Source organism: Phalacrocorax carbo, chromosome 2, assembly GCF_963921805.1.
Source record: "Phalacrocorax carbo chromosome 2, bPhaCar2.1, whole genome shotgun sequence".
Taxonomy (NCBI): Eukaryota; Metazoa; Chordata; class Aves; order Suliformes; family Phalacrocoracidae; genus Phalacrocorax; species Phalacrocorax carbo.
The window spans coordinates 13,393,978-13,643,498 of NC_087514.1; the positions used below are offsets into that span (position 1 = coordinate 13,393,978).

Here is a 249,521-nt window from a genome sequence, read left to right on the forward strand (position 1 = left end):
TCCAGAGAAGATTATCAAGCCCTGGGCAGCTATGGGAGTGAACTCACAGCAGGTCAAGAAATAAACAGTTAGCACAGGGTTTGAAACACAGTCTCTGAGGAATCTCAGAGAGGCTTCCCATAGACATTTCAGTGCCTCATGTGGACACTGAGCTTGGTCCTCCACCATCCTACCCCTCATGTGGGCACTGGCACATAAAATGCACATGAAATACCGCAGAGCTTTAAGTCATAGTTTACCTCCAATTCATGCTCTTGTGCCTGTCCAAGAGAAAGGAAGAGCTGGGTTTTTACATACTAAGCTTACAGGATTACACTGCTGCTATGTGGCTGGGACTTTCAGAAGTTAAAGCCAGATGCAGCCAGACCCTTCCTAGTCCCACTGACCTTTTCCTACTGATGACTAACATCAGGCCTGCCTGTACGAGCAGAGAGCAAACAAGTCCAGAGTGGCAGTTCTTTGGCAGGGACTTAGTTTACCTTTCAGTGCCACATTTAATAACACTGGATGGCACTTAGTGGAATAGATTTTCCAGCAAGTGGCATGCCAAAGCCTTGATGAAATCAGGCCTTCTGTCTGATGTCAGTCACCTACCCTTTGCCAGTTCAAAAGTGCTACCCATGCTGGAAAATCAAGATACAAGGAGCACTTTAGCCCAGCAGCGCACAGCTAAACCTGGCCTAGCAATACAATGTAGTAAAATCAGGTCATCGGTGCATGGCCTTCAGTGTGTACTTCTACACTTTGTGTTAAATAACAGACTCACCTAACTACTGGATGTGCTTCCACATGCCTTCCTATCCTTGTGATGAGGAAACTTGCATGGCCACTGGAGCTGGAATATGTGCATAGACCTGGGTATCTATATGTGCCACGAAGTGGAAGTGCATCCACCACCTTATTTTGCAGACGTTCCCTAGCCGTTACAATAGTGTAGGCAAAGCTAATTCTCAGATCATGGCCTAAGCCTATCCTCGCTAAATATGCAAAAATAGACATTGTTCTCACCCTAGATTAGATTATAGTTTCAGTTCTTGTTGTTCCCTGGTGTCAATAGGAAGTATGTTCTCTGGCATTTGCATTAGGCCCATTTGCACCGGTCCCTGACGGCTGTGGAGCTGCAAGTTCTGCTACTGGGTGGCGACTTTGCCTCCTGGTCTTTTGTTTTCAAAATGCAGCTGCAGAGGAGAGGAGCATGGCACCATTACTGCTATGAAAGGTCTTTTCATTCTCTGTGGTTTCCGGGTTAGAGCTGTGTTGGCCGAGGATGCCTCCCCCAGGGTGGAGGAGTAATGGAAATGCAGCCTAAAACAAGATCAGGAGGAAGATGTGAAAATGAGTGCAAATGTACAGCATATGACTCAGTGCCACAAGGAATCTCTATCCCGTAAAGCCAAGATCACACCTCCCCTTGGTACCACAGAGCTGTTCCCACACAAGGAGAAGGCATTGTGTGGCATTCAGCATCTTAAAAAGGACTTATGTCCTGATTGAAAGTTTAATCATGGGAAAATGTTTTCAGGCCAGCAACACTGCAGCTTCAGAAAAGGGTAGGAAAAGCAAGCATGACGTGCTGCCTTCATTATCTGCTGTAAAATAATATGGACTGGATGGTGAGGCCAAATCTTCTGCTTGTGCAAATCAACAAAGCCTCACTGATGCTGAACTGATGCTGAACTGATTAACTCCAGCCGACGAGCTGGCCTTTGCCAGGAAAACCAGTCCTTGTACCGTAAGAGGTCTTTCACGGTGTACTACGTTTTAAATTTTCATTAACAGCCTCACCTCAGACTGTTCAGAGGAATTAAACTGTAGCTTTAGCACAAGGAGTAGGCAACACAAGCTGAGAAATACTAAAAACAACAGTTTCACAGAGAAAGAGCTTCCTCTCCCAGGTAAGTGTGAATAGGGCAAGGCAGAGTCAAGCCCAAAGATTAGGGCCAGGTTTGAGCCCAGACAGGATTAGGTCGGCAGTGAAGTCCAGGAAGCCATGAGGCAGACTAAAGAAGCTGCAGTCTGCTCTGAATCAAAGGTCCAGGGGAACTGGCATGGTTGAGGTCAAGGAGCAACATAAAGAGAGTTGGTTTTATTGCTGTTTATGTCTTGAGGATCAGACTCTTACCTGAAGCAGAAGTGGGATGCAAAGGAGCAGGATGGAGCACAGCTACAGGGAGTGGGACTGATGGTGGGACTGCTACACAAACACGATTGTGGGGCAAACATCAGCCCTGCTTCAGTTCTTCTTGGTGAAGCTTATGAAGCCCTGCCTTTCCCAAGGAGCTAACTGCAGTCAGGTGCACAGTGGATAGCCCAGGTAGAGCCTCATGGTCCTAGACATCTGAGCACACATCATGCTTGACACCAGCCCTCCACTTCCCCAGATGGGCCCCACCGATAGCTGAAGAGCAGCAGCATGCCACACCGCCTGCTCATCTGTCACGTGGCAGACAGAGCAATGCACTGGCCATGCAGCCAACGGAGCGCTGAGCCCCCGCAGGCTGCCTTGCAGCCCGGGGAGGCACATCACATTCTTCCGCCATGAGTGTGGCTCATCCAGCCGCACCCAGCTGCCTGCTGCATTGACAGCGGGCGTTGCAGTGCCAACCCTCCTGCCAGCAGCCTTCGTGGGGGATGCAGGAGGAGCTTTTCCAAGAAAGAAGATGCTCACAGAGGTGGCGGACTGCAGGTGTAACCCCCCACCACACTGGACAGATGGCTTTGGAGACAATCACCTCCAAGGAATTGCAAGAGGAGGGTGTCTCAGGTCACCCTGCACACTTGAGCATCCTACCAGCCTGGGAGACACCCTGAGGAGCCCAGGACTGGGGAGGGCCAGGACTCTGTTACCCCCTGGATCAGTAGGACGTGGCCAAAGGCAGGCCCTAAGGCATAGCAGGGCACATATCTTTTTTTTTTTTTGGGGGGGGTGGGCTGTGACGTGGCACATTATAAGACCCTCTGTGTAATTTCTTGCAGTAGCTGGTCTCTGCTGTGTTCAGTTTGTAAGTGCAATGACTGCTTTCCTAAGTGCTGACGAATGCCGCTGGCACCCGAGGTTCAGGATGTTCCCAAATAAAAATCATGTTTTCAGGGACACACGCACATCTTCCTCTCTTCCATGAATTTGCATGGCTGGAGCCTGGTGAACCGCTGACAAGGCACTAGGAGGAGCAGGACACAGGTCATTCTCTCGTATCCATCCTGACTTATTTGAAAGCGGACCTTGTTTCAAATACTAAGTGCTGAGTAGAAGATGCCATTTGTAACTCTTGGGAGCAGAGTTTCACTGTAGAGGCCCCACTCTCATTTACAATAAATTGCCTCATAATGTGTGGGTGATTTATGCCATTCTTCAACTATAAATTTTATTTACATCCACCCTTTACATTGTTAACGTGTAGTAATGTGACTGAGGGGTAAGTATAGCGACAACTTGTCTACAAGGAGAAATTAATCAGAATACTGTATGCATGAAGAGTGTTTTTCATCTTGGAAACCTGTCTGGTTTCCTCATGTGAAAAAAACCATTCACATCACAGATTCAATCTGCAGACATCATTTCCCTTGACCTGAACACTGCAGATATGTGCTGTATCTTCCTCTGAAATGGGGTCAGGAATTATGAGACTTTTCTGTAACTAACATTATTTTTATTCACAGTATTCACCCAAAGATCCCAAGCAGAGAGTAGAAAGCTTCCATGAGAGGCAATCTAAATTGTGAATGAAGATAAATTTGTCCTCTTTGTTTTCTTGGTTTGCTTTTCCAGCATCCAGAGAATATAAGTCTTCCTATTATAAGCTATTTTTCAAGGGTGATTTTACTTACTGTCAAAAATGAGCATTGTGAAATCAACTGTTAAATTTAGATCTTCAGGCTGTTTTCATCAGAACAAAAACATGGGGATTTGTAGCTGTCAGCTTCCCTAAAACTGATTCATACAGAAAGACTAAATCCTGAGCTCAGTTACCTTAAGGTGGTTTCCAATGATACCAGAGCCACAGGCATGAAATCAAGGTCCCTTTGGACCTTAGGATGAGGGATCTTTTGAGCATTTCAGGCAATGACCAGATCAGAAGAGGTAATTGGGAGAGAGACATTTTAGCAGTTTCTCACTGCTAGCTTCCTACTGAAACTTTTGAAAGAGGAAAACAACATTTCTGGTTTCTCATTTTTCTTTCTATTTTAGGATATTACTTTGGCTACAGTTGGAGCTTTCTAGCTTTGAGAGCCAAATTCTACCTTTAGGTCTGCAGGGCATTTTATCTGGGTGGGGAAGAAGAAAGTTGTCTGGAACAGGTGACGGAGGACCAGGAGGATTCTTCTGCACTCCAGATACTGGTCTCAGTGGATCTATGTGCATTTGGGATAATGTATTTTGTTTGAGAGGGGGCGGTTCTAGTACTACCCGCATCACTAAAACAAACACTGTGATTGCCTGTATTAGGGGCTAAATCTTCCCATGTAGTGTCTGATGACTTTTGAGGACAGATTGCTTAATATGATAAATTACAGTCAATTACCTTATTATTATGGATAAAGTATTTTCATACAACATGCCAGGGAGATGAACAATGCATATAACATGATGCCTCTGACTCCACACAAGTGTTTTCTGAGAAGAGATGTCCATCTGGTTCACTGGTAAAAGTGATATATTTTATCATTTCCCAGCAGAGGGAATCAACCAGTTACTGGATGAGCTCCTTCTTTCAGAGCTGTACTTTAGTCTTGGAATTTAGTCTAAGAACTGAACTCTGGGCCAAGACTCTGGTATCTGCCAACTTGAGATTTTATCCTCCTCTGTTAGTCCAGCAAACGAGACCAATGATCTGATACTGTGTCAGTTTAATTGCAGAAATTGCATTGTACCACCTAACACTTTTACGTCCAGGCTCATTTTTATGTTGTTTTGAACATCCATTACATCAGGTTAGTTTGTCCCAGTCCTGACATGGTACATCATCTCTGTGTTGCTTTTTCTAGGGGAAAAATACCAGCTTGCTACAAGACTGACTGCTGCTGACAGCCTGTACAGGATCAAGTGAATTAAAACCATGCATGTGGTTGGTCATAAAATTAGGTTTACATGTGAAGAGGTGTAACTCCAGTGCTGACTTTTTTGTACCCCATTAAACATTATGGAACCTGTAGTTAATGCCCTTTATGCTGCTGTGCTGGTTTTTGGCTGGGATAGAGTTAACTTTCTTATAGCAGCTACCATGGGACTGTGTTTTGGATTTGTGCTAAAAACACTGTTGATAACACAGGGATGTTTTCGTTACTGCTGAGCAGGGCTTACAGAGAGTCAAGGCCTTTTCTGCCTCTCACCCCACCCCACCAGCGAGTGGGCTGGGGGTGCACAAGGAGTTGGGAGGGGACACGGCTGGGACAGCTGACCCCAACTGACCCAAGGGATATTCCACAACATAAGACGTCATGCTCAGCATATAAAGCTGGGGGAAGAAGAAGGAAGGGCAGGATGTTTGGAGTTAAGATGCTTTGTCTTCCCAAGTAACCGTTATGAACGATGGAGCCCTGCTTTCCTGGAGACGGCTGAACACCTGCCTGCCCATGGGAAGTGGTGAATGAATTCCTTGTTTTGCTTTGCTTGTGTGTGCAGCTTTTGCTTTATGTACTAAACTGTCTTTATCTCAGCCCACAAGTTTTCTCACTTTTACTCTTCTGATTCTTTCCCCATCCCACCGGGGGGAGCGAGCAAGTGGCTGCATGAGGCTGAGTTGCCAGCTGGGGTTAAACCACAACAGCTGCCAACTGCATGGTCCATTTCAATGGTAAAGACCAAAACCCCTAGGAAGCACTGAAGTCTGTCCTCCTGGAGAAGGAAAATGGTATGTTATGAGAGTCACTGATATTGGTGCACCACAGAAGATCTGCTGTGGCTGAGAAGGACAGCCCGTAGAAAAGGATAGAAAAGCAGAGAAACAAAAATCCTGCCTCCCAGGGTGCACTGAGGTACTACAAATATGACAATGAACTCTTAAATGTTTCTAAACCTAGAGTTTCCCTGGAAAGCAGACACTTAGTGAAAAATGTCATAAAGTTGAATTTAACCTTTTCCTGCTGGAAACATTGCAGCCAGACCTTTTGCCTGCTGGTAGAGGATGCCCCTTTTCCTTCTTCCTTTCTTTCGTTAACGATAGAAATATTTGCACGTTGTATGGTCAGTGAGGACATGACCTGGCTACAGCTGGGTGAAAAAGAGACGGAGTCAGAATTTGGGAAGCGATGTCCTCTTCTGCCCTTTGCGCTATCCATGCCTGGGGAACAGGGGTATATTTTTGGAATATTATTTTAAATAGCAGGGAGGGGCTATCGGGTTTCGTTTCATCTGTTGGTTCTGGTCTGCGGTGCCAGTCAAGCTATAATTGTAAATTATAAAATGGAGTCCTCTGTGGCGAGGAGCAAAGGAAGAGGCAATGCCCTCCTTTCACAGCTGGGGCATACCTGTGGTGATCTGCATTTTCACCATTAAGCCCATGTTACTGCAATTACTCTCTGCCTCAGACTTATTTATTTGAAGCCTATTATGTCAGCTTAGTCAGATCAGTGCGGTAATGCTCTGCCCTCCGTACTTCAGCCCTGGGGGGAGAGAAAACGGGTTCCTCCTTCTAGAGGGAACTGTGGATTTTCTGACAGTGTGCGATGTCGCACGAGTTCATGGGACAGCTGACGTCATCTAAATCCTAAAGTCTTTACCCAAGGGCTCTCAGGAAAATCCATCCAGACCTCATGCATCCCAGTGAAGGAGGATCAACAAGGAGCATGACTGACACCCCCCCACTTCCTTCCTCTCTCGGAGTAGCATCCATCTGTGCTTTGCATTTTGCCTGTTCTTTACAGCATACAAATCTTTCAGCCATTTTGTTTTTACACCAATTTCTGCTGCTGAAATAGCTGATGCTTGTACAGCCTGACCATGCAGGGAAGATGGCCCAGAGATGCACTGAGAATCTCTGTTCATATCCAGATATGGCTGAGTATCTGGGATGGGGAATGGCTTTGACGATCCATAAAGATAAAGTAGTTGAGTGGTATCCCCAGCTGACTTTTCTTGAGAAATACATTTGAATGTAATCTCACACAAATCCCAGCACCAGAGAAGAGTGAAAAAGGGATCAACTGTTCTCATGGTATCAGCCATTCGTATAAGTTCTCAGCTACAGTGAAACCACACCAGAAGATAAGGTGGCTTCTGACTGTGATGACACGAACATTTTGAGTTTGATCTTGGGTCTGAAGATTTTAAGTTGAATTTGCCTTCTCTTTCTTCCTTCAGCTTAAACGCTCTATTCAAAAGAGAGCAGGAAAGCTTGTTCCAAAAACATTGTAAAATTAGTTTTATGGGAAAAGTAATAAATTTACATTCTGGCTTGCAGGGTTGTATATTGTCTACACAGCTACAATGATCTAATTTAGCTGGAGGAGTTAGACTCCAATATGATGACAAAGGCTGTTTCTGCACAGACTAAACAATAACAGCTTTGTACAAGGTGAGCTGCAGTGCCTGGGAACAGAAGGAAATGACTGGGTTCAGGCAGCCTAAGCTAGGTAGCTGTCTTAAGATGCATCTCTGCATTTCAAATAGCTCAGAGACCTAAAAATTCAGCTGTTAAATCAGCTGTCACCTGTTCAAGGTCTCCTAATTCTCCTACACTACACCCACTGTCTTAGACAATATGTATTTTCCAAAGACACATGATGTGACCTCCATTAGACCCCATGTGTCATTACCCTCCCACACCAGAGCGAACATCCTTCCCATAATGGTTATAGATGTATAGATATACACAACACATCCCCTTCCAAAAAAGCTTTCCAAGCTTTTTCTCCATTAAGTTAACCTCAATTGTATTATCTGGAATTAATTTTGCTGCAGTACTTGTTGGATGTCCAACAGAAAGATGAATGCTATAAGCTGTTACAAAAGTTTCATGTTCAATGGAATAGCTGATCACTAAACTTGGATCTAGAAGCGTTTCCCTTCCTTGTGCTCCAGCTGATGCATTTACAGTGGTCACACTTTACAAGTTGGCATACTCTGCTCAACACCCTCCAATAAACAGCGCGGTATCTGCTGGGAAATGTTGGGGTTTTTTTACTGCTAGCTCTGCCTCCAGACAACAGGGCTGGAGGAAGAAGACTACCGGTCCACTGCAGCCATCAGCAAAAAGCCTCATCTGAACCACCACAGAGTTTCAAGCTAGGGTATTCCTTAGGGACATGGACTGCAAATTTAAGAACAAAACCTGCTCCACTAATATCAGTGGAAACGTTGCCAACAGCAGCTGCAGAGGCCAAATGAGCTGTTCTGGCAGCAGCAGAGGAGACTATTTTGCACTCTTAGACTGATACAGCTACTGTGTCCCACCTAGCCTGGGCAAATCCCTGGTGAGTTAGAGTAGAAGAACCTTAAAATTAAATGCAAACTTAGGAGGACTCACTCTTTTGATGCAATATGGGTGGGAAATCACAATAGAGGATATAGCTCTGAAAAAAAGCAACTCCTGCTCCCAGGGACCTGCAACCTAAAGAACAGGCTAGATGGTCTCAGCTGACAGACTCGGTCTTGCAGTTAATTACTGAAATTTAACAATTTCCTGCCTGTGAGCTGAGCCATGGTAACTAACTGTCCCCGAGCGCACTTCTGACTTCAGCAAAATGCAAGGTAATGTGACCTCATTTATGGAGTAGGGAGGCAGATTGCATCACCCGGCAGCTGGTGCAGGCAGAGCACAGAGCCACCGTGTCCCTGCAGCTCTCCTCGTGCACGAGGACTTGTTAAACCCAGGCAATCGTGCACCTCAGCTGCCAAAAAACAGAAGAAAGGTCCTGTCCTGGGCCAGGTGATGCATTTTGGATCAGAGGGACAGAATTTTCTCCTGAACTGGCCTATAATTGTAAAGTGGCAGCTCACATATCTTACCATGAGCCAAGGAAGGATGACAGGTAAATTTTTTTTCCCTTTAGGACTGATTTGCAGTGACTGGGTAGAGCACCTAACTGCTTCTGCAGAGCTCAGAGGCTCTTAATGTGCACCACCTCTTGCCAATAAAAAACCCAAAATCGATGTTCCAGCCATGCAGGTGGCCTGCTTGGGCTTCATCTGAATTATGAGCCTGCTGAGCTTGCTGAGTTACTCAGACTCCTGCAGCCCCGTATCCCAGTTTTACTATGGCAGGGATGAGTTATTTTTTCCATCAACCCCAAAAACCTGAACCCCGGCCAATGTATAAAGGGGCCCTTCTGTGACTTTGAGGGATTGTCACAGCTCGTACCTCAACCTTTGAGAAAGGAACCTGTGATACTCTCCAAAAAATTCTTCTTCCCTTCAGCCAAGTGTTGAGACAAGCAACTCAGCACAAGGCTCTGTAATTGCAGTGTTAGCCCCTTTTAAAATAAATTCAATAATATTTCAATAAATACTTTATTTTATTTTAAAATTTAAAAATCAATCCACTCAATACATATTTATAAAGATAGTTCTGGTACTACTTAGATCTTCCTTCTGTTTTACAAGAAGACTGTCTCTTTCCCAGCTAAAACTTGGAAAAGAGGTAACTACAGCTGAAGGAAAATGGACTTAAGCTCTGGTTTCATTCCTCCTGTTGCAGGTACCGTTGTTGTGCCCTCTCCTTGCAGCTACTAGCTCTGGACTGATGAAAAAAAACACCCTGGAGAGTATCACTCTTGGGCTATCTCTGGGCTGCCTGCCCTCTTCCAGCATCTTCTAGGAGTTGGGCTCCCATTGCTTGCAGAAAAACTAAAAGGTCCTAAAGATGTAGTGGCTGCCCATCATCACTTCAGCACAGTGTGTGCTGAAAATCCCCTCCTTGTAATAACAGTGATGCTGCTGTGACGCCTTGGCACTTTCTCTGCAAATCCACTTGCTTCCTAGGAAAATCAGGCACGCTTTACTCCATGCCTGGCCAAGAAAGTCCAGATGCTTTATTGCTTCATTCCCATGCTGCATTTAATATGTTAATGCTTTCATGTGAAAACAGTGTGACACACGGGAACCCTAAGCCTATTTATTTCTTTCCGTAAAGTCACTTCTTGGTGCGAGAGTTAAAGGTGAATGGCTGTTGACTCCAGGGGTTACTCTCATAAAGCAAACCAACACTGATTTTTATTTCTGTTTATCTGAAGCTTGCATAACACTACACACCATGTAAAAATCACAAGGCAGCAAGGGGGAAGTTGAAAGCAACGACTGACCACTGTGATTATGTCTGCTCACAGCACAGGGAAGCACAAAAAAGCAGATTAAAAACTGCGGTTGCTGAGCCACAAAGTCTTTGCCTCTACTGGAGCAATACCAAGCCTGAGGGAGATGAAGCCAAAGCCCCTAACACACGTCTTCATATTACCTACTGGAAGGGAAAAGCTCAGATGAGCGGTGGTCTTCAGCAGGAAGGCTTATCAGAAAACGTTCCTTTTTCAAGCAACTGTTCACAGAAAAAAGAAAAGGGTTATAAAAATACCCTACTTGTATGTATTTAAATTAAGAGTGCTGGCATTGAGGTTGCCTGTGATAAGCAGGGCAAGGGACAGGAACCAACCTGGTCTCATGCCTCCTGCCTGCTGCTCCAGAAGGGCATGAGATGGCCCACTGAGCTCATCACTGCACCTGTGCCCTTTTCATCACTTCCTAGGAGTGAAGGAAAGAATTTGTCACCTATTCCAGTACACCTAAACCCCTGCAGTTTTGGATCTCAAAATTATGGGTAGCTTCTCCATAACAAAAAGGCCTGGTACACTGGCATCTCCTCCTGAGATTGCCAGTGTCAAGTACTCAAGGACCATGACTTCACCTTAAAAAACATATTCCTTTTTGATTGTCTTCTTAAGCAAAGCATGGGGTATTTTGCATTTTTTGAGCCACAGGAGCACGCTCAGGATCACTTTGCAGCTTTTCTCTGCAATTGTCAGGGCTGCACGTGTGCATTCTGGGTTTAAACTGAAAGCTGAGCGTCTCACCCCAAAACTATGCTCCAGATATTGGTGCTGTCAAAAGAAAGCCAGCTATCACAAGACTTACAATAAAAATCAGAAAGCTGGTGACTGCCCTTCCAGCAAAGCATTCTTTGTGGCTATGAGTAGCCAGCTGAATCTCAGCTATGTGGTTTTAGAGACAGAAATTAGTACCTCCAGCTGCAAGACAACAAGCGTTAACTATATTAACTCAAGAAGGTGGCTCCACCAGTGTACCTGCTCACTGGCACCTGCGCTGGCCCGACACACAGCCCAACAGAGGGCAGTGGTACATGCACAGCATCTGTCAGTTGCTCAAGAAACAGAAAATGAAGCTGAAAGAGTGGTGGTGCTTATAAGTCATAGGTGTGAGGGATAAAGAAGACATGGCATTGGGTAGAAAATGGCAAAAAGACCAGTAATTACAATACTTCTCTCCTGGTCCAAGTTCAAGCACACGGGCCAAGTGGCCCTGTTCAATTAAAGATGTATTTGGGAGAGGTCCCATATGAAGCCGCAGTGCTATTCCTGGCCACACTCTGGGTGAGCTACACCAGCAAAGAATGCGTGCTTCAGGAATGCAGCTGGACAGGCTGTGTTTAGGAAAAGTTGTGTATCCTACCAACAGGGAGGAGGATCGGAACTCTCTAATAGCCACGCTCCTCCCTCCACAGGGGGTTTTACGCGGCAAATCGCCCTGCTGCCCTTTGCAGCCTGCTCCCGTGGCTGAGCCAGGCGCTGGCCACCCACGAGACCCAGCCACCACAGAGCAGCTTTGTACGGCCAGCCCCATCAGGCAGGGATCCTCGCTGCATCCTGCTGATGCTGCCAGGGTGGTGTTGAGGTAAGCAAAATGTAGAGCAGCCCAGGCTGAAGCTTGCCGCAGACACAGTGGCGAGCATCCCAAGAAACTCCTGTGGGCTCTTTATTGAGACCGAGCAGTCGAAGCTCTGGCTTTTGTGGAAAGCAGCTGCTGGTGCAGGAAAGGGCTTTCTCATGTATGGAAAAAGGAGCTGTCCTGTAAAACAGGTAGTTCTGGGTTAGAAACACCTAAGGGACAAGAAGGTCAGCTAAATGCCACCTTCAAACCCAACCAGGAACAACTTCCCAGGCTGCTTCCCCTGTGGTGATTTCTATGGCATGACCATGAAATCTGCATTTGCTTAACCATCGGTAAGAAAAACAACCCCTTTCAGAGACTGTGAGAGAGGGTAGTTGTGCTGTGTGGTCCAACAGCAATGGGTTACCTTCAGATTTTCTCCCCCATCGTGTTGAACAGTGGCCTGGAGCGGGCAGCGTGCCCAATGGGCAGGGCTGCAACCTCCTGGTGCCTTCCCAGACCTCGCCCGGGGCAAGCTCTCACCTTCGGAAACTGCCCTGCCGGGGGACGGCTCTTCATGCAGTGGAAACAGCTGCTTTCTGCAGGCTGCTGGGGGGACAGAGGGGCGGAAATTTCACACTCCACTCCCTCCATCTGTGTTCCTACCTTCCCTTCCTGGGACATCCATCCTCTGCAGCAGGCTCTGCCCTTGGACTGCACCATCCTTCCACCTCTGAAGGCTCCAAATCCCTTTAGGAGACAGGAAAATTAAGATGCAAGGAGGCTGCAAAAGGGAGTACCTGGTATTAAACACCTCCCTGTAACAGGCATCCACAGAACAAGAGCAGTGGGCAAAAAAAGTGAGAATCTGGGTCACCAGACTGGGTCCCCTGAGACTGTGGGCAACCAGGCAGCGATGCTAGTAGCACAGGGGGCCACAAAAGCCACAGAAAACAGTGCAATGCCAATAAAAAACTTCAGACCCATTATAAGAGCCACAGCCATGATGTGCCACAAGGAGAGTGGAAGAGATGAAAGGCACGGCCACTACGTGATGTCCCTAGGGGTAATTACAGCAGCTCACTGGTTATTCTAGGAGGTCAGCCATGACCTGCACTACAAAGCCAGGCCAAGCCAACCCCAGTGCTGGCTTGACCTTCACAGGTGCGATACCCTCAGAGCTTAGCGCCTTTCGGTGCCTTTTGCTTTCCCCAGCACTGGCAGTGCAGCACACACACCGCTGTTGACCTCAGGGAGGCCCTGGAGCTGATCCAGCTCTTGGCTTGGTGTGTTGCTGTACCACAGAGAAACCTGCGTCCTGCAGGACTGTCACCACGGCCAGTTCAGACGCCGCTGGCCGCTTGCCCACCATAGCTCTGAACTCCTGCTCTCCTCCATTGTGGAACTGAATGTCAAGTACTAACAACTCCTGGCTGCAAAATCCTGGGCTTAACCCAGTGGGCAGGAGGTGGAGACACCCTTTGGCATGCAAAATGTATATTATCTATGAAATCAAATCCCTAAGCCTGCTGTCAGCTACTTAGTGCAGTTTACTACAAGCAAGACATACTTCCCAGATATTACTTCCAATTTGACAAGACACTGCTCCTCTTTTCAATTAGTTTGCTGACATTAATTTGCTGCCAGCCTCTTTCCTCCTTTCGAGCTACCTATGGGGAGGGAGGATGGGCTGGCCCATTGCATGCAACGTATGTGGAAGTTGGATCATAGACAACACCCCGCTGTTTGTCTTTTGTGCACAGGGAACTGCCAGTACTATTGCGGCTTTCTCCTCTCTATTATCTGTCCTAACTACATCACCCTGTGTTTAGGGGTGTGCTTCTGTTAACCAAAGCAAAGCCAAGGCATCATTTTACTTTTCCTAAATATTTTCTATTTTCACACCAAACCTGCTTGCAGGTATTTCCCCAGGAAACCATGTCGCTCCTCTCACTCCGGTTCCCAAAGAGCTGCTGCTCTGCACTGCTCCCATCTCAGTGTGGAGTGGGCTTCTCCCTGGGGAGATCAAGTAACTTGCCCAAGGTCAAGCAGCAGCTGGCGAAACCAAATCCAACCTTGGGGCCGGTCTCCTGGCTTGAGACCCCGGTAGTGATTTACACAAATGCCCCTTTCACCCCAACAACAGCAGCCAAGACCCCATCCAGAGGGTTAAAATCTTAGGCTTAGACTTTCAAAGGCAACAAAGGAAAAGTTTGTTACCCTGGTCCTGCCAGAAGCTGCTTCCCTCAGCCTTTCAGCATCCTTAAAGGGGTGGTCATGTACTGCCAGACCCTGTGAGCGAGTCATCGAAGGATGCACCCAGCGGACTCCCCGGTCACATCCAGTGCTGGAACCTGCTTCCAAGGGTGAGTCATGGCTCAGCACCTCCCCACAGGTTGTGTGACTTGCCGCCAGAGGAGAGGCTGGCTCCTGCACCTCCTTGGATGCCAGCTACCTCCTTGATGAGTACGTAAGGTCTAATGGTCACAGGACAGGCAGGCAGGAACTGCTGTGATTTCATCGCAGCTGTGACCTGATTCACCCTTCATCACATCATTTACTCTGTCTCTCTGTGGAGCAAGGGTTGTGAGACTCGCCTGCCCAGTATGAGGATTAATTCCTACCAGCTAATGCTCTGAAGATGAGAAGAACAGCGTACATTGCTGGGCACCGCTGTTACTGCTGTTAGACCTGTGCTCTGCTCACCTGTGACCAGGCTCTGGCAATGCACAGGCAGGAGTCTGTGGTGAGAGGCACTTATGTCATCAGTGTTTGTGTGACATCCCTCTCCCCTGAGGATCCCAAAGGGATTCGCTGTTGGGTGCATCAAGGGACCCACGTCCACCAAGTAGTCACTGGGAAGCAACTGGACAGTGGCAGGAGGGTCCCCTCCCATGCCCAGGGCCAAAGGGACACCTGATCCAGGGTAGAGCTATTGAATTTTTGGAAAGATAAGACTCCACAGGACACCTGTGAGCATCCAGAAAGGAGAAATAGGGAGTCCCAGGGGAAAGCCAGCTCCCCTAAAGCAGTCCTGTAACGCACACGCCAGCCTGTGTTTGGCTGTGGCAGCTTGTGCTTTCAAACCTCTGAAGCAAACATGCCCCTCCTGCCTGAAAAAACGATCCAGGGGATGGATATTTCCATAGGGCGACAGGCCTGGTAGCCTCCATGCCCCTGTCACCTTCAGCAGGGCATGCTGGCAGCTGAGTCAGCGCGCTAGGGCTCATGCTGCTGCGGGAGAGTTTGCTAAGTGGCAAAGCTGTGCAGTGATGATGAAGGATACCTAACGTGGGGAACGGTGAGTCATGGGGTGGCCCAAGCTTTATTTTCCTACACCTCTGTTCCCTGAAAACAGCAACTCACCAAGTGAGAGCAAATTCTGGGAATGAGCTTGGCTCACTTCTCTCCATCGGATGGTGGGAGCACATCTGGGATGGACTGGGCCCGTGATGTGGGCATGATCCTGTAAAACATGCCAAACAAGGGTTTGTTTCCCAGAGTTTGCCCTGAAAGAGGGTTCCTGGCTTTATCCCCATGTGGAAAATGCATCCTTTAATGCAGACATTCACAATATGACAACCACATCGATAACTCCCCAAAGTCCACTTACCTGCAGGAACCCAAGTGAGTCATGACCAAAAGTCAAGCACCCATTGCCTTTCTGAAAAACAATGCTGCTGGGTTTTGTTACGCACTGCCTGGTGCAGCACCTTTCACCTGCAGCCTCAGTGCCCATTTTCACAGCCAGAACTGATTTCCACTGTTAGCTTTGGCCTACGGTATCTATATGTGCTGATCATGAATCTACACAGATCAAAGTCGAGACACTGCTGGAAGAAAGTCCTCACCAGCCCCTGTGCACAGCAGCTGCACTGCTGCCCCAGGGCTGTGCCCACCCCCAGCTTCACCCCGTGGCTGTTCAGCAAGGTCGCCCTGTATCCAAGTCATCCCAAAAATTCAGATTTTCCCTTTGAAACTGCACTGCAGCGGATTCCCCCTAGCTCAAACCAAGATAAAGCTCATTCCTCAGCATGGGGAGCCCAGCCTTGGAGGGGTTCAAGGTTGGGGAAGTGAGGTTGTGTGCAGGGGCTCCAGGAGGAGGCATAAGAGACTGCTTTGATGTCTGTGCAACGTGTACGCACACGTGCACACTGGGTTGGCTGCATGCAATCGGTTTCTACAGAGCCGGTAACACCAGCCATAATGGATGTGCTGCAGCGAGGCCCCTAAAAGAGCCACCACACTGCTGTAGGGAGGGGGAAGTTCTCCTTTCACAGCTAAACACGCCGCTTTTAATCCCTCCGCTGCTGATTCCCAGATCCTTAAACACGGAGCCAAGATCAGTCACAGATGTACCAGCTTTGGACAAAACTGATGGTTCCTCTGGGCTCCTTTGCAGATCTCTGCACCTTCCCAGGCATGTGCATGGGTTTGTCTCTGCTTCGTTAACCCCTGCATGCCAATGGCCTGCGGAGGACTGAAGGCAGAGTTTGAGCACCTGTGGTACCTGTTAAAAACAGTCTTAAGTACAGAAAGGCTGTGCATGGAGGCTGCAGCTCTGCAACACCCCGGTGTGGAAATGCACTTGGAGGAGCAGCTCTCGAGAAAGCTGCCTCTCCATGCAGACCATTGCCACTGCACCCGGCCAGTGGGAGCAGAGCAGTTTGGCCACGAGCAGATCTATTTCGGTCTGTGGGGAAAGGGCCCATGGTCCGGAGCAGCAGCTCCGGTTTCTACCCGCACCACTGTTTCCAAAATGCCAGTGCTAGCAGTGGGTCCAGTCCAGCAAACCCTGGCTCTGCACCTGCGTGTCTGTGCAGCAAGCTTCGCTCTCATTTTTTTGTTGTGTTTTTGCAATCATAAAAATTTTTACCCAGGTTTTGAGTTATCCCACAGTGCTGATGGCAGCAGCTCTCCTGCCACACCATGTTAAAATCTCCGAAGGTTTTAACACACCTCCTGCTTGGTCGTATCCACGGCTCTTACTGGCTTATGGTCTGTCACGGTGCTTTCAGTCAGCCTGCCATAGACCGCTGGTGGCTCCCTGGCTGCTCACAAGTGTTTGATGTTGTTAGCAGGTTGTCACCCCAGATCACAACATCTTTTAAAAGAGACAGGACGGATCCATCCCTGCATCTGCCTTCCCTAGCACTCCTTTCTCTGTCCATCCCCTTCTGCAGACCGAACCTGACCTGCACTTCAGAGTTGCTGAGCAATCCTCATTAAAAGGATAAAGATATTTTCAGTGACGTAGATCTGCCCAGGTTAACCACTCAGCAGGGCAGGACACAGGTGACAGGCAGCCGCAGCCTTTTGGGGACACACTGAGCTCAGTGACACTGTTAAGAGTTGGCCTCACCCCAAGCAGCTCCATTGCTGAAGACCTGGTCCCCTCCAGGGTCTCCCAGGGTGTGGAGAGTGATACCACCTGCAGCGATGCTGTTGGAAGATGCTGGGTTGCCAAATGCACAGGGCACTTAAACTGCAGAAGAAACCCACCAAAGATGATTTTGCAGCTCAAAGCATTCTTGCAGCTTAATCAATATCCCCGGACATTCAGAAAGTAGCTGGCAATGCCTGTAAGGGAAAGTGGAACCACCGCCCCGACGGGGTGGGCCAGATGGGCAGAGGGAGGAGACCTCGGCCCTGGTGCCCTCGTATTTGGATTTTAATTTTTGCGTGTGCTGCAGCTCATGGCCACTCTCAAGCGCTTTCTGTCCCCAGGGGCTGCAGGCACCCTGCAGACGTGGCAGCTTTTAGCCGGTGGGTTTTCACTCTTCCTCCCACCAACCCCCGTGTAACACCCACCCAGGCGAGCTGTGGCAGGAGGTGGGGATGGGGTGCCTGGGGCTGCCAATGCTCCTGGCGCAGGGCCTCCAGCATCATCAGGCGCCTGCCCCGCAGCTCTCCTGCTTACGGAGCTCTCGCTGCCCTCAGCCCCGGCAGCGCTGCGTCGCGTCACTGCGGCTGCTCGCACCACCTTTGCTGTGCCTCAAGTGCTTGTTTTTATTAGGGTGGTTTTGGATTTTTGAAGGTGGCTACGTAACGCTGTCGCTAGCAAGCGCCAGATGCTGCCGAATGCCCCACGGCGGCCGGCAGCACAGCCGGGGAACGGCTGGCAACGTGACCGGGATTAGGGCAGTTTATCCCCGGCCCCGCAGGCGGCCGCTCGCCATATCTCTTCTCTTCGGCCCTCGGCCCCGAGCGCCGGCCCCGTCCTGACAGCCTGAGAGCCGTCCGCCCCTTCCCGTGGGGCAGAGCAGCTTCCAACCACCCAGGGACGCCCCACCTGCGGTGCCCCCAAGGAACGCCAACTTGGCAACACGAAAATCGGTGTGTTGAGATACGGACGCCGTCGCAGCGGGCAAATATGTCGTAATCCCAGAACAAAATGTCCTATATTTACAGAATGAGCTAAAGCGCATTCCTGGCTGCGAATGTAACACCTCAGCCTGGGCTTGAATGCAAAAAACACCCATGTGTTTAATGTTCAATACACAAGATCTTCTCTAACACCTATCGGTGCACGCACCTAATAAGCTACATTTATATATTATATAGATTTTAATATATAATATGGCTTTATATCTTTCTTCTATACATGTGTATCTATTATAACAGATAATCTAAATATTTTAATATTTTTAAATAGCATTGGATGTAAGAAAGTAATGCATATAAAAGTACACGTGTATAAGACAGACATAAAACATGATACATGTACGTAAAACATTACGGATATAAAATACGCAACGCATTTAGAAAACATTCTATATATATTCTTTATATACGTTCTTTACATAGCACCACATATAACGCTATTCTATATGTTTTCACAATGTTCGAATTTTATCTCCACGATTAGATTCTGTACGTTTCTACAAATAGGATATTTGATATTATTGCGATACGTAAATACCTCAAGTACATTTATAAGCATAAACACACACGGCCGTGTAAATATTTCTATCCCTTGCACCGACACACCGGACACAGGAGCGCCCTGTGGAACTGAAACACGCGCATATCATTATTTTCACAGCCGCTCGGATTCCACCCGTGACGTTTTCAGGCACCGCGCGCCGCACACAAACACTCGGTGACCCCGCCCCCGGCCCCGCCCCCGGCCCCGCCCCGGCCCCGCCTCGCGCCGCTCGCGGAGGCCGGGGGCGGTGCCGATAAACACCGCCACGTGCGGCGGGGCGGGGGCGGGGCTACCTCGTGCTTCCGGCAACACGCCGCCCCCGCCGCCGCATAAATAGGGCGGCGCGGCGCGGCGCCCGCAGCCTCGGCATCCGCCGCCCCGCCGCGCTCCGCCCCGGCGCTCGCCGAACCGCCGTGCGCCGCCGCCGCCGCCGCTCCTGATCCCGGCCCCGGCTGTGGTCCCGCTCCGCCCCGCCGCCATGCCGTTCCTGGGCCAGGACTGGCGCTCCCCCGGGCAGAGCTGGGTGAAGACGGCCGACGGCTGGACGCGCTTCCTGGACGAGAAGAGCGGAGGTTATGTCGGCGACATCAGCAGGTACCGGCGGCGGCGGCTCGGTACCAGCCCCGCTCCCGGCCCCCGGCGGCGCCGCCAGGGGGCGCCGCGGTGCGGTCGCGGGGGGGCCGGGGCGGTAAGATGGAGGGCGGCGCTGCGCCCCCTCCCGTGGCGGGGCCGTCCCGCTCCCGGCGGCGGCGGCGGGGGAGTTGATGTGCGGGCCTGCCGGTAACCCGGGGCCCTGGCCTCGCTGGGGCGGCCGGGCCCGCCGGCGGAGGGGCGCGGAGGCTTTCCCCGGGCCCGCTGTAAGCCTTAAACCGGGTCTTCCTCAGGGGCTCAGAGGCTTCCTCCCGGGTCCCTCGCCGACCCGCGGCGGTGGGGTGGGAAAGGTGAGAACAGTCGCCGCCCCAGGGCCTGGGCGCCGTGCCCGGGGGAGCATCGCCGAGCGCTCCGGGGTGGGGGGGGTGGGGTTCTGCAGGTGTGCCCCCCTTCCTCCTTTTCCTTCTCTTCCCCAAACAGCACTTCCTCGGGCTTCCCGCCCCTCGGGCTCGAGAAGGCTGATGTGTCCGAAGCCATAAATCATCCCCAGCGCGTGACTAATGTACCTTATGTGCCGCTTGAGTAATGCGGCTGCAAAACATCAACAAACCCCCCAAGATGGTGCGTCGCCGCGGGCAGGAAGCCTGTGCAGCAGCGTGGGTGTCGTGGTCCCCGGCCAGATTGCTCCTGTCGAAACCAAACTTTTCTTGCAGAGCAGTGTCTTGTTTTCGGCAGTGCGCAGTCGGGTTTGGGTTTGCTGGGACCGGGCTGAGGGATGGGTTAGGAATGCCCGTGACGAAGGGACTCGGAGCAAACAGGGATTCACTGTGAACTGCTGCTGAGCTCTTGCGCAAGGCGGGTCATGTAGCTCCCTATACCCCCTGCCCTTTTTATCCAAGCTGTAAATAAAAATCAAGTTTAGGATCCAAAGCATCTGATTTTAGAAAGGTAGAAAAATATCTGGCTGGTGGATTTGTGTTGGGAATAGTGAGTTTGGCATGGGTTTATACATTCCCATTAAAGGGAGGAGGTGGCATACTGGCCCTGGACTGAGATCCTTGCAGTGCCTGGTCCTGGTGCCCAACTGTTCAACCTGTCAGGATGCCTTGGAGAAGTGTGTGGAAACCTGGCAGTACATAAACAGGGGAATAATGTGTCTCCCATACTGGAATTCATCCACTGCTGTTATGAGGTTTCAGATTACAGAGTCATTCAGTAGGAAGCCAACAGCCAAGGGTGTCCTGTTGACATGTAAGACTTAAAGCAGATCAGTCTCGTGCTCTTGGGCTTGGATTCTGCCACTGCATGGGGCATCTTAACCTGCCTCATTATTGCTTTTGTGCAACCCTGGTAAAATATGAGCTTAAACATCTCAAAACTGCTTCTTCCTTACTGACATACTCTTCTCTGCTTTTGGTCCCACCAGCGGAAAGCCGTGCGGTTGGGAGAAATGTGCAGCTGAGATATTTAGGTTCTTCTTAGCCAGCTCCAGCTGGTAGAAGTGTCTGGTCCCCAAGCTGTTGCTGCTGTGAATATTGTCTGCCTGTATTGCTGCTGCTGTTCCCCCTCTGTGGTGGAGCCCACAGGAGCGGTGCCCTTGGAAGGGGGCACTTGGAGCAGGAAGGGGGAGCTGAGGCTTGGGGTGTCCTGAAGCTGGAGGAGGTTTCCTCCACCTCTGGGACCATGTGTGGGTGCCAAACCAGAACACCCATCTGGACCCTGCTGGAGGAGGTCAGAGTCCCTCATGGGGCTGAAACTCTGACTTGGTCACTTGATTTCTGCACATGCTGGTGGCATGGTGATGCTGACAGACCACAAACCTCCCTCTCCTGGCTGTGGGCCTGGACTGGTGTTTCTGTTTATCAGTAGGGGGAAACAATGAGCCTTGTCCCACAAGTTTCATGCCTTTGTGGGAGCCTGTGCTGAATAGCTGCTGGAGGTATGAGTTGGTATGGTGCTCTCTTTTTTTGAGGCTAAACAGTGTAAACACAAGGTCTGTAGAGGAAGCAGCCTGGCTGCGTAAGGGTCCTCGTGGCTGTCACAGGAAGCTTGCCCAGCACTGAGCAGCAGTGTGTTTCAGTGCCTGTCAGAGCTCGGGGGGGTGTCCTAGACCAGCACTGCCACAGCAGCTGAGTGGTGCAGTGAGGTGCCTGGGAACCTTCTTTGAATTCAGACCTGCACATAGCAGTCTCCCATACCTCGCTAGCTGCTAAAGCAGTGGGGGTGGCTCCCTTCTGTTCTACTGGATACATCACCTGTCTTCTCCCCAGCACCTGCAAGGCATCTCTGCAGCACTGGGCAGCATGCTGTGTCCAGGGGGGTCTCTGCCAAGAGCTGCTGGTGGGTGCTGCCCTCCCCCCGCATCCTCAGGGATCTGTGCTGCAGCACTGTGGCTGCCCAGGGGCTTCTCAGTTTTGCATTGCTTTTTGGATCTCCTGGTTTGCAGGTCTGCAGAATGTGGAGATGTTGATGCACAGCCTCTATAGATGGTCTTTCATTGCCCTCAAAGAAAATAAGGGGTTATAGCTCCCTTTGCTAATAATATAGTTACAGCAGACCTCCAGCAAATGCAGAAGATGGGCGGTCTTGGACAAGAGATCCTAGCTGTTAATTTGTACAGCCACTACTATGTGGGGCTTGGAAAACCACCAGCCAAGGCTGAAGCTCAGCTGAGCTTTTCCTGTAAGCTGTTATGTAGGGACTCTGATTAATAAATATTGAGTGCATATATATTTCCTCAGTGATGTCTAGATATCTTTCCACAGAAGTCTGGTTGGCTCAGAGTATCCACCTACAGTAGGAGGATACGGTGTTACTTAAAGATAGAAACAGGTTAAAGGGAGGAAAAGAAGACTGCCCAGCAGTGCCCCAGCACTAACTGCAATTTGTATTACCTGTTCCTGTCTGCTTAGCTAGCACAGCAATGAGGCACCAGAGGCTCATCTAAAAATACCATTACTGGATGCAAAACTGCATGCAGACTTCTTGAGCAGCCTGTGAGGAGGCAGGTTTGGAGCTCACAATGAAAACCTGTGTATTTTCTCTCCTTGCAGGAAACAGTGTTAGCAGACCGCAGAAATAAACAGAATGCTTGCTTTGTGTCATTCACAGCTTTTGTAAAAAGGATGATCACAACAAAGAGAATCTCTTCAACAGTCTGAACTATGATGTTGCTGCCAAGAAGAGAAAAAAAGACCTGCTGAATAACAAAGCCAAGATTCAATGTAAGATGTCTGTTTGGACTTTTTTTAAATAAAAGTTGCTGTGGGAGAATGGAAAATGCTTCATATCTATGGTTTTTGCACAGTGCATGAGGAGTCTTCCAGAGCGTCTCAAAGGGCTTTGTGCCCATGTTTGACCTAAGCAGAAAACTTGGATACAGTTTAACATGAAGATTTATGCCCGTTAGTAATCCCTGCTCTGAGGAGTTGTGCTTGTTGTGTTCAAATTTTTGTCATTTGTGTTTGTCAGAAGAAGGGTAATTTTTTCCTATGGTACATTCAAATGAACCAGTTCCAGTTTTTCCCCCTGTAGACTTCCTTCTGCACAACAAGCTAAATTTATTCTTCTTCCATATGCATGTTGAGTACTAATCTACATGACTGGAGGCTACAAGCCTGAATCTGAGCTTTGATCCTATCTCTGTGTGGAGTGCATGAAAAATGAAGTAAGACTTCAGCTTGCTCAAAACAATAGAAGGTTTGAAATCTTGCTGTTCGCACAGCGAGCAGCCTGGGGTCTCAGATGGTGCACTGTGGGAGGACTCGGGGGAGCCCACAGGGACAGCAAGGTCTGCATTGGTCTGATGGCAAGATAGGTACAAGTTAGATGTGAAGGCTATAAATGTAAACATACACAGAGGAAATGAGTTACAATTCCCACACTACTATTAGCTCATTGTGCATCCCCCAGGATTTCAGAAACTGATGCCAAAGTCTGGCCCCTCTGTGCATTTGGTTCTCTGAATAAACAAATGTTACCATGACAGTTTTGGGCTGGATTCTGCTGTGACCTACTATTTAAACAGGCCTGATGCAGGGTCTGCATGCCTGTAACTAAGACAATGTTTGTCCTTGTGCTCACAGTACCAGACAGGAGCACATCGCTGCATCCTTAGGTGGAAAAAGACTCCAGGAGGATAGCAGGAGTCTAGCAGGATGGGGAGATTAATTTCTCTTAGGCTAGCTGTTGAATTGTGAGTGTGTGGCAGAAGGGGTCAAAGGTCCATGTGAGAATCGGGTGGGAGAAGGAATGAGCTGCATAACTACTGTTACAGTAAGGACTCTTCTGCAAATGGAGTTAGCAGCATGTGGTGGGTACAGGGAAGCTATTTTGGGGAGTGGATGAGACTTCTCCCATCTGAGGGAAGGGAGGGGCAATTAGAAATAGGAGAATTTTGGTCCCAACTAGGTTTTTCTTTTTTAGCAAGTTAGCTGCAAGCATAAGCATGCTCCTCTGAGCCTGACCTCACTGCTAAAAGCTCTCTCCCACATGCCTGGTGTCTCATGACAATTTTGTTCAACTTCAAATTTGACATTCAATCCCAAGCCTGTAACCAAGGTAATAAATAGTTAATAAAATCAATAACAACAGAACCTGGCTGTCAGCCACACTTACTGTCTGGGACCAAAGAAGAGGAGATGCTATGGTATATCTGTGGCTGGCAGATTAAAGATTTACAGTCTTGGGCTGTGTCACTGAAACAGAAGCCCTTTCTAAGGCTCAGGGTCGCAATATTGAAGCAATATGGAAACAATGCAGCTCAGCAAGTTGCTGGTTTTGGTTTTGAGTGCAGTGGTGTAAACACAAAATAACTTCATTTGTACTAAAAGGGGCAGTAAGTGATGTGAGCAGAACAGATGCAGCCCTCTGCAAGGTGGAGGATTAACTGAGCAAAACATGTCTTTGTCCAAACAGATTTCCACCAGGAGAAGTGGATCTATGTTCACAAGGGGAGCACAAAAGAGGTGAGTGCCTCCGTAGGTTCTTTGTTCCCTTTTCTACTGTTTTTTCCAAGTGGTGGAAGATCCTAGGCTGATATAAATCAACAGAAGCTCTTACGAGATAAGTGGAAGATCTGGCTTGTGGTTGGAATTTCAGTAATGATTTTAAGCCCTGATCAGGGAGCCAGGGCCTGCTGTACAAAGCTTTGTACATGTGTTTAAAATATGACTTGTTTGCTTCCCCCAGTTAAAAAAAACCAGCCATTTGCAGACCAAGCCATAATACTGTTCTTGGCTTTCACCCAGTACAGTCCTAACATGGAAAATCATTGGAATTCATCACAACGGCTCGCTTGCGCTCATGGAGAGAAGCGGCTGTATGAGACCGCCCTGAACTTGTGCTACATATTGAACCCCAGGAATGTGTGGCTTGTTCTCACCCGTAAATTCATGGGTCATGAGCAGAGCTCGGGTCACTCTTGGGAAACTACTATAATCTACATTGGGCCGTGCCCAGTCTTGATGTCAGTAAGTGCGGCTCTGTGGGAGACAAGCCTGCCTCCTCCGGCTGTGACCTGGTCCCATGGTTTGTACCCATTAACTTGCTAAATTGAGTTGCCCTGGGTCACATCTTCCTGGTGCTGTCTGGACTTGCATCTACCAAAACATGACCCAGACTGTTTTTTCTTCTCAGCGCCATGGTTACTGCACCTTGGGAGAAGCCTTCAACCGACTTGACTTCTCCAGTGCTATCCTGGACTCCAGGCGATTCAACTATGTCGTCAGGGTGAGTGAAAGGCCAGGGTTTGTTCTGCTGTGATGGTGGTGGAGGCTCTGAACTGAGCACCAGTTGGATGATGGGAAGCACTGGCAAAGAGGGAGTCCAAGCACGCAAGTTGGAGTTTTGGGCTTTGCTGCCTGAAGTAATTGATGGAAGTTGTGTGGATAGATGCCCAAACCCCCCTCTTCGATCTGTCAAAACGGAGAGGGAGAGAGGTTTTTGTAATGTAGAAGATGGGCTGTCCTTAGCCTAGCATTCCTGTTGCTTTTCAATTGTGAAATTCACTTCTGAAACCCAGAAAACTTAGCTTCTAATTCTTCAGTTCTCACTTCGGCTTCTAATGTGATTCCTGTAGCCCCAAAAGGAGCATGGGTTCTCTGCAGAGGCCGTAGAGCAGTGCAGACCTCTTCGCACAGAAGGCTCCAGCTCCACGAGGGCTGTGGAGCTTTGTCTCCTTTGAGGTGATACAGGAGAGATTCTGGGGAGCTGAGCGTTTTAGGAATGAGAGGATAGGCTGAACCTCTTGGAGGCACTGATCTTAATTTCTCTGTTAAGGGTTATCGTGCTCTTAATCCTGAGTGACTGGCAGCGGTTTCAGTGGGTGAAGCATTTGGTTAGTCCTGACACCATCAGTTGGTAGGAAGGAGTCGTCAGTCCCAGGTTCCCTGTACTCTGGCTTTCCATAAGAGCTTTGCATTAGGGCTTCTCGTCTGGTGCTGGGTAGCCAAGGGGGGTGGTAGTGGTTGGGGGAGCTACTGTCCCGAGGGCTGTATGTTTATGTGCATGTGATCTGCAAATTGATCTCAAATTTCAGAATGCTTGTCAAGGTTTGGAATTCAATAAGCTTAAAAAAAAATCTGTTATTAACTTGAGGCTGTTTATAAACAGCTCCTTTTCACATCTCATCAGCGGTTGATCACTGGTGAGGCACCAGCTGTTCAGGTTTTAGGTTCTGGAGCAAGCAGCATTGGTATTGCTTTCCCTTTGCCAAGTCAAATGTCATGAGAAGTATCTAAGGAAGAAATTATCTGTGCAAGTTGACCTTGGTTTGTTCACCTTTTGTCTAGGTGACAAGGAGCCTGTGAAAATCTCCATCATCCTGGCAAGGGTCCAGGCATTGGGGGTGATTACCCACCCGCTGTGCAGGAAGGGCACTGGCAATCACTTGGATGTCTCGCTGCAGGGCGGTGGCAGGGAGTGGGGATGCTGGGGGAGGCAAAGCAGGATACAAGTCCATGGGAAGCCAGGCTGTCCTAGCTCTGCTGGTCCTGGGACAACTTGTTTTTCTGCTTGTACAGAAAAGGTGATCTCCAGCACTGAGGTACTCAGTGCTTTCTGATAATGGGTGTATATATATACACAGCCATGTCATCTTTAGGATTATTGTGGAAGGAACAGTTCATGCCAAGGCTATAATCCTTTAGTCAAATATCAAGGCAGAAAATAAAACAAAACTTGTATCTGGTGCTCCAGAGATCCCTTCGGCAGACTTTCTGTCTTACGACAATGAAGAACTCCAAAGACCTCTGCTAAGCATGGCCTCAGGTTGTGCTGTGCCATGTGATGGGCTTCTGCTGCTCAGCCCAGTGTGATGGGATCGCATGGGCCTGCAGTGATTGAGCTGAAGTCCCATTACATTTTTTGAAAAGCAAACTCAAATTTTGGTGAAGTTGGCCTGGCCTGGTGAGTAGGCTCAGGCTGACCTTCTTCCCCCTTTTTCCCCGTGAGGACTTCATAAAAGAATCCCAAATCTACTGTGTATCCAAAACAGCAGTGTTCTGTATGGAAGTCAGCGTGTGTCCTTGTTTCTACAAATTAACTCTCTTCTGAGCTTTTAAGAGTAGTTTCCCCCCAGTAGTCTTAAGGATACAGCACTGCTGAGAAGTACGAAGCTTTCTAATTGAGGCTGACTTGTGGTTTGGCAGATTAAAGAAAATATTAAACCTGGTACCATGGATCAAATATAAAACTGACTTCTTAAAATGAAAGGCTTGTATCGGCCAAGTCTCTGGTGGATAGTAGCTCATAAAATGCCTTATGTGCCAGATTTACTCATGAAAAGTTCTGCCTAGATGTGGATCTTGTTTATGGTCCTTTGCAAATCGCAGGCCTCCTAGAGCACACAGATGAGCAATCTGTCACATGGAAAATGCCTTGAACGTTGGCAGGCAAAACAGTTTTCCCTTCCCTCCCTCTCCTTGTTCTCTCTAGTTCTACCCGTTGCTCAGGGTATCTGATGAACTAAGTAGTGTGACATTAAACAAATGCTTTCCAAGGAGGGAAGTTTAGAGTTGAAGTCTGGGGGAGAACATGAGGATATCTGTAGGGGAAGAAGGGAGAGAAACAGCTGCAGGCGTGGGATTCTGCTGGCTGCACCCAAACTTGCCCTACAGAGAAATAAGCTACATCACTGCTGATAGCAAGATGGGCTTTCAGGCTGAACATCGACTTGTCTTTCTTCAAGCATTCCGTTCTGAATATCTTTGAACTCAAGTGCTACAGTGTTTTCAGTGCTGATTTTTTTGTTGTACAGAAGTGTCTGCTTCTTAAGATACACCCAAGCTAAGTTCTTGGAGTTCCTAATGGTGCACTGATAAAATGGGCACCTCTTTCGAGTGAGGTGGAGGTGTGAGCTGCAAGAAGCTTGGCAGGAATTTTTCATGGGCAAATACCATCCTCTGTAGCCCGTGAATTCATATAACTGAAGTGGAAGAAATTTTGCTCCAGCATCAATCTTGTCTTGACAGTCTGCTGATACAGTGCTGGAAGTGCTAAGTGTAGGTATTGGTGCCATGGCTTGGTCCTTGCTGATCTTTTAAACTATAGCATCTGCTACATGTTACAGGACAATGTTCCTTTTCAGAGCTAGTAAGAAGTGTGTGACTGACCCAGAGGACCTAAACTGTTCTTGGTCTTGAAGCCTGGTTTCTCTGTTCTTACAGATTCAATGAAAAGGCTGGAGGAATTCTGTAAGCATAAGTAATGTGAGCAGAGACAAAAGTGCCTGCAGCCCAGAACTTGTTGGTTCTCCTTTGGGAACACTCTGTTCAGATGACAGCGAGGTTTTGCAGGCTGCTTCCTTCAGAAAGATTTGTCATATGATGGTTATGTAGTAGTGTCTCAAGGGAAAGTGCTGTTTCTGATCATAAAAGCTTGGGTCAGGTTAAGCTGCATGGGCACAGCAGTTCTGGAATAACATGATCTAGATAGCGTGCAGCCTTCTAAAATAGTCTCTTAAATTTTTTTCTTAAGTTTTTATAGCAGTTAGCTCCGGGAGTCCTGGATTTATGTTGTGCTGAAAGAATATCAGCTTGATGCTGTCTCATGGAGATCTGTCAGCACCTGCGCTGTAAATCATTATAACTCGCCTTGCTCTTGCTCTACCTCCCAGCCGAAAGCCAATGTGACATTTCAGTCACAGAAAGTGAAGGGCCGTGAGAGTAAGGGGGGGGCTAGAGAGGAATTTTTCATTGTAATATGTTTCTCTAAGCAATCCAGATGTGATGAACCACATTGCCAACTAGGAGGAGCTTACGGGTCCCCACAGGGTGCCGTCCAGCTTCCCCATAGCTGGTCTGGGGCTTTCCAAGGGGGATTTACACTTCAGTAGTTAGAGACTTGTGATTTTAATCCTTACAAAGCATTTCCCTTTCTGAGGCAAGGTTACACCCTCCTGCTTGGTGCAGCAGGCCTGCTGGGGATTCTTTGGCTGTCTGCTGTAAGCCCCTAGCTGTGGGTTATTTGGGGTATGGATTGCCCGTGCACCCCCATGTTGAACCAAGACAGTGGCAGAAGTGCCATCTGGCTGTAGCAGGTCTAAGCAATGCTGTGCACAGCAGTCATGGGTGCAGGGCAACATGCTTTTGTGGCCCTGAAATGGGCCCTTGTTCCCTCCCACATGGCACTGGGGGTTTTTTTGCTGGTTTTTTCCCTTGTGCTTATGTGCTTATGATAGGAGTACCTGCTTTGCTCCCTGAGCTATGTGGCTCGTTGCACCAGCTGCTGCAGACTGACTGCTAGTGAGGTTTGAGCAGGAGCCCCATCCCACTTGTGAGGATGTGAGCAGGCTGCATCCTGCCAGCTTTGCAGAGGCTCTGGAATAGCCCACTGCATCTCTTGGCTTTTCTCCATGGCTCCTGCAGAGCCCTGAGAGCAAACAAAATAGGGGCAAGGCAGTAGGAAGGATTTTCTGGGGAAGCTACCAGGTTGCCTTTTACAACCTCTGAGGAGTTGAAAGAGTGAATTGGGATCTAATGCCCTGTTTTCAGGAGGTGATGCAGATTTTCCAGCTCCAGTTAGAATTGGCTGAAATGCAATCGCTTAGTGTTTTTGAAAAGCAAGCCTTTTAAAATTGCTCTTTACCTTTCCCTGTGCATTCTCTCTTACCATCTGTCCCTCTCAGTTGAGTGTGGGCTGGACTTAATGCAACTGCAACATAACACATGCTTGCAGCTCTCCAGCCTTTTTACCCTACTCAGCATTAATCTGATTCATCAGTCTGCTTTTAGTCTGTATTATGCAAGTGGCAACATTGATTTATTTTATAGTGCTGTAGACCCCAGTTTGGCTGTCCACTAACTGAGACCCTACTCTGCTGGGTCTGTGCCAACACTAAAAGACCCTCAGTGCACTGGAGCACGTGGGACACAGATTAACTGTATTGCTTACCTGTTTTTTGTGTGTTATATGAGCACAGAAGAATAAAAAATGTCTTTGGATTTGGCGGGCTAGTCAGTCGCTTCAGCCACCAGTCCCTGGGGAGCAGAGTAGCCCTAGAAGTATTCACAACATAGATTTTGTATGGAATTTCATCTTGTGTTTATTGCTGCAGAGGAAGAGAGGTGACACATGATATCTGAGCTGGTTCACTGAACATAAATTGCACCTTGATAAACACAGACAAGGCAAATTTGAATCTGTTCCTTTGGCTAAATTAATTTTGTACCAATTTAAAGTTCTTCAAGGAACAGATTTTTATTCTTGTTCCTCGTAAAGAATGGCCCTGGCACCTAGCTCTTATGGTATTGCATGACGTGATGCAGATCACTGGGTGCGTTTTGGTGTTTTCAGTAACGGGCACAACATTGCTAACACCCAGCCTGGAGGAAGCTGTCTCTGTGCCAGTTCCAGAACGGTACAATCTGGAGACAGCAGTTGTTTATGCACAGAAGAGCTGATCTGGGTGCATGTGGGGCTAATGTGCAGATGGAGTCTGGCAAGTTGATCGCTGTAATCAAAGGTCTGAAGACTAAATAGTTTAGTGTAAGCAGAGTATTACATACTACTTTGGGACACTGATTTTTTTTTTTTTCCTTCTTCCTCTAGTATTTCGTGAAGTTAAGAAAAGACATTGTTTTAAAACCTTCCAAACATCTTGCAAACTGCCTTGTTTTTAAGAGTATCTAGTTCTTGTGGTCTCAGTTCAGCTGATATAGCAAGAAGATCCACTGATGCTTGCGCAGTAAACACTACCCAACTCTCCTGCATCCCTTGTTGCTCCCAATCGAGCCAAGAAAACAGGCATCCTGCCCTTCACAGGAGTTAGCGCAGGTCTCTTTTTCATCTTGTTTTCTTTCGGTCATGCGAGGTACGAGATATTAATAGACTGTAAACTCAAAGCCATCTGATGATGCTGTTGGCCTGGAAATTAAACGGAAGAAGAGATTGGTCACTCTAGGCGACTTCACCACTCCTAAGTGGCAGTCACATGCCAGTGCCCGAGATGAGCAGAGCAGGCGAATGACTGCATTAATATCTCTCCCTGAGCTCCCTGCTTCATGGCAAGCTGCCGGTGACTTTTTGGATACATTCCTGTCATTCTTATAGCAGGGCAAACAGTTCAGCCCACAGCTTAGATGGCTTTTGACAAGAATTGATTAGTTACTTGACAAAAGTAGTCGCACCTCTGAGCTCTCTGTGGTGCCAGCAATGGGATACCATAGCTGCAGAAGATAAAGGATTAATAAGCTAGTCATGTGGTAATGTGTTGATTGATTTGTGGCATAAAAGGTTTTTCCTTTCCTTTCTAAATTAAAACAGAAGGCTATGTACATCCAAAACAAATGGACTGACACGTGAACAGTCTGTGTATTTATATAATGCTGGGGGAAGGGAGGAAGGCTTGGAAGATCATGGGCCACATGTTCTGCAGAGCATGATCCATAGGAAACTTCCACAGCTGTCCTTGTGGTGGTAGAGAGCCGGGGAGGAGAAGGCATTTTTCCTGTGGGAAATGCTTCCTTTAGCAACTGTAGCCCAAATTCAGCGTTCAGCTTGTACGTGAGTCAGGAGATCAGTGATGGGGAGCAAATTCTAATTGAAAGTAAAAGCAAGATTTCCATTAGGGAGGTTAACAAGTAAACAGGACAAACAGGGAAAGATGATTTGGAGTTAGAGCTGTAAGAGCTGAACAGACAGGAGGAAACCTTGGGGGAATAGGGCCTTGTTGGGAGGGAGGGTTTGTTTTTAATATAGTGCTTAACCTTTCTGCTGTGGCGACAGCACTCTGACAAAACTCATGCAACCCAGGAGTTTGACGTAAATTGTGGAGTCTGAGTCTCATTAATGCCCCATCAATAATGTCCCCATCCAAACAGGCATTTGCTCGTGTTCCCTAATGATGCTGCTTGTTTATGCCCCAGTGAAGGACGGTGACGTTGGCTGTTCGTTGTTCCCTCGGTGTGAATAGAGGCTGTCAGTGTGAGCACTGCTCTGTGGTTTCTCTGCATCTCTGAACCATGAAATCAAGCCTTTTTTTCCCCCCTGAAGATCATTAGAATGCCTTTTTTCCACCCCTTTCGCTGTGGGTTTAATTATTTGGCTTCTGCTCTCCTCCCCCTTTGCATTAGCTTGCTTTGTCGTTCTGTCTCCCTTTTATTTTCAAGCAACAAACAAGTCTCTGGACTGTTTTGCTGTGTCATGTGACCAGGAGTCAAGATTAGAAAGGTATCTCTGTGCTCTAAGGCTTGCAACTTCTATTTTTATCCACAGCTGTTGGAGCTGATAGCAAAGTCTCAGCTGACGTCACTGAGTGGCATTGCCCAGAAAAACTACATGAACATTTTGGAAAAAGTGGTGCAGAAAGGTAAGAAATGGAAACAGTGAGGGGGAGGAGGAGGAGGAGTCTGATTTAATCTGGTGTACTCTGTGTGAACCACATCCTCAAGAACAGGCGATGTGAGATGGGTGAAGAGGGGCACCACTGCTTATTTCTGTAGTGCCATTCCACTTTCCCTCAGTGAAGGACTATGGGGGGTGGAGGGGAAGTGGGAAGAAATATCTGTATTTTGGTAGGTATCTGAGAGGCGATTCCTCCTTCTCCAACTTTCCTTGCTGCCACCCCTTCTGCATCCTACTGAGTCCTATTTTTTGACTGCAGAAGAGATGGCTGCTCCTGCCCCCAGCCTGGCACATCTGTAGTATCTGCTGCCGCCTTGTTGCCAGTTTGCTGCATCAAGTGCTCCCACTGCTCTGGAGGAAAGGAAAGCTTGAGGGCTGTCTTCACCTGCTGGGGAGGCTGAACTGTGGTTGTGATGTGCAGCTTCCCTCCCTGATGCTTCAGCTCTGATGAAGCCTGCGAATTGAGCGCTCTGTTAGTGTGTGTGTGTGTGCGTGTACATAATAAGAAAGGAGATCCTGAGCTGTCTTGCCGCACATCAGCTGGGGCGGACAGGGGAAGAGGTGCATACAGATAACCTCTTGCACATATGGGAGGGGAAAGCTGGCTGGTTGCCAGTGGCTGGAAATGGGAAGTGCTGCAGAAAGGGCAGATGCCTCATCTGCTTATCCTGGGAGGATCTCTTTCCATCAGCTGTCTAACCTGCTGCTGCTGTATCTGGCTAATGTTTAAGTGCTTTCCTTTAAAAAGAAAAGCACAGGCTGGCTTTCTTGGCCTGTGAGGTTGTTATAGCAGATAACATGACTTACCTGAGAAACGTGTAGATTCAGAAAAGGATTTGGGTGGTTTGCATTTTTAACATTTCCTGTTCCTCCAAAGTACTTGAAGATCAGCAGAACATCAGGCTAATACGGGAACTGCTGCAGACCCTCTACACATCCCTCTGCACGTTAGTTCAACGGGTCGGCAAGTCTGTCCTCGTTGGAAACATCAACATGTGGGTGCACAGGATGGAGAGTATTCTCCACTGGCAGCAGCAACTGAACAACATTCAGATCACCAGGGTAAGCACAAATCCTCAAAGCTAAAAATAATGTGGCTTCTTCGTGAAACCTTCTCACGTAACAGCTTTCATTTGGGTGACTGCATCCCACTGTACTCCCAGTGCAAGCACAGTGCTGGGGAGGGACCTGGTGTTGCCAAAATAAGTGGATGCATTCCTAGCACTACTTGTGTGCCTTAACTCAAACTCAGCGTACATGACCCAGGATCATACTCACTGTTACTGGTCACAGACTGTGGCTTCACTCCTTAATGGCCATGAAGTGTGGTGTGAACAGAGCTGGGCAGGAAACCATCTCCCCCCCTTGAGATTGAGAGTCTTCAGAGATTAGGCCTCGATATGAAAAGTCAGCTTGGTCTTTCTCAAACTGAGAAATTGCCTTCAAAACTTGTTTATCAGATAGTTGAGGTTTAATCTGTAAATTAAATGCAAATTCCCAAATAGCTGCATAACTTCATGCTTCCTGGCTGAAAAAATCAATGATTCTTCCAGTAGTCTGAAGCTGCCTGTTCCAGCCGGACGAGTCCTGCTTTCACAACATCTGTGTTTTCAACAGTGTCTGTGTGGATGGGGAAGATGTATTAGTTGATAAATTCCTAACCTGACTTTGCATGGGAATCAAATCTGAACTTGCTCCACTTCACAGAATCACAGAAGGGTTGAGGATGAAAGGGACCTCTGTAGGTTACCTTGTCCCTCCTGCTCAAGCAGGGATGCCTACAACCAGTTGCCCAGAACCATGTCTAGACTCTTTTCACCTCAAATGGATATTTCCTCCACAGAAATGCTAAAGCTTTTCCCCAGTACTGACCTCTGTGTTCATATGCCCCTTGTAGGACTTCTCCACAGTGAACTGTGCTGCGAAAGTCCCACTTGGGCAGACCATGGCATGGCCTAAGGGAATATAAAAAGCACGTTTCTCCCTGGTGGGTCCAAGCAGAGAGGCAAAGAGCAAAGGATTAAGCAAAACGTCTGCTTTTCATCATTTTACATGGCTGTGTTCTCTGGGAACTCCAGGAAACAACTTCCAGTCATTCAGAGTAATGCAGGCTGCAGGACACAGAAGACTCTGGGAGGTCCACGAGAGTTTGAAGAGCTGCAAAAGCAGCAGTGCCTTATCTGATGGTGGTCTCTGTCCCACCTCTGCTGTCCCTTCTGGTGCCTGCTTTTGGGCTGCAGCTGCCTTTGCCCTGCAGGGGAAGTACTGGCCTTACTGTAGAGTGGCTGCTGCGGCGTAGCAGGTCTGTGAGCTGGGGAGCTGCCCTGTGCTTGGACACTGCCAGGGCCAGCTCCACCCACACATCTGCTGCCCTGAGTGCACCACAGGTCAGGACCTACCTCCTCCAGCTTAACTCAGTAGTACAGGGTGTTTTTTTTCCTTTTACTTGAGGCCCTCATAAAGCCCAGATAGGCATTTCAAAGAACTCTGCCTATCCAGACAAAAGTGCCTCAAAGTATTGCTTGTGAACAGAACTGGATTTTATGTATACTTATGCATATGTTTACAGACACTTTTCTAAAATAAAATAAATGTTGAGTTTGCAAAAAAAACCCTACACCACTGAAGATGGCTTTAGGTCAAGCTAGAACAAAACCAGCTGAGTTTAGAGGAAGGAAGAACAAGCACAGCTCTGTGCAGCCAGTTGCTTACAGTGCACTGAGTGCTTCTGGTGTTTCTGGAGGTGGGGGATGTCTTGCAACAGCCAAGACCTAAACATTAAAAAAAAAAACCAACTTGCAAAATATTGAGTGTCCTAGAGCTGCTTTAAAAAAACCCTCTGTCCAGAAAGTGACAGCATACTGATCTGCTCTGATGTAATCTGTTCCTTCTCCAAAAAAAAGTAATGCTTGAAAAGTCCTGGAAAGGAGTACTGAGGGAAAAGAAGTAGCAGATAAGTCTTTGGCCCTGACTCAGAAAACCTGTAAGGATTTGCTTGAGTCAAACTGGTTTCTTCAGAAATAAGACATAACTTTGGGGTTTTTTGACCCAAGGGCCTCTGAGCTTAGTCCTGCCTGTTGTGCCCCAGCAAAGCTTATGTAGAGAGAGTGCAAAAGACAGGCTGGCAAGGGAGATCAACGGGAGGTGATCTGAGGCTCCAGTGCATTCTTCCTTGATATGGAAGGGACAGGTAGGGATGGTGTGCCTGGACTTGTAGATGCTTCCTTGGTACAATTGTGTGTGCCACAAGGCAGTGCGCTTGCAGCTTAACTCTTGGCATGCAGGGTTAAAGCTGTCATGGGAAGAAATACCCTTTGGAGATGGCAGAGAGTTCATTCCTGGAGGGGTTGTTTCAGGCCCGTCTTGCTGGTGGAGATGGCCAAAAATGATGCCTTGGCTGAAAAGCTGTGGTCCTTGCAGGTACCAGGCAGTGCTGCATGGTCCAGGCAGGCTAGTCACTGGGGCACTGGAGGGAAGGTGGGAGCTGTTTGTGTACAGACGTACTTGTGACTGTGGAGTTTCACATGCAATGGGGTGGCTGGAGATAGGACTGTATGATTAAAAACAGCCTCATACAGTGTTCCTCGCCTGATGGCAGTCTGAATGCTTCTTGATTGAAACGGTTAATAGCGCTGCCAATTGCAAGATGGGTGCTGTGACTCTGTGACTTAAAATAGCAGCAACTCTGTGCAGTGTAAATGATAAACTTGGCACATCTGTCTAACATTGTTTCTTTATTGGGGACCAATCCTAAAAGCTGCTGTTTGCCTTAATAAGGCTGGGGCTGGTTTTGGAGCAGCCGGAGCCTGGGTTGTGGTCCTGGCTGATGCTTTGCTCCCACGTGTGCTTTGGGTTGCCCTGAGTGCAGGACCCGCTGATGCATTGTGGTCAACTTTTCCTGGACCCGTGCTGCCATATGGACTTGCAAAACAGTCTGGACCCTATGTAAACTGGGTGAAGGTGACTTTTGGCTCTTTAGGCTAGGATGTGCTTTGGTGTGGCTGAACAGCCTGGAAAAACATGGCTGCAGCTCTTGGCAAAGGGGCATGTCTTTCAAGCGTTCACAGAGGAAATGCTAGCCCTGCCAGCAGTGGCCTGGGAAGCTGTGCAGGGAGAATCCTGCTGTGGGTACTCATCAGCCACTGCTGTGGTTAAAGCAGGATCCTGTGACAATATAAGCTAAAACATGTCAGAAGAGTGTGAGATTCCCAGCAATGTGTGTAACAGGAGGCTGAACTTGAAAAGTAATGCCAATGTCCCTCATGGTGGAGACACCTGGATAGTTAATAGCTGATACCATGACGTAGCCAGTGTCCTGCTGTAGTGAAAGCTGGTGGTGGTGCTTCTGGGAGCATAGTCTCACAAGTATGGACGTGGGATGGACGAGAAGGGGAAAAGGACGCTTGGACTGCAACTGTCCTTCTAACTACTGTAATACAAATACATGTCCCCTTCCTTGAGGATATTTCAAACTGTTCTCAGGCAGGAGGCTAAATGTCTCTGTACAATGTCTCCTTATTCAGAAGAGGGAACTGCTCCTTATTCTTTATGTGAAGAACAATGCTTAAAAAGCGGTAACTCCACTGCAAGCTTGAATTGCTTGGGTTTTTAGCTTGCTGTGAACTCAATTTTTTCTGTCTCTTCCAGCCTGCCTTTAAAGGAACCACTTTCACAGACTTGCCGTTGTGCTTACAACTGAACATCATGCAACGACTGAGTGATGGGAGAGACCTGGTTAGCCTTGGTCAGGTGGCTCCCGACCTGCAAGTGCTCAGCGAAGACCGGCTGCTGTGGAAGAAACTCTGCCAGTATCACTTTACAGACAGACAGGTACAAGAAGGGATGCAAACTGCCACCAGTTGCTTGTAATCTGCTAGCAAGTGAGCTCCATGAGTAGGGAACTCTTACTTGACTATCGCTTGGATCGAAGGGCTGTGCTGCAAGCTGGTAATACAGGCTGACATGAGAATGGCTGTGAAGATGACTTATGTAGAGGATTTTGCATACCACAGCAATGATTCTTGAAATAGGACCTGAGGAATTAGTCATATGGTGAACTTCTTCAACCCTAATCCAGGTGGTAACAACTGCAAGTCATGCAGTTGCTCCTCGCCCCACGTGCGCAGGGAAAACGTGCAGGCAGGCTCCAGCAATCACCCCGATGTCCCAGGGACTGACACCCTTGCAGAGAATCCCAGTGGATGTGGTCCATGAGCAATGAGTCATACTCTTTCCCCTTAGAGCAAGAAATCCCCTCTGAGCTGTTTTCGTTAGTGACAGGTCAGTATGTGGAAAACAGCCCTGCTGCTACCCATGTTGTACCTGTGTAAACATCTTGGCCTTTTGCAGGCTGGTAATCATCTGGGGTCTTCTAAACTTTTTCTAAACAAACAAAAATCCCTCTCTCTGTTTATGGGTGAATGTCTAGGGTGTTTGTGCCAGACCTCTGCACTTTAGGGACCATGTGCCAGATTTCTCTGCTGACTTGGCTTTATTTGCTCACCCTAGATCTGACTTTGGAAGTGACTCTAAGGAAGTTATTTCTATTAACAAGTAAATTCAAATCCAGTTTCTGCAACTAATGAACCCTAAAAGAAAGATGGGTGTCTCACAAGCTAATGTGACAAATCACTGACTAGTAGAGTCAATGAAAAAGCAAAATGCTTCTGAAACTGTTAAATGCGAGTATACTCACTTTCCTGCCAGCCAGAGACAGTAGTTAAAGTAGTATGAAATAGCTCCTAGGATTTCAGGCCTTCATACAGTAATATTCATGAAATGGGGATAGAGCCTGATAATAGTATCAGGTGAGGCTGTTGCCATCAGGAAGCTGGTTATAACTGGGTATTCAGAGCAGGAGCTTTCTTGGTGTTACAAGAGAACTGTTACAGGACCAGCAAGGATGACAGTTATTCAAGGGAGAGGAGAACAACATGAGTTGAAGAGAAAAAAAAAAGACATTATTTGACCTCCTGCATTTTGATAATTTTTTTTCTTTCAGATTCGCAAGCGGCTAATCTTATCTGACAAGGGACAGCTGGATTGGAAGAAGATGTACTTCAAGCTCATAAGGTGTTACCCACGGAAGGAGCAGTATGGTGACACGCTTCAGCTGTGCAGGCACTGCCACATCCTCTCCTGGAAGGTATGATGTGTTGGTGGGAGAAACATGATTGGGGCATGAGCCACAGGGCACTCAGTGCTTCCTCTCGTTGCAGCTGGTTTAGGGTGCTGCAGTTCCTTTGCCTGCATAACCTAATGTTTTCCTATATCTTAATAGTCCCTCATCTATTAAGACCCTTTCTCCTCTGTGCTTTAAAGGTCCCATCTCCTCTACATTGTACAAGAGTAGTGGCCTTCAAGGCCAGAGGGGAGGGAGGTGGGCATGCTTTAGGGCTGCCTGAAGTAGTTCATCTTGGCACTGCCATCAACTCCTGCCACCCGTTGCATGGAGGTGGAGGTTTTGGCAGCAGGATTAGCTGGAACGACAACTGATGCCTACAAAACAGCCCAGGACAAAAATCTGCTGGCCACTGTGTTGGTATCCAAGGCATGTCTCTGGAGTTAAACTCCCGTAGCTGATGGTAGGCTCTAGCCTCTTCTCCCTCAGAAAAAAGAATTAATTGCATCTTTGCTGTTTTTATTTCCCCTGACTTGCCAGTAGCCTCTAAAATCTGAAGCCCAGTTCTGAGCTGTCTGCTTTGGCAAGAGTAGAAATATTATTCTGGGCTCTATCTGCAAGCAGGACTTCTGGCAGAGGGGCAGCGCTAAGTTGGCTGATGCTCTGGCGCCCTTTCTGCAGTCTCTCTAAATGGAGTTGTTTTCTCCTTTCGCAGGGTACTGATCACCCTTGCACAGCCAACAATCCTGAGACTTGCTCCACCTCTCTGTCGCCGCAAGACTTTATCAACTTGTTCAGGTTCTGAGCCTGGGTCACCACAGCTTATGCGATTCTTACAGGACACTTTATGCCACTAAGCTTGGACGCTCCATTTGTAAATAGTGTAAATATTGATGTTTGTTCAAAGCTCCTGAGTCAAGGAACAAGAGGATCTCCGAGATGAAAGGTGAAATTGCTCACTGATGTGCAACGCTTAAGGAATACAGACTTCTGTAGGACTTGTGTATAAATACAGCATGTTGTACAGAGTCCCTTTTTTATGATCAGCGTACAAGATACAGGGCAAAAAACTTCATTTTTTGTTTTCAGAAGTTAAAATGAATTTGCCCCAGAATCATTTGAGAACTCTCTTGGTTTGTTTCTAATAGAGAGAAAGCAATATGAGGCTAGGACTGTTGAACTGTTTCTCCATCTGGTTTTATTTAGCATACATATTTATAAATATGACGTTTTTAAAATATTTATGAAAAAAATCCCTGTGACAAGTTTAATAATACTTTTATGTTTTTAAAAGGACACATTCTGAAATACTTAGAACTCTAGCCTACTTGCAAAAGAGAATCGCACCATACCACTTTCTACCTCTAACAGATTGAGTACCTTTCAAACAAAATCCAGTGTACAATGTGAACTTTTGTATTTTGTACAATGATTTAAAGGGAAATGTTTGTGATAGTAAGCATCGTTTCTTGTATTAATGCTTACCTCTTTACCTTAGTTTTCTTGCTCTACTCAGTGCTTGAATGCCTAGATGATAGGCACCATATAAATACCTAAGACTTTACTCCATCCTCTTTTAATTTGTTGGTTTTATGAAAGACTAAGCAAAAGGGAAAAGAGAAGCCACAAGGATGAAGATTATCTAAAAGGGAGGAAGTTCTATGATGGAGAAACAAAGGACTGGATTTCATCTCACAGTCTAAATTCGTATCAACTCCACTAGGTTAACTGCACTGGTTGAAATGCCCAGTGAGATTAGATTCTGGTTGTTCAAGCCCATGTTTTCCTAGTTTTTCAACATATACACTGCTCTGTATTCCCACTGCTGTCAAATGAATTCAGTCATCTTGGAGCTGGTAAAATGCAGGGACAACCAGGCTGTTGAACATAGTGAAATGATGCTGGTTTTATTCACTGGAAGACTAGCAGCATCGTGTTTAATTTCAGGCTACTGGAGTTCAGGGTGATGAGTGAGACAGCATGAAGAAATTGGTCAACGATATCCTAAAAACAGCAGTCAGGGCTGGGGTAAGCAAGGGATTTCCAACATGGCACTTGACATCTTTGATTATTTCTCTGTGCCACGAAAATCGTGAAGACCCAGCCCAGTCCCTTCTGCTTCCAAGTGCTGACCTTCTTTATAGGATCTTCTAACACTAGCCTAGAGCTAAATTTTCAGTCGTGTGGAGTAAGTGGCCAAAGTTCTAACTTTTCTGTAGCCATGATCTGGCTCATGGTCTCCTCTGTGGCACACCATGCTTCACTTTTCCCTATGGTGGTTAGAAGAATCCAGCTTGTATATGACAATTTGAAAACCTGCAGTGGAAAGTTTTTGCTGTTTGCCAGTAGATTTCCTGTATAGCACTTTCTCTGTGCATGATATAAGCAGGATGCCTTGGAAGGGTAAACATTTAGTGGGTTGTGTGTGACTGTGTACAAAGAATTGTGAGGAAGAGGAGTACTCAGGACAATTCAGGAAGAACTACTTGAGTTAATTACTGTTAAATATTCTGTTCCTTTTTTTACATTTTTATAACTGACTTTCGACACTTTTCTGCAGCTGTTTATATTTTAAAAAATTGACAGTATTTGCATTTTTGCAAACTAAATCGCTTTGCATACTGTTGTAAGAGACGAAAAGGGAAAAAAGCTGCCTCTCGATGGAGCAGTGAGGAAGAGGGGAAGGAGAAAACCAGGAAAATGCTGACAAGAACTGCCCTCCTCCTGTTTTCCAACAGCAAACCCAAGCTTTTGCTCTTCCAGAGACCTCTCTGAGCCTGTGCCATCCTTAGTCATGGCCCAGAGCTTGGCACTCTCCAGATACAAGGAGAAGACATGTGCAGCATAGGGAGCTTTATCTTGGTGTTGATGCCCCATCCATCAGTTTGAGTGCTGGTGAAAAGAATAAGCCTGCTGCTCTTATTCATGACAACTGAAAGTGATTTAAAAGCTGTTACCTTGGAAAAAATGAACTTGTGCTTGTTTGGGGGGATGTTTGTGAGCAAGGGAGGCCAGTTTCTGTTTTCATTCCTGCATTGATGGCAGCGGGTAGGTGAGGCTGAGATCTGGCTTGGTGAATGAGGACATTAAGGGCGGAAACCTGCAAGTGAAGTGAGTGAAGCATTGCCACTGTATTTGGAGATTCTTGTAGTTCCTTTTTCTAGCAGTGAGGGGACCTGTGCCCCTTCGCACCTTCTGCGTCCAGCTCTGACTTGGGGTTGTTTTGTTTCATGGTCTTGCCTCTGCCGCCCATAGTGAGCCCACCTGTTGTGATGGGGAGGCAAGGTATTTCCGTATGAAATGCTGGGGGTCCGTTCTTTGCAGATGACACTTATCCACTTATCCACTGTGAGATTGTGACACTGGGTGAATTTTAAGCTCAGGTTTGAATCCAGCCTAGTGCATTCCCTGCACAGCAAGACAGAAAATCCCAGTGTTCAGCTGCAATTTGGGAATGTCTCAGCTCTTCCATTGCCTCTGTCAGCCCTTCACTGGTCTTAAGCAAAGAGTGCATTCTGTGTCCACTGCCCAGAGAGCATGGGTCATGCTGATAACATATTTAATGTGAGCTGAGGCTCCTATTTATAAAACTCACTTCAATTAATGTGTTTTTCATTTCTTAGCATTGTGTAGATCTGAAAGGGTCAAAGTGCTGCAGGTGATTTGTTAATACATACAGATACTTGTGTATTGGTCGGGCAGGGTCCTGGGATATTGCTGACAGTGTCCAAAGCAGCAGAAAGCCAAGCAACCACTGTACTGGAGAACAAAACAGACTAAACAAAAAGAAACAGAATAAGCCTTATTCAGTTACTGCCTCAGTCATTACCCTCCTGCTAGAGCAACTGTCAAATAAGACCTTGATCTCTTTGGGAGACTAATTTTTTCTCAAGTGGCTGGTACAGGGAGATATCGTGGTGAATTCAATACTCTTGTATTATATTCAGAACAAAATGCTGTTACTTCCAGATGCCTTAGTCTCACCACTTATAAACAAAGCGATCAGTATTTTAGCAGTGCAAAGGCATCTGCTTGGCTGAGGGTGGCAGAACAACAAAACTGACAGTGCTAACAGGGGCTTCCAGGCAGGATGGTATAAGGCTGCTCTCATGCAAAAAAGACCTTTATTTTAGGACAATTGTGATAAAGCTGTTGTGAAGGGAAAACAGGCTTTTACTTGTATTTTGGAAAAAGAACGTTCTTTTCAAACAGCATTTCACCTTCCAGTTAATTGATGCATTCCCGTTAGACATGCATCAGTTCTTATACTAGGAAAGGAGGGGCTTTTGCTCTCTTTGGGGTTTTCTCCTGCCAGCATATCCAGAGAAATCTCATTATCTTCAGAGGATGCGTTAACCAGTGCAACAGTGTAGAATGTGGTGCTGTGAAGAGGAAGAATAGATCTGTGCAGGGGAGGAAGCTTAGGAAGGGAGAGATGCCAGAGATGTTTGTTTCAGCTTCCTAGAAGAGGCAGATATTTGGAGTTTGTTTTAATGTGATAGCCACTTCAAGAGGCACAATTTCAGCTGTACATACCTTAAGCCATTTATACTAACTATGGTATGGTAAAGTTTGATCATAAAAACGTGTGCACCTCTTATATTGTTTGAGTTTCTGTTTTTAATTGTGAGAGTTTCTAGATCCTTTTATTTTGTAAAGTGATTAGGACAACTTGTATTGCTCTGAAGACATTGCTTTGTATGTAAACATTTAATTGCACCCTCCACTTTCTGTATATGAGAGTATCTTTATTATTATTTTTCTTTGCCCCCAGGTTTTGAACCATTTGTGTTCCCGTTTCTGTTTGACTTCAGTTACTCTTGTGAAGCTGTCACCTTCTAGAACATAGGCAGGTACTAAACCAGCTTTTCCTGCCCAGAAAATTCCTTGGCCCTTGGTAGCTAAAATTTGATTCAGAGCAGGAACATTTCAAATTCTGTTATGTAGCTAATAAATCAGATGTGCTGTTTCATGCTTATCTCCTGCTCGTTAGACTACACCAGCGTCATCCTCTGCAGTTTTTACAAACCCATTGCACCGCTTCCCCATAGATCGGCACCTTGCCAGAAAGACATAGCTTTAAATTAAAATGCCACTCTTTCTAGCTGGCCTGTTTGCAAAAACAGACCATGTGGAGCTGATGGCTGATCAGGTTGATAAAGACTCCCTGTTACAAGATTTGGGACTCTGGTGTTCTGCTTGTGCTGCTTTTCTTGGCTCATTGCTTGTAACGATGCTCGTTAAAGGCTCTGAAGACATGGTCAGCCATGGCTGCTGGGCTGCGTGAGTGTCTTTACTGGCACCTGATTTCTACCCCATGTCTTCTTCCAGTGATTTAGTCGGTAGCAAATCAGCTTTGCAGGATCTGGCCCTAGGGAGAACAAATCCTTCTTGTCCTTGACACATGCAGTCTCTTAGTATATTCACACCTTGAACACCAGAGAGATTCCCCCTCCATTGACCAAGCATTGCTTCTTCCCCTCCTGGGAGGGCAACTGAGGGTGGAACCTGCATTTCTTCAGCCATCGTGTGCTGCACAGCATGCTAACAGGTCTGCTACCAAGAGAACACCTTAATTTGAAATAGCAAATATGCTCATCTTTAGGAACTAATCTACAGTAATTATAAATACCTACTTATATATGGAAGAGAGCGTGTGTTCTGTTTTATTTATCCTTAAAGTTGTAACTAGAGATGATATGAAGTGAAGGACATCCCTTGTACATTAAGACTTTTTAATATTATTGTGTGGTTAAAATCCTTCCATTATAAATTTGCACACTTTTTTTTTCTTCCCTTGCATGTTCAACTCTGATTTTTACAGCTGTTCTGTGCAGACAGTAATGTATTTTTGTAAAACATTTTTGACACTGAATTGCAATAAATGTTCAAACAATGTGAAGCACAGAGTTGGTTGTCTCATTGCTTCCAAGGTGGCCACCTCATCAGCCTTCAGCTTCTGGTGACTGTAAGCAGAGACTCTTCTGTAGAAGCATCCAGAATGTGGGTTGTTGTGATAGTTGGTACATGGAGAATACCCAGGACAGAGCTGTTGCTTCATTATACCTCAAAGGAAAATGAGGTGAATGGAGCCCTCACTTGAGCAAAAACAGTGCTCACATGGACCTCCTGCTCATGAATCTATTCTTCCCAAAGCACAGGGGTGATTTTTGCCCCAAAATTGATGCTAGTGCTCACACTGGTCTGACAGCTTCAACTTGTGGCTTATGGAAATGTTTTTTTTCTGGACGTGACATCCAAGTGACTTTGATTTTTATCTTTTTCCAGTTACAACTGCACCTGGTTAGTCAGGACTGCAACAGTCTGACATGGGCTCCTGCTCAGAGGGAATGTGAGTAGGAGCCCACTGAAGGGACTCCCAGTAAATTGGGGAAAAGCAGTTGAAATGTCTCTCAGGCTGGAACAGAAGTTATCTTGGTAAAACAGGATGATGTGCATCATGAAAGCTATGCCAGCTATGAAAATAAGCACAAAATGCAGATGGTTTGTTTTTAATTTAATTTGTGCTGTCAAGTAAGGTATGTTTAAGTTGTTGCATAAGTCTTTTTGGAGTTATGCTGTGCCTCAGGAGTATAGTTAGAGGGTTGCACCTCCAGATACAAGTCTCTGGAAACACAGGACAGCCTACAAGATCACTAGAGCCTATTCAACAAGCGGATAAGAAAGCTGTTGTCAACATACATTTTGTTCTCAAACTTCCTTGAAAGGACTCATTCCTACTTATTTTAATAGACTAGATCCTTTGAGGGGAATACTTGATCTCTTTAAGAATGTGTTGGGTGGGTCAGTGAGGTCTGTCCATAACATAACCCTTCCTATTTTCATGGTATTGCCCCTAATGCCTCCCTTTTAAGAGCTCTCAGGGATGGATGGTGAGGCAGCCTGAAGCATGGATGAGGTCCTGCCGTCGACGATAACAAGTCACCCTCTATAATTCCTTGAAGTGCCCTCACTGTCTGTCTTAGAGCCTAATAAAGAAGTAGAGTTTAGGCAAAAAGCATTTTGAAAATTACTTGCACAACAAATATTATGACTTGGCTTTGCCCCAATTTTCCCTAATCCTCAGTTCTGCTTCTCTGCTTTATAAGGGATGTGGGATGAACCCCAGTCAATCACGCAGGGGGCTGCTTTATTTGTGACAAAACCCAAGCTGCTCCTGTCATTAAAACTGCAGAAATGGGAGTGTGCTGTTTCCTAAAACACTCTATAAATAACTTGTGTGGGTTCAAAGGCCTTCCCTAAGCTGGAAAGACACCAGTTCACCCCTCGCCATTGTTGATATGTAGTGTCCTGTGCTTTTTAGTAGAAAACAAACAAACTAATATCTTCTTAGTATGTTTTCTTTGGATCGTTTTGGTCCTGGTCGGAACAGTCCCTGAGCAGGGGAGCAGCACTCACATGTTTTGCTGCCAAAGTGGCAGGTCTGGGCTGGGGCTGCTGCTGCTTTCATGCGACTGCAGAAAATGGGTGGCGGGACAGGAAAGACGCCCACTCCCAGCTTCACAGGATAAACAAACAACCCTGCGGGGTTTGTGTTTACAGATGGAGAAATGCAGTCAGTGCAGGAAATGCGAGTTCCTCCTCTTCATGGCACACCATGAATTTTGACTTATTTTAACAGGGCTTTTGAGCATTGTGTTAAAAATATATGCCTACAAGAATAAGCTTATTCATGAAGTACATAAGAAGTGAAGTCTCTGTGGGTATGCTTTGATGGGAATGCTGTCAGTGAAGGCCTAGAAGCCTCCTTGTTCCCTGCCTGGACCCAGGGCTGGGGTGGGCTGCAGTTTTGTTTTCTCCTTGCTTTTCTTCCACAGGAAAAATGCACCTTTTCGTGTGGGATTTAGCTCATGTTATGGGCCAGAAATTGCCCAGCCTGCAGGAAGAGTGTCGGAGGGGCCTATGGACCTGCAGGGCAACTGCCAGGCTTGACTGAGGCCCAAGTCCAGCCCAGCCGTGATCCTGCTTAATCTGATAAGAGTCCCATTGGGTCTGATCACGACTGAACAAGCGTTTAAATGCTTTGGCAGGCTAGGACCCGATGCACTGTGGCCTTGCTGTCCCAACATGAGGTGCCTCTTGGTCCCACAGTAATCACTTTCCCCCTTGGGGTTTGGGGAACCCTCCTCAGCTGGGCCTGGTGGACATTTTGTCCAGGGGTCTCCCACCAGAACCTGACCACAGTTTTCAGCGTGGGTTATCTCTTAAATTACTTTCTCCTGGTCTTTTTATAGCTCTCTTGATGAAGTGGAATTTATTATTTCTTTTTTTGGATATAGCTGGAGGTGTAAATCCAGACAAGTAAAACTCCTGAAGGGGAATCAACCTGTCTGTACCACAGCACAGCAGCACCAGTGTTGCTGCCGGTGTATATAAAGCAACAAGTAGCCTTTTTAAACCTCTGAAACTGAAGTCCTTTTATTTGTTTTTTTCTTGCTTATAGACAATTAAATGGTTCTCCTTTAAAAGAACTGGCTCCTGGCAGTAGGTAGAAACCTACAATCTTTCTCTTACCACACACTTTTATATTTAAAGCCTCTATTTTTAACCCAATGGTGGGATTCAGGGTTAATGCTCGTTAGATCTGTGTCTAGACAGTTGTGAAAAACAGGAAATGAATTACATTATAGTACGAAAGGAGAATTTAACCTTTTCTCTCCTCACTAACACATGTGACTGGGGAAAATATGTTACAGTAGAGTATTTTGGAGAGTTCAAGGCAGTAGAAAAAAGAGAAAGAAAAAAACACCCTGGGTTTCCATAAGACCTCGTGGGAATCATGTCGCAGAAAATAATGAGCCAGAATCTGCCCTCAGTTACACCCAGGCAGTAACTTGTTTCCTCTGGTTCCTGCGGAAAAGTTGCATTTTTTTATTCCCTGCTTATGCTGAACATTCACAAGAAAAGAAAAGCCAAGTTAATCGGTTTCACACACATGCACGTGCACGTGCGATAGTTGCAAGGGAAAAGCCACCGTGTGCCACCCGCCCCCTGGCACATGGAGCCAGGCAGAGCAGGTTTGTAACCACCCTGGGTATAACAGCACCTTACACCCCTTCACTTCAGGCTGCCTAAGGCCTCAAGGTCTTTTTAAAATATTTACAAATTTATTTATTATTTATTTGAATTAGAGACTGCAAAAATGCAAAACTCCCCCTCTTGGCCCTTCAGGAAAGTAAGAGCCTGAAGGCTTGCTTACCATAGGCGGCCGCACACCGATAGTGCTTTGTCCACTGACATACAGGGTAAGAGCCCAGTTTCAGAAGCCTGTTGCAATGATCCCAGAGCGCAAATTAAGCCTGAACTAGTGCAAACAGCGGGTCTGCTCAGAAAGAAAATGGCTGCTGTTTGGATGCAAAACACACCATGATCAAAAGCAGTACTGCAAGAATCTTCAATACTGCTTCTGAGCTGTTTCCTCAGACCCTCTAACATACCCACAATGGTGTATTTCCAAGCCTTTCTCAACCCTGCCAGGACTCCGGCTGGGAGCCCCATCAGGGGCACCAGGTGAGCATCCTGCCCCGCTGTAAAACCACTGTCCTCCCAGACAGCTGCATCTCCTTCTGCCCGTGTCCGCTTCTCCCTGAGGGTGCTGCGAGCCTTTGTGTTTAGTCCCACTGGCATCTACAGCCCTTGGCCAGAGACAGCCCTCACCCAGCTGGGCACTATCGCGAGGACCCTGTTTAGCTCATGCACAACTTGCCTCCCTCGCCTGCAACTCTTTGCTGGAGCAAACTGTTTAGGCTCGCCACACACACTGTCAGCTGGCCAGAAACATTAATATCCCTGTGGCAGAGCAACAAAGCCTTCCCAAGGATCATCTGCACCGCTCAGCCTGGGCTCTGCTGCTCCTGCCCTCGCGGGACCCCCGTTGGCTTTGGTGGCTGCTGGGAGCATGGAGGAAAGGAATTAGGTCCTCCTGAGGACTCTTTATTTGCTTGATTTTATCATGATTGCTTTTAACTTTGAAGGCACATGACTATGAAGTGTACAAATCACTGGAATAATACGTAGCTAATTTTATGGCGTCTTTAACACCATCCAGAAACAAAAAAACCAGCCAACAAACTGACTCCCCCCACAATGGCGCAGTCTAAATAAAGTTTTTTAAGCAATACAATATTTGCTTATATAATTGTCAGTGTTTCCACTGCCAGTTTGTCTTCTGAAGGAACCAAGCTTTGGCATGGCTTAGATCAGAAAAAAATAACATCTTTAAATGTTTGCAAAGGGGTATGGGACGGGGGCAAGTGGGGGGTGATGGGAGTTAAAACCACTAGGAGTCCTGTAAAATGTTGGCCTAAGACCCTTGGAAAGGAAAGGGCCTCAATTTATCCGGATTTACGTGCCCATGCCATGCCATAGAGAGAGTGGAGCAGCATCCCTTACACCTGGCCAGGTAGCAGCAGCCAAGCTGTGGGGCCTCCTCAGGAGGAGCCAACTGCTAATGGGAGCGGTGAGGAAATGATTTAACATCGCTCATTGCTAATGCCAAGGTGAGCTTGGCAAGCATGGGAGCCGATGCCCACTGCAAAACACACTGCTGTGAAAGAAGTCGTCTAGATACGTATGCATAGAGAGGCACACAGACACACACGTGCAGACAAACACACAATTAATAAAGGCTGTCTTTCAGAAGCCTGGCTCAGTAGTGTAAGGGAGGGCAATAATTTTCTTGTCAGCAGCAGCTTTGCTTGAGGGAGAGGCTTCAGGACATGGCTCATCCTGTGGTGGGGAAGGAATGTGTCTGCATTAATCACAAACCTCCTTTTTTTTTTTTTTTGTGAATATATTCTGCCTGATGTAAGTATAGCCTGCTTGACAGTCTTAACGCAGCCAGAAATGGTGTTTGATTTACGGAGGAGGTGGAAATCTGAATAGAAAAGGATACAGCTATTCCAAGGGTCCTCATTTTGGTCCCTCTCCATGAGCACACGTGTTAGCCTTGAAGTCTCTTGGTGTTGGAAACTGATGGAGGAATGCCAAAGCTCCTCTTGTGGCCATGGTGTTTTTCTGTAATACCCTCTCAGGTATCTCAGGAAGCCACTTTTACCTCCAGCCCATCCTCAGGTTACCAGATGAACTGCATCAGCTGGGATCTTGCATCCCACTTAATATTTTATTACCCTTTGCCCTCATTTTCTTAAGTTGGAAGTGAAACCCTAACTAGCCTGCCTGCCACAGCACGCAGTATAGCAGGTACACAGCACAGTGGTATTTTATTACAGAAAGCTAGTAACAAAGCTTCCACTTGCTAATCCAGCCGTGCTGATGGCCATACCGCTGGAGCTCCATCGATCAATCTCTAAACAGCATTAAGCAGCAGCGAGTAGTGACAACATTATTTGGGAGCAGGCTCTACTGCACTATGCAGGCAAGGCAGAGGACCTTATTGCAAGATACAATGATGCCATCTCAGCAAGACCAAGTGACAAAGAAGATGGTGACAACTCTTTTGGACACCACATGTCCGCTTCTGTCACGTGTAGGACCTCAGATGGCCTCAAGGCTGGACAAGCTCCACGTCTGGGTTTTTGCCGTGGACTCCACTTGCTAAGTTAGGACATTTGCTCATTGGATGAGCACAAATAATCCCCATTTCTGAGGATTTCTGTACAGCCAGCAAGCATCCCCAGTGGGATGGTAATTTTCTGCCATTTCAACTGCCTATATTTCCCCTGCATGGTGACAGTGACAGGAACATGGTAGCCCCGGCAAGGGCTGGGGACCTGCACCTGCATGGCCAGGGCTAGCCCGAGCCATTCCACCACCGTGGGTTTCTGCCACGGTTCAAAGCAGCGAGGCTGCAGAGAGCATCGGCAGAGAGGTTCCACTCAGGCTCTGCAGCCGTCGGGGCGGGCAACTGCTTCACCCTGCTCATGCAGCCTTTGGCAGTGGCTCAGAGGAGGCTGGGGCTTTGCCTCCGTGCTTTGCCTCCATCCGTGATCTGACCTCTGTGCACGGTGTGAGCTTGGAGAGGCTGGCGAGCAGTGGGTGCTGCCACTGTGCGTGGCTCTTCTCTGCTGGGAACCAAGTCCCTCACTTGGCCTTTCAGATATCAAAAATCCCCAACCTGGGCTTTTTTATTTAATAATTATCAAATAAGTTAAATGAGAACAAGGATTAAGGAAACAATCTTCCCAGTAAAACACCTCTGACAAACACAGCAGACAGGGCACTGCAGATCCCCCCCAAGTCCATTCTTCCTAACCTACTGCTGGGAACACGGCCGGGGGAGCACTGTGCTGGTGCCCCACAGCCAGGAGAGGGGCTGGACCCTGCAGCCGGTCCCAGCAGTGGTTGTTTTGCATCTCAGGAACAAGCTGGTCGGGCTCCGTTTACTTCGTAGCAACTCCATGGAACCATGCATTTGAAAACAACTTCTGGCCAGACACATACCTTAGCATATTAAAAGGTATTTTTAGTACCTCTGGCAGAGCAGATCAAACTCTGCTTTCAGCTGTACTAAGACAACTCTATGGACTTTGCTGGCAGTGCTGCATATTCATACCGAGGTAGCAGCTGGTAGAAACTACTTGACTAAGTAGTCGCACTTACTTCACGCAAGACAAAAACACAAGTGCAGATAAACACCAGTGGGATTCCTGACTTACAGTGGCTGTACTTTCTTCCTAGGAGCATGACTTTGCCTGATAAAAGTTTGAATTGCCAAAGAAAAAGCATCACGTAGCAAGGAAAAAATACTCCGAATGCCGCCTCCTCGATTTGTGATGACTTTTGTTTTTGCACTGGTATAAATATAAGCATATGACCATTTCATACAGCAAAGTGCTCTGTGATGAGTACAGTATAAATAGCCAAACTGATTACACTGGCTATAAACAAGGGCTGGAAACCCTTGCTTCACCCCAGCAGTTAGAAACAGTGGAAGCAGAGGGAGCTTTACAGCTAAATGGTTAAAAGCCGCAGCAGAACATTTTCTCGGGATGGCTCCAAGCGTGGAGCTGGTGTGCTGCCATTTCAGCAGCCAAGCTGAGATGGTGGGAAGCACGCCGCCACAATTGCATGCTAAAAAGAAGGGAAGGCTGAGATAACTACCACTTCTTACTGTGTAGGCTGTTTAAAAAAAATAACATATAATGATTTCTGCTTTATTGCAGTGTTTGGGTTCCAGATATAGTCTTGCATGGGAAGGCCGGTATGATGCTGAACCAGGCCAAATGAGCATTTCCTGCTTTTAAGTAATATGTCAGGAATCCAGCTCATCGGAAACACCCTGCTCATCTCCCACTACACCAGCGCCAGACACTCAAAATGAGCTTCAGGTGAACAATGCTGCTTGACTCAGACTTTGTGAGTGACAGTTCACAGCTCAGGTCCTTTGAATGCTTATTTTTATTGGTATAAAATGAAGCTCGGTACACTTCATGCCTAGGAAGTGGCTTAGCTCACTCAGAAACTCAGGGACTTGCCAGAAGCCTTAGATAACTAAGTAAGATTTGGTTTAGCTGCCCTCAGTATCCAAGGTATTTCCTACTGTAAGTATAAGGAAACATTGAGGATACTTAAGCAACCATATTTGTTTATCTTAGGTCAAACTGGAGAGATTTTCCAGAACAACTACTGTGGCTGCACTTAACTTGTTGAAAGGCTGCATTTGTATGGAGAGCTTCGCTTCTGACTCCATGATCACAAATGAAAACCTTCACTGAGAGCCGAGCTCCACGGCAAAGGGTGCACGCAGCTGCGGAGCAAACGTGAGCAGATGTCTCCAGACACTCACTCTCTGGGTATGCTTCATTAACCTTGGCCTCAACTGGGCCAACTCCTGCATAAGGAGGAAGCCAGAAGGGAGAAGAAAATGACCAGCATTCCCTCCCTCAAGTTTCTGAGCAGGTTACCTGAAGAGAGACAGATGTCCAGACAGGTTTCACCTCAAGAGGAAATGAGATTCTCCAAGCCTGCGGATCCAAAGTGTCGTAGGAGGGCAACCCCACTAAACCTGGAGCCATCTGCTCAGCTGGGCGATGTGTGAAGTGATGCTCTGCAGGTCCTCCCCTCTGGCAGCATGGCTTGTGCCAGTCGCAGGGGACAGCCACCACCTGGGTCTTGGACGGTGTCTCGGTAATGGTGGGATTTTCACACCTCCCTCCTACTCCCTGGTACAGCTTTCTTAGGTCTTTCAGTCTACAACCAGTGTTTGCTGAAAAGGCAGGGGAAAAAAACTACAAAAAATGATAAAATTTGGACCAAAGTCATTCTAACAAAAGAACAGTGGACCCAGAGATGGCTGTTTTACAGTAGATACTTGGAGAGCAACAGTGCTTCAGAGCATGCATGAGGCTCTGGCCGGATGACGAGGGGGTGAGGAGAGGAGGCCATGCAGGTCATAATGTTGCGACGGGGCTCTCATCCTGGAATCTGATTCATACAAATGCACCCCAGCGCCTCCCTGCCTCCTTAATAATGCAGATCACATTGCAGCATCCCATGTGCCTAAATTTAGTCTCTGAAGTCCACAAATTGATAGTGAAGCAATTAGTCTGATATTCTAAGGTGCCACACACCCATTTCAGTGGGGATTGTGAATGCTGAACCGATCCCAAAAAACTGGTAGGTGGTTTGACGGTCCTGGCACGTAGCCCTTGATGAGCTGGAAGGACTTGCACTGACAGACAGTCAAGGCAGTCAAGGGCAATACGTAACCCATTAGCCCCAACCTTGCAAGATGCAGATCACCTCTGCAAGGCTGTCAGAACTATTTTTTTTAACTGTAAGAGCTACTGGCAGGGCTGAGCGTGCAGAAGAGTGCCTGTGGCCAAGCATCCCAACCCACCCATCCACCAAATGCTGACTGCTCTCTCTGCTGGCCAAGTGAGAAATGGTATTTTCTCAAGACAGACCTGGTCATGTGTAAGTTTGCGAAAACGTGCTGACCAAGCAAATGCATGCCAGAAAAAACAGCATTTTTTTTTTCTAAAGTCCCAAACAGGTGAATAAAAGAGGTTAATTATAAAATAAACCACATTCTTTACTACAAAGCAGTAGCAAAGAAGACAAAAAGGCAGGAGAGACATGGGTGTCCTGTCTCATGCTGCAGCTTGCTGCATCACGAGCCTGGTGGAGGCAGGAAGAACTCCCCATGAGATAGGATGTCCCCCTGTTATGAGTATAAGGCTATCAGGGTCTTGGCCTACAATGTCTAGAAGTAAAAGTGCTGGATATTTTCCAGTAGCCAACAGAATACAGAAGCTGGGAGACTGTGGGATTGTGAGTAACAGATCTGAGGGCAGGGGACTTTCTCCTCGCTTTTTTCAATGCCTGACTAGTCCAAAAAACACCATTTAGGGGCTTGCAGCCGAGAAAAGCCTATAATAACTGGACAACAGAAAGACTTCACTGTGGGAAAGGACAAGGTAAAGAAGGTTGAAAGGGAATGGAAAGCTAAGCTGCACTAAGAATTCATCATACTAAAAGTGAATAAGCAGCATGTCTTTGTGCTGGACACAGCAGGACAGCATCTGGACACAGGGAAGATTAAAAGTCTCAAGGGCTATCGACAGCATGGATATAGGTGAGCACCTGTGGATCCTGCTGTGCCAGTGCACCCCAGCAAATCAGCCCTGCAAGAATGCCAAAGCTTTCATATTATTTCATATCTCACAGTAGCATGAGCCCAGCTCCCTTGCATCACGGAGAGAAGCTCTCCCTTGAGCACCTCTGTGGCTGGGTGGCTGTGCCGGCCAGCTTGGAGCTGTACCTGAGGACCACCAAGTCGTGCTCTGCCGTATGGTGCACCCCATGCGTATGCATGCCTGTGGTACAAAGTTGCTTGAATCTTAGGTGTTTAAATACATCAGAGATCACAGAGCTGATAATCAGTGATGTCTGGCAGTGCAGTTCCCTCCTTGCCATCAGCTTTACAGCAGCAGTTCTTTGCTTCTACTTCTGACATCCACCGCTTCTGCAGGCACTCGGCAAAGCGGCTCTTAACAAACTTTGCTCTCTTGTCTGCAACTTACTGTGGTGCTCAGTGAGTAAACCACACTGGTGGGGCCACCTCACACCTCAGTCTGAGGTGACAGCAGAAAGGTTAAACACAACAAATTCCCCAGAACAATCAGGATGAGGGTTAATTGGGGAGAGAAAGGAGCAGAGAGGGGAGGGAATTCATTTAGTCCTTCTGATGGGACACCAGGGCTAATGAGCATTAGAAAAAAGGGTGGTCTCTGATTATTATGGTGAAGCAAGCAGCTCCTCCTTGTATTTGGGGCCCTAAACGAGCATTTGGTGTATTCCTGAATCCTGTCTATCTGATAGCACACCTTCTGAAACGGTCATGAAATGCCACCAGGCTTGAAGGGCTACAGAGACAGCACCACAATATCAACATGCTCAGCACTGAATGAAATAATTTTCTGGCTTCTACCTATCCCTCTGGAATGACAACTTTTTACCAGAGCTACAAAAAGATTGTTAATTATAGAAAAGCTAGCATCACACACACCCAGCCTGCTTCACGTAAAATTAAGCATCTGTTCAGAATGATTAGAGAGGAGGACTGCCTCTTCACATTGATTTTTTTTTTAAACTTGTATATTCTGGATAGTGGTTGTGACTGTTCTCCTCCTTAACAGCCTCAATCCTGAAACTAGATTAAACCAGGCAAATTCTTGTGTCTGAGCCTCACTAAAGGGAGTGTGTCGTGGATTTCAGGCACTGGAAACCAGCTGAGGATGGCAGCTCAGTGCTCAAATCAAATGTCATACTCAAGTAGGGAGGGATGAGAACTTAATGTTCTGCAACAACTTAAAGAGTCTGTTGAGCAATGCACAGGAACTCTGTGTATATGAGATTCAATCACTTACTTGAAGGATAAGAAGTGCTTAACATAACCCGTTCATCTAAAACGTGGATCTTTAAATTCTCAGCTCTACTGTTGCCTAACCTGGGCACTACGTGCAATGCCCTGGGCACTGTGTTAGCATCTAGATAGAGCTGAGCAGGCAAATTTCTGCTGCTGTGCACATTCACAACCAGCCTTGACATCACTCAAAAATGGTAACAATGTCTTCACTCACTCAAAGCATGCCTTCCACGCAGAAGGAGCTGCCATTTCATCCAAACACACAAAAATCAGACCTTTTACACAGGTGTATCTGGTTAAATCCAGAGCTGCCCCTCTTGGGAGAGCTCTGAGCACCAGTTTATCAGGAATCCCGAGTTCCATCATCTCGATATCTTCTGGTGAAGCTGGTTCACAGAGAGAGAAACTAAAGATCAGCTCTCCCACTCTGCAGATGAGTGCCCCAACAACTGGCCTCCTGTCTGTAGTCCATGCTGGCACCCAAGGAATCCGTGTGGTAGCAGCCTATCTGCACAGCCAACCAGCTGTGCTGCATCTGGCAAGAGAAAGTGGAAGTTTCTACATTCAGCCAGCCTTTATGACACAGAAAAAGAGATGCCTGGATGAAGTTAATCAATACAACAGTTGTTCAACGGTCTGTCTCTGCTGTTAACATGCTGAGTAAATTCTCTGGAACTGATGGGAGATACAGTAATAGAATATGTATGTAACAAACCTATATAACAGTAATATACAGATAAGTATCTTGGAAGTTCTTTTATTTTTCTGTACTTAGAAATAAAAAGATTCCTTAATACTTAAAACCACTGCTGTGCTTTTCCTCACCAAGACTGAAGTCTATCACAAATGTTTATTGTAGTCTCGATCCCAGTACGTTTCCAAGGCCTGGCTGGATAAACCCCTGAGCAGCCTCGTCTGACCTGATTTGAAGAGGAGATTGGACTAGAGACCACCTGACCCTTCTAACCTGAATTATTCTAGCAGTCTGTGATTCTATGATACATATGGAAAGTAGAACAGGTTCAAACCCAGAGAATTGAATACCCCTTCTTAGCCTATTTCTGTAATCCCATGCTTAGGGCACTGTTCTAAGACGTGGGAGGCTTTGCTGCAAACCCCCAATCAACGTGACAGCTTTCCTGGGCTCCCCTGCAAGGATGCAGCTTGGTATCACCTGTAAGGAAATTCAGCAGCAAGCGACCCTGTATGGGAGATTTCTCATTCCCTTCCCCCTAACCGTATGTTCCTGCTGATTTCCTTACACCAGGAAGAACAGCTGTCTGACCTCTTGGCAAGACAGTTCCAGGAGCTAAAAGGCAGAAAATAAATATTACTTCTTTCTGTTGGTTCAGCTTCCTACCCTGGATTACTATGGGGCCAAGCAAATGCCAAGTGCAAGACATGGGGGCAGGTGAGAATTCACAGCCAGTGTAAGAAGGAAAAGCAACTGCATCTTCCAGCAATCATCAGCACTAGAACAGTTTAACCGAAATGGCAGGCATTTAATTCTTCCCTCATACAGCAGAGGAACCTAGATACTGACCTCCTTTTACATAGTGCTTGAGAGTTCAAGACTGCATTCCCTTTGTGGATCTGGCCTTTAGGCATCTGTTAAATAAGGCTAAGTCATAAAGTGAGTGACTAAACTCAGATACACCATCTGTTTATATAAGTGATAGAAATCGTAACATAAAGGAAATATACTGTATCTCACTTTTAAAATGTGGCGACATTTAACAGTTTGAGCTACATTGTTCAAAACTTTATGCATATATTTTTCCAAAAGCTTTTCTTACAGCATATAAATGCTGTTTTCAATTTGGGCACAGTAGATGGAAGAGTAATATGCTTACAGAGGGATGTCTGCCTTTGATTTGACATATTAAAAACCAAGTTCGTTCTTACATAATCAAAATAACAGTTTTTATTCAGTTCATGATATTTCTGATTGGGTATTCTATTTGTCCAAATACTTATTCCATGTAAAGAAATGTGAACCATAAATACAACGTAAAAGCAGCAAAACAAACCACACTGACTCAAAACAGAAGCAGGGAGAACTTCTTTGTTCACTTCACTGTCCTTCCAAGGAATAGCTGTAATCACTCTGTCTGCCAAATCGATGCACAAAGTCTGGAAGGGGAAACACCGAGCCCCATCCCACTTTGGGATTCATACTGATGAAATCATCCAAGTTCATCTTGGAGTCTAAAAAAGGACCAGAAAAGGGACATATTTAAGTTCCCGATGCACGTTCTGTAGCACAGGTGTACATCCACCAAGAAAATGCCCAAAAAACCCTCTTTGATAGTTCAGTTCAAAATAGCGAGGCGTTCACAGCATGCTTGCTGAGCAGCAGTTTGGCATGATTCTGCAAATTGTATGGTGCCACAAAAACTACTATTTCCAATCTCTGAAATATTGCTTTTGCCCCTGATCCCTCTCTGTGCCCGTGGCAGTAATCACATTACCGGATCAGCAGGCATCCTTAGTCACTAGAAACTAGTATGCATAGGGAAGAGTCAGATTTTTCCCTGCAGTAGCAGCCTAGAAAGGTCAAGGAGTGTCAGAGAACTGGGGAGAACTGGAGTGCAAATAATAACAAACACAGGGAACTGCAATGCAACAGGTGCTTGTAGTCTTCCTGCATTTGCACAAACCTGATTACTCAAAAGCAGGGGAGATATTATTCCCCCATTAAGCTCTGAACCAAAGTCAACCAAGTTAGCTTTTGCACTGACTACAGAGGCACTGGATCAGAGCGGCTGTCAGAACTGGAAGTTGCTTGGTCTCTCCCAGAACGATTAGCCCCTTGGCAAACCTACAATTTGTTAATCCCCAGACTCTACAGTATTTGCTCTATATTTGCCTTCCCTCCAGCCCTGCACTTTGTCCTTGCTGTACACCAGCCCAGCCCACTGCAAGGCCGGAATATGCAGACAGGAGGAAATGTCTGACTAACCCAGCCCATAGCCTAGAGGGATGCTCAAGCAAAGAAGGGCACAAATCTAGGCTGGGGGAAAACACTTTGCTCTTTTTAAATCCTGAACCACCGAATAAAGTCAGAGGGGGAAAAGGTTAACTGCCACAGTTTCAAGGGAAAAATAACCATGACTGCTCTTTGCCAGGACTTTGATCTGCTCTGACCCCTGCGGGAGAGGCAGAAACTACTCTGTCCTGTTCATGGATCCCAGAGAGGTCAGTGGAAAGTACTGGTATACAGTTTTGGGTTTAGGTGCTGATTCAGGAAATAAATAGTTAAACGTTACTAATGCAATCTAGTACAGCTCAACAAATGTTGGGGCCCAAGCCAAAACTTAGCCAGGATCAGGATAATGAGGTAGCCTTGGGCTGTAAGATAACAGGAAGCGCCTGTATGATGACTAAAACTTGTTGCTTTGAGGGAGTCAGAAAGGCTTCAAGACAAGAAGTGCCTAAACAAAGTTACATTGCAGAACTACAGAACTCCTGTCTGGAAACCACCTCATGATCCCTGAGGTTCCACTCAGAAGCACCCAGGACAAACAGGCAACGGCCTCAGGACTGCCACTGTCGTAAGGGGCCTCAGGCAAGAATGAACTCAAGGACATCATCTTCCCAAGCCTGACAGGGAACGTCCTTGGGGGGGATGCAAACAACCTAGCAGCAGGCGCCAGGCGGAACCAAGACAAAAGGAACTAAGGACATCTCCATCTAGACAAGAGTCAGAACACCACTTGAAAACAACACACCTTGCAACACACTGACAAGATTACTGGATGGGCCAACTCATGACCATATGTGGAAGAAGGGACTTAAAACGCATGGGTAATTAAGATGCAAGTATTATAATTAGTTCCAGGAAATCTAATGCATATGTATATAACTGAGCAATATACGCTTTGTCCATCATGACTTGTGGTGTGCGAGTTAGGAGGAGCGATTCCCCTTGCACCCAGGGCTGCAATAAACATACCCGCTTTATAACTCTCCGTGAGTTGTAGTTTGTTTCCGTGCCTCAGTGCCACATACACCCTTTTTCTAGAGCTGGCCTGGTAGAATCTTTGCTGACTCAGAACCATGCTGATCAGAGGTTTCCGATTCCTCAGCCTATTCAGCTCTGACTACAAACATCTGTGGGCTTGCTGTTTTATGTTCTCACTGATGATCTGCGCAAATAATCTTTTTAAATGCCCATTAAAAGAAAACTAGAAGAGAATGAGTTTAAAGAACAGAGTGGGAGAGCCATTGGATTTACTGTTATAGCTTTCCCTGCTGTATTTAAGTATTTTAACACGGATGATTCATGTGTGCATTTAAGGCTTAAGACCCCAACAAGAGTAGGCTCTAATGAATGGATTATAAAATCCATAGGACGGAATTTGCTTCAGCTGCAAAAAGCTTGTGTAATTAGGCTTACCATTACAGACAGCATAAGCAAGGAAGGGAAGATGATGTTTGGGAGTCCCAGACCCAGCAGTCCCAGCCATGATCCAGCCCCCAAAGCCCTCTCTTTGCGCCACATCTACACTAAGGCACAGCTTTGTGATTTGCCTAATCCCAGCTCTCACCACTTCCAACTTCTGGCCCCTAATTATTTTCTTGTTAACTTGTTTGGGCTCTGCATGTTGGAAATCCTTATGGCCAGCCAAGCATCTTCCTACTGCTGAAGTGAGTCTGGTAGAAGAGGGCCATTTTCTGCCTGACTATGTGGGGATTTAAAATAGCACAAGCCCAGCAATTTTCTTTTGTGACTCTAGAACAATTAGTAGCAGATAACAGTTCTTACTTGCTGATAGACTGGTAAACCTGTCCTCCAATTCCCAACTTGTGTTTCCCTCCCAGATGCTTTTGTTTTAAAATTAATATGATTCTTCATACAGTTTAAGATTTGAAAGATAAGTAATTCCCTGCTTTATGTGCACCTAGCATCGTAGAATAATAATTTCATAAAACTGCTCTGTGAATGGTAAAGAAGCCCAAAGGGGATTGTTCCGGTAGAGTTACAAACACAGCTGCTGCTGTTAACAACTCTGAAGTTGCTGTCACAATGTCTGTAGGAAGTGAAATATTCCTTTAAATACAGGAGGATTGTGGCAGAGCATAACACAGTCCACCAGATAAGTTTAATGAAAGGAAAAAAAATGTTTTAACAAAGCAAACACGAACATTCTTGTGAAGAGCTGATGGTCTAAGAACCAGTCAGTAGATGGCACTGAAGCAGTATGAGAGCTATCCATAGGAAAAAAACCAGTGAGACCTCTCCCGTTTTATTCAATTCGGGAGGGAACCGTCTCTCTGTGCCTCTCTTCTTACTCATGTGCTGTATCCGAATGCCATGCGTATTATGTTAGACCTTGCAGCTTTAGGAAACAGCTCGGCAAAAATGCATGTGAACACCACAAAGTCCTCTTCCTGAAGCAGATGAAGAGTGGCAAACAGCAGAATTTACAAAAGAGACATCTGGATGCTTTAATTGACAAACCAAGAAGATTTCTCCACAACAGCAAGGAGGAGAACGCCTTATACAACATTTATACAAGGTCAAGAGCAGCAGAATTTTTTTTTTAAGATTTACATATAATGCTAGCTTGCATTTGTGCATGCTGAGCCAATGCTTCCCCTTTGATGAAACCCACTTAATTATGGACACACACTGTCAACGAGACCTAGCTGGCACATTCTGGGATTTCTGCATAATTTTATTTCTTTAATCAAATCTGACACTTTTGCCCTGAGCAGGGATGAACTAAAAGGCCACACACTACCGGGTGGCATTGTTAGCCATGATACTTGTGGCTTCTGCCAACAGTATTTAGAATGCAATATTTCAAACAAGCCTGTGAGCCTTGGCTCACAGACCTTGGACTAACTGTGTAATGACAGCTGCTGAAGGGCTGCTGGAGGTGAGCAAGTCTGAAACAAAGCCTCCAAGATCAGCTCTGCTGCTGCTTAACCTTGGAGGCACCTAAAATTCTTGGAAAGTTGGGCTTTTCAGACACTTCCATAGGCATTTACAGTTCTCTTGAGACCTCCCTTCCTCGCCTGAGCAGGGAGAGAAGTGTTTTTGCAGGCAGTCAGAAAGGCTGTTCCACACTCAGCTGGAGGGTGCTGTCCCAACAGCTGAGACACAACCTGCTGTGCAAACCACCTTGGTCCATCTTGGTGTAAAAACAAAGCTGGTCACCTTAAATTATCTTTCACAGAAAGCAGTGTAATTTCAGTAAGCCACTCACAGAATTTAAATATTTCTATCCTTAGTTGTACCTGTTTGCCCCTATCCTGACTTTATTCTTTATTTCCACAAAAGTTCATGAAGTAAGGACCTAACTTGATAGACTGGAGTTTTATTCTCAAATGAGATGAGCAGAAGGTTCCCAAGAAGTGCTTATGAGCTACTTATATCCGTATCAGTGCTTCTTTTTTGCTTTCACTAGGATCCTACCACCACCTCAGAGAGGAGATACAGAAAGAAACTGCAGACATCTGCCTGGCCTCTGCCTAGCAGCTTGCCTGTTACATAGATGTGCCACACACAGCGCCTCTAGAATTTCTCAACTGCCCTACTCACCCTCTTCAAACAAAAAAACCCCAACCAATTAAAACCCCATCATTTATGACTACCAGGAATTTTAATAATAATAACAGAACAAAAAGCCTTTACAAATCCTGCCAGTGTGCTACTAAACACCTAGGGAGAACTGAAATTCAAGCCAACGCTTTTCAGTGTTGGAGCTGATGCTAACAGTTGTATATAAGCAGTAAGACCATCTGTTCTGAGTAATTTTGAAATGCACTGTGCAAGCTGTATTTTACACAGGCTTGCAGTAAGGAGGGCTGATCTCATCAGGACTCATAAGATAAGCAGAGTCAGACCTCATTAATTTGCGTAGAGAAGACTTAAAAGAAAACCCCAGGCTGGGCTTGCCAGCCCTAGAATGATGAATCTGTGCACCAAATCCTATCTTCTTAATTTTTATTATTTGAACAAAATACCGGACTTGTCCCTGTTTTCTTTCAACTGGCAATGAGGCGGGATCAAGGGAATCTGCTGCAGCTCAGGTATGCTTATTCCAGCAGAGCTGCTTTGAGGATAGGGCTGGGTGAGAAGGCACTATGCACCCCAATAGGTTAGTCAGCTTCTCCTGGCATGCACGGCAGTGCAGTAGAACAGAGGCCAGAGCAATGCCAATAAGAAACAGAGGCCTGGGGCTAAACTAGAGCCAGCTGCAAAAGGCTAATGCTTAGCATGTGAGTTCTGATGAAATATTGAGGAGTTTCAGTGGTTTTTTGTTCAGTTCATTGGTTTGGGGTTGTTTGTTCATTTGTTTGTTTTAAATAATGCTGTGGTGGTGCAGCTCCCAGGGCACTCTGAGATCTCAGGATAAGATATGCATGTTTTGGGAAGAACTCCCATTGTGCTGTTATCTTAGTCACAAGTACCCTCTCGGGCGCTCCCTGGCCACACCTGGGCCATCTGCTGCCTGAATGGACAAGAGGAAATGGCCTCAAGCTGCGTCAGGGGAGGTTTAGATTGGATATCAGCAAAAATGTCTTCACTGACAGAGTGGTCAGGCATCGGAACAGGCTGCCCAGAGAGGTGGTGGAGTCACCATCCCTGGAGGTGTTCAAAACACATGTAGATGTGGCACTTCAGGACATGGCTTAGGAGGCATGGGGGTGTTGGGTTGATGGTTGGACCTGATGATCTGAGAGATTTTTCCCAACCTTAAGCATTCTATGATTCTATGAGTTGTGTACCAGAATGACTCAGCAGCAGTTGTGGCCAGAATGGGAAATACTGACCAAAGCCAATCATCTCAAGATCCAAAAATAGCGATCCAAAAGTGAGACCCTTGGAGCTCTCCGGGACCGCAGCAGGCTGCGTGACCCAGTATCTCTCCCTGAGCTGGGATGCCTCTCAGGGTAGATTTTGCAAGGATGGAAGGATCAGAATCTGCAATTTTGTGAGGACTCAAAGTCCTGACTTCGCAAGTTTCACTGACTGTCCATTGATGAATGCTGGCACGTAATAGTGAACAATTCATGAAACTCACAAAAAGGGAAATTTTGATCACTGGTTAACTTCTGTGTCTGTGTCTACATGTGCAATTTGATTTAGACCTGTTTGCTCATTGGTCTGTGTATGTGTGTGCTTTGATTTAAACCCCATAACCCTGCTGTAGGTTTCAGGTGACCCTTGCCATTCTTGAATCTTTAAGTCGCTATTTTGATTGTAACAAATTTTATTGAACTGCTCCGTTAAACTGGATGATGCTTAGGAATTATACAACCTAATTTTGTGATCGGTCTCAAAACTATTAATAAATCCTAAATAGCTGCTACACCAAAACTGTGTAAAAAAATCTTACTCTGCGACGATTTGTTGTAGTCATCAGGATGGCAAGTAGTATCACCGGTTACTTATGAAAATATGGTACTAACCCGAACCCTGGCTTCTCAAGAGAATAGACCCATGATAATTGGTATAATTGTGAAGCAATAGAGAAGCAGCTAAATGCTGCAAGGGGTTCAACTAAAGATGGGAAAGATAAAGGTATAATCTACAAAATGCTGGGAACATGCCTAGAAGCTGCATGTAGAGAAACAGGGGAAACAACCCGTAAAATGCAAGATCTGCAGGATGAAATAGAAGGACATAAAACTAATGAACTGCTGCTACCAGTAAAAATAGAACAACTGCAAAAACAACTTAAGGAACCTCAATGGAAAGAACAACAATTAGAACATGTTGAAATGCTGCTAATGCAAGCTCCCTCCGAAGCCACCCCGCGACATAGTTAAAAATCAGAAAACTGATCATATCACCCGAGGACTGGGATGGTAATATTTGGAACAATTCTGATAATAACAGCTCAGATGAGGATGACCCCCTATATCCTCCTGAACCTCCACAGTTTATAGCCAGACCCATGATAAAAACTGAATTGCAAACAGGTCCACAGGGAGAGAGAGGCCCAAGTACTCGCAAAACAATCCCATTCAACCTGATTCAGATGGCTAATTTGCAAGAATAACACAGCTGTAAGCCAGGAGAAACTGAAACATAGTGCCCAATGACAGGACATGGGGCAATGGGCCCAGAATGGGCACAAGCTGGAACACAGGAAGTTCCACCTCAATATGAGAAAAAACTTCTTTCCTGTGAGGGTGCCAGAGCAGTGGCACAGGCTGCCCAGGGAGGCTGTGGAGTCCCTTCCCTGGAGACATTCAAACCCGCCTGGACATGTTCCTGTGCCCCTGCTCTGGGTGTCCCTGCTTAGGCAGGGGGGTTGGACAAGGTGATCTCCAGAGGTCCCTTCCAATCCCTGCCATTCTGGGATTCTGGGATTCAGAAACCGAACACCTATGGAGAGCGTGTCTTACTGGGGGCAACAGAATTTTACTGAACACCGATGAGGCTAATGGCTGCTGGGGCCCTGATGTCTTTTTCAATGCTGGTCCTGACCACCTGAGCAATCCCCACTCAATAACAAGTAGGGTGGCATACTGGGCTGGTGGAATAGATATATTGGAGAGAGGAGGGCCTTTGTTAATACCCATTAGATCTTTGGATGAGCTCTCCACAGCTATTACAAAAGCTGCCTGTATTCAGGCCGTGCATGACTGTAGTTCCCTTGATGTTTCCATCTCAGAAACTGTACACTATGCTATGTTAAAGCCATTAATAAAGGGAGCCCCTGCCATGCTTAAGCCTTATCTTATTTTAAAATGAGACGAGATCAAGAGGGACACAGATTTTAATGCTCTGTTAGCCAGAAGGGATGTTGTCAGTGATGAAGATGACCAGGAAGCTACCTTACTTCAAAGAAACCTCCCCAGTTGGGCAGGATTAATGCATGACATCATGAATCATGGATGAAAAATGGGATGGGATGATGTGTCCCGTGGAACAAAAAAGATAGGTCAAAATGTTAGACAGGTTCAGCAAACACCTCAGAGTGACTCTCGAGAACTGGGATCCATTAATCAACATTTCAGAGGGCCCAGGAATTATGAATTATGGAAACAAGCCCTGGCAATGGGTATCCCTAGAGCTGCTATTCAGAGACAACCAGCTAGAGTTATTCTAAGCTTGATAGAAGCTTTTTGAAAGCAAGATGCAGCACTGTCAGCTGCTACTTGGCCCCCCCCCAACAGCTTCTATGGGACCTCCTAATCTGTTCTCCCCTTTGCAAAGGGAGTTGAAGGAACCACAGAAACAGGAACCAAAAAACAGGTAGACTCTGGACAGTTACTGGGCCTGCCTGTCTGGAAAATTCATCAATGGATAAGTGACGATGGCCCTTATATTATGCTTCCTGTAGGTCCTCACCAAAACCCAACTAAATTCCTAATAGATACAGGAGCACAAATACCTATTCTTACCCAAGCTGATGCAGTCACTTTAGGATTACATCCAGGCCGACCTAAAGTTAAATTAAGTGGCATTGATGGTGGCAGTGAATTATGCCCCACTGCTAAAGTAAAAATTTGGCATCCTGGGGAAAAATGAATAAGCTCAGTTCTCTTTGCAGTAAAAGTTTACTATGAAAACGTGCTGGGGTTTGATGTTTTAACACAACGAACCTGGCAGCTACCAAATGGCAGTATATGGTCATTCGTATCTGGAAGTCTCGGGGTGGAACCTACTGACATCCACATTTGGTGACTCCAGTCTCAATAATGCTCCCCAGTATGCAGTGCCGGCTGCAGCCAAAGATGGGATTTCAGCTGTTATTGCAGACTTGAAGTCTCAACAAATTATTTTTAGGACACATTCTCCATATAATTCTCCCGTATGGCCTGTTCGCAAACCTGATGGTAGATGGCACCTTGCAATTGAGTATCAGCATCTTAATGCCAACACTGCACCCTTAACAGCAGCAGTTCCTAATATGGCAAACTTAACTGCCACTCTACAAGCAGCCGCCCATAAATGGGTGGCTGCTTTAGATATCAAGGATATCTTCTTTATAGTCCCCTTGCAAGAACATGATAAACCCCGTTTTGCATTTACTTGGGAAGGAGTAGAGTATATCTTTAACAGGCTTCCCCAAGGTTACAAACACTCCCCTACTATTGCTCATAGGGCACTGGTGGAAATTTACAGCAAATATCAATTCCACCAGAAACCCGCCTCTATCAATACATAGATGACATTCTGATTGGGGGTGATTCCCCAGAGGCAGTAAGAAGAGCAGCCACTTCTGTATGGGAAACCTTAAATAATGCTGGAGTAGTCATACCACTAGACAAGTGTCAGGGACCCGCCCAAGAAGTGCTGGTAGTGCTTCAAGTCCTCCTGATACCTTGGAAACGACAGAAGCTTTGCAGCCTCCCCGATCCAAAAAGGAACTCCAACAAACATTGGGAACGTTAGGATATTGGAGGAAAAACATACCTGGATTCTCAGTTATAGCCAGACCCCGCTACTCCCTCCTACGAAAAGGAAAGCTATGGGAATGGACCAGAGCCTAATTAAACTACAAAACCCCTAATGAAGGAACTGCAAACAGCAATCCCTTGGACCTGTACACCCCTCTGATCCCCACTGTATAATGAGGATTTGCTGAACATGCTTATTGCAGCCTGTTACAGATTGGTCCTAATGGCACGAACGACTTCAGTACAACTGCATTTACAGAGACAGAATGATACTCTGAATGGGAAAAAGGCTTTTATTCTTAGTTAGAGTTGTGAAACAGGTTGAGAAAATACATCAGGGACAGCCTGTACAGACTAGAAGACTGTTAAATTTACTGGAGGCAACCTTAAAAGGAACTGCTCCTCCAGAAGGAATTGCTCAAAAACCCACACTGAGAAAATGGTATGCCTACCTAACAGGAGCTGCTGAGAATATGCAATTAACTGAAGGACACACCAAAGTCTCCAAATTACAGATACCTGTAAATACTGACCCTTTATCTTTGCAACAACCTTTTAAACCGTTATGGATGCTCCACCATTAACTGAGAGTAGGCCAACCAAGGGTATTTGATTCACAGATGCCTCAGCCCAAAGGACAAAAAGGGAAATGGCAATGTAGAGCCATGGCCCTTGACATCACCACCGGCAAGCAGTAAGAACATAGGACAACAGTGAGTACTCTTTAACCCTAGCCGGTCCCTAAAAAGGGTGGAACTTACACTGCACGTTAATGTACCAGCAATAAGATCAGATGGTTCTGCCTTACACTGGCTAGCTAGCACAGTTACATGGACGAACCCTCATCTCTCCAAAACGATCAAAAAGATGTGATTGGTATCTTTGGAACGGGACTGGGAGTACTGAATAGCACACAGCTGGACCCATAATGCAATGGGTGAGCAATTGGCTGATAGGTCGGGCTCAAAGGGCCATAAGTAAATGGGGTTACATTGGCCTGGTGGCCAGTCACTAGCGGGGTCCCGCAGGGATCCATCTCAGGGCTGGTACTCTTTAAGGTCTTCTTCATAAATTACTGGATGCAGGACTTGAAGGAATACTAATTAAGTTTGCTGATGACACAAAATTGGGAGGAGCTGTTGACACTCCTGAGGGCAGAGAGGCCCTGCAGAGGGATCTGAACAGGCTGGAGAGCTGGGCAATCATCAACGATATGAAGTTTAACAAGGGCAAGTGCCAGATTTTGCACCTGGGGCACGGCAACCCTGGGTATACACGCAGACTGGGGAAGGAGAGGCTGGAGAGCAGCTCTGCAGAGAGGGACCTGGGGGTTCTGGTCGGTGGCAAGTTGAACATGAGCCAACGGTGTGCCCTGGCAGCCAAGAGGGCCAACCGTGCCCTGGGGTGCATCAGGCCCTGCGCTGCAGCCGGGCGAGGGAGGGGATTGTCCCGCTCTGCTCTGCGCTGGTGCGGCCTCACCTCGAGTGCTGTGGGCAGTTTGGGGCGCCACAGTGCATTACGGATATAAAGCTACTAGAGAGTGTCCAGGGGAGAGCCATGAAGTTGGTGAAGGGTTTAGAGGGGAAACCATAGGAGGAGCAGCTAAAGTCCCTTGGTTTGTTCAGCCTGGAGAAGAGGAGGCTGAGGGCAGACCTCATTGCTGTCTGCAGCTTCCTCACAAAGGGGGGAGGAGGGGCAGGCGCTGATCTCTTCTCTCTGGTGACCGATGACAGGACCCGAGGGAATGGCAGGAAGATGTGCCAGGGGAGGGTTAGGTTGGGTATTAGGAGGAGGTTCTTCACCCAGGGGGTGGTGGAGCCCTGGAACAGGCTCCCCAGGGAGGCAGTCATGGCACCAGCCTGGCGATATTCAAGAAGCACTTGGACAACGCCTTCAGGGACATGGTGTGAATTTTGGGGTTGTCCTGTGCAGGGACAGGGGTTGGACTCAATGATCCTTGTGGGTCCCTTCCAACTCAGGACATTCTATGATTCTAAGAGTGTCGCCTCTGTCCTCACTACATGCAATGCTTCGGTACGTACCATATACCCAGTCATTATGCTAGGATTAAACCACAACAGAACCATACTCTTATCCCTTAGAACATAAGGTATGAGCCCATCAAAAGCAGGGGAAGTGTCAAACGATGTAAGTGCATGCATTGTGCAGGAACCACAAGGTTTTATTTGCGAAAGTAACAGCCTTAAAGCTCAAGATATCTGTTTTGAACACGGAACAAAATATTTTCCACTTTGAAATACATCCCAATGAGGTTCCTAAAACTAGCTATGTATATTGGGAAGGGATGTGTATGTATGAGAACACTGCGTGAATCCTTGTTAATAAATGATTTGGTTCACAACCTAACCAACCAGTCTAATCTACACGTCTGTAACTTTTCTATGATCATTGATTGTGATTTGAATTTTTCTGTACCCATAACTACTCACAAAGATTTGTCTTTTGATTATATCCTACATCTCGAGCTGCAACCAATACCTATCAGACTGAATCTAACTTCAGTCAAGTGACCACTCCACCGTCCTGATTTGATAAACCTCCTGCAACAAGCACAGGAAACGGGACAAAATATTCTTCTTAAGGTCCATCATAATGGGGAAGAAGTACATCGAGTATCGGAAAAAGTTAAAAGGGCTAGAGAACATCAATGGTGGGAAGTCCTGTTTGGACGGTCTCCAGCCACAACTGGAGAGCTGAACCTGATGCTGCACCCCACTGTAGTTTTACTGACTCTTGCTATTTTGCTTATTGTTACATTGTTTTATACATCAGAGTTTGGAGAATGGCTAAACAAGTTATACTATCACAAGGACACCCCCTCCCCCCCCGCATGTATAATGTTGTCTAACCACATTTAATGAAGCTTTAATACTTATGGAGATTGATGAAACATGAGAAAATGTCCCCTAAATTAAAATTAGAATGCGGCATTGTCTATTTATAGGCACAGAGGCGAGAGGTGACCACACCACCACTTTGTGGAGAGACAGACTGACTTTGGTCAGGGGATGGAATGCGGTGGTGCAGCCCCCTGGGGGCACTCAGATCTCAGGATAAGCCATGCACATTTTGGGAAAAAACTCCCCTTGTGCTGTTATCTTAGTCACAAGTAGAGTGACCTGAGGGTCAGACACTCCCTGGCCACACCTGGGCCATCTACTGACTGAATGGTACGTCAGGACCACCCTGAGATGCTACAGCTCTTTTAAAAATGATGGCCTAGTTCCAACTTCAATTTTTTTTAAGCGTGGAACTGGAATGTGTGACTCAAGCTTATTTTAGACACTTTATTTTGCACCCCCATGAGCAACACAAACAGAGTTTAAGAATTATTCCTTTTGAGTTAAGAAAAAAAATGCTGAACTGGTTACTGATAGAGATTCCATTGCAAAAGGAATTCATGGTCATTAAACATTTCCTGGTATATTTCATAAAAAGTATCACTGGTCCCAGTGTCCTGTCCCAGCTCTACCTATGGTCCTATTTAACTTTCATTTGACTTGGATACTATGGAATTTCCTATTCAGGTTTAACAGCTGCCTTGCTCTGGAAGAGGCAACATTTTAGTATCAAGAGTAAACATTCTTGTCTCTTTAAGTTCATTAAAAGCTTTAAAACTCCGTAGGATAAGAAGAGCAGTGTATATAAATGTAACTAATATGCTTTAGCACATAGAATTGCAGCAACACAATAGTACCAGAGCACTGATTACCTTTAAATACCAATAGTTCACGGGCACATTTAACAGCACAATGCTCATATATTAAAAAAGACCGATACATTTTAATTTACTTTTTCAGTCTTTAAGTGTTTCTTTAACACCAAAGGAGACATATAGCACAGGGAAGTAATATAAGAAGCTTGTATGCTTTTGTATTGGGTTTGCATGGCAAGATTTTGGTAGCAGGGCAGGCAACAAGGGGTGGCTTCTGTGAGAAGCTGCTAGAAGCTTCCCTAATGTCCAACAGAGCCAGTGCCAGACGACTCCAAGACAGACCCATCGCTGGCCAAGGCTAAGCCCATCAGCAACGGTGGTAGTGCCTCTGGGATAACGTATTTAAGAAGGGGGAAAAAAAAAAAAACCCTGGCACAATTGCAGCCAGAGAGAAGATTGAGAATATGTGAGAGAAATAACCCTGCAGACACCAAGGTCAGTGAAGAAGGAGCATCAGGAGGTGCTCCAGGTACCGGAGCAGATATTCCTCTGCAGCCTGTGGTGAAGGCCATGGTGAAGCAGGCTGTCCCCCTGCAGCCTGTGGAGATTAACGTTGGAGCAGACATCTACCTGCAGCCTGTGGAGGACACCATGCCAGACTGGGTAGATGTGCCTGAAGGAGGCTGTGACCCTGTAGGAAGCCCATGCAGGAGCAGGCTCCTGGCAGGACCTGTGGCCCCATGGAGAGAAGAGCTCATGCTGGAGCAGGTTTGCTGGCAGGACTTGTGACCCAGTGGGGGACCCACACTGGAGCAGTCTGTTCCTGAAGGACTGCGCCCCATGGAACAGACCCACTCTGGAGCAGTTCATGAAGAACTATTGCCCATGGAGAGGACTCACATTGGAGAAGTTTGTGGAGGACTGTCTCCTGTGGGAAGGACCCCACACTGGAGCCGGGGAAGAGTGTGAGGAGTCCTCCTGCTGAAGGAGCAGCAGAGATGAGGTGTGATGAACTGACTGGAGCCCCATTCTCCCTCTCCCTGTGCTGCTCGGGGAAAGAGGTAGGGAAACTGGGAGTGAAGTTGAGCCCCCAGGGAAGGGAGGGGTGGGGGAAGGCATTTTAAGATTTGGTTTTATTTCTCATTAACCTACACTGATTTGATTGGTAGCAAATTAAATTAATTTTCCCCAAGTCGAGCCTGTTTTGCCCATGATGGTAATTGCTGAGTTATCTCAACCCACAAGCCTTTTGTTATATTTTCTCACCCCGTCCTGCCACAGAGGGGAGTGATAGAGCAGATTTGGTGGGCACCTGGTGTTCAGCCAGGATCAACCCACCACAGCTTTTGTAATTATATTCTCAAGAGCTTAGAAATATACTCTAAATGACAACAAAATTAGAAAAAAAAAAACCCCACACCACCACCACTATAAATTAACATAATGCTATGATCTTGTCCTAGTTTCATCTGGGACAGGGTTAATTTTCTTCATAGTAGCAGGTGTAGTGCTGTGTTTTGGATTTAGGATGAGAATAATGTTGATAACACATGGACATTTTCATTGTTGCTAAGCAGTGCTTACACCAGTCAAAGACTTTTCAGCTTCCCATATCCTGCCAGCAAGAAGCTGGGAGGGGGCACAGCCAGGACAGCTGACCCAAACTGGCCAAAGGGATATTCCATACCATATGACATCACGCTCAGCATATAAACTAGGGGGGGCCAGGGGACAGCAATCGCTGCTCAGGGACTGGCCGAGCATCAGTTGGCAGGTGGTGAGCCATTGAATTGTGCATCACTTCTTTTGTATATTCTTTTATCATCGTTATTATTTTTCCTTCCTTTTCTGTCCTATTACAGTCTCTATCTCAACCCACAAATTTTACTTTTTTTTTCCCCCTGATTATCTCCCCCATCCCACTGTGGGGGGAGTGAGCAAATGGCTGTGTGGTGTTTAGCTGCCTGCTGGGTTAAACCACAGCAGATCTAATGTGCCTCACAAATAAATTGATACTAAAACAATATGAGGTCAATTCCATCAGCCATTAAATTGCAGTCACCTCTAGCGTGAAACATGTAAGCAATTTAATCTTGTGCAAATACAAGCTAACATGGAAAGCAGAGTACTCTAAGTGAAACAGAGAGAAAACAGTTATCTGCAATGGAATTTGGCATGGCTCTTTTATGGTAACAAAAGGTCTGCCACCTGCCACCCAGTTTTCCATCAAGTTTAAAATAAGGCACTTTTATGCCTGATAAAACTGCACTGAGACATTGCCTTACCAGTCTTTAAAGGAAGAGAATTACCAGTTCCACTTGTTGTCAGCAATGTTTTCTAAACCTATATGTTGGCCCACCAGACATGTGCTCATCTACAGAACCATATCACCGAAGCACAGGACTTAGATTCAGCCAGAAGTTAAAGCACATGCTTGTTCCATAACAGTTAAACCCGGCCTCCTCACTGACTTACAGCATTACGCACATTGAAGCCTGCATCGTTATAAGGTATCTCAAGTGAACACAGGGAACACAAACCACAAAAGCAGGAGAAACTGGTGCTGAGTGAAAGACAACCTGAACTGAACATCCTACATCTGATACAATCTATTCCTGTTCTGACCCAGACCTCGAAGCTACCCAGTGAATGGCCTTCCACCTCAGTGGGTGCAGGGTAAACAGTTTCTTTCATCTGCAACACTCAGCCAACTACGAGGAGACAAAGGCATCAGCACAGAGGTGGAATTTTGTCCAGTTTGGGGCTCCTCAGTACAAAAACTGTACAGTAAAATGATCTGTTTACTCAAATAGTAAAAAAAACCCAAAACACTGAAATACTGGAGCAAGCCCACAAAAGGAGCATCAAGTTGTTTGGGGCAGGAGAACATGATATTCAAGGAGAGGTTAACAGTACTGGGCCTGTTCAGGCTTAAACAGAGAAGACAAAGGAGAGACCTTTCTGCTGTCTACATCTACATCAGAGGACACAGAAAAGATAGAGCCAGAACCTTCTTAGAGGAGCCTGGCAACATGACAAGAAGCAAAGAACAGAAGCTGGAATATGGTCCTCAACATTTAGAAGGCTCCAGCTAACTGCAAACCATTGATTCCTACCCTAGTGTGAAACACCAGGCTTCCTTAGAAGCCAAAGCAAAGACTGAGAATTAACTTCCCAGCAACTTAAAACCATGACAAACTTGGGCCTAAACACAAAACAGGTTTCTTTGACCCTGCCTTCTCTAACATAACTGCATAGCAGTACTGCATTGTTAAAGAAGCAACACTACCAAACATGCAGAGCAGTAACATGAAAAATCTTTCAAAGCAAAACCTCACCACACTTTTCTCCATCTGGGAAGAAAATGAGAGAACAAACACGACAAATGTTAGCCAGCTTGCGAAACACATGGTTAGAATCAGCTGAAATGCTGTGTGGTCAGAATGGTTTAAGCAGCTCCATGGAAGAGAAGAGATGCCAAGTCTTTAATTCTCTCTCTGCTTCGCCCAGAGGCTATTATCTAGACTACCACTTAAAAGAGGCTTAAGGCTTGGGAAAAAATTTGCTGACTTGCTGGTTTGCCTTTGTTTCCTCAGGTCCATTCACCTGGTAGAGAAACCTCAAACATCTTGTGCAGGCAAACCTAGCACACTGAGCAGAGCCTGAAAACTTCCTCCTGTCAAAATAACCTGCTCTGGCAGCATGAGAACTCCCAGCTGAAGTGTGGTATAACCCGTGTGTTAAAAATTCCCTTTGTGACCCCTAAGAAATTTATTTGGCCTCTTTGCTTCTGTTCCCTGCAGTAAAAAGAGAACAGTATTACTTACCTCTCATTTTCTGCTCAGTTTATAAAGATCAGTAATTAATGTTTGATAATGGTAAATGCCAGGAGGCATGCTAGATTTTATGTGTTCAGAAAAGGAAGTCCAAACGCTTCATAGCCCTATTTTTTTCAATATGAAATAATAAGCCAGTGTGCTGGTTTTGGCTGGGATAGAGTTAATTTTCTTCATAGCAGCTAGCATGGGCTGTGTTTTGGATTTGTGCTGGAAACAGTGTTGACAACACAGGGATGTTTTCGTTACTGCTGAGCAGGGCTTACACAGAGCCAAGGCCTTTTCTGCCTCTCACCCCACCAGCAAGTAGGCTGGGGGTGCACAAGGAGTTGGGAGGGGACACAGCCAGGACAGCTGACCCCAGTTGACGAAAGGGATATTCCACACCATAGGATGTCATATTTCAGCATATAAAGCTGGGGGAACAAAAAAGAATGGGGAGACATTTGGAGTGATGGTGTTCGCCTTCCCAAGTTACCGTTATGTGTGATGGAGCCCTGCTTTCCTGGAGATGGCTGAACACCTGCCTGCTGATGAGGAGTGAATGAATTCCTTATTTTGCTTTGCTTGCTCATGTGGCTTTTGCTTTCCCTATTAAACTGTCTTTATCTCAGCCCACAAGTTTTCTCACTTTTACCCTTCCGATTCTCTCCTCCATCCCACCAGCGGGAGTGAGCAGGCAGCGGGTGGGGCTGAGTTGATGGACAGGGTTAAACCATAACAGCTGGCTGGAAGTGCTTCCAGACACATTATGGAAGCGTGTTTATTTTTTGTGCACGTCTTGGACTACATCATTCAGCACTATAAGCAGGGAAAAGGAGCTCTGGCAGCTTACCTGCTGTTTCAATGCAAGGGTATGAAGGAGGAGGTTTCTGCCATTTCCCATTTGCATCTTTCATATGAGATCTGTCTGAAGCAAACGTCTTCAAGTACAAATCTGCTCGAACCATTCTGATTTTCCTAAATAATAACGCAAACTTGTATCAAAAGATGCACGTATACAACATTGCATTAGTCACTCAGAACAAGATCCCTTTTCCTCCCATCAAGAAGCATTAATTTCATTAAATACATAAATCAGCAGCATTGTGCCACGCAGCTAACTAGCTAACAAGACACTACAGTAGGAAAGGGCTTTTGATGACTAGAGTAAAGAGCTTTAAAAAAATAACACAGTGCATTTATTTTACTGGCGTATAGCAAAGAAGGTCTGTCACTATGCATCTACAAAGAGAAATTCAGCCTTTATTTCACAAAATAACATTCATGGCCTTTATTTTATGGCATCACCTGTGAAATTCTGGATGAAGGCTGTCATCCAACCTAAAGGCCTCCACACTGTACACGTCAAAAGGACATGGGAACGGCAACACTGTGTCAAGATCATAAATGAAGTTCTGCTCCCCGCTGGAAACATGAAGTAAAATAACATGGTAGTCCTGGGAAGAAGGGTAATTACCATTAGTTAAACAGCTGTTAATGAGAAACTGGCAAAGGGAGTGAAGAAAAAAGTGCTTCCTGAAAGCAGAAGCTACAGATCCATTCTTTAAATCCTTCTTTCTGCCCTTGAAGTGGTAAGCCTGTAACATTTCTGGCACCAGACAAGAGATTTCCTAACGCCTGTCTCACCCATCATGCCTTTCAAGAAACCTTGGCATTCTCCCCATTCCTTTCCAGCCTCCTTTGATTTAAGCCTGGACAGCTAAACTAAAGTGTATGTTACTTCTAAGAAAACAGTAAACCTCTTTCATGTCCCACACCAAAACACAAAAGTCAAGCAGCATAAGCATTTTTGTCCTAAACCCAGTCCTAACTAAATAAAAGCTTACAACAAGATATGATGAAAGCTTAACATTAAAATTATCTAGTGATGTCTTCTAACAAGAGATATTTTACCTGTTGCAGTAACACGGTCTGTGAATTTGAGTGTCGAGTGTTTAGCTGCCAGAAGCAGCTGAAAACACAGCATGTAACTAAAAAAGGAGCAAGAGGTGCAGATCAAAAGGAATGCAGGAGTAAGACAAATTCCTGTAGCAGCTCTTGAAGCTGGGAAAAAAATGCCTATGGGTACTATATCACACTTTTTCAAGGTAACTATTTTGTCTTGATGCTTAGGTTCCGAGGTGCAGTTTTATTCCTTAACTTGTAAGAAACACAGGTGTGGTGGAGATTTGGAGACATGGGAGTTACTTGTGTTAGGTATCAGGTACGTACAGTGCTGTTTTCCAAAATTAAACTGAAGGCATCTGTTAACAGCTTACTGAAGCTTACATTAAATCCACTCACAAAAAGTTTGAAGCACTGTCATTTCACACTTTATTTCAATATTAAACAATCCTAACCACAAAGGGATTGGAATGAAGAAGGTCTTAGGCAAGCTATTTTGTGAGACCAAAATAAACATACAACTGTATGTAACAGTATTTAGAAGAATCCATTACAGAATATAAGAAAAATTAACTACAAGCTTTACATATCCTATTATCCACTGAAACAGCAAAGTTAAAACACTTTTTGATCCATGAGTTTTCATCAGAAATCCACATTCTGTGGTGGCCTTCCCCGACTCTCCTATTCCTTCTTAGATCACCTTCATGACACTTGGATCTCTTCTTAAACTAAACCTTTTTTCTACTACATATATACCAATATTTTGGGAGAGAATGAGTGATTCAGAAGTCATAGAACTTCAGAAGTTTACAGATTATTTTGCAGAATTTCAAAAACAGAAATTGCCACAAGAAAGAGTTTTATCTGTGCCAGATAACAAAGAACTCTAATGGTACATATTTGAAAGGAATTCTGTAGTGGCAATTGCTGAATTACATTCAGTGATGAAATGTCATTCCAAAGCCACCATTTACAGGTCAGTTTGATGGTGGACACCTGAATACATATAATGTTTATATTTTTCTGTCATGTGTCAGGCCTATATTGATATTTTCACACAGCTACTTCTTACAAGTACAGACATCTACTTCAAATTCTACAAGGCTTGTAGCCTCAACAATATCCAGATAACAATCTTCACAAATCTGTAATGTATTGTTACCAATGTTAAGGTTTGTCCCCTGTAGATTTTGCAGGCTATTTCGCTGTTAATTTACTATGAATGGTAAAAAGGAGCACCAGATTCAGGCTCTATAAATCTGTTGTAAAATAATAATAAATATTAATACAAAACTATAGAATGGCTGAGGTTGCAAGGGACCTTTGGAGATAATTTGGTCCAACTGCCTCTGCTCAAGCAAGGACATCCAGAGCCAGCTGACAGGGACCATGTCCAGACAGCTTCCAAATATCTTGAAGGATGGAGACTCCACAACCTCTGTGGGCAACCTGCTCCAGCGCTCAGTTAGCATCACAGTAAAAAAGCATTTCCTGATGTTCAGATGGAACAGTTTGTTACAGTAAGGATGGCTGACACTGCCCCTGACTGATGCCACAGATATCAACTAGAGAAGCACGCACTCAAAATTGCTGAGAGAGAACAGAATGCCTTACCCAGACAACAGGCTCATCTCCACGTCCCGATTTCTGCTTCCAGAGTGGAATCTGAAAGTTATAAGTAAGTAAATCTGGAGTTAGTAAAACTGTTCAGATTAATACAGATTTCAGGTTAATTTGTTAGTTCTTGGCTAACCTATCCACTTCCTCAGCTTACATTTGCGCTGCAGTCAGAAAATTTTCTCTAGTTTCTATCTTTCAGAAGCATGAAGTCGGAGATGCTATTCTGGACCACGTAACATAGTTGTTCTCCTAAACTGACAGATGACAGAGAAGAATTCTCCCACAGCTCACAGAGACATCATAGAATCATTAAGGTTGGAAAAGGCCCTAAGATCTTCAAGTCCAACCGTCAACCCAACACCACCATGGCTCGAAGTGCCACATCTACATGTTTTTTGAACACAAACACGTTCATGCCTCTTCCCATGGTCTTGAACACATCAGACAACTAAAAGATCTTACAAGGTATGGTTTGTATGCCTCTGAGCCAAAATGAGCGACAAGAGGGTTCTGGACCACGTCTCACAGGCTGGGCTGCAGACTAAAGGCCTGAATCACTCCATAGCTGCATTCAGATCACACCTCATCGACTCACCATCCTCCTATCATTGGATATGAAAACAGCATAAAATTCTTCTAAAGGGTACTGATCTCGACTCCTGATGTAGTCACAAAGTTTCCAAACGTTTTCTTCGCTGTAAAACACAAGAGTTGATTATTTCCCCCCCCCTCCATTTCTAGTGAGCAGAAGCAAGCCGAGAGGCGATGCCTGCTGGAAGCCACCGAGCACGGACTCCATTTGGGGCTCTCCAGGTGACACACCTAGCTAAAATCAGCCTCCCTCCCGGGTTCAGCCTGACACGACAGGGGACTCTCGCTGCCTCAGCGCCCCGCGGCGGGAGCGGGACGGGACACCGGCCTGACAGGACTCCCGCCTTACAGGACACCGGCCTGATGGCTCCCGCCTGCCCCGGCCCGGCCCCGGCGGCCCTTACCAGTAGCAGCTGGTGTAGGCGCAGGCGGGGCGGGCTGGCACCGCCGCCTCGTAGGCAGCCGCCGGCCGCGCCATGGCCGCCCTCGGCGGGGGGGGGCGGCGAGGGCGGCGCAGGAAGTGCTGGGCGCGGCGGGAGCCACCGGCTACGCCTTCCCCGAGGAAACGCGGCCGCCATCCGGGCTCGCCTTCAGGCGCTTGCCGGACTCCGCCGGGGGGGGAGCGGGGAGCGGGGCCCTTCTCAACCCGGGACCTCTAAGGCGGGGTATGGGAAGACAAGAAACACACCCCCACCACCCCCCCACGCCGCGGCCGCACGGGAGAGCGGCCTCTTTAAGCGGCGGCCCCGCCCCCTACCGGCGGGAAGCGGAGGAGGGGCGGGCGTAGCGCACGCTGCCCAGCCAATCCCGCGCCGGCAAAACAACCTACTCTAACTTTTACGCGCCAAAAATATCGAAAGGTCGAAGCGCGCAGCGTGTTCTTCCGCCGTCTGGGCCGGGACTAGCTGCCGGAGGGAAAATTAGCCGCGGAGAGAGGGGGCGGAACGTGCGCGCCATCGGCCTCCGAGAGGGCGGGTGGCGGGATCGGCAGGAGCCGCCGCGGCCCTCGCGGCGGGGGGAAGGGAGGCAGGCAGGCAGGATAGGCGGTGAGGCGGAGGAATCCGGCGTGAGGCGGCGCCCCAGCGGCGCGCGGGCTGGAGCGGGCGCGGGGCCGGCGCGCGCCGCCATGGTGGTCCTACGGAGCAGCACTGCCCGCCCGGCTGGGCCGGCCGCTTCCCGCAGCCGCCGCCGCTCCCGCTTCGACGTCATGGACTCCAGCTCCGAGTTCATCTCCCTGGAGCCCCCCTCGCTCAGCGGCCGCCGCGTCTGGACGCGATCCGGGGCCGCCTCGGCCTCCGCCAGGGCCACGGGGTCCCGGGAGAGCAGCAGAATAACCGACGAGGCGGTGAGTACCGGGCGGCGGCGGCGGCTGCTCCCGGCTGCCCCCGGCTCCGCGGGGACACGGGCCTCGGCCCGGCGGGGTAGGAGCTGCGCTGCGGGCCCGGGGAGGCGGCGGGGGAGCGGGTGCCGGTGCCGGCCGGGAGCTGTTGGTGGGCGGGGGGAGCTGTGAAAGCCGGGGCCGCGCGCAAAAGCACGGGGGATCGGTGTCACGTGGAGGAAAAAACGGGGGGGGGGGAAAAAGAGCATTTCGGGCGAGCGCCTACAGCCGTGGCCGCAGCCGGGTACCCCCGCGCCCCGCCACCCGTCTCCGGTCGCCCCGCCGGTGGGGGGGTCCGGGGCGGCAGTGACAGTATCGTGAGGGACGGTCACCGCCTGCCCTGCAGCCCTGCCAACGTAAGCTGCCGACACCGCCTTACGGTGCCGTGCGGTGTCCGTATTTCCCCTTCCCCGTTAATGCTGATTGAAACTTGTTACCTAAAAAGCTATCTTGAAAGATCTTACCACTTTAGTTGTGGTAATGCTTGTAGAGGGAGTGCTCGCTGTTTTGATGAAAAAATTGCATCAAAACCAGCGCTCGACATAAAATATACATGACCTGTCAAGTGTATACAAGTACTACATTGGATACTTTAAGAACAAAGCTCTGTTTAGAAATCAGGACTAATGTCTGCTTAATTAAAGCACTTATGTGTGTAACCTAAAATGGTGATATTCTTACTTTTTATAATTCTAATCTACCCTAGTAGAAAAGAGACAACTTACACGATTATAAAGGATTTTCAGTAGTCCGTGCTATCTGCATCTCAGTGTTGCTACTTTAATAACTGAACCATTTCACACTGAGAAGTTCATTATTTCTAATGTAGCCTTTGAAAGCTAAAACTCTCCTCTGCTCTTTCCAAGTCAGGCTCTTCTCTGTAGGCTGTCCTGCATTTCCATGACAAATAAAGGCAGACCAGATGCAACTCAGAAGTGGTCTGCTCCTCTGGGGAGCCCGCCCTGGGTGGGTTGCTTGTAGTGGACTCTCCCTCCAGCAGAACTCTTCCAGGATTTTCAGTTCTATGGATTAATATTAATTACTTTCATAGAGTCATTAAGGTTGGAAAAGACCTCTAGGAACATCAAGTCCAACCATCAACCCAACAATACCATGTCTCCTAAACCACGCACTGAACTGCCATGTCTACATGTCCTCTAAATACCTGCAGGGATGGTGACTCCACCACCTCTCTGGGCAGCTTGTTCCAGTGCCTGACCACTCTTTCAGTAAAGACATTTTTCCTCATATCCAATCCAAACCTCCCCTGACGCAACTTGAAGCCATTTCCTCTCATTCTATCGCTAGTAACTTGGGAGAAGAGACCAACACCCACCTCACTACAGCCTCCTTTCAGGGAGTTGTAGAGAGAGATAAGGTCTCCCCTCAGCCTTCTCTTCTCCAGGCTAAACAACCCCAGTTCCCTCAGCCGCTCCTCATAGGGCTCATTCTCCAGACCCTTCACCAGCTGCGTTGGCCTTCTCTGGACACGCTCCAGCACCTCAATGTCCTTCTTGTAGTGAGGGGCCCAAAACTGAACACAGTATTCCAGGTGCGGCCTCACCAGTTCCAAGTATAGGGGCTCCTGCTGGCCACACTTATTTCTGACACAAGCCAGGATGCTGTTGGCCTTCTTGGCCACCTGAGCACACTGCTGGCTCATGTTCAGCCAGGTGTCAGCCAACACCTCCAGGTCCTTTTCTGCCAGGCAGCTCTCCAGCCACTCCTCCCCAAGCCTGTAGCGTTGCATGGGGTTGTTGTGACCAAAGTGCAGGACCCAGCTCTTGGCCCAGTTAAACCTGGTACAGTTGACCTTGGCCCATCGATCCAGCCTGTCCAGGTCCCTCTGCAGAGCCTTCCTACCCCTGAACAGATCGACACTCCCACCTAATTTGGTGTCATCTGCAAGTTTCAAGACTACTGAACTAAGAAGGAAGATATCCTTTGGATGGTTTTGTTTGGGGTTTGGTTTTTTTTTTTCCTTTGCAAACAGTCATGGAATCTGCTTAAAGATCACTGCTTTGCTTTTGCAGTCTACACTAGAAATGGTTGTCAGAGACTACAGGGAATTCAGCTGCCTGTTGCACATGGGGGAAGGCTGTGCAAAGCTAGGCAGCTAAAGCAGCTGGCACGTGTTTTCAGTGCAGAGAACAGGAATGAGTAAGCTAAATGGAAACTTTGCACTGAAACCAAAGCAGAATCATCATTATGAAACTGGCTATAAGGTTCTTTGTTTTGGTTTCTTTATTTTATTTTTTTCCGTTTTCCAGCTCTCCCATGCTTTGAGGCATGGAGTCATTCTTTCTTCATTTGTAGGATGGCTGGGCTTTGCTGGACCTTTCTAACTGCAGAGGCAATGAAGAGGTGACTGAGACGACAGGGATAATGGTGCTGGTGCTAGCTGCATGTTCAAGTCCTAACGCCTCTTCCCTGTCTTGTTGATGTGCAAGGACTTGGTGGTGGTGGCAGCTTTTGCAGTTTTTCTAATATTGGCATGCACTTTATCTCTAGTTATTTACCTTATTTTATCCATAGAGAGTAAGGAGCATATGGCAGAAGGTCTAAGGTAAACCAGCATGTGATGGGTTTATCCTCCTCCAAGTTCCCGGTCCCAAGGAGTCCCGTGGCAGATCCAAAGTGGTTACTGTCCCTTTGGAAACTGTATCTGCAGGTCTATAATCCTGATGTAATTCACCAGGCTGAACAAGATTGTTGTCTTGTGACCTGCATTTGAGGGCAGCGTGCTCCAGAATTCCCTTTTTGTCTGGGCAAAATGGAAGCTGGCACTTTTCCAAGCTAAGCCTTCAAACTTGTCTGTATAGGGACCTCGGCATCAGAGCTCCCAGCTGTCTTGCCTAAGCACATTTATACGTTCTGATATTACTTTGACATAGAGTTACTTCCTCAGAGATGCCAGATAACTAAACACAGTTTTTGTAAAAAGACTTTTTAGAAACAGTTGCTAAGCACTTCCTATAACATGAGAAGAGTAACAAAATACGAAATGCCATCAGAATTTTTTCATCCGCTTGCCTTATTTTTCCAGTTTAGCCATTTGCTTCTACTGAATTTCACTTAATGAATGTGTGTTTTCATCCTGATAGGTTGATAAGAGTTAGTTACTCTTGCTTTGCTGGTGGCTTGATGGAGTTAACCTAATGGTTCTTGGTGTCTGCCACCTCACTGAACTGGGATGCCTTCCTACGAATGGAGGATGGTCAGTTAGCCATATACACTGTACTGCTTTGTCTGTGTCCTAATATGAGCCAAGATTAAGTTAAAAAGACAGCACAGAGGATAACAACTATCACAAGTACTGCATTGTGAATGTTGCATTAAAAATACATTAAAAAGGCAAACAAATACATAACTATCCATTGAAAGATTTCCCAGGTCACTATTTTTTTTTTTCTAACATCTGTACTGACATTCTGTAAGTGTTTGTTCTTCTTTCAATCTGGGATTTGGCCTAGAGATTTGTGAAGTGTATTATTGCAGTCATCTTTTAACTGATAAGGCAAACCTTTAATATTTCTCCCAAGTAATATTTACTTCTAGGTAAATCTTCCAGGTTGCTCCCAACTTTGGAGTCTAATTTCATGAGTGATCATGTATTTAGAAATAAAGCCTCATACTCAAAAAGTTGTCCTTATTTGAAATTTGGAGTAGCTGAATGTGGTAGCCTTATGAACAGTACAAATGGCCTGATCCTTCTTCCTTCTCTGGCTGATCAGGATGAAAGCCTGTTAGTGGGAAAATATACACATACACTTGGAGATGCATATATGTAATGTGGATCCCTGTATTATTTGGTCTTGGGCACCCAGTCTGTCTGTAGCTGCCCCCAGATGCCTGGGTCTCCCCAGGGGCTGGCAGCCAGGTCTGTAAGCCGCAGAGGTGCACAGCCCTGTTCCAGTTGCTGGTATTTAGACCCCATGTGTGGTGCTCACATATGCATGCACTGTGTATGGCCCTCTGTAACTGTCCTTAGACACTCAGTCAAACCAATAACCAGTCTCCAGGTAGCCTGGTCTCCCAGTTACCTCATGCACAGGCACAGATGGGTCCCTGGTCCAGACCTGTGACCTCTCTAGTATGTGCCTGTGGATTTTATAGGATGATATGTAAGCCGTAGTCATACCAGATGTAGGAATACTATTGAGCACGTTTGTAGGTGAGAGAGCATTGTTATTTCTCAGTCTAGGGTTTTTTTTTTCTTAGTTGTCTCAGTGATGAATGCTGAAAGCATTGGTTTAAGTCTCTATGTACTCCTATGTATGAGCATGCACAAAAACCTGCCTTCTTCAAATAAACCTAGGGCTCTGTAAAAAATAAAAACTAGTTGAAAGGCTTCCTGTTATGATTTCTTTCTTAAACCTTTGAGAGAAAAAATGTTAAAGGTGACTCTGACAGATCATGCTGCCTTTCATTAAGCTTTAGGTCTTGTTATATCCATCTGTGCTGGATCCGAGAAGCAGAAAATGTCTTTAGGGGGTTTCATCTCAGATGCCCAAATTCAAAAGCCAGCTATGGGAGGCATCTTGTAAGGCCTCGCTCCACCAGCCTGGAGGACTGCTGGAAGGGAGGAACTCTCTAAAAAGAGCAATGAAGGAAAGGTGATTGAAGTCCTCCTCATGCAAAAGGTCTGTCTTAGCATAAGAAGTTGTCAGGTTGTTGTGGTTTAACCTGGTAGGCAGCTAAACACCACGCAGCTGCTCACTTACTCCCACCGCAGTGGGATGGCGGAGAGAATCAGAAAAAATAAGTAAGATTCATCGGTTGAAATAAACTGTTCAATAGGACAGAAAAGAAAGGGGAAATTTTTATAATAACAATGATAAAAGAAATATACAAAACAAGTGATGCACAATTCAATTGCTCACCACCTGCCAACTGATGCCCAACCCATCCCCAAGCAGTGATTGCTGCCCCCAGCCAACTCCCCCCAGTTTATATACTGAGCATGACATCATATGGCGTGGAATATCCCTTTGGCCAGTTTGGGTCAGCTGTCCTGGCTGTGCCCTCTCCCACCTTCTTGCTGGCAGCTGAGCATGGGAAGCTGGAAGTTCCTTGACTTAGTGTAAGCACTACTTAGCAACAACTAAAACATCAGTGTGTTATCAACATTATTGTCATCTTAAATCCAGAACACAGCATTATATCAGCTACTATGAAGAAAATTAATCTGTCCCAGCTGAAACCAGGACACAGGTGAATATTGGGGATGGCTTGTTGAAGGTTGACTGAAGAGAAAAAGGTCAGTTACAGGTTTGCCCAGCTCTGAGGCTCAGGGCTGACCCCTCAGCAGCACGTGGCCGCAGCTGTCATTGTGTGGCCCTGCAAGGGCCTTGCACGTGCATCTTTGCCTTCTTATAGTGACCTTCTTCACACTTCCATCATCATCTCCATCAACTACAAATGGAAGTACCTCTTGATAAAGTTAGTGTCAAGAAGTAGAAGGAACTTCTCTGTTTTGTGCCCTTTTCAGTGTGAGGTTTCATTTGGCATACTCTTAATGAAACTTTGTGTTGTAAATCAAACAAGACACCATTCATGGTCATCACAGCTTTCCTCAAGATGTAAGTGATAGTAGATCATTGCAGAAATGCCACGTGAACAAGATCAGCCATAAAAAAGTGTATCTTGAGTTCTCTTTGGTTTCCTGTGGATAAATGCTGTCATTAAAAGGAAATCTTTTAATGGCCCTCCAGATGCAGTCATAAGTGGAACAAAGGTAGGAGAAAAACTTTCCTAACTAGATTTTAATCCCAGGACATGCAAGGTCAGGCTTGACTGCTCCTCTGAACCAATTTTGAAATAAAAGGGTTTTGTTTTTTCATGAAATGCTAAGTTTATATGAAAGGCTTTGCCGCAGTAATTTTTTCAGAGGTTATTAAGCTCAAGTTTTCCACAAGAAAAGTGTGGCAGAGGGGAGCTTTAGGGTTGAAAGCTGTACCTTGTTTCTTCCTGAGAGCTACTTCTTGGTGCAGAAGTGGTTCAAGTCTTACCTGCCGTTAGTTGCACCACTATCAAGTCAGGAGAGTTACAGGATAAACTTGCCTAAATGAGGGAAAATGTCCTTCTTAGCTGAGCATACATGGTTCAGATAAATATGTTCTTATTTCCTTCTTTCCCTAGGAATTTTCCTCTGGCAAAATTGAATGCTTCAATGGACACTGTTTAAGATCAATGAGAAAAAACATGCCGCCCTGTTCAGACTCTAGCTTTGACAAAAGCATGGAAATATTAAGTGAAAATGTCAGTCAAAGACACTTTACAAGGTATTGTATTTCTAGGCATCCAATCTCTGTTCAATTCATGGAATTAAAAGGAAAAGTGAAAGCATGCACAATGAGTCATGTCATGATAAATCTACAGCTAAAAATCTGCGGGGGAATATGATTATGTTAATGTCACTGCCAGAATCTTAGAACTAGAATCACTCTTCTTAGTAAAAGTCTTCTGCTTGTATAGTAGACATTCATCTTTTCCCAACTTCTTTGAGATCTCTCCTTTGCTTTGGTTACTGAGATGTTATATGCATTGTTGAGACTTCAAGATTAGCAGGTTAGGAAATTTATGTCCTTATAGAACTGTCTGCATATGGTATGCAGCAGACTTGGGATATGAATCCTCCTAATGGTCCACAGGCTTTTCTTTGCGTGATATGGAGCACTGGATTATAAACTTGGTCAGATATAGGTAATATTGGTAATACAATACTTCTATACAATAATTCTAATACAGTAATTCTTTTCTCTCTTATCTTCTCTGTCCTCTTTCTTAACGTAGGCAGTTGGCAAAGCTGAAATCAGACCCAAAAAAAGAAGAATATAAAGAAGGTAAGTAGTGGTAACTCCCTAGGGTTCCTTTTTAGCCTGGTTTCTGAGAAGGATTGTGTTCGGTCACTCCATTTAACCTGGCCCAAAAAACTTGGGGACACATCAACCAAAATTACCTAAAGTTGTGAGAATAGATATCTCAAAGATAGTAAATTTCCTATGAGTTCTATGAAGAGAGGTAGGTACAAATAGGGAGATATGCTATTAATTCCTTTCAGGCTTGGGGAGAATGCAGTGTGAATTCCAACCTGCTCTTAGGCACTAGAGAATCTGTTCCTTAGCTCGTGTTTCTTTGACATGGATTTTCTGGACACAAATTACTTGAAAATCGTTCTTGCAAATAGGAGGGAATATTGCAGTATTACAATACATGTGAGTTAAGAAGTAATTCAGTCATGAGACGCACAAACCCACCTATGTGGGGAAGGTGTCACTGAAGTTCAGCCATTTACCTTGGAACTGAATTGCTGTGCTGAGTACACAAGCAGGCTTGGTGTGTGAGGCTGCTTGCCGGCAGCTGGGAAAATCTGTTACTTCCAGGCAGCGGCCTGCCAGCCATGGGCTGAGTGCGGGAAGGGGCCTGAAATGCACTTTCTGTGTTACTATTCAAGTTCTAATTGTGCACTGCTTTCTCACTGACCTTTCTTAACTGTTTTAATGATAGTGCAAGTAATGAACCCGTGGCAAAGGATGCTCTGTGGTAAATACTGGGCAGATCTGTTTTTTAAAGCTCTGGTATTTGGGAGTTTATCTTGAGACATTTCTTATCTCCTAGAGCTTTTGCATCATGATGCAGAAAATGAAAGTGTTGCATCCTTAAACAGCGTACTAAAACCGTGCGTCTTAAGAAGAGACTTCCTGCTTAGATAATTTTCTGGAAAAACTATTAGATACAATTTTACATGAACGGAGTGAAAACACCTTAGAAAGAGGTATTTGTTGTTTTCACTTTTCCAGAAAGGAGTAACTGCAATAAACTTGCCTCCTGCATGGAACAAAAGTTGCATGTTTGTTTTTATCAGATTGGCTTTCCATTCTACTAAAAAGTTGCTACACAAGTCATACTTTTAAGTAGGTACTTTAAACATAAGTAATTTAAGCTGAATGCTGTGGTCATGACAGTAACTTCTAGTTCAGTATTTAAAGAAAAAATCAATCCACTGCAGATTTTTTCACATTTTACTAGAGCATTGGTGAAATAAAGGGAATAACATATTTTCTGTCTCAAAATATTTTATATATTAATGCATTTTAGTCACCAGAACACTGAAGACGAGAGCTGATGCAAAAGCTGCAGAAGTCCACGAAGAAAACGGGGATTTGGAGGTCCGCCAAAGCTGCAGACTTCGACAAAGCCGTTACACCACTACAAATCAATCTGTTTTGTTTGACAAACTCATAACAAAGTAAGTGGGGTTTTTTCATCATCTTGCAAAGCTACTAAAATGAGCCTTATTAGTGAGCCTTAGCAGTATGGCATTATATTGGCTAGAGACTTTCTCCTTCTTTTGACAACAGAAAAAGGTATTGTTATTCCTGGCAGCAAGAGCTAAATGTATTCAGTGGTTAGGCTGAGACTTCCCTACATGCCCCTACGTATAAGTCCTTGTGATAACTGCTGGGCTGCAGGTTCCTCCACAATGGCCCTGTGGAAGTTCCCTGGGTTCCACCAGGGTCACACAGCTTGTACTGCATAATGCTCTTAGCAACCTCCGCTAACATTCCATTGCTATCTTTGGACATCTTCTCGTCCTCTGCCTGTGCTGGTAGGTCATGTCTACAGACCTATGTAAGGTACTTCACAGCCAAGCTGTTTAACCTGAGTTTTTTTGAAGTTGGTGCTTGCGACTGTTTAAGACTACCAGGTCTAAGAGCGTGTGCAGGAGGATGTATTTGGAAGGTGCTTCACATGTAAAGAATTTAGGCACAGCCAATGGATTAATTGGCCACTGGTTTTCTTCGCTTTGGGATTGCCAGTCAATCTCAAACACTGGTGTCTCAGTGATTCAATTCCAGGACACTGGTGTCTTTGCTTTGGGATTGCTAGAGCATCTTTTATATATGGGCTAGGTCAGTTTATGTGTTGTCTTGTGAACCAAAATGATCGCTTTCTGTTGTGACTTTCAGTAGACTTAACTTGCCCTCTATATCAATTTTCTTAGCATTGGAAGTGCCTTCATTTTAAATTTACCTTAATTAATTAACCTTTCTTCCATGTTTACAAATATTTTTATAACGCTCAGTTGAGTTAAGATACTGAGGAAAGTTGGATACAGTCAAAGTGAAGTAGTCCTAGTGTTTCTGCCTGTCTGTCCATGGCTTAATTCTCTCTGTGAAGCCCAAATTGACATTGTTTTCTGAAAGGTTTGCAAAGTGTAACAGCAGTGGGATGTTTTTACCAGCATATATAGTCATGGAAAACCAGTACAAAACTTAAATGACAGTTAAGAGAAGAAAAATCAACCTGTTGTCTGAGGACAACTGTGAGCTAACATAATGCTGTCATGCAGAACAACTTAAGTGCTATTAAAAGCTGCCATAATTTCTTTCTGTTATCTTGCTCTAGGCTTCAGAATTCTTTTTTTCCTACAAAGGCAGATGTTCTTTTTTTACTGTGTTCAGCAAGAGGGGAAAATTAACCTGAAAACAATGTATGTTTGCAAATTCTCAAATGCTTGTTCTTAAAAGACTTAAAATTTCTTAAAATTCTTAAAATTAAATCTATAATAAAGTAAATATTTGACCTAATTTAAAAATAGAGTTTAAAAGCTTGGCTAAGTGTCAATGACTCTTGCTTTGTCCATACTATATTAAAATGTCATACTGCACCTGGCTACTGTTTTAAATGGGGGATTTTTTTGTACTTATATGTCATCTTATGTTAGTACTGCAGAAGCAGTCTTGCAAAAAATGGATGACATGGAGAAGATGCGTAGACGGCGAATGATGGAAGACCTTGGAGTGTTCCACAATGAAGAAGTAGATACTTATTTTACTATTTTTGTATAAGTAGTGATTTTCACATTTGGAAATTATTTTGTTGTCAATTTAGCTGAAATAACTTCTGCCAAAGAACACTATAGTCTAATATAATATTCAGTTTTCCTCACTAATTATAATTTAACATCTTACTGTTACTGTCATGCTACAGGTATGCTCTAAGGGTGGAGGAAGTACCTTACTCAGAAGACATGAAATAGCAGTGATCTGCTGAAATGCATGTCTTATTCTATGATTTCTGAATTTTTTTATCACAGAATCACAGAATGGTAGGTATTGGAAGGGACCTCTGCAGATCATCTTGTCCAAGCCCCCTGCTTGAGCAGGCACACCTAGAACAGGGGGCACAGGAACGTGTTCAGGCAGGTTTTGAATGTCTCCAGGGAAGGAGACTCCACAACCTCCCTGGGCAGCCTGTTCCACTGCTCTGTCACCCTCACAGGAAAGAATTTTCTCATGTTTAGGTGGAACTTCCTGTGTTCCAACTTGAGCCCATTGCCCCTTGTCCTGTCGTTGGGCACCACTGAAAAGAGTAGAGTCTCATCCTCTTGACACCCACCCTTCAGACAATTATAAGCATTGATAAGTTCCCCCCTCAGTCTTCTCTCCTCGAGGCTGAACAAACCCAAGTCTCCCAGCCTTTCCTCAAGGGAGATGCTCCAGCCCCCTGATCATCTTGGTAGCTCTCCGCTGGACTTGCTCAAGTAGTTCCCTCTCCTTCTTGTACTGGGGGGCCCAAAACTGGACAGAGTACTCCAACTGTGGCCTCACTGAGGCAGAGTAGAGGGGGCAGATAACCTCTCTCGATCTGCTGCCCACACTCCTTTTAATGCAGCCCAGGATATTGTTGGCCTTCTTGGCCACGAGGGCACACTGCTGGCTTATGGTCAACCTGCTGTCCGTCAGCACTCCCAGGTCCTTCTCAACAGAGCCACTTTCCAATAGTTCAGCCTCCAACCTGTACTGGTGCATGGGGTTGTTCTTCCCCAGGTACCGGACCTTATACTTGCTCTTGCTGGATTTCATGAGGTTCCCCTTGGCCCAGCTCTCCAGCCTGTCCAGGTCTCGCTGGGTGGCAGCACAGCCTTCTGGTGTATCAGCCGCTCCTCCCAGCTTGGTATCATCAGCGAACTTGCTACGGTTACACTCTATCCCATCATCCAGGTCATTGATGAGTATGTTGAACAGGACTGAACCCAGTACAGACCCCTGGGGAACACCAGTAGTTACTGGCCTCCAACCAGACTCTGTCCCATTGATCACACAGAATCATAGTCATTAAGGTTGGAAAAGACCTCTAGGAACATCAAGTCCAACCATCAACCCAACAATACCATGTCTCCTAAACCATGCACTGAACTGCCATGTCTACATGTCCTCTAAATACCTGCAGGGATGGTGACTCCACCACCCCTCTGGGCAGCTTGTTCCAATGCCTGACCACTCTTTCAGTAAAGACATTTTCCCTCATATCCAATCCAAACCTCCCCTGATGCAACTTGAAGCCATTTCCTCTCATTCTATTGCCAGTAACTTGGGAGAAGAGACCAACACCCACCTCACTACAGCCTCCTTTCAGGGAGTTGTATGACCGTCTGAGCTCTTATTGAGCCAGTTCTCTGTCCACCTCACTGTCCACTCATCCAACCCACACTTCCTTACCTTGTCTAGGAGGATGTTATGGGAGACAGTGTCGAATGCTGTATTGAAGTCAAGATAAACAACATCTACTGCTCTCCCTTTGTCGACCCAGCCTGTCATGCCATCATAGAAGGCTATCAGCTTGGTCAAGCATGATCTTTCCTTGGTGAATCCATGCTGACTGCTTCTGATAACCTTCTTGTCCTCTACATGCCTGGAGATGAACTCCAGGATGAACTGCTGCACCACCTTTTCGGGGATGGATGTGAGTCTGACTGGCCTATAGTTCCCCAGGTCCTCCTTCTTGCCCTTTTTGAAGACTGGAGTGATATTTGCTTTCCTCCAGTCCTCAGGCACCTCTCCTGTCCTCCACGACCTTTCAAAGATGATGGAGAGTGGCTCAGCAAGAACATCTGCCAGCTCCTTCAGCACTCATGGGTGCATCCCATCAGGGCCCATGGATTTGCGAGGATCCAGTTTGTCTAAGTGACCTCTGACCCAATCCTTCTCAATCAAGGGGATGTCCTCCTTTCTCCAGATTTTCTCTCTCACCTCTTGGGGCTGGGATGCCTGAGGGCCAGCCTTAGCAGTAAAGACCAAGGCAAAGAAGGCATTCAGTAACTCTGCCTTCTCTGCATCCTGCGTCACCAGGGCCCCTTCCTTGTTCAGCAGTGGGCCTACTGTGTCCCCAGTCTTCCTTTTACTGCTGATGTATTTAAAGAAGCCCTTCTTGTTATCCTTGACATCCTTTGCCAGATCTAGTTCCAAGTGGGCCGTGGCCTTCCTTGTTGCATCTCTGCATACCCTGACAACATTCCTATATTCCTCCCAAGTGGCCAGTCCCTTTTTCCACGTACTGTGAACCTCCTTCTTCCATTTGAGTTTCTCTAGAAGCTCTTTGCTCATCCATGCAGGTCTCCTGGCTCCTCTGCCTGACTTCTTCCTCCTGGGGATGCACCGATCTTGAGCTCAGAGGAAGTGGTCCTTGAATACTGTCCAGCTCTTTTGGACCCCCCTGCCTTCCAGAGCCCTAACCCATGGGATTCCTCCTAGCAGGTCTTCGAAGAGGCCAAAGTTGGCCCTCTTGAAGTCCAGGGTTGTAACCTGACTCATAGCCCTGCTTCTACCTCGCAGTGTCCTAAACTCAACCATCTCATGGTCACTGCAGCCAAGGTTACCCCCAACTCTCACATTCTCAACTAGCCCTTCCTTGTTCATTAGTATAAGGTTGAGCAGCACATCTCACCTCGGTAGCTCCTCCACCACTTGCACCAAAAAGTTGACCTCGATGCTCTGCAGGAACCTCCTGGATCATGCATGGCTTACTGTGTTGCTTTTCCAGCAAATATCAGGGTGGTTGAAGAGCCCCATGAGAACCAGGGCCTGCGATTCCAAGGCTACTTCCAGCTGTCTGTAGAAGGCTTCATCAACTTCCTCCTCCTGATCAGGTGGCCTTTAGCAAATGCCCATAACAGTGTTGCCCTTCAATTTTTACCCACAAGCTCTCAACTTGTTCTTCTTCCACTCCATGGCAGAGCTCAATGCATTCCAGTTGTTCCCTCACATAAAGAGCAACTCCCCCACCTCGCCTTGCTGTGTCTGTCTTTTTGAATGATTTTTGAAAGGGCACTGTTAACCAACAGCTATTTCAGTGCTTGGGTTTTCACTTCAAATCTCACTAAAAACAGAATTCATTGATGTCTGCTTTATGTATGTTTGTTTTTCTGCCAGCCTTGCCTGTGAGCTTAAGTAGTCCTCTGTCCCTACAAGAACTTATGTTAAAATTATACACAGCAATCATATTTCCTCTGTCTTAGTTTTGCTCTCTTAAGTTCTTCTACTGTCCTTTTGAATGACAAGCACTTCATTTTTAAAATATCTTCATAACCTGCTTTCACAGGGTATATTTTTTCCTATCTCTGTTCCTTGTTTTTTTTTTCAAATAAAACCAGAATTGTCCATAGGACAATATTATCTCCTACATGCCCGTATGAATATTTTTTGTCTGCTAGGTATTGCTTTTTTCTGGGTTCTGCCACACTCTTGGATTATTAACCTGTGATTAATTGATACACTTAGTTTTGTATCTGGATAAGTATTTAACTATCACATGTACTAAACCGTAGTTTAGAGCAGAAATTCTTGTTATTAATCCTGGGTGCCAGAATGATGTTCCTATTCTCTCCTCCTGTTCCTTAATTTAATCTTTTGTGTATATGAAGTGTCTTGATAATGTTACTATATAGGCACCAAATATGCCCGTGTCAGGTTTTCTGCATATTTGTGACTGATCTTTCTTGTTTCTTTTAATTAGGAAAACCTCGATATGTACTCTCGAGGAAAGAAAGAAATCCAAAGAGCTGGCAAAGCTGATAACCAAGGTGGCATTGTAGATTAGTTCTGTTTTAAATTTTCTTTACTATGTTCTAGCCAAAAGCTTTTCTTAGACAAGTGAGATGAACTGAGCTACTGGGTATTTTTCATCTGTTAAAAAAATCTGTATTGCTATTGACATTACAAGCCATAGTCAGAGACTCTAGGGCTGTACTGTAGTGAGCTCAGAACAGATATTCAGAGAGAAAAAAAAAAATCAGTGCTTTTCCAAAATGCTTACATGATAAAAGGCAACAGATGGCTGTGGACAGGTGGGAATACAAAGGGATGGATGGTATTACTTAGAACGAGAAAGAGTAAACTCGCTACAGCAGGAGCATGACAGTTTTCATGGTTTTGAGCAGCACAGCAAGAGTTTTCCAGAAGTAAGGGATGCTGCCAGATGTGTATGGAAAGCTCCTCCCAAGTGTGAAGATCAGCAGGGGAGAAGACAGTGTTATTCATTTCTGTAGTTAGCAGGTAGTCAGTGGAAGCTGCTGACCGGGCCCGTAATTCAGAGCTGTCGTCCCAGTACTCAGTGAGAAATAACATGATGAATAAGGTTAAATCATAAAAGGCCGTACTAACTTTATGTTTGAAGTGAGGGGGGAAATCTTTGTGGTCTTAAGAAGAATGATAATTGTGTTTAAGGCAGGCAGTCCAACAATCCTTGTAGGAGCTTTCTAGCTAGAACAGAATGGGGTAAGATGGTACTTAAGGACAGAAAAGTATGTGGTGGTAGTTGAGCTGACTGGAGTTAGGTTTTGTGATAGACCTCTGCACACCCACAACCCAGCTCAGAGACAGTGGAAGGAGGGGAGCCCAAATAATACCCTGCCGGGCTACTACCAGGCCCATCCCAGGGCCAACACAGCAAAGCAGTTCACACAGGACTTACTATGGGATCTTTAGGCAGGAACCTAAAGCGGGACAGCGAGGAATTCAGATGATTTTAGGAGGATAGAGTGTGGGAAAATAGAGGGGCAAGGGGATAAAAAGGGTTAGTCATGTGTAAATAGTTTGCTGGTCAGTACGCTTCTCTTACTGTGCCCTGTGTCTGATCACCTGTCTGACCATCAGAACTTGAAGGAGAGATGATTTATGACATACCCAGTGAGGGCAGTACCTCATACATGTTACACAGACTGACCACTGGCAATGGAGACCTAAAAAAAGGTTCAAACTAGATGTCCAGGTGTTAATGAGCACTAGGGTGATCTTGTTCCTAATCATGAACAGGCCAGAGAACAGTCCGTGACCTGTTTTTAGGCCTGTTATTAGTTCAGACCTAGCCTGTGGCTCCCAGGTGTGCCCCATGGTCATCAGACCTCCTTGTAGAGCAGAGAGAGAACACTTGGAGCCACAGGAGGAGCCCATCAAGAGGCTGACCTAAAGAAACCAAGGTAGGGCAAGGCATTAACAGAAAGAAACATGATCGAGTGTGCCAAGGGCTTTGGCTGGCAAGGGAGAAGGACAGCTAACTCATGATTTGGAGATCTAGTTAGGAGAATATCAACTCAAGGCCTTAATAAGAGCAGCTTTAATACAAGGCATTGGCAGTCTGGAGGGAGGAACTACATGGCTTCGTTCAAGAGTGTGGATCTCAGGGTGCTCGGCAGGAGAGACTTGCAGGAAGTAATTACAAATAGTATGTTGAATGGGAAATAAGGGTATGTGGCAATTCATTTGTGATCAAAGGGTAAACTCTGGAATTTTAAATTAGGAAGAAACTAAAATATAATGCTTTTATAATTAAAAGCATGCTAGGAAGGAGTGGGGAAAGTGTCAGTGTTGGTGTAAAGAAGATGCGTGGAGCAAGGGGACAGACTAGCAGAGTAGAAAAACAGAGGAATCCATGGCTTTGTGACAGAAGCATTGGAGTACCAAGGACTGGGGATGGTAGTGATGCCAAAATAATTTTTCACTTTTCCATGTGCTGTGTATTTATCTTGTGTAACTTATCTTGCATTCAGAAAGCAGTGAGACCCTTTGGGGGCAAGAAAAAAAAGGGTAGTGCTTTCCAAGGAATAAAATGTACTTAATTTTAGTGAGCAGTTAGGTGAACAGAGCATGTACATTCTTTACCCAGTGTCCAGCTATTAATGTGAGGGAACTATTAAGAACCTGCTAGATAATTATATTCTCTGTTTTTTTCATTTTTACCAAATTTCATGGAAAAACTTCAAGTTACTTTACAGAAGCTAGTGGCATAAACTGTATGCATTTGACATTATTTTCTGATTGGGGAAGTTCAAACCTGTGATTCGCCCAATATTGCTCATGTAATCTGTGGCAGAGCTAGGACTTGGAGCTAGATTACCATGCTTAGACTTACCACTATAGAGTATTAAAAGCATTTCCTTGCAACACTCTCTCAAAAGAAGAAGAAATGTCTTTCTGAAATAGTGGTTTTCATAGGAGCTGCATCTTACCTAAGCAAGATGACAGAATTGTTGTTACTAAGACTGATGAGAAGTCACCCAGCAAGTTCAGCGAGGACAGAACAATATATGTGTGCTCCTCTGTGTTTTGTAATTTCTGGAATGCGTCATGCATAAATCGGTCTCAAGATTTTGCAGGGTTTCAGATCTATTGTGAAAGTAATAGTAAAACCTGTAGGTATCTGTGTAGTAAATTTTGAACTTAATATAATTTGCAACAGTACTTAAACAGTGCAATGTTATGTTGATGTACTATAGTTTCGTCAGAAGAAAGTGAAGAGAAAGATGATGATGGTGAAGAAACTCGAAAGCGTTATGACTTTCGACAGAGGAAAACTGTTGAGCGCTATCAGGCTCCATTGGAAAGTAGGTTATATGCATAGTATCTCTTAAGAGCTAATTTCTTGCATATAAGTGAGATATTTTTTTGAATGAAAATATGCACACTTGACTTCTATTTACATTTCTTACCTTCATTCTGCAAGTAAATTTTATTAAATGCATGTATCCTGTGCACATTACATTTCTTTGCCATTTGCCATACTTGTTGTTTTTCAGTTAAAACAATGACTTAAGTATCCTTGAAAGCATTAAACACACTTTTGATAATCTTACTGCTGCGGTTTTCAGTTCTCCTTAAAAACCAGGTGTGTGTTTTTTCACTTCTTCTGTGTACTGATTAAAAAAAAAAATCCCCTCCCAAATCACTTGAAACTTCCTCTGAAATTAGAGATGGGTGAAACACATCACATTTTCTGCATCTTTCACTATCCTGCTTTCTCTTAAACTTGTTTGTAATGTTATTATAAATACTTTGCTTTCAACAGAACCAAGACAACGTAAGATATATTTTCCGGGTCGGTCTTCACCTGTCAGACAGAGATATTCATTTCGAAGTGCTCAGCCACAAGGCTCTTGCTGCAAAGGAACTAACAGGTTGGTGTATGGTTATTGGCAGTTCTTATTTAATGTGACTGACAGCACTATTGATACTGATTAATGCTTTCAAGGGTTTTCGGATTGGTGGTAATTACAGATCAATAGTATGATTATTGTTGTGGTAGTCTGAGGGTATAAAGACAACAAATATTGGGGGGGAGACTATACTTTTCATTAGCCATTAGATTTTTTTTTTTTTTAAATGCAGTATTTGTGGTCACTGATAAGGTGATTATGGAGGTTGTGGCTGAGATTGTGTAACTGAAATTCTTTTGTTCTGGAATTGAAGCCAGAATTTACCTGTGAAAATCTTACTATTTAATCTTGAAGGACACATTATTTTCTCAAAACTGAAGATAGTTTAGTTAGAGGGAGAGCCTGTATGGAAGCGTTAGTGGATGTTTTTTAAATCACTCAAATATTGATTCTGGTTTCTCTTTGGAATCAGCTAATGTTTCTGTATGAGACTATGCTTAAACAAGAAAAATGAGAAATGAAATTATAAATTATAAATTGCAATAGTAACGACAAAGGGGTTTTGCATCCTGTAAGCATTTAGAGCATGGAGAATGCCATCTCTTGATAGATATGAGCACTTTGTTTAGCGTCCTTGAAAGCAGACTGTTTTAGGAGGAAGGGTTTTTGAAGCCAAATTTTTAAATAAGTTAAAAAGGTTTATGTTTCACAGAGTAGATATGTAATGCTAGTGAAACTCGATATATATGTGTGTGTGTGTGAGAGAGAGAGAGAGAGAGAGATTGGACAAAATGAGAAACTTGTTTTGTGAAAATTCTTTGCAAAATGGTTAATCATTTTAGCTTCCTAAGAAAAATTAAATTTTGCTGTCACAGGGAAAATCATGTACTTTGAGATCAGGTTTATAAAGAGAACAGTGATCTGGAAACAACAGATCTGAAAGTAAATTCTAAGATAGATAGAATTCACTTAAATTGTGGTATTACTTAGTGTGTACTTTGATTTTTTGTTTGTTTGTTTAAATGTTTGCAGACGGAGACACGCAGTCCACAACAGTGATTCCACATCTTCATCATCCTCATCTGATGATGAAGAGCATTTTGAGAGGCATAGGAAGCGCAGCCATAACAGAGATTTAAGAAGGTTAATGTAATTGGAGAATAGGGGAGGGAGGAATCTACTTGCATCTGCCTAACTGTGAAGTTACCTCTTCATCTTGTACAGTTTCTAAATTGCAGCAATATTTAATCATATCTCTTGGTACTGGCAACTGCAATTGGACTCTCTAAAATAGGATTTTTATAATTTATTTTTGATAAGCAAATTTGATTTTTAGGCGGGATTGTGGGGGGGAACACTTTTATGTAATTTTTCATGTAAAAATTGTACTGCCTCTGTGCTTTACAGTAGTTTATTCAGGAAAAAAACCCACCATAACAGAAAATGTTATAAATAGAGGAAATGACGGAGGTTTTGCTACTTTAAAAATGCTCTAGAAAAATTATTTGAACAACAATCTCACAAATAGGTTTTCAGCCAGATGTCTTACAGACGTGTGACTTCTGGCACACACATCCCAAAGTCCTTGGGAAGGACCAGCAGTGGTGGGCAGCCTTTATAATGTTAATCCACACTGAAATAAGTATCTCCTTGGGCTGTAACTTTTTGAATGTAGAAGCAAAAAATCTTTGAAACATGTCAGTATGTTTTGGGCGTTCTTCCGTCACACAAACCAGGGACAGTTCACAGTCTCCACATACAGAATAACTTGTTCTAAGCTTGCATTCATATATGTGCTGTGTTGACTGGCATGGATATTCATAAGCACTAAGATTTGTTAAAATAATCAACTCAGATGTCCAGAGTGACCATTTTCCTTTATTTACTCATGGACATGAAATGTAAAACAATTTGAACGAATATTTAACTATTTAGGAAGTTTATGCTCATTTATTACGTCTTCTGCATTCACTTGCCTTCATTATAAAAGCAAAAAACCTCTAGCTGCATATTAAGTTAGAAAGCGCCTTTCTCTTTCTCCTTAATCCAAATCAGGTGTCTTCCACTAAACTTTCGGAAAGATGAGCTACAGGGAATTCACAAGGATCGAATGAAAATTGGAGCAAGTCTGGCTGATGTTGATCCAATGCAAATAGATTGTTCAGTAAGTATTTTTAGTTCATTGTGTCAGTGAGATGTTTCCAGTGTTTATGAAAGCGGTCGATTATGTGCTGTATACAACCTCCTTGTTTTACAGTTTTCTCTCAAGCGATGTGAAAATTGCCCAGAACATCTCCTTTGTGCTGACACATAATTTCTGATGGAACCTTATCAAGGTTGCAGCTTTCTTTAACATATAAAATGTGTTCTGTTGAATTTATCTTTAGGTGCGATTTGATGGCGTGGGTGGTCTTTCTGACCACATTTCAGCTTTAAAAGAGATGGTCCTTTTCCCACTGCTTTACCCAGAAGTCTTTGAGCAATTCAAAATCCAGCCTCCAAGGTAACAGACATTGTTTAAAACTATAAATTCTAATTCACCCATTTTCAGGAGAATAGTCAACTGAAGTATCAATATGTTTCTATGCTTTCAGCAGTGTTGATGGGTTTTTTTAGAAGTAGTAAAAAGTAATTTCTAAAAATGGATAGAATCCAGAATGTACGTAGGTTCAAAGGTTTACTGTGTGGCGAGAATACACTTTAAAAGTGCCTTGCCTTTAAAAGGTGAGGTTGGGGTGTTTTTGTTCTGAGTTATATGTACAAGCCAACTTGATTAGTTTATAAGCAGGAAGGAAATCAGGGTATATTGAAATAAGACTTCAAATTCTTTGCTTTGAGTAACTTTAAAAGTATTACAAATAACAAAAAGAAAATCTTTCAGTGTTTTGCTTCTCTATTCATTGAAATTCTTTTTGAAAGAGCAGTGTGTTGCCTTTTCCAGTTGATGGCTATATTTATCTGGAAATGCAGAATAACCCCCCCAGCTTTAGACTTTCTCCTTGTTTATCATCAGCAATGGATGGTCTGGGAGACCAAGTGGAGTAACTTAAAGATTTTTAAGGGACAATGAAATGCTTTACTGTCAAATCTTGCCTTTTGTGAAAACAAGAATGAATATGCAGTGCGTCATTGAAGAATGAACTGATGATTCATAAGTTAGTCCAGTCTCAGATTTTGCGCTGAAGTTTGTTCTGGTTTGGCTCCACTGTGCTGTGACCACTCCTGTTAGTTTGTCAGCAGTTTTGGAAGTGTCCTCTGGGACACTACGATCTTTTTCTCAAGGTTTTTTACATCTCCATTATCCTCTTTATTAATTTCATCTACTGCCTTGTTGAATTATGAAGGAACACAAAACTTCCATCTGTTACTGCTATCTTATACATTAAGTGTTTTGGTTAGGAGAGGAGAGTTGTGTGTTTTAGGGATGGGGGTTGTAAGTCGTACTTTTCCATGATGATTTTTTCTTATGTGAATCTTTTTTCTTTTTAATTGCAGAGGATGTCTATTCTATGGTCCACCAGGGACTGGAAAGACACTGGTTGCTCGTGCACTTGCTAATGAATGTAGCCAAGGTGGCAGGAGAATAGCCTTTTTTATGAGAAAAGGTGCCGACTGCCTGAGTAAATGGGTGGGGGAATCTGAACGACAGCTTCGTTTATTATTTGATCAGGTAAGGTTGAAGTGTTCTGCCCGAGCCGTAACTGATTTTCCATGGTCAATATTTTTAAGAAGAATTCAATCCTTTTCATGCTTTGTCAGTTCCTTGCACTGAAATGTGTTTGTCAGTGGGCTTTTTAGGGGCTTGAAATCTTGAGATGTATTGGGAAATATTAATAAAACAAACAAGAAAACCTCACAAAGCAACTCCCCCCCCCCCCCCCCCCCAAAAAAAAAAAAAAGGCAACAAAAAAGGCTGCAAGAGGGAAGAGATGGTGGCTTTAGATCAGAGGGAAACAGATGCAGGCTGAAAGCATGGTCATTTAAATTCATAATGAAGCTTTTTTCCAGAACCTGTAACTGAATTAAGTCCCGGCTCTGTTCCCAGTGGCTGCCAAATAGCTGTAAAAACTACTGGTACGATTTGTTTCCTGTCACCCAGTCCCAGTGGGCTGACATAGGCTGCTGTCTTGGTACTCGTGCTGCTTACTCATGAGCTCAGTTAGTGGAGATCCCTGATGCTAGTCTGAGAAATCTAGTCCAGTGACTTTCCAACCATAATGGTTTTCATGCATTTTCTCTTTAAAATAGTGCTGTTTTGCTTATGTCAATATTCCTGTGTTTTCATTCTAGGCCTACCAGATGCGACCTTCAATTATTTTCTTTGATGAGATAGACGGACTTGCTCCTGTGCGGTCCAGTAAGCAAGACCAAATTCACAGGTAGTACATTTTTTGTATTTATATAGAAGCTGCTTGATCTTTGTGAAAAGAAGGCCACAACCTATTTATGTGACACATTCATTTGTCCTGAAAGCTAGTAATTCAGTTCTACTAATTTCAGATTATTTTAAACAGTAATTGAAAAAAAATTCACTAAGCTCGATTTCAGCACAAGGCTTGTATTACCTTATCTATTTTTTTAGTCTCAAAATGCTGATCAGCATCTCATCAATAAAAGCTTGTCCTTTTTGAGTGATCGTTGGAGGAGATCATGTGGAATGTACTAAACCAGTGAACAAAAATGTTATTTTTCTGTTAGCTCTATTGTATCAACACTTCTGGCACTTCTGGATGGCTTAGACAGCAGAGGAGAGATTGTGGTGATTGGAGCCACCAACAGACTAGATTCTATAGATCCTGCTTTACGAAGACCCGGACGCTTTGATCGAGAGTTCCTCTTCAGCTTGCCGGATAAAGAGGTCAGAACTTAAACTCAACCTTAATGCTAATGTGGCAACGTCCATCTTTATAACAAAGCCACTTAACAATGCAGTATAACTGGGAAGTTAAAGTTGAAATTGGAATCGTACAACTTGGGCAGAAGAGGAATATCGGGGGAGACAGCATTGTATTGTGGAGGGCAGATCTGGTACTGAATATATATGATTAAGATTATTTCAACAAGTAGTTAGTTCTATGATTAGTTTTGGTTTCATTGTGATCAGCCAAGAAAATGGGATGCTGCTAGTCCCTGAAATGTTTAAGAAAGAATGAGTGTCTGAATTAACTATAAATAGCTGCTATCTCATCTTAAAAATGGTATGCACACACAAATTCCTTTTTGCTGACAAAAACTTTTATCGAGGCTGGTGCTGGAGCAAATTAAAATTTTTCTTTCCCAAAGTGGTTCATGCTTGCTTAGTGATTGAATCCACTTAGGCACATTCACCCTGAAGTGCTCTTGGTCTCAGTTCTTGGTTTATGAATGGACAATGGACGTACCTGTGTTGGATTATTCCCAGGCTGGGTATCCTGGGAGATCCTTGTAACTATTTTGGGATCTGACATTCTTACTGGTACTTATTAACAGGGAGTTGTGCAGTGTACTCCACATCTTTGTCCAGGTGCAGAGCTTGGGAAGCTTCTAGTTCAATGGCAGTAGCCAAGCAATGAAAAAATAGGTATATAGCAACCAAAAAATATCAGCGGGGGAAGACAGTGTGCAAAACTGGAACCCTGTGTTTGAGGTTTTTCCGTGGCTATCACAGATATTTATTTTTCTTTTATTAGCGCTTTTTGGAAAAAGGATAAAACGCTTATTGGATTGAAGGCTAGTAAAAGTGCACTGAGCAGTGTATTTAACACAAACATTTGTCTCCAGTTTTTATTGGTTTTCAGGAACAGGAGATGAGGTGCCCTGAAACATATTCCCTACTGTGGAAGAATTCTAGAAATCTGCCATTATTAATCCATGTACCAGGAAATACTTAAAGTCTTGTTAAGATCAGAGATGAAGATAGGCAACGTTTGATGTTTTTCTGGATCAGGGAGAGTAGTTTGAATCATAATTATTGTTCTTCTTTGTAGTAATTGTGGCAATTTGGAACGTAGTGCTACGTCTGTTTTCCTTGAATGAACTTGCAGAAAAGCAAATCTTATGAACTAATGAGACTGTCACCATGGAATTTTGCTAAATTTGCAATAATTTTCTTTGATGAAAAATCTGTTTGCAGATAGGGTTTTTACGACACTTTTTTCCCCTCAGGATCATTAGGTCTCATACTTGAGGAAACTTACTTTTTATGGAAGCTATAAATGCATTTTATTTCACTGCAGGCCCCCAGAAAGAGTTTAATGTAACAAATTGAGAATTATTAAATTTCCTCCTTGAAAAAGAAGAGAGCATATTAATGGAACTTTAAAATACTTAGAATTCTAGCAGATAAGTATTTTTATTAATGTGAGGGGGTTTGTGTTTTGCGATGGCTGGGGTTTTTTTGCGAGAAAGGACAAACTAGAATGCAACCATTTTGTTTGCAGGCTAGAAAAGAGATTTTAAAGATTCACACACGAGACTGGACCCCTAAGCCATCAGCCACATTTCTTGAAGAGCTAGCTGAAAAATGTGTTGGTGAGTTTGAAAACAAAGTGAGTTACTGCATGTGACTGAGTCCTAAGGAATCTGGGCTTGTAGCAGGCAGTACCCGAGCTCTTGTGCCTTGCTGCAGTGCGAGGCAGTGAGGCAGCTGGCACGCCTTGGGAGCAAAGTTAGACGCTTCTTTTCTTTTAATTTGTCTCCCAGAACACTGAATGGGTTTGGGGCATCCTCAGGAGCAAAGTTTTGATCAGGAGGCTGCTTCATAAGTGCAGATATTGGGCTCTGAGCCACATAACAAAACTTCTCTGCAGTGCAGTAACTTTAAATTCTCTCTTAACCTGCAAAATTTTGGCTCTGTACAAAGTCTTTCAGTGTTGCACTTCTGAAACCTCGGCCTTGACTTCTGTGTTGCCTGAGACTGACGTAACATTTGATTCTTGTTTTGTTTATTAGGATACTGTGGTGCTGATATTAAATCCTTATGTGCTGAAGCTGCCCTCTGTGCTTTGCGCCGCCGCTATCCTCAGATATACAAAAGTAATCAGAAACTGCAGTTAGATGTCACTTCTATTAAAATAACAGCAAAGGATTTTGTCATGGCTATGCGGAAGACTCTTCCAGCTTCACAGAGGGCTGTGGCTTCATCTGGGAGAGCACTATCACCTATTTCAAAACCACTGTTTGAAAACACACTAGCAAGAATTTTACAAGCCTTGCAGAAAGTATTTCCCCTTGCAGAGCTTGCGCTAAAGAAGGACCAACAGCAAGGTATAACAATAACATCCACTTCTTTAAAATTATGCCAGAGCAAAAACTTTGGATTTGTTAAATCAACATACACAAACCTCTCAGCTGTAATAACAGTAGAATTTTATAGTATGCATGTGCATGCCTTTATTCCAGGAGTACTGTGCATAGTTTTTATTCTGGATTCTAAACTGAAGTGCTGGATTGGAGCTGTGAATGACTCGCAATACGCAGTAGAGAATTCTGCATTCTGTACTAGAGTACCCTGTTTCTGGCAATCGCTAACATCACATTTATCATTTGTAGAGATGGATTTAAGGTTTAATGTATGAGGCACCTTTTTCAAAATAAATATTTAAACGGAGGGAGAAAGGCATTTTACATGGATGCTTCTAATTCCTGTCTGAAGAACATCGAGACCACAATACAAGTGGTTTAAGCTAAATACTGTTTTAGCTATCATTATTTTTTAACCATAGTCTCTTATTTAAATGTTTGTGGATCACTCTACACTTGCATGTGAGATCAGAACATCTTCGTAGTTTCACTTTGGGGCTTGGCTTGCATTGTATATGTGAGCTCACACTACTGACTGTATCAGCCCTGATCAGATTTAGTCTGTCAGTAGGTGAGAGCAAATAAATTTGATAAACTCACTCCAGTCCTGATTAATGGAGATCCATGAATAATTAGTTAGTATGCTAATCCCTTGACAATACCCTACCAGTATTACTCCTGGTAGAGCTGGGAGATAGGTTTGCATTGGTAGAGGCAGAAATCCACCAACAAAATAAAAGCAGAGAAGCTAGGGGATTGGTAATTGCATCCCTCTCTGTTGTCTGCTTGCCATTATCTCCTCCTTCGGTAATCTTTGAGGAGACTTAATTTAGATGTGTTGGTCTGTATATTCTGATTCACTAGTCCTAGACAAGTGGAAGTCTGTGGCTATCACATTCACTAATTCCCACACTTCCAGTGGGGGAACCTGCTCCAGAACTAAGTGGCCTTGTTAGGTTTTTCAGGTGTCCAGCAGCTACACAAGTTGTTCCTAATCATCTTTATTCTAAGGATAAAAAGCTCCCAAGTTTTCACCAACAGAAAGATATACCTTATGCAAATCATGGTATGTAGGACAGCTTTGCAGAAACTTCTGCAGTCTCCTTAGATCTGTGGTAAGATGAACTCATCAGAAAATAGTATTCAGCATGTGCCCTCAAATGAAGAAATACAAGGGGTTTCCAGGACTGATTTAGAAGCTGTATTAATGTGAGAGCAAGATACGGACTATTCAGGAAAGTTAACAAACCTCTTTTGTCTTTCAGACAGTTTAAGTGATATTTTAAGAAGTGATGCTGTTGACAGTGATGAGGAAACACCATCAATCTTTGAAGATACACCAACAAATAAAAAGCCTGATGGACAAAAGGAAAAAATCATCAATTTTAGCAGGTAAATTTTTGTCCCCTTTATGCTTATGTTTTTAAGATGGCTGGGTCTGTAAACAGTTTTGGTGTGAGGGGTGGTGGATGAAGGAGTAAAATGTGTGTGTGAGGGGGGTGATTAATATTTGCAAGAAGTAAATGTGAAGATCCAGCTGGGTACTAATGTTCTAATGGAGTACACTGCCCTAACCCATCAAACGGAACGGCTCAGCCCTCTTTTCCTAAGTCGAAGTGGTCCACAGACTATTTGAGCATGTTGATTTAATCCATGGTATTCCTTGGAAGACTCAAGACCAAAGAAATGTGCTGTCTGTCCTTTTAACAAAAAAAACCCCCTATATGTATTTATGTAGCCATCTTTTGCTCTTCTGCCTTTTAAGATTCTTTAACCAGTAGTGAACTATGTAGCAGAAACAAAATTGAGAAATGGTTTGTTAAACCACTGTGAGAAAAACTTAAATAATGTCTGGTTTTTGTACCTTTAACCTACTAAGTTTATGTTCATCTTTTAACATTTTAAAATTATGACATATGTGACAGCAGTTGAAAAACAGATTGTTGTCATCACTGTTGGGTCAGTTGTTTTTCCCAATTTCTATTGCTGTGCTGTCCAGAAAAATCTTCTGACCTGCTTGAGCTTGGTTAGGTCTGTAGGATCTTTGACTTCAGCCAGCAAAGGTACAACAGTATTACAGTGGAAAGAACAAATGCTCTTCACAAACGTGTTTCATGCTAGTAAGGAAATACTAGGAAATTAATAGACAACTCAAAGATGAAGCAATTTGAATTACTGAATAAAATAAATATAAACCTTATATGTATTTAGTGTACTGCTGTAATTTAACCAATCCAATTGTGTGCTTCTTCAGATACAGCTAATGTGTTTCAGTGCCCGCATTATTTCTAGAAAAAAAATGTAGTTCTGCTCCTTCCTTCCCACTATCTCCCATAACTATAGCCAAATTTCAGCTAAACTTGACAGCTGTAGAGATCTCACAGTTACTTAAACTCAAGACCTACTGAAAATTGGTGTGTACGGGCAGTGAAGAGATCCAGATTGGTGTGTGCTGAGAGTTATTGCTCCCCCCTATATTAGCTTACTGACCAGTTGTCCTGTGTGTATTTAGCTGGATAGTCCCTCTCTGTGATTTTAGAGCTGTTACTTAACTCAGTCAAACAAACAGCAGACATGCTGGGGATTGGCAGGTAACATCTGTGTACCTATTCATCACTTCATTTTTAATCTTATTTTCTTCTTACTGTTCTAGAAATGCTTATTACCAGCCAACATCTTGCAGGCCACGGTTCTTACTAGTTGGAAAGGCAGGATATGGGCAGACTTCTCATTTGGCACCTGCAGTAATACATGCCCTGGAAAAGTTTCCAGTTTATACACTAGACCAATCTGTTTTGTTTGTTAGCACCACTTCACCAGAAGAAATGTGTGCACAGGTATCTTTTTTTCTCTCTAATCTCATAGGACTCATGACCTGTATATAAACTACTAAAGTAAGCAAAATTAATTGTTGATGGAGGAGGCCTGGTTTGAATGTGCTGTTTTGTTTGCTTCTGTCTGAAACTCCACTTTTCTTCTAGATCAAATGATACTGAATAAGGATGTTGTACATGGCCATATTTTCCGTTCCAAACTAAACAATGAAGATGTTGCTTGCAGCTTGGGAAGCTGGGAGGTGCTGCTAATAAACCTCTCTTTACAGCAAGAAATCCTGTCCATCTCGGTGGAATCCAGAAAGTTGTTTTCATTGCTTCTTAAGACTCTGTGCTCCCAGCAGGTGGCTCTGCATCAGCCTGACTGCGCGTCATACGCTTTCTGTAGCCTTCATTTTTTACTATATTTATAAGGCAATCAAGGTTTTGGGGAAAATAAATTTTTTTTTCTTTTACATATACATATACAGCTTCTACTGCTGCAGTATATGCAGTAAAGGCATTAAAATTTATGGAACACATATTTGTACACTGGTGTGCTTTTCTAAACTAGGAAAATTAAATATAAGCAGATTTAGCACTGTTTTCCTTTTTACTTTTAGGCAGGAATTCTGTTCCATTGTTTGGCATCATGGTATTGAAATATTTTGACCTTTAGCAGCAGCATTTGAGAGCTGTACAAGTAAGGATGGACACGTTGCATGAGTAGATACTCACCTGTCCCGTAAGAGGAACAATTCATCTTTTATTATGTGGTGGTTGCATCTGCAGTCATGATAGCTACCATGTCTAGTGACTGCCTGGATATACCACATGCACTTCCCATCTGTGACAGGAATTCCCTGAGTATTGATAATCTGAAAGGGTGCCCAGAGAAATTTCTCATGTGAAAGGACTGTTGTCTCTTCCCTCATGCAGTAGATGCATGTTCTCTTCTGCGGTTGAGGTACTATCTGTAGGCAACGGCTTGTGGTCTTCCAAAGCACATAATCTGGTCTGATGGATCTTTTGGTAATGAGAGGCTGTGAGTGGTTTAGCTATTCAGGCAGGTTGAAGACTGGTCACCTCTTATAACGCGTGCTTGAAATTAGGAATTGTAGGCGGGCTTCTTTTACAGCGTCAGCTTCATCTTTTCGTATAGGTCTTTGTTCACACTGTGCTCCAGACTGACTTGGATATGTGCCCACTCTCAATTGAAAATGGTGTAGTTGCGGTCGGGTGGCGATCTACCCAGACTAATACATCTGGCTGAAGGGTTAGTCTTGTTTTCTCAGGCACTCCACCATACCAGCGGAGTTGTGAAGCTCTTCAGGAGTTCTCTTACACCTAAGTAGTTTTGAACTCAGGCAGAGATTCAGGTCTGCTTCTGTCTGCATACTAATGTCTATATTTGAGTCAAAGTGAAAATTTTACATTATGCTAAGGAGTTGTTCTTTTGTTGTGGGGTTTGTTGTTTTGGTTTTTTTTTTTACATTTTGGCTTCACGTACTCCATTTCATAAGATAGTTCAACTGATACGTAGTAATTTATTAGCCTATTCTGCATGGTTTCGTTTTCTTATCCGAGCTTTCATTTTACCAGCTGATGCAAGAAGCTCAAAGAACAGCACCAAGTATAATTTATATCCCACATATCCATTTGTGGTGGGACGCTGTTGGAGCGACATTGAAAGCTACTTTTACAACACTACTGCAGAACATTCCAGCATTTGCTCCAGTTTTGCTGCTTGCAACATCTGATGTGTGTTACTCAGGTCTCCAGAAAGAGGTATTTCTGTTGATTCTTTTCTTACTTTTTTTTCCATTTCTGTTGATTCTTTTTTTACTTTTTTTTCCATTTCTTGCTAATTTATAAATCCTTTAAGCACTGGAGTACTGTGTACTCTTAAGCAAATTCATGCTGTTATTACTCAAGCACCCTAACCCTAATTAGGTCTCTTAAAATTTGCTTAGACAAAACAATGCTGAAAGCATTTGTCTAAAGTGTTTTCTGAGTAAGGAAGTTGACTTTGACCCAACTTTTTCCCCCTCCTCACACTCATGCTTATTAGACAGCTGTATAAATTTACTTCAGACAATAATTCCATCTTCAAGATGGTTAGGCATGTACTTAGTCAAGAATATATGGTGCTTGAAATGTAAATGGGAAAAAGATATTTTTACTGAAAAGTGAAAGATACTTTTACTGAGAAAGTACAGTGGTCACACTGTTAATGATGGAATGTAATTTCAGATTTAAATAATTTTTTAAAATTCCTATTCATATAGGTGATACAAATTAGAAAGCTAAGTTCCAACTTCTGTTTAAGTAACCTGGAAATCAATTTTTAGTTGTATTCCTTAATAAAATTCAGTAAGAGTACATGCTTAGCTTTCTAGACATCTAAGAGTGTGCATTAAAGGTAGATGTTAAAAATGTGAATATGCTGCTCTGATTATTTTGTCCCAGTTACTGGGTGGGAGGGTGGGGTTACCTAGATGTGTTTATCATCAAATGCTTTGAAAGGGATTAACTTCTACAGAAGTTTTTATACTGTTAATAAATTCCTTCTAAAATTAAGTATTGAAATTCCTTCCGTACCTTTTGGTAGTAGATATTGAAAAATGGAGTAAAACTTGGAAGTGTGCAACTTCAGATACCTCATTGAAATTACTTAAAAAGAAAGCAACACCTAACCAGAAAGCCTGCACTTGTCTCCCAGACCCTGCCTGTTTCCTCTATAGCCTCCATAAAGATTGAAACTAAGACTGCAAGGCAGGTGAATACAAAACAAGCAGTCTTGGAGGTGGTGATTGTCACCACTTTATCAGTGTATGATATAATGGTCCCTGAGCTTTAACTCTAGAGGTGATCCTTAGAGAAGATATTTTAATTTGCCTTGATCATCTATGAAAATAGAGCCTTTTAAGGCCAAGAAGATAACTTTTCACAGTTTGTCTTATCCAGATGATTGTTTAATTTAGAAAGGTGCTCATCTTTTTGGAGTAGAATATGAATTTGTGTTGCCTTATATCTGAAATATCTTTTCTGCTCATGCTTTAGATAACAGAATTATTTATGAATGATTATGAAGTTTTCAAAATCCAGTTGCCTAACAGTGACGAAAGAAGAAAGTTTTTTGAGGACTTAATTATGAATCAAGCTGCTAAACCTCCTCCATCAAAAAACAGTGCAGGTGAGGATATTCTACATACAAAATTTTGCTAACTGTAAGTTAATAGCTGTACAGTATTTGCTTTGGTGGTAGTTTTCTATCAATGATTTTTCATATGCTTGTATTTAAGTACCTGGAGAAATTGATGCGTTATGGCCTAGACAAGTGGTCTGTGCAGTGGGTGGGGAACTGGCTGACAGGCCACACCCAAAGGGTGGTGGTAAATAGCTCCTTTTCCAAGTGGCAACCTGTCACTAGTGGAGTCCCCCAGGGATCGATATTGAGCCCAATGTTATTCAATATCTTCATAAGTGATCTGGATAACGGGATCAAGTGTAGCCTGATGAAGTTTGCAGATCATACCAAGTTGAGTGGGGAAGTAGACATTCCAGAAGGGAGAGCTGCTCTGCAGAAAGATCTGGATAGGCTGGAGGAGTGGGCCAGCAAGAACCTTATGAAGTTCAACAAGGACAAGTGTAAGGTCTTGCACATGGGGAAACATAATCCGGGAGTGCAGCACAGACTGGGATCCACCTGGCTGGAGAGCAGCTCTGTCAAAAGGGACCTGGGGGTCCTCGTGGACAGGAAGCAAAACATGGGCGAACAGTGTGCTGCTGCGGCCAAGAAGGCCAACAGGATGCTGGCTTGCATCAAAAAGGGCATCACCAGCAGAGAGAAAGAAGTCATTATCCCACTCAGTGCTTGTCAGGCCACACCTGGAGTCCTGTGTACAGTTCTGGTCCCCACTCTACAAAAAAGATGTGGACAGGTTGGAAGGGGTCCAGAGAAGGGCCACCAAGATGATCAAAGGACTGGGAAGCTGCCATATGAGGATAGGCTGGGAGAGCTGGGTTTGTTCAGCCTTGAGAAAAGGAGGCTTAGAGGGGATCTCATCACCATGTACCAGGACTTAAGGGGTAGCTACAAAGAAGATGGAGACTCCCTTTTCACATGGAGTCCCATGGAGAGGACAAGGGGGAATGGACACAAGTTGTTCTTGGGGAGATTCTGATTGGATACGAGAGGGAAATTTTTCACAGTGAGAAGAGTCAACCATTGGAATAATCTCCCCAGGGAAGTGGTTGACTCGGCCACATTGGACACTTTAAAGAGTCGTCTGGACAGGGTGCTGGGCCATCTTGTCTAGACTGTGCTCTTCCTAGAAAGGTTGGACTAGAAAATCCCTGAGGTCCCTTCCAACCTGTGATTCTGTGACTAAAAGTTTCTGATTAACTTAAGCTTGGCAGACGTTGGAAGTACTGCCTGTAGCACCACCGCCTAAGCCTCGACAGCTGACGGAGGAAGAAGCAAGACGGCTGGAGGAGCAGGAGGAGGATACATTACGAGAACTTAGGATTTTCTTAAGGGATGTGACTCATAGACTTGCCGTTGACAGACGTTTCAAAGCATTTACGAAGCCTGTTGACCCAGAGGAGGTAAATTATTGTTGATCTGCAATACCATTTTATCTGCATGTATTCATAATCCGTCTGTGTTTGTATTTCTCAGTTTTTTGTGCTCTTTATAGGAGGGTTTATCATTGTTTTTAGGACTGTACTATTCTGATTTTTCAAGAAGCAGGAAGTGAACTTTGCTTTTACTTTTGCTGACTCCTTGAGGCTCTCGGGTGTCTGTTATTTGCTGTAGATGATTTCACTTGGAAGGGACCTACAACGGTCATCCAGCCCAACTGCCAGTTAGACCGAATGTCAATACAGTTCACTCAGGGAAAGGCATGTTACAGCGCTGAAAAGCAGAGATATCTCTTTCTTTATAAACACTCTCTCTAGGAATGTTTTGATAAAGCCTAAAGCTGTTGATAGTTTCTGTGAGAGCAGGAGTAGAAGCAGCAGGTTTTTTAAAAAAATGTAAGATTCTATTCTGTTTCATCTGGGGATCCTCAGTATAAGATCAACCGTAAGAGCCATGTGGTTTCTTCGTCCTCCCATACACTTACTATGTCTCTTTTTCTCATTTAATTTATTGAATATGTCTAAGCCAGGGGCATATACTTCGAAGTCAGTTGTAGTTTTAATATAGCTTTGCATTTCAGCAAAGTCCTGTTCCCCTAAGGACTTGTTCCCCACTTGTCCCCTTCCTCTGTTCCCCACTGACTTGTCTTTCTGTTCACTTCTAGTTTCTGAGATGTGAATAATCTAAACAGAGATGTCTTCATCTAAACTGGTCATTAGGCTTCTTTTATAGTCCAAGTAAAGAAATCAGCACCTCTGGGTCCAGTTATCTGATTCTAAAGTAGATGTCTAGGACAGACACTTCAAAAGTGCAATTCCTGCAGCCTTTTTCTTGCTGCCAACAACAAAGAGAATCTCTGGCGACTTCACCGAGAAAGGTTTCTTTGCTGTAATTTTCTGAAGCAAAGTGAAATGAATCCCACTCTGGGTATCTGTTCCCTTCTCTGTCCACACATGCTTCTGACCTCCCTGCTTCTTTTTTTCCCCACTTACGGTCTGTCTCTTCAAAGCCAGTTGAAACAGCCCTTCTATTTTCAGGTAACTAACTGGTTAATTTCTGCATCTTTGGATGTGTCACAAACATTTGAGGATTTTAAGAAGTCCTTAATTTGGCTTTATTAAAATATTTAATGTTGGTAGATTCTGTGTTAAATCTCTGAGCACGTATATTTCATTTGTAGGTACCCGACTATGGCACAGTTATTAAACAGCCCATGGACCTTTCGGCAATTCTCTCTAAAATTGACTTACACCAGTACCTAACTGCAAGAGATTTTCTAAAAGACATTGACCTGATCTGTAGCAATGCTTTAGAGTATAACCCAGATAAAGACCCTGGAGGTGAGGATATGTTTTTATCCCCAGTTTGGAAAAATTTGAAATGTATAAATTGATAAATGTCATCTGTGGATAGTAGACTTGGGATTAGATAATTTTAAACATCCACAGACAGCATTTCTTGCCAGGCTGTAAATGTTGTAGCACTAAATTACTTGGGCATGAAATTGTGATAGAAGTGTTGATCAGTAACTAGTGCTTTTGCTTCAATAATTAACCTTTAGGTTGTTATGCTGAAAATATTCACTGAGGTAACTTTTCAGAACCTACCTATAAAAAGAGCAAAATCTTTCTAAGTAATCAAAATAAAGGATTTCACTGGCTGGTAGAAAATATTCAATTCTGACTGTAAAATTTCAGATCGTCTCATTAGGCACAGAGCTTGTACTTTGAGAGACACTGCATATGCCATAGTGAGGGAAGAAATGGATGAAGATTTTGAAGAACGCTGTGAAGAAATTAAAGATTCTCGTGAGAACAGAGGTATGTTTTTGACGCTAAGGATTTTTAAACTTGTCTCAGTATTTGTAACCAACAATGCAAGATGCAATTCTTTGCTATCTGTTCTTTATTGCAAGGTTGTACCTCTTCGAAGTATGCTCCATCCTACTACCACGTAATGCCAAAGCAGAACTCTGTTCCTGGGTGTAAGAAAACAGACCCAAAGTCTGATGAAAAACTGAAGATACCAGCAGTGCCTGTAGATGCCAGTACACCCTGCTGTAATGGCAAGTTGTGTTTTATTCTGACTTTCTTGGAGAAGGTGCTACAGTCACCGATACCTTCTCGGTTCTTGTGACACAACAGGTTTCTGTGATGCCTGGTTCTTCATGCCAGAGACATTACACTTTTAAAATGTGCTTCAAAATGTGAGATAAATCCAGAGGTCATTCATTCAATACCGTTATGAAATTGAAGTGCAGTGGTTTGTTTTACATTGTAAGACACACATGACATGGTGTGAAGTTTCCTCGTCTCACTGGCATGACTGGGAATTTTGCCATTGACTTCACTCATGGGCTTTGTGCACTGCTCTGTGAATGAACACACAAAGAATGGTGGGTTTTTCTGGAAGGCAAAACCACCAAGTTTGTTTTAAACAAGGTTGACCGAATCAGAAAGCATATGAGGAGTAAGTCTTAAAGGACAATTTTTTTTCTCCAGCAAATATTCCCTTAAAATTGTCTATAACTCCACCCACAGTGTGTTTAGCTTTTGAATTTAAAACTTGTAACAGATTTGAAGAAGGGCTCATCTCCAAACACTTTTCTGTTGCTCACAGAATCATTCTGTTGTTCACAGAATCACTTCTCCAGTGGGTAAGAAGATGACTTGGGCACCAGTATTTTTCACTTGCTCCCCCAGGGCTTTATAGTCTTCCTTAGTTCTGCCCAGGCTCTGGCTTGTAGCGTCATGTGTGCCCAACATGGAAGAGTAGCGGCAGATAGTAATCTGTGCTCTTGACGAGTTGTGGCCCCCTCTGTGATGTCTTGGATCTTAGCTTCTGGAAGGGAGCAAACCTCTCGCGACTCCCTGTCAGGTTCACAGATCACTCATCTATATTAGTTCATCAGTTGTTCATCTATATTAGTTCATGTAATAAGATAGTGAGCAACTTCAGCTATTGCTTTGCAGTAATAGTTCCTATCTAAAGTAAGAATTTTCTGCTCACAAAATCTCGAAGCTGATGGTTTTGTGAATGAAATTTTGTAGCTGGCTTCTTAAAATCTAATAAATCAACGTCGTTAACTTGCAACTCTTTCTCTAGATGTATGTAGGGAGAAAGACAATGGTACTTGAGCTCCTTTGATCATTTTCAGTCTAAGTCAAGTAAGATGAGGATGCTGGATTTTGAAGGAAGAAGTGTTTTGGTAGTGTTTTGGATTACTTTTTCTGATATGTCTTTGTAGATAAGTCAAAAAGAAAACGCAGAAAGAACAAAGGGTCATCGGGTATTACAACAAAGAGGAGGAATTTTCAGTTCAATAAAGAGAATACAGTTCCAGAAGACCAAAACGAAGTAGAGAGTGATGAAGAGCATCCAGTAAAACATGTTGCTAACACAGATCGTACTGAAGTTGAGTCCATACAGGATTCCTCTGTGGAAGAAAATGAAAATGTACTTCAAGAACGGCAGAAAAATGGGAATGAAAACACATCTGGGGCAGAAAATGAGAGAGTTCTCCTTGTGGCAAAGTCTGCTTCTGAAAAGAAGAGTGTCGTACTTCCTGAACGTTCAGGCCTAAGAAAGGAGAGTGAAATGTCACACTGCCAAAGAGCAGAAAGTTCTGAGGAAGGAGAGTCAAATGGTAAATGAAAGGTCAAACAGGTCATTTAGCACCTTGTTCTTCCTCAGAAAGATTACACTATTTCTTAGGTTTTAGCCTTATTTAATTCCATTCTGTTATTTCTCTTGTATCTCTAAAACCAGCACGCAGTGTTTCTCACATAATGATGCTGCCCCTCTAGTTCTGCTAGCCAAACTCATGGTTTGCTGCAGATTCTGAAGTTTGTTTTTCAAATGGTACCTAACTGAAAAACAATCACTGACTTTCTTTTATTGTATTAGTATCTTCCCAGTAGTGACGCAGTGTGGACCCAGAGTCCCATGCAGAATAGAAGATTTATGTCCTACTGTTTGCAATGTAAGATGTGTTCCCTAAGCTAAATTACTTTGGAGTTTTACCATGCAGAGCTGTAATAACAACCTGACTATTTTTGTTTCCTGTTTTTACCCTGCCTTTTTCTCTAGTGCTTTTTTTGTGTCCGAGTTTCTAATTTTTATGGGGCAGTGACTTTTGCCAGAAATAAAATTCAAGCATTTCTCAGTGAAAAAATGGTAACAGGACTGCCTCCCTCATTGCAGAGACAGCCTGTACTCCAGGTACAGGACACTTCACTGATGCTGTATTCCAGATAAACAGAAATCCTGACTTAAGAAATTTGTGTCATTCCAGGTTCGTGGGTGCAGCGTACGACTCGTGCAAGACATTCTCAGGTAGAAGAGCAACAGGGGGCAGGTGTCAAGAAAGGACCGGAAATTCTCACACAGCCAGTGATTGTGGATTACTGTGAGCTCAAAGTAAGTCTAATTTCCATTTCATTAGTACTGAAGTATGACACTTTCTTGCTACATGTACAGTTGTAAATTAAGTTGGATGTTAACCAATGCTGTTGAAAACAATTTATGGGAAGGATATATAGCTTGTGAAATAATTCAACCTAGAATCATTAAGGTTGGAAAAGACCTCTAGGATCATCAAGTCCAACTGTCAACCCAACACCACCATGCCTACTAAACCATGCCCTGAATGACACTTGTGTTTCCGCACCTGGTGTGGCTGCGCTCGTAAGCTACATCTTCACAGCCTCACACAACACACAGGTACGGAACAGCCACAGCAGTGGAAGAAGGTGCTGCCACTAGCTTGTTACTGCTGCTTTCTTAGAGGTTATCACATTCACATCTTTGGTAGCAGAAACAGTGGTGTGAGAGACTGGTAATCTGCTAGAGGCAGAGTTACTCTGGTAGTTTGTCCGCTCTTCACTTTAAAGGTAAGAGCTAACTGATCTGCTTCAGACACCGGAGCAGTGCGTTCTGCCAGCAGAGCTGTAGGCACGGTACATGTTCAGCTAATGGATATGGACAAACACCTAAGGATGCTTCTGTTTCCAGCTGGCACAGCTCTATCTACAAGATCTGTAGCCTGGCTTCCAAAGGTACATTTTATGGGACCCTGCATTGCAGCAACAGTTTCTCTAATGAAATGCAACAGTGGCTTTGCTGTGGCAGCAACTCTACAACAAAGTGGATCGTGTCATTCCCTGCTGTTCTGGAAGGAGTTGATTCGCAATTATGATCGTTGATGTGATAGATTGATGGTAATAAAATATTGCCTGAAATGTAAGCCTCCCTCTTCTCTGAAATATGAAAAATTAACTCATTTTCTCCAGTTAAAGCTTGTGAGATATTTAATCTGTTCTCTGAAGTGTCACTCATATTTTATTTAACAATATAAGAAAGTAGGATGCCACTTGTGTTGTTATTGTTTAGCTTCTGAAAACATACAGAGCCTATTCAGAGTATCTCACGCTACTGTGTCATTTCCTTTTTTTTTCTTCAGCAACTGTTGGGTGTTGTCACTGCAATGACTAAGAACTTCAATATATTTTGCTTGGAAAAACTATATGCTCTTCTGAGTCAGTGCATTTACCAACACCGGGAAAATTACGACAAAGCTGAATTAGTAAAGGTAAATTTTTTGGTCTTACAGCACTTTCTATCGCTGTTACACATGCGTGCTATGCGTAGGTATGTGTGCGCTCTGGACATCACACTCGTTCAGCATTACTCTTTACTGCTTAGTTGCCTGTGTTACAAGACTTTTTCATTTCAGTCTGGAAGACATTTATCCATATTGCAAAACCATTGTTGTATTTGGGATAATTGTTGGCAGTTTCAGCAGGAAAAGGCTTGAACTTTAAGACAATGGGTCCACCCACACAGCCCTCTCAAAACAGTTAACCTTGCTCTGTCAATAGTCCTCCTCCAGAACCTTTTTAGGGGTGGGGGACTATGCCGGGAGGGTGCTTGACACAGTCTGTCACTTCCTTTCTCCCCTTACAGGCAGTCAGATGTGGTAATACTTCGTATAGCGGTCACTCCATTCTTGAAAAGCAATTAATTATGAAACATAACAAGAGGTTGAGACTTTTCTCTAGCCTCACCATAATCCTTTTTTAACTAACACGGCTCAAGCATCTTTAATTTGGCATACGGGGAGATTCCTGCCTACCCCGGTTTAATACTAATGAGTCAGATTCTCTGATCTCTTCCTGTAAGAGAGGATTTCCAAGTTGTCAGAACTCAAGAGAAATCTTCCAGAGGCGCCCATGGTCCCAGTCAGGTGTTCCCAGTATTGAATCAATTTAGATATGCTGGATATTCAGTCTCCAGACTCAAGATCCTCAAATCCATTTGTCTTAGAGCTGCTTGTGCCTGAGAATAGATAAAATTCTTTATGCCTCTCGGTCTGCCTTAAAAATGAGGAAGCCTCTTCTCTTTGGCCCTGGTCATCTCAATCTCTTCTTCCACATCTGATAATGAGTTAGAACGGATGTGCTGTTCTGATTGTGCAACAGTGAGGATTATTTGGATTCAGGGAGGCCATTTCTGAAAAATTAGCCCTTCTCTCATCTAGTATAATGACGTGTTTTAGCACGAGAAGGGATTTCTTTATGTTATCTCAGGGCTTGTGACCATTGGTGAGTTAACTTTTAATGCCTAAATTAAAGGGGACTCGATTTCTTTGTTTTCTACTTCTACCTTTAACTTTAACAAAAAAATACCCCCTATTCAGAGTGATTGTGCAAGTCCATCAGGACCAAGCTCTACTGCATGAAGAGATAGACTTTAACAAGTAATTATTCAGAGTGCAGAAGCATTTACAGCATTTAGTCATGGTTTTTCAGGAACTGTTGAAATCAATGTTGAGACTGATCCATAGTCTCTGGATACACTCTGTTTTGGATGCCGAAGGGTGCATTTGAAGCTAGTGGGTGTCATGCACTGTTCCTGGATTGTGAGACAGATTTTGTCTGTTAGCGTGCTTCACTGATGAGATGCCAGGTGGTTAACATATACCACAATTTTATTATATTTTCCACTGTCCTTAAACAAGTTATTTTAACCTATACAGTAAGCCCAATACATAATAATGAGACAGAAATTGGTAGGGCAAGCTAAATTAAATTGGGGAGAAGAGGAATACGACCTGTTAAGTCTTCCAGTAGTCTGTGGCAAAGTCAAAGGTGGTGGGGGTCTCAGGCTTGCTGAGAGGGGGCTCCACCAAGTTACTCCCATTCTCTGATTTTATAGCTGATGTGAAGCGCTTAGTCCCCACATATCTTTGTACCCAGAGTCTTAATGGCCGCAGCACACCCTGCTACGACTCTCGGAGCTGAACAGGGGTTGTTTGAGTAGATAAATGAGGGGTGAGGAGGGAGGAAGGCCTCATGGTTCAGCAAAAACATTTCACTTGTCTATAATTTAAAGGAGCCACACAACTAAACCCACAACCACGAGTTATGCTTGTGATTAGTGTTTGGTTGTGAGTGGGTGACAGCATCTTGATTTGGTTTAAATACTTCCCCCAGAGTGTTCTGTTAGAAACTGTCCAGGCTCTTGACATAAGTTTAGGCCTAATTTTCTGGCACCTGATAAGCCATGTAGGGAGCGGCAGAGGCACGTTACCAGAGTCTGCACAGCTGGGGCTGGGGGCTAAGCATAAGCAAGGGCTGACCACTAAGTCTTCACCTAGTTCCACCCCTCACCTTGGCCTCATCATGGCATTTCCATCTTCAGCAGACCCTCGACATTAGTCAGGTCCCCGGGTCAGGACCCCACAGTGGGTATAGAAAGACGTTGTGGTGGTGTACATATGTATGGATTCTTTATTCTTTTTATGAAGAAATAAACAGGGTTCTTAAGCTTTAATTCATGCTGACTGCTACTTTCTCTTTTTTCTTATTAGGAAATGAAGAAAGAAATTACAGCCTTCAGTTATGCTCAGTGATACTTGATTTCAGCATACTTGACTTCTGTTGTGTTTTCTTTTATTTGCATGTTGTTACCTGCTCATAATTCAATGTAGATTACTTCTTCATATATATTTATACATATATTAAACAAATATTTCTTAAAAATTGTTAAGAAAGCTCAAATAAAGTACTTTAACTGCTTTTAGTTGATATTTTCATCCTTCATATATATTTTTTTATGTGACATACTGCTGTGATTACCTTTGCAATGCTGTAGATCTGAACACCTCCCAGATAATTTCAGTGCCTCTCTTTTAAAAGAAAACAATCGAAAACTTGATTTTTGTCATAGTTTTCTAGCTTGTGGGAATACATTTTTCTGAGGTAGTCTGTGGTGTTGTGTCCACTGCATAGTACATAAAGGTTTTAAAACCTCATTTGATGTATGTGAGGTTTAGAAACCTCTCAATCAAGTTCAGAGGTAATTTTTTTTTAATTACCCGATAGCATCTCAAGTGGCTTTCATAGACTTAACCTAAAGAAAGTATGTGGAAGAAACACTCCACAAACGTAAGAACTTTTGCTATGGCATATTTTTGCCTTTTAAAAAAACCTAACTTGAAACAAAGCAAGATTTACTACTGTAACTTTCTAAGATAAAGTTTAGTCTTGCTTGTAATAATGACAGTCGTCTTGATACCGATGAGTTGCATTTTTATATAAATTGTTAGCTGTAGGTTAGGTGGCTTGTAGTTGAATTAAGTTGTAAATAGTTTTCTAGCTACCTGGAGAAAATTATATATCACATAAAAGTGATTATATTGTTGGTGATAAATATATTTAAGTAAAAGCAACGCAGTAGCCTGTTTTGGAGATGTATGCCTCTTCAAACCAGTATAGAATATTTCTCGCAGTTAATTTGACAGATTTATTTTTAAAAATAATGAGACTAGGATAAGCAAAGTTCAATTTTATGAGAATAAAATTTATATCAGTTGCTAGAAAATATGTGGCATGATACCTTGCTGTTGTGTTGTCACCTCACATCCACAACATCTGGTAATACCAAATGCCCAGCTGTGCAATCCTTCTTGTGTGTTTCGTTTCTTACGTATGTTTTCGTTTTCTTTGTTTCTTTCTAATGTGTTTGTCCAATCATTTGTGTACTATGCAGAATTTTTTCTTTTATCTGTATTGTTTGGGAGGGTATTAATAAAAAAATGAATCATCCTTTTGAGGGTTTTTGTCTGCTTTATTTTAATCACAGAATAGTTTTGATCATTAACAGTCTTGCACTTAAAAACCAGCACAAGTCTTAAAAAGACTTTAAAATAAGGACTGCATGTGAGCAGCTTACCCCACCATTGGTGTATTGGTTATATGGCAAAGGCAAGCACAGGAGGAAGAAAAATTGTATTGAAAATTTACATTTTAATGTCTATGACATTGGAAATGCAGTAAAGGAAATAACGTCTTTTTTCCTTAACTTGATCTCCACCTTGGCTGTCACTGATTTTCAACGGGCCTGTGGGGGTGGTTTGCTGACCGCATTCCCCAAGATGACTGTTGGAGACCCTGAACCAGAGTGACAGTGTGGAAATAAGGAACCAGAAACATTCCTCAGATCACAACTTTTGCTCTTCACAGTCTCGATCAAACTCCTTCCTGTCACTAGTCCTGACACCATACTGCACCTAGAGTTTTTTTAAAAAAACCTATGTAATTGTTGAAGTCTTGATCTTTCATGGCCAACTGTTAACAGTTAGCTCTTAATGGCTCCCACAAGCTACATCTTTAATTTCCTTCTCAGGGGAAACAATCATATTTTAGAGTCTGGCCCAAAATAGCAAATAGTGATGAAAGAAACAGCATGTAGCAATGCCACATTTTTGAGAAGCACGCAACGGGAGTTAGAACTAAATATTGACTAAAACATCTAGGTATGGGCGAAAGGAAACGATCCCCCCTTCTCCAAGTTCTGTTAACATAATAAAGGGAGCGGGTATGTTCCCCTCAGAGCTGTGACTTCTGTGCTCGCTCGCCCCTGGTGTGGGGCTCTGGACCCTGTCGCAATGTCCTCCTCCCTCAGCGACATCTCGAGGCGCCTGAGGGAACGGAGGGGGGGGGGGCCTGGCCTCGGAGAAAAACCCTTCACGGGGATAGAGAACGCTGTCCTTAGAGCCCGCCCGGGTGCGTGGCGGGAGGGTCTAGCGAAGTTTGTCGGCGGAGGAGCGGCTCCGCCCCCGCTCCCTGCCAGGGAGGCTGAGGCACCGGCCGCCGCTGCCCGGCTTCCCCGCGCACCGCCCCGGGGCAGCGAGGCGCCGGGAGGATGCGAGTGGGCGCTGCGGGCGGCGGCGAGGCGAGGGCCCGGGCGGCCTTGGGAGTTCCCGGCTCACCCACCGCCCCCCCGCCCCAAAAGAAGTGCAGTAGTTTGTGAAACGCAAGATGGCGGCGCGGCCGTGAGCGAAGGCGGCAGGCGGGCAGACAGGCAGGAGGGCGGCACGGGCGGAGGGGGCGAGGCGGAGCGGCGCCGGCAGGTAGGGGCTCGCGTCTCCCGCCGCCTCTGGCGCGGGCGGAGAGGGGGGCTCAGGAGGCGGGAGGGCGACCCCCCGGGAGGCGTGCCCGCCCCCGCTTCCCCCCGGGAGCGGGCCGGCCGCTCTCCCGGCGGGGTCGGGGCAGCGCCGGCGCGCCCGCCGCCCCGCTCCTCCTCCCCGGGGCAAGGGCGGCTCCTGGCCGGGCGGGGGCGGGCGGGCCGAGCCCGGCCCGGCGGGGGGCGGCCGCCCGCTCCGCGGGGTGGGCGCGGTGGGCCGGCTGCGCCCCGCCCGCCTCCCTATTGTCTGGCGGCGGCGGGCGGGCGGCCGGCGCTAGCCCCGCGGCCGGTGGGCATCGCCTGCCGGGGGCGGCGGGCGCCGGGCACCCGCCGGGAGGGAGCGCCGGGGCGTAACTTCGGACCGGACTGCTGCGTGCCCCCCCCCCGCGGCCCGGCCCGGCCCGGCCCGCTGCGGGGTTAATCCCCTTCGCGACCGGGGACGGTCTCCTCTCCCCATTCTCCCCTCCGCCGCCCGGTGCCAGCTGCGAAGGCGGGAGCCTGTGCGTGGCTTTGCTCGCTGTAGGGCGGAGGAACGTTCGCCCGACTCGTCTAGTCGGGGAGTCAAGAAGTTCAATCCCGGCGCGCCCGGAGGAGCTGGCGAGTTCCTGCCCGGTGTCACCGGGCTGCCCGCGCTGGCGTTCGGCCTGACGGACGGACGGACAGACGGCAGCCAACGAGCCATGAAGTTCTGGCTCCAGAGTTGTCTCGCATCCCGTGGCGTTGCAGAGCGGGGGCGAGCGCGGAGGCACAGAACGGTGTATGTGCAGGCAAAGTTGGGGAAGATGTCTGGTTTACTCCTCTGGGGGTGTCTGGGTTTTGGGGTGCGTTCTGACGCTCGGCTCTCCCCTAGATCAGGATGTGCAGCACTGGAGACTAACACCGACTCCAATAAACCACGTAATGGAGGCAGTTCTGGATCTCTAAAAGGGCTCAGAGTAGCTGCAGTAGTGAACGCTGTCTGGTAGGTACTTGGGCTTTATTTCTAAGCTGCTTGGACTTTCTGGTAGGTTAAATGGTTAACGGAAGGATGGAGAAGTTTACTTTGCACAAAGTGTAATGTAAAACATTGAAGGCTGAGATGTTTCTTGGTCTTCGAGCTGGAATAGGTGCCACTTATTTTTAAAATAGAGATGTTCAGAGAGCATATTGGGGATGTCAAAGTACACATAAACATCCTATAAATAAGAAGTGGATTTTGTTATGAAGCTTGTTATGTGAAAACAAATATTCCATTAAACGTAGGAATGAGAGAGAAATTTGAAAAGCTGTGCTGTTGGTTTTGACCAGCAGTCTGTTTTTTTGTTTGGTTTTGCTTAGAAGGGTTTTACACAAATAAAAGGCGGCTTGCGAGTACTTAAAGAAACCCCGTTTAAATCAGCCTCCGTGGTGCAAACTATAGGACTGCCCTGCATTACGACCTCTTTGAGCACATGCATTGTTTAGAAAACCCTTTTGTTACTGTCTTTAAACATTGCCAGCAAGGCAGTCGATTTCACTTGTGTTGTTCAATGAATTCTCCTAAGCCGATTAGAAGTAGATGCCATTTTTTGTAACTGAAATGATCTGCTTTTAACTTCAGGCTAGTGGTTCTTGTATCTTTGCTAGACTGAAAAGCCCTCTGCAACCACATTTTGGTAATGCATGTGTGTACTATGGTTGTCCCCAAACTTGTCTATGTAAAACATAGCAGTTTGAGGTAGAGCTTTTCTTTGTGAGGTATGCTTTTCTACTCTCTTGATGTTTCTTAGACTCTTCTGAATTATTTCTTCTCTTGCAACACCCTTGATGACCTGTGCGTGCTTTAGCTGGATCCGCTGTCCTGGTGTCTAGCCTTAATTGCTGTCATTTGTCACTGTTGGTTATTATTGGAATTTACAATATTTATCACTGCGTACCAATATATCATTGGAGACTGTTTGAGCGGGTATCGAACAGTTCTGCTTCTTGTAGATTTCTCAGTGCTGAAGAATTTCTGTCAGATAATGGACTTCATACTATTGTTAGGATTCATTTTGTTCCTAACGTACCGAAAATACTGTTTCTTGTGTCTGTTGCTTCACTGAGCAGTCTATAGCATTTCACTTAAGCTTATTGCTATCCTTGAGCTTCCCCCCTGATTTTTCCCCCATTTGTTTATATGTAGTCTGAGGGAAAGGACGAAATTTCATTTAACGTTTTCATCTAGCTATGATTAACGTTGGTGACCCTTTTGTTCAGATGTGACTTCAGAAGAGTCTTTTTTAACCAACAGTCATATACCTTTGAAATCGGGTTCTTTTCTCAAGTTTGAGTTCAGGATTTTTTCCAGCTTTATGAAATTGGAACTTTTAAAGCACCAAATACATATGAATGGGTTTAATTCTGTTTGCACATAATAAATGTAACCAAGGCACAATCACTTGTAGCTAAGGTATGGCTGATCTTCATTTTGGTTTAGTTTCTCTGTTCCTGTCAAGCTGAGGTCTAGGCAAGATTTCCACAGTGTCAAATTTGGTATTTTCATGTTTTCTAGTTTTTAGAAATCCTGAATATGTTGCAAAATTTACAGAATGATCTTTTCAGTGTCTGTTTATTAAATTAAAGTCCTGTGTGATAACAGTTTTGGGGTCATGACATGGGGGAAGGGTCTGAAGAACATTTTTAGCTGAGTGCATGGACATGCTGTTCTCGTCTGTGTATTGATGGTCAATATTCCCTCTCCTTGCGCTCTAGATGTGGGGTCATTGATCCATAAATGTCCAAGATGGTTTTCCTCCAAGTTGTCAGTGACTTGTAAACAAATGATGCAATTTTCAATGTAGTACTATTTCCCTTTTTTTCTTTTGTTTACTTGCTGTTTCCTAAATAGGCAGCAATATTGATCTTAGTCTTCTACTCATATATCTCCCCGCTACGTGCCAGTAGTATCACCTTTGTTGAACATACACATATAAGAATACTATTTTTCTGTTGTTACTGTTTAAGTTTCTAATATTGTCAAATTAAGCATTAAAGCAGCTTCTTTCTTCAGGCTATCAAAGGGATATGATTACTTATGTTTTCAGCATTACAGTTATTATCACCACCATCAATTCTAATTTATTGTCTTTATTCCAATTCATCTTCTGTCCTTTTTTCTTTTTTTTTATTTTTTTTGTGGCTGGTTCAGGACCTTCCCAAATATTCGAACCACTTTGGTGCATAAACAGTTGTCTCTTTTTTTTTTTTTTTTTTTTGTGGAGGTGGAAGCCACCAAAAATTATATATTTCCTTATCCTGTACTAGGCAGATGGCATTTCATAATTCTATGCCTTGCATCACTCTAACCGATGGTTCATTTCCAGTTCTGTCGCCTTTCTGTCAACGAACTGGAAGGAACTTCAGAAGGTTCACTCAAGTCTTTTTCATACCCTTCAGAGTTCAGTGAACTGTAACGTATTTCGTAGAACGGTGTCTATACTACCAGTGGATCCTTTCTAACCAGCTTCAGAAATCAGCCCAGATTGAGCAAAAGTCTGCTGTTGTTGCTTGTGGGAAGATGTGTACCGCTCTTTTATCCGTAAGAGCTTTGAGATAATAGTAAATCTTAAAGTTCAGTGGTATTCAGTGAAAAAGAATATGATCTAAAGGGGCAAGAACTGGAATGTAGAGTACATTTAATATATCATTAAAAATATAACAAGGGCAGTATCATGCTAGAGCACAGAAACTAGGAAAATTGCTGACAACTGAAAGAGGCACAGATGTGGCTAGATGGGAGAACCTTTAGGAAAAATGGTAAACAACTTTGAATATGCTACTTTCTGCACTCTGAAATGGCATCAGAGATAGCAAAGAAATTAATATTGCAAACATCCTTTAACAGCGTGAGCTCTGTTAGGTTTTTTTTAATGTATAGATATAGTTTTATATTTAAAAATTCTATAATTACAGTATATAATATTATTAATATATAACTTATTTATTATATTTAGAAATCTTATCCCTGCAGCTTAGCCTTCCACAGTGGCATTTTGCAGTCGTCTGTTCACCTTCCTTATCCATTGGTCTGACCAGGAGCTGAAGGAATTTAACATGCTGCCAGGGGACCCACAGTTCGAAGTTGGTGCTCAAGCAAGCCTTGAAGGCTGGCAGTTTTGTTTAAACAGTGGGCAGACAGAACTGTGTAATGAGGCATGCATAACGGCAGCCCTTGCTCTTTGGCAAAGCCAGCATCGTTCTGAGAGTGCTGTGAGCGCCAAAATCACCCCACCAGACAGAAGGACAGAAATGAGCTTTTTTAACTTTCTGATGGTTAAGGTAAAAGTTCCACATGTTCAGCAGTCAGAATCTTCAAAGCATCTTACGAACCACATATATTGGATAGGAAATAGCTGTCAGCTCACAATGAAGACTGTGAATCATAAATCATTCAATATAGGCTTTAAAGATTGAATCCATGTTCATAGGTTAGGAGTGTGATTAGTTTAACATTGTTTTGCCTTAGAACTAAGAACTTCATAGATGGAAATGCACATTTATATAGTCCAAGGCGGTCTTGGTAGAGGGCTCTAAGCTTGGCTTTCCTAAAAATTGCAGTATATTAGGCTAAACAAAATGTAGTAGTACTAATGCAATTGCCTTCCTCCCTGTGTTATAATGGAAAGACATGCTTTGTATGTCAAAACGCTGTTGATTTTAAAACTCTCTTACTGGCTCTGTTCATGGGTGTAAGGCTCTGTTTTCATAATTAGGTAAAAATGAGATCTAGGAATGTTGCATGTCCTAAAAAGAGTAAAGGGGGCACAATGGGGAAGGAGTCAGGGAAGAACAACTATTACTAGCCGGGCTGTCAAAGACTGGTAGTTAAACCTTAATTACAGCTGCATGCTTCTTCAGAAAGTCCAGATTCCTAGTTAATCTTTAGAATACTTTCTAAGTAGAAAAATACTGCCTCTTTATACATAGGTCAGCTGCCTTCAGCAACATCAGTCAGAGCTGAGGGCGCTCTGCAAATCAGAGCTGTATCAGGAGTAGTTAGGCACTTGGCAGCAGTTGCCAAGTGAGCTAGATGGAGCAAGCGTGAAAGCTCAGGGGTTTCTGTTTCTCAGTAGGATTCTCAGAAAGATGAAACACATTTGTAGCTTCTGTGGAATTTTTGGAGTGTTCAGCACAGCACAATGTCCAGCCTTGTTTGCAGTGTTGAATACTTATGGCTCTCTGTCCCCCAGACTTCTCAGTGGGGATCTGGACTGACAAAAAGGTTTGTCATACCTGGAGCGTCACGAGTTCTATTTTTTTGTGAATGGATCAGTTGGAAGAATTGGTGCCTGTACAAGACCCCTGCTGGCGTTTTCGATATCTGTTTAAATATGATGCAGACCCACACAACTTTACTCCTTGTATCTTATGACTGTTCTTCAAATTTGTTGTCTTAATATATTTTACCTAAATTTGTTGGAGAAGTTTGAGGGTGGGTAGAGAACTAATTCTTTTTACTACTTTAAAAGAAATAATTTTAAGATGGAAGAAGACTCTTTTTTTTTTTTTTGTGAAACAATTACAACTTTGGGTGTTTTATCTCACAGTCCACAAACATTAATTTTAAATCTGATTCTTGACAAGTAGCTTTTTTTTTCTTAACTCTCTATTTCTTGGGTCCCTCCAGGAGAAAAATAAGGCCTTGTTAATCAGTTGTTTGTTTCTTTTGGAAAGAGGAAGGAAGAGGTGAGGAAAAAGAGTAATATTGAAGTAATCTAAGTTTACTGTTTCCACCCATAGTAAAGAAATAGTCACGTAAACACATCCTTAGAAATATATATTGATCGTTGTATATAGTGTTCAGAGAGCGAGTAGTTTTACATTACTGAATACACTGAGATTTTACTTCAGAATCCTTTGCTTTGAAAGCTTTCCGGTATATTAATATAAGTGTGGATGATGTAGTACAAACGCCATACCCTGTGGTCACGCATGCTTACCGATGAAGAGCGAGCAATACTTTTTCTGCAGTTCAGGTCAGATGTGTTAGGGCACGAGCTAGTTCTAAGGCCACAATTTGTGGATGTAGGCTCCTTTATATGAGTTAATATTGTATTTCTGGATGTAACCCTCATGAAGTTACGATCTGTGAATTAGTGAGCAGGAGCCCTCTTCCTCACCAGGCAATGTTTAAGTCCGTGTGCTGTGGAGAACTGACTTTCAGGAGAGACGGACTTGAGGGTGAGAGCGTGTTGAAGGGTTGGGACTGAAGATTGCTGTGCAACAGAGCAGCCACTCTGCACTGCTCTGTGTGGAAAGATTCAGTCATTTTGACCCAAAGCAATGAAATGAAAAGCTCAGTCAGCCATTTCATCTTGATATACCCCGCCCTCCAAAACAAATATTAAAAAGAAAATGTAGGGTTTGGCCCATGCATATCCCAGTAATTTCCAGTGATTAAGTTGATGCTTGTAATTGGGATTTAGACAGGCCATGTTTTGCAAAATATTAGTATCTTTTTCAGTCTCAGTAGAGGAAGTTAAAAGATATATATAGTGCATCTGATATTTTATTTAACTCGATAACTGCTTGGCAAGGAAAGGGTCAGTTTAATTTACCTTTGTCCTAGATTCAGTTTTAATATCTAATGTTTAAATGAAGGGGGGTTGATCTTTATTCCTAATGATTCACGCTGCCTCAAAGCACAGTGGTTTCTAGTTGTGTGCTGCCTTTCCCACTGGGGGATGCAAACAAAAGAACAATAATTTCAGACTCCTCCTTCAGTTTCCAAGAGAACCTTAGCTACTCAGGGATAGCTTTGAATTTTAAAAGCATTTTTCTTCCAAATTATGTATTGATTGCACACAAAATAGCAGTGCTGTAATATGCAATTTAAAACAAATGCATGATGGTGCTCATTTGCTTTTAATGCTGCTTTTTTCCAGCAGAAAAACAAAAAGTGGATTCTGTTCCCATAAACCAGTCTTGCAAAATCCTTACAAACATTTATTAGTCTAGACACAAAATATTCTCACCCGGCCTCAGCTTGATGATGGCAAAAAAAAAAAAAAAAAAAAAAAAAGGCAAGCTAATATTGTACTTGGCTGTCAAAAAAGAGAAAGAAAAAAAAGCTTGCCCCAGGCTAGTGAACCAGTAACATTTTGCTGGGGCTGCCTACAACAACAGATGCATTTTATTCCCGTGAGGTTTCTAGGCCTGCCTATTCTCTTATGCTAAACTTGGACACTCTCATAAACATTCTCTTTGAGTACCACACCCCAGTCGTATCCTGGGCTCTTTTAATTTGGTTGATTTAATAGTGACACTAGGCATGTTTGTCTTGCCTCTCCTTACAATCTCTATTCCCCTCTCTCCCCAGATATCATTTAACTAATGCATTAATTCAAAACCAGTCCTAATATATAGAAACTGGAATGATTGATAGAAATCAAAATTGTTTAAAATAGGTGATTTAATCACTGTTTAAACCTGCATGTAACCTTGATTTAAATGTTCTTCTAATTTTGATTTTCATTTGTGCATTTGATAACTTTTATAAATGGCAAATTATTCTCATTGATATGGTAGTTTGCAGAGTTTTGTTTTGTAAAGGGATAAATTTTATCAGTGAGTGTTTATTTTATCAGTCCTTTATCTCAACCTACGCTCACTCGCAGTATTTTTACTTTTTGTCATTTTCTTAGAAAATAGTGAATTATGCATATCTTGTTTTTCAGCTAATGATTAGTTCCTGCTATTTCCAATTTATGTCAGACTGCATTTGGTTGGAAATTAAAATGTAATTAAAAATTCCCCTAAACAGCATAACATGTCTGTATTATTAAACTACTGTAAATATGTAGAATTATTCAAGCATGACTGTATTTTTTTAAACCTACAGGTTTATGAGAGAAAACATGACACTTTTTATACTTACTAGATTATATTTATTTCTGTGATGGCGTATCCATGTTTGTTAAGATTTTAGCCCTGGCAGAGCTCATGATCAAACCTGAATTGGAGATCTTATATAGAAAACAACCTGTCCTGCTTTTTTCCAACTTTGAGGCAGAACACTTCTGTCATTCAGAAAATAATTTGTATCTTTGCTCACTGCAAATGTCTACATGTCTATAAGGTTAGTCATTGACTGCCACTAATTCAGTGTTTTCACTAAGAATTTCCAACTTAGACAACTTGCTTCTAAAAAAATAATTACATGAACTAAAACCGTCTGGTTTAATACTGGGTTTTTTTTCCTCAGTGCTTTTATCCCATTAATAAAAATCTTACCTGTTTACAGTTAGAACAGTACTTCCGGCAGTCATCAGCGCTGTTAATGAGGATGACTGGTTTAATGTTGGTAAATTAGATAGGTGTTACTCATATGAGAGAATGTGTTCAGTGTGTTCTTGAAACATTAATGTAAATTAACAAAGTGTTTCTGACTACAAGTGATTTTGATTCTCCTACTCTAAATAACATGAGTTTTAAACATAGCACCGATTCTTCTCTTCCTTCTCTCCCAATACTGATACTATCCTGTTTTGTGCTGTGTACATTTTCTTAGGCTTTTCTGTTGCTTCTTCAATGTGTTTTTATCAACGCATACAGTATTTTTAAATAGAATTCTACTGCCCGTTCTCATTTCAATTAGTGAGAGTATAATTTTGACCCTAGGATATTTATGCATCTTTAAACTACCTATATATTTTAAAACAGAACTAATCAGTTTTTTATGGTGTTTAAATCTAATGCAAGAAAGAAGCAGCCTCACAGCTATTAATTTTAAGCAGAGTGTTTTAGCTAACTACATACTTTCCACTTAAATCCTGTTGTGTTAATTTTCCAGCATTATACTACTATGTGAGAGACAAAAAGTGAAACTGGGTAGTCAGTTTCAGTTTTAACCTGAAAGATCCCAAAATCCTGGGGGGAAAAATTAGCATAGAAAGGGCTTCTGGAGACAATCTAGTCCAGCCTCCTGCTCAAAGCAAAATTAACTGTAGATAGATAAGGTTGTTCTGGGTCTTACAAAGTTTTGGAAACTTCCAAGGATGGGAATTCCGTAAAAGTCCCCAGCAGATCTCCGCAACCTCTCCAGGCAACAGGTTACAGTTCCTCACCAGCACTGAGATGCTGTTACTCTACCATCACCATGCCCCTAAAGTGATGTTTGTCTGTAGCAGACCAAGAGTATGTTGGTGTGGCAGTGAGAGACAAGTAAACCTGAGATATTGTGACAGCCTCACGCTGGTCCTGGCAGTAATTTAGTGCTGCACTGGGAATACTGGCACTTAATGACAGTGATGAAGTACCCTGAATGTGGAGAGAGAAACTCAAGTGTTGTATTTTGCGTTGTGAAAGTGCTGCTGCATGACCAGCATTGGTTGGATCAGGTCCGAGGGTAACATCCTGAAAAACTTCTGTAGGATCAGCTGTGTTTACAAGCATGAACACGAAATTTCTCTGCATCTCTCTGGTATGGAGGAGTCTCTCAGTAGGGATGAGGTGAATTCTTGGTTTTGTCTGTCCTTAATTTATGTGATTCAGTTTACAATTGTAAAGCTGTTACATGACGCTGGAAGCATTCTGGAGCCACATTAAAAAAACCTTCTAGAATATGAGCTCGGAAGTCCCCATTTTTTTACTTCCTAAGTGGAGAAGTAAATCATGTGGCAAAGAAAATAAAGAACTTTTTATGCACTCTGCCCTTCTTGACCTTCTCACAAAGTGGTAGCAGACCGAAGAGGCTGGAGGAGGCTTTAACGAGGGTATGATGAGGGGAGGAGGTGAGTCTGGGTCATGCAGAAGAGGTTCTGAGGAACCATGAGTGAGCAAAAGCCTACGGTGGCATAAGTGGCGGGTGAGGCTCTGAAGAGTAGTTGCAGCCTTGATAATGTGTCTTCACTTTGACATGGGCTAACCTAGGTGCATGCAATAGAATGCAATTATTTTTTTTTTGCTTTTCAAGTGACACTCCAAGTCCTTTTCCTCATTCATAAAACACTGTCTCATACAAACACTGGTTTTATACATTTATTTCAAGTATTTTGGGGTCCTTTACAAGCTGCTTAAATTACAAGTCTGTATCCTGGTGTATGCAAGTCTGTGTGTACATGCGGAGCATGTAGCAGTGCAAATTAGTGTCACCTGGTAAGTCCATCCGAAGTACTTGTTTTCAGTTTATGATCCTTGAAATGACAATTTCTCACACCTTGTTTCTGTTTGGAGGCTGATTTTTGTTCTCTGTTCATTGAGTCTTGAGGAAACATTCAGCTGGTTCAAGGGCAAAATTAACAGTGAGGAGGGAAGCAACGAGGGGAAGAGAGGCAATCTCAAGGTAAAAGCCGTAGTATCTTTCTTCTGAACAGCTCTGTGCCTCAAGGATTTGACGTAGGAGCTTGAAATTTGGCAGGGATCTAGCCCTGAGGTCTGAGAAATGTGTTCTGCTGTTTAAGAAAAAAAATAAAGTTGGCAGAATTATGAGTCATACTGTATCACCACCTTTCTGTATCCAAGGTAGAATTTGCAGGATGTTTTGTTACCTGCTCTTGATCATGCTTTTATGCCTGTCATGCATGCTTGCAGGCTGCTTTAAACCACGTGTATTAAATGGATTCTCCTCCTCCGTCTATCTAGGTTATTATATTGGCATCCATCAACATAGTCCTAAAGCTGCTGCTGCTGCTTGTGATCCTGCAAATGCCACTGACCTAGCAGGAGGTATAGAAGTGTTGGGAGCTGGTAAGCCTTGAGACCTAGTCCCACTTGTTTGAGGGTAGAGAGCTCCCAAAACTGTTAACTGCTGTTGAGAAAATATAATTTTGCTGCAGTGACAAGCAAATATTAATGAAAGCTGATAGCAGCTGATTTGAAATCTGGTTTCCAATGTGACGAGGGCGCATACGGTTAGTTGTAATCAGTGGAGAGGAGAGGGAGACAATCTGTGCTGAGCTGTGTCACCTTTAAAAGCGCGGGGGTTCCTGTATAACACGAGGGATGATTAGAGAATGAGTCGGGCTATCTAGCAAAGGAGACCATCTGTAGGACTGCTGCTTTGGTCTCTGAAGAAGCTGAAAGGTGTCTGGGGACATGAACTCCAGGAAGTGAAAGGAAGGTCTTGTCCTTCCAGCACTCGACTAGGGCCTGGGAAAACGAAGGTCTCTAGAAATTTTTCATCTGGGGAAAGAAAAATGCAGATTGAAGTAGAACGGAACATTTTGTGAAATCACGCCTTTGCTAGATTGTTTTATTTTAAAGAAGGAAATCCCAGGAGAATAAAACCTTTTGTTTTGATGTTTTAAAGAGAAACTTTTTTGATAAACAAAAATTAATAATTTTTTACTGTCCTATTTTCCTAAATCCAATATGAAACATTTTGGTGGTTGAATTAAATGTTTATTCAACCCAAAACACATTTAAAAATTTATTCAGGTCAAGAATTTATTTCTTCCTCCTTTCCTTTTTCTGTGTAACAGCACAGCCAGCAAAACAAAACAGCTGTAACTATGCAAAAAAGTATCCCTCACTCTGCTGCCATTTTAGTTGGTGTGATAAGCATTTACGTGAGTCTGATAATTCTGATTTCAAGAATAATCATGCAGAGATGTCTGATGTTAGAAGTACTGAGTGCTCACGATTTGAATTGAACACTTTAGATGTCAAAAACACCCCTGCCTATGCGAGGTTTAGCTGCCAAGGTGACCGGATCGTGTAGAAAAGACATGCTCATGTGACTGAGGAGCAGAGACACGCACCGTATATGTTAAAGGTACTACTTCATCAGTGTACCCATGATTAAGTACTTGTCACGTTTTATCCGTAGCTTCTATATGATCAGATGTAAAAACTGTTTATGGCTTCATGTTTCAAAACCAGTGGCACAAGTTACTGTGCTCACTGTAGAAGTACCTGGGGGATATTTTGTAAGAGAAGGATAACCTAGTTCATTTAGTGTTCAGTTCTGGCCTGAAATTCTGAAGTTTACATTGATGGAACCTGCTTGTAACCCATTAAAACCAGTGGGGATAGGAGGTAACTGAGAAGGTCTGGTCCCAGGCTCCTTTCAGCCTCTGCTGGGCTTTGTGTTGGATTCCCGGTGCTCCAGCACAGGTGTGGCTTTGGCATACCCTGAAGCTGTGTGTGGACAGGCAGTACTGTAGCTTCTGGTACATGCCTCCCTCATCTCAAATTGTAATGCAGCAAGGACCCTAAGCATGCCCTTATCTTTGTAGCACACGTGAAGTCCTGCTGAAATCAGTTGGGCAAGTTTCATTCCTGTGTTGCATTAGAACCAGACCTCATTTTAGAACAGGAGTCAAATGTGAATATTGCAGGATTTAGATAGACATTTGGCTCTATGTTGGAGTCATAAGCAGTAATGCCCTCTGAACCTTACAGATAATGAACAACTGAAGAAAATGGCACTATAAAATAGTGTCCTTCACCCTTCTTGCTGAGAGGCAGCACAGATCAGAGCAGATTAGCCTATGCTGAGCTCTCTGCAGAATAGTTTTTGACATGGATACATCTATTCTGAATAAATGGTAGTAGTTAGAAGGAGGCTAAACAAAGGACCAATAGTTGCATATTGTCATGGATTAATCAGAAGCTATAAGTAGAAGACAAAACAATGCTTTCTGTGTTGAGAGAGATTGTAGGCAATTTGTTATCTAGGTGATTTTAAGAGTTAAGCAGTTTCTATTACTTCATCTTCTCCTGAGCCACCCTGTTTGTGCATATTCTTCAAATCACATTATTTGGGTTTGTATTTTTTGTTGGCACGCTTTTCCTGCATGCTGGATGTGTGACATACAGCAAGCTGGGTGAAATGCCTTTTCATAAAGCATACAAACTGAACACACAGTGAACGCTTTCTGTAATCTCATTTATTTTCTTGCTGCATCAGCTACTCCTGTTTGGGGGAGGGAGGGAAGAGGTGGGTACGAATCTGTGCTAGAAACAGGTTCTTTTACGTGTCTTCTGCTATCAACCCTTTGTCTTGAAGGTTTGTGCCTGCATTTAGAAAGCATTTATATGTAACTTTATCCAAATCTGCTATAGAGACAACTTTAAATGTTGAATTCCACTCTGGAATAAATCTGTCTTAGTAGAATTATTAATGAATTGGGATTATTAACTGTTTATGATCTGTTTCTGAAGAACAGTGTCCTCAGCAATTGCCTGTTCAAAGATACAATAAAAGATCCGGGACCTTCAAAAAAGTATGCCTGCACTTTTTAATGTTCCTGGAAAAATGTCAGGTTCATGGGCTGTTTTTGCTAGGAATATCAATTGTATAAAAATCTGAGGTAAAATTGCAGAAGGTGATTGCAGTGATTACAGTCTTGAGAGATAAAAGTACAACTAATTTAAAGTTTTTCTCCAGATTTTTTCATTGAAAAATTCTGCTTTTGACACAAAGCAAACACCTGGAATATTTCATTACAAATCAAATTGCACGGTATAATTTCAATACTAACAGCAAGGGATAAAAAACCAGTCCAGATAAAAGTAGAAAATCTTAACCAATATTAAGTCACGTATTTGACCCTAAAGCATGTAAGGGACAAGCCAAAGCAATCTCTGAACCATTAGTGATGATCTTCAGTAATTCATGGAGAATGGGGGGAGGTCTCAGTGGACTTGAGACAGGCAAACATAATACGCAGTCTTAAATGAGGGACAGGCATGAGCAGAGGAGAGCGCAAAGGGAATCACAGGTCAGTTAACGGGATCTTTGTTCCCAGGATGATACAGGAAGAATTTACTAAAAATCAGCCTGTAAGAACCTAGAGAATTGTCACAGGGTTCTTAAAAAGGTGGATTTGTCAAAACTAGACCATGTCAAGTCAATCTGATTTTATTTTTTGCTGGAGTAATTGGCCTACTGGAACGGAATGTTGCAAACCCTACTGAAGTCAAGATACATGGCAGGGTCCCGCATGGCATTCATTTAAGCAGGACAGGAGAGGTGTTTTAGAGGAACTGAAGTACAAGGGTGATGTATAATTGGTTTGATAAACTGCTGAAGTGTGAGTTTCCATAATCCCCTGGTAAACTGAGAGAGCATGTCAGGCAGGGTGCTACAGACGGAGTAATCCCATTACCACCAAGGGGAAGGGAATGGAGGTTTCTGTGAAGTCTGTAGAGGAAAGACGACTGTGAAGGGTTGCAAGCATTTTGCTTTGCTGAGATCCTAGTGAATGCTGCATTAGGTCTTCATAGCCCTGAATTAAACAGGGTTTTGATATCAACATCCTTTAAAAAAAAAAAATCTTGCATAGCGTAGCCAGAAGAGTGTAGATGCAGCTTTCTTTTTTCTGAGACCTGCCTACATCAAAGAAACACGTTGCTCGGTTGGTGAACAGTGGAGAGGTAGAATAATCTGCCTGTGCACCGTGAGCGAAACTGAACCACAGCAGAGATGTGACACAGAGATTTAGCTAAAAGGCTGCAGGTGATGCAACTGCACGTGGACCTGTAGGCTCACAGACACCACAAACACTATTGGGTAAATGAGGGGACTGGAGAAAAACACTTACTGATTTGTTGGACAGATTTCCCATTTTATTCGTTATCTCTAGCCTTATCTCGAGCGTGCTCCAGCACTGCGTGTCAGGTCAAACGTTGCTTTCACTTGCGCCCCGTGCCATCCCAGAATGGGACCCTCAGCAAGCCCTTAAGCTCACTCTGCTGCCCTGCGTATAGATCCTATGTGCTGTGCTAGGGATGAGGCACTGCAGAGTACTGCAGTCACTTTTTCAAACTGCAACTTCAGTCAGCCAAACTAGCTGCTAAATAGCTTTTGAAAATGGGCATTTCTGGCATTTCTGAAATTTTAACTTGGGATCGCAGAAAGATTAGGTAATACCACCCAGCTCTTCCCCAAGAGCATTGCTCAACATGGAGTCTTGGCAGTTGTCTGTCTTTTGTGAAGAGCCCTCTAGCCCCACAGAGAAGCAGTACGGTTAATAATGCTCTACCTCTCATCCCCCAGGACACTCAGACAAATGGATCCATTTAGCTTTGCTTCATGGTTCTCTCACTGCAAAGATAAATGAGATGGCCTGCAATACATACTTTGTATATACATTAAAATAAATATCTTTTACACTTCTGTGCAGTTTTACAGACTGCCAGCATTAACTTGTGGAAGAAGGGTATCTTTCAACTTCAGTACTATTAAATAATTGTCATCCTTGAATGATGATTACCCAAGATTTATTGAGCATTGTCAGTGTCTTTAATGCCATGTAACCATATCTGTGGCGTAAAAAGCCTATCATATCAGGCTGTGCACTTTGGACGTAGGCACAGAAGTGGTGCAGAGGGTGACTGTTAAAAACATTTAGGGAGGATTTTTATGAAGAAGTGAGGTGAGGCACAGAGTTTGAAAAACAGAGCTTATGGAGCAGTGCTGGGTGGCAGCTGTGGATGAACACTTTAGTCTTTTGCCTGAAGAAAAAATGTGAAGCTAAGGATTGATTGTCTTCCTATCCACAGCCCCTGCCTTACCATAATCAAAAAGAAAGAATCGGGTTATTTTATGGTGAAAAATAGTATTTCCTTTCTCCATTTCTTGTAACTGCCTTTCTTCCTTTTACACTGTTCTTTTTCCTTTAAGACTTTGTTGTGAAGAAAGCTGGCCTTCTGTTTTCAACCTGTTACGTGCTGTTCCCTTTCTAAACCTTCTGAAATAGCTTTTGAGTATTGCCCGTGAACTTGAGCGTGCCCCTGCTTTGGGAAGTAGATGATGTTCCACTGTCTAAAAATTCATGTACCTATGGGATTTCTGGTATGAGAAATCAGTGTCTGATTTTATTTCAAGAAGAAAACTATTACAGAGTTTATATAACCCTCTGCAGAAGTTTGTGCATCATTTCCAGCAGACTAGTTGTGGTCCCTGTAGGACAAAACTCACTCCAGTCAGTGCTATTTAAGATAGTATTTATTCTCTGAGTTTCAGTAGGCCTCAAATTTATTTGGGGGTACTTTTGTTCTTCTTAGAAATGGACAAGGAATTCTGAACAGAAAATACATAATTTTGCCTGGTTTCTGCTTGCTATATCAATCTTTAATGCTTTGTCTCTCTGGTACAGTTCACCCAATCAATCATGTCTCTGTTAATGCATAGAGGCATGAAAACTGATTTTAGTTAATTGCCATGTGCTAGCAATCAACTTCTATTGGTTTGGGATTGGTCTTCAATTGGAGAATGACATTTGGGGAGCTAGGATGAAGGGATAGTCATCTTTTGTCTGTCAAAATGCCTTAAGAAGGCATTGTTTTACCTGTTTTCAGGCTTGGCAGAAAGGCCCTGCACATGCTCATGCTTGCATATATAATGCAGTAGAAAAACACTCCAAACCTGCCTTTTCTGGGACCCTTCACAACCTCTGATATAAAAGACATGATGGAGTCAGCAGTGAAGGTGTCATTCTGGGGTCAAGCTTGTGATAGGAAGCTTGTGATAGGAGGGACGTGAGCTCACAGGGCGGTCGAGAGAAGTTGCCATTGCATAGGCAAAGCAGTCCAAAGGCAAGACTGCAAAAATTACGTAGGACAACTGACCTCAGCATTGTGCCAAGAAAAAGGCTTCTGAAGAAAGGGAGACAGTCAGAAAGTTACCTTTCACTGCATTGACATGAACTAAAATAAATTTCAGCCTGTAATAAGTGGATTGGATTTTGCCTTTCTTAGTTCAGCTTTTAGTATCTCTTTTTGGAATGGGTCTGCCGGTTTCAGGGGATGAACAGTGGCAGATTGAACCCCAAAGGACTTGAATTACCTTAAGCCAAAATATGTAGCAGAATAGAAGTTACTCTTTGAATTGAACTAATTCCACTGTCTCTTCTTTGCTACAGGTGGTGGATGTGGACTTTAAAACAGTGTGTCTCAACATTTCATCCTCAACTATCTATTTTTAATCTGATTGCACTACAAAAGAAAAGCTGCTAATGGGATAAATGTTGAGACTTTACAAGAACTGACTTGAAGTACCGAAAGCCATTATTAACCAAGAAGAGCTTGAAGCTAAGTCTGTATCTTACTAGTCAGTAACACTTTCACACAACAGGCATGGCAAGTAAACGAAAATCAACAACACCGTGCATGGTCTTAGCCAACGAGCAGGATCCGGATCTAGAAATGGTATCAGACTTGGAGGAAGGACCACCTGTACTCGCACCAGCAGATAACCCTACAGCAGAGAGTGTAACCAGTGATGAGGATGTTCATGAGTATGTGGATTCAGACAATCAGAAAAATACAAATAAAGTAGAAGGTGGTTATGAGTGTAAATACTGTACTTTTCAAACTCCAGATCTCAATATGTTTACTTTCCACGTGGATTCAGAACATCCCAACGTAGTATTAAATTCATCCTACGTTTGTGTAGAATGCAATTTCCTTACCAAAAGATACGATGCTCTCTCAGAACATAATTTGAAGTACCACCCTGGAGAGGAGAACTTTAAATTGACTATGGTGAAACGTAATAATCAGACAATCTTTGAACAAACAGTAAACGATCTCACTTTTGATGGGAGTTTTGTTAGGGAAGAAAACGCTGAACAGGCCAACTCTTCTGAGGTCCCCTCATCAGGGATCTCAATTAGCAAAACTCCTATTATGAAAATGATGAAAAACAAAACTGAGACTAAACGTATCGCTGTTTTCCACAATGTGGTTGATGACATTCCTGGTGAAGAAAAGGGAACTGAAAATGAGCCAAACTCCGAAGAAGTAGTAGAAAACCCACCACCATCAGTTTCTGAGTCAAAAGCGAGCCATTCAGTTTGCAGTGCAGCAGATGTGGCTAGCGCGGTAGTGACTCCAGCACCGGTGCTTCAGCCTGGGGTGGCACAGGTTATAACAGCTGTTACAGCTCCACAGAACTCAAACCTGATTCCAAAAGTCCTAATACCTGTAAATAGCATTCCAGCCTATAATACTGCTTTGGATAACAATCCTCTTTTGCTTAACACCTACAACAAATTCCCATATCCAACCATGTCAGAAATCACTGTTCTTTCCACTCAAGCTAAGTATACAGAGGAACAGATTAAAATATGGTTTTCTGCCCAGCGTCTGAAACATGGTGTGAGCTGGACACCGGAGGAAGTGGAGGAAGCAAGGAGGAAACAATTTAATGGCACAGTGCATACGGTACCACAGACAATTACCGTTATTCCAGCACACATTTCTGCCGCTAGCAATGGTTTACCTTCAATTTTACAGACGTGCCAAATAGTTGGTCAGCCAGGACTTGTTCTCACTCAAGTTGCGGGTGCAAATACGTTACCAGTAACAGCCCCAATAGCTTTGACTGTAGCGGGAGTCCCAAACCAAACACAGTTACAGAAGAGTCAGATTCACACTGCTCAGCCTATTGCAGAAACCAAACAAGTAGCTGCTGTTCCAGCCCCTCAGCCTATCAAAAATGAATCCACGCTGATGAATCCTGACTCCTTCAGCATCCGAGCAAAAAAAACTAAGGAACAACTGGCAGAATTGAAAGTCAGCTACCTTAAAAATCAGTTTCCCCAAGATTCAGAAATCGTTAGACTTATGAAAATAACGGGTCTGACTAAAGGAGAGATCAAAAAGTGGTTCAGTGATACACGCTACAATCAGAGAAACTCAAAGAATAATCATGGGATTCATCTCAACAGTGATTCATGCGCCACTATTGTTATTGATTCAAGCGACGAAATGAATGAGTCCCCAACGGGAGTCACTCCACAGAGCAAGTCATCATGGAGTGCTTTTCCTGATTTCACCCCACAGAAATTCAAAGAGAAGACTGCTGAACAGCTGCAAGTCCTCCAAGCAAGTTTTCTTAATAACCCTGTCCTCACTGATGAAGAGATGAATAGGTTAAGAGCCCAAACCAAACTGACCAGGAGGGAGATTGATGCCTGGTTTACAGAAAGAAGGAAATCAAATGTCTTAAAAGAAGAGGGGGCTGACTTGAATGAGAGCAGTGCTGGTGGCTCTAAAGAAGAGGCTGGAGAAACATCTGTGGGAGATGGAGCAGCAGGAGCAAAATCAGGGTGTTCCACTTCGAGCAAAATAGGCAAAAAATCACCAGAGCAGTTGCACATGCTTAAAAGTTCCTTTGTCCGTACTCAGTGGCCATCTCCACAAGAATACAACAAGCTGGCAGAAGAAACTGGGCTCCCAAGATCAGAAATTGTGAGCTGGTTTGGAGATACTCGCTATGCCTGGAAAAATGGTGGATTGAAATGGTATTATTATTACCAGAGTGCCAATGCAAACAGTCTGAATGGCCAAGGCTTTACAAGGAAGAGAGGGAGAGGAAGACCAAAAGGGAGGGGGAGAGGGAGGCCTCGGGGGAGGCCTCGGGGAAGCAAGAGGTTAAATTGCTGGGACAGAGGTGTGTCTGTCATAAAATTCAAAACTGGAACAGCAATCCTGAAGGACTACTATATGAAGCACAAATTCCTTAATGAGCAAGACCTCGATGAACTGGTAGCCAAATCTCACATGGGATATGAGCAGGTCAGAGAGTGGTTTGCAGAAAGACAGAGAAGATTAGAACTTGGAATAGAGCTGTTTGATGAGAACGAGGAAGAAGATGAAATGCTGGAAGATCAGGAAGATGAGGAAGAAACAGATGATAGTGATACTTGGGAACCCCCCCGACATGTTAAGCGTAAACTTTCAAAATCAGATTGATGTGCAATTCAAGATTTGGAGGCCAAAAATTAGTTTTGATGTTACGGTGAAGAGCCAAATGATTTTTCATGGCCTTCAGTTCAACAAGCACCTGCTTAGCATCTTCCTTCCATCTAAAAGAGCGTGGGCAAGATGCTACCTTTGCAGGCAGCAGCTATTTGCTTCCTTGCTACAAGAGATGGACATCCTCAGGCCTTGCCTAGGACATGGGGTTATAAATCAGATCCAGTTCAGCTCCTCCTCTTCCACATTACTGATGGGAAGGTTCATATTCATCATCCACGTGACTGCTTCTCAATATTTAATTGCCTTATGTTGTTTAATTCCAAAAAAATACTGACACACTTTTTCGTTGATGTAGGAGAACATTGCCTGCTCATGAAGGAGGAAAACACAAAAACCTAAGATGTCGTTTTGCAAACATCACTTCACCTGAAAGGTTTCAAGGCCTGGGTTTATTTCTTAAGGAAAGAGTTGAAATCAAAAGAGAAGGGGAAAAGTGAGACAAAGGAATCAATGAACCTAGGGGTGAGGATTGCTTGGTTTAAGAAAATAAGGTGATATTGGCACCTTTTGCGTATCTTCAGAGTATTTTGGGTTTACAGAACTTGTGCTGAAATATTCCTTGTTGATAATTATGAGCTAACTGAATGAGTCTAATGCTAGAAGATGCTTTTCGTTACATTTAATCAATGTATCCTACATAAATTTAATTTAAATGCCTGACAGACTTGATGCAGTTGATAGTAACATTTGTTTTTAGCTTGTGCATTCTTTCATTGTTGGAAATGGTAAGAAAAGTACATATATTTCTAGCTAAAAAGAATAATTTCTTGAAATCTTACACTGAATTTTAAGGTAAATGTGAGGCAGAAGCTGCCGAGAAGTCATTCAGAGATGCTTAGGGGTTTGTAAGAATACAGAGATACAGAGACGAAAAGCGTCTTCGGGTACTAGTAAGAAAGGTTTTCACGTAAGTTGTGACAATGACATGATGTTTAATTCTGAAACAAGATGAAGTTATGTGGCTTTTAGATGCTTAGGAATGATAAACATGCTAGTGTTTAGTTGTTCTTCAGCGATAGCCCAGTTGAATGATATGTGTGCAAGTTTAACTTAAATTCATCCTATCGGATTGAGCTCGCCACTGTGCTGTTGTTCTTAGGGCTGCTGGGTGAACACACTTATTTTTAGAGGTGGTTTGATCTACCTGAACTGAACTCCAGAAATAGTTTAATTTGGTATGTAACATCTCCATCTTGCATAAGTGTCTTTAAAACGGGGGGGGGAGGGGAGCTATTTAAGTCATTGAAATCTTAGTAGAGTTTGAATTACCAGTTTAAAAACAATGGGCCAAGTTCACGGAAGTTAGTGTGGTAGATGTCTGGCATCCTAGAGAACTGGTTCTCCGGGGAAGAGCAGTTTATGTTCTTGCTACTGTCAGTCTGCACTTTTTAGGGATAAGTTACTTTATATTTAGATGTCAAAAGATGATGATGAATTGGTGCTGCTGTTGCCAGCATTGTCTGCTTTTACACTGGCACTAGCAGAAAGGATACTAGCAATCTCCTTTTGCACATCTGTCAGCATCTTCTCTGTAGGCTTCTGCATCTGCTGACCAATGAGAGGCAGATTAGTGTAGAGAGAATATGTCCTCATGTTTCTACTTTTCCAGGAACCTAATCTGGAATTACTCTTTCTTCCTCACTGTGATAACTGTCAAAAAGACCAAGAAAGTCCTTTAAGTCATGATTTTCTGAAGCAGAGGAGTTAACATTTAGATCTGTTTTCATACCTCATTGTGGGTGAAACCAGGTCAAAGCAAGAAAGGGAATAACGTTTGACCAAAAAAAAAATAGCGTTAACTCATCTTCCTCTTTAGACACTTGTAGCTGCCCTGCTGCTCCTGGATTGAACAGGCTGCCTGAGCTGCAGGAGGATGTTCTGTGTGAAAGCCATTTACCAGGGTGAGCTCTTCTGACTATTTGAGATTGCTGGAAAGAAAAAGGCAACAGCTTTTGGTGTGTGACACTAATTTGACGGTGAAACTATTTCCTGGCTTCCAAGACTCAAATCGGTGAGGCACAAAGTGGCCAGCAGTGCTAGAGAGGACTAGCCAAGAATCTTCCAGTTTAACTCTGGGGTGGGGGAGAAGCAAAACCATGTTGTCAGCGTATGTAATTGGAGTGTTTATGACTCTGGATGTGAGGTGGTGTAAGAGAGATCGGGATCTGGCCTTTTCAGCATTGACTGCTACATGTGGCTGGGAGGTGTTCTTATTTGGCTGGTAGTGGTATGGATGAGGCTGTTGTAGATGCCAGCAGACATAAGAAAGACTCAGATTAGCATCAAGCTGCGCTGGGAATACAGGGTCAAAAATCTGCTTGTTGAGTCGGAAAGGACAAAGCTAGTATGGAAAGAGATGCTATTTTTAAGTTTCCAAAAATATTAAAGCAAATCCTTAAAATCCTTGGGAATATGCCTCTAACAAGCAAAATCTGGAGTTGCCTTAATCCTTAAGGTTGTCCCAGAATTAATTTCCTTTCAAATAAAAAAAAACCAAAACTGCATCCAAGCAACCTGTCCAAATAAACATCTCCAGTTTTTTGTTAGTGGACACTGCATTTAGGTGAGCATTAAATCTGACCTTCTTTAAAAGATTGGAAAAAATAAAGAGCCATGTTAATTATACAATTAAACTGGGAAATTTTCCATTTTGGCAGTGTTCTGTTAAATAATGCTCAGCTACAATGGCAGGCCTTAGCACATCTGGTCTGAAAAACACAGGAAGAGGAAATACATTGTTTATCAGACTAAATATAGATGGATTGGACATCTTCTTTCAGTAAAATGGTCAGAGATGGTGGCGGAGGTATACTGGGCTGGATTCTCAGTTGCTGTAGATATTACAGTTCCATGTATTCCAGTGGTTGTAATAGTATTTACATCCTATTGAGGAACATTGTCTCTTTACAGAATATAAAATTCAAATTAAACCATATGCTGTCGGTCAGCTAATGAGAGATGCAGGGTCCCCACATTTCCTTTGGGCTACACATATGTTGTAAGCCTTTCACTTGTGCCAAGGATGAGAAAAATCTGAGGGGGTTCAGCCTGAAGACAGCAGTTATGCATTCATTATTGCTCATAATCTGTCTCTGATTTCTGTTATTTCTGTTTGAACAAGCAGAGTCCATTAATTACCAGTTTATTTCATGTTTACAGCATGTGTATACTTGCACTGCATACTGGGAGAGGGGGAAACTCCTTCTGGAGGCCTCCCGCATCAGGACTGACAGGAGAAGCCTTGGAAAGAGCTGTCTGCACGTTGGTCTGTTTTATCTGTGAATTGTGGTTGTGGCTGGTGGGAGCTCAAAGCTACTGGTAACAATGGTTTAGCCTAGATTAATCTCATCTAACCTTAGGCTGCTGACCTCCTTACCTAGGTGCCCAAGGCACACTATATAGTCACCTGAGAGAAACAGAAATCACCTGGCAGGTGGAGGGGCTAGGGCACCTTCTCATTCTACCAAATCTGTACAGGAAACTTCCTGAACCTCATCAAGTGTCTTAATTTGTGATGAATCTGAGCATTGCTGTACTCAGCAGCAGCATGCCCTACAGCCTGGCTCCCTCTTGTAGTTTATGCACACCTGCAAGGTGTTTTGGAAGTCACTTGGACTGAGCCCCATTGACAGCGGGGAGGGAAGGGGCAAGAAAGTACGTCTACCCTGGGGTGAGTGTCCACGTGGGGTTTTGTTTGTCAGTGAAAAACTGTGTGTAGATAAGCCTGTAGTATGTTTTCTGTATTTTTGTGGAGCTTCACCTCTTAGGTTTGTGCTAGTTATGAGCCAGGCTTCAGTGATTGTCATTGGCAGGGAGATGAAGAAACTCTTTGATCTTGCTCAGATCTTACCTCTGGGTAGCTGGTTTGTTCTCAGTCTTCGCTAGGACCACTGCTTCAGAGTTCAGCTGTGAGCATCAGTTCCTTTAGAGCTAAGGTAGAGCTTTCCTCTTCATCTGCTGTTTCTGCCAGGAGTACCTGATCTGATGATGCTAGTGACTGCTGTCTCTTGAATTCAGCTAAAGAGAAAATAAAGATAATCCTGTCCCAGAATGGAGAGGGAGAAGAGCTAAAACCAAGCAAGCAGTGTCACAGTCGGGTGGGGCATCCAGTGTCACTGCATCGTGCTGCTTCATGGCATGTTTTGCTCTTGCTTCAGAGTACGATGAAAGAGCACAGTTCCACCTTAAACAGTGCTGTCTTCCCAGTATCAACCTCTTAATGACCCCAAGGTTGGTGTTTGTTATAAAAAGAAAGTCAGACCTATTCCTCCCTGGAGGTTCAAATGAACTAATGGAGTGCTGGCTTGTAAGAAGCAGAAAGAAGGGAAAATGCAGAAACTTGAAGGCTCTTGACTTTTGCTTGCCCTGCAGGATTCATTTACCTGGAAGTTGATAAGCAAAACAAGTTTTACTCTTGCCGTTCTGACAGAACAAGTATTGCAAGCACTCATTTTTAGCACATAGAAATCTCTGCTTTGTTTTGAAAGCAAAGGAGAGGAAAGATGCCTCACGATGGGAACTTAGTGGGTTATATCGAATAAACTACAGTAAATGAGGCCGTTCCCTTTTTTAACCTTCTCCAGTACTATTTTAAAAACTGCTTTTTCATGACATATGCAATATGCTGTCTGTAACTTTGATTATTGGGAGTGAAATGTCTGCACATGACATGAAATAATTTTTCTAATGCATGATTTGCTGACTTTGGGCAAAAGCCTGTTTTCTTCCGGCTCACCAAAGAGCTTTTGAGGCAGGCAAATGCAGTCCCTTCTCTTCCACAGAGCAGAGTAGGCTCTTCTGGAGCCCATACAAAGTGATTCATGGCCTTATGCAGTCCCGGTAGGCCAGAAAGCCCAAAGATGCAGACGCTCTTTTCCTCCCCCATATTCCTCTGAAATGAGAGCACAGCAGTAACTCTGACAACTAGTCTCTGGCTGCTGAGTAACCAAGCTGTAGTTTAAGGTGGGGAGCATTTTCCCTTTTGCACTTAACGGAGTACTGTGTATTCAGGCTGGATGTCAGTATTTGCTTCTGTAAATATGACAGTATTGATTTGCATCCTCCACCCGAGTCTTGTATCTGTCTATATTCATATCTCCCAAGGAGAGAAGATAATCTTTAAGCTTCTGTGATATTAACTATCCCTGCCCAAACCTGAATGCACAAAAACAGTGCAATGAAATATAGCTACGTTCTTTGATTTAATTTATTTTTTCTTGGAAAATAATTTCGCTTACATTCAGTAGTAATGAAAAGATACTACCAATGATCAGAGAGCAGTAAAACTGGTGAGAGTTGTTCAAAATGCCTCAGATGATGGTGTAAATTAGGGATGGGAAAGGTAGCAGAGGGCTCTGTTCCCTGCACTGAACAGTGCTGGGTTACACCTGCAGTTTCCATCAAGCTTGTGATATCCTCAGATAAGTAGATTTACCAAGTAGCATGACACAAACTTATTGGGTCAAGTTACTTGAGGTTTGGTGATGTATTAAAATTCTGTAGGAAAAGATTTTAAAATGAAAGTTGTAACAGAAAGTGAAAAACCCCCTCAATAGCTACTTATACACACTCAGTAGCTCAAATTTCTGTATCATTTTCCCACTTAATAAAAGGAGATTTTGAAGCACAGGTGGGTTACAGATGCTTTTTTCAAGTTTAATGATATGAGCTTTTGGGGGTTTTTCTCCTTCTGCGGTGAAGAGCATCTGCACTTTTTCAGTGGATAGTCATTGCAAAACCGACTTACACAACTTCATAAAACATAGAGTGGGTAACTGCGGGTCCCGTAGCACTTTTCATTAATTAAGATGGGATTCGTCTGATTGCACGTTGATGTCTGCGTTTCAGCGGGACACCGTAGCTAGTCAGTATGCCTAAGGAATGCAAGCCTGCTCATCCAACATGCCTGGAGTTGGTCAGACGAACTGCACCCTAAGCTCCGGTGACTGTTACGTGTGGCTTGCAGGCGGACGCTGACACTACAGACGTCTGAAATCAGGCGAGATGGATCTTCGCCTGGGAGCGTGCTGGCTGGATTGCAGCACTGGTCTTTGCGTTGTGGTTAGCAATGGTACTTACCTCCGCTTCCGACTTCATGCTTGGTGGGAAGTGTGAGGCGTTTGTTTGGTTTTTTGGTTTTTTTTCTTTTATTCTAGAGCAGGTAGCACTACAGAGGTGGATAAAGTAACTGATCCTTGGTTGTTTTACTGTGGCATAAAAATGATTTGGGGTTTCTCAAGTGTTTTAGAGATAAAGTTACTATATGAACATTGGACTGTGCATAACTTAGAATGCGTTAAGACACATAATATTTGTGTCCCATAGGATGAAAGTATTTTCTTATGCTTATTCAATACTAGATACATATCATGAAACTTCCCCTAAAGAAGCTGCCAGAATGACAGAAGATTGAAGTCTTCATCTGTGATACGAAATGGTCAACCGCAAGAGCTCCATTATGATTTTGAAATGTTCCCCCCACCTCCAGTTCCAGCTTACAAAAATGTTTCCAATTTTGCATAGTTGGCTATCTGCATGTATGCTTACAGTGTGTACAGAAATGCACTAAAATGAGTTGCCCTACCTGGGAAGGCTTTATATTGTATAGAAAATGTGGCACTAGGTACTGCTCTTCAAGTGCACAGGAGAGTTAACAGGTGTCAATCTCGTTTACAGAAATGATGGCGCTTTGCAATTTTCTATAATATATTGCAATATATTTAAACGTCCTGTTTGACATGTGAAATGAAATTAAGTTAATGCGTTGTTATATATTTGAAGTATGAGGAAGACGATTCACTAACGACCAGCAAGGTTTTTAGAAGGTGTCCAGTATGTAGCCGTCTGTGTGATCTGTCTGGTGTATGTGATGTTAAAGGAAGCAACAATACTGTCACTGTTTAGAATGAAGAGTTTCTTTTGAATGATGCAATAGCTTACAGTGTCTTTCCTTTGTAGCTGCCCAATGTGGTGAAGGGGAAGCAATTCTTGAAAAAGTTCAAGAAAACTGGTTAACTGTGAATGGGCCTAATCTTTCGTGAAACCAAGAAAATTTTTGGACACACACAGGACTTGAATACTCAAAAGGATTGGAACTTAGTGTTGTGCCAAAGTTAAACTACTGCAGTTGGCAGAAGTTCTGCACTGTAAATAGAAGACTGATTAAAAGACAGCTTGTAAAAAAAAAAAAAATCAAATTTTAATACAGTACATTTTTATTCTGATACATGATGGAAACATTCTGTTTTAGACCTTTTTTGAAGAGGCTTCAGTGACCACTAGATTTTTGTCCTCTTATATTTTGTTTGGCCTAATACTATATGTTTTAGTAAGATGGGCTTTATTGCCTGTGTTCTTTGATATGTGATTAAGCTTATAGCTTTGAGTGACCAAACATTTTACAGAGTAAAAGTTCTTAGAAACAGTATAACATAACTGATATTTCTGTGTCTTATTTATCAGGCTCTGCACAAACTTGGAAAATTGTGCTGGACTTGTACAACTCATATATGGGAACGCAGCATACTTCTGGATATTACAAAGCCTTTGTGGCAGTACGGATCTTGTCTTTGGATTTATTTTTGTTATTTTTTTGAGGCAAAGAGACGAATGGATGCTGCTGTAAAATATTTGTAATATTGCCATTATTGCTTTCTGTAGCAGTTACTGCTTTTGCTTCAACAGATAAAGAAAATAAATCAGAGATAGAAAAATCCTAAAAGACGCTGGTAGAAGAAGGGGTCATGTGGGAACTTCTGAAAATAAACTTTGTACCAAAAATTTGAAAACAGAAATAATGGAATAAACGTCTCTTTACTGAGTGCGCGTGGTTTTAAGAGGTGGTGTGGAAGCTGTGTCTGTATGAAAGTATCACAGACCAGATCTTCCAAAATGGTGTGTTGTTTTATTTTTTCCTTTTACACAAAACTGAATTTCACCAATTCCTCAGATGCATTGAATTTGGAGAACTGGCTTGGCTGAACAGCCAGCGTGAGGTCAGCTTCACGTGCGAGTCAGTGCAGCTGCTTGTTGCTGAACTGTTCTGCTGTGTCAGCAGGCCAGGGACATTCACGTGGTTTTTCTCATTTAAGGCAGATGCTCTTTATTTTTGCATTTAAAATACGTGGGGTGGGAAGACATGGGGTGAGTAGGAACTCCCTCCCCGCTGAAGTCCCTGTCAGTTGGATATCGTGCTTTGTGGCTGCTTTTAACATGTGCCTTTTCCTCAGAGAATGGTCCAAGATGAGCACTCTCTGTTGAGCTCTGCGTCTCTCTGGCGAGCCTGACTTGCCGTCACTCACAGAAGCTCCCCACCAGAGGTAGTGCCACCATCTTGCATCGGCGTGACTTGTCACACCTGTCTACTTCAACTGTTGCACTGCAGTCGGAGGGGCTCGAGACCTGCTTTTCCCTGCAGGACCCGGCATCGTGCCTACAGACCTGTCCCCACCTGAGAAAAAGATGTTTAAGGCAACAGAACCGTTCCTGTGCTGTAGCTTATGTCAATCCCAAAAAACTACGTCCCTCGCTGAAGTAGTGACCTATGCACGGGCCTGGAGATAAGCACTAGTAGTCAGTTCAGCTTGGTGTTTGGCCAAATAGTTTTACTTGGTTCAGTGAAAAAAGGGGGGGGGGGGGGGGGGGGGGAAGGAAAGAATGCTTATTCAAAAATCTGTCAGCTAATGAGGGAGTTATGAAAAGCCCTGGATTATGCACACAGTCACCTTTTTTTAAACAGTTACCTTTTTTGTTTACAGTGATTCCAAAATGCTGCAATTCAGTCGATATTTTCACAACAGACCAGCTGGCCTTGTGGGTTGTTTCCCCTCTCCCAGCCTTGTCTTCCCAGCCCCTTCCAACTTCCATTTGTTTTTGTAACAATACTGTCAACTACTATTTTTAAGAATTTAAAATGCCAAGCCACTTTGTGCACTGCCTTATTTTTCTTTTTATGCCAGAAAGTCCCCTCTAGAATGATGTTAAATTATTCCCTGTGGGCTTGGCATTGCTTTGAAATACTGCTGTTGGTGGTCTTCAGTCTGTCGGATGGTGGTTTCTAACATTTTTGATTGTTAAATGACTTGTTGCACTTCAAATACTGTAAAATGAAACCTTTGAATATATTTATATGTTTCTACTGCTATAATGTTGAACTATTAGCATTGTGACTAATTCCTCTCCCATATGTGTTTCTTTACAGGCTCAGGGCTGAGCTGATGTTTATTACCTTAAAATATTTATTTGGTAGAAGAAAGAAAAGACGGAAAAAGGGAATGAAAGTGCGTGTCGCACCTAGTTGATTTGTGTCTTTGGGTGAAAATAAAGGTCAGTGTTGGCAGTAATTCTCCTCTTAGTGATTTTCGGTTTTCCTAAATGAAAGCCAAATAGGAAAAAACATAATTGCAGTGAAGCCTGTCTTAAGGGACCAACATGGAAGAGGGCCCACAAAATAGCCTCTAGTAATGACGTGTTCTGAACTGAAGGAGACGGTACAAATAAAATTGCAATTGTAACTGCTCTTGATCCTGCAGCTTCGTTCCAGCAACTGGCCAGAGCCTCCCGGTGAGGTCCAGTTGCAAGGACTTCCATGCAGGCATCTCATCCAGCATCCACCAAGTGCAGAAACAAGGCCCATAGAAGCCCTGTGATGGAAGTGGTTCATAATTTGTCTTAGTAACACCACAGAGGTAAAAACTCATTGCTGATGTATGTTTTCTGGTGTTCTTTGCAAGTGAAATTAATTTAGAGCAATGATTTGGGGAAGGGAGCAATGGTGGACAAAGTCCATTCTTGATTTCTGCATTTTGTTTGCATTTGTTCACTGAGGAGAGCTTTCCCTCTGCTTCGCCTCACACTTTCTGCCGGCACCAATACTTGTACAAGGCAAATATGAAGCCATAAAGCTAAATTTAATAGCAGTTTCCACTGGTCCTTTCCAGCAGTGCAAAAGCTGCATGGGAAATGAGGCACTGGAGAATCAACAAACAGTTTGGTTGTTTCCTTTGTGGAGGCAGCCTCCCCTGACAGCCTCCATGTGGAAAAGGAGAGCAGGACTGGAAAAGCCCATGAGTTGTGAGGGTCGCTCCAGGGCAGTCACAAAGCCCTGGGTATATTTATTCAACGTAGCATATTTTTTTCTAATTCTTCAGATTTGTTCCTGCAAGACGGCAATATTGTAAGAAGTTGGCTCAGTTTAATGGATGTTTAATGTACTACAGCAGCCAAGGTTGCTTGAATGGTGTCATAGATGAGTTGCCACCAGTGTTACTTAGCCCTGCCCAGTCCCGAAAACTTCACAGGAGTAAGTTTTAACCTAGAGAGGTAATGAATCCACTATGGTCTCCACAGTCTGGTTTCATCATGAGTAGCAATTAAGCAACAAGCGTAACTGTGGCCAGGGGAAGTTAGTGAGTTTTCAGAGGCAAACTGATAAAACTGAAAAAAGGGGCATAGAAGGAGGCATACAAACTTCACCGTGCCTGACAGAGAGTATGTTGGGGTTTTTTTCCAGTTAGAGCAGATGATCTGTGATACTGCCCTTTATGGTGACTTCCGTCTTCATCTAGCTTGTATCCATGGACCATTAAGCTACAGTCTCGGTGCTTGTACTACATGGCTGAGTGAAGCAGTTCAGACATGTGATTTGCATCGGTACTGGAAATGTGCAGGCTTGCACCGGAAGATCACTGCTTTAGGATGCTCCCCAGCAGTTCGTCACCTTCTTTCCAGAAAGCTTTTCTCCTTTTCTCTTAACAGCATTCTGGTCAAACCCAAGGGCATGCTCGTTCTGTTCATCATTTATCCTGCTAGACAGAAAATAGTTGCAAAACCCATTAATATCTGAACACATCTGTGCGTAGTGCACCCTTTTGGCAATAACGACTTCATTGGGTTTTGTGAGGCCTGAGGGGGAGGGATTATGGCCTAGTTAATATGGCTTGCCAGGGGTTTGAAAGTTTGTGCTGTTTCAAGGTAGGGCAGGCAAATGAACCATCTTTTGGGGCATGTGTCCTCTCCTGTCTGTCCTAAGGACCCCTAAAAAGCTTTTGGCCTCTGTTAATGACAGAGAGTTCTTACTCTTTGATTTCTATGATGCATGACCCTTCACCTCCCTGCTCATTTTTGTTGTCTTACTAGAACTGTGGGGTGGCTTGATAAATTTACAAAGAAGGTGGATTCCATGATTTTACTTTTCTGAGAGGAGAAAGCAAAAGGAGTTTCCCTGCCCGCTGGACTCGGTGCCTGGTTGGAGCACTGCTGCTGCTCTGGCTGTCTCCACCTCCCAGTCACCCCTTCCTGCCTCGTTTCTTGCCTGATGCTGTTGTTCTGCTCAGCCACTGGCCTCTGTGTTCTCATGTTAATACTGCCCTGGTTTCAGTTTGCTCTCCTTCCGTAGCGTGCAAGGATGCCGGAGCACTTTTCCCCTTTAGGAGTAAGGAGCCATTTTAGCTCCTGCATTTGCCTTTGCTCAGTCCTGGTTTTACCTCCCTCAAGGACAGATCTGGATTTGGCAAATGTAGCTTCCTCTTGGCCGCAACTGGCTGAGCTGGCTTCTCAGCTAGCTTGAGATGGATGGGGGTTCATCTTGATTCTACCAGCACTTCTTTAAAGACATACTGCATTTGAGACAAATATTCTTTTCCCCAGATTTGGGTCAGTGGCTTCTGAGAGCTTTGGCTCAGGGGGTCAGTCTTTTGCTGCCCTCCTTGTGACAACTTACTATTCAAGGAGAATAGCTCTTGAGCGCCACAGTGACATCTCAGACCATCGTAGTAAGATTTGCTAAAACTCATCTGAGCTCGTCAGAGCTTTAACTGCAGTTTTGTTTGCAGTTTGTAGCAGCAATAACCTCTGTATGCCCTAGCCATGAAATGTCATTTGTATTACCCTCCCGTTAGTCATAGACAATATCCCCTTTTGTGTGACACCATGCAAAAAGGATGAAAGATGGTCTCTGCTGTAAAGAACTTGCAATCTAAATAGAAGGCAAGAGACAAGGATGTGGCGAGACAATATCAGCAAATGAAGAGCTGATCCTCTTTTCATGAATGTGTTTAGGGAAGAGCCTGTGTTATGACTGTCAAAAAAGAAAACTAATCTTCCCTCAAGGTACGAATATTTCACAATGTCTGGAAGAATCCACTTAACAATTCAGGAGCCACCCATCCTTTGAGGAGTGCTGCCTGTGGGTCTCACTGCCCTCTTCACTGCAGGCAGCTCTCTTGCTTTGAGGAGGGATCTAGTCTCTCTTTTGCTTTCTTCCAAGGGCAGCTCCTTTCCAGCATATTTTAATAAAGCTATAAACCATCTAAGAGCTGTTATTATTCCTTAGCCAACGTGTGTGGGTAGTGCCTACCAAGATAGGGCCCTAGTTGCCAACCGAGGTTTCTTGTTTCTACTATGTGTGCTTGATGGTCTCTGAAACCTTTGTGGTGTGCATTCTACTGGCACAAGAGTGGCCAGGCTGCAGCAGGGACCCATGGAGGCTATTACAATACAAATAATAACTTCAGCAATTAAAGAAACACTGGGGGAGAATTCTTCTGAATTAATTTTGCCTCAGAGTAGACTGGGAAGCAGGGAGAAGAGGGCTGTCAGGATCTAGGCGAGCTCTGTCTGCCACGCTGTGTTTTCTTTTCCTGGCCTAAAGGCTCAGGCAGTAGGGCAGCATGACAAATTCCTGCCTATTGCTTGTCTTCTCTGCCCAGGCTTTCTGTGGGTGCACCCTGACTGCAAGATGAAGCATGCTAGCCTGCTCCCCGTTCACTGAGGTTGAAGCTGGGTCACAGCACCTCACTGTCGGCGTAACGAGGCATGCTCGTGTGAACAGCTACAATAGCTTTGCTGATGCACAGGAACTTGCTCGGTGACCGCAACTTACTGGAGCCTATTTGTTTTATTGGTCTGATGTTCATCTGCCGAGCTGGTGATTTAGGCTGGTGGTGGAGTAAGACTTCAGCTGCTTTTAGGAAAAATTAATCTATGGCTTCTTTTTATCCCCGAAGCTGCCTACACAGAGCAGCTGCAGCAGCACAGGCTCTCGTAGGTCTCATGTGTCTCTGAGCCCCCTCTAAGCTGTCTCTTCCAGATATGATGTTTTCTGTGTGAAGCCAAGGCTAACAGCACCACGGCAAGTTATGCTGTGCAAACTCAGGCAAACAGCTTAAGTACATTGGGAATTTGTATTCTGGCAGCTACACTGATGACTTGGGTCTTAGGGGAGAAATCGAGCAAATCTCCGGTGCTGACAAGGCACAGGAATTTCCTAAAGTTGCATTTTTTTATTTCTGTAACTAATACACAAGGAGCCTCTTAAATGTCTGAGGGGAGGCGGGGGAAGGGGAGAGGCAGGCAAGGGGAGAGGCAATATTACGCCCATGACTTATGACTGAAACCACGCGGTCAGCTGCTAGGCCCCCTGCACGGTGCTCAGAAATCGCTGCTCTCTTCTCGCTGATTTACCAAACAATGGCATTCTCTGCATTGCAACACGGAGCCTTTGCAGACCACGTTGGTATCCTCAGAGGCAACAACGATGGCTGAAACCCCCAGCCCTGGAGAACTCAGCAATCCAAGCTGGCAGCCAACCAGCTGCTCTGGGATTTGCCCCTGGGAGCGCCTTGCTCTTTGTGTGTTTTACTTTGAGCTGGGGCCACATTTCACTTTGATTACTCATGTTGCTTTTTTAGTTTTTCTTCTTTTTGCTTTGCTTTTAATCGTCTTGCTGGATTTTTGTGCTTTGCTCATTAGACTGGTGTGTTGCAGCAAGAGCCACTGTCCTGGAGTGGGAAAGGAATACCTGTGTCCAGTGTATGTGAGAAGTGCAGAAACTCTAACTGTTTAGATGCTAATGCTAACCTCTGCAGCGTGACTCCTGGGTGCTCTGCCTCTGTCCTGCAGGAGCTCATCACATTGGTCTGCAGGCAGGAGGAAGCCAGAGGGGTTTGGTTTGCAAGTACAAGCAGCTCTGACTCTGCTCCTCTACAAGAAGACTGAAGCATGTCGAGCAAACTCCTGATTCCCTCCGGACTTACTTGCTAAGCAGTTTCCTATGTTCAGGAGGGCTTATTTGCCAAACAGCAAGTTTAAAAGCAAAAGAAACATCAATCCTCTTTTATCTTCTAATCAAATCTACCTGCCAAAGTTGAGTTTCTACCCAGGGATTTAAGCCAGCTGATGCTACATCCAGTCATAGCTACGCTGGGATGGAAGGATATTTTGAGCATGTATCCACTGAGAAAGAACAAAACAACCCCAAACCCAGAACGTGTATTTTGCATGTCCACTAGAAGGAAACCTTGACAATTACCTATATAAGCAGTGCTTTGGCCTCAAAAGCTGTTCTGGTACCGACTGGTTGACTAGTACATTTTTCAGGTTAAGCAAGTACAAGGATGAATTTTCAGCTCACCACCTCCAAATCTGCATAGTGATTAAATGGGACAAAGTGGACCTTCCTGGATGAACAGACTGGCAAGGCAGAGACAGGAAGCAGTGTTGTACACTTTTAACTCATTCTGTGTACAGCAATATCGCGAGGCGGGTGTACAGCTGGGGTAGCTACATCTTCACCTAGGTGCCATGAATGATCAAGGGTGCGCCTGAGAGTATTTACATCTTGACAAAAGCTCCAGGCTTTACTTTGTCCTGTCCTTTTTTCCCATAGCAAAGTGTAGGGGGCTTTGGGAAATCTTCCTTTGGAAAGTCTGAGATTTCACAAGTTTCCTCTTCTGCTTTGGGGCAGAACTGAAATCAAATGGAAAAGTTACCAAAATACACTCCCAGCCACCCCCCCCCCACAGGCACCAGGCCAAGATACTAACAGACCAACTCTACAATTATGCAATTAATCTATCAAAGCATGGGACAGTTTGGTTCAAGTATTCGTTACAGGCTCTTACAACATTTCCATTACGGTGACCCGTACCCAAACTGCTCCCCAGAGCCGGGAGGTGCCGGCGGCCCTGCTGACCCCGGGGAGCGCAAGCTGCACCCCTTTTCACCGCCCACCTCCGAAAACCAACGGGCGGGCGCCAGAAACGCGGGGTCGGAACCTGCCCCACGGCAGGGCCTTCGCCTGCTCGCGCTGCGCTGCCTCCTGCGGGCTGGCCCTTGGCGGGCGCTGGAGCCGCCCCCGTTTCCAGTCAGCGCCCCGGCTTCGCGCCGCTCTCCGCCCTGCGGGGGAGGCTTTGGCAGCCCTGCCGCGGCCCGCTTTCATCTCCCAGCCCCCGTAAAGGCCTTCTGGGGCAGCCGCCCCCAGGGGCGGCGGGCGGGACTACAGCTCCCGGCGGGCGTCGCGCCGCAGCGTCCTCACACCGCCCTGCCTAAGATGGCCGCCGCTCGCCGCCTGCCCTCTAGCCCGCGCCGCCCCTAACTCGGTGCCCGCCGGAGGCCCCTCTCAGCCGCCCGGCGGGGGCCGGTCCGGGCGGAGCGGCCGGGATGGAGCCGCTGCCGGGCTGGGAGTTCGAGGACTCCCTCTTCGCCTCGAGCCGGGAGCGGGGCCCGGGCCGTGGGGCCGGGCCGCCCCGTGGCGCCAAGTACTGCGAGCCCCGCGTGAGGAGCGGGGGCGGCGGGGGGCGGCCAGGGGGGCGGCCCGGGTGCGGGGCGGGCGGCCCGGGTGCGGGGCGGGCGGTCTCAGCCCCCCTGACGGGCCGGTGGTGTGCCCGCAGTGGTTCCGCAGCGAGGCGGCCGGCGGGGAAGGCGCCGGTGAGCTGACGGCCAGCAAGTTCCGGGCGGACTGGGCCTACCGGCGGCGGGAGTTCGAGGTATTTCCAGGGCTCCGGCACGGCCTGGCGCCTGGGCCGGGCCAGGCCCGGCCCCGGTCGGTGGAAGCTGTGGGGATATAAACTGGGGCGATCCCATAGTCCCCGGTGTGCTGAGTGGACGCGTGTGTGAGCTTATATGTAAGCTGAGCCGTGGCCTGGCGGTGCTGGAGCCTGTGGTGCGGTTAGGTCCGGCCTAATGGCTCCTCGCCTGTGCTGAAGGCACAACATACCTACGGGCCGTCGCGGTGACCTGGCGAAGAGCTGTCCTGCTGACTGAGCTGTGGTCAGGCCGCCACGGGTAACCCTGTTCTGGCAGGCTCCCCCAGCCAGATGTCATCTTTCCAGGAGTCAGCGTGAAGTCGACGTAAACTGGCCAGAAACGCTGTTCCACACACAGCGCGGATCCAGATCACGCTTGCATATCCGAGTGGTTCAGCAGTGAGCCAAGCTGTTGTTTGTGGCCATAGAAATCATGGTCAGCCAGAGTTAAGCGTGCAGATATCTGTGCTCCTGGGGCTACGTACCATGTACCACAAAAGCTGCCAACTGCCTGGGTGCTGCTCACCTTTCTCAGAGCTCCCCCCACTGTCAGGTGAAAGCTGACTGTAGTTGTCGGGCTCCTGACATTCGCCTTATGAGCTTCATCATTCCACCTCTCTGCTGGCTCCCCTTGCTCTGGATGGGTGGTTTCAGGTGCATTTATGTTCCCTGTTTCTGTTCCTGCCTGCTGTAGTCCTAGACTATCCTCACTGCCTATTTCCTGAGCTGCATTCCTGATTATCATTGCTCTTCTGCCACCGTAGGCCTAGTTGAAGCATCCAGTCTTTTGTTTCTTTGTTTCCTGCTTGAAATCAGCTGCTTCTGCGCTTGTTTCAACTGCAATAGCATCTTGTTCCCAGCTATGGTTTGCATTACAGGCTCCCTGATTTCAAAGCCCTCAGGCCGACTTCTGACTCCACTCCTTTCACCTTGCTCGTTGGATTCGTGGATCTTTTTGTACTTCCATTGGCATTGACTTCTGCTTTTTAACATTATTCCAGTGCTACTGTTGCCTTGTCTATACCTGACAGATGCTTTCCAGTCTCAGCTGAGACTCCCTGAAGGGATTCATAAAAGTGTGCTGAGAAGAGAGATGCCTCAGGCTGCAGTCAGACATGGCTGCTGACCCTCAGGAGGAGCAGATTGCTCCTTGTGTGCTGTGGTGCCCTCTCAGGAGGGAATGACACGCCCTCAGATCTGCTAACGGAACAGACCATTGCTTCCTAACCCTTTTCTGACACAGTGTTCCATGTTAAAAATGTCTAGTCTTCAGTCTTGTTGCTAACCTGGATTGCTGTGACAGAACCGGACTGCACACAAAATTACATTTTCACCAGTGGCTGCTGCACTCACTGGGCAGAGTGGAGCTCCCTCTTTTGCTTGAGAAGGAATGTGAACTTAATACCAGGGGAGAAAAATATTTCAGCCATTTTACTAGGAAGTGTTTAGGATATGTCGCCTGGATACTCTTTCTGTTAGATTCATTCAAGTTTGCAAGGAATAATTAAGCATTCATTTTGGGAGATGGGAGAATGAGCACTGCTCTTTAGTCTTCTGAGCACTCACATGGAGGAGGAGGAACCAAGATTCCATTCTTAGCTTCACTGAATACTTAATTTAATGTATTTAAATGTTAATTGGAGTCCTGGTGAGTGCCCTGAGCATTAAGCTGCAGAAGTATTGCTCATTCTTGTCTTTTTCCTCAGCCCAATTAATATTTAATAACTCTGTGCAAATTAGAACCACCCTACAGGAATGATGGAAACTCACTTCCCCTGCGGTGTTCTCCAACTTGCTGATTATTCATGTGAGGTGAGGTGCCTGCAGGTTCAGACCTTCTCATGGAGAATGACACGGATTTGAAACAAGGCCTCCCAAATTTAGGATGAGTGCTTTGATCATGGAGTTGGTAGCTGGGGGAAAGATGCCTTGTGTCACATATTGCCCAGGTCGGTAGGTGTTACCTTCTGGATCAGACCTGATGGGGAAGAGGTGGACAGATGTGCAGTAAATCCTGCTAAGGCTTAAACATGAATATGGATTGAGGTGGCTCATCACCGTCTGGACTTGGCTGTGTAGTACCGGGCCCTCATGTGTTACAAGCATAGGTGGGAGCTGAGTTCAGAGAAATGAAAATGTGGAGTTCAGCTCCTGAATTCCCTTTGTGATTGTAGTCATAAACAAAACATACTGTCAGGCTTACCTTTAAATGAAAATCTCTCTGTTTTGTTTGGCTTTTCTTTTTGTCGACACTACTAGAAAGCCCTGTGTGAATACTCAAACTGCTTACTGCTGTTGCCTCCCAGCAACATTGCAATGAGACGAGATGTCCAAGAGGGCCAGGCTCGGTGTTTATCTCGCCTAGGAAGGCACAAGGAGGCTCTGGATATTGCAGAAAAATTGGTAAAAAATGCAATCTTTCTCTTAGGCTTTGAATGTGAAAATATTGCCAGTAGTTCTTTTATATGGACCATTTTCTGGAAAAATAATCTTTAAGTGTATAATCCTTCAGTGCTCAGAATACTTGGTAAACAGAGGGTAACTGTCACTGCAGATATAATCACTCTTTAGAAATCAGAACACCCTGTACCACAATGAGCTCCCTGTGCAGGGAGGCTGGTAGTCCTGGAAGGGACTAAATATCATGCTCTGCTAGGCAGAATTAATGTAATGTAATAGGAATTATAAGAAAGGGAATAAATGAGTGCTTAAATCTTTCCACTGTAAAAGTGATCATTCAAAACTCCCTTTTATATCCATATGTGTGCTGCCAGACTGCCACCAAGAAGAGTATCTTACCGCAAATTGAGTCTTTCCTGTAAAGGAAGAAGTCCAGAGGCTCTGAAGTCTAGAATTTTACTGCTGCTGTTTATTTTATGTAAAAGGTGTTAATACTCCGAAGAACGGCAACTGTATAAAACTCTGAAGACAAATAGACAATTCACAACGTTTGGGACCTTCTTGCCTTTCAGACTGGAACAAGGCAGCTAGAGGGAATGCTGTCAGCTTGATCATGCATGATCTGTGTCACGTATCATTTAAAATTAGGAGCACAATTCTGTACAATTTAAAAATTAACCTTAGTGATATATGTGTGTTATTATTCAGGGAGACATTTTCTTAAGCTCTAAAGGATGATTCTGTTCTATGCCTGTTTTTAATCTATTATCTTTTGTTTCTAGAGAAACGGCGCTACTAACACAGATCACTTAACGACGGTTCTCAACCTGCAGTTTACCATTTACCAGGGTCTAGAAAATGTGGAAAGAAAGATCACGTGTCTGCAGCAATTGATCTGCTTACATCCTTTCAGCCCTTGGTACTGGAAGTTACTTGCTGAAGCTTATATGAGCCTTTTACAGAGTTTTTCTCCATTAGTCATTGCAGAAACAAATCTAAATCAGTCTGAAGAGGTTAGTGTAAGTGATAGTAGTTTCAAAACATCTACTGGAAGAGAGATGAGTTTGCAGCCTCGCAGATCAGATGGCCAGAAAGAAGGCCCTTGGTCCAGCCTTGCTACAGAAACAAAGAGGGAGAATGCAGTGGTGTGTAGGAGCGGCCAAGCTGTAGAAGAATTCCTCTGCACTTTGGAGGAACCGGAAAAGATGGATGAAGGGAAACATGTAGCCTCCAAGTCCTGGGAGCAGAACATGTTGAAGAAAGTTGAGATAAAGGCATGTGCCTCGTTTATTAGAGCAAGGTAACTAAACGTATTCTTAGAATAATATTCACTTCTCCCAGTCAAGAGCAATTTAATACGTGTTTTTCCCAGCCTTAATATTTTCAGTTTACATTTTCAATTTAAATGTTTGTTTCAGCATTGGCAATGCTAAGTTAGAAGCACCCTGCTATTGTTTCAGATCTAAAAAGCAAAATGCACTAGCATGGTAGCTGTGAACAACCTAAACCTGAGTGGAAAGAGTAAACCAGTGTCATGCACTGTTGAGAAGTAAAGCGTTTTTTAATAACCTTATTCTGTGAATCTTTTCAAGTAATTTTATACAACAGGCTGTTAGAGCATGGCTGTTTCCTGGTTTGGTAATAAAGATGCAGCAGCTGAAGTGCCCCAAAGGGAAGGCCAGCCAGTCTTCCTTCTGCGAGTGCCACCTGTCTTATTTGCTTGAAGCATCACGCTTGAGCAAAAATGTATTATATAATAATACCCCAATCTGCATAATGGATGAGGTTGAAAAATGAACTCTGTGACAGCTGATTGACAGGACTGCATTAAAATGCTCTTTCCTTTTCTTCCTTCTCTTCCTAAACCTCTTGCACACAACAAAAATCTCCAAAACATAATCTTTCAAAGAGATAATTAGGAACTGGTTTTGTTAAAATAGTCTTGGATTTCTCTTTCCACCCTCTTGCCTCTCAGTAACGTATTAGTCACAGAACATATTCAAAGCCATTTTATGAACTTCCAAAAATGTTTACAGAGAACACTTTATAACTGCCCTGTTAGGGCAAGATTTAAGAAATGTAAAAAAAAGATATAGTAGCTTTTAATTGTACTCAGACTAAGTGATGGTGACTTTAATTGCTACTTGGGAGAGGATAATAGATTTAGTACTGATATTGAATATTAAAGCTACATTCATATTAAAATAATTTGTGTTCCCTGTTTCGGTGTGCATGGTTCAGCATTGAGACAGTTACAAACTGTGGGGTTTACTTGCTTGGCCCACAGTTTCACAAAGTGTTATTGCAGTTTATATTTGCAGACACACTTGTCCAGGGTAAGCTTCTCCCCTGCCCAGGGCTTACGCATTAAATAGGTTGTCTAATAGTTTCAAGTCTGTTGGATTTTAAGTGAGATGTTTATGCTGCATAAACATATGTGCAGGGTAAACTGCACCTGGAAAAGGGATGTTAGTATTGTTTTTTTAGGAAATAAGGTTCTGTGTTAAAGCATCATGAATAATTGACTCTTCTAGTTTTGTCAACAAACAAACAGAAGTGTTCTCCCAAAAAAATTGGAGAAATGGTTTTGTTTAATTTTCATTCTTTATTACATTATGTTGTTGCAAATTTTGAAATAAAAACACGTTCCAAATTAAAAATACTCTCCATTTTTACATTGAATTTCCCAGGCAAAACTTTACTGACTTTACAGATAGTTTGTTTGCTCAGACTTGCAGATTTTGACATTTACAATGCTCAAATGAAAACTTTCACTTAACATCTTAAGTCTTATCTTCATAAAAATACACATCTTTATTATAACACATGCTTCATTTAACTTTGGTAAAGATGATTTAAAAATTTGTTGTTCTTTATGCATAACGCTTGAATTAAACGTAGTTTCGGTAGCGATACTACTAAGTCCCAGTGGTCCCTTGGTTGAATACACTTAGAAATTTCCTCTGCTGATATGTTTTACGGTCCTTGTGTGAGGAGGACTCTGGAAACTGCCACTGCTCTCTCTGGTCGAGTAGTTGGTAATGGGGTCCCTCCGTGATGTGAAGCCACGTTGTGAGCACAACGTCTAACCTGCACTGAAACATGGTGGTGACTTCAGGGCACTGCCTTGAACATAAAACTGTGATGGAAGATTTTAGAAAGTATTCCAGGGTTGGCCTATGTGGGGAGAATGTTTGATATTTGTCTAGCCCCCCCAAATTTCTAGCTTTTCAGGTTACAAAGATAATCACTGCCGTAGGCAAAAGTGCACTGCTGTCTTTTAGGCCTTGATAAGGATGTGGGACACCTGATGTACTGCAGTTAATGCTAGCAGAGCTTTGCTCCGCTGCTGAATTGTGTGATGAATACATGGGGAGAAAAATGTTTGTGCAGAGCACCCAGATGTACTTGGCACGTACTTATCGATACTTCTGTCGCAGCACGGGTATACCATACCCGTAGTAGTCTGAGACAGATATATTAATTCCTTTGCAGTTTTTGCAGTTGTCAAAGGTCAGGAAGAAGAGCTGTTTTTAAAGTATTACATTTTGTTTGGGTTTAGGTTTGCTGACTTACTCTTTTGCCAGCTCTGCCTTTTATTAACTGCTTGTTTCATTTCAGGCTTTTACTTCAGCTTACCCAGTTGCAACAGTTGTCCTTTGCGCTAGAGAATAACATAAAAAGTCAAGAAGAAATTGATGACAAAGTGGCCGGACTTGGTTTCAATGAAGACTCCTTGCTGTTGATGACCAAGGTAAGGGGATGTTTCATCATGTGCATGCTCTCAGCTATATGTGGGCTGGTTGAGGTACCTGAGCCAGTTCAGGCACAAAGTCCTGTAAGTGTGACACTCCCCTGAGCTAATTAACTGTGCCAGGAAGCAAGGTAAATTAGCTGGGGTGGGTTGCCCTGGTAGTATGTTATCTGGAACTGACAGTGATACCTATGTAGCACTGGCTTGTGTCATGCAGGTGTATCTCTTCTGCTGAGATTCTCCTTTCAGGAATGTTCAGGGTTGTTAAGTTTCTTATTGGACTTGCATTTGCAGATGCATCATCCCTGTGCGTTTCCTGGGATGCAGATTTTATCTCAGGACTTTTAGATGCCACAAAGTGAATCACAAGTGTGACATGGAAGTGGAGATTACTTTGGTGGGCACAGCAGTATTAAACATTTCCAGAAAAAGCCAGAGACACCCTTTTACATGATTTCTTCATTCTGTTTGATGTGCTGGGTTTCAGTTTTAAAGAAATACAAAGGAGGAGAATAACACTGCATTACTTTATTCCCAGAGATTAAACATTTGTAGTGTTTCAGACTTTCATCCTAAGGAACAGAAGGAAGCCAGCAAGATTCTAACTTTGCTGTCAGCATTACAGCTTTAAGTCAGTGAAAGCCAGGCTGTGGCTGGGTTGGCAGGCAGTCTTGTGGGATTTCATCCATAAGAGGGCAGCAGCATGCAGACTATCTCAGGTTTTGAAAAGGTTGGGAAAAGAAACTTCTCTCCTTGCTTCCCTTGGCCTGACACCCCCCGGGAAGAGATCAGAGTGTTGGTGCTGTTGCCAGGTGAGCACTGAATGCAGAGTTGGCGTTGAGACAACTTGATAGTGGTTTGGAAACTTCTCCTGGATGGTGTGTGGTTCACATGTCGAGGGCTTTTCTTGTAAAGATGTGTTATTAATGTCATTTTTGCTGTTTTCTCTGCAAGTTATTTTCTTGTTTCCCATCTTTCTTACTCTGTTTTCAGGTTATGGGGCAGGATCTTAGACCGGAAAAACTAAAAGAGGAATTTCAGGGTGAGGTAAAATGCATAGGCCCTTCAGTGCTGTCATCGTTGGTAACTGCATCAGCCACAGAATTTGAAATCAAATGGTTTGGTAATCTCCAAGATGATTTATGTCACTTTGACAGACAATTCTGTTCAGATATATATCTCCCACCTTCTGTAGCTTAAAGGTTTTATTGTATTTATTTCATATATCCAAATGATTATGGAATGATGTATGCAATAAAGTTCATATTACATTTTTTAAGAATTATTGTATATCTTTTAAATGCAGATATTTGTATATATTCTTAAACTCATTTAAGATTTCATAACTTTCTTTTTTCATTGATTTGTTTGCATTTAAAATAAGGAGTCCGGTATTGGTTCAGCTTTCAGAGGTAGCTTTAGCTTTCCATCATAAACCTCACTGTGCTGTGCTTGAAGCGCCTGCGATTTCGTGGGACCTGTGATGCCAGTGGGATGGAAGGCTTCCTTTATGATATCCAGTTTGAAAGTTTCTTGGTATCAAATTCCATGTTGTTGCATTTAGAGCCATGGAATTAGACATTTTCTTGATTAATTGACATTGTAGTGATTTCCTGTTCAGAGCTAGATAGCTAGAAATCTTAAATATATTTATGCTGAGAAATTGTCAACAAGAATAATTCCATATATATAATATAAGGATATAAGGAAAAAATTTTTTACTCTGATGGTTGTGAAACACTGGCGCAGGTTGCTCAGAGAAGTAGTGGAGGTCCCATCCCTGGAAACATTGAAGGTCAGGTTGGACGGGGCTCTGAGCAACCTGATGTAGCTGAAGATGTCCCTGCTCACTGCAGGGGGGTTGGACTAGATGACCGCTAAAGGTCCCTTCCAACCTAAACCATTCTATGATTCTGTGATTCATATGTTTTAGAAAAAAATCTAAATGGTAAATGTTTACCTTGGAACTGGAAGATTTTCTTTCTTCAAAGCTAAATGTTTTTGCAGGTGTAGAACTAGCTCTAGTCTTGTCTTCAGTGTGCTTAGACCAGGGAGGAGAAAAACTGTCAAGATTGTTTATATGTACTGAAGAGTGTTTAGTCAGATCATATCCTTTGTAAAACCCTGCAAGGAAGATGATCTTTGCTGTGAAAACTGGCAGTGTTGTTTCTGCATCATACAGCTCCTTATGTTATGCTTTCAGTTGATAATGACACCGCTTTGCTTTACTTTCTGAAGCATTGATGCTTCGTGCTTTGGGCTTTCACAGAAAAAGGAAGAGATTATCCTGTAGTTTCTTTTGCTTGAAATACTTCACATTTGAGGCAAACAAGGAGTGCTCTTCCCCCACCTTCTCTTAAATTCTTTGTAGCTTTTCGTAAAGTGTTCTTTAATGGATATAGTTTAAAACCAGAAATCTCTTAGACATAATTTACTGTAACTTTTCCTCATGTTTTCCTGTATTTTCTTTCTGAAGTACTAAAGAGCGCTGAAACTTTAAATAACTCACAACCAAATGGTAATTCACCATATGTGAACACACTTTGTATCTGTTACGTTCAGGTGAATTTTAAAGCTTTAAGAGACTTTTAGGGAACCTGTCACTAACCCTTGATATGGTGTAGCCCTCTGCTAAATTGACTGTGAAACCTCTCTGCAAAAATTGAATGTTGCCTTCAGCCATGTCAAATTATCTTTGATAGTTTGGTGACTTAATGCGATTAAACACATCCTCGTCAGCTTGTTACAAAAGATGATGACTTGGCAAGTATATTTGGGTAAGCATTAACGCACTCATCATGTATTACAGAATATTTGGTTTAGTCATGCGTGTGCTTTGCTAGGTGGAAATTTTTGTGTGTGTGTGTAGAGCACTATATTCGGGTGGCAGTGAAGCCTGCCTGAAGGGCTGGCGATGCTTTTAAGACTAACCGGTGTCATAAGTTTTCAGTAGGGACTGACCATAACATGCTGTAAATTAATTATGACGTCGGCATCAACAGAGGATGTCTTACAGCAAAGCCATAGCAAACTTGTAAAGCTTAATGCCAAATATGTCAGCAAAAAAACTGGAACAGGGACTTCCATGGTTTCTTCTTAAACTTAAAGTCATGAGTAGCCACATAAAAAGGCTATAATTTGTTTTGCCACAGCTCTTGAGTAGGCTCAGTAGTTAAGAGACCAGAACATAGCTTTTGTGGAACCAGGTCTGTGTAGATACTTAATAGGAGCTCGCCAAATTATCTGGCTCCACCGTTCAGAAAGTGGAAATAGCTTTGGAGCTGTTTTAGCAGCAAATTAAATACTTGCCAAATGTTGTCATGTTGTGACTGAGATGTCAGAAATACACAGTGGCTAGCCAAGGTGATTTGGAAACTTTTTGATGTGCATGCAGATCATTGGACTTGAGGTTGTCTCTTAGACTGGCAACACAACAGTTGACTCCCCGCTGGCTCCAGGAGTGGAAGACAAGTGGCAGTTCTTAAGAACAGGCAGTATTTTCTCAGACATAACAACCAAGCAAAAATTAACTACTGCAAAGAAAATAGCGTGAATGTTGTTCTGAATGTGTCACATAGTGACTGTTCCAAATGGCCAGTGTGTATTGCACTGGGGCTATGAAGTATTCCTTTGTCCCGGTCGTGCGTGGCTATCCCTCATCTCAGCTACTTCAGTTCCTTCCTTTGTGGCCTGCTCCTCACTTTTTTGGCATGCCACTTCTAACTCCAGTTTCCTGTTTCTGATCGTATCTGCTGAGGAGCTTTGCGTTTCCATCTTGCATTTGAATGCCTCATTGTTGCTTCTACATCTGCCCGTAACGGATTTTTTCATGTTTTGGTTCCTATGATATTATCATTGCTATTAGTACCTGTACCAGTACTCCATGCTGAGTTAAACAGCAAATTTTAGTATTGCAAACTGCAAGTGAGAATTTATTAGCAGTTACTGAGGTTTGATTTTGTTATTTTAACACTTGCTAATGTTACAGACGCTTTGGGAAGGACCCTCTGACCCTGGTTCTGATGCTTCTGAAATTATTGCTGTGTACAAACACGATCTAATTGTACATCTTGCTATGGAGTGTTTGAATACCCCTGGCTTTGAGGTGAGGGAACATGTTAGTACTGTAGCTACTGACATAAACATGGTTTTCTCCATCTCAGAACCATAGAATGGTTTGGGCTGGAAGGGACCTTCAAAGACAGAATCATAGAATCATCAAGGTTGGAAAAGACCTCTAGGGTCATCAGGTCCAACCATCAACCCAACGCTACCACGTCTCCTAAACCATGCCCTGAACCGCCACATCTACATGTATTTTGAACACCTCCAGGGGTGGTGACTCCACCACCTCTCTGGGCAGCCTGTTCCAGTCCTGACCACTCTGTCAGTGAAGAAATTTTTCCTAATATCCAATCTAAACCTCCCCTGACATAGCTTGAGTCTATTTCCTCTCGTTCTATCACTAGTAACTTGGGAGAAGATTATCTACTCCAACCCCCCTTGCCATGGGCAGGGACATCTTGCGCTAGTTTAGGTTGCGCAAAGCCCCGTCCAACCTGACCTTGAACACTTCCATGATGGGGCAGCCACAACTCTTCTGGGCAACCTGTTCCAGTGTTTCAGCACCCACATCATAAAAAATTTCTTCTTTATGTCCAATCTAAATCTACCCTCTTTTAGTTTAAAACCACTGCCCCTTGTCCTGTCACTGTGCAGTAGTTGACCTTGGCTGGCTGATAGGTGCCCACCCAGCTGCTCTATCGTTTCCCTTCCTCAGCATGACAGGAAAAGAGAAAATAAGATGAAAAAGAGAAAGAACTAGTAGGTCGACATAAAGTCAGTTTAATAAAGAAAAAGTAAAGGCTGCACATGGAAGCAATAGGAAACAAAAATTCTCTACTTCCCTTCAGCAGGTAACATCATTGTAAAAATGAGTATGTGAATAGTCTTAAGATTGCTTATCAGGAATCCAGAGTTGTAACATGGGGTCCTGCTCATGCTCCTAACTGAGAGCCACCTTTATTGCTGGCAATAAAAAGGGGGCTTAGCTAGTGCCTACTTTTCCTGCCTTCGTTCTGGTACCTGCACACAAACTAGAAGAAAAGAATCCATTTTGGTAACAGTTTGGCAACCCAGGTGGGACTCTGCATGTTCCCGACCTGCTGAGCATGGCGACGGCATGTGACACAGCTGGTACTGGTGAGTTCATCCAATTGTCCGGGCGGCATCCACATTCCCTGGGAAGGAACTAAAACTGGGGGCAGCACAAGTCAGGGGGGGTTCAATAGGTAAGGTAAAATGGGGTTTGCTGCTTGCAGAGATTCTGGGAAACTGGAAGAAAACTGATGGTTCTTCAGGACTCAGTAAAGCTGAAGCTGTAGTTCTTTCTCAGGATGAGTGAGTGGCCAGCTGGAACTTGGGAGGGGACACTGAGCACTGGCCCCTGGGAGGTTCGTTTGATGTGAGTAAGCTGGCCTTACTGCCTCGTATGTGACATGGTATAAAGCAGAATTGCCTCATATGGTAAATCCCTGCTGACTAATCCTTGTCACCTTCTTGTCCTTCACAGGACAAATCGGAAGCTGTTTCCAGGATCTGTTGCTCCAACACCTCCCCAGGGATGGAGGTGCAGCTGGCAGGCCTAGTGAGGGTCGCAGAAGGGGGCCACACAAGAGTGTGGTGTACGATTGCCCAGGAAGGAAGAACGCCTGGGTGCTCTTTATTTTCTAAGAGTAATGGGGGCAGACCAGGGCACTCTCTTTTTTCAGAAAAAAAGCAGCCCATGGAAAAAGTAGGCGGTGAAATGCTCCCAAGGAGCACAAGCAGCAAGCACAGGGGTTGTCCTCGAGTGCGTGCTCCTTTGGGTGCTTTGTGCATGAGCAGCAATTGCAAGTGCGCACACTGCGCTCCATCCAGCCGGGCATCAGGCTTCACACTCTGAAGTGTTTTAATGGGCAACTCTCGCAGGACACCAGCAGAAGCATCGCTGAGCCAAACACCTGCAGGGCTGGTTTGGCTGGGGAAGGGATGTGGGGATGGTCCAGAAAGCCCAGCCATTCATTCAGCTTACTTCCAGCCTGCGAACGCAGGGGCAGCAGTGGGTTCCAGGCGCCCCGGAACCATCCTTTTCTGGCACACAACCGATGTGTGTGCGGGCAGTCCCGTGGGCAACGCCACTTGCTGTTTCCCTTTGCTCTGCTCTCTGCTCCCTGTGGCAAGGACACGCACAGCAACCAGCCCTGACAGGAGGGTCCCCATGACTGCCAGCAGCTGTGGTGCTCTGACACGGCAGAGTTGCCCTCCAGAAAGCCCGGGCACCTTTGCTGGGCTCTGGAGGGGCACATGCAGGGCCCTAATAACCCTCCAGAGTGCCCCAGGGCCTCATCCAGACTCTGTAGGGGCTGGTGCAGGGCACTAATTACAATGCAGAGTGCCCTGGGCCTCACCCAAGTTTGCTGGGGCCCATTGGAGGTCCCCACTGCCCTCCCTCCAGAGATCCCCCCAGTCTACAAAATCCAAAATTTAAAAAAAAAAATTATTCACTTTTAAGTACAAATTCACTTCTGTGGATATTCTGGGGATTTGTATAGGCTACATTTATTTATGCTTTTTAGCTCCCATCACCCACATCTAGATCCTCTTCATCTGCCTCAAAATAAGCGAGACACCAAAAATATAGTAACGAGGATCATTCCAGTTCTTTTCTGCCAGGTCATCCTCTGAATCTTCAGCAAAATTACAGGGGATGAATCCTCTTGTGCCATCTGCCAGCTCTCCCACAGACCAACCGCCTTCATCCACCTGCCCAACGACATAAACATATTGTCCAGCAGTTAGAGAGGCTCCAGTTCAGGCTGCTCACTGGGACCATCGAAAGGATTGTGGCTGTATCGAGCTATGGATGCTCAAAGCCTTCCTGGTGGTTCTCCCAGAGCCTGCGGGAGGATGGACTGCTCGTCTGCTACTGGTTCTTCTGTCTCACTTGTGGTGTCCTCCTCTGACAGAAGGCAGGACCCAGGGCCATCCCCTGCCTGAGCTGACTCCGAGTGGCTCTGAAACCGATTCTCTGGTTCACTCACCTGGGCTCAAAACAGTTGCCCGTCTTCCCCGTGGTCTGTTTTTACTTCTCTCTCAGCACTTTCTGCCACTTCCCCACAGCTCTCAGTTTGTGCTCTGCAGCTTCCAGCTGCGTTTGAAGCGAGCTTATGGCTTGGAGGGCAGAATTTCGCCCCTCTGCCACGGGCGCCAGTTGCCCTCTCAGGTCAGCATTTTCAGCATGTCTGCGCCACAGGCCCCCAGGCCGCCCCATCCCGCCTCACGGCTGACGGCTCGGGGAGCAGGCTGTCGGCCGCCGAAGGCTGCTGCCCACAGTCACCACTGGTCACCTTCCTGGGGTCTGCGAGGGACGGCAGCCCCCGACCCCGTGTCAGCCGCTGCCTCCCTTCGCCATGCGGGCGCGGAGGCAGCGTCTGCCATGGGCCAGGGGTGGGCGAGTGTGGCCTTATGTGTGTGGCCTGGCCCCGAGCACTCGATGGAGGGCTGAGGCCGTGTGGCCTTATGTGGGATGTCCTGGCCCCCAAACACAATGGAGTTTGGGCTGAGCTGCCTTTGTGTTGGGTTGACCTTGGCTGGCCTCACGGTGCCCACCCAGCTGCTTTATCACTTCCCTCCTCATCAGGACAGGGGGGCAGAAAATAAGATGAAAAACAATTCATGGGTCGAGGTAAAGGCAGTTTAATAAATAAAAGCAAAGGTCGCATGTGGAAGAAAAGGAAAACAAAAAGAAAAAGATTTCTTCTCTACTTCCCATCAGCAGGCGACGTCGAGCCACTGCCTGGGAAGTCAGGCATCAGCACGTGTAGCGGTTGCTCCTGATGATAAATGCCTTAAAGATGAATGCCCCCTCCCCTGCTCTGTTCTTTTAGCTTTTAGTGCTGAGCACAACATCATATGGTATGGAATATCTCTTTGGTTAGCTTGGGTCAGCTGTCCTGGCTATGTCCCCTCCTGGCTTGTTGCCCACCCTAGGCCTACTAGCCTTTTGAGGGCAGGGGAGGGATGTTGGAGACACAGCCTTGATGCTGTGGGAGCACTGTTCAGCTGCAGCCAAAACACTGGTGTGTTCTCAGCACCTTCCTAGCTACAAATACAAAGCACAGCACTATGAGGGCTGCTATGAAGAAAGTTAACTCCATCCCAGCCAGACCCAATACAATCTCCACCCGTTATTCCAAACTATTTGCATCACGCTCAGGTCCCACATAATTGAATATATTTATACATGTTCTACAAAATCTAAAAGTAAAAAAAAAAAAACTTTTAAGTACTAATTCACTTCTGTGGATATTCTGGAGGTTTGTATAGGCTACATTTATTTATGCTTTTCAGATCCCATCACCCACATCTAGTTCCTCTTCATCTTCTAACCACCCCTTTGTATCTAATTCTCGTTACTGAAATCCCTTCTTACAAACCCAAGTTATACTACATACTTAAACCATCTTTATACCCAGTGTAACAGATTTATACATTCTCATTAACTACTATCTATCCCCAGTTCCTTAAGAGATAGATATTATTCTCCTATTCCATGGGCTTCCTCCACTCCTCCAAATGTTCATAAGAACAGGCTGTGACTTGGGGCCCACCTGTGAAGATGGGTGCTCAGGACAGGTGAAGCAGCATGTTCAACTCTTGGGCACCAACCCCGGCTTGGTTTGGGTCATCGTTGCACTTACCTGGTTCCTTGCAAAGCTCACTCTTCCATCGGTTCAGGTCATTCCTGCTACATTACTTCCTACAACATACAACTCGCATCACAGATTATTTTTCCCTCAAGGTTACATCCTCTTGAGGCACACACCAGGTCTTCACACCCTTCCACATTACCCACCAAGTACACCCAGGCCCTCGACTGAAGGCAGTCCCACAAATGGGTTTGCCTTTTCCCAAGGGAGGAGCAATATGCACTGCCTTTGCCAGCCACTTCCCTATGTGCACTGTGGGGACCTTATCTCCTCCCACAGTATGTAGGGGTTTTGTTTGGGCAGGGCTGGACGGTTAGCAGATCCTCTGGTGTTAACCAGCCAAGTGGCTTCTGCTGAATTTATATCCCAGTGCTTCCACGCCCCATTGCCCAATGCTCTCAACATATTCTTTAACAGTCCATTATATCTCTCAGTCTTTTCAGAGGCTCGTGGGTGACAGGGGACATGATACTCCCGGGCAATGCCATGTTTCCTGGCCCAGATTGAATTGTCTGATTCAATTCTTTCTGGGGTACCATGTTGCGACAACATTTGCCTTTCAAGGCCTAAGATGGTGTTTCAGGCAGCGGCATGGTTTACAAGGTATGTTTCTAGCCAACTGGTAGTTGCTTCCACCATGGTGAGTATGTAGCACTTGCCCTGGCACGTTCGTGTCAGTGGTCCAACATAGTCAATTTGGCAGGCCTCGCCATACTGAAGACCCAGCCACCACCCTCAATTCCAGGGGAACTTTACTTGTGTGGCTCACTTGATTGCAGTAGTGTTTCACATTCATGAGTGACCTGTGTGATGGTCTCCATTGTCAGGTCCACCCACCCCTCAGTTATGAGCCCATCTGCATATTGCATTTCTTCTTAGATGTCCCGAAGTTTCATGGGCCCATCAAGCTACAAATAGCTCACCCTTACACTCCCAGTCCAGGTCCACCTGAGCTACTTCAATTTTGACAGCCTTCTGTACCTGTTCAGGGTCTTGCACCTGGATTGGGGCAACCCCCAGTATCAATACAAGCTGGGGGATGAAGGGATTGAGAGCAGCCCTGCAGAGGACCTGGGGGTACTGGTGGATGAAAAGCTGGACATGAGCCAACAATGTGTACTCGCAGTCCATAAGGCCAACCGTATCCTGGGCTGCATCAAAAGCAGCGCAGCCAGCAGGGCGAGGGAGGGGATTCTGCCCCTCTACTCTGCTCTGGTGAGACCCCACCTGCAGGGCTGCGCCCAGCTCTGGAGCCCTCAGCACAGGAGAGACACGGACCTGTTGGAGCAGGTCCAGAGGAGGGCCACGAAAATGATCAGAGGAATGGAGCACCTCTGCTGTGAGGATGGGCTGAGAGAGTTGGGGTTGTTCAGCCTGAAGAAGAGAAGGTTGCGGGGAGACCTTATTGTGGCCTTCCAGTACTTAAAGGGGGACTATAGGAAAGATGGGGACAGACTTTTTAGCAGGGCCTGTTGCGACAGGACAAGGGGTAATGGTTTTAAGCTAAAAGAGGGTAGATTTAGACTAGATATAAGGAAGAAATTTTTTACTATGAGGGTGGTGAAACACTGGCACAGGTGGCCCATAAAGGTAGAAGATGCCCCATCCCTGGAACCATTGAAGGCCAGGTTGGACGGGGCTCTGAGCAACCTGATCTAGTTGAAGATGTCCCTGCTCACTGCAGGGGGGTTGGATTAGATGACCTCTAAAGGTCCCTTCCAACCTAAACCATTCTATGATTCTATGATATCCCATACCATATGACATTATGCTCAGCAATAAAAGCTGGGGAAAAAGAAAGGAGGGACATTTGGAGTGATGGTGTTTGTCTTCTCAAGTAACCCTTACGCATGATGGCACCCTACTTTCCTGGAGATGGCTGAACACCTGCCTGCCCATGGGAAGTAGTGAATTAATTCCTTGTTTTGCTTTGCTTGTGCCAGTGGCTTTTGCTTTACCTATTAAGCTGTCTTTGTCTCAATGCATGAGTTTTCTTACTTTAACCCTTCTGAATCTATTCCCCCATCCCACTGCAGGGGGAGCAAGCCAGTGACTGGGTGGGGCTTAGTTGTGGACTGGAGTTAAACCACAACACAGGCCATCAAATCCACACAGTGCAGTATAACAATTCATCCCTTTCCTCCTCCTCCTGGCCAAAGGCAGGGACTATTTCTGTTCCTGGTCAGAGTATTCACTGTCTGACCCTTTCAGTGCCAGACCACAAGTCGCCTCACCAGGATCAATGGAGTTGATCTCGGTCATTCTATGTCTGGGAGATTGCTGATTGCCTTCTTGTGTCTGTACAGCAACTAAGCTGACAGGTTTCTTGGGTGGCCCCTTCTCAACAGCTCTCTGCTCTCCATTCATGTACATGGGCTTCTGGTTTTACAGTGGGTTCATCATCCTACTTCCTCCTGTTCTCCCCTCATCGAGCAGGAAGAACCAGAGTGCGCCACTTGGCGTATGCCTGGGGTTCTCTTTCCCTCTGACCAGGGCAGGAGGGGACTGACTTCTTGAGTCACCTTTGGCAGCCAAGGCACTGGCCTGTAGGGATGAGGAAGGATGGAGACCTTCTTCAAAGTTTTGGAGCCAAGAAGATGCTCTCTTCACAGTTGGTATATCTGTATGCAGGCAATACCCTGCTGCCAAGCTGTTAGTACATGATGCTGGGACATTTTGAGTCACCTTCCTCCACATGGCCTGCATGCTCAGGATGCCCTCTGGATCTTTGGAGACCTCACCATTGTCTAGCTCACCGTAGATGACTTCCAGCACCACTAATTGTCTCAGGTACTGGATGCCGTCATCCACAGTAGTCCACTTCCCTGGTTAGTTCACAAGATCTTCCTTGAATGGGTATCTTGCCCTCACACTTGAGAGGAGTTGTCTCCAGAGACTGCAAATTGCTGCCTCTTTTCCAATTCCTGTCTCAGCTCCCCCACTTTCTAGCAAGGGCTCCCACCCATTGGGCGTCCTTACCTTCCCGTTGCTGACTGTTGGCCCTGCTACCCCAGCGTTGGAGCATCCAGGCAGCAATCAGCTCACCTGGCTGGCAGCTGTCATCTTTCTGTATCTATTGAAGTTCTGGCAATGAGGTTAGGGGCCAGGTAGTTTCCTCCTCCTGCCTGATTTCTTTCACTGCTTCCTCACATTTCTTTGCTGAAGGACTGGCTTGCTAATCAAACCCTTCCTTTTTTTCCTCCTCCCTTGCTCATCAATGATATGTACCCCTTGACAAACTTGTCCACTGTTTCTTTTTCACTACTGGGCAGTTACTGTAATTGTTTTTATTTGGGTCCCTGTCTCAGCCATGGTGCTCTCAGATGCGGTTTGGGTCCCTGTCTCTACTGTCATGACCTCAGACGCAGTTTTCATCCTGGTCTCAGTCAAGGCGTTCTCATAGGTGGTTTGGGTCCCTGCCTTAACCACAGTCCTCTGACAGTACTGAACTGTGGCTTAGAAAGCACAGGCCAAGGCCCAGGACAGCGCTAGAAACCACTGGTTTGCACTGGGGCAGGCAAGGCACCCTTCAGCACTATGAAGGCTCTATGGGGAAAGTTAACTCCACCCCAGCCAGCCCCAACACAGCCTTACGTGGCTGGTCCTGCCCCCCTGCACACAAAAGAGAGGTGCAATGTGTTATGGAAGAAAAACCTGAAATGTAAATGTGTGTTCAAAGATATGCAAAATAGGACTTGACTGACAGTGACCTCACCTGTACAAGCGTGTTTGCTGACAGAAGAAACCAGACCAAATGGTCTGAAAGAAGCAAAGTTGCAATAAAATTGTGTATGGCCTTTGTGGTGGGTTGATATTGCTGTCTGCGAGGTGCCCACTCAGCCCAAACTCCATTGTGTTTGGGGGCCAGGACATCCCACATAAGGCCACACGGCCTCAGCCCTCCATCGAGTGCTCGGGGCCAGGCCACACACATAAGGCCACACTCGCCCACCCCTGGCCCATGGCAGACGCTGCCTCCGCGCCCGCATGGCGAAGGGAGGCAGCGGCTGACACGGGGTCGGGGGCTGCCGTCCCTCGCAGACCCCAGGAAGGTGACCAGTGGTGACTGTGGGCAGCAGCCTTCGGCGGCCGACAGCCTGCTCCCCGAGCCGTCAGCCGTGAGGCGGGATGGGGCGGCCTGGGGGCCTGTGGCGCAGACATGCTGAAAATGCTGACCTGAGAGGGCAACTGGCGCCCATGGCAGAGGGGCAAAATTCTGCCCTCCAAGCCATAAGCTCGCTTCAAACGCAGCTGGAAGCTGCAGAGCACAAACTGAGAGCTGTGGGGAAGTGGCAGAAAGTGCTGAGAGAGAAGTAAAAACAGACCACGGGGAAGACGGGCAACTGTTTTGAGCCCAGGTGAGTGAACCAGAGAATCGGTTTCAGAGCCACTCGGAGTCAGCTCAGGCAGGGGATGGCCCTGGGTCCTGCCTTCTGTCAGAGGAGGACACCACAAGTGAGACAGAAGAACCAGTAGCAGACGAGCAGTCCATCCTCCCGCAGGCTCTGGGAGAACCACCAGGAAGGCTTTGAGCATCCATAGCTCGATACAGCCACAATCCTTTCGATGGTCCCAGTGAGCAGCCTGAACTGGAGCCTCCTCTAACTGCTGGACAATATGTTTATGTCGTTGGGCAGGTGGATGAAGGCGGTTGGTCTGTGGGAGAGCTGGCAGATGGCACAAGAGGATTCATCCCCTGTAATTTTGCTGAAGAAGATTCAGAGGATGACCTGGCAGAAAAGAACTGGAATGATCCTCGTTACTATATTTTTGGTGTCTCACTTATTTTGAGGCAGATGAAGAGGATCTAGATGTGGGTGATGGGAGCTAAAAAGCATAAATAAATGTAGCCTATACAAATCCCCAGAATATCCACAGAAGTGAATTTGTACTTAAAAGTGATTTTTTTTTTTTTTAATTTTGGATTTTGTAGACTGGGGGGATCTCTGGAGGGCAGTGGGGACCTCCAATGGGCCCCAGCAAACTTGGGTGAGGCCCAGGGCACTCTGCATCGTAATTAGGTGCCTTTGCAGGGTCTGGGCCGAGAGCTGGACGCAGCACTCCAGGTGCGGTCTCACCAAAGCAGAGTAGAGGGGGAGCATCACCTCCCTTGACGTCCTGGCCATGCTTCTTCTGATGCAGCCCAGGATATGGTTGGCTTTCTGGGCTGGAAGCACATGTTGCTGGCTCATGTCCAGTTTCTCTTTCACCAGTACCCCCAAGTCCTTCTCCTCAGTACGGCTCCCCATCCCTTCATCCTACAGTCTGTACTGATACTGGGTGTTGCCCCGACCCAGCTGCAGGACCTTGCATTTGACCTTGTCAGACTTCACAGGGTTCACATGGGTGCCCTCCTCCAGCCTGTCCAGGTCCCTCTGGATGGTATCCCTTTCCTCAAGGGATTCAGCTGCACCACTCAGCTTGGTGTCATCCACAAACTTGCTGAGGGTGCATTGTATGGTAGAAGTGTTCATTCGAGCCCTTCCCTTGCAGCAGACAGACGAGGTATGTCAGCATTCTGCCGTGACCATCCTGACAGGTAGTTCTGCCTGTAACCACACATTCCCCTCGCCACTGAATAATCAGGCTTGTGGGGACCTGTTAAGATTTTTGGCATAACTCATTGCTGAGATTGTAAACTCTGATTATTTTCCATCAAAACTGAAATTCCATTTGATATTCAAGTTCAGCTGTTGTCTGAACTAGCGCAAGCTGTATCCCTGGTCCAGGGCTGAAATCAGCTCTTAACTGACAGTGGTCCTGGGTATTAGCTTGTCCCCTGCCTACGTTTCACAAGCTGTGTTCTCCAAAACTTCTGTAGGCAGCTACCTTGCCCCACAGAGATGAGAACAGCTCCTTCATGGATTTCGTAGGCTTCAGAGGCAGTGGTCTACAGAGTTCTCCCCACATCCCACTCTGTGCCACAATGGGATCAGGGCACTGAACCAGATTGAGAAATGCAATCTTAATTAGGCTGGGGGGACACATATGTTTAGTTCTGTTCCTGTTGATTTCAGAAGAAATAAAATGTGCTTCCTCTTCACCTGGACTCTGACTGTGTGGAACCCATTTGGCTTTTGGAAGAGAAGAATGAGGTGCACAAGTCAAGAGAATATGAAGAAACAAAATGATTCTCAAAGGGATTTTAATGAAAGTCTTCTCTTTTATTTGAAGGGTTGCCATATTTAGATATTTAAGCAGAATCATCATAGGAATTAAAATCGACTTTCCCTTCTTCCCAAGGAATCCCAAAAATGTTGCTAGGTGCAGAATTTACAATTATATGTAATAGTTTATTGTTATTCTGGGCTCCAATATTTTATATCACATGTGAAAATGTCCACATCGAAGCTAGAGCAGCATGTGTCCATTCTGTACCTTTCATAATGTTCTATAAACTTTACCGGTATACTTTCAAAATGGTTGCACTTCCAAGGATGAGAAACTTTCCTCCCCTGAGATCTTGCTGTGGTGTACAATTTTCATCATCCACAGCCTAAATAATTAAATTGTATTCCTTTCTGAGCAGGTGAGAAAGCAGACAAAATGAGCCAGATGTGCAAATGTGTTTAGGTTTCTGTTTTCTGATGGAGTCAGATGAAAGACGATATAAAGCAGGTGTAAAAAAGAAATTACTGAGAAATCAATACATGTTAGGCATCTAGTAACTTCAGGATTTGAACAGAAATCCTTTGTTTCATGAATTTTCTTACTATTTTTTTGCCTTCCACTACAAAAGCTTCCATCGTTTTCATGGATTATTTGGCAGAATGTTTTTCTGCTTTTGGTTCAAGCTGCTGAACCTCTGTAACTCCCTCTGTATTCAATGGGCACTAGAGACACCCAAGTTCTCTTTAAAAACTAGAAACCTTGAAGAATTCTGAAATAAAGCATTATTGTCTCTAACTTCATGTTCGGTCAAACGACCACTGAGAGGATTTCTAAGATCCGCATGCTATCACATGAATTGGAACTCAGTCCTGGTGTGTTACTAGTAGGACTTCGCTTCTTTACTCAGCTTCATTTCCCAGTCTGAATCTACACGGCTGCTCTGCAGTAAGGGGAATTGCTCTGAGCTGGTGGGATCGGAGGTTTGTAACAAAGCATGCTGGAACACACCCGTGCTGCTAATGAGGGGAAATGAGCATACAGAGGCTGCAGGATGTCCTCCGTAACCTGAATTGTCAGTCTCGGTCCATGTCATGGTTAGCAGGCCCCTCCAGAGAAACCCTGTGAACAGAGGTCCTTGCAGCCAGCTCCGAGGCAGTGCAATAGGGGGAACTATGCTTCCCCATCAGCCCTAAAGGAGTCCTCCTAAATCAAGGTTAAGGTGCGATGACAGCACGAAGGTGGACAGCTGCTGCCAACACCACCTTTGTTTGGCACATAAATTGCAACCTTCTGTCTGCTTATGCAAGTGCATAAAATGTGTAGTAATAAACTGTGACTTACCCCGCTTTCTGGTGCCTGGCCGTATGAAAAACAGTTAACCACCTAGATGGGCTGCTACACAAACATGCTACCAAGGCCAGGTGACAGGCAGCACCAGTGTTGCACTGTGAGCAACATTATTTAGACACGCTCTTCCTGGGATCATGATGCACCCAAGGTTTACATGTTAGCAGGCTTGGCTTTTTAATTAGGGAAACGAAGCATCCATAAGCAGCAAAACAAAACAAGAGGCTTGAAATCATCCTCATTTTGTATTATACAGAATTTCTATATTCATCAGTACACAAGCGATTGCTAAACAGGTCCCCACTACATTTACTTGCAATTCAAAACAAGGTGGTTATTATGCAAACAGGTTAGCTTTGTGGAGGCATCTCCAGGGTGAGCTTAACCCTGTCCTGTTCGGTTCCTCTTGTCTAAGTCTTATAGGTCTGTAAACGTTCATGTTGTTATACAGAACCGTGGAGTTATCGGCCAGGTAGTGCGGCTGATAGTAGCTAGTGTGGATGGCCTTCTGTGGTGGTGGGAGTGTGAATGAGACGTAGCTGTGGAAGGAATTAACTCTCTGGAGAGGTGACGGGGGGGTGAAGTTGCTGCTGAATATGTGAGTTCTTGGGGGCTGCTTGGTCTTGTGGGTGCTGCCAGCTGAGCGGCTGCTGAAGGGATCGGAAAGAGTGTTAGCGCTGCCCTCATCGCTGTCGGGGAGGCTGCGCTGGGGGGCCCAACTCTTGCTGAACAGGAAGGGCATGGTGCGTGGTGGAGACTTCGGTCCCCTCACTGGCTTGGACAGCGCGTAAAGGTGCCGGAACTCTTCATCAAACAGCTCCACAACTTGACCCGTGAACTTGGAGAGGAGGTTGCGGTGAACCTGGCCACATAACCATGTGAAGCTGGAAGGAGAGACAAGGTACGGGTTAGCATTCACATCAGCCATTAGGAACTGGAGATCCCTGCAGGGGCGGTGCAAAAGGCAAATGCGTTTTGCTGCTGAAGCTTCTTGTCTAAACACAGGATGAAGATGGTGTCGCAGTTGAATTTCAGGTCAGTTCACATTGGTGCTCTTTGACTTGGAGCAAGCATTGTTATTGCAGCTGCATCTAAAACCTTCAAGAAACCCTGTGAAGTTATACAACTTCCTAAAGGGAGTAGTGATCCAGATCCACTGCACGGCTAAATTTCAGATACAGTACCCAAGGTTTGGGTGTCTGTTGAATGGAAAGGAGTTTAAACCCCTATTTTGGGTACCTCTTTTCCACGCACAATGCTTAAATTAAGGTGTTACGATGTCTTGTCTGCACACACCTAAATTGTACCTTCCCTGCAGAACACTGTGCCAATTGGTAATCCACCCACTCAAACCCGATATTAGAAAGACCAGCAAAAAAAAAAAACAAAACAACTTTGTTTTCATTTTGCTCTGTTTTTCCTCCATTGGTCAAGAGAAACACATAAAAACCCGACCTCCCTGTCACAACCCACTCCCACCAAACAAACCATCACACCTGACAAATGCTTATTTTCTTCACTACAGAGAAAATGAAATTATAAATATTTCCTACAGCCTTTCCAAAAATAAAAATACTACTTTGCAATGAAGTAAGGGAGAAACACCACAATCGTTTTCATTCTGGTAGTCCGGAGACACACCTTAGGACACCCCATAGCTTTTAAATGTTTTTTCTTTTATGTGCTTCCCTAATCCACTTGGCAAACATAAATTTGTGCTCTTTTACAAAACCACAAGCCAGCTTGGTTGTGCTGTGCAGGCTGCCTTGTCTGAGCAGCAGTGGCATCAATAAAATGAGCATAGCTGAGAGAACGAAATGTAATTACTCCCTGAGCTGACCGGCACTGTGCAGCAGACGATACAGAGCAGCGCTGGATTTGAACCTGAGGTTATTCTGCGTTGGCAAAACCCTGCCCCGGTTATTCCTGTGTGACTTTATTAGCTAAGCTGGGTTTGCACAAGGATTGCTGAGAGCTAGATTTGGCTGTAGGTGTGTGCACTTCACATCTTGTTCTTGTCATGTTTTGACAAAACTCCTGTGAAACTCAGTGGGACTGACAGCCCGAGCTGACACTATGGGAATAAAGACAGATGATCCGCATCTGCCCATTTGGAGCATTCTTAAGGAGGGCTGGGTTTGGGACATATGGTGGTTTTATACTGTTGCTTCAGGAGCAAGGGGAGGAGTGAAGAAATCACTAGTTCAATGCCACCGGGAAAACCTACAATACTTATATTTACATGGAAAGTCCAATCATAAGTAACTATAAGTTACTAAATCACTATAATACAGGTACTTCTCATCCACTTTGTTCAAATCATTCTAAATATGGAAAAATCCTTGGGAGCCGAGGTAAACAGCACAGCAAGCTAACTCCCCCTGTGTGGGTAATATCTGCCGTGCTAGCCCAACATTGCCTTTATTCACCAGGAAGCACTCTCTAAACCTTTGCATGTCCTTCCTCTGACTGTTAAGGAGGTAACAAGCCAGGAGCAAATACAAAAACATGCGCAATTAGTCTGGGATATCTACACTGAAGGTTACAAACTCAAGAAAGGGCTGAGGTATGGAGTGGCAGGTTTATATTTTATGTGCTAGAGATATATCTAGTTTATAGAAGAAAATTTAGAGATAAATAAAAACCAATTACCCTTATATATGGCTTTTAAAATCCAACACAATCAGAGGAAAAAACTGTTGTGCCCAATTTTTAACATTTACTCCCACAAGTAACTTCCTGGAGTACCTGACAGACACTCATCTGTGACTCATCGATCTCATCTGTAACCCTTGAAAGCAGAGAAATTTGGATCCAATTAATAGCCCAAAGATTCTCCATGGACTGATGGAAAATGGGTCAGCTGCAAAGTAAAGTAACAAGGTGAGACCTACATGATTTTAGACAAACATTTGTGGACTTTATGTAGTGAGTCACAGCAACCTACGTTCTGTGCCCTTTGCTGAAGAACAAAGCAGAACTTGACATAAAGGCGTAACAGGTTTTCATTGGCTTCATTCTAAGATGAAATTAATTGCGTACGTTTTCGGCCCTATTTTGCTCCTTAGTTTACTATTCTGAGTGCTCTTTTGGGAAAGGCTCAGAGAAGCCTCTTATTGTCACTATTTGCCCAGAAGGATTGTTTTTCTACAGAGCCTCTTTGAGTGAAGCACAACAGAAAGAAGAGAAAGCACAAAGAAGTACCGCCTAGCTTGGGGCCAAAGCTGTACCACAAATTCAGTCATTAACAGATACTTCTCAGCCATCTTTCAAGAGCTTTGTCCCAAAACCTATGCCCTGTTCCAGATTCTTTCATTTATGATTGTCTGAATCAAAACCCACCTCTCCTGTCCAACCTTCTTTTGCACTGGACTTGTTTATTTCTGAGTGCACCCTCTGCATTACTGTAGCTGCAGTTCATTAGTGGTGCTCTCATTCCTTGCATTTACTGTGCTACAGTAACATGCAGCATTACACGCATTTAAGCTGAAACAGAAGGACTGGGTTTTTCAGCTGAGCTCAGGTTTGGATTGACCTACGTGTTAGTGTTGGTTGCTGGTGGGATGACCTCTGTAGGAGAAACCTGCCCCACCTGACCCAATGCTCTAGGCAAAGTATCCCAGTGTTAGATGTTAGACATGGGCTCTGAAGCGGCCAGTGGCTTTCAGAAAGACAGCTGGGGAGGTGCTCAGCTGCCCCCGAGGATTAAGGTTTGTGCTTTCTGCTCTTTTCATTTTGCCTTCTTTAGGAGTACTGAGATAATCTAACTTCAAATTACTTAAAAATAAAAAGAAAGAAGGAATGGCATAGTTATCATAGGATGGAGTAGCGTAACACAGAAACAGCAAAATTAACTACTGCATCCGAACCCCACACCATAGACATTGGCAATAAAAATTGAGAGGAAATCTGTAACTTAGAACACTTACTCAGACACATGGCTGGAACAGCCTTCAGAAGCTTCTCAGCTCCAGCCTGCCCTGCACAGCAGGGCCATGCTATTCCACACTGACTCAATCAATGGCTTTCTAACGTAGTTTTAAAAAACACTCCAGAGCAGGATATGCCACAGACTCAGTGATGGTTCCTTTGCCTCTAACTAGTTGCCAGCTTCAGTCCTTTTTGTTGTCCATCAGGCAAATATATTTCGTCCCCAAACACTTTGGCTAGAAGTGGTGAGCCAGGGTCCCTTTTAGAGCAGTATGGCCTGAAAGGCTATTTCATTCCCTCAGCCTGTTCCTCAATCACTATTAGAAAGTCATGCAGAGCACAGCACATAGGTGAAATTTGCTATTGTGTTAGTTTTAAGATCTTTTGTATTAGTTTTAAGATTTATTCTAATTTGATTTCCAGCAAATGCATTGCAGAAGAGTTTGAGTCTGTTCTACTCAACATCATTCTTGTTTGTACCTGCAGAGTTTGGTGGATACGGTTTAGGGATAACAGAAAACCTTCAGACTGATTAAGCGGGAGCTAGCAAGCCTACAGAAATGCCACGTACTTATAGCCAGCTATAACCCATGTGAATCTGCATGCTGGTGCTGAGCATGCTGAAGTTAAATAGTGCACTGATTTGTTCCTCCCCACCCTCTCTGCTTGCTTGCTGGATAGAGGATTATGCAGTTTGGCAAGGCTCTTGAGGTTAGAAGACATTGCAACAGCAGTAGAGAATGACAGAAGTGACTATGCACACAACTCTGAGGGTTTTTCTTTTTTCCTTTTTTAATGATTGAAAAAAGAAGCTAAAAGTGAGCTTCTTGGCTAAAGAAAATACATCTTGTTCTGTCCCCCTTCTCCCACACATCCTTCACTTCTACTTTCTATATAAATCTGCTGTTGTACTTCTACACATCTTTGGTGAGGGATTAAAAAAAACCAAACCTGAAAGAACAAGAAAACCACAAAGTGGCCAATAAAAAACCCACTCTGAGCGTTCACTCATTTTTGTCTGATGGTTCATTTGGAAACTGAATGAAAACTGGATGCTTGGCCCTGTGGACAGCTGAGCTCCTGCAGCCTACGCTAACCCCACGTAGTCACCTTTATGTTTGTTACTATAGTTATGTAATCTTCCTGGTGGCAGAGCTTTATCAGACTAGAGGCATTTAAGCCTCAAAATCATAAACTGGGATTATGAAAAACAATATCATCCTTTTAATTAAATAATCACCTCCTATTTTTTTTCTCTCGCCTTTTTGTATCTGGATTTCTATGATACACTTAGGTCATTTGTGAAGATTATCCATGTAGCCATGAGGCGCAGGAACTTTATTTGATGCAAGCAGAGAGTCTCCTGAAATCCCCTGACCTGAGGATCTTGGATCTTAATTAAAAACCCAGTTGTTGAGGTGCTACATCCTCTACTTGAAATAATTATAGAAGCACAAAAGTGGAGAGTTACAGACTCAGTTCCCAAAAAAAAAAAAAAAAGACAAAAGACAAAAGAAAAAAGAAAAAAGGGAAGGTACAACAGTCATGGAGACACATGCTGCCTACCTGCTAATGAAACACAAGAAAAAAACAGTAAGTCTCTGAAGCATTTCTGTTTTCCCTTTAATCACTAAACTTGTCATATGGAGAACAAATCCTCAGATAAGCTGAGTGACATATGCTACATTAAGGGATCTCGAGGGAGATGAAAATGTATCATGCCTCATGATCACAGCATCTGAGGACCCAAACAATGAGGAAAGCATAATATTAAGCTATACATATTTCTAGTTCTGCTCCAAGGCTGCACCGGCAAAGCTGTTTATGTTAGTTTCTGAACATTTAAACTGAATTCCACGCTCCATAAAGAACTAACATCAGCTTTAAAGCAAGTTAAATAGATTAATGAAAAATGGCACGTATTTGAGAACATGAGGGTTTTTTGTTCAAAAAAACTTCTCATCCCGACAAAAATTTCCATGGCACTTTTTTGTGAAATAATATTTTAAAAATCATAAAAGATTACCTAGACATAAACTGCAATGGCTTCTCTCACCTGTAAGATCCAGAGAGCACATATCTCCAGTCAGAGATAAGAAATTTTTCTTGTATTTGTCCTGAAAATTTCCTGCCTGATTTGGCACAGTAAACCTCTCCAGTAACACTGCGGACTGAAATATTCTGTAAAGAAAAAAAAACCCAAAAGAACAGAGTGAATTTCTGCTTTTAAAACTTAAAAATCAGAAGGAAAGGGCCCTTTCCCCCACCCGCCTTTAGCTCTTCACTTCCCCACTGTCTGTTATGATTTCTTCACGGACTCTCCAATGTTATGTATGAGGATTTGGGGTGAGAGGAAACCTAGCCAAGCTCTCTCACCTGCCGCAGGGTTACTTGTTTCAGCGGGGATATAAACCTGCATGGAAACTCGTGCAGATGGAGCTACGCTGTGTAACGATAACTGATGCTAACCCTACCAAAATAAGAGATGTGTCCATAGCTGAGAGCAGCCTGTTACCACTGCTGACACACCAACAACATTCTGCTCTAGCTGTAAGCTCTCTTGTTTTATGTTGGCAGGGCAAAACCTCGGCTCTTCCAATCCACCTGGGCCTGCAAGGACATACAGGCTGATCTTCTAGAGCAGCCCAGACGAATGCCGCCTTACAGGATCAGATGCAAGTACACATGTGAGTGGAGAAGCAAGTCAATTTGGCCCAAGCGATGCTCTGCACTGTCCTTGTACCTGAGCAAGCGCATTTAAGGCAGGCCTGGCACCCAGACCTGACTCCGCTGTGCATACGCACACTTTGCAGAATCAAGGCCTTAGTAAATAAGTGCCCCGAGGATTTGGCTCACACGTTGTCGAAGCCTGTACATTGTAGCAGCACGCTTACAATAAATAGCACAGGGTTGTTCTTCCTAAGGAGTGGGGGCTTACAGGCATGCAAACACTCTTGTGAGCATGTTTTATTAATTTCAGTTTCTTTATACGTTTGGGGTGGAATTCAGCTGTTGAAACACTGGTGTTTGGTGCATGTGAGACACCCTCAGGTCTCCTGCCTGCCCTCCAGCTGCTATTCCAGAAAGCCCCTGCCTTTGCAGTATCAGCTATCCCCACAAAAACGCCACAGGTGCCCACAGCATCTCAAGCAACAACTGAATGGTCCCTATGAGGTTATTTTTAAGATTACTTCCCTCTGGCAGAGATGAAGGTAGACTAAGCTAACAGCCAGCTAAATTTGAGGCATTATCTTTAAAACAGAGCTTAAACAACATGTTTTATTAGAAACTACCTCGTGCAACCAAGATATTGCCACGCAAAAGTTTTGTGCACCTGCTCCCCATGGCCGCTGGATCACAGGTGCTGCAGAGTTATTAAACAGAAGCAGTTGTAATGCTTATGTTAGACAACTCTACTAGGGGAGTTAAGTTCTGTTTTAGGACTCCAGGGCCCAGATTAGTTTCATCTAAGGACCTAATGGAAATGCCTTAACTTCCTGTAACATCCATGGAAAAATGCAGGCATCTTCAGAGAGGAATTAGGTGAGCTAATGCTACCTCTGGAAATCTCTTACTCCCTTTTAATTACAAGGTGGACTGACCCTAGCATAACCATGCTTCTAGCTCAGCATGCCTAAAGTTAGGCAGATGAATCTGAGCCTCAATGCTTCACACCGCCACGGTACCTTGAAGAGATCTTCAGCAATTTGCAACTTGTCGCACATCTCCGAGAAGAGATTTATATTGCCATGATCAAGCAACAGGTAGACAAACACCATGCGCTTGTTAGCTGCCTCCAGCAGGTCACAAAGAATCTCAGTATCTGTGAACACATCCATCACGATAGCTAGCACCTAGGGGGGAAAAGCAGAGGCATCAGCAGAGTCAATTTACATAACTTAAGGTTGCCTGTGAAGCCACTGAAATGTAGGTTTGGGTTTTTTTTTAAAAATATTCCAACAAACACAAATCTTTGGAGATACATGTGGATATTTCTTCAGGTTTTCTACCTAAGTGCCTGAATCAGTAAATCGACGAGACACGTTGCATCATTACTTTATTGCTCATATAATGCCAATGTAACATGCAACAAACGCACTTCAGTTAAGCCCTTTTAATCACAAAACACAAGATGACCCATGAATTTGCAGCACTAGCAAATATATTGAAGTGCTAATCGGAGAACAATAAGGACCTAGCTAGGAGACTGCAGCCCTTACCAAATGGCTGACTAGCTTTCCTAAGCCACATGCGTTTAGCAAGAATCACTGGATGACGCTTCCTCTGTTACAACTTACACCTGGAACAGTCCTGGCTTTAAATCCTCACTCTGTTGTTAGTGGTGGGGCGACAGACTGCAACAGCTCCATTTTTTTTGTTTGTTTTTTATAATTAGTTATAAACTAATTGTTTCGTTTTAACCATACATCTGTGCTTCCCAATTCAAAACTGGTGGGAGAGTCTCATGGCTTGGCATAAAAGCTCCAACAGCAGCTTAAATGCGTGGATCGAGGGAACCGTAAATACGATATAAACCTGCTTCCATACTTGAGCCCCTACACTCAGCGTTGGGCACGGCCTCATAAAGGTGCTGGTCCTTGTTGATGTCTGCTTACTGTCCACGGGAAGGGTCATCTCCCAAGGGCAATCTAGCCCAGCTAACAGCTGACTTATCTTCAGAAGGTGCCTATTTCTCCATTGACTAGAAAGGGAACCCTTGATAATTGCACTCACAGGATATCGTCTTAAATCAAAACAAACTTTGTAGTATCTCTGCAGATCTGCCTTATTAATTGCTTCCAACTTCCACTGAATCTTACTCCAAAGCCTGTGCCCACACCTGCCAGCAAGCTTATTCCCTTCACCCCCACGAGGAAATCCTACAAGACCGAGCACATCCTGTGTGGCCGGCATCCTGTTCAGGCAAGCAGTGGGGATCCCACACCTTCCTTCTGCTGCCAAAGCATGGTGCTTCAGAAAGGGCCTTGCCAGTGGTAGGTAAGTGGCACAGTTACATCCAATATCTCACATCCACACTTACTGTTAACTCACCTTGTCTTTTTAAGCAGCACAATACCGCGTCCAGCCTCACTGTAGCTCCAGATCCCTCTCTCCAGTACTGCTTTTTCACCAGCTGTTCCCAACTTGCATTTCTGCACAACTTTCCTCTCTTACTTTCAGTACTTCTCACTTCTTTTGCCTGAATTTCATTTTATGATTCATGCCTACTCCACAAATGTGCTAAGATTATAGTACTACTTACCAATCCTTTGCAGTTCAATGCCATCCACAAACAGTCTTTATTCTGTTAAGCTGTTAATGGATATATCAAATACTAGGCTACCCAGGACAGGCCTTTATCAGATACTGATTAATAAATGCTGCCATCAAAAAACTGCACTCAAAAAGCAGCTGGCAAATTTACACTCTAAGTATTGCTCCAGAACCCTCTTGTAATGTAAATTAGATGGTTAAGAAGGTCATGTGAACCACGTATTTATATTACATTTCCCACTTTTTTCCCTACAGGTTTTCTCCTCTCAGAACAGAAAATTGGCCTGGGTTGATACTTTACCTGATGTTTATTTTATTATTCCAGACACATTTCTTCTGTCACTGCATCTGCCTGATGCCGCCAACTTAAAATGACTGATCTATAATCCCTGATGTGCCAAGGACTTGTAGCCTTTGACAGGGCAGTTGCCAGCGGGGATTCTTCTCCCCTGCCATTACACTCAGCGTTATCAGACCCAGCACTTGCCTTTGCAGGAGAATAACACAGCAAAAATCTGTAACTCCAGCGGGCTCCACAGCCCGTGCCGGACAGCAGGCACTACAGCCTGGTTTTGCTCCTGTGAAACTGCCAGTGGCGTCTTGAGTTTATACAAGGGGAAAACTCCCAGATGATGGTAAACACAGCCCTGAAATGTCAGATTATATTTTTTCCAGGAAAACAGAAGATCTGCCAGAACACACAAGACAGAGACTTTTTGTCCCCCTCCAGCTGCTCAGCTTCTGGTTTCCCAGTGCATGGGCAGGCTGGCTTGCAGCTGGCCCCTCTCTGTGGCCCCCCCCGTCACTTGTCTGTTGTCAGGGGCATTATCTGCACTTTTCCCACATGCCAAGCTACGCTACAGAGTCTCTGTATGGAGCCCACGTGGCATTTTTAGTGATTCTGACAACATATTAGGGATGAAAGGTCTTTTTCCTGGAGAATTTCCTTCCTCTGGGGACAGCTACTGGAACACCAGACGCGCATACCCTTCTCTGGGCTCCCCTTCACTCACATCTCCCATGAATCCTCTCAAACAGAGCTCGCTTTAGCTTAATTCTCATTACCAGTGCAATGGTCTGAACAGAGGAAACCATCCTGCTGCTGGTACACGAGAAGGGGAAGAGCCCAGCCGCCCTTTTTATGGCACATTTGCTCTGCTGAGATAATGAGCATTTAAAAAAAGAGGGAATGGGGGTTTTTTAAGTCACCAACGTAAAAATATGTTGGTGTGAGTACAAAACAAATAAAAAATCACTGCCTGTGTTCAACAACGGGCTCTTTACAGCCCCTTTCTAGAGCAAAGCTATGCTGCCACGCAGAAGGCTGGCTCGGATCAAACACCGTGTTTACCTGATCTTTTTAAGAGCAGGAAGAGAACCAAATGCAGAGGGAACAGCAATTCTCTCCCCATACCTGAGTGGTCTTGTTGATGTACCGGCGTATGATGTCTCTAATGTTGCTGTTCTTCTCTGTTTGGAAATACACAGTGGCGGTGGATTTTTCCTTTAAATAGGGCTTCTCTGCTGTAATCCATGTGTGCAGCAGAGCTGGCTCACTGCTGTCAGAGACAGTGGGGAAGTAGGTCCCTGAAGGGAGCGACTTGGCATCATTCTGCTTTGGCGCAGCCACCCCATCGGTAGCCAGGGACTCCTGCGCGTAATAGGACTCCCTGGTGTTATCCTTGATGTACTGAGCTTCCACTGAGGAGAGGAAATCTACCTCGCCCTCTTTGCTTAAAGTTTCCAGGTAAGAGTCTGTCCCACCATCCAGGAAGGCGTCGGTGGCCAACCTTATGCTTTCATTGTGGCTGAAATCTGCTTTTGTCAACTTCTGGGACTGGTTCTTGATATCCTCCAGCCTTTTCCTTATCTTGCCCATGTGCTTGGAGTGGCTCATGCTTCTTTGTCGCAGCAGTCGATCTGCCGGGCAGGCACCATGCATATGCGCGGCATAGGCAGCGCAATCGTCCTTCTTGTGTGGAGACTGCATTCTGGCATGAAATCGCCTTGGCTGAACGAATTAACTACGAATAAAAATAAAGAGATCTTATTTCCTCAGGCAAATTCACACTCCCCGATTTTCGTCGGTACAATTATCTTCAAAAAAAACCCCGAAGCTTGCTTCAGCAACAATCTGTCTCCAGATGGGACACAAGTGCGAAGTTGATTAGATTGCTTATCTGAGAGGCACCCACCTCACCCCCAGGGCATACGAAGGATTCGAGAGTCCAATTACCAGGGCCGTCTGATTCGGCTGTATTTCCCTTCCTGTTGCATCCTGTGAATGTGAGCGAGGGAAGCACTCAAGCAAACGCAGGTAGGCTCCCAAGCATCGTTGCACAATCTTCAAAACAGCTTGAGGCTTCTTTGTCTTCCCATAGTATTTGTTAGGGAGCAAAATGAACTCTGACATTGAACTGGGACAGAGACATCGGCTATGTCCATAGCTCCAGAACAGCAGAAAGGGTCAGGGACTCCTGTCTGTACCTACATGCTGCCAGGCAGGCTTAAAAATAGACTTGAACTTCGTCACGGTGCCCCGCTCGTAGTATGTTGCTATTATCATAGACGATTCACTCATTTATTTCTTTAAAGCTTTGTGACTACGCCACCCTATTAAAACAAAAATACCCCTTCCCAAACATCCTGAATATTATGTGGAGGGAGGGTTGTGACCTGGCCTCAAAGCATCAGAAATACAAACACTCATCACTTGATTGTGCACATTTAAGGCTGTTTGGTTGGTTTCTTTTTTTTTTTTTCCAGGTTGCAGCTTCTGGAGTCACGTTGTCCCCGTGGCAGCTTGGCTGCCATGTCATTAGCAGGACGGAGGCGCAGGTTCGCAGCGGGGTGAGAGGCGCAGTGCCTCCAGGGAGCCAGGCCGACTGGTATGACTGCGCGGGGGCGAGGAGAGGGAGGGTGGGAAGGCACCCTGCCTGAGGTACGCCGTAAATACCTGCTTGCATGCTTTTACGTAGAGGCACGTGTGACATAGTTTTCTCACGCAGGCTGCGTTTGCCCTTGCCCCGCGCAGCTCTGCATCCATAAACTGGCGTGCCACAGCTTCGGAGTGGAGTGCAGGATCAAGGGGACACACCAGTCTGGGCTCTTACACGGGCTGCCGAGGGCACGGCTGAGCTGGGAAAGGGTCCTGCTGCTCTGACCTTTGTGCTCTGGAACACAGACGTCTTCAGGGCCACTCAGAGTGATACAGGCCCACTTCTTCCAGGGCACCTTCTCAAATTCTGAGTCTGTGTCTTACACCAGATGCCTTATGGGGGGAAGAAAGTGAGTATATGTGAGGATGACGCAAATATATATATGAAAAGACAAAAGGGTATGAAATAGTTCAGATTTTAATCCCGGAGCCATGGAGATCAGGAAACACCTGCCTGGGGGCCAAGGGGGTGGCGGGGCCCAGCCCCAAGCTCCTGCTGTGATTTTAAAAACTATCCTGTCCCTCCCCCCGCCCCCAACATCCGCCCGCAGCTGTGAGACGCGGCCAAAAGTCACTAATTATCTACTGACCTGTTCTGCGCAATTATGCCGAAAATGATGCCGCCTAATTAACCTGACATGCAAGATCGCGCCCTGTCAAGGCCGATCGGGGCCTCCCTGTGCCCAGCAGGGCCGTCACCCCCCGTCCCGGCCAGGGCCAGCGCTGTCACCCCAGGTCCCACACGGTCACCCCAATGCCCCCCACACGGCCACAGCAGGGCCCCACGCAGGCCACCCGAAGCTGTCACCCCAGGGAACCCCCGCAGGCACCATGGGGTCCCACATGGTCGCTCCCATGTTCCACACGACCACAACAGGATCCGACACCGTCTCCACAGGACCCCACTCAGTCACCGCGGGCTCCCACAGGGCGGTCACGGCGGGGCCCTCGGGCGGGCAGCCCGTTAGAGCAGTAGGAGAAACGGCCGGGCCGGGCCGGGCCGGGCCGTCCCCACCGCCCCTCGTCCTCCCCCGCGGCGGGCCGGGGCGGCCCCGGTCCCTCGGCGGCGCCCGGTCCCTCGGCGCCCCGGCGGGCCGGGAGGGAGGCGGCCGGGCGGGGCCCGGGGCAGCGCCGAGAGCCCGCGCGGGGATCGCTTCTGCAGCCGCCTCGTTAGCGCAGTAGGTAGCGCGTCAGTCTCATAATCTGAAGGTCGTGAGTTCGATCCTCACACGGGGCAAGGGCGGGCAGTCCTTTTCTTTCCGGCAGCGGCCCCCACACTTTTAGCTCTGACAAAACCGCTCTCCAGCCCCTCAGCTTTGCCCTTGCTGTCGTGATTTAGGAAGCTGTAGTTGCAGGGCAAGGGCCTCTGCATCCTGGAAATAATTTCCACAACCTACGTTCTTCAAAAATGGGCTTTGGCAGGAGAATTTCTGCATCTGAGCTGTAGTAACAGCTTGGGAATGGAGAAACAGGTCCTGCTTCTGTGGTGGGCGGTGGGGTAAATCCAGAGCAGAGGCAGGGCCAGGGGGTCCGGCAGTGGGCCCTGCCGGCTGGAAACACTCTGGTTTAGGCACATCTACAGCTGTAATGCTTTATGAACCATAAGCGTTTACACACGTGGCCCAAGGTGCTAGCCAAAAACATAATGGGTTTATTTTTTACTTTAAACATAGAAATAATTGCATGTAAACTCCAAGACAGCCATCAGAATAAGGCACTTCCCATCTACTCCTTCCACCTCCCAGAAATTATCTTTGCCTGTTGCATTTTCCCTCCTTTTGAAACAGAACGATGGCTCTTCTCCACGCCCTGCCGAGGGCTGCAACGAGATGTCTGCGGATCCCGGGATGGCCAGTGAAAATCAGCCTAGCAGCACATAAAGAATTGTTTTTATTTAGATCCTCTGTCCCCTTTTTTTATTGTGAAATGTACCTGCTAATATGTATAGCAACTACATGGATCTCCAGCAGCAGGGGTTCCACAGCCCCTCTGGGCCTTATTTTCAGTCTCTGGCTCTCAGCGGAAAGGATTTTTTTATCCAGTTACAAATTTCCCTGCTGCAACTTGCAGAACCCACTTACATACCACTGACAAAAGCGACACGTGAACAGTGGTTTGTTTCTTCAAGTGATGGCATTCGCCAGAACAAATAAAATAACAAGTTGAAGAACAACTAAAGTAAACAAATACTGCAAGCGTAATAACTTAAGGGTAAAAAGTGAGTTTATTTTAGAAGTAAAAATAGCATTATAGTTACCAAGAAAATAACGAGAAGGTTACCAACAACACACACTTTTCCAGCTAGAATTTTATTTTTATATAAAAATATTTCCAAAGACCCTTATAATAAACAATCTATGATCAGTCCTTAACCACACTATACACATCTAGCATTTTACTGATTAATAATTTGAAAGTACAGGTGAGGTCCAGAGCAAACCACCTCAAGGTGTCCACTTTGTAGCTTGGAAGCGAGCTGGAGGATGTCTCGTTCGAGCCAGTGAGGTAAGCTTGCGTCTGAGCTGCCGGACTTCTGCCATCAGTTCCCGCTCTTGGCATGCCAGTTCTTCTCGTCTTCTGTTTAACGACACTTAAGTGCAAGAAACTCGGACTTAACATTGCGGCTAACATACCATAACTACCATTAATGCTTAGTGGAAAACTGACGCCTCCTGCCCAGAAACACTATGGTTTTAAAAGTCACTGTATGAGAGACAGCCCCAAGACCTGTAAAAGCAAGGAACAACTCCTCCTAAGTCCTTTGAAAGTGGTACCTATGCTTTGTTACAAGAAAGTCAGATAATGATGGGTCGCTATGGCAGGTCCACAGATACACGCTTCCCTTTGCGTAGAGTTTTGCACATAAGATGATGTGATTTTAAAAATGTACTTTCACTGTCCGTAACGGCTAGGATAGCCCAGAGGAAATGGTTATAGACTAATTCCTGACTGTAACTCTCAGTAATATTTTAATGAAAGACGGTTCTAAATCTTTTCAACATTCCCAAATCATGCATAACTATGAAGACAGAAAAGGCATAGGTAAAATGATCAGGTCAGAATGAGATTAAACTAGGCTGACATTTAATATGACTGTTCTCATCCTCTGACACCCTTCAGGCACTTCCTATCCGTGCTGCCCCTGGTAGTGAAGACATTTTTTCAGGTGTGAAATAGAATACATCGATAAACTGGTTTACTATCCACTAAACACCTACACAACAAATAATGACTCAATCTCACAATGAGGCGTTCCAGCAATGCTTCTGAAATGAAACGTTAAAGAAAGGAATGCCCTAACTTGGAAACTTACTGTGTGATGATGACTCTGATGCAGACAAATCATTCAGACAGATGTTTCCAGACCTTGGCACGTGCTGGAGTTCAACCCCTCTTTCTGTGCGGCCAGCCTTTAAATCACACAGTCTCTCTGTGGGAAATGGAGAAAAGGATTCGTTGTCAATCAAGTGTGTTTCAATTTCTAGTGAATTTTTCTAGCTTGAGGTGAAACAGTTTTTCTCCAGGAAGCAAAACTGGAACAATCATTCACTCCAGCTAATGGCAAGTATAATTTGCTAAGAATTAGAAGTCAATGCTTCTAGTCTATGGGTCAAAGCTATGCATCACTGCTTTTCATTTTCAGAAATTACAGCTCCATATGTGCTGTTTCTTCCTATGTAATTAATCTTCTGACAAATGGGCCACTCAGATCATGCGGAATACGGCTACTCGCAATTTTAGGAGGAGACACCCATTTTAATAATTTGCAGTTGCAAATTACTCCATATTAAAAACATTAGGCAAATAAGGGCAAAAGTTTGCCCAAAGCAGTATTCATCACCTAATCTTAATACTAATCACTAATCTTGTGTCAGCCTTGCAGAGATGTGAGAATAAGAGAAATATCTGCAAAAACACACACATGCAGCATCTGAGGAGGATGTACTGGCCAATTCTGGAAGCGCATAAGTAGTTGGTTTTTTTTTTCCTGTGAACAACCACTTGGCAAAGTCACTTGTTGGCAGCCAGTTTGCTGTTCTTTACATTATTTGACAGAGGATTTCTAAGGGACGCGATTTTACAATCAGCTTAAGCTGATCTAAACCTGTGCTTCTACCAAAAGTGTCATTTATATTGCCGCATCTGATAGATATCAAACTGAGATTTGTTTCCAAGTCTGGCCTGATATATTGGTTTCATGAAGGAATACTGCCAAAAAGTCCTTATGTAAAGGAGTTAAGCTTAAGTTTATCCCTAATATTGGACACTTAGTTTGCATTCAGTTGCTGAATGCTTCATGCCAACATCCACACAGAACTGCATTATCTATACGCTCACCAAAATAGCCATCTTCTCTTTGCAGCTTTTCAGCCATTTCTAGTGCGTCCTTCATTTTGTCTTCTAAAAACTGCTTCCTGTGCACATCTGCGGCAGCAGCGGCCTTCTGCTCTTCTTCCAGCTGAGCTTTTTTCTGTATAACTTCTTCCCACTGTGCAACAGAGGTATGAAATATGTCCTCAACAGATGCGTTGCAAGGAAAAAATCAACATGTAAAACCATCTGGATTATTACAGACTAAACTTCACCCTTAAATCAAAATATATGTTATTAAGCTGAGTCAATATTTCTTTTTGAAAAATTTATCAAACACCTGGAGAAAGGTAAAAGTTTAGATCAGAGGAAAAAAAAATGAGAGGAACTTACAGCATTAGGGATATGCTTTCCTAAGCCTAAAATATTCTCACCAAATTGCTCCAGTGCTTCCAGAAACTTCCAGTCAAAACAGAAAAGGAGCAAAAGACAGTTACACTTGTGCCAGACCCACTTAGAAAGAGAAATCATGCAAATACCGTTTTTTCTTCTGCTTCCCTAACGGCCTTCAGCAGTTCAGCTTCCTTCACCCTGTTGTCATGCAGCAGCTTGGCTATCTCCTCATAACGCTTCTCACGGTCCTGATCACCACGCCTTAGTTTATGCAACGCTTGCAACCTCCAGTCGGTGCCAACACGTTTCTGCTCTGCTTTGGCTAAATTTTCTTCAGCCACCTAATAAAACATCTTTCTTACCAGGAATCCATCAGCGCTTTCTTCTGCTTCCTCATCCTTCTTATTCTTTCCCCTACTGAGGGTCTTTTTTTTTAGTTTGTTTGTTTTTTAATCTTTTGGAAAGAGGCGTCAACCCTCTCCATGATTTTGGGGTTTTTGCTTTCCTAGTATGGATTTAATACAATTTACAGGTGCAGTTAACACAAGAGTGATACCTGGATGCCAATACTTCCACCCACATCCATCTGCTTCCAAAAATCGAAGGCTGTTTACAAAAATTCAGACCCATATGTTTATTTCTAGACAAAATATAAATGCAGATGCCAAGCATATGGGCAGTGGGTTAGCTGCAACTATTTTTCCAACTGTGTAGTTACAAGTTCTGAGCTTGAAAATCTGAACAATTCCTAATGTCAAGCTACACACATTCATTACTGTGATCTGGAAGACAGCTTCTACTGCTGAATTTCCTGCCAAGTGCTACAACTGAAAGTTCCTCTGAGGCTTACTTTTGTTTTATTATTGTTACAGATAAAACATGTTCCTTAACAGGAGGATGTCTTATTCTGAAAAGCACTTTTGAGTCTTATATGACTTCTAAGTTCTGAGAAGTAAAGAAAAGTTAATATTCGTGACAGACCCAGAGAATTTCAGTATTACATAGCTGTTTGGACACTTCAGTCAGATTTTTGAAAACTTCAAAAACTTTAAACATACCATCATAATTTATTAATATAGGCATCTAGAAATTAAATTTCTTTAGAACATATTTTCATATTAACTTGAAGTATCTAATTGTAATTAAAATACTATTAACTAGTACTACTTGTACTAGTTAGCATAGTAACTCCCCAAAATACATGTTAAGATCCAGTTGTCTTACTATCTGAGCTTTCTGGTTTTCTTCTCTATCTATTTCCATCAATCTCTGAACAAGATGATCTTCCAGATCCATCCTTCTTCGACGGGCATCCACCTCTTCTCTCATTTCCTTTGTAACTGCCTCTTGATCTTTGATTAGATGCTGCCAAACACACAAATGTGAATTATTGGTCCTAACCCACATTTGTAATTCTGTCTCTTTAACATCTATTAGAATTTCATTAAACTAGTATTTTAATATACCCGCACATCTCATCCCACTACACATCATAACTGTCCAAAAAAGTGACAGTCCCCGCTGTTTTATCCGCTTGGAATTGCACTAAGCCTGAGTTATCACAGTGGTCTCGCAGGTTGATACTGATGTAATTCCATCCCCTGGATTACAGTGGAGCATAAAATTCCAACTGAAATGAAGTAGATCCATTATGAAAATATTCTGTAGTTTTATGGCACATTTTAGCCAAAACCTCAAAATGTTTCACAAATATAAATCACGTTTCATGGTATGGGGACTTAAACACAACTGCAGCTTGAATGCAGAGGTGACTTGCCAAAATAGTATGAACCAGCAGCAGATCTGGAAATAGAATTTTAACTCTCACCACCTTTTCTTCACATTCATCAAAGCACATCTACACAGTTTTCTGGGGAAGACACAACCCCTTCCCAGGCCTGCGGGAATCTATTGAGCTGAGTCAGCAGGGTAGTGAAGCAAAGGTAACATACACGGCCTTCTAAGCTTGAATATAGCCCCTCACTGATGGCAGTAAAACGGTCAGTTCAGGGCATGGGCAGGGAAAGCCTGTCTACACAGGCTCTTGTGGGCAGACATATATCCTCAGTTAGTTAAATAATTGCTACCTTTCTAGCCTAAAGAGGATGATCACTGTAGAATTAGTTCCCTTAAACAGCTGACTTTACATGTACTGGAACACAAATGAGCATCGCCTGGTTTGCGTTATGTAGCCACAGTACAGCTGGCTGGGTATTTAATAAATAAATGCTAAAAGAAATTTAGCCCGGTTATGCTCAGCATGGGTTATAAAAAGTCTATGGCCAAAAGCTTTAAAAATATGCTTCGAAATAAGGGTTAGCTATCTAGACGTCCACTTCTGCTCACACTCCATCGGATCTGCAGGTATGCAGGATGGGCACATGTAGCTGTGATTTCTCAACACAACTTACTACTTCAAACCAAAAGTCTTCCACTGCCAGCCTTGCTTTTCAGTCATTAATTAGTTATAATAATAAACTCATATTTAACTTCAAACTGTATTATTGATTAAAACCCTTTATAACTGAATAGCGATCTTTCTGAATTGTAAGTCAATCATTTGAGAAAGGAACTGCACATTCCTCACAAACCATGGTTCCTTTTAGGGTAACGATGTTGTTGGCAATTAGATATTTTTTCGTCAACTACATCAATCTGCTATACAGTTCTTTCCAGAAAATGCAGACATATCCAGATACCACAGATGAAAAGGTGGGAGTTTCTGGGATGAGGAACATGTCGTTATAGACTTATTTCTTATTTACACATTCTCTCAACCAGCTGAGCACACAGCTAAACCCTGCAGCAGCCAAATAATACTCTTCATGGGAGAAGAATAAATGGGTATTTTCTGTTATCTTTCCAGTGTTATACCAATAAAATGGTATATCTGGGTATTTTCTCCCAGAAAAACAGATAACAGTGAGTTCTACTAATGTGAGTCCTACTAATGCTTTTATCAGCAGAGAGTTATTCTAAAAAATATATTAGAGAGAGAAAAAAAAAACCAGGCCCCCTTTTTTCTCACAAAGTCCGCTTGAATGAATACAACCAAATCTGAGAACTGCAAAGGAACAACATTTAAATATAAACATCTGTATAGTTCCCTAAGAATTACCTGTTCAGAAAGCTGTCTTTGTGATTCAAGTTCCATCCGTTGTACTTCTACATCTTGAACAGTAGCAGCTGTTTCACGCTCTCTCATGGATACCTTGAGGAGAAGAGAAACACATGAAAACACAGTAAAGGAGAAATTCTTCACCCTTAAAAAATTCAATATCAAGAAAAATGTCCAAAACCACAAGCCACATCCTACTTCTAAATTCTAGTTCACTTTCTGTCATACTGTGAATAACGGAAAATACTGCACATTAGAAGTACAGGGCAAGGTGGAAAACAGGCACAGGAATAGTTTTGTATCCAGCCAAGCTTATTAGGGAAATATCAGGCTTGATCTAGCGCTAATCATCTGCCAGATGCAACTCCAAATTGAATAAGGAGTCTCTGAACCCAGAACGCTGCGGAGGACAGTACACAGATAGGGAAGTGGCCATTTTGCACCTGGCAGAACCTGTGCTGAGCTGGAGCTGAGAAATCTTACAGTGCCCTGACTGCGGAAACAAACACAAAGCTGCACCGTGCTCTGCAAAGCGTGGTGCTGAGACACGAGGAATGGCCCTGCGAAGACTCAACTTGTGCCCACAAGGTACAAAAGCTTGCATTCTCAGCATCTGCATTCCACTGTGCTCGAGCTAGTAACACAGGAGCAGAACCAGGCCTGGCCAGAGGCCTCTCAATCAATAGCAGAGTTAATCTGCAATCTGGACATACAGCCCACTGACAGCTGAGAATTCACTAGTCCTTTAAGCAGCTCATTACATTTTTCAGCACTGCCAATATACAGATGAATCTGGCTTTTCTCAGGAATTTTGCCAGTTAAAGCAAGCCAGTGGAACATAGTGAGTGCCAAATAAAACTGTTAAATAATACATTTACCACTTAAAGCAGTCCATGTCATGTTAAATACACCTCTGGGCTCACAAATCACAGTATATCAACTGAAATTTTAGTTATGCGTTTTTTCTTTGTTTATTTTCACTAATAAACCTTCACGAAAAGAATTGCTTGAGCAATACTCAGCCTTTCTCGCAATTTCATCATCAAGACGTTTCAGTTCCATTTGATGCTGATCTTGCTGGTATTTCAGAAAACGCCGCCTTGAAGCATCTAGAAATTGTAGTTCCTGTACTTTCAGTGCTCTTTTCACAGCAGCTAGTCTTCAAAGCCGAAACAAACAGAAACAAGGGAACTTGTATACATGAAAGGTCAGTACCAAAGAGCACAAACCTGTGCTGCAGTTATCTACTAGTTACTGTGAGCTAATCTCTAACTTACAAAGCTTAGGACAGTTGGTTTCATTCTTTTAAATGGTCCAGTTTTCACCTACAAGCCAAAATTAAATTCACAGACACACAGACATCCTCTAATAGCAATGGCCCCAATTAAGCTTTGAAGTCCTCTGCCCTATTTCTGTTCTAGTTTACTATTGCAGTGATCCAATGATCTGGTACCTCTTTCTGCACAAAATTAGTCCTAAGTTTATTTGGAAAATATCAAACTCTTTCAAGAACAAAACCACAAACTCAAGAATTAGCATGCAAAGAAAGGTTCACTGCCCTCTTAAAAAACAAACAAACAAACAAAACACTCTGTAGGTTACAGAGGTTTAAGAGAAGTGCCTGTAGTCATGGCCCTTGGGGACATGGTTTAGTGGTGGACTTGGTAGCATTAGGTTAACAGTTGGACTTGATGATCTTAAGGGTCTTTTCCAACCTATGACTAAATTCTCTTAAACCTTCACAACTGCAAAATGTACAAACCAACAGTTCAGCTTCAGTACTGTCACAACTCTCTGCTCAGCAACCAATATATAAAGCAGACTTTTTACTAAATCCTCTAGAAGTACAAGGATGTGTACAGTCACGGATACTAAAAGTGACTCCTATATTTGCAGTGAGTCTGCCCACAGTGCAAGTCTGAAGTCTCAGTGTGCAAATACACAGCAATTGACTGCTTAAGAGCATTCACAGTCTGAAGAGATCAGACAAAAGGCTGGGAGCTGAGACAAAAATATGAAGTGACTTGGCCTCTCATCTGCTGTATTCCCTCAGGCAAGGCAGTAATACAACCCAGATCACTTCAATCCCACACCAGAGTCTGACCCACCAGACCACACTGTTTTCCCACATTACAACTTATACAAATTAGTGGTTATTTCTGCTTTACTCACGGTTAAAAATGTAATAGCAGGATACAGTAGCCAGGCCCCTAATGTTTCTTATATTGTAATACCTCTGCCTCTGTTCCGCCAGCTTCTCTTCTTCTTCCAGTAGCATTTTTCGCCTCTGTTCTTCAGCTTCTCGAAGTAATTTCTGCTTTTGATACCAGGCTTCATCTTCTGCTTTCCGTTCCTGTGCTTTAGCTTCTAATTCATGCACTAATTGTCTAAATGGAAGGAGATCACATGCTAATAATTCAAGCCAAGTATCAAGAAATTACTTGATACTTAGAAATTGATGACTGTACTAGCAAAGAACCGCTGAAATGAGATGTCGTGAGAGTATGGCATCCCCTTTATGTGCTGATAAAGTACATGAGGAAGAGTTACAATACCGACAACAGGGCATTTCAGATGAGTGCAGATATTTTCTTCCTCACATTCTTAACAAAAAGTAGTTTCTAAGGTGCCGTGGCATCATGATACCAGCTGATCTCAATAGCAAGCTGAGAACTCCTGGCCCTTCACAATGTTGTACACTACAAAGTCAGTGGAGGTTTAGGCTCTTGACTTAAAAGCTTTCAAGTTTGAAGGCTTGCGGCCCAATATTTTCTGTGAATTAACGAACATTTTTTTGTTTAAGATAAGACTACCAATTTAAATTAAAAATGTGTCAAACCAAATAACTCTCAACCTTTAGCAGCTATTTAATCTTCCTGAATTTTCTTAATTGTCTCTCTTCCCAAACATACAGATTACAACACAAAAAGGCAATTGTGTCCACCTGTCCCTCCCATTCTGATACTGTCTTCAACTTCCCTATTAATACCTCTCTCGTAAGTATTCAATTTCATCCTGTCTTATCCTCTCCCATTCCCGAGTTTGATAATCCACAATGAACTTGGGATATTTATTAAATACAGGGTACTGTCCTTTTGTAAGTGGTATGAAGTCATCAAGCATACGCTGTGGATGAATATCTAGCGGTGTAGCCTCCACAAGATGATATGCTTCCTTAATCACAACGTTAATGTCCAGGTTGTTACGATGATGAAAGAAATACTGTAAGAGACATGCTTCCATTTACATTCTAAAAAAGATTAAGCAAGTTTTTAATATATCTATCTGGGAATAATTAGGTAAATTAGCAAGATCTATATTCCAAAAGTTGGTTTAAAAAGGGATTATTAAGTTAGCCCTACCAATTAGTAAAATATCATCAGCTCAAATGACTTGACCCAAACCGCTTCGAGTTGTAGAAGTATGTTCTAGTTCTTTTCCTTATCTTCAAATGGCAGTTGTGTCAGGGATCTGGAAAGCTAGGTGTGAATTTAGAGTGTCCAACTGCCGACACAGACACTCCTACCACTGGATAAACCTCCCTCGACTTCAGGTGTTCAAACATGAAGCTTGGACGTTCCTCTTCTGCAAGGACTATTCTTCCTGTCAGAGATCTTATTCACCAAGATCTTTAATCTTCTAAATCTTTAAATTGGTTATTATTAAACATAGCAATAATGTCTGTTTGATGTCTGTCAAAGTAACTGCTCACTAGCACATTTTCAAGGTGGAACTCTTTGCTTGCCTACAGATGTTTTCATATGAAAAAACCTCCTCCTCCCATGTAAGGCTAAACATAAGGAAACGTTTTGATTTAGCTTCAGAGAATGTCAAATAATACGGCCAAAGTTTGCAAATCTGAAAGCAAAATAATGAAACAACATGACAGAATGACTGTGTCTTGTCGCCACAGGCACAAGTCCATATTAAATCCCCCAAAAAGAGGCAGAATTATTTCGTGGTTGACGAATGACTGACATTTACAAAATGGCTTTTAGTGGCATTAGAAAGCTTATGAAGCTTTTAAAGATCTCGTCGCATGAAACTACAGGAGATTGGTCAATATTTTACTCATTTATTGTATATGTTAGGTACTAGATGACACTGTTCAGAAACATGTAATAATATATTAATGTGGAAATGAAGCATCTCCTTTTAACCTCCACAACAACAGATCCAATGTTTTATATATCTCTGTGGGAACACTTCCATGTGACTGACTTAAATATGAAGATGTTTACCTCAAAATCTCCTGTTTGATTACAGTGAAGCAAGGGAGCTCTGGAACATATAATATAGGCAACAACAATCATCAGAAAGTATGAAGGATGATTGGAGAAGATATTGTCAAAGACTTTCAGCCATTCTTCTCTTGTTAGAACCTCAGAGAACAGTGTTTCTAGAAGAGGCCAAGCATAAACCTACATTATTTGGGAAAATTAAGAAAATATTCCATTAGTACAATTTTACCATTCCTTTTAAAGAAATAATATGAATTCTTCTTGTCTTATAACATGAATCTATTGATTTATGGAAGAAAAAGGAGCTAAAGCAGTGTATTTGAAGGTAAGGTTTATCACCCACTATAAACATTCAAAATTAATATTGGGTGATTATAAATAAATTTATTACTTCACTGAATGTCTAAATTTTCTGTTTAGATTTGCAAAGCTAAATTCATCCCTAATGACAAGTGGGGATTACAAAATTAATTTGTCATAACTACGTCCATTTAAAAAAAAAAAAGTACATTTATGATTTGATAAGTAGATTTTCAAGCAATGTGGACTTGAAAGCAAAGGACTTCTAAGAACTACAATAGCACGTATGTGAGATTTATCATCATGGAAAAGGAAAAGCTGCAGGAAAGCAATGATATATTCTTTACCCTCCCATATCATTCACTGTTATTTAATGAAAACCCCCTCAAAAAAGAATTATTTCAAAATAAAAGATGAGTGCATTATCATTCATGGCAATGAATTTTATATACAGAAGTTGGCTAGAATATTACCTGTGAAGTCACATTGTATTTTATTAAATGCTGAAGTAGTTCTTTGTCATGATGTGCCAAAACATTTTCAATCATACTAAGGACATTAACTGGAGGATTGGGAAAATACTCAAACCAGTGCTGACAAAAATTAACTGAAAGAAAAAAAAAAAAAGACCAACACAATCCACTGTAATCCAGTGACAGACTCTTGACAACCTTAAGGTTTGGTTGTAAAGGCTATAAATTTAAGAGGTATTTTTAGGCAGCAAAACCTATTTAAGATATTTCCATCTTCTCTCTTTCCTAGCATTTATTCTTAAACCATTCCCACAGTACACTTGCTCCTCCAGCTGCATTGGCATGAGTGTTTGTGTCAGTACACTGTGAACCAGACTGGGGAACTAATCTGGCTCAAAAATAAAACGAAAAAAAGCCTGTGTGCTGTGGGACTAAGTGGCTGGAAGCAGATGGGCATACTTACACTGGTATTTCTGTCTCATGAAACTACAGCCTAGATCAAGTAATTTTTAACATACTAAGAATAATTTCTGTAAACTTGGATACTTATTCACTAACAGCATGTGTTTGCAAAGTGGGTACGTATGCTTGGCAGCACATACCTTCTATAGACTTAGCAGCAGCTGCCACAAGTAATTTAAGTGTAAAGTACTTTAAATTAGAATGTTTCTCCAGAAGACAGCTATAGCCAGCTTTCAGCCAAATGCCTCATTTTGAGTTACCACAGGCTTAGGACAACTAAACACAGTAAAACTTCACAAGAGGTCGTTTCCTTTTAGTGGGAGTGGGCGAGGGGGTGGAGTGGGTGGGTGTGACTACTTTTCCCATGTCGCAGAGATTTTAGTTATTATGATATAATTATGCTAGATACATTTGTTTTTACTGATTAGACTTTACAAATATTGTTAAACAACTAACTTTTTGCTAGAAACACAGCAAAACAAAGTCTAATATCTTGCTTTTATTTACAAGAAGGTTTTTGTTTTAAGCATGCAGTTGCTACATGTTAATTCCTGGCAACACCTTTAGAAGAGAGCCTGATGACCTCTTAGAATTCTAATACCTCATTCATTTCATCAGGAAAAGCTCTTTTGCATGGGAAAGCCTAAACATGTTGCAGCATATCTGAGTTTTTAAAATCATTGCTTACCTACTACTGTAGCAACAACTTCAAAGCAGATCAGCTGGTTGTTCTGGAATAATTTTACAAATGGGAATGCTAGCAAAGGAATATAAGGCGTCTCAGCAAAGATAGCAGACCAGTGAGCTAGAGCTGATAAGGTCCTATATGCAAAGGCAAACAAAGGTGTAGAGAACATCAAACCAAATCCAAACAAAAATATAATATGCATTTTAGAACCACAACACAGAAGGATTGTAAATGTTAAGGTAGATGCAGGATTATATGAGTTATAAAAACAAAATTGCATGAGGGCACTACTACTTCACTTCAGAATTTTCCCCACAGCTGATTCCAGCTATTGGATAAATTTTAGATCACTGTATGAAGATAAAATCTATAATATTGAAATAAATATAAATATATTTTTACCTCTGCAAAACTCTCAGCAGTTTCCTGCTTTTGATGGGATATTCATTCTGAATGTTCACAAATGCAGTGTGGGTACCCTTATCTATTAGGCTACTGAATGCTAAGTGGTTTTCAGGAAGTTGTAATAAGGAACGCCAAACAAACATCCTGCAATTAAAATGCAGACTTAGTCAAGCAACTTCTCTTTCATAGGCCAGTAAACACAAGCAATTTTATTTTGTGCAAGCATGAACATGCACACAAACATACCTGTACTTTGCTGGATATTCTCCAAACCCCTTCAATAAGGCCTGCAGATGTTTCTTATTTAATCCACCTGGCAATTCATTCTACAAAACAGGGGATCAACGATACATGTAAGGATTTCTCCTTCATCATCTCTTTCCTTGCACGCTAATGGATTATAGTAGCTAAATACCGAACTTCTTAACATAATATTTCTATATATATATATATGTTATATACTGCTGTATATATGCTGTATGTGGTATAACTGCTGTTACATAATCCTAAATATTTCAACAACAAAAAAGATAATTCAAAAGATCAATCATCTATTGAACTCAAAGAACAGCTGCCATTGATTTCAGTCAGAAGGAAACCAGACGCTAACTAAACTATATATAATTAAATTATGGATATAGCCAAACCATAAAGAATATTGACATAAGGAATAGATCATATTGTGATGAAGGTTAAAGGAGGGTATAGATATAGATATGTGTGTGTATATATATGGGTGTGTGTGTATATATATGAGAATATATATACATACGAGATGCAAGATAAAGAGAGAGAAGATGGCACAGTGATGACAGAAGGGAAATAAATGTAACAGTAATGCATCTTCTAAATAATTAATAAAAAGTGAAATGGCTCTAGGCAGACATTTTAGAGGTGCCCGTTTGCTAGCAGGGAAGCAGCTCAGTTCTAGCAAACATCCAAATGTGTCACAAGCTGCCTGAACACCTTTGGAGGTCCCCCAGGCTGACTGGAGGCAGCTCTGCTTGTGTCACATAATACTGGAGTATGGGCTAAACAGAGAGAGGAAATGGTCCTAGAACTCCCTCAATCCCCTCTCCGCTCAAACATCCGAGCAAGTCGGTGCCTGAAATTATTCTTTAAAATAAGTGGCTAAGTATTTTTTTGTAATGAAATTTAAATATTGCAGACTGGAGAACAAAATATTTGCAACTTTTTCCTACCTCTTTATTTTCAAGTGATGTGTTCCCTTGCAGTTTCAGCAATCTGGTTTCAATTTTGCTTCCTTTAGATTTCCAAGGCCGCTCTGACCTTCCTGAAGTCACTCTCATTGTCAGTTTATTTGCCTCTGACAGGCACTTGGACGAATCTTCTATTACTTTGAACATGGGTGGTGGAGGCTAATATTAAGTGAAAATACCTCTGTTAACATCTTGCAAGACAGATTAAATAACACTATAATTTGATGTTTATTTTTATACCAAATTTTTGAGCTTGATGGCCATAGCAAAAAGAATAGAGACACATTCATACCATAAATAAATATATATGGACTGTATACTCCTGAGTAAGTATGCCAATGAATGAAACTGCTGTATTAACTAGAAAGTCTGTGAGAAGGTTTATGTAGCTTCCAAACCAACTCAAACACCACGTTATTCACTTGTTTAGCAAACGCTTAAGTATAACTGGGATGGTATAAATGTGTATCACGTACTGTCCGGGTTATTTACTTTAGCGTGTTCCTCAATGTCACTAAAATATTTTGCATTTCTATAGCACCAGTTAAAAAGAATACAAAAGACCTTCACAAACTTTAATTAGTCTCCAGTGTCAGGAAGGTATTAATTCAGTGTTGGAGATTGGGAAAGCAAGTAACAAAGTGGATATCCCAGTTCATGTCAAACCGGCAGCAAAAGTGCAAATGGAATGCATGTGTGACATCTTTACACATCCTTCCTTGGCTCCAACTCCATCATTATCCGAAGCTGGTTACTGTTTACTTCAAAGACATGGTGATTAAAGATATATGGAATTCTGGATTTAGAAATCCGACTCTCATTAATAAATTACTTTAATAAAATAAGAACTGGTATTTAGAATGTTTGTTATTTAGGAAGGATTAGGAGTACAATTGCGCCATAATGGTGGATGCTGGTATCCAATAACACAGTAAGAACAACAAAATCACAGTAACAAAAACACTGTTCATGCCTGCAGTTTAAGGCAGCAGCAGTTGCGAAACATTTCCTACAGGAAACGGAACAGAAGCAGCACAATTACGCTGCTTCCATCTCCCCCAAAACATCATTGTAAAGAGAAATTGGTCCATACAAATTGCTGTAGAAAGAAATACCATCTCTCTCTCCTCCCAACAACACCAGAAACAGTGATATATATATACTTTAAAAACATTGTATTACCTGACAGGCTGGAGTAACTATGGAGGGACCTCTACAAACCACTTTTATTTGCAGTATTAAATATGGTGCTCAAACACACATCTGCAAACTACTGCTGATACAAAAGTTATGTAGACAAGTATCAACTTTAATGGGATTTACTGCTATTTTAAGAAATGAATGACACTCTACCTTATTTCCTTCTTGAGTCAGAGCTTGAACACTGTATAAATTAAGGCTACCATTTTCCATTACTGATGCAATGTACCGTCCATTGGGGCTAGCTGCTGCTGTACTAATTCCCACTTCATGACTGCCAATGTCAAAAAGAAGTTTGCATGTTTCTATATGGATAAATCTCATAATATTATCTTGACTTAACACTCCAAGGACCTACAAGTTAAAAGGATTCAATTAATATTGTCAATGTAAAACAAAGAGAAATACAAATTGAGCAATGACATTCCATTAAGGTAAAAGCGCATTTAGCACAGTAACTTCCCTTCTGTAGGGTATGGGCCCCTATCCCCAGTGGCCCCCAGAAGCCCTCAATGTATATCCGTTGAATTAACTAACCAAATAGTCCAGTCTCAAGCTTTGTAAAAAAACTGACCTGATTGGAGCCCCCATCAAAACTGTCAGGGAGGAATTCCAGGTGACGGACAGCTCGTACATTTGCAGGCATCTGGATTATTCGTATCAACTGCCTTGATTCTAAACACCATAAGTGAAGATTATTTGATTTTCCACCAGCTACGAAAATCCGGCCATCTCTGGATGACAGATGAGGCAAAGTTTACGTTAGAATACTATAATTTAAGTTAGTATTAACTAAAAAGAGAGAGATCGTACATTGCGTTCTATGCCCTCAAATCACTTTTGAATCTGTCATTATTCCTGTCATACTCTCATGAAAGAACAAAATAGCTCCTAAACAATAAAATTTGCTTCTGTAAAGGATAGTTTAAACCTTATGTTAGTGGTCATTAAAAATCAACTTACTTTATTTCAACTGCTATGGGACTGTAATGAAAACTGCTGTTGATCCCTGCTGAAAGTATGTCACAGTGGAGTTCAAAAGCTTATCATAGTATATAGCTCGATATTTCCACAAAACATTACAAATAAGGAAAAGAAAACCTGTTTTAAAACTACGGGGTTTTGTAGTTTATCTTTAGAATGTTTAAAATAGCAATTTACCTGGTAACTGCAAACACCTTATAAAGTAATACAGAACCTTCTATAGGAGTTGGCAACCGGTATTTACAGCGAAGAGTATCAAATTCCCATGCAAAAACAGAATTATCTTTGAAACAGCTGAGGATGGTGTTACTCAGTGGAAGGAAAAAAACCTGGAAGAATATGGAAAAGAAAAAAAATTGAATATGCTGTCAAGGAAATACCTGTTAAATTGGACAAAAGTGCACGGCAGAATAAAATGCAGCAAGAAACCATGTCAGCAAGGCTATTACTAAAACGGTGTAATGCAGCTGCAATGCAAGGCTTAGATCCCCCAGGCAGTGGGTCCCTCTCCCCTGTTACAGCCTATGCAGGCCCACTCTCCCTCACACTGGTTCAGAACTTGTACCCTTTGCCAAGCCAGTTTAACTCACCAAAATGACACAAATGTTGATCTGTATTTTTTTTATGACTGTTAAACTGTCTTGTGGAGGTTTCTGACAACTGCCAGACAGGATGTAATACAAATGGTGGGAACATGAACACAGGAGCAGGAGGGCATGGAAGACACGAGCCCAAACTGCTCATTCAGCAACCACTTGTTGCACCTTCTACAAACCTGCTTCAGCATTCAAATAGTACCAAGAGCCTGCAAATGCACTCTGTGAAGCATCCACCTTTAGACTTAAACTCCTCAGTTTTACGTACAACTATTAAAAGTAAAAAACTACTGTAGAAAGTTTAGCAGTGTATTCTCCAACTATGAAATGCAGATAAAACCAAAAAGCTTGTAAATATATTTTTTCAATTATTCTGAATGTTATTCATTCTGAATGTTTACTGTTTATGTGTACTCTCTTTCGATAAGAAAATAATTTGATTATTTACATTTTTGGACGTCATGAGATACATTCCTGCTTAATGACAAATTATTGGTTTGGATCAGAGGTTCTATTTCGGCGGCAGCACATGCAGCTTCAGCAAATTCCCTGTATCTGTTAATTCTGAAGGTTAAATTGAAAATGCCTTCTGGAATCTGAATATCGAGGGACTACCTGAAGGATTCACTGCATGAGATTTACAGTCAGTGCTATGAAGTTCAGAGTTTTGGTCTGAAAGGTCTCTTGGGGCCTTGAAATCTGTAAATCTGGATACATGGGATGGGATTCATCTTGCTGAGTGTTAGTTACTGAAAGTTCGATGTTCAGGCCAAATTAATCACTTGACAGTGAGCAAAAGTTACCTTTGGGGAAAGAGTCACCTCACCTACCAGGGTCATTTTTCTTCAGACAGACTGAGCTGCCTGTCTTCATTCAGGGACCCTGAGGAAGTCTAGACAATTAATTGAGAGCAGATGCCTATCATGCACATGGATGAAGTTTACATTTTGGTGAACTGGAGTACTGAACAGTTCCTCATTTTCTGCTTTGCCCTAGAAAAACACCACAAAATGGTCACAAGCAACTGTTGAATAAGCAGTGACGCTCTGAAAACAGTCATTATAGATGTCTTCTCATAGCTCTGCTTTCTCTTTTTTTCATCCACTATTCTTAATGCGCGCAGCTCAGTCTCTGCCTTTTTAAATTAACTTTGCCCCATACCAACTTAACAGAAGGTGTATGTTGGAGTGCAACTGGGCTTAAGTAAAGAGGCACCACAAAGTACACCGCAGAGACTGGTGTGACACTACTATGATGGCTCAGGCCAGCAAACAAGAATCCATCTTTGGACAATGAGTATCAGAGCTGCAGTCTAATAATAAACCTGATCTTTAATAAAGCACTTACTTGTATGTCTTATATCATGGCATGGGAGTAAGTAGCATTATATCTATTCTAAAGACATAGGAAAATTAAATCCAGATAACTTGGATTATTTGCATAATGTCCTATCAAAAAGGGTAGAGCCAAACGAAAAGTGCAGGCTCTTGATTCCCAAACAGTGATTTATTCACTCAACCACAATCACTATTGTTTGGATTTAAAGGTTGTTTCCATACTGTAACATCCTGATTCTATCAAATTCCAAGAGCCATTTATCAGAAGCCCCTACACAGCCTACACAGAGAAAGATACAGAGCAGTAGAAAAATCTTGTCCACTAAAGAAATGCAGCCATCTTTGGAGGGAAGACATGATAATTATTTTAGCAACATGCAATACAGAATCGTTTTAATAAAACAAACAAACACACACACACAGATTTATGCATGATCTTCCACACTAATTGCTAGATGACTATTTCAGGCTGAAAAAATTTCTGCCCGACCTAGAATGTGATGAAGATACTCAAATGAATAGCCTTGTTCTCTGCAAAATCAGCATGGCTTTTTAGTGACTAGCCTGACGATAACTTTGGTTTGAAGTGGTATTTGTTCACTGCAGGACAGCACATGTGCAAGCAATGCTCAGGCGCTACGTCAGTACTTTCTGTATTATTTATGCCAAAGTTTGACATTTGGTGGCGCAGGCAGACCTGTTTAAAGCAGCATAACACTAAGGAAGATCTATTTAAATGACTCCCTGACACAAACGCGTCATCCTTCTCATTCCCTGTTGTTCCAGTAAAAGTGTCTGCACAGCAAACTGAACCAAAGAAACCACTAGGCTGAAAAGCAGCAATTTCTTTTTGCTGAGTTACATTTCAGCATTGTTTGTTCCCACATCAAGCACTTAGTGTGCACAGAAAGAGCAGCAGCTCTGGAATAAGCAGACGAATGGGGATGGTGACTGTGTGAAGCTACCATTATGGCACCAAAACTGTTTTTTTTTAACACCACCCTTAAATCCCAGTATCATTCAGGTTGGAATCAATCTCCGGAGGTTCTCTGAGCCCACCCCCAGGTCAAAGCAGGGTCAATCAAGATGGCTCCATCTTCGAGGTTAAATTGGGCTAGTCATGGTCATATCCAACCAAGTTTTACCTATCTCTAAAGATGGAGGTTCCTTAACAGTTCCCAGCAGATCTCTGCAACTATTGAGTCATGATTCCAGTGGTCTGGGTGATGTGATAAGATTACAGTTAAGGAGATATGCCCAAAGAATGTAGAAAGGATTCAGCTGTATTTTAAAAAATATTTTCAAGTACTGTGATTTTAACATGCCATGTTACTTCTACTGAGGTATGCCTGTTCACCCTTTAGCAATTGCGCTTTACTCACCTTCTGTATACCCACAGACTGACGAACATTCAGCTTTCTTTTTCTTTGAAAGGTGTCCAAGTCCCACAGTTGTGCTGTATCAGTGGATGTAGTGATGGCATACCTGCCCGAGCCATGGACAGAGATGGACGACACCGAAGAATCATGTCCCCTCATCCAACTAACTAGCTCCTTGGTTTCTGCAAGAGTTGATGAAAAAAAAAATGAAAAGGATAAGAAAGTCATTCAAAGGGAAACAACTGTTACCTTACTCTTCATACCAACACTGTGCTTCTCCAAATAACAGATTTCATAAGTTATTCTCAGTTCTACACAGAAAGCCAGCTTGCACAGACTTGTTTGATTTAGCCTAAGAATCAATCTTAAAAAGTCACATACACTGTGATCAGGTAAGTTCAGCATGCCTCACAGGCAGATTATCCAGTGTGAACACCCACAGTAATCTCTAGAAGTTGAGACTGAATGTTCTAGTTAGAAATCTCCACTTGTTTTTACTTGTGGACAATGCATATGGATGATTACGCAGCTATTCACAGGTGCAAGGAAGAAAGGGTTAATGACAACAGGCTATGACTGTAGAAAGGCACAGTCAGAAAGCAACACCTCATTAATTCTTTTGGAGTCCAAAACATTTTTATGCTGTGTATTGCATACTAAGGAAATGGTTCCTCTGACTACACTGTCTCCCACTTGTGACTGCGTGACCACTGATCTTTCCTCAGCAACCAAACTGTATTTGTGGCAATTACACTACTTACGTTGGGGAGTTTGCCTGACAGCCCATGGGGTGGTTCCAGCTGACCTACTGCTGTGGCATCAAAGACAGGAACTGGCTATAAAGCAGCTCATGAAGCCTAACAGTAAAGCTTTTTGCTCTGCTTACAGACAACAGAGTGCTTAAAGCTATTGCCACATGGGAAGATATTTTAAGGTATTCTTTAGTATGCTGGAAACAGCACCATATAAACATGCAGGACTCTGTGGAATAATTAAGATTTCTCCAAGCACATCCAAAGTCTAAGTTTGGTCTTACTGTGGTTGAAAGGAGGATAAAAAGCAGGATTTCAGACCTTAACTATGACTCTGCCTCTATTTTGGGAAATAGTGTGTTACATTAAAATCTTCACTAATAGTATCACACTCTCAAATCGCAGATGAGTGATTCCAACAGATTTTGAAAAAGATTTAAATCCAGATGATGAGAGACACTACAACTGCACTTTTTGATAGGTTAAGATTAAATTATGAAGACTGAGTTGTCAATGCCTTTCACCATTTAATTTCTAATCAAGACAGACACACACAGCTGGCCTGTGAAGTTAGTTTTAGACATCGCTTTTGAATAAGAATACAGATCTGCTTGCCTACTCAAAAGTCCTGACAGTTCTTTTAGTGTGTATTCAAATATTTTATTGTAATATATTATGCATATGTCATCATGACATGAATATATCAAATATATACCATATATTTTACTGTAAATAGTTAACAACCAGGTCAGTTGCAAACTAACACACCATCAACTGATTTTAGTTTGATTTTACATACAGCACCTCATTCGAAGCAAACGTACAGAATTGCTTTAAAAAGGTAACATATATAATTGTGATCTTGTGCTAGACCTCAGTTAAACAGACGCCTGCGTACTCTGACAAAGCGAAGGGTTCATTTACCCACAGGGCTATAACCCCTATGGGCCCAAACTTGGGCGGGCGTTCTTTTTTGGAAGAATGGATGGTATGAAATGCATGATAAGACTTCCATCAAAAAAACTTACAAAAAAATTGAGATTGAAACTAAAGTTATATAGGTTTTTTTAATAATCCAGCTAGTAAGCCTTTGTATTTCTCCTTACCTGTATCAAAGCACTTAACAGAATAATCTGCCAAAGCCACCAGGAATTCTGTCCTTCTGCGAAGATTAAATGCCAAAGCAGTGCAAGCCTGCATTGTCCGCTGAACAAGGTTGAACCTATTTAAAAATATGTTCCCACTGTGTTAGGAAACTTTGGTTCACAACATCAAGTGAAACAATAACTTTATCAGTTTCAATATATTTCACTGAGAGAAAAAAATAACTCAAAAGGGAGCAAAGAAAACATATCTAATTATGATAAATATAAAAATATTAAAACTCAGTAGTATAAAATTGAAAAGACTGATTAATATATTTCTGCAAATTACTACATCTAATTTATTGTAATTCATGGCTCATATTATTAATTGATTGGTACCATTAAAAGAATAACTTCCTGTGATACCACTCAGTTGCTTAAATTCTATGAAACTGCTGTTTGTTCAATTTAGAGTTACAAGCTACTGATCTTTTGGAGCAGCTAAACTAATAAAATAATATTTAGGGAGCCTACAGGGGCTTGCAGCTTCAGCTCTGAGAAAACCACAATCTATTTCCACAACTGCGGAAAACTGAGGGCTAAAGCAGACCTGTGACATGCTGTCCAGGCAAGTTCCACACCTCTGAATGTTACAGTTGCCAAGACAATTAAAACATCTTGATAGAAATATTATTACCTGTTTCCAATCAAGTCAAAAACATATATATTCCCTTGGTGGTCTCCAGCGAGTAGAGAATCTCCAGAACTGTCAAAAGCCACATTGAGAAAACGTATTGTCTTTGAATGGTATCCTTTGACACTATGAATTATGTTTATTATAACTCTGTGAAGAAAGCAAGCAAAACAACCACACTTAGAACTGCTTTATTATCACATATTTCTCCAAGACCTAAGATTAAAATGTTCCTAGGTTATGGTTTTACAATTCTAATCAGTCCTAGTGTTCTATGAAAAGCCTTCCATGAAAAATACGTGTATCTAACAAAAAATGTACTAAAAAAAGGGAGTAACTCACTCTGTTGGAAGGTAGCTAGAAGACGTGTAAAGCAGATGGGGGAAATCTACCATTCATGATCCTTTTATGTGGCTGCTAGTTACATGATTTTCAATATTATTAATGAATAACACTAATATATACAGTGATGTATCATCTACCAATGATGCTACTGAACTGAAAGCCCAGTTCAGCACTCAGCAAGGAACCTGGCTCTTCATTACCACCGTAAAGAAACATGCCAGAAAACTGAGAAGCTATGAATTACTGTAAGAAACCACTCAGATTAGGCTGGCATGGGGGGAAACCCATTTTAATACCACCTTCTTACAGAGTCTTCAAAAGCATGAAGCAAGCCATTTTAATCATTATTCATCTGAGATACTATGGAACAAATGTTGCTGCTTTTTCACATTCTATCCTTGTGGCATGGTGTTGGCATAAAATGGAGCCAGATGCAGAATTGAAGCCCACGTGCAAAATAAGCCTTAAGGTTTTTCCAGGAAGCAGGACATTAAGATTTGGGAGATCTGTGACTCCTGGATTTTTGGCTAACACTGGGCAAAACAACTATTTTCTATTGTCACTCGGATATAAATTCAAACTAAATAATCTAAAACTGTTCAGGATACTGGGAGGCTGCTTAAAGACCACGGGGCCCTCACAGAAGACTCTGACTATGGCTATATAAGATGCTGATATCTGTCTGAGACGCCAGTTTCTAAAAGAGCAGAACATGCAGCCCAGCACCTCCATGCGGCTGTTGGCGTACGTTACAAAGCGTGAGCATCAGAAGAAGGGCCATGCAGCCACAGTACAGACTAGAGACAAAACTAGTTGCTCCTCATTCTGCTAAGCCCATTCTTTTCTGTGATAAAAGGGAAGGGTCATACAAATGAAACAGGTAAGTTGTTACGCTAACTTAAATTACAGTTAAAATTCAGTAATGTTAGGGTCTTTAATGTCACAAAAAAACCCACAAGCAAAGTATGACTTCTGATTCTAAAACCACCCTAAAACGTGAGCACTTATCAGTGTAGTCACAGCACCTCCCAGGACTTCCTCAACACCACCCTCTGCCTTTCACATGTTCCTTTGACACTAAACTAAGCTAGGAGAAAAACATTAGGAGTTTACAGAGCTGCATCCAGATTCCCCATGTCAAAGAGCACACAGGTGCTCCAAAGCAGTATTTATACTACTGTGCTTCAGCTCGGGCCAGGCAGTATTTTCCTAGTATTTCACATTTTAATTAAACTCTAATGGGAATTTGCCTATGATATTTTGTTCAATACAAGTAAATACAAGTAAAACAAGAAAAGGTAAACCGGGGGAGCTGCCCAGGCCCTCGCCCAGCCAAGCTGTGAGCACCTCTGAGCACGGACGGTTCACAGCCTCCTCGGGGACCTGCTCCACCTTCACGGGAACGTGTTGCTCCGTTATCTAAGCGGGCAATCCGGGGCTGTACCTCTAGGCTGCCGAAGTTCCGGTGGGCTCCGGCGGGCCCTGCCCTCTCCGCCCCCTGCCCTCGGGCTGCCCGCCCGCCGCCTCTCCCCCGCGGCGCGGCGCTGCGGGCGGCCGCGGCTGCGGGCGGCTGCGGCTGCGGCTGCCGCCGCCCCGGCACCGAACCCCGGCCTCGAGCTGAGGCGGCAGCGCCGCGCGGGGCCGCCCCCGCCCCGCCACTGTCCCCGCCCCGCGGCGGCCGTTACCCGCGCCGCGCCGCCGGGCCGGGCTTGCGGTGCCAGATGGGGCCCTGCTGGCGGCCGCCCACGTCGCAGCTCTCCATCCTCCGCCCGGTGCCGCCGCTCCCGCGCTCGCTGCCTCCCCTCAGGGCTCTGCCAACGGCCGCCGCGGCGGGGGGCGCCGGACGCGTGGTACGACCCGCTCCCGTTTCAGCAATGAGGGCGGTAGGAAGAAGGCGGGCGCTACCCCCCCCCACCGCGATGTCGGCCTGCGGGGGACTTCAACCGCCCCGCCCGGCCGCCCCGGGGTCTGCCGGGACTTGTAGTTTCCCTCGGGTGTCTGAGTTCCACCACGTCTCTGAAGGCGTTGTCCAACTGCCTCCTGAATATCGCCAGGCTTGGTGCAGTGACTGCCTCCCTGGGGAGCCTGTTCCAGGGCTCCACCACCCTCTGGGGGAAGAACCTTCTCCTAATACCCAGCCTAACCCTCCCCTGGGACATCCTCCTGCCATTCCTCGGGTCCTGTCATCGGTCACCAGAGAGAAGAGATCAGCGCCTGCCCCTCCTCCCCCCCTTGGGAGGAAGCTGCAGGCAGCGATGAGGACTGCCCTCAGCCTCCTCTTCTCCAGGCTGAACAAACCAAGGGACTTTAGCCACTCCTCCTATGGCTTCCCCTCTAAACCCTTCACCAACTTCATGGCCCTCCTCTGGACACTGTCTAGTAGCTTTATATCCCTAATGCACTGTGGCGCCCCAAACTGCCCACAGCACTCGAGGTGAGGCCGCACCAGCGCAGAGCAGAGCGGGACAATCCCCTCCCTCGCCCGGCTGCAGCGCAGGGCCTGATGGACCCCAGGGCACGGTTGGCCCTCTTGGCTGCCAGGGCACACCGTTGGCTCATGTTCAACTTGCCACCGACCAGAACCCCCAGGTCCCTCTCTGCAGAGCTGCTCTCCAGCCTCTCTTTCCCCAGCCTGTGTGTACATGCAGGGTTGCCGTGCCCCAGGTATAAAATCATAGAATCATTAAGGTTGGAAAAGACCTCTAAGATCATCAAGTCCAACCATCAACCCAACTCCACCATGCCTCCTAAACGATGCCCTGAAGTGCCATGTCTACATATTTTTTGAACACCTCCAGGTACGGTGACTCCACCACCTCTCTGGGCAGCCTGTTCCAGTGCCTGACCACTCTTGCAGTAAAGAAATGTTTCCTAATATCCAATCTAAACCTCCCCTGACACAGCTTGAGGCCATTTCCTCTCATCCTGTCACTTGTTACTTGGGAGAAGAGACCAACCCCCACCTCACTACAGCCTCCTTTCAGGGAGTTATAGAGAGCACTAAGGTCTCCCCTGAGCCTATCTGAGTAAAAAAATAAAGAAGCATATAGCAGGGGGATACTGCGACAGACAGTATCAAGAGCTTTACTGAAATGCAAAAAGAATAAATAAAGTGGTGACTACGTCTTATCAAAAAATATTTTGAAATAATAGAATGTCACGTCCGATCAGGCAACTGTGTTTATCGCGTAATGCAACGGGACACTTAATACGTTCTTTCAGGCTTTGGCAAACGCAGGGCTTAGTGCCGGTTCACTGCCGTTACCATATACAGCCTCGGGGAACGGGACTGGCTGCAGGCCCGGCGCGCGGGGGCGCCGGCACTGGGAGGAGCGGCGGCTTCGGCAGCCGGTAACGGCTGGTTGCTCCCGCCCCCGCCTCCGGTGGAGGCGGGACTTCCGGCACTGCCGTTGCCCCGGCAGCCGAAGGGGCGTGGCCGGAAGTGGCGGCGGCCCGGCCGAATTCGGCGGCGCCACGTCTGGTTCGGTGCTCCCTTCCCTGCCTGGGGCGGCGGCGGGAGCGGGCGGACGCGGCCGGACCCTCTGCTCTCCCTCAACAGCCGGTTGGTAGTGAGGCCTTGGCAGTAGCCGGGCGCGGCGGCGGCATGTCGGACCTGGGGGACTGGTTCCGGAGCATCCCGCCGATCACCCGCTACTGGTTCGCCGGCTCCATCGCGGTGCCGCTCATCGGCAAGCTGGGCCTCATCAGCCCCGTCTACCTCTTCCTCTGGCCCGACGCCTTCATCAACCGCTTCCAGGTATGGGCCGCACCACGGGTCCCGGCGTGCCCCGCGGCGCCCGCCCCGTGAGGGAGCCCGGCCCGGGGCGCGCTCGGCGTCCCGGGGGTTGTAGTGAGTGGCCGGGCCGGGGACTGGGGCTGGGGGCTGGGGGCTGGCGCCGGCCCGGACCCCTCCGCCGTGCTGGGAGGGAGCCGCCCACGGAGGCAGCCCTTAGGAGCGACCCAGATTATCTCCAGGGGAAAGCCGGGCCTACCTTCTTGCTTAATCTATATAAGGCCTGCGAGCTGGGCCCCGGGTTTAGCTAGGTCCGTGCCTCGGCAGGCCCCGGGCTACCCATCAAGGTGACGCAGGCTGAGGTGTCTGGCCCAGCCAGGGCCCCTGGGTGAGCCGGGGAAGGCTGTGGCCTTCGACAGGTCCTGCAGTTCGTCTTGGGTCTCATTCTGGTGCCTCTTTTTTCCGAAATTTTTTCTGGGGGGTTGTTCTGGCTGGCACTGGTTTTTGTGCCGAGGCACTCTACGCTCACAAAACCTGTAGCTGTGACTTCAGGTGACTTGCCTGGCGTCCGTTGTGTGATTGTGACTTTGGGAACGGGGGTTACAGGCAGGCGTGCAACTGTCCTGGAGCGCAGGTGGCTCTGGAGAACGTGAAGGCAGAGCTAGAGAAGTGCATCTTTTGCACCTTCTTAGTGTTTCTTGCTTGGAATTTGAAAAAAAAGCTTGTGTTTGGGATTGTCAGCTTCTGCGCCTGGGTATGGTTGATGTAAACTAACAACTGAAGTCCTGAGGTTTCAGATGTCCAGTGTTTCTGGATGCGTTAGCAATATCAAAAGCATTCACAAACTGGGCATAGTTTTTCCTTGTGTTGGGAAGTGACAGGTTCAGGTGACAGGTATGTAGGTGTGTAAGGGCAGAGCACCCACTGGATGAACTGAAAATGAAAGCGAAGGATGAGAAAAAATGCCAACCTTTAAATTTCTATTATACGTGCTTATTATATCTTCAGTGAAAAAGACTGGATAAAGAGGTAGCTCCATCTGTAGCTTGTTTCATGTATTTTCCCCAAAATTTAGTAGTTCAAATGCCTAGGTTTTTCCTCTAGTTCTTCTATTCCTTCTGGAACTGTGATGTTCAGGATCCCAATACTCTATTTGGAAGTGTTGCCTGTTAAAGAGCTCGTTCATAAATGGCCAGGCGAGACATTTTCTGTCCTTGATACATGCTGCCGTGCAGTTGGCTGTACCCAATATTGATAGCTGAGAGACTCTCTAAAGCAGGTGCAAAATGCTCAGAGCAGGGCAAGTTGTCTGGAATGGTATGCTAAAGGCCTTGGTGTGAATTCCTTGGTCTCTGTTCAACAGATCAGAATGGGTTCTGTATGCGTGCTTTTAAAACAGGGCAGCATCCTTGCAAGCATATCCCTTTTGCACTGCAATAAAGACTTAATGCTGTCAAGATGTGATGGGAGCAATCTGGAAGTTGTGTGTGATTTCTGTTGTATCTTAATAGCTTTTCTTATCAGATTAAAAAAAAAAATTGTAAAAGCTGCTGAAGCAGCAGTAATAGATACTTGGGCTATTTTTAATCTCTTCCTTGATCTTCCAAGTAGTTGATAATGAAAACAAAATAAACAATGCATAAGAGTTTGTTCTACAGTATATAAATACATCTTTCTCTTTTGATCTGGACAGATCTGGCGGCCCATAACTGCAACTTTCTTCTTCCCTGTGGGACCTGGAACAGGATTTCTCTACTTGGTGAATTTGTATTTCTTGTATCAATATTCCTCACGATTAGAAACAGGTATGTTATATGCTAAATTGTAGGCACATGGTGCCTGGAATTGATAGAGACTTAAGCGTTGTCACATAGAGCTTCTTTTGGGAATGTTTGTGGCAATGGGGTTGTGGCTGATTCAGACAGAATCATGAGAAAGATTGCCCGCTTATGTTGGATAGTACAAAACTGCTCTGAAAACTGATTTTCTGTGACTGGCTCCTTCCCTTTGCCAGGGAGCCTTTTCATTTAGGATCTGAACTTGATACTTATTTCAGTAGGAGGGCCTGGTGCTTTTAGCTGTTGGATTTCAGGAAACAAGAGAGAGGCTAAATGATGATGTTACCTCTGTGTTCTTGTGTCTGATGTCCTTTTACATGGAAGGATGATAGAACATATGTAGTAATGGGCATATCTGTGTTGAGAAAATAACAATATCAGCTTTTCCCCTTTAAAAGGCAATGATGCTTACCTGTGTTATTCTATCAGTTATGTTGAATTAAGTGATAGCTTGTACAAATGAAGTGCACCCTTCTGTCAAAAAGAAATGGGAACTAGTTGGGTTTTCAGTTAGGGGGAAAATTTAAGTGTGGAAGAAAGATCAAATAATGGATCACTTATCTCAAAAAAGAGATTGTTGTTACAAGGCAGCTTCATAACTGGTGTAATTTTGCATTGTGCAGCTCATTAAAACAAAACAAAAATTGTTTTAATTGAAGTCAATAAAATATTTGCAAAGTCGAGCTCCTCCTGAGAGCCTTTTTGAACAAGAATTTCTGTGTATTTCTAATGGAATCTTAGGACTGATGGTGTAAGTGAGAATGCATTGGAAGGTGATATTTGGGAAGTCCCATGGTAGAGAAGATAATCCCCAATAAACCTGTCATCCAGAGGGTATTGTGGAATCCTATTTAAGTCGTAAGAAGAGTAGCAGGGAAAGGGAGGAGTGGTGCCAGATTGATTTAGTTGTTTTCTTAGTGAAAGTAAGTAGGAGTTTAATAGCTAGAAGTCGTTCCTCTTTCTCTTTGAGCCTTTCTGTATTAGACTAGGAACACGTGAGAATGCTGGCAGTTACAACATTCGACTGTGCAAAGCTATGTGTAGTAGAGTTCCTGATTAATATATGCAAATTGTAAGACATCACTGCTGGTACATATGCTTGCAGAAATGCTCTAGTTGCCTGTGCTGTGGCAGAAGTTTCATGGAAGGAAGCAAATTCTTTCAGCAGTAAATATACATTCCTGCTGTACAACACATCTGGATTTTGAAACTGGGAAGTCAGTTGTGTTGTTTGAATCAATGCATTTATGTTAGAGTAACTTTTCTAAGTATAAATGAAGTTCTTGGTTAGGTTGGTCCTCCCTCTACAAAAAAGGCTTGAGTCCTTCTGAAAGTGGGAGGTGTACAAGTTGCTGATAAGTTTACAAGTGGAAATCAGCGTAGGTCTGTGCCTCCTTTTGTCTGTGAAAGTGAAGGAGTGAAACTTCTGTTTTCAGGGTTGTACATGGTTTTTGAGCATACACCAGCATTACATGCTAGCTTCAAATTTAGTTGTCAGAAATATCCATATGATTTTGTACTATGCTTGTGCATTCCTAACAAGCTGACCTCCAGCTTCCTGAGGAAAAGGAGGTTGATGTGTTTTAGTTTTGTTTCTGTTGGAGAACATAACGAATACCAATGCAGGAAGCAGAATATGCAGAGTTTACTCCCCAGCAGTATGCATGATCAGGTTGTGAGTCTGCAGCTCTTCTGTGATGACTGGATTATAGCCAGGGCCCAGCAGAAGGACCCAGTGGGCTAGGGCTCACCTTGCCCCTGTATTGAGCATTTTGGCAGTCTGTAGCTCAGTTTTCTGAAATATTCATTGGGAAGTCAACTTAAACAGTTTGTCTAATATTATTTTTAGTAATCTTCTAGATAACAAGAAGTGAAAAACTTTAATGGAATATTAGCTTTGATTTCTTCCTATTCTGGAGGAATTCCTATGCTGGAGTATCTACAGGGTTAGTCAGCTTCCTCTCTTTATTTGTTTGTATGTGTTGTATGGCAACAGTAGGGAGAAAACTCCAGTCTATATAGTTTTCCAGCTTTAAAATTTTCAAACCGATTTTTTTCAGTTTTTTTTCCCTGTTGTGTAACTTGCATGGCTGAACTTAAATAAGAAATTTAAAATTACTAAAATACCAATTTTGTCTTACATAAGCTGAGTTACTCTAATTGTTCTAAAGAACTAATGCTTAAAAATAGATTTTCTTTCTTTAAATTTTTGGGAACATATAAAATAGTCGTAGGAAGCCATATAGGGCTAATATTAATCAGTGGTGGTCTTCTTAAGCATTTTGATGTTTAATTATTAGTTGTAGTTCAGCTTGTTCATGGTGCACTGTGTTCGTCATTGTGTGGTTTGGGTCTTTCAGCAGTATTCTCAGGCTTTCCTTGCCTGCACGGAGCTGTAGGAAAGTTGATAGGAGTCTTGCTCAAATACTGAGGTTTGTGCCAGCCTTTTACCACAGTTTGCAAACTGTGTACCCTCCTCATCATGTATATTAATTTTTCTGGAGTGTAAAAGCTATTGTATCTCTGGAGTCTGACTAGATGATCCAAAAAGGATGCAATTTGCCTAAGTAAGGACTGGTTTTCACGTGATTCGATTATTAGACTTGATGTCACTGCTTTTGCTGTGCAAGTGTATTTACATGTTGTGTGCTTCTGACTAGCAGCTTCCTATGAAGAATGGGGTCCAACTCCATTTTGAAGTCTCATGAAGTTAAAATCACTTACCTCCAGAGTGAATGTGTTCTGTGAGTAGAGCTGCTGTGTGTGCACTTAATGCAGTGGGCTGAATGTCTTATTTCTTGATCCTGTAGGTTGTTCTATTATAAGGCCTTTTAAAATAATAAAAAAAAAAATCTTAAACCACAGACTGCATGTAGGACAACTGTTATTAACTGAGCTTTTCTTAGACTCCTAAAAATAAAAAAAACCCTTAATTTCTTATCAGGATTTCAGTACCTTTCCTAACAATTCTTTTTGTTTACAGGGGCTTTTGATGGAAGGCCAGCAGATTACATGTTCATGCTTCTGTTTAATTGGATCTGCATTGTTGTATCCTTCTGCTCATCACCACACTTTTAGAGTATTTTGGTTCTTCTGTTTCTGCCTAAAATATGTTTAAAGACCACGTTTTAGGAATGTGCTGGTGAGGAATCTCATGAAGCTCAGCAGAGGGAAGTGCAGAGTCCTGCCCTGGGGGAGGAGCAGCCTCAGGCACCAGGTCAGGCTGAACAATGAGTGTCTGCAAAGTGTCTTGGCAGAAAAGGCCTTGGGAGTCTTGCTGGACACCAGGTTGAACACGAGGCAGCGGTGTGCCTTTGTGGCAAAGGTGGCCACTAGCCTTCTGGGCTGCGACAGACAGAGCGTTGCCAGCATGTTGAGGGAGGTGAAGACTCCTCTCTCCTCCCGTCCTTGTGAGACACATGGGGGGCTGCATCCAGCTCCACGTTCCCACATACAAGAGAGACACAGACATCCTGGAGAGAGTCCAGTGGAATATCATGAAGATGATTAAAGGGTTGGAACATCTGTCACATGAAGAGAGGCTGAGAGAGCTGGGACTGTTGCAGCCTGGAGAACAGGGGGCACGGGTGTCTTACCCATTTGGATAAACACCTGATGGGGGAGGGAGGAAAGGAAATGGAGCCAGGCGTCCCTCAGTGGTCCTCAATGGGTGGGACAAGAGAGAAAAGGTGCAAATGGAAGCACAGAAAATTCTGTTTAAATGTAAGAGAGACCCTTTCTACTGTAAGGGTAGTCAAACACTGTGAAACACTGGCACAGGTTGCCAAGAGTGGTTGTGGAACCTCCATCCTTGCAGATGCTCCCATTCTGTCTGTGCTTTGGCTACCTCCTTGTAACAATTTGCAGTGGCACAACGTGGAAAAAAGGGAGCGGTGACATCAGTATGAACCACATGCAGCCAGGAAAGCTGGTGTGTAGAAATGCTGTCGCCTTTATCAATAGATTAACGATCTCTAGTTGCATTACACTGGATGGAGGGATTTGCTATTCCTGCTGGTCCTGTTGAGCCACAGCAGTAACTAGCAAAACAACGTGGGCTTAGTTGCATTATCAGCTTCATTGTGGTTGCAGGCTGTTGGCTGTGAGCTATTAGATGAATCTGATTGTGACTTGACTTTTAAACTGGTCATTTAAAAGCTTCCAGTTGCTTGTTCCTATGTGATGTAAGGAGCAACTTGGATGCATGATCTAGGAAAATGCTTGGTGCCATTTTATGCACATTCATGAACTGTTAAAAGCATTCTGATCGTAGCAAAGTTCTTCAGCAATTGCTTCTACTCAGCAGCTACTAAAGCAAGTAGATCCTTTGGGTTCCAAGACAGGAGAGTAGTATTCAAAGCCTGCATTGATGCACTTCAAGAAATTATTTATTTTCTGTATCTCAGTGGCAATATATAGATTTTTTTTTTTTATGATCTGGTATTTCTTTAGTTAGAAACCCAACATTTTAGTCTTTAAAAAACTAATGAAAGAATCCAGCTGTTAAACCTGTAACATGCTTTTATGCAAGGACTGAGTTTCTAGTTAGCCAGTTTCATCGTGGAGGGAAGGCCAGTGCATCCGTCAGCCCTCAGGGTAATGACTTGAGGGGTAGCTTGAAAGACTACTGAAAAGCAATTATTGAAACTAAGTGTGTAAGTCTCCAGATCATTGGAGGTTTTTAATTTTTTTCCAGTGGTCAACTTGACACAGGAACGCTGTTTTAATTTTAAACATTAAAGGCCTTTCCATGTGCGTTCAGTGTGTGCGCAGCTTCTTTTTGTCATTCTAGTCTATCAGGTTTTGCTGCGTTTTCTTTAATGGTGCAATGACAGATAACTGGCTTGGCAATGGACATGCAGGTAAGTGCAGTGCAGTTTTTAAAATAATAATCTTATGGAATTTTCTGACTACTTAATGACTTTATAGAGAGCATTATCAGCATAACTGCAGAACGTAGTTAAGCTAGGCTGGTTTACTTTATATCAGGATGGACTGCTGTGTGTGTATTGTTAGTTTTTTAGTTTGGGTAAGCCTCAGCTATGTCACAAGCCTGTATCTGATTCTGCCGCTCCTAGTTAGGGAGTCAAGGGGTGAAAATCGGCTCTTTGTGCAGTCAGGAATTGTTCAGCCTTTTACTAAAATGGGCACAAGGTGTCACCTATGCACTGTTTCCTCTAATGAATGTGGATCTGCATTCTTTTTTAATCTAAAAATGATTCTTGGGTTCATTAGTCTTCTCAAATTCAGTGTGCCTTTTACTTGTCAATAGAAGATCTTTTTGTGAAAAATACAGCTGCAGATTCAGATCAGAACTGTGAAGTTCAAAATCCTCATAAGAATGATTCAAATAGTGGTCTGAAGAACCAGTTTCAGTGAGGTAGTTCTTAGTCACCCACACATGAAGCGGGGAAATGAGGGAGTGCTTCATGGACACAATGGAGTATCAGATAACTGCATGTCTTCAGCCTGCCTCTGCTGTCATCTTATTCTGTCCCTGTCGCCCAAACCCTGCACCGATATCTCTACTATTCTGTACAATATTATCTTAGCATTTATTAGATCACTTACCAGGCTGCCCTGGTAGACAAAAGTAGTGATCATGCATCTGCAGCAAGGACTGAGTTCTGTTAAGGGCTGTCTATAACTTCACACTTAAACTTTTTTTTGCTGTGGGGAAGATGCTGCAGAATTCTTCAAAAGCATGCTGAAGTCACCCATACACTGTATGAATTTTAGTCTGATTGTGTTGATTTGTATCTTTTTAAAAAGGCACTTAAAATGGCTTTATATCTGCATACAAAGTATTGCTTAAAAAAGAATTGGTTGTTTGATGTACAAATATGTTTTTGTTAGAAGTAAGGGTTTTTTGCTTGTGTTGAGTGGCTTGCTTGAAAGTGAGAAGATAAAGCAGGATAGCTGGGCTTCTATTCCCATGTCAAATACTTTCAGAAATTAGATATTACTTTATTTTTCCAGTAGAATAAAACCAGTTTTAATAAAGACACTAGGTTGCTTGTGTGACAAGTCAGACTGCTGGTTCACTGTAGGGGTGGGGGAAGCTGGGCTGATGCTGGTGTGCCAGCTTTAAGGTGGAACCTGTTAAACAGTAGCACCCCTGAAGGGATGAGTTTTGACCTCTCTTCCAAACACACAAGCTAGTTTGTAGCATTAAACCAGTTCATGGAAATGTTGCTGGCACAGTCTGTCTTCAGTTTAGAAGTCAGCAGATGGCTAAAATAGTGCTTTATATTTGTTTCACTAGAAACAGCCCAGTCAGCTAATATACAGTCACAGTAAGGAGGTATTTGAAACAGCCTCATCTCCCGGCTTGGAGCACAGGTTAACTCTGAGCTCTACCAAGATGGCTTTGCCAAGGCTGGCTGCAGTACTCTGAAACGGTGATTTACTGGTGCACCTTCCCTCTGTGGTGCTCCATGGGGATACAGCTGGCAATTTGACAGAGTAACACTTCATCTGCTGTACTAGCTTGGCCCCAGATGAGTGTGTTTAGGTTAGTGCCTTGGGTTGTGAATTGAAATGATTGTGGCACAGATATGTTGCTGATGCTGCTGTAGGTGTGCTACCAAGTAGCTGGGAGCAAAGGAGTTTGCCACGGCTGTTCTTTCACTTGGTGCAAGTTGGAGCCCTTTGCTTTGGCATGGCCTAGCAAAAGAGAATGACCAAGTAGGTTCTCTTGCTTAGCTTTCTCGATAGCTTTTGAACAGATCCATGACACATGATGGCAAGGGTTCTGGGGCAATCTTTACAGATTTTGCTGATGTATCATGCTTACAAGCCATATTTGAAGCTTATAGCTCCTGCTGCCTGTTTAAGTTTCCTGGACTTTTGTGAACGTGATGGTAACATCTGGCTTTTTTTTTTTAAACATTGCAGTTGCTGATGATTCCACTCATCATGTCAGTACTTTATGTGTGGGCCCAGCTGAACAGAGACATGATTGTATCGTTTTGGTTTGGAACAAGATTTAAGGTATGTCAGACAGGATATTGGAAAGGTTTCTGCCCCGAGGATGCACATAAAGGTGGTGAGGGGCCAAACATAAGTATTTTCTCTTATTAAAGATGTCGCATGCTTTCACATAGCTATATACTTCTTGAGATGGAGTAAAGACAAATTTCTTCATGGTCTTCCATACAGTGTCACTCAGTGTGGCTTTACTGAAAAGGTGTCCTGACAACTGAAATTCATCAGTCTGAAAAGAGGAAACAATTCCTGATTACATTAACCTGCATAACAGCTGAATGTAGTGACATTGTAGTGACAAAATGTTGGTATTTTAAAATGTCCTTTCCTGTGCAACCTCGTCTGTTTCTGTCAGGGCTTGTCATTAAGGCTCTCTTGATCATTGTTTCCAGACTTTTTCAAAATCAGAAATGTTAGGACTTCGGTTTAGATATAAGGTTGCTGTGGAACATAGGGTGCAAAAGATGCATCTGCTTAAAATATTTCAATGAGTATGATTTGTCTAAAAATGTTAGTGGTTGCTCAGTTTGGAGTATCCTGCCTTGTTAGGTAGAAGAATCCGCTTAAGCTAATATATCAGGATTTGTGTAATGCTTAAAACACTGAGATTATAATCATGCTTATTAGTGCAGTGGGAAGCTGAGCAGGTTTATGTCCTTAACTTGTACTTATAACTTCTCTGTCTCATTGCATTCTTTTAGGCCTGTTACCTTCCATGGGTTATTCTGGGATTCAACTACATCATTGGTGGATCGTATGTATTTACTTATATGGCTGATTTGAAGTTATAAAAGCTTTTACAGCTCTTGAACTTATTGCTGAATTTAGAAGCAATATTAAAATAGAGGCTTAAAGCTGTCTAATGTGGCTGATAATGCTCAGTGTCACATGCTGGTCATTTAAGAAAAGCAAAGAGGAGATGTGCATATGAGAACTAGAGAACGTAGGTGAGAAGGTAATAAAAATTTGGTATATTTTCTAGTAAATCTGTGCATTAGGCCTTTTCCTTACTAAAAGAGTAATGCACAGTAAAGAAAGATGTCATCCCATATGACAAACTGTCACTACTGGTTTTAGAAGCAAATTTAGCTTGACTGTGATAGTGCTGTTTCTTCTTTCCATCACGTCTTGCCCAGCGTGATGTTTTTTTCAGCTTGTGAAACAAGGGAAAATGGCAGTAACAAGCCCACAGAGTGCCATATTAGCACCTGCTGAATTCGTTGGTCTTTCTTGGGTTTCTTTGACTAAACTCTGTGATGCAGAAAACCCCTCTGTGCACAGTCTTTCTCATTGGGGCCTCTTGGTGCCGCTGTAACACAATTAGTGATGGTAACAAGTTATGTGGTTGATTTATAAAAGGAGGAGATAGTACAGCAAAACCAAATTCCCTGGCTGTGCCTCCTACTGACTCATCCGCCACTTGAGAAAACTGCTTGCTGTTAGATACCTGCTGTTTCTATGCATGACAGAAGATACTCAAGGGCCTGCATTCAGCAACGTTTTTTGCAAAATTGGGAACAAAACAGTTCAGTCCAGCAGGAGACAGGTTGTCCAGTGAAAACAGTGGTAACTTCTCAAGCTCTGCAGACTATTATTTTAGACACTAATAGCTGTACGGTCTAATTCCCTGATGTAAACAAGTATTTAATTGTGTTTTCAGTGCAGACTGTAGAGAGGGCTTGGAAGGGATGGTGGAACAGCCTGTTGATCTGTTGGCACTTAAAGGTTGGCCCTTCTAAAGTAGTGCCTGCAAAATGCTGTGGGAGGGGAAATTTTCTGTGGCTCATGGCCCCAGCAATGCCTGTGGCAGGTGAACAGCAGTAACTAGCAGAGATGGTCACTCGTTTATTTTCAGTGAAGACAGTGTGTGAAACAATTCTTTTCTTTTGCCTTGCAGAGTCATCAATGAGCTGATAGGAAATCTGGTTGGACACCTGTATTTCTTCTTAATGTTTAAATATCCGATGGATTTGGGAGGAAGGAATTTTCTGTCCACACCCCAGTTCCTGTAAGCTGGTTTCATTCTTTAGCTCACTGATTGGTCCAATTTTCTGTACTGTTCATCAGACACATTTGCTGGGATTGTAAGGTGTAAAATGCTTCACTAAATCAACCTGTTTCCATCTATCATATTGACTGCTGCTGAGTCAATAAAAAAGTTGTTTCTTGTAAATAGCCCATGCAAGAGTTCTTTGTTACCCTTATGGATGACTTGTGTCCTTTACCCACTCTTAAGAGTGAGAGTAAAAGGCATAGTTCTGCTAGTGAATTGAGCTGTAAGAAAGAGAACTACCTAAAAATTATCAGACGGTATCAAAAAAATTTCCTCCTGTACATGATCTTTTATCTGTATTTCCATGTATCATTACGGTAGCTACCAGTTCAGCAATGTGTAACAATAACAGGAGTCAGCTGCAGACTTGTTCAGGCCAATAATATGTATTCTGCTTTGCCAGTCACCTTGACTGAGATGGCAGCTCTTGGCTTCTGAAGTGCTTTTTCTTGCAATCTATCCCTTGTTTTGGCATTGAGATACAACGATCAGAAGCCAAAGTTTGTAGCTTCGGTTGCCCTTGTCCTTTTACTTTTGGGTTGTAAATATTCCTTCTCTACCAAAATTTAGTTAGCAACTCAGTGAAGCCTTTTTATAGCATAAACTGTTAATTATAAGATGCAAAGCTGAATTACAGCTATACTTTCTGTACAAGCTTTAATGAGTAGGGAGGCTTTATAAAGCTTTTGTGTTTGCAAGCCCTACTGGTAAACCTAATTTTCCATAAAGATTAGAAGACAAAATATTGTTTTAAAAATATTTTTCAAGGTAATAACACCTCTGAAACTGCCATCAGTTGGTCTTTTTGGTTATGTGTAATTCTCTTGATTCCTCATATGTGTATTTAATTCTTCTCTATATTTGAGAAGCAGGCACAGAAGTACTGCAAACATCTCTAAAGAGGGATTAATTCTGCCTTTGCACTGTAATGTTTTGTTAGAAAAAAGATGCTGTGATGAATTACAGATATCTTGAATATAATAATGAACTTTTTCTCTACAGGATCATTTTTCTTGTAGAAAGGAATCTGGGTTTTATGTCTGGGCCTCAGATTTTCATAATCAAATTGAGCAAGGGATTTGCAGGAGCTTGGCGTAACTGTTGTAGAGCTGAAATGACTCTGCATCAATGGCATCCCTTGCAAAATACAGAAGCTGTATTTTAGATAACTCTGTCTATTTAGATGGTAGCCTAAGTTGGATGATAAGGTTTTACAGCTCTGATTTGCTTGACCTTTGATTTCAGACAAGCTAGTTACTTGAGCCTGTTTTCCATAGTTTCTTTGGTCCCCAGTTCCTCAGGAATTTTTACTTAGAGAGCAGTGAGATGGTTCGATGCTGTGATAACAGGAGCTTTGTAACTGTTGGAGAGAGAGATGCTTGGAAGTGTTTCAGATTTTTTTATTTTTTTCCCTGAAGAAAGGGGAGAGAAGTTAGGGGATTTAATTTAGTATCATAGCGTTTATTCTCAACAATGAGACTCCCTTATCATTTGGGGTTTTTTTCTGCTCTTTGGGTTGTTGTATCTAACCATATCCCAGATGTGGAAGGCCCCCAGAATTCCCATTTCTTAATGTGCTGAGGGCTTAGATTTGGAAAGAATTACATGAAGTACTGCTGTGAAAAGCCAGTTCTATTTGCAAAGTCTAGCAGCTAAAAGGAAGTGCATGGAAAAGTAGTCTGGTGTTTACTCCCAAGGTACAGCTGTTTCTCAAACTCTCTCCTTCTCTCCTGTCTGGTTCTAGGTACCGCTGGCTGCCAAATAGAAGAGGAGGAGTGTCGGGGTTTGGTGTTCCACCCGCTAGCATGAGAAGACCTGCAGAAGATCAACAGGGTGGTGGAAGACACAACTGGGGCCAAGGTTTCCGGCTAGGTGACCAGTGAAGAACTCCTGCCCTTGGAAAACAGCAACTCTGGTTTTAATTGGACGTAGGACTGACCCTTCCTGGTGCAGGGCATGCTTAAGAACTGAGCTCTCTGTAGTACTGTTGGATTTAACTGATTAGAATGAATGTTTCTGGTTCAAGAGAAAATTAAAAACCTCCAGAAGGGAAAAACGTAGATCTTGTTCCAGGTTAGCCAGTAGTGTCCAATTTGATTCTGCCATTAAAAAAAGCTTTCTTTGTACAGTATTTTCTGTCTGTCACAACAGGCATCCATTATGCTGTCTTGTTCCGTGATGTGATGGAACAAGGTGATGGTGTTCTGTCTCTCCTGGTACGTTAAAAGCTTTGTTGACAGTGGTAAGGTAAGAATCCAATGTGAGACAGATGGATCAAACTAACCCCAAAGTTTAGGAAGTTGACTTTTTCCATAGCTGTGCTTAAGTCCCAGGGTCTTTGGAAACACTATTTAAGTGATATCTCTGCTGCATTCATAAAGCTAAGTGCAAATGTTTCACTTCCATTATTAAGCTGTATTTTGAGGGGAGTTTTTTCTTGCCATGCAGCATTTGTCCTGCCTGATACAGCACGGGATGGGCAAGACTAAGGATAAGAGGGCTTTCATTTGAAATGGCAGTAACAGATATTCACAGAATTGGAATCTCTGAACTCTTCATGGCATGTTTCGAGGCTTTAAACTGAAGTTGTCTGGTTTGTTTTTTTTCTGAGATCTGTGAATCCTTGGCTTCAAGGCTTCTATTTTGATGGCAAAATTGGGTAGCACAAATACTACTTAAGCTAGAAAATGTAACATGTCATTGTGGTTAATGTAAAGGGTACTGACCGCAGCATTATGTTTGTTAATGAATCTTCAACTTTCTCTTAAAAGCTTTAAGACATCAAAGAATCAAAGCTGGAAATAAACTTTTCAAGGGTCAAGATACAATAGAGCAGATTGCTTTACTAACTACAAGCCTCTTTGTCAAATAAGAAATTATGTACACTGTTTATTAGTATCTGTATTTTTTTGGTAAAACTTTTTGACACGGAGAAGGGAATGATTCTGTACAGTAGTTTGCCCACAGGAACCTGGTGTGAGGAAGAGCACAGGGCTAAGATCCAGGAAGCTGTAATGTTAGCTCGTTACTGGCTCACCACATGGACGTGAGCAAACTTCTTACTTATCTCAGTTTTCCCAGACGTAAGGAGGACTCATGCATGTCTCATAGCGTTCTAAAAGGTAGCTGTCCCCAGCTCCCCTAGGTGGGAGCTGCTAGTGAGCAAGGTAAGGCTTAGGTTCGCATAAACGGCAACACTTAAGCTAGGAATGCAATTACTCTAAGCTTAACCAAGACTTCTAAGTTGGAATATAGTTGCTCCCTTTTCATTTTATAGTTGGAGGAAGAAGAGCACCATCACTAGGATGAGAATCAAGACTGAATTTCCTTTTAGCGTTTGTCTTTTTACTGGGTAGGTAGGGCACCAAAGTCTGTTCTGCACCAACTTAGGTATCTCAGGTATCTGTAAGTAGGTGAAGTGAATCTGGGCCAAAACATTTTTATTACTATTTTGATTCTTCACTAAACCTGGGTTCTGAAGGTTTAAAAACTTGTAAATACTATGTGATGTGAAACTGAGTGGAAAATAAGCAGTTGGACTGGGAAGTTTTCAGCTGGTTTGATTGAAAATGCATGTCCATTTCTTCACTGCAACTCAACTTTGTTGATCCAGCTTGTAGAAAACTGGTAAAGATCATATTGTGGGCTTAGATTTTACAGGAACTTGGAGTTCAGAAATCACCTGCCATTTTTGTATATTCAGGTAAGTTTTAAAGATGCTGTTTTTCTTTGTGTAAAATGGTAGGTAGAAAAGAGGACTGCAGTGTTGCAAATACCGATCTATCATTGACTGACAGCTGTTATTTGATGCCAACTTGAAAAGTCTGAGAACCACTGTTTTAATGGGAGTCATGATGCAGCTGGCCTTTTTCATCATAGCAATATCACTGTCTCAAAAACATTTGTCTTCATTTTGAGCCAGGACGTAACTGTACGTAGAGGTGCAGTAGTTTGTGACTCAGCTGTAACCCTGGCACACTCAAATCGCAGAGCAACTTTGTACAGAAGGCCAGAAGAATGGCAAAAGTCATTGTCCTGGCCCAGTGCACTATGCTGGGTCTTGCTTTCTAGTGCATCCTCCTTCTATAAATTAAGAGGAAAAGGTTTGCAAGGCAAATAGGCTTCTGATTAGTCTTGATTAGCTTTTGAGCTGCTTCAAGTCAATTTACTTTGGTTTATGCAAAATTCACTTCAGAATTCCATATTACGAGCTCAGTTGGTTTTTTCTCTCACTTGTCACTTGACCCGAAGCACTGTTTGTCCACCAGCATACACTGACAATGGCAGTCTTTCATTAAATGAGTACCTCCTTTCTTATTTTGTACAGATAATTTCCCTTTTTGTAATCAATTTTTGTTGGCAAAGTTTTAAATTAAAGTTTTAATCTCTGTTACTGTCTCTGTTTTGCTAAATCATATTTCAGCTTAAGATGAGCCTTGTGGTCTCTGTGTCTCGCAGGAATGTCTGACAGCTGCACTGTGACACCACCTCCTGCTGTTGATAAAAGTAGTCAAGAAAATTACCTGCTTTTGGGTGGGAGTCTTGTCTCCTCTGGTTGCAAAATTGTAAAGGCATTTTCTTTGTCTCTGTTTATCACCATGGGTTTTGACGGTCTGTGTCCTTCCTGGGCTATTATAATTTTACAGCTTTTATTTTTGTATGCTTGATGATTCATTCTTTATTGTCCTCTGGGAGGTAGGAAGTGTCCTTCTTCTCACCCTCAGAGTTTGTGGGATTGATAGAGATCACTTACTTTTCCAGGGGTAAGTTTGATATTCTTGCAATACCCCCTCTCTGTCCAGCCAGATGTGCACAGCTGCCAGAATTGCTTCTGAGGCTCTTATCTCAACTGATTTGGAGACACACTGAGCATCCTGAATGACTATTCTGGTCCTCACCGTTCATCTGACTGCACTTTTCCTGTTTGTTACCATAGAGGCACCAAAGATCACGGACTTGGTACATTCAGCATTGTGTGAATTTGTTGTGCTCCTTGAACTGGAGAGTCTTGGTCTGTACTAAATGTACCAGGTGGAACAGCATGGCAAGTGCGTGCCTTTCAGTTTTGCTCTAGACGCATAGAGTCAGCGGAAGAGCCAGGAATACAAAATCAAAGGCTTTTAAAACGCTTCGTCTTTCATTCCTATCGCTTTGTCCTGGCGACAGTTCCTCTCTCAACACAACCTGGTAATGTGGTGTTGCCAGTGACTTAATGAGAAACTGGACCTGTTGCTTCATTCTGTCATCTAATTGTCACATTAGGAAAGCTGAGAGGCTTTAGTTTGCTGAATAGCATATTGTTTGCAATACAGCGTAAGATTCTTTCTGTGTTTATATGTCACTGTGTACCTTACCAGGGAGGAAGACTGCTTTGCCTTGGTGGTTAAGGTAGCGAGCTGGAGAGATACATGCTAATTTACAGTCTGAAGCTTCTGATATTACAAGTCACCTGATGACTTTGTAATCCTGTTCTGCATCCGTAAAATGAAGATGATTCATATTCTCCCTTGTTCTGTGCTAGGCTTAGGATGATGGATCAATTTGTGCTTGCTGTAGTACGGCAGAATGCTGATTTTGGTGAAGATGTTCTTAGCATTGCCATTGCCTGCAGTAGTAAATGGCTTTTCTTTTGTGTGTCCCTAGATTCCTATTTTGCCATGGATGATAGTAACAGTGTGACTTGAAACTCAGAATTGAGTCCATTGTTGTGGTTTCAGTAATGAAGTTAGACATGTAATATGTGCATATCAGGCAGAAGTACTTACATCAAAAGGTGATGATGTGCTGTTTTCTAGGATTGAAAAGATGAAAAAGGCATCAGCTGCTTATATTTTTCAAGCGCTCTTTTTGGTGATGAAAGGAGTTCTGTTTGCAGCAGGGGCTCACCCTTTTATCATCTGGAACATGATCCAGGAGGAGTGATTACAACACTTGTGAGCAAAAGTTACATAAAAGGAGCTGTAACGGTGGGATGCTGGTAAGGCCTCTGCAGATTCTTGTTGATGTTGGGGGAAAAAATGTGATGATGAAACCTTAATTCTGGTGCTTAGAGGTGGTTTTGGTTTTTTTTTGTTTGGTTGGTTGGTTAGCTTTTTTCCCTCCAGAGGACAAAGACCTTGCAAAATGCCATTAGAGCTCAACTTGGGTCTTAAGGCCAAGTTTCTCTGGACTGCTAACCACCAGCAGCCGTAGGTCTCCCGTGACAAAGATCATGGCAACTGGAGGCAGTGTTTAAAAACACAACCATCGTGAGCAGTCTGCTTGCATCTGAATGTTTACATTTATTTCTTAAAAGAAATGTGTGTGTTTATTCCCTGGCCTGGCCATGGATTAAAGGCCAGCGGGTAGATCCCTGTATTAATGGCTTAATTGACTTGTCATTGTAACCGGAGGTGTGAGGATGCTTGCCTGCACCAACCCTTGGGCTTGCCAAGCTGCCTGGTAAATCTCTCCACACCACAAAGGTTGGGTCTCCTTGAGATAGCTAGTTAAATGTAGGCAGTTTCTTTGCAGTAATGTTTCCCTTTGCTTTCAAATTAAAGCCTTGGTAAGCCATAGTTAACCCTAACAGACTCCTCAGCCTGTTTTAAAAGCAAAACACCGTACCCTACTAGAACACTCTTAATTAGTCATATGGTTTAGTTTTAGGTAGTCCTGCAAGGAGCAGGGAGTTGGACTCAATGATCCTTATGGGTCCCTTCCAACTTCAGATGTTTGATGATACTCCAACTGGAATGGCTTTTTGTAGCACTTGCCTTCATTCAGACCTAGTTGGCTGACACAGCTCAACATTGGTGCTGTAAAAACTCTAGCAGGCAATTGGGTAGAAAGTTTATTTTGCAGTCATGAGAGGGGAGAAGATGAGAGGGTCGTCCCGTTGCCCGTCCCTGCATGTACAGTATGCTTTTCCTCTTGGATTGGGCTGGAGGGGCTGTTGGCTTCTTGCAGTCCATGTAGTGCCCCTCTTGCACGGGGTGGTTCCTACATGTAGGAGGGGGTCTCAGATCAGTGCACTCAGAACTGTTTCGGTTGCCTGGTGCTTGGGCAGTGGTGTGTGCTTATAGCCCCAGGCTGTGCGGGGTGAGTGTTGTGACAGAAATGCAACTGAGGTTATGTCATTGCTGCTTTTTAATGCAAGTACAGTATGTGTACAAGGTAGAGAAGCCTAAGATATTGATTTTTTGGAATAAAAAATATTTTAAATTGGTCAGGAAGGCATCTAAAGATGCTGAGGAATTGGTTTTTAGCCGGACTTGAGAATGGGAAAAAGAATTCTATTCAGTGTCTGATCAAAGAGCATTTTTCAAAGTGCTTTTTCCCCAACATGGGCTCAGAAGTGGCAATCTCCGCTCAGGCTGCAAAGAAAAGCAACGCCTGTCTCTGTCCTCATCTACTGAATCCTTAATCCCACAGTGGGTGGAGGGGCAAGATGAGACATTGTTTAGTATTTGTACCCGCAACTGGACTTGGTGGATAAGCCTTTCACAGAAGAAAGCCTTGAGAGTGTGCCTGTAACACTGCTTACCTGTCTCTTTAAGCAGTTGTTTGTTCATTCTGTAATGCCTGTGCTTATTGCTGTTACGAATTTAAGCAATATCAGGGGAAAAAAAAAAAAGGTAATGTGTGTGCCTTGGGAGTTGGCCTTGTTTGTTTTAGGGGCTCAGGCTAAGGAGTTACCTGTAACTGCTGTTAATGTTTCAGTATTTTCACTTAGGAGCTTTTACGTATAGATTAATTTTCTTAAAAGCTAATTCAAAGCACAGATGCTAGAGTGTTTTTGTATTTTTTTAATATATAAAGGGGTAGGAAAGTTAGTGTTCTCCTATTCTCTGTTCTGTCTCACCCTTCTTCCCCAAGGTATATAATTTAAGATAAGAATCCAATTAATGTTGGAAAAGTACAGCAGAGATTCTGGGGCAGCATCAAGGAGCTCAAACATCCCAAAGCTTTATGCAACTGATGGCATAAAGAGCTTTTATTGTTCTTTCAGCCCTTTTGTAAATTCAGAAAACAGATTAAATCTTGCAGGACTTGATATTCTTAGAAGATCCCGGACAGGATCTATGAGCAGGAGAGCAAGAATTTTGCAGGTGTTGAAACTTTTGCTGAAATTAGAAGTGCTCTGGATCATGCAGTAGAGCAATATTTCCTTTTTTTCTATGCTACAGCTCTGTCTTAGCAATATTCAGACCTAAGCGCAGTCCGCACTTGTACTCTTCTCTAACTGTACCTGTCCAGTTTGGCCTTAGTAGTCCAAGGTGCACATCGCCAGGGGCAGGGGCTCCCCAAGGCGACCAGCACACCTAGCACACACACCTGTGGGAACTGAGTTAAGAGGAAGGAGTGCCAGGCATGATGTGACAGTCAGCTTTCTCTATATGATCTTCCTTAGTTGGCTGTGTTGAGCTGGTGGGTTTGCACTCCAGAAGAGAATAGGACAGACAAGGATGAAGATGTGGCCAAATTGTTTTGAGGAGGCCCTGGTTTGTTACTTCTTGGGTACAGCCTTTGCCAGGGCATTTCAGGGAAGTCTCTTGGGATGCAAACTGCTGTTCCTGAAGGCTGTGAAGGGGGAAGGTAGCCCCTAATCTGAAAATAAAGGGACAAAACTGAGGAACTTGGGGGGAGGGGGACAAACTGGCAATGCTAATGCTATCACACACAATGGGGGAATAAGACAGGACAACCCGAGAAGTGATAAAGGTGCCGTGGTGGCCTCATGCGATGGCAACCAGGAGACCAACCACCTCAAGGGTTTGCACAGCTGTAGTGGGTCCCCGTACGCCCCTCTGGGGAAACCTGTGTGCTCAAGCACCTTTCTGAAATGCCTGTACACCAATGCATGCAGCGTGGGGAATAAACAGGAGGGACTAGAGGTCTGTGTGCAGTTGTAGGGCCATGATCTCATTGCAATCACAGAGACACGGTGGGAGAGCTCACATGACTGGAATGTGCTCATGGATGGCTACAGGCCTTTCAGGAAAGACAGACCAGCCAGGTGAGCTGGGGGCATTTCTCTTTATGTGAGGGAGCAACTGGAATGTATCGAGCAAATGTAAATCCTCACTTTAGAAAGCTTAAGCAGGCTGTAACAGGGGCTCTTCATCCATTGCTTGCCATGACAGCCATTGTATATAAAGAATTGCTCCAAACCATTTTCAGAAGTTGAGTCTTGGTACTTAAAATCATGTGCCCAGTAGCGATACTGGTTTTATAGCAATTTATAATCTTTTTTTGCCTCTTCTGTTGGCTGTCATGCAGGCAGTAAATTACCAGTCTCTCTGGGTTTTTTTTCTTTCTCCCCTGTAGGTGATAACCAGCTTAATACCTCTTCCCTTGCTTACATCCACCTGTTTTCCAGATATCAGCTACTGTTTTCTCAGATGGTCTGATGAATATAACTAAGAGTAATCGTCCTCAAATGCCATACGTGCTTTTGGAGCCTGCTGCTGCTATTTCAGAAAAGCAGCTAGCAGTAACTGAGTGTCTAATGAATTCTCCAAACCATCTCTTTGTTTCTGTTCCTCGGAGCAGCCCCATGAAGACATGCGTAGGCTGTTTTTGGGAGCAGAGGGGAGTGTGAAGGGCCGTGGTGACAGGATGTCATTGCAGGCATACCACTCTTCCCAAGCAGAGGGAAAGCTGTCACTAACCAAACGGTGAGCTCTGCTTCTTACCTGGACTGTGTGGCACTGGGGGGGTCTCGCCAGGCTGTGGAGTCCTTGGATGGACAGTTGCAGTTACAAGAGATGGATTTTGGGGGTTCACAGAGCCACCTGTTAAGCAGCAGCTTTTCTCATCTCCAGCAATGCGTTTTCCCCTCTCTTGTGCCCATCACGCTGTCCTTTTCAAATAATGAATTCTTCTGTGTAATGTGTTTTTTAAGAAAAGAAGAAAAAGCAAGAGCGATTGATACAAATCGATGCCATTTAACCTTCCTGGGCAAGGTGATTGAAGCATTGAAGGAGAAAAATCCTCTGTCAGAGGTGTACATGGTGTGGTGATATTGCACTTGAAGGTCTAGTAAATCTCTGAGAAGTGTATCAGTCTAATTTCTTGAAGGCAGACAGATAACAATAGGCCCTACAGCTGTATTATTTGGTTGAGGAGCTAAGTGGATAGGGGGACATTTTAGCTGGATGCAGTCCCTGTGCTGAAGGATCTCGGATAGCTCTATAGTTGCTATTGCAGCACAGCTCACTGGGACCAAATAATTACTGTATAATCTAATGCCAATACAAACAACGTAAGCTAATGTATTTGCTCCCCTATAGAAAAGCTTTGTCCTCTAAATCTGCTCATGCCAGTTCCTCAAAGTCATCCTACGTCTTTCTGTGGCCCCTCATGCATCTTTAATGAGATCAGTAACTTCCTAGGCTGGCTCTAGTGGACTGACTCGCTCCACAGAGCTACTCTCTGAAGCCAAAAGCGATGCAATCCTGAGGAAATCCTGCTGAGTAAGGAGAGTTGCTGTTAATATGTAATCGAGTCATGATAAGACCAGCTAATAAAGATAAGGTTCTCGACAAGTGGCACGGGACAATGAGAAGAGAAATGGAGTATGGAAAACTCTGATTAATCATGACTCTTGTCTGCATCGTTCAAAGGAAAAAAACCACCCTGAAGAGGATGCGTGGGCAGGAGAGGAAGCGCGGGAAGGAGGAATCTAGGGAAAAGAATAGCAGGAAAGCGATTGTACCTCTGACCATGAAGGCAGCACCCTGACCCTGGGGAAGGCTATCTAAGAACAGTTTAGCAGTGATGCCTCCATAGCTGAAAGGCCAGAGGGAATTAAATCCCACTCACATGGGATTGTTTTTAATGTGTGGAGGTGGGCCTGTTCCTGCTCACGCTGTAGGGGCTTCGGTGGAACACAAGGGGCCAGGCAGCAGAGGAGCCCAGGAGGAGCACCCTGCCCTGGAAGAGCATGTCAGCAGGGGCTGGAGCAGTGGGGCAGGGCTGTGCATATTCCCCCCAGCCTGAGTAAGGGGCTGGACAGCACATGGCATCTCCTTTATACTTGGTGATCTTTAACTTGGTGCTAAGATTGCTCATGCTGGATAGATACCTTGCTGTATCACTGCTTTTTTTTTTCTTTTTTGACTGAAGCTAAAATTATCTGTGGGCCAAATCAATAGGGCCAGCACTCCCAATTCACTCGTTATCTGGTCTGTAAAGCTTTAATCTTTTCCCCTTTTGGAGGGGTATCTTAAAATTGCAAGCTATGCTAAAGTAGATGCAAAAGGTAAGTGTACTTATTAGATGCTTCCTGCTGGGCAGGGAGCATTGGTAAACTGTAAGTTGCCCAAATGAGGGCAATTTCGTAGCCTTGCCTTTATTTCTGACTATGCCACTGTGTGTCAGGCTTCAGCTCTGCTATGTGTTTGCCTGAAAACAGCCACTGACTGGTACTGCAACCCCAGTAAAGAGCTGGTGAACACAGGGGTGGGAGGGAAGAAGGTTGGAAGGAAGAAGTATGTTGGTGCCCTGGATCTGCAAGCCCTCTTTCTGAATAGCAGCAGCAACAGATAGGACATTGGCATAATTTTCTTTTTCCCCCACCCCTGTACATCTGCCTTGCAACCTGAATGGTGATGATTTTAAGAAGCTGGTAGTCTGGGTTATATTCAAAACATTGATCTAGTGTTGAAGTGTAAGTGAGTGTCAATTAAGAAGCTGCCATCTGCACGTGATAATTCCAGAAGAACATAATTTGAAAGAAGTACTGATCTTGTCTGTGAGTTTGTTTCTTGGCTTGCTTAGATACTGATGGTTGTGGTTCAGGAGTAGCAAATTAAAATCAGTTATGCAAGTCATGGGAAGTAGGACAGTTCTAGCTCACATCAAGAAATGGATGGGAGAAGTCTGATAAGCTCTGAGTAGCTCTTATATTTAACTTATGCTTGTCACTTTAAAAAAAATTAATGCTGTGACAATGAATTAAGAACTTCAGCATGCAGGGTGCTGAGGAGACATTGAGTTTGGCTCTGCCATCGGAGAACTGGGATGAGGCTTGCTGAGTGTTGCTGAAAGAGCCTGTTAACAACAGACCAGCAGCAGCTGTTAATGTAAAAACTGCCCCATTCCTGTGTCCTCCAGCTTTTCTGCAACCGTTGAGGTAAATCATAAGCTTTTGCCAAATAGTTGGGATTAGGAGGAGAGCTAGGAGTTATGACTCTGGCAGGCTGAGGCTGCAGATGGCCACAAACAGTGGCTCTGGGAGGGGTGGGAATTGCTTTTTTTCATAAGGGGTGTCAACACTATGGTGAAAATTTAAACACCGTGTGATTTTGCTTGTTGAAGGTCCGTGCGGCAGCATCTGCAGCTATCCTGAATTGGTGGGTGGTGCTTTTACTGAGGGAAACCATTTCTCTCCTGCCAAGGGCCACCTGGAAGTTATTTGTGAGCAAAGGAGGAAAGCTTCAGCAACCTGTATGACTTCAGCTCCCAAGTCACTTTTGTGTGTGTGTGTGTGTGTGTGTGTGTGTGTGTATATATACATATAAAAAAATCTCCTTCTAAATGAATAAGTGGAGGGGTGAGAGACTCAAGAAAACAATTCAACCCCCTGAAAGACCAAACACATCATCATTAAGCCTGTTCTGCAGCATGACTTGCTGCTGCCCACTGAGGACAAAGCACTGAACACATCCTTCAGTGGCACCACCCCACTGCCTGCTTGCTCGGGGAGAGGCGTACATCTTTGTTTAGATGCTGAAATGCCCTTGAAAGCAAAATCCCTGGAGAGGAGGTGGTTTGGAGATAAATTGGTGTTTGGCAGATCCCTGTCTGTGTTGCGGGGCTGTTATTGTGCTGCGGTGATGGTAGCGGCACCCTGGGATGGTGCTGAACGCAGTTGCAACGCGGTGCTTTGTGGCCAGCACCGATGCTCCGTTCAGTGCCCTTCCCTCAGATGGCATAAAACTGGTGTCTGTGAGTCTGAGAAGAGAGCAGTGCTGCCCAGGTTCAAGCATAGGCCAAGTATGAAGAAAACAACAAAAACTGAGTGGCCTCCTGTGATTTAGATGAGCAGAACTCCTGTGCTGGAGGACAAAACCATGCTCTTTAGGTGAGCGCTTATTGTTCTTGAAGCTGGCACAGCGGAGTAGAGCAGCCCATGCTTCAAAAAGCAAAGTAATTAATTCTCCTTGCTCCCAGCCGCAGCAGTCTCTGTTGTGCAATGCTGCACCGCAACCGGGCATGGAGAAACTTTCTTTCCAATCAAAAGTATTCATTTTTTTGCTCTGACACAGCAGGGTTGGTCTTCCTTTTAATATTACTGAAGACAATGTCTGCCTTGCCTTTTCATGACCTTCAGCGTGTGGCTTCATGTTAAAATTTCCATCCCCCCCCATTCAAACGCTGGCATTAAAAAGAAAAAAAAAAAGATTAAAATTCCTTTTGTTTAAATCCCTAACAGGGATCCTTAGAGCATGCTGCCCTTCAGACGTGGGGATAGGGCTTGGCTTGCGCTCCTGGCTCTGGGCTCTTCACCTGGGCTCTGCTGGCATTGTGGACAATGGGTCAAACCCACAGACCCCTGACCCTGACCTGCGTGCTCTCTGCCTGCTTTTTGCCCAGCTGTGGTTGAAGCCTGGTGGTAGCTGAATTTGGGCTGGAGAACAGGTTTGGAGCTGTGCTTCCCAGTTTGGGGTACTTCTGCTCTCCCTCTGTATAATGGGGCTAATGGTGCCAAAACTACTGACATCCTATTTCTTTTGCAGCTGCTCCAGATGTGTCCCTTGCTCTTAGCATGGGCAGTCCCTACCTCTCTATCTCTGAATGTGTCACAAATAATAACAACAACATCAGCTGATGAAATTTAGTGCTGATTTAAAGTCCTGGTTGCAGGGAGCCTCCCTGGCTTTTTAAGGGCCAGCTCCCCTGCTCAGCATCCTCCCCTCACCTGGAGACAGTTTTGGGGGACAGCATGGGGGGAACACGGCCCTCCAGGTGAGGGAGCAGCCGATGGGGCTCAACGATTTAGGCTACGGCTGACCCAAGTGAAGGTAAATATTCCAAAGTGCTTTGGGAGAACCTGGAGCAGATTTGTAGGCAACAGAGCATCAGAGAGCAGCCACGTAAGCCTGAATTGGCGTGAAACCCTGGCTACCATGAATAGGTGCTGGGAAAGATCCCTTTATGAAGAGGCTTAGCAGTCAGGTGATATGACATGCCACCACTGTTTAATGCGTGTCTTGGGAGTGCATTGAGGCAGGAAGCAAAGACAAGTATTTCTACCTTGCTGAAAAACTGCATAATTGTTCACTAGCATTAGCTGATGGCCCCAGCGTTGAGATGAGGGGGACTGGTGGGGTTATGGGATGACAAAAAAGCAAAATATGTTGGATACCGACATTTAGGTACAGTATGGCAAAACGCCTTTTGGTATTAGTGACTGTGTGTGAGCAGTTCAGAGAGGCAAAAGAAGTTGAATGGCTCTGTTAGTCTCAAGCTGGGAAGATACTGATGCTCTTAATAGTAAGATGGAATTAGTCACACATACATGCTAATGTGTTATAAACCACCCTGGGGCATGCCATGAGCTCCTGCTTTAAAGGGAGGAGAAATTCCCCCTGTGGGGGGGAAAAAGGAGCAGCTGCAGTGGTGGCCAGAAATGCCAGCTGGGCTGGGGGGAGCACCTGGCACTTCCTGTGGGGGCCCCCAAAATGATGATAGTTACTGGAAATAGGAGACAGAGGGAAGATGTTTAGGGAGAGACTTAAAGGTGGAGGAAATTAAGGTAGGAAGGTGAAAGCTTTACCTGTAGAGCTGCTGGGGAAGAGGGATGTCCTCGCAGGATCATGAGGGATGCAGGTCCCTGAGGAGTCCCAGGCTTACTCATTTCTGCCCCTGTGTCTTTGCCTCTTGGAAAGGGAAAGGTTTTGGGTGAAAGAATCAGAAATACTGTTGTGGTTTAACTCTGCTGGCAACTAAGCACCACAGAGCCAGTGGGATGGGAGAGAGAACTGGAAGACTAAAAATGAGAACACTCGGGTTGAGATAAGAACAGTTTAATAATTGAAATAAAATATAATATTATAACAACAACAATAATAAAATTGTAATGAAAAGGAAAATAACAAAAAGAGAGAGAAACAAAACCTGGGAAAAAATAAGTGATGCAGCTGCTCACCACTCGCCGATGCCCAGCCAGTCCCCAGGCAGCAATTGCTGCCCCCCCAGCCAACACCCCCAGTTTATATACTGAGCATGGTATGGATCATCCCTTCGGCCAGTCTGGGTCAGCTGTCCTGGCTGCGCCCCCTCCCAGCTTCCTGTGCACCTCCTCGCTGGCAGAGCATGGGAAGTGAAAAGTCCTTGACTTAGTATAAACACTGCTTAGCAACAACTGAAACATCAGTGTGGTATCACGTTATTCTCATGCTAAATCCACAGCATAGCCCCATACCAGCTACTGTGAAAAAAATTTAACTCTATCCAAGCTGAAATCAGGACAAATGCCAACAAAAGGGCAATGATTTGATACAAATATAAAATGAAGCTTCCTTGCTGAAGTCAAGACAAGGCCAAGCTGAACTCCAGCTCTTGCCTTCAGCACATTTATTCTGCAGTCTTGTGAATAATTGCATGCATCTTGGTTTCTTTGTCCATAAACTTAGGTTAATGGTGTTATTCCTTTAACTATCTCACAGATGTGTTGTAAAAACAGTGATTTTTTTTTTTTTTTTTTTAAGATTAAGATTGCTGCTTGTTAAATTTTACATGGTATATTGCACTGGGATGATATAGACTTTTAAGAAAGCAAAAAAAGAGCAAGGATGAGTTTGTGTATTGAAGAAGCTTCATAGGTGTCCCACTTACTGTGCACAGCCCGAGCTGTGATTTTCACAGTACACTTTGATGAGAATTATAATATAATTAGAACTTCCTTTGGAGCATCAGGTCTGATGGAAATAACAAAATAATGGAAAAAACCCCTGCTTTTGCTAACTGCACTCAAGATGTGTGCTGTGTGATTAGGTCTGACAATTACCCGGTCACTCAGCTCTTGCCTCCATCCTCGCTAGAGCTTGCAATAATCTGATTGAGATATGGTTCAATTGCGTAATGCCTGGGAAGCCCTCCCTTGGTTTTTATGTTGCTTTTTCATTCCTTCATTGTGTATCTCACGTTCTCTTACTGTTGATACATTCCCTTTTCCTGCTGTACTATGAACATTTTCAGAATTATGCTCAAGAGCCACAGGCCCCATTCATAACAGCTTTCCATTAGTTACTGCCCAAAGGAGTATGGCAGTCCTCCCTTTCACTCATCTAAAGGGTCTCAGGTCTCTCTTTTTCTTCAGGAGATGATTAAAAAAGTTCCTTTCCAGCACTTGTGTACTCTTTCCTTGCTATCAGGATGCCAAATGGACTTCCTACAATGTTACCTTATGTGCCTTCAAAATTAATTGTTTTTTCCCTCTTCTGTAAGCTAACAAGATTTCAGGATGTGGCTTTTTGCTACCTAATAATATCTGAGGGCTACAAGAAGATGATAGGGAAAGTTTCAGTGATTAGATTTCTGCTAATGGTGAATATAATGCATAAATATTACTTGGTGGCCATTTTACATGTGTATTTCTCTGAATTTTAAGTTATCACCACATAATTATGGTCATAATCACTCAGATTTCTTGTATAACCCAGCACTTCCCCCCCAGCCTGTGATGAGACACCCCTTCTGAGAGCGATCCCTGCAACTTCTGGGCTTCACCCTGCAGATGCAGCCTCCCTGCACCGCTTGCTGGCTGTCAAAGCAATGCATTAAATGAAATTCCCAAAGGTCAACACCGGAGATTTCAGGTTAGAAGCGGTGCCACTACAGTGATGTGGTTAAAACGTGAAGAGTTTTTTGTTTTGGGGTTTTTTTCTGCTTAAAAAAAATATCTGTGAAAAGGGAATCCTTTAGGCTGCAGAGAAGTTTGTATATGCTGAAGGTTTGCCCCAAAACTTCCCAAGATGAGGTTGGCTGGGGTTTTGAGCAATCTGGTCTAGTGAAAGATGTCCCTGCCCTTGGCAGTGAGGTTGGATGAAATGATATTTGAGGGTCCTTCTGACTCAAACCATTATGTGATGCTCATTCTATGCTGAGTGGTCTCTCACAATGATCATATTTAATATAGCTTCTGTCTGACCTGTCCTAAATTGTACCTGTGTTATTATGTGCTTGGAGTCTCCAGATCTCTGACTGCAGTAAGGAGCTAACGGCAGCTCATTCGCTGAGCATCACCCTTCCCAGCACCTTACGGACCAGGCAGAAGTAATGTGTGTATGTAATAAAAAGCCATCCTTCTTGTCAGCATACAAGCAGACTAAATTAAGAAAGTAGAGGCCACTTAAATCAAGTAATTCATGGCTTCTAAGTGATGGATTTTTCTACAAGCCACATTAAAAAAAAAAAAGTGTTGCACAAGTGCAGAAAGTGTGTGTGGGGGTGGGGGTGTTTGTTTGTAACCTAGACTTCTGACTAAAACAGTTCAAGAAACTTAGGTTAAAATACATTTTGAAAGATGTCAATCAAAACCTGAGCACCAGGGACAGCTGGTCCTGGGGACCCTGCCCAGGAAAGGCTGTCCTGAGCCACCCCCTCGCTGAGGGGCTTTGCAGGCCACATGGCCCCACGCTCAGCCATGCGCCATGGGGGACATGCCAGGCTCCTGCACTGGGGAGGCAAGGCTGCGCAGGAGGGACCTCAGTGCCTATTTTCAGCCATGTGCAATGAAACCCCATGGCCAAGGCCATCCCTAATGGCTGCCGCGCACAAACAATGTCCCGATTGTGCCTCGCCGCTTGGGCTCTCCTGGAAACGCAGTCACTGTGGCAGGAGTAATTGAAAACAAAGCCTGCTTGCAATGCCCAGTTTGTGAACCCGGTCCGGCAGTCACACTGAAGCAATCTTTGTGGGAACATGGGTTGCTTTAAGCGTTAAAAAAAAAAGCGGGGGGCTGCCACGTCGGCTTTCCCCGCTAAAACCTGGCGTCTGGAGGGTTGATAGCCCATCACAACGCGCCTGCGCAAACCTACCTGTGCTGCCATTCTGCCGATGCCGGCAAAGGCCGTGCTAGTCTTTTGCAAGCCCATTTGTTTGCTGTGGAAGAGCTTCAGCTTTAGTAGCTGTGCGATGACAGACTCCAGGACTGCTGCTATTGTTTTATTTGAATTGCAGCGATCTTAAAGTGCCCCAGTCCTGGCCCCTCATCCCACTGTGTCTGGGGCCGTACAAATACAGAAAAACCCAGGTGGGTCTTGTTCTTCCTAAACCTCCTGCTGAGCTCCCTGGGAGCACTGCTGGTTAAGCAAAGTAGGTCAGTGCTCCAGACACACAGACGTTCGTGCACATCAGCCAGGAAAGATGCAAATGGGAATATTAAGCCGCCAAGTGGCTGTTAAGAACTGTGCACAAGGGCAATTAAAATATTAGCATCCTTTCGTGTAAGCAAAGGAGCCAGAAGTGGCAATTAGTTCCAGTTACAACTTTGTCCTGAAGGCGCGTCCTCAGGGGCATTTTCTTTTTGGCAACCTGATGCTTACATCCATCGATCTGACAACCTGCGCAGGGGTATGGACGTGACTGCGCAGGCATCTGCCTCCATGCATGCCGGGCTATGCTGCACAGCGCCACGTGTGATGGGATGTGGATACTCAGGCTACCTTTGCCTGTAGAGGAGCCAAGGTTGCTTCCCCACCTCTTGCCCTTGGCCCGTGACATGCAAACACTGTGAGCACAAGTGCTGCCCCATTCCGTTACTTCTTTCTGGTGATGAACCAGGCAATGTTATTGTAAGGAAAGTCACTGAGCGCTCACCACCACCTACTGCAACCCTCCCTCGACACTTAAATGTTGTGCTGATGACTAATAAAAATAATTCTATATGGGTAATCATGGGGACAGTTTCATTCATCGAGTTGTGCTTGCAACCAAAAATAAAGGTGCCCCCAAATCCCCATTCCCAGGCGCTATCCAACTCCCTGG

The 249,521-nt window shown here is 44.0% G+C and overlaps 8 protein-coding genes, 1 long non-coding RNA gene and 1 other non-coding gene across 33 annotated transcripts; 6 read left to right on the top strand and 4 right to left on the bottom strand.

The window, feature by feature from the left end:
• Positions 1-19,029: 19,029 nt before the first annotated feature.
• FBXO32 (F-box protein 32) lies at positions 19,030-44,200 on the top strand. 2 transcript variants are annotated; one of them, XM_064442133.1, is made up of 10 exons: positions 19,030-19,337; positions 19,628-19,684; positions 22,446-22,558; positions 24,252-24,301; positions 24,972-25,064; positions 32,049-32,142; positions 33,055-33,239; positions 36,825-37,007; positions 38,179-38,322; positions 39,014-44,200. In XM_064442133.1, exons 1-10 carry the CDS (start codon positions 19,222-19,224, stop codon positions 39,101-39,103), a joined length of 1,125 nt encoding a protein of 374 aa, XP_064298203.1. In that variant the 5' UTR covers positions 19,030-19,221; the 3' UTR covers positions 39,104-44,200. The 2 variants fall into 2 exon arrangements, with proteins under 2 accessions (XP_064298203.1, XP_064298204.1); XM_064442134.1 differs by lacking the exon at positions 19,628-19,684 and having other exon boundaries at positions 19,036-19,337.
• Positions 43,040-78,821, bottom strand: NTAQ1 (N-terminal glutamine amidase 1). Of its 3 annotated transcripts, none has more exons than XM_064442136.1 (6): positions 78,535-78,821; positions 78,135-78,234; positions 77,534-77,584; positions 75,320-75,468; positions 74,865-74,989; positions 43,040-52,508 (listed from the first exon to the last, which is right to left on the bottom strand). In XM_064442136.1, the coding sequence occupies exons 1-6, from the start codon at positions 78,606-78,608 to the stop codon at positions 52,471-52,473; spliced, it is 537 nt and encodes a 178-aa protein (XP_064298206.1). In that variant the 5' UTR covers positions 78,609-78,821; the 3' UTR covers positions 43,040-52,470. The 3 variants fall into 3 exon arrangements, with proteins under 3 accessions (XP_064298206.1, XP_064298205.1, XP_064298207.1); XM_064442135.1 differs by lacking the exon at positions 43,040-52,508 and adding an exon at positions 57,057-57,358 and having other exon boundaries at positions 78,535-78,816; XM_064442137.1 differs by lacking the exons at positions 43,040-52,508; positions 78,535-78,821 and adding exons at positions 57,057-57,358; positions 78,362-78,508.
• Positions 78,822-79,066: 245 nt separating this feature from the next.
• ATAD2 (ATPase family AAA domain containing 2) lies at positions 79,067-120,572 on the top strand. Of its 2 annotated transcripts, XM_064442130.1 has the most exons (28): positions 79,067-79,475; positions 85,650-85,792; positions 86,304-86,353; positions 87,609-87,759; positions 89,239-89,332; positions 93,309-93,375; positions 96,067-96,174; positions 96,636-96,744; positions 97,756-97,866; positions 98,779-98,887; positions 99,111-99,226; positions 100,219-100,393; positions 101,014-101,102; positions 101,422-101,581; positions 103,143-103,233; positions 103,654-103,968; positions 105,270-105,396; positions 106,658-106,841; positions 108,420-108,605; positions 109,881-110,013; positions 111,232-111,428; positions 112,646-112,805; positions 113,163-113,285; positions 113,381-113,530; positions 114,713-115,111; positions 115,760-115,884; positions 116,927-117,055; positions 119,336-120,572. In XM_064442130.1, exons 1-28 carry the CDS (start codon positions 79,257-79,259, stop codon positions 119,375-119,377), a joined length of 4,062 nt encoding a protein of 1,353 aa, XP_064298200.1. In that variant the 5' UTR covers positions 79,067-79,256; the 3' UTR covers positions 119,378-120,572. The 2 variants fall into 2 exon arrangements, with proteins under 2 accessions (XP_064298200.1, XP_064298201.1); XM_064442131.1 differs by lacking the exon at positions 103,654-103,968.
• A 1,001-nt stretch (positions 120,573-121,573) lies between these two features.
• ZHX1 (zinc fingers and homeoboxes 1) lies at positions 121,574-148,838 on the top strand. 15 transcript variants are annotated; one of them, XR_010371387.1, is made up of 6 exons: positions 121,574-121,879; positions 122,783-122,893; positions 138,741-141,125; positions 141,938-142,817; positions 143,459-143,543; positions 148,002-148,838. XR_010371387.1 is itself a non-coding variant. In XM_064442145.1 (5 exons), the coding sequence occupies exons 3-4, from the start codon at positions 138,955-138,957 to the stop codon at positions 142,077-142,079; spliced, it is 2,313 nt and encodes a 770-aa protein (XP_064298215.1). In that variant the 5' UTR covers positions 121,574-121,879; positions 122,783-122,893; positions 138,741-138,954; the 3' UTR covers positions 142,080-142,104; positions 143,459-148,838. The 15 variants fall into 15 exon arrangements, 9 of the variants coding, with proteins under 9 accessions (XP_064298215.1, XP_064298216.1, XP_064298217.1 ...); XR_010371388.1 differs by having other exon boundaries at positions 148,600-148,838; XR_010371386.1 differs by having other exon boundaries at positions 141,938-142,104; positions 142,742-142,817; positions 143,459-148,838.
• A 2,931-nt stretch (positions 148,839-151,769) lies between these two features.
• LOC135311854 (uncharacterized) lies at positions 151,770-156,839 on the bottom strand. Its single transcript, XR_010371390.1, has 2 exons — positions 156,652-156,839; positions 151,770-152,444 (listed from the first exon to the last, which is right to left on the bottom strand). It is a non-coding gene; the product is annotated as an uncharacterized LOC135311854 (long non-coding RNA).
• A 101-nt stretch (positions 156,840-156,940) lies between these two features.
• On the top strand, positions 156,941-164,873 carry C2H8orf76 (chromosome 2 C8orf76 homolog). 3 transcript variants are annotated; one of them, XM_064442148.1, is made up of 6 exons: positions 156,941-157,194; positions 157,311-157,406; positions 159,705-159,848; positions 160,628-161,145; positions 163,467-163,599; positions 164,593-164,873. In XM_064442148.1, exons 1-6 carry the CDS (start codon positions 157,081-157,083, stop codon positions 164,797-164,799), a joined length of 1,212 nt encoding a protein of 403 aa, XP_064298218.1. In that variant the 5' UTR covers positions 156,941-157,080; the 3' UTR covers positions 164,800-164,873. The 3 variants fall into 3 exon arrangements, with proteins under 3 accessions (XP_064298218.1, XP_064298220.1, XP_064298221.1); XM_064442150.1 differs by lacking the exon at positions 157,311-157,406; XM_064442151.1 differs by lacking the exons at positions 156,941-157,194; positions 157,311-157,406 and adding an exon at positions 157,672-159,257.
• Positions 164,874-179,965: 15,092 nt separating this feature from the next.
• On the bottom strand, positions 179,966-192,699 carry FAM83A (family with sequence similarity 83 member A). Its single transcript, XM_064445426.1, has 5 exons — positions 191,207-192,699; positions 190,426-191,035; positions 187,424-187,591; positions 185,794-185,918; positions 179,966-180,691 (listed from the first exon to the last, which is right to left on the bottom strand). The coding sequence occupies exons 2-5, from the start codon at positions 190,999-191,001 to the stop codon at positions 180,145-180,147; spliced, it is 1,416 nt and encodes a 471-aa protein (XP_064301496.1). The 5' UTR covers positions 191,002-191,035; positions 191,207-192,699; the 3' UTR covers positions 179,966-180,144.
• Positions 192,700-193,113: 414 nt separating this feature from the next.
• On the top strand, positions 193,114-193,186 carry TRNAM-CAU (transfer RNA methionine (anticodon CAU)). Its single transcript has one exon. It is a non-coding gene; the product is annotated as a tRNA-Met (tRNA).
• Positions 193,187-194,225: 1,039 nt separating this feature from the next.
• Positions 194,226-217,807, bottom strand: TBC1D31 (TBC1 domain family member 31). 4 transcript variants are annotated; one of them, XM_064442153.1, is made up of 22 exons: positions 217,618-217,806; positions 215,591-215,737; positions 214,915-215,030; positions 213,060-213,238; positions 209,922-210,073; positions 209,335-209,494; positions 208,914-209,114; positions 207,543-207,719; positions 206,587-206,666; positions 206,338-206,484; positions 205,936-206,069; positions 204,786-204,919; positions 204,013-204,192; positions 202,761-202,993; positions 202,006-202,158; positions 200,795-200,930; positions 199,772-199,864; positions 197,878-198,018; positions 196,800-196,994; positions 196,275-196,438; positions 195,263-195,378; positions 194,226-194,539 (listed from the first exon to the last, which is right to left on the bottom strand). In XM_064442153.1, exons 1-22 carry the CDS (start codon positions 217,692-217,694, stop codon positions 194,394-194,396), a joined length of 3,261 nt encoding a protein of 1,086 aa, XP_064298223.1. In that variant the 5' UTR covers positions 217,695-217,806; the 3' UTR covers positions 194,226-194,393. The 4 variants fall into 4 exon arrangements, with proteins under 4 accessions (XP_064298223.1, XP_064298224.1, XP_064298225.1 ...); XM_064442154.1 differs by having other exon boundaries at positions 195,263-195,379; positions 196,288-196,438; positions 217,618-217,805; XM_064442155.1 differs by lacking the exons at positions 214,915-215,030; positions 215,591-215,737; positions 217,618-217,806 and adding an exon at positions 211,171-211,332 and having other exon boundaries at positions 213,060-213,181.
• Positions 217,808-219,351: 1,544 nt separating this feature from the next.
• DERL1 (derlin 1) lies at positions 219,352-234,933 on the top strand. The gene is made up of 8 exons (XM_064442152.1): positions 219,352-219,689; positions 221,359-221,470; positions 224,487-224,551; positions 226,339-226,365; positions 228,401-228,496; positions 229,192-229,244; positions 230,388-230,498; positions 232,288-234,933. The coding sequence occupies exons 1-8, from the start codon at positions 219,537-219,539 to the stop codon at positions 232,424-232,426; spliced, it is 756 nt and encodes a 251-aa protein (XP_064298222.1). The 5' UTR covers positions 219,352-219,536; the 3' UTR covers positions 232,427-234,933.
• Positions 234,934-249,521: the final 14,588 nt, after the last annotated feature.

Excerpts from the sequence above, each read along its gene's own strand:
- ZHX1 (XM_064442138.1), top strand. The coding sequence starts at position 138,955 with ATGGCAAGTAAACGAAAATCAACAACACCGTGCATGGTCTTAGCCAAC.
- FAM83A (XM_064445426.1), bottom strand. The coding sequence starts at position 191,001 with ATGCAGTCTCCACACAAGAAGGACGATTGCGCTGCCTATGCCGCGCAT. Across the intron at positions 185,919-187,423 it reads TTGCTGAAGATCTCTTCAAG|AATATTTCAGTCCGCAGTGT; the intron begins GTACCGTGGCGG and ends TTTTCTTTACAG. Across the intron at positions 180,692-185,793 it reads GTGCTCTCTGGATCTTACAG|CTTCACATGGTTATGTGGCC; the intron begins GTGAGAGAAGCC and ends CTCTCCTTCCAG.
- C2H8orf76 (XM_064442148.1), top strand. The coding sequence starts at position 157,081 with ATGGAGCCGCTGCCGGGCTGGGAGTTCGAGGACTCCCTCTTCGCCTCG. Across the intron at positions 157,195-157,310 it reads CCAAGTACTGCGAGCCCCGC|TGGTTCCGCAGCGAGGCGGC; the intron begins GTGAGGAGCGGG and ends GTGTGCCCGCAG. Across the intron at positions 157,407-159,704 it reads ACCGGCGGCGGGAGTTCGAG|AAAGCCCTGTGTGAATACTC; the intron begins GTATTTCCAGGG and ends CGACACTACTAG.
- TBC1D31 (XM_064442153.1), bottom strand. The coding sequence starts at position 217,694 with ATGGAGAGCTGCGACGTGGGCGGCCGCCAGCAGGGCCCCATCTGGCAC. Across the intron at positions 215,738-217,617 it reads GGCCCGGCGGCGCGGCGCGG|AGTTATAATAAACATAATTC; the intron begins GTAACGGCCGCC and ends CTTTCTTCACAG. Across the intron at positions 215,031-215,590 it reads TTTGACTTGATTGGAAACAG|GTTCAACCTTGTTCAGCGGA; the intron begins GTAATAATATTT and ends ATTTTTAAATAG.
- NTAQ1 (XM_064442135.1), bottom strand. The coding sequence starts at position 78,608 with ATGGCGCGGCCGGCGGCTGCCTACGAGGCGGCGGTGCCAGCCCGCCCC. Across the intron at positions 77,585-78,134 it reads TATCCAATGATAGGAGGATG|ATTCCACTCTGGAAGCAGAA; the intron begins GTGAGTCGATGA and ends TATAACTTTCAG. Across the intron at positions 75,469-77,533 it reads GAGATGAGCCTGTTGTCTGG|GACTACCATGTTATTTTACT; the intron begins GTAAGGCATTCT and ends CCTTCTTCCCAG.
- ATAD2 (XM_064442130.1), top strand. The coding sequence starts at position 79,257 with ATGGTGGTCCTACGGAGCAGCACTGCCCGCCCGGCTGGGCCGGCCGCT. Across the intron at positions 99,227-100,218 it reads TTCAAAATCCAGCCTCCAAG|AGGATGTCTATTCTATGGTC; the intron begins GTAACAGACATT and ends TTTTAATTGCAG. Across the intron at positions 103,234-103,653 it reads GCTAGCTGAAAAATGTGTTG|GATACTGTGGTGCTGATATT; the intron begins GTGAGTTTGAAA and ends TTTGTTTATTAG.
- FBXO32 (XM_064442133.1), top strand. The coding sequence starts at position 19,222 with ATGCCGTTCCTGGGCCAGGACTGGCGCTCCCCCGGGCAGAGCTGGGTG. Across the intron at positions 19,685-22,445 it reads GCGGCGGTGGGGTGGGAAAG|CTTTTGTAAAAAGGATGATC; the intron begins GTGAGAACAGTC and ends TGTCATTCACAG. Across the intron at positions 33,240-36,824 it reads ACAACATTCAGATCACCAGG|CCTGCCTTTAAAGGAACCAC; the intron begins GTAAGCACAAAT and ends TGTCTCTTCCAG.
- DERL1 (XM_064442152.1), top strand. The coding sequence starts at position 219,537 with ATGTCGGACCTGGGGGACTGGTTCCGGAGCATCCCGCCGATCACCCGC. Across the intron at positions 219,690-221,358 it reads CCTTCATCAACCGCTTCCAG|ATCTGGCGGCCCATAACTGC; the intron begins GTATGGGCCGCA and ends TGATCTGGACAG. Across the intron at positions 229,245-230,387 it reads AACTACATCATTGGTGGATC|AGTCATCAATGAGCTGATAG; the intron begins GTATGTATTTAC and ends TTTGCCTTGCAG.